This window comes from Labeo rohita, chromosome 7 (assembly GCF_022985175.1).
Source record: "Labeo rohita strain BAU-BD-2019 chromosome 7, IGBB_LRoh.1.0, whole genome shotgun sequence".
In the NCBI taxonomy this organism is placed as follows: Eukaryota; Metazoa; Chordata; class Actinopteri; order Cypriniformes; family Cyprinidae; genus Labeo; species Labeo rohita.
Window position 1 is genome coordinate 26,292,478 of NC_066875.1, and position 286,665 is coordinate 26,579,142.

The 286,665-nt window shown below is 36.8% G+C and overlaps 5 protein-coding genes and 1 long non-coding RNA gene across 9 annotated transcripts; 5 read left to right on the forward strand and 1 right to left on the reverse strand.

Moving 5' to 3' along the window:
* Window positions 1–76,467: 76,467 nt before the first annotated feature.
* On the forward strand, window positions 76,468–89,409 carry heatr3 (HEAT repeat containing 3). The gene is made up of 15 exons (XM_051116000.1): window positions 76,468–76,739; window positions 77,058–77,230; window positions 78,796–78,883; window positions 79,704–79,807; window positions 80,210–80,319; window positions 81,985–82,125; window positions 82,342–82,652; window positions 84,568–84,658; window positions 84,848–85,002; window positions 85,756–85,835; window positions 85,942–86,078; window positions 86,674–86,762; window positions 86,866–87,009; window positions 87,413–87,589; window positions 88,019–89,409. Exons 1-15 carry the CDS (start codon window positions 76,608–76,610, stop codon window positions 88,130–88,132), a joined length of 2,046 nt encoding a protein of 681 aa, XP_050971957.1. The 5' UTR covers window positions 76,468–76,607; the 3' UTR covers window positions 88,133–89,409.
* A 685-nt stretch (window positions 89,410–90,094) lies between these two features.
* On the forward strand, window positions 90,095–117,441 carry tent4b (terminal nucleotidyltransferase 4B). The gene is given in 13 exon segments (XM_051114860.1): window positions 90,095–90,933; window positions 104,687–104,810; window positions 106,534–106,580; window positions 107,235–107,355; window positions 107,450–107,557; window positions 110,293–110,421; window positions 111,024–111,237; window positions 111,698–111,824; window positions 112,310–112,419; window positions 112,499–112,692; window positions 113,298–113,312; window positions 113,314–113,448; window positions 115,092–117,441. Coding segments are annotated over 13 exon segments (1,983 nt in total). The 5' UTR covers window positions 90,095–90,415; the 3' UTR covers window positions 115,233–117,441.
* A 3,068-nt stretch (window positions 117,442–120,509) lies between these two features.
* adcy7 (adenylate cyclase 7) lies at window positions 120,510–173,207 on the forward strand. The gene is made up of 27 exons (XM_051114152.1): window positions 120,510–120,655; window positions 144,458–144,571; window positions 145,975–146,500; window positions 150,734–150,940; window positions 151,071–151,235; window positions 151,381–151,530; window positions 154,650–154,807; window positions 155,538–155,649; window positions 156,230–156,357; window positions 156,476–156,634; window positions 156,747–156,879; window positions 157,435–157,623; window positions 158,018–158,055; window positions 158,879–158,959; window positions 159,067–159,136; window positions 160,358–160,455; window positions 160,593–160,677; window positions 161,114–161,256; window positions 161,367–161,454; window positions 162,288–162,466; window positions 163,260–163,371; window positions 163,459–163,617; window positions 165,832–165,978; window positions 166,547–166,651; window positions 168,853–168,967; window positions 171,104–171,228; window positions 171,819–173,207. Exons 3-27 carry the CDS (start codon window positions 146,336–146,338, stop codon window positions 171,963–171,965), a joined length of 3,258 nt encoding a protein of 1,085 aa, XP_050970109.1. The 5' UTR covers window positions 120,510–120,655; window positions 144,458–144,571; window positions 145,975–146,335; the 3' UTR covers window positions 171,966–173,207.
* A 2,747-nt stretch (window positions 173,208–175,954) lies between these two features.
* On the reverse strand, window positions 175,955–187,460 carry brd7 (bromodomain containing 7). Its single transcript, XM_051114151.1, has 17 exons — window positions 187,310–187,460; window positions 185,789–185,976; window positions 185,590–185,713; window positions 185,418–185,475; window positions 184,643–184,787; window positions 184,379–184,489; window positions 183,965–184,149; window positions 182,187–182,298; window positions 181,976–182,051; window positions 181,781–181,888; window positions 179,348–179,483; window positions 179,068–179,179; window positions 178,846–178,902; window positions 177,034–177,130; window positions 176,621–176,764; window positions 176,207–176,350; window positions 175,955–176,093 (listed from the first exon to the last, which is right to left on the reverse strand). The coding sequence occupies exons 1-17, from the start codon at window positions 187,356–187,358 to the stop codon at window positions 176,056–176,058; spliced, it is 1,884 nt and encodes a 627-aa protein (XP_050970108.1). The 5' UTR covers window positions 187,359–187,460; the 3' UTR covers window positions 175,955–176,055.
* Window positions 187,461–187,523: 63 nt separating this feature from the next.
* LOC127167861 (uncharacterized) lies at window positions 187,524–207,014 on the forward strand. Of its 3 annotated transcripts, none has more exons than XR_007828036.1 (4): window positions 187,524–187,730; window positions 188,505–188,533; window positions 189,639–189,774; window positions 206,544–207,014. It is a non-coding gene; the product is annotated as an uncharacterized LOC127167861 (long non-coding RNA). The 3 variants fall into 3 exon arrangements; XR_007828038.1 differs by lacking the exon at window positions 206,544–207,014 and adding an exon at window positions 198,105–198,719; XR_007828037.1 differs by lacking the exon at window positions 206,544–207,014 and adding an exon at window positions 189,932–190,158.
* Window positions 207,015–250,157: 43,143 nt separating this feature from the next.
* On the forward strand, window positions 250,158–280,644 carry nkd1 (NKD inhibitor of WNT signaling pathway 1). 2 transcript variants are annotated; one of them, XM_051115671.1, is made up of 10 exons: window positions 250,158–250,610; window positions 250,707–250,739; window positions 250,927–251,066; window positions 266,746–266,803; window positions 271,747–271,850; window positions 272,685–272,780; window positions 273,502–273,649; window positions 274,769–274,850; window positions 275,072–275,199; window positions 276,323–280,644. In XM_051115671.1, the coding sequence occupies exons 1-10, from the start codon at window positions 250,586–250,588 to the stop codon at window positions 276,826–276,828; spliced, it is 1,320 nt and encodes a 439-aa protein (XP_050971628.1). In that variant the 5' UTR covers window positions 250,158–250,585; the 3' UTR covers window positions 276,829–280,644. The 2 variants fall into 2 exon arrangements, with proteins under 2 accessions (XP_050971628.1, XP_050971627.1); XM_051115670.1 differs by having other exon boundaries at window positions 250,159–250,610; window positions 276,320–280,644.
* Window positions 280,645–286,665: the final 6,021 nt, after the last annotated feature.

Here is a 286,665-nt window from a genome sequence, read left to right on the forward strand (position 1 = left end):
CCTTTTTCTTCAAAGCAGAAGCCTATGGGTGAGACTTCCGGTTCATTATTAAATAGCGAGAAGAATAACAACATGCAGTAAACGGTAAAACTGCTTGCACTACAAACCAGTGTGTTCATATTTAAGATAAAACGATACAATAATATTGTAAGACACACTAATTTGCAATATCAATCAGCAAAACGAGCTGTTTTGTACAGTTAAAAATAGCTGGACGCGAATGAGACCAGAAGCCAGACCCATAAAATTTACAAATGGACACACCTACTCTAATGGGAAAAAACGGTAATGAATATGACATATTGTCATATGCTATCTGTTCCTGAGTGGTGTAGCAGATACTGTACTATATTTTACTCCACAGAAGAAACTGAACTTGTCTTGAAATCAAATTGAAACTAGTCGAAATCAGAGCCTGACATACCACTGAAGCCAATGCTTCTGTAAAAGCCAGCAGAGATCAGACTGAAACTTATGGAGAAAGAGACAGACAGAATGACGTTAAGATTAAAGTGGAGGAGAGGGAAAACGTCTAAGTCATCTGACCCTGTGCCTTTACCCTTGACAGAGCTAATAAGACAGACATATTCCCTCTGGCACATACTCAAAGACATTTAGTCTGAAACACTTATTGAATTCTTGCGTATTAACACCATTCCCCCTCCCTCCAATCCTCTTTTCCTTCTTCATCAGTGCATGTCTGGAGCGCTGAGATGAGGCTCTCTGGTCACCAGCCGCTAACCGTCCAGACAGAGACTCTTTAAGTGCGTTGGCTTTAGAGGAGGAAGTCCAGAGCCTGGGAGATGCTATCACCACCAACCAGCTGAGACCAGAGCGGAAACCAGAACAGAAACAAAGAGAGACAGAAAGAGAAAGAAGCAGTCTTGGGTTTTAGGCGGTGGTTAATGGAAATAAAAGACAGATCATAATTCTTCAAAAGGGCAATAGGCTCACAGCCAATCTGTCATAGAAGTAACATGACATGTGAAGAATTCTCTGTGGTGAGCACACATGCACAGAGAAAACTGTTTCCAGTAGGGATGTGCCCCAAGATGAATAACTTATTTGGAATAAAGACTTTAAAATGAATAACAAATCTGGATAATAAAAAAAATAAAATGAAAAAATAAATAAAAAATGAACAAAGTTAGAAGAATTCTGTTCTTGCATATTTTCTAGCTTTTGTTCATTAGATTTGTTTTTTTTTTAATTAACATACTACAGATCAGTGGCGAGTCTGTAAAGGTTTCCTTTAGTTTTTAAATCTTTTCTTACATATAGGTCGTAATGAATGCAAAATTGTAAAACTTAGTTGAGGAAAGTTTGGTATTTTGGTAGATATAAAAGTGTAGAATAAAAATTTGCCTTCTTTTGGTTTTAACACACTTTCGAATTTCCGCCGCATCTGGTTTGCTCCAAAAATACTGATACAATTGGCTTTTCCACACGCCCCTAATTCCCAGCAACTGTTACTGTTGTCTGACACGTCACACAAACATGTATTTACGCGAGAGCTGTCGACCGCCCCTCTGTCCAATTAGTGCTTGCTGTGTAGATGACTACTCACTGAGGTAACATTGTCAGGTAATTTGCTGATTCATATGTGGTTTCCAGTTAATGTCTGAAACTGGAATCAATCCAGACAAAAAGATCAGGTCTGACTGGCTGCTGCGCGGCAGATTTAGAGGATTACGAAGACAATAGGCTCAGACCTTCTGAAGCTAGTATTGTTACCGCTGTGAGATCACGTCTTGGATGTTTGTGTATTTAGGGACAAAAAGGATACAAGTAGGAGTGTTTGTGGCTGTTTGAATGTTAACGTGTGAGAGCGCGCAATAGTGAGACTGATCGCTCCATCACTTCGCACTCATTCGCCCTGTGTGTGTGTGTTTATGTACGTTCATGTGTGAGATTACGGTTTAGGGCTTTGGTTGGCAGTGTGGTGCCATGTCTTATTCTCCTTGATTTATGATGGTTGAGAAGGAAAACTCCCATAATCCCCCATCTCTCATTGTCAACACCATAATACCACAAACACACAGCAAACACAAACACATGTTAAAGAACATCTCTCTGACAATCGTTCTCTCTCATGTTTGCTCTTTTCCATGCATATTTTCTCCTTGACACTGATTGTAGTGTGTTGTTCATGTCTGTGTGAGCATTTGTGTGATTGATGGAGTTGGTTGGTTCTCCTCAGCTAACCCTCTTGGTTGGCCCATCTCAGGGTGTGTGGGTCTCATGCCACTCCCCTACAACCTCTTAAACACTCCACCCCCTCAAATCCCTCACATTCCTGCCTGCACACACACACACACACACACACACTGTGATAGTGTATGACGTTCTCTCTCCATGGCACCCGACCACCAAAACACGGTGCTTGTGCAATCTGGACAATTTTTAGTTATTAAGAACAGTGACAAAGGGGATTGCCATTGTTTTCATTTACTTTAATGCAAAATGACAAATGTTCAAAAATGTTTTCCCTTGGTAGTCTGTTAGTATGCATTACGATTCATTTACAGGAAACTGACCAGCAGCATTCCTGTGTTAAATGCTAATTAATTCATTGTAATCGGCTACAAAAAAGTGAGTACTGAGTATTTTCCAAGGAAATTTAATGTTCAGTATGTCTGATGATAATAAGTATGATAATATGATATGTATAATAATTTGTCATAGTGGAACCTGCCTTATACGTCTGTAAGATTTAATGTTTTTCAAAATAAGACTCTTATGGTCACCAAGGATATTTGATACAGTACAGTAAATTAAAAAAAAAAAAAAAAAACATTAAAAGCAGTAACATTGTGAAATATTACTACCAGTCAAAAGTTTTTGATTTTGAATATTTTTTAAAGAAGTCTCTTCTGCTTGCTAAGCCTGCATTTAAAATGTAATTTATTCCTGTTATTTCAAAGCTGAATTTTTAGCATCATTACTCCAGTCACATTATCCTTCAGAAATCATTCTAATATTCTGATTTGCTGTTCAAAAAGACATTTATTATTATGATGTTGAAAGGAGCTGAGTAAGGGTTTCTTTTAGGTTTCTCTGATGAATAGAAAGAAAAACAGCATTTATCTGAAATAGAAACCTTTTGTAACATTATGCATGTTTTTATCATAACTTTTGAGCAATTCAAAGCATCCTTGCTAAATAAAAGTATTCATTTCATAATTTATCCCCCCAAACAATAAAATAATAATAAAAAAAAAAATACTGACTGCAAGCTTTTTAATGGTATAGGGTGTAATGTTACAATTTTTTTTATTTCAGATATATTCTGGTCTTTGGATCTTTCTATTTATTACAGTAAAATACACAATATTACAGCTTTTGCTGTATTTTGGATCAAATACATGCAGGCCTGGTGAGTAGAAGGTAATTCTTTAAAAAAATATTAAAAATCTTACTGTTCAAAAACGTTTGATATATCTGTGTGTGTGTGTTAAATGTAATTTTAGATTTTTAAATGTAATATTTTTATATTATAAAATGAATGGATGTATAATTAAATATTTAAATTGTGACAACTTACCCCAACCTGACATTAAAAAAAAAAAAAAAGTAAAAGTAAAACAAAACCTTTGTTCTGAGACCATGATTTAACCTTTAACCTTTAACCACTTAAAACTTTCAGCGATAAATATTCAAATGATAATTTGATGCATACAGTTCAGATTTACTCTAATTTAACAGGTTTTAACTAATTGTTTGAAAGCAAAATTCTAATTTATTTAACAGGGCAAATATGTGTTGGAAAGATCGCTATCCCATAAAAGCTCTAATGCGAGTGTAAAAGTGGTGCTCTATTGAAAATCCACAAATTAAAGAACACATATGCAAGTAGATCATATCCATAATGACAAACACAATCTACAATGAACAATGCAAATAGTAATTATCGCATGTCAAATGCAAAAAGGGTTAAGGTGTGCTTTTTGGGCATTAAATAATGGCATTAATACCAGTAAATTGACTACTGCAAATCACGTTGCATGCTTTATTGAAAATACACTTCACCCCTAAATTTTGAGAATTGAAAGGGAAAAGCATATGCAAGAAGGTCAGCCACAAAAACCATCTTTTCACTGCAATTTTTTTTTATTGCATCCTTAGTAAATCCTGCCAGTAATTTGCCTTGGAACAGGCTATTGGTAAATCTGGCCCAAAAATTATATATATATTAGATTACTACTTCTCTAAATTTGGACTATCCTTTGCCTATGCAGTGATTTATTTAGTTAACGCATTTAGAGCTGTGTGTGTGTGTGTGTGTGTGTGTGTGGTTCAAATGAACTGAGCTCTTGTGGACTGTTGTTAAGAGTATGAGTTAGTGAAAGCCCATGGAGCCAAGACAGGACCAGGCCGCCTGTATGATGAATGACTGCTGTATGAATACTCCACTAGACCTTCATATTACTCTTCCATTTAGAACATTTGTCTTCCAGCCCCCAGGAAATATCATATGTAAAGCAGCAACACATGGAGTGTGTGTGTTGTAGTAAGGAAATATATGAATCTGACATGCGCTATCAGGCTAAATAATTGTCATTGTTTATGTGGAGTATGGTTCTGTCATCATTCGGTCTGTTTTTAATCCATTTACTACACCCTTAGGATTGTGTGTATATGTGGATGCTGTTAACCTATAAATCCAGAGTAGTTTATATATTTCTATAATGGCTGATGGAAGCTCTATAGCTGGCATCTAGCAAAGCTACTATTGCGGGGAATCACATGTTAACCTCCAAAAATGCTGCTATTCAGCCAAAACAAAGCAACCATAATCGGCCAGAGTCAACCAAATCCCATAACACTGCTCCCCCACATACGCACACGCACATGCACATGATCCAGAGCTGCACAAGAAACCCGTCTGCTCCCACCTCTGTCCTCCCTATCCCAAAACATCACACCCCCACACACAGATACACACTGGGCCTTGTGTCCACTCACCTACGAGAGCAATTACCACAGATAAGAGCTAAAAGAAGAGAAGGGAGGGAGAGAGAGCAGTTTGGATGAGAGGTGTGCATTAAACGTCCAAAGAAAAGAAACTTTAGCTTCTCTCACACTAGTCTCTTTCAGCAGGAGATGGCAATTACTGAATGCCGTGATGCTGCTCTTCTCCTCCCCGTTTTTTTGCTCCCTCTTGTAAGTAAGGGGCTCGAGGACACGAAGCCTCTAGAAATCGCATTCGTGTCTAGAAGCGTAACAGTGAGAGACACTGAAACAGACTTTCGCTTTTCGTGTTTGCGGAGTTAGTGTTGAGGTTTGTAATGGGCTTTCCCACGACCGAACTCGATCCCTCCTTTTTTGCTGTTCCTCTTTCCTGCAAGTATGCGATTTCTCTGGCTGCTCTCCTCTCTTCTCCATTCTATCCTTTCTGTCAGGTCACTCGTGCCTGCCAAAAAACACTTTCTTGTCATGTAACACTTCTCCAATTTAGTTATCTGTCAAGAGCGCGAGTAGTTTGGTTTAGACAGACAAATAGAAAAGATTATGTAGAGGGTGCATTAAGCCATGTGTTTTCAAGAGCATAGAAATACATGACTCCCCAGATATAGTGCTTTCTATGTTTGGGCTGATGGAAGTTTCTTCTAGTTTTTTCTAAGCCTACCTAATCTGACCCTTAAAGGGGACATCAGATGTAAAATTCACTTTTACATGGTGTTTGCATATAAATGTGTCCACAATGATAAAAATCCATTCACTCCTTTTTCTTAATCCACAAAAAACCTGAACAGTCCCAATTGTCAGCCCGTGTTGATTTTCTGAGCATTATGACGTCATACTGCTCAGGCCCCGCCCATGACCGCTGACGGACTGTACCGTATCAGCATATTTCCGCCCTCAGCCAGTTGTCATCTTGTAAGTGATGCAGGTGTTTTGTAGCTGGATGTAAAAGTGAACATAAGACTCTTCATTTTCTCCCAACATCAGAGCCACTGAGGACATAGTGGATTCGTTTTGTTTTTGATGGTAACGCACCAACAAATATGAAAAAAAAAATGGAAGAGGGGGGTGGGGTGAGCAGTAGCTCATTGAGGAATTTTAACCAAAGCATTTTGCAGACATTTCATGAAGACCCTAAAGCAGGGATGGGGAACGTTCCGGTGTTCCTGCCGAGTTTGGCTCCAATCCTTTAAAAAAAATATCTATCTATCTATCTATCTATCTATCTATCTATCTATCTATATCTATATCTTTATGTGTATATATATATATATATATATGTTTGATTAGGGTTGGAGCTAAACTCTGCAGGGACACCGGCCATCCAGGATGAATACAACTTATATAGGGGTGCTAATGATACAAGGACAGGTGTGGGTGATTAACTAATAAGGACTTAACTAGGACAGGAACAGGAAAAAACATATATGGGCACAGAAGGGAGAAACCAACACAAACAGTCCACAGGTGTGTGACACCAGTCAGGTTGTTAAAATTACAATGAAGGTACATTCGGGAGTTTTGGGCTATTTAAAAAAGTTGTACATATTCAAACATAAATTGTGTTTTTGTGAAGTGCATTTGAATGCCGTACATTTACGTTAAATTTTACCATGCTGAAATGACCTGCAGTGTTTAATTAAACTCTGTACTGTAGATAGACTATTACTGTAGTTTAGTTTGACAATGCGAGGAGTGAAATTAGACAAAAGATCTTACTTATTACTGTGCTTTAACAGCAAAGACAACAGGAGAATCAGTACGACTGAAGAAGAGAGTCAGACAAAAACAAAAAAATGAGAGTAAACATTGGTGCTAAATACACAAATAGAAAAGATTTGATGCCAGAGCAAATTCTGCGCAGTGTTGCTCAAATTGTTTATTTTTTTAGGTAAGGGAATTAAGTATTGTGCAGACAGTGGTTCTCAACTCCAGGCCTCGGGGCCCACTGCTCTGCACTTTTTGTATATTTCTGAATCTTACACACTCAGTTCAGTTCATGGATCTTTCTCCTAACGAGCTGATGATCTGAATCAGATGTGTTAAATGAGGGAGACATACAAAATGTGCAGAGCGGTGGGCCTTGAGGACTGGAGTTGAGAACCACTGGTGTAGACCACTCTCTAAAACTCATTAGTATGAGTGAAAACTCAGAGATGACGATTCTGATCCACAGGGTTAGATGACAGCATCTAACATTGTGATATTGGTTCTTAAAGTATACAAAGAACAGTGATGATAATGCTTTTTTTTTTTTTACCTTAAGGGGAGATCGGATGCCCATTTTCCACAAGTTGGTATGATTCTTTAATGTCTACATGAAATGTCTGCAACATACTTTGGATAAAATTCCTCAATGGTCGTGTAAAACAACACCCTTTTTACCTTAAAAATTAGTTTAGGTTCATACAACAAGACTAAAACAAGTGTAATTAAGCAAATATTGTTTAGTTGCCTCAACAAAACATTATTTGTTTAACTGAACTTGATTTAGTCTTGTTGTATGGATCTGAACTAATTGCGTGGAAAAGTATTTACTTAATTTAATTAAGTTAACTGGATAAGCTACTTTTAAAATTTAGCAAAAACACATTTCGAAGTATTTAGCAATAACACATGTGGCACGTTAAGGACCGTTTCATTCATAGTTTAAATATATACCATAAGAGTTCAGCAAAAAATAGTGATCTTAGAACTGCCACAATTATTGCTCATTGAGTCAGTGAACCTGCCAGCACCCTAAGTATGTGTGCTACTCTTCTGCACAGTGGTAACCTCAAAACTTTTTTTAATCTCCAAACCTCATCTAAATCTCAAAAATAACTTACAATTACGTGTATAAGAACTCTAACATGTAATTTTCTTTCATTAAAAACACTAAAAATGATTTTTGTCAACATTGTGACCCCATGCAAAGCATGCTGATAAGTACACATCCACTTTTCAGTTAGTTGTGTCAACAAAAATGATTCATTTAGTCCCAAAACAAAATGATTAAGCTCAATTAATTTTTACAAATTTAAGTGGCCTGAACATAATTGCAAAAGGTGAGGTAAGAAAATGTCAAGAATTTAATTGTTTCTGCTCATTTAAACCAAGTAAACAAGCATAATTTTTTAAAAAATTATTTATTTATTTTTTGAGTGTAGATGTGTTTTAGGGTTTCTGACAAAACATTTTACAAAATAGGTATAACCTAAGGATGTAACTTAATTTTTAAATTAATTTATGGAAAAGATTGTATATACCTGATGAATATCACTGGAATTGGTACCCTGAGATATTACATCTGTGTCTGTGACAGCCCTAGACTGTGTAAACATCAAAAAGTGCAGCCGAATGCTATTGTTTAACGACTTTAGAGGACTTTGATGTGTTGTCTGCCTGTCAGTCGCTTTGTCTGTGTTTGTTGACATATCTTGAAGGGCAGCGTTTTGGAGAGAGGTCTAAATTGGCAGCAAAGTCTGGGAGAAGTTAGCAAAACAGCTAGCACTGCATCTTTAATTTGTGGCTCAGTGAATGAAACTGTGCTGAGACAACAAACAAAAAATCACCAATCAGTCAGAAAAATACAACAGCAACTCCTCACTTTCTTTTGAAATCAATTTTTTTTTATGAGACACTAAACATAAATTAACAATTAGCTTACACTATTGAATAGAAGCACACAAAATTTGCAAAAGAAGATTGAAGGCGTAGTTCACAACAATGAAAACTTAAATTGTTTTTGAAACGACATGAGAGTGACAGATGACAGCCTCAATGACAGCCTTAATTTTTGGGTGAACTATCTCTTTAAGACGGCCTTTACTTTAGTCATTCTGGGAGACGTGGACATTATCACCAGAAGGTGATGATTTGGCTGTTGCCTCCTACTCGTCTGTGTCCACTAGTCTGGTGAGGAGTCAACCATGACGAGGGGTCATGACTTTAAGGTTGCATCCCATCGACATCTGTATTTTTGCTGAAGGGTCATGTTAGAACTGAGATAACCACACGTCGTGTTTTGTATCTCTGCAAAGGTGCATGTTCATAGCTGCAACCAGTAAACATATACAGTCCCCTCCACCCCACAACACTGAAGCATGACTCCACTGCCTTCTTATCTAGAGTATGTGGCTGTTGTTCTCGTCATTGTGAGTTTATCTCCTCATCAGTGTGTGAGTGAGCTTCTGCCTGCTGTCACTCTGCTGAGACAGACACTAGTGCTTTAGAAAAACCTGCTGTGACATATGAGGCACCTGCAGCCGCCCGAGTCCTGCTGAGAGCTCTGTATATTTTAAAAGCACATATATGCACAGACAGCAGCAGACGTACACATTCACAAGAATCAGGTGTGGTGAGACCATAGATATGTGCTCTATCTTGAACACTTGCACATCAAAACAGTACCTTTGAACACACACATGCACTGAGCGTTGCACTGCCCTATATCTAATGTGTGTATGTGTGTGTGTGTTTTGATACTTCCATGTGATTTACTGAACCAAATTGGCCACGTAACACATTTTTATAGAGAGAGAGACAGAAAGGTGCACTTCTAATTACAATACAGCTGAGTATAATGTTCCTTTGTCCTCAGTGTCAGGAACAATGCCAGGTATGTGTGAGGTGTGTAGTGCTATTATTGTCCTTAACAGAGACATTATAGACACGCGTCCCCACCCTTCTCTGTCTTTCTTTCTCGCTGTGTCAACATTCAACATTAGGCTTTTTTATTTAAGTTTTATTTTATATTTACTTTATATATAATTTATTGTTTATTCTTTATTTTTAAAAAAATCTAACACACACACACACACACACACACATATATATATATATATATATATAGTTTGGGGGTTAAAATGGTTTGCATTAAAAACTTAGAATTAATAATAAATTCTTGTTCATCTTCAATTTAGTTTATTTTGGATGAAAATAGTTGGATGATTTTTTTTATTTATGTATTTTTATTTATGTATATTTTAAGCTTTTTCTTTTTTTAGTTAATAAAAAATGTTTTATTTAAAATTTATTTTCTTTGATGTTAGCACTGGTCATCAAAGCTTCATTGGCATGATTGGCAGTCTTTACAATATTGCAATTTACAGATAATGTACTCACCCCCTTGTCATCCAAGATGTTCATGTCTTTCTTTGTTCAGTTGTAAAGAAATTATGTTTTTTTGAGAAAAACATTTCTGCATTTTTCTCCATATAATAGACTGTAGGGCTGTGTGTTGCCAAGAATCTGGCTACTCGATACGTATCACGATACAGGGGTTGCGATACGATATGTTGCGATACATTGCGATATTGTAAACAAGGCGATATATTGGGATATTTCTTATTTTATGAATAGTACATAATTTTAGGAAAGCTGTAATTAAGAACACACCACCATATGCAAACCAGTACAAGTAAAGGGGGGAAATAAAGTGCTTGCAAGATTATTTAGTTATTAAATGTATAAAATGTAAGCTTTTATAAACAGACCATATATATTTTAGACCCTGCTTTACAATTTAAGTTTACAGTTGTAACCATGTCAGATCATTTTGATCTGAACTTAAGAATTACATCTGCTTAATATGCTTAAGTGCTTACAGGATTCCTAAAGAAAACAAAAGAATACACAGAATACACAGAGTTCAGGGAGAGTAAGACAAGACAAGTGTTTGAGATTAAAAAGTATTTACATTTTTTAAATGAAAATAATCGCTAGATAAAATGCTTCTTCCTCGGCTGGGATTGTTTGCAACTGCATTTGGGATCGTTTGAAGCTGCATTTAAACTGCATTTTGGAAGTTCAAACTCGGGGCACCATATCAGTCCATTATATGGAGAAAAATCCTGAAATGTTTTCCTCAAAAAACACAATTTCTTTATGACTGAAGAAAGAAAGATATGAATATCTTGGATGACAAGGGGGTGAGCACATTATCTGTAAATAGTTTTTCTGGACGTGGATTTCTCCTTCTCCATAGGGTGCGCTAAATCAGTTAAGGAAAAGGACAATATAAAACAAAATAGAGTAAAATACAAATAGTATGAATTTACAAAAATGCAAAATATGGCACCCTCCTTTTCTGTCTTTCTCTCTCCAATAACACTGAGTTAGACGATAGTAATATGAATCGACTGCATGTTCCAAACCCTTCAGACCTCATGGGCTGCAGCGCAGAAAATACACAACATTTATTGTAGTAACATGATACCTGTGTGGAGAGAAAGAAAGAGAGATGTGTTTTTACACCTGATTAGATTTATGGAAAAACACTGGTAGTTTTGTTACAGAAATATGATAGAAAAATATGAAATATTTTTCAAAATCTGGTCCCTGCCTCCTTTAAAAGATGCTGTTCCAGACTCAGAGGCCCATTTGCAGCAAACCTCTTTCGATGCAATTGTGAGCATAACTCTTCATGGACCTGTTCCACATGATCTCCCTGAGCTTCATTTATGTGCCCCTGCATGTATTCTCAGGTTGTCAGTTTATGAAGTACTTACTGTTCTGAGGTTTGGACTTTGATGCGGTAGATCTTTCTGCGTTAAGGCAGGTAAAATATCAGACTCATTTTTGCTGAGCTTAAGCACATCATATTGTACTGCTCTTATGTCACTGATTATTGTTACGCTGCACACAGAGAACACAGAAACTGGTTCTCAAGAGCCTGACAGAGCTGTCGCTTGCGTTGTGTTATCTGGAAGAGCGAGAGAGCTTGTGTGACGCTGGTGGTTCTGAGGGTGGAGTGTTTGTTGTTATTGCATTAACCTGCAGCTGTGATGGTACTTTGAGTGTTAGCGGTTTGAGGATACGGCCCGGCTGCCAACCTACGCGTACACACACACGTACACAAACATGCACACATGTACTGTTACCTGCATAATAGTGCTCCATTGTTGGCGGCTGATCCTGTGTAATGAAATATGTTCCTCAAAACCACAGAGCGGCAAACAAGTCATTCTTTCAGAGGTGTGCCGACTATGAAAGAACCACCCGCCATCAGACGCAGATTAGGAGATCAGCTATGCTGAATAACTGTCCTAGTGTACCTCCTTAGCATGGGGATTAGCACTCACAATGGGGGGTGAAAATGAGTGGAAAACCCAAGTGCATCTATCTGACCCGCTTATGCATGAACCAAAGCTGCAACGTTTACTCCTCCTATACTGTGTCATAGAAATACTGTAAGTTTAATTTTTATATAGGGTCTTTCCACTGCTCCTGGGCCTAATTCATAAGCATTATTCATGAAACATGACAGTTTACTTGAGACTGAGTGATTTACACAGACAAAAATATGTTCTGCTTGTGTTTCACAGCTCACTGTTCTTAAAAAAGGTGACTTATCTGGCAAATCTAAACAGTTCACCCAAAAATGTCAGTTCTGTCATTGCTCTCCCTGTTGTCACTCCAAACCTGCATGACTTCATTTCTTTCTAAGAAAAATGAAGTCATACTCTTTTCAACCAATGAATTTGTGTGATTTTGCAGTTGTTTACGGATAAGCATTAAAGATAAGGATGACATATCAAGAAAATCTTGACGTTTTACATGTTTAAGTGCTATTATCGGGTCAAGCCGCTCCCCCCGTGACGAAGCAAGGGGATCTTATTATAACATTGCCGCCCCTTGATCTGCACATTTCCAATGGCGCTGCCATTGTGTTTTGGCAAGTGACAATGGTGTACCAGTTGTAACGCCATGGCGAAAGTTTGAGGAAAGCATGCTAACTGTTCTGTCATTGGCTGCACAGACGAGCACAGAACACTAATTAGAGTCCCAGCCCCACAGGAGTCAAGACTAATATACACGTGATTTCTTTCCAAGCTGTTTACCTTCACAGACATAACTGACTATTTTTGTAACTCATGTGTTTTTAACATAAACTTGTGTGTATTTGACAGTGTAAGCGCAATAAGACATGAAAGAGAAGTTTAGTACTTATAATATGCCAAGTGACAGCCGCTTTCTGTGTGCGTGTTTCAAATGTGTTTGCACAGAAAACCGTATATCATAAGTTTAAACTGATATGGCTTTAAAATGATTTCAGCTTGATAAACATTATAATAAAAACCAAACAAACGCTTTTTAGCAGAATATCTGAGGTACGAGCTGTAAAGGCACAGCTCTATTCTGGAAAAGGGGGCGGGGAGCAGCAGCTCATTTGCATTTAAAGAGACGGCATGAAAACAGCGTGTTTATACTTCTACTCAAAATAGGCATTTTCAAAATTATATAATAAATGATCTATGGTTTATTTTGAGCTGAAACTTCACAGACACTTCTGGGGACACCTGAGACTGTAAAAAGCATTTGAAATCATCTTGAGTCCCCCTGGGGTGCGTTTCCCGTACAACGACGTAACTTGCTCATTAACCTTCATAGTACCATGTATTATTGTGGAAACTAACTAGCTAGTCACGACTAGGTCCCATCTCCGTCATTTGAACCACATTAGTTCAATAATGTAGGGCCGTTGTTAATGACGTCACCAAGTAATAACTTATGCTATTTTAATTATTAGAGATCTCTAAAATGCAGCTATATTGAATATGGCATCTGATGACTAATTTACTTTTTTTTGTTCCCTGTCATTTCGCTTTATTTGATGTTTGATTAATTGTGGGTTCCCTCTTACCTCATACTCCGGGGTTCCCACTATTTAAAAACAGCGCTTACAGAGGAAGCTTATAAATACATAGATTAAAATGTATTTATATGTTTTTATATATTTAGATCGAGTGAAAGATATAGATTGTACTGCATGTTAGCTTGCTTATTGTGCCTAAGAGCATAATTTATTGAGCCCATTTGTCTTACTAACAAGGAACTTTTAACCACAGGTCAAGAGCTGTAGTTCACACCACGTAAGTTTGTGACGCTGTTTGCGAATGTTCGTTTGAACTATGGTTTCAGGAAACACCGAATCGTTGAACTATGTTGGTAACGACGGAACTTGCCACCATAGTTGGCTAACGATGCTTTTGGGAAACGTACCCCTGGTTGAGAACCACTAAACTACTGACTGTGCTTTTTTTAATTGGTTTGTCAAGAAAAGTTGGATAGATTTTGACCCTACAATGGTTTGGCAGAAATGCATGCATTTAGAGAGAGATAGAGATAAACACAGCCAAATGTATGTGCGTATGTGTGTCGTCCTTTGGTTTTTAAAAGTTCACAGGTAGTTGAATTAGGGCTCATCCCTGTCTAATGATATCATTGAGTGACGTTTATGGATGCTCTGCTCTATGGAACATTAATTTTACAAAAAACACATACAAGAAAGCATATTTTTATTATGATCTGCATTGCAATGGTGATATTTCTTGACATTCAGTGATCCATCCTCATTAGAATGGGGTGAGTTGAGCTCTCCATTTTCCCACCAGTGTGTATCTTCCAAGTGGATGCTGCACACTGGTCGTGGTTGAGGAGAGATCCCCCCATATGATTGTAAAAATTCAGTTTAGTTTAGTTCAGGGATAGGCAACATCGGTCTTGGAGTGCCCCTGTTCTCCAGAGTTTAGCTCCAACCCTAATCAAACACACTTGAACAAGGTCATCTTACTAGGGCTACAGGCAGATGAGTTTTTTTTTTTTCAGGGCTGGAGCTAAACTCTGCAGGATATCGGCACTCCAGGACCGACATTGCCTGATTTAGTTCGTTAGTTTTTTGCATAGTTATAGTCCTCTTATTCTCACTGTCTTTGAGTAGCAATGATCTGTGGAACCAGGTTTTAGTCAGTAAGTGGTTGTATTGCAGCTCTCACTGTTTCTTTGTAATTAAACTTTACCACAATTTCAAATATCAACTCACCCTGATGAGGATGGATCACTGAATGTCAAGAAATATCACCACTGCAATGCAGATCATAGTAAAAATACATTTTCTTGTATGTGTGTTAATGTTAATGTTAATTAATGTTCCATAGAGCACAGCATCCATAAACATTGCTGAATGATGTCATCAGACAGGGACGAGCCCTAATTCAATTACCTGTGAACTTTTAAAAACTTTTAAGAACGACACACACGCACATACATTTGGCTGTGTTTATCTCTATCTCTAAATGCATGCATTCCTGCCAAACCATTGGTTAGTATCAGACAAGTGTCAACACGGCTTCGCCACTCTTAGTGAAGCAGAATGTATGAGAGAAAAAACATGCTAGTTTATCATAGCCCGTGTGACAGGAACACAACAAATCAACATGCCAGAATGAGCACTCCCTGATCCTCAGTTTTCTGTCTTCCCACTGCGAACAGAGAGACAGGTCGGACTGGATTAGGTGTCTAGACTACAGAATTAACCTAAATAGAACAACATCTGTGTACTTCACCTGCAGATATTAATTACATGTGGCAGCTAGAGATTATGATACTGTGATGTTGCTTTCAGCCATTGTAGTGTGGGTGTTTCCGTCATTTGATAAGGTGTTATATTAATTGTTATTTAAACCTGATTAAACATTGGCATGGAAAGCATCCATTTGCAACGTCATTTTTATTCATTGCCTGACATAAATGGATTAATATCATAGACCATTGATGGCTGCTTTATTCGCGACAGCCAATCTGAAAAATATTCCACGGTTTTTGAGGTTCGGTTTAGATCGGATCACGCCTAGTGTTTGCAGAGGCATTGGATCAGTGCTCTTTTTAAGTCATCGCTTGTCAAAGCCTGTTGTAAACATTGAGTCATCCATAAACTAAAAGATATGGAGATCTAGAGCTTTTCGTCTGAAAGTGTAGGTGTGTTGGAAGTGACTCAAAGGGATTTAACCGTGCACGGATTGTTTTCCTTTTAAAGTTCTGGATGGGAGTCTGCTGTACAATTTCAGGCAGCATTCAAGTGTTTCTCGTGAGTGCAGAGTATACCAGCCCCGTGTATTATTCTCACAGAGATGTTTAACACACATTTCAGAGATGCTCTTTGCTCCTCAGACCTTTCATTATCTCCATGCCGACTGTTTGTCTGGTCGCTCTCGCTTACCAGAAAACAACTCCTCTCCCAACTTTTCTCTTTATTTATCAGTCTTTCTGTCTGGGAAAACCTTTTAGTCGATGCCTCTTTGCACACAGTAATTTAAGTGACACTATAATGTAAAAATGTGCCAGGGCTTCCGCTCTTGTTCAACAAGTTTTTAGCACAAAATATGTGTATTTATTGTAGCATATCTTTAATGTTTTTTTTTATTTTTGGATTGCAATAATAAAACATTGATCATTCTTGCTTAAAGGGCAAATAGTCACACTTGAATAGAGCTCATAGCACCATGTTGACAAAGGAGAGAGTATGCTAGTGAACTTGTTAGTCTACTTCTGTCGTCTATGTTGTATTAGGCTTTAAATGACTCCAGTGTCATGTGATTCTGGATGTTATTTCTAACCGTAGAGGTGTTATGTATCAGATTTTTAGTCTTTTGCAGTCATGATGCATTCAAAGACTAACCTTAAAGGGCCTAATACGCTTCAAGTGAAATCAAAGAGCAAACGTGTGTCGTCACTGTCAAAATGAAATTTTCTCACCACTGTTATTTTTGTTGTGCTTATTGTGAGAGGAAAGTGCACAGTGTGTATTTACATATACATCACTCTCAGCAGCATTACACAGTACACTGTAAAAAATAAAAATCACAATTTGTTGAGTCAACTTAAAATAATTTGTTACCCTTCTGCCTTAAAATTTTAAGTTCAGTCAACTAAAATAAGTTTAGTCAACTTGAAATGTTAAGTTGTACTAAGTAACTGTAAGTAACAGATATTTGTGTTTGCTAAACTTAACAGATGGGTAAGTAACCCAGCTGCCTTCAAATTTTAAGTTGATTCAACTCAAATATCTAAGTTGTCACTTAGTATAATTTAACATTTCAAGTTGAATAAACTTTTTTTGAGTTGACTGAACTTAAAATTTTAAGGCAGCCAGGTTACAAATTATTTTAAGTTGACTCAACAAATTGTTTTTTACAGTGTATACCACTGTAAAGGTATTTCAAATTTCATTTTACCCCAAACGAAGAACAAAAAAGGACTTTGTCCTGAGTATATCAGGGCCTTTAGAATTAGTTCATCCCTGAATTAAAATTCCCTGATAATTTAATCACCCCTATGTCTTCCAAGATGTTCATGTCTTTCTTTCCTCAGTTGAAAAGAAATTAAGGTTTTTGAGGAAAACATTCCAGGATTTTTCTCAATACAGTGGACTTCAATGGGGATCAACGTGTTGAGGGTCCAAATTGCAGTTTCAATGCAGCTTCAAAGGGCTCTACATGAGAAATAAGGGTCTCTAACCACAAATGCTCGTCTTGCACTAGCTCTGCGATGCGCGTCTGCAACTTCACGCACGTGATCACGTTGAAAAGGTCACGCGTGGTTAGTACTTCATCTGTGTACCCCAGTTCCTCCAACTTCAAAATCATCCGACATTGTTGTTTTACCTTTCTTTGCATGTTCACTTTGTAAACACTGGGTCGGTACTTCCACCACATCATGTGTGCGTCATTACATCATGCATGAGGTCGAGCTAGTGCAAGATGAGCATTCGAGGTTAAAAAGTGTATAAATTTGTATTTTTTATAAGAAAATGACAGAATGTTTTGCTAGGTAAGACCCTTATTCCACAGCTGGGATCGAGAGCTCTTTAAAGCTGTATTGAAATTGCAATTTGGACCTTCAACCCATTGATCCCCATTGAAGTCCACTATATGGAGAAAAATCCTGGAATGTTTTCCTCAGAAAGCTTAATTTCTTTTCGACTGAAGAAAGAAAGACATAAACATCTTGGATGACATTGGGGTGAGTAAATCAATCCTTTAAAGAGACAACTTTGTACCTTACCTACTTCTGAAATGTGCATATTATTACCTTACAGTACCCTTATGGTACTATTTTGAACCTTTTATGTCCAAATAAGGGACAAAGTTGTCTCCTCAGGGGTCCTGTCCCAGTGACAAGCACTTTTTTTCTGGATAATGTTCAAAATACTTCAACATGTCAGTCTTTTCAGTAGTTTAAAAGTACTTTGTAAATTCATTTGACTTGGACGTTGTTGGGCCAAAGGCATTGTGTGACACAGAGCATTTATTTGGGAGGAGATTTCTCTCGGGTCTCTCTCTTCCCTGTCCCAACGGAAGATGCTGCAACATGGACACAAACTGGTTTCCCAACTACCAACGGTCAAACCGACAGTGACAACTGGGTACTGCACATCTTTTATTGATTTATTTTCTGCATGCTTCCAAGTTGAGTTGTCTCCATGATATTTTACTCAATATGACAATTATTATGTTCTATAACATCTAAGTAGTGTTCCTGAGAGACTGTCAGGACATACGAGAGACAGATCTTTGTATGTGTGCCCCCATCTCACAATGTGTCTGTCATGGAGAGAGTAATGGGGGATGTATGTGTGTGTATGAAAGCGAAGCCAGGTGTGTGTATTTCCGCTGTTATGCTCCTGTTATTTAACCTCTGCTGTGTGAGATTTGGAGTCTGATAAGACTGCAGCGCTTGGTAACAGACGCTTGGTCACTCAGTCACACTGTTGCTGAGGGAGATAGGTGCTCGGTAACCACAGCCCCGGGGCCAGGCCCTGCCCCCTCGGCCACAGGAAGTGTGGAGACTGATAAACACACAGCACTTCCTCTTTCTGCCCCACATCTTCTTAACCAGCAACTTCCTCAGAGTACAGTCTTACATAACCCGCACACACAATCATGCACACTATCACCGCAGGTACAAACATGCACACGTACACACACACACACACATACATTTACAGTGGCACTGCAACTGCACGCACAAGTCGGGACAAACACGAACGCATTTGAAGCTAATAAATACAAAACTTTTTATAGTTTGAGTGAAACGTAATAATTGTAGATAAAAAACTTAAATACAACATACACCTATTGCCTGGCTCATCCACACAGAGTCACCCAGCTTACCTTCTCAGCTGATGAAATCAGTGAATGTTTGTATTATGTTGTGATCTCACACTATATCGTTATCTGTCAAAGCTCTCACAGTTCTAATGGTGAGAATTTTGCTTTATTTTGCTTTAGAACTGGTTCGTCGTCATTCCTTCAAACAAGACTGTGGACACATAATGTTCTTATTGACAGCTGTTTCCAGTCACAGCGCATCTTACAAGTGGCCTGAGACCAATAAACACACAGACAAAGAACACAATCACTCTGCACAGAAACATTATTGTCCTTCTGCTACAAACAAATTCAGTTCATTTCTGATTCAGATTTACAGGAGTGTGGAATGCATATGTTTCTTCTCAAGCTTTTCCTCCATCCTGAGTGGATGTCACTACTGCCCAAACATGTTTGGTCGTTTGTGTCCAGATTGTTTCCGGTCATTTATTATTTAGTTTCATTTGCGTGTGTAGGTCTGTTCAGTTTATGTAGAAGCCTGTTTCTGTCTTGGAGAAAAAAAAAATAGATAAGTGAAATTTTAATATGCAACTATTTTATCATAATTGCCTTCCAATCCAGACTTTACGTGACTTTGTTTCTTGTAATTGCTTTATACTTTATAAAACTTTATACTGTATTTAACAGTCTAATTTTATATCTCTATTATCTTCTACATCTGACATTTTTGTAACTGTGTAACAATTTGTAACTTGTAACAGTTCCTTGTAACGTTGACTTACAAAGATATTTATTTCTTATTTTAAACTTTATTTTACAATTCACTTTTTTTAAACTGAGGTGGAAACAGGCTTCTTTTAGGTATTGGTTTATTAGTTTGTTCCATTAGATTGTGCGAAAAGCGGTGGTAACACTGATTCTTATCCCCATAATAATATTCTAAACTTAAAAAAAAATACTTTTTCAAGATATAAAACCTGTTTGCTGTACAGCGTAAAACCATTTGTAAATAAAACAAAGATTACTAAAGTCCATTTTACATTTTTCTACTAAATTTCATGTTTAATTCAATGTGCCTTTTGTGAAATTTACAAGCAGTTTCTAAGTGAGTATTGTTTCCTACGTCATTTCTTTTTCAGTGTACATATGGGTACCATAGGCCTCTGTAGATTTGCATTGAGCAAAGCATTCTGCCATGATCATGATGCATAAAGCTACTTATTCCACATACTGACCCTCATATATACCCCATGCTATGACATCTATTGTTTTTCTATGAGCAGAGGCTGGGTAAGGGTCAGGTCATATTTACCTGAGTAAGATAGTTATGCTGCTCTTTGTTCATAGTCTAAAGAGAAAAGGTTTTTTTTTCAGGAGTGCAAACACTCTCCATGATCTGAGCAGCCTATAAAGTGTGTGTGTGTTTGATCATGGGTGTGTGTTTAAGTCAGTAAAATGTATATTCAGTGAATTTATGTGCAAGCCTAACTTTTATTTTGTGTGACTCACTCAAACAAAGAATGTGTCTAATCATGATAGAAGTTAGACTGCTGTGATCGACACTCCCATAACCCGGCGGTTCCTCTTCCAAAGAACTGAATTACGATGATAGAAAGGTCATGTCTTATTTTTAAACGTACCACTTAATTAAACTGTTATCTAGATTCATTTTAGCAATGCTTCCTGTAAATATATTTCTTACTTCAGCATGCTCTCTCTAAAGCCAGGGCTCACTACCCTATTATCATATCATTAGCCTATTAACAAAGCAATAGTCAACAATACATTGTATGGGGCAAAATTATCAATTTTTCTTTTGTGCCAAAAATCATTAGGATTTTAAATAAGATCATGTTCCATGAAGATATTTTGTAAATTTCCTACCGTAAATATATCAAAACTTAAATTTTGATTAGTAATATGCATTGCTAAGAACTTCATTTGGACACTTTAAAGGCGATTTTTCTCCATATTTGGATTTTTTTGCACCCTCAGATTCTAGATTTTCAAATAGTTGTATCTTGGCCAAATATTGTCCAATCCTAACAAACCATACATCAGTGGAAAGCTTATTTAAAAAAAACTGACTTTTTTTTTATGACTGGTTTTGTGGTGCAGGGTCACATGTACAAAGCTATTGGACTGAAAAAGTGAGAACTTCTCAGTGCATTTCAACATATAAAATGAACACATGCAAAGTGTATCCAACACAGCAACAATGACATCACCATTAATGTGAGTTTGGTGGCGGGACTGGTAGAATGTTTGGGGAAACCTGTTTGAAAAACATTATTTTTTTGCAGCTAGGCAGAATGGAAATTATACACTTAAAGGGATAGTTCACCCTGTCATTAAATAATCACCCTCATGTCATTCCAAACCCATAAAACCTTTGTTCATCTTCGGAACACAAATTAAGATATTTTTAATGAAATCGAAGTGCTTTCTGACCCTGCATAAACAGCAACGCAACCACCACATTTAAGGCCCAGAACACACACACAGAAAGAAGCAGCTTCTTTTATTTACCACAGAAGAAATGAAGTCAAACAGATTCAGAACAACATCAAGGTGAGTACAGAATTTTCATTTTTGGGTTAGCTGTCTCTTTAAGCTTTAATTTAAAGGGGTCCTACAATGCTTTGTCACTTTTCAAATTTTAGTCAGTGTGTGGTGTGTATGTTTGCATAAAAAAGATCTACAAAGTTACAAATCTCAAAATCTATTTAACTTTTAAAATTCTGTTTTCGTTTTTAAAAATCCCTTTTCAAGAACTACAACGAACAGCTCGTTTGGACTACAGCATTGTTTTCTGGGTGTTGTGATGTCACAAAACTAATTAGAATATCATTAAAATAAATCCCACCTACCAAAATTCGAATGGTTGGGGATTGTTAGGGACGAGGTGGAGGATTAACCTAACTTGAGCGATGCAGCATGTAGAGCCGCGTCTGGGACAATTCAACAAGCCGCTGCGTTCTTTGTTTGTTTTCTGTAACTGCTTATTGAATAACTATGGAAATGTAAGTCATGTTAAATAATAAATGTTGTCATGTTAAATACAAATTAAGTCGTATTAAAAACATTAGACTGCTTTTGGCCTTATGCTGGAGCTGGTTTTAGGCAATGAAACCAGCACGATAATATCATGTATCAGCGATCTCCCAGGCTGACAATAGGACCCAACACTAATATAGCGTCCGCTATACCCTAATATATCCTAAACTATAAAGGAACAGATGGAACTTGCTGCTTTGGCAAGGGGCGTGGCAGTACTGAAACACCGTCTAAGCTGTTTGCCAATCACAACACAGTGGGAAAGCTAACCAATCACAATGCATTTCGTTTTTAGTAAGGCGGGCCTTCATCAAACCTGGAAGTAATCGAGCCATTTGTGCCAGGCTGGGGAGAAAGGTTTTGTAATAATGTAAATTATGTGAAAAACAATGTGTTTTTCGAACCACCAAGCATGAGAGCATGTTCTAGCACACAAAACAAAATCAAGACTTGTAAAAGAGCATAACAGGACCCCTTTAAAAGAGCAGAAACATGTTAGGATACACCTTCCCTGTGTATAGTTTTACAAAAAAAGTCATTACTGATGTAATAGATTTGGACATATTGGGTTGTGTGTCAAAAAATGTGTATATATTTTCAAGGTTAATGTGCAGCTGGCCGCATTCATTCTGTGTTTGCAATGTATTTTCTAATGATTTCAATAACATTCATGTTTAAACTAGAGAAGAGGGGGCAGAGGAAGTATTTCTTCTTTAGCACAAGTGAGAGTGATGGTGTTTTCTGAATTAAGTTTACATAGTCTCATGATAAAGTGATGTTTGCTGTTGTTTTCTCTTGCTCTTGTCTTTGAGCGTGAGAAAAAGAGGCAAGGAGACGGATGTTACCTCGGGTTGTGGGGAGACAAAGAAAGAGAGGAATTTGAATTTGTTTTCTTGTTTATTTGCAGATACAGTGTGAACTATCTGTTGTGAAGAGACTCGATACAGCTGTTCTCAGCTTGCTTTGTTTCTTTTCCTTTCTCTACATCTCTGTGAAAAAAAAAAATGGCAGTATGTCTCAATGGCCTACAGTATGATAATCAAATTGCTTCTTGCAGCTTGATTCTAACATCTTTATTCTTGTAAAAAAAGACTGATCTGAAAATAACACATTATCTTTTGAGTAACAACCTCATAAACATCTTAAGCCTTAGTTCCTGGAAGTGTTTAATTGAAGAGCACGAAGAGAGAAGGAATAAACCCCAGACTTTGTATACTATATGCTCCATTTTCTGTGGGGTTTGAATTGGCTGTTATCTGATTGGCTTAGGAGCTGTATTTTGAGGTTAGAACCTTTTTAGTTGCTGTTGTTGGATTATCCGAATAAAAACGTGGCTTAGCAATTGAGCCAGATCTTATCATGTAGTTATGGATGGTGCAAAAAGAAAAATCATTTCCACAGGTCTAAATGGAATCTGCTCAATGAGTAAAGTGTAAACTTACCCTTTGTTTTTCCTCTCCAGAGGTGACTTATTTAACTGCAGAGATGATTTTAATCTCCTGAAGGAATGGAACTGTAAAGCATTTCACCTAAACCTGTCAATCACAACAGTGATTTACAAAAGCTTGCACAAAAAAACAGTAAAAACAGTAATCCCTTACCTTCACTGCCATCAGTCTGCCAAGGGCTAATCATCCTAACCTGTCACTCATAAAGGACACTATTTCCTGAGTGTGAACGTGACCAGCTGCGTCCCAATTCGTAGGCTACATCCTTCGAAGTGCATATTTGAAGGCCGATTGCGTCACGACAACACGACGCAGGCTGTCCCAATTCAGAGGCCGCGTCCTATGAAGGCCTCATTTGTAGGCCGATTGCGTCACGGAGGCACGGCGAAGACCGTCCCAATTTACGAAGCACTCTTCAAAGGCTGCATTTGAAGGCCAATTGCGTCACCACGGCACGACAAACACTGCCGCAATTCGAACGTGACTTCAAATGTGCCCTTCGTTTTGTGGTTAAGTCTAGAAGGGATACAGCTCTAGCTACTGGGCATGCGCACATCAGTCTAACGTTATTTTTGTCATACTGTACAACAAAAACTGTACAACTGTTTTTGTATTATAGTAAGGGCTAAGTTTAGGGTTGGGGTAGGTGTAGATGTTAAAAAAAACACAATCCAATAAGTAGAACAATTCATTTCATTGTTAGTTTCCGGTCGGAGTTGTATCCCTTCTAGCCACCACCCCGTTTTGCCAGCAAAAGAAGGATACACCAGAAGGATTCTTCACAGCCTACACTGTAAAAAATAATAAAACACAATTTCTCCCTCTCTGACACAGCTCGTGTTGTGAGAGTTCCCCTGGGTGCGTCGACGGCGATCTTCAAGAGAAGATTCTCCTCTAATCGAGCAAATTTTCTCTAAAAGAGCTCCACGGTACGGATTGTGTGTTTTATTATTCTTTTCCGTCCGTGTCCTACTGGTTGCGGATTCTACCTTTCCCCTGATGATCGGCACGAACGCTGTGTTCAATGCTTGGGGCGTGAGCATGCTGATGCAGCGTTCGCTGAGGGAGGTTGTCAAAACTGCAAGGACATGCCCTTGGGCACGCTTCGCTCGAGAGCCGCGTTCTTTTCGAAGAAGCCGCGGCGCACCTCAACTGCTTCCCGCTCCGGTCCTTCTACTTCCGGGTACGAGGCCCTGCGATGTGCGTTGAGGAAGAGCGACAGGTGTTGAGCGACGCTTTGCCGGGTACGTCCTCGCAAACCGTTCACCCTGTGTGTCCACCAATTGAGTCTCCGGACGATTTTGAAAGCTCGTCTCAGTATGGGCTGAATCTTTTGTTCAGGGCTCCTGCTGAGGAAAAGGCAGTATCAGTAGCATCGGAGGGAGAGCCGTCAGAGGCTGACATCATGACTGAATTGCGACTGAATTGTGACGTCACGACTGAACATCGAGCACCAGCCCAGCTCAGCCGATGCAGCAACCTCCGCCTGCTCCCCGCCGAGGGAGGCCCCCTACGAGGATAGCTCAGGCCCAGCAACCTGCCGGTTCTGCAGCTAGGCCCACCCAACAGTCCAGTACTCGTAGGAAGGTGGCACCGCCAGCTCGTCCTCAGGCCTCTAAGAACCCTCGTCAGGCTTCAAAGCATTCCTGAGACGGGCAGCCCAGGAAAGAGGGATCGTCTGACCTGTCTGGGTCCACACTCGACGAGGGGACGAGCGCTGGATTCGGCTTCAACCTCGTCAACCACATGGTCAATAAAAGAGCAATTTCCTTCTTCCCTGGGCGTAATGCACAGCACCCCCGACCCTCTACACAACGGTCGGATGCTGTTTCCTCCATTCAGGACATGCGATCGCACACCATCTGTGCTCCCTCATGCTCTGAGACAACGAGCTCGTTCAGACGATGTCCCCTTTCGGGCGGATCCTCTGCTCAGCTCTCATGGCACGAACTCCCTGGGCAAAACAGCCAGTGGTCTCCGGGGCTTCTCACCTCCGGCCACACGCTGTTTTCCCAGCGATGGTACCCCCATCCTTGGTATGTCGAATGTAACTCCTCTGAGACCCCTAGCGGAGAATTTTTTGGATTGGCTGCCAACAGGTCTCCCCAATCCTTCCCGCTGGCTCCTCAGGACCATTCGGCTCGGCTATGCGATGTGGTTTGCGTGCACAGGGACATGGTTCTCAACCATCTGGCTCAGTTGGGACTTCGGGTCAACTGGGAAAAGAGCAAACTCTCCCTGGCACAGAGGATCTCTTTTCTTGGTGTAGAGCTAGACTCGGTCAGTATGTCTGCGCGTCTCTCCCCAAAGCGCACACAGTCAGTTCTGAGGTGTGTGGCAACACTCAGATGCGGGTCTGCGGTCCCCCTGAAACAAGTTCAGAGGCTCCTAGGGCACATGGCATCCTCAGCCGCGGTCACGCCGCTGGGTTTGATGCACATGAGACCGCTGCAGCACTGGCTTCATACCCGAGTCCCCAGGTGGGCGTGGCACCAGGGCACGTTTCGTGTGAACATCACACCATCGTGTCGCAAGACATTCAGCCCTTGGATGGACATTGTGTTCCTACGGTCAGGAGTTCCCTTGGAACAAGTGTCCAGACGCATCGTTGTCACCACAGATGCTTCCAAGACAGGCTGGGATGCCACCTGCAACGGGCAGGCAGCTTCCGGGGTCTGGACAGGCCCCCGACTGCATTGGCACATAAATTGTCTGGAGTTGTTGGCAGTGCTTCTAGCTCTGAGGAGGTTCCGACCTATGATTCAGGGCAAGCATGTGTTGGTCAGGTCAGACAACACGGCGACTGTGGCCTACATCAACCACCAGGGCGGTGTACGCTCCTTTCACATGTCACAACTAGCCCGCCATCTCCTGCTCTGGAGCCAGCACAGACTCAAGTCTCTACGTGCCACTCACATTCCAGGCGAAGCCAATCGTATGGCCGATTCTCTGTCACGACAGGTTTCGCTCGGAGGCGAGTGGAGGCTCCACCCCCAGTCTGTCCAACTGATTTGGGATCGATTCGGCCAGGCACAAGTAGATTTCTTTGCCTCACCGGAATCCACCCACTGCCAGTTGTGGTACGGTCTGACCGAGGCCCCCCTCGGTATAGCTGCACTGGCACACAGTTGGCCGAGGGACCGGCTCAAGTATTCGTTTCCCCCAGTGAGCCTCATCGCACAAACTCTGTGCAAAGTTAGGGAGGACAGGGAACAGATTCTCTTGGTAGCCCCCCTCTGGCCCAACAGAACCTGGTTCTCAGACCTGGTGCTCCCGGCATCAGCTCCTCCCTGGTGCATTCCTCTGAGAAAGGACCTCCTTTCTCAGGGGAAGGGCACAATCTGGCACCCACGCCCCCGATCTTTGGAACCTCTACCTATGGTCCCTGGATGCGACCAGGAGGATTTCAGAGACCTTTCACCATCAGTGGTGAACACACTCATACAGGCAAGAGGCCCCTCTACCAGACTGCTGTATGACCTAAAGTGGCGCATTTTTGTGAACTGGTGTTCTTCTTGAAAGAGGGACCCACGGAGTTGTGGCATCAAATCAGTGTTATCCTTCCTCCAAGAGGGCCTGGACAGGCACCTATCTGCCTCAACACTCAAGGTTCATGTGGCGGCTATATCAGCTAACCATGACCTGGTGGGCGGCAGATCGGTGGGGAAACACGATTTGATAATCAGGTTTCTTAGAGGAGCCCGGAGACTGAACCCTCCTCAGCCGCATCTTATCCCCTCTTGGGATCTTGCTGTGGTTCTCCAGGGCCTACAGCAGGATCTGTTTGAGCCCCTTCAGTCAGTCGAACTTGATGCTCTCTCGTTAAAGACGGTTCTCTTGACTGCGCTCACTTCTGTCAAAAGAGTGGGAGACCTCCAAGCCCTCTCCGTTAACAGTTCATGCCTGGAATTCGGACCAGCAGATTCTTACGTTGTCCCGAGACCCCGGCCTGGATACGTGCCCAAGGTCCCCACCACTCCCTTCAGAGATCAGGTGGTGACCTTGCAAGCTATTTCTTCTTAGGAAGATGACCCCAACCTGACCTTGTTATGCCCAGTCCATGCCCTGCGCATTTACATGGAACGAACTCAGCCCTTCAGACGTTCGGAACAGCTCTTTGTTTGTTATGGAGGACAGCAGAAGGGAAAAGCTGTCTCCAAACAGAGGATCTCCCACTGGCTGGTAAACGCGATCCGTATGGCCTACCAGGCCAGAGGCCTACCCTGCCCTCTGGAGGTAAGAGCCCACTCGACCAGGGGCGTCGCTGCCTCGGCAGCTCTTGCAAATGGGGCCTCATTAACAGACATCTGTAGAGCTGCAGGTTGGGCTACACCTAACACATTTGCCAGATTTTACAATTTGCGCATGGAACCAGTGTCAGCTAGAGTCTTGAATACTAACTCTTGACTCAGCACACTGGTCAGTGTAGAGCTTGCCTAAAGCGCTTCCCCTAATGGTGATTACGCTTCTGAGTTTCAGTAGGTTTCCTGATGTGAACCCTGGACACCATCTCCATCATTGGCACTTCTGGACGTGGCAGAGTTTTTGCGGAGGAACTCGCTACGAATTCCATCACAAGGTATGAACACCCTTTATTTTCATGATTGGATTGTGTCCCCATATGTAGTGGCTCCTTATGTGGCCCCATGTGTGTATTTTCACCTATAAATCTTGTGGTGCGGTGTTTTCCCCTGAAGACAGGTTTGTCTCTAGGGTCTGAGTCTGGTTGTCTCCCCTGGTGTGAGACCCACCTCAGGTCCCATATCTAATAATGTCACTTTATACCCCCCCTTTTGGGCAGGTTGTGAACTCCGTAGTGCCTTTTTTCTTCGGGAAACAGGCATTTTCCCAACGTTCTTAAGATACTCAGCCGCTCTTTGAGGAAGGCCCGGCTGCAGGACACTGCTGTAACAGGCCAGTCCTTGGACGTTGGATGGTCACAGAGGAGGTGAGCTGCACTTACGTTAACACGTTGGCCTGTTACTTCTGCGCTTATCACTCGTGACACGGCCAGACATGTGGCGTGTTTTTACAAGGACCCCTAGTGTCGTACACTACTCGACACAACTCGGAGTGTACGACAGATAGCGAACGTCTCGGTTACGTATGGTAACCCTTGTTCCCTGATGGAGGGAACGGAGACGTTGTGTCCTCCATGTCACATCTCTGGACCTCGCGCCTCTGAGTGAGCTGAGACGCTCGGCTCCTCAGATCAGTATGAGTGAGCAGATGCACACGCTGCCCTATTTATACCCGGATGGCCGGGGCGTGGCCAGCTATGCAAAATCTGCACACCCAATTTCATTGGCCTTTCTCAAAACTGTCAGAGGTGTTTGGGCTCCCAAGAGCGACCCCAGTGTCGTACACTACTCGACACAACGTCTCCGTTCCCTCCATCAGGGAACGAGGGTTACCATACGTAACCGAGACGATATTTTGTGTTTGCTAAACAAAAATACATTTATAAGTGTCTGCAAATACACTTATAAATGTAAGTACTATGTTTTAATGTACTCAAAAAACTAGTGAAACAAATGTTAAAAGTAAGTGGACAAGTAAGTTTTTCACTTGTATTTCTATTTTATTTTATTCTATTTAAATTTATTTTGTAGTGCTATCATGCAAGATAGTGCAAAATTGTTTTGAGGACACTGACACGTTATTTGTAAATGAAGCAAAGTAATTTCTGTGCATTGTTTTATTTTTGCATTATAAGTTGAAACTTGTAAATAAAAAAAAACAAGAATTAGTTATGGAAATTCCTCTATACATTTTTGGTTTGTCTCTAAATAACATTTAAAAAAATTAGAAACATACAAATGTAATGTATGCATTATATTAAATGTACATTTAATGTATGCCTTGAAATATTAAGTATTATCCTTCATTAAAAAAAAAAAAAAAACCTCAGTACTTCTCCTTTCTATGTGAATACCTAAGGAGTGGGTTACACTCCACCAATTTGTTATTTTGCAGATAAAACGAACAAAGTTCATTGCTGGAATATTAACATATGCCAAATACAACTACATGCAATATCGAAGGCCGCTTCCGAAGGACTCGAACCGGTCCAGCCTATGGAGGCCTGTTGTTGTTGCCTAGCAACTGTAACAGCTGCCATTGATTATATTCAACTGCATAAAACTTGTTGAATTTATTGAAAACCATCTGTCACCATGGTCCATTATAATCAATAATACAATAAACAACATAAAATCACATTTTAGTATAAGTCAACAATTAACCACTTTATATTTTGCATTTTTCATGTCATTACAATATTAATACTTTCAAAACACAATTCGGGAATTAAAAGACAAAAACTAACAATTCAGGCTCCAGTTATTTTCACTTTCATAAACAAATAGCATCTTTTGCAGCTCTCTTCTCGCACCATTGCTAGGTGACAGGAGCGGAAATCTCGAACACCTGGTGGCGCAATTAGGAAATCCTGCGAAGGCTAGAATGGGAGCGTCCTTTGTAGGCCAAGTTGGCCGCATCCTTCGAAGGATCCATCCTCCAAAGGCTGCAGTCTTTGAATTGGGACGCAGCTATTGTCTTGTCTCGCTTATGTATGCAGTCATTGTTAGATTCTCTGCTTACCTGTTTAGATTTACCAGATTGGACTGATTGTCCTTTATTGTTCTCCGTGTTGCATGAATATTCTCATCACGCTGCCTGCAACCATAGACTGTCAGTATTTTCATGCACATACCATGACTATTATCTTTGCTGCATTAGTACTCACCGTTCTTCTGTTATTATCACCATTCGTGGTGAATGAACCTTGCACTTGAGTTCATCAGTTACAGTAATATTGTGAGTGATATTCTATTACAATTTAATATACAGTGGGTACGGAAAGTATTCAGACCCCTTTAAATTTTTCACTCTTTGTTATATTGCAGCCATTTGCTAAAATCAATTAAGTTCATTTTTTTCCTCATTAATGTACACACAGCACCCCATATTGACAGAAAAACACAGAATTGTTGACATTTTTGCAGATTTATTAAAAAAGAAAAACTGAAATATCACATGGTCCTAAGTATTCAGACCCTTTGCTCAGTATTTAGTAGAAGCACCCTTTTGATCTAATACAGCCATGAGTCTTTTTGGGAAAGATGCAATAAGTTTTTCACACCTGGATTTGGGGATCCTCTGCCATTCCTCCTTGCAGATCCTCTCCAGTTCTGTCAGGTTGGATGGTAAACGTTGGTGGACAGCCATTTTTAGGTCTCTCCAGAGATGCTCAATTGGGTTTAAGTCAGGGCTCTGGCTGGGCCATTCAAATACAGTCACGGAGTTGTTGTGAAGCCACTCCTTCGTTATTTTAGCTGTGTGCTTAGGGTCATTGTCTTGTTGGAAGGTAAACCTTCGGCCCAGTCTGAGGTCCTGAGCACTCTGGAGAAGGACTTTGTCCAGGATATCCCTGTACTTGGCCACATTCATCTTTCCCTCGATTGCAACCAGTCGTCCTGTCCCTGCAGCTGAAAAACACCCCCACAGCATGATGCTGCCACCACCATGCTTCACTGTTGGGACTGTACTGGACAGGTGATGAGCAGTGCCTGGTTTTCTCCACACATACCGCTTAGAATTAAGGCCAAAAAGTTCTATCTTGGTCTCATCAGACCAGAGAATCTTATTTCTCACCATCTTGGAGTCCTTCAGGTGTTTTTTTATGTGTCTTGCACTGAGGAGAGGCTTCCGTCAGGCCACTCTGCCATGAAGCCCCGACTGGTGGAGGGCTGCAGTGATGGTTGACTTTCTACAACTTTCTCCCATCTCCCGACTGCATCTCTGGAGCTCAGCCACAGTGATCTTTGGGTTCTTCTTTACCTCTCTCACCAAGGCTCTTCTCCCCCAATAGCTCAGTTTGGCCGGACGGCCAGCTCTAGGAAGGGTTCTGGTCATCCCAAACATCTTCCATTTAAGGATTATGGAGGCCACTGTGCTTTTAGGAACCTTAAGTGCAGCAGAATTTTTTTTGTAACCTTGGCCAGATCTGTGCCTTGCCACAATTCTGTCTCTGAGCTCTTCAGGCAGTTCCTTTGACCTCATGATTCTCATTTGCTCTGACATGCACTGTGAGCTGTAAGGTCTTATATAGACAGGTGTGTGGCTTTCCTAATCAAGTCTAATCAGTATAATCAAACACAGCTGGACTCAAATGAAGGTGTAGAACCATCTCAAGGATGATCAGAAGAAATGGACAGCACCTGAGTTAAATATATGAGTGTCACAGCAAAGGGTCTGAATACTTAGGAACATGTGATATTTCAGTTTTTCTTTTTTAATAAATCTGCAAAAATGTCAACAATTCTGTGTTTTTCTGTCAATATGGGGTGCTGTGTGTACATTAATGAGGGGGAAAAAATGAACTTAAATGATTTTAGCAAATGGCTGCAATATAACAAAGAGTGAAAAATTTAAGGGAGTCTGAATACTTTCCGTACCCACTGTAGCTGTATTGTATTTCAATATTTTTAAATGTAATTTATTCCTGTTATGGCAAAGTTGAATTTTCTGCAGCCATTACTCCAGTCCTCAGTGTGAAAGAATATGCTGATCTGGTACTCAAAAAATGGAAGTGCTGCTTTTTTTTTTTTTTTTTTTTTTTTTTTTTTTAGGATTTTTTGATGAATAGAAAATCCTTTGGATTTACTTTCTAAATGTTTTGGAACAGTGTAAATGTTGTTACTGTCACTTTTAATCAATTTAATGTATCAGTTTAATAAAAAACGTGTATGTGACCCTGGACCACAAAACCAGTCATAAGTTGCACAGGTATACAGTAGCAATTGCCAACAATACATTGTATGGGTCAAAATGAATTTTTCTTTTATGCCAAAAATCATTAGGATATAAAGTAAAGATCAAAGATTCCATGAGAATATTTTGTAAATTTTGTACCATAAATATATCAAAACTTAATTTTTGATTAGTAATGTGCATTGCTAAGAACTTCATTTGCACAACATTAGAGCTGATTTTTTCAAATATTTAGATTTTTTTGCACCCTCAGATTCCAGATTTTCAAATAGTTGTATCTCGGCCAAATAGTATCCTATCCTAACAAACCATACATCAATGGAAAGCTTATTCATCTTTCAGATAATGTATAGATCCTAATTTAAAAAAAAAAAAAAAAAAAAAAAAGATAATCATGACTGGTTTTGTGGTCTTATATCTGTTTCAACACCAACATTTGGCTCTGTGTGTGTTAACATGTCTGCTGTGGAGGTCAAAAACATCCTCTCAGTTTTTTTAATCTAATGAAAACTTTAAATGCAAGCCAAGATGTGCTTGCTATATACTACATTTTCCAGTAATATGAAGTCCTGAGAGTGATGACCTGCATATAGGACATTAAGAAACATGTCATGTTGCACAGATAATTTTAGATTTGATCGAGGGCGCTACCCATTGTGTACATTGTGTAATTTGCTAGTTTCTGTACATGTTACACAGTATGAATGGACGTATTGCTCAGGTCAGGGTATTCATATGTTGAACGTGCACATTGCATCATGTCCTGCGGAGTGATTTCTCATGAAAGTAGCGTAAAATCAAGAACTCACTAGTGATGTCACAATAGAATGATGGATTTGTCGCATTTCTAGAATACATACTACTCTAGTAGGATCCGGCATTGTGGTTAGATTTGGGACATTGCGCAATTGGAGTAATTACGGTTTTTCAGTAAGTGGATGAGAAGTGGGCAGTGTTTTGACCTTGTGTACAACTGGGTGTGGGTGAAGGTGGCTTTTCTGCACGTCTTTCTCATCAACACTGGCGAAAGCTGTGGGAAGTTCCCTATTAACGGACAAAATGTTTCTGTAATTTCCTGAAGAGTTTGCAGCCATGTTAAATGAGTGAATATTTTTATAGATATGTCAAGTGAAGTCATCTTTTATAACACTTTACATAACAGAGATTGTTTCGCTGATTTATAGAGGAAATGAACAGAATCAATAATGCAAAAAAAATTAGGCAAATCCAAAATTCTGCTGTAGCAGGACAATAGTGTCATTATTCAGCTCCAGTTAGTTCAATGTTGATTTAGTGCAGTTCGGCATCTGTGTAAAGTTTGTTCATCATGAATCAAGTTCAGTTCAGCTACAGTCATGGCAAAAATATCAGCACCCTTGCAATTTTGTCAGAAAATGCAACCCTTTTCTCAGAAAATTGTTGCAGTTGCAAATGTTTTGGTACTCACATTTATTTATTTATTTATTTATTTATTTTGCATCTGAACCCCAAAAATGCACTGGACAAAATTATTGGCACCCTTAACTTAATGAAAACTTGGAAACTTTAGGGTAAATTTGTCTTATTTGTCTTCTATCTTCCGTAGTTTCTGAAGAGCAGTACTAAATGAAAAGAAAATTCTGTTCAAAAATTCTGTTTAAAAGTTTACACCCCCGTCTCTTAATGCATCATGTTTTTTTCTGAATCATCAGTGAGCGTTTGAACCTTCTGTAATAGTTGCATATGAGTCCCTCAGTTGTCCTCAGTGTGAAAAGATGGATCTTAAAATCATACAGTCATTGTTGGAAAGGGTCCAAATACACAAAAATGCTGAAAAACCAAAGAATTTGTGGGACCTGAAGGATTTTCCGAAGAACAGCAGGCAGGACAAACAAGGGACTTACGAACAACATGAGTTAAACAAGAGAGCTGTGGTTCATTCAAGTAACAACACAGTATTAGGAATCAAGTGTATGTAAACTTTTGAATAGGGTAAGTTTTTATAAATTCAACTATTATTTTCTCTTGTGGACTATATGTAAACATCTTTTATGCAAAATATCTTATTTAGGTCAGTACTAAATAAAAAATAACATGCATTTTGTATGATCCCACTTATTTTGGTAAAATAATGAACAGTTTGTAGATTCTGCAAGGTGTATGTAAATTTTTTTTTGACTATTTTTGATAAAATCAGAGAGCTTTCTGACCCTGCATAGACAGCAACACAACTACCACATTCAAGGCCCAGAAAGGTAGTAAGAATATCAATAAAATAGTCCTTGTGCCATCAGTTGTTCAACTGTAACTTCATGAAGCTGCAAGAATACTTTTTGTGTGCAAAGAAAACAAAAATAACAACTTAATTCAACAATTTCACCAAAAATATCTTAATTTGCATTCTGAAGATGAACGACGGTCTTGGGTTTGGAATGACATTAGGGTGAGTAATTAATGACAGGATTTTCACTTTTGTGTGAACTACCCCTGTCTTTTAAACTCCAGCTAAGCAAAAGTGACAGTGGAAAGAAACTCCATCAGGTGACAGAAATGAAAAAAAAACAAAAAAACATGTAAGATGTATGACCTTGCTAAACAAACCAAAAACAGTTAGAATAGAAGATTATGACTTTGATGTGTTCTTCAGAAATCACATTTGCATCACAGACACTCGAGCGGCTCTGTGATTCACGCCGCTGTAATACTGTGCACATGACAGACACTGTTTGTGAGTGTGTATTTGCTATCTGACATATTCAGTACAGGGCAAAGCTCTTCACAGACTCTTAAAGGAAGTCAGCGGTACATGGGTTTTTGTATATCTGTTGAGGTAAGCAGACTATCCCAGATGCCATCTACCGCTGAGGGTCTGTGGTATCTGTCACCGTGTCATCCCACCACAAACACACACATTCACATGCGCAGAAAATACTGCTTCCCAGCAGTCTCACCCTGCTCTTCCCTTCTTCTGGTAAGTTTCCTCTTTCTCCCCCCTTTCATGTACTTTGTATAGCACAGTCCGTGTGCAGAGAGGAAGGACAACACGTTTCTGAGATGTTTCAGTATCAGTCGCACACATACGGATCTGACATCACTAAATGCAGACCTGCTTGTACTATGTGTTCTAGGGAAAACAGAATTTCACTGATGTCTTTCGAAATCCGTAAAACTTTAACTGAAATGAGGAAGACACCTTATATGAGCTAGTGTAGGGTGATGAGCAGTAATGATAGCGCATGCAATCTAATAACTGCACTTCAGGAATGTTAACGCTTGTACTGATGCTTCAAAATGGTTACATGGTTACACAGTCTTGATAATTAAATATTGTTCAGTTTTTAACTGCAAAATATAATTAAAGTAATAAATATACACAGAAATGATAAAATAATTCTTTAAGATAAAAATAACGTTCATTCAGGTAACAGCTTACATTTTATCTTATTTATTTTATGTTATTTTATTTTATTTTCGTACATTATGTATGTTATATATTTGTAAAATATCTATATCTGCATTAATCCAAGTTTATTAATCTCTTGGCTTTCATTAACCTTAATGGCAAAATGTGTTCCACAAATTTACACATATTTAAAATGTGTGCGTGTGTGTGTGTGTGTGTGTGTGTGTGTGTGTGTGTGTGTATTCTCATCTCTCTCTTAATGCACACACAAAGACTAATTCTTCTATTGGACTTACTCATTTTAGTTGCTATGCTACAAGAAGTGACCTCTTGACCTTTTCTTCTTAGAAAATCTTCTGTATATTTGCTGCCACTTTTGTGGCAAATAAAATATTACAATGCCGTGCATTTGTGCAAGTATAAATATTGATATTAAAGTTAATAATTTCTTAAAATTGGCAGTTCTACTGTTTAGAAAAAAAAGTATATATAAATATATATGTATATATATTTTATATATATTTATCAGTTATAAAATAGCCTGTATAAGAAATAAAATTAAAAACAGAGATTTAACTAGCAATATCAGGGCCACTGATTTAATCACCAGACAATGCATGTACTAATAAAATGTATAGTTTAAATGTACTGTTAGTCACTTTTGATTAAAAAAAATATTGCATTAATGCATAAATATAGATGTGAATTCATATATCTGCTCAACATCTAGGATGTCGTTCTGTATCCATCTGCATGCTGGTGCAAGTTCTAACATTTATAGTAAAGGAACAATTATTTTTTGTAGGAGAGAAGATGGTCAGTTGTCCATCTGTGATGAGTCAGAGCAGATTTGAGGCCGCGCCTGCAGTGCAGAGCCTAGAGCTGCCTCTCCCATCAGGCAGAAAAGGGAAGCGAAAAGGGCTGACGGCTGCTGCAGGCCTCCTTTCCGTCTTCCTGTTGGGTTTAATTTAAGGACAAGAGAGAGAACACTCTCCTCATCTCCATTCTCTCCATCCATCCACATATATCACATGGTCCTAACGCCTCAGCAACACCGTGACCAACTTCTGTTTTTCTGACAGTGTGTATGTGTGCACATGCATTTCTGTATGCACGCAAATATAGAGGTTTAGCTTCCATTTAGCTCAGCATCTTAGGAAAGGGAAAGATTTTTAGAAAACCTGCTAGACTTTCTCATGCTATAGTTTTATGGTGCAGAGAAAAATATGAAAATCAACTGTGCAGGTCTGTTTTCAAAGAAGCAAATTTAAAGCTGAAATTAAAAATGTTCTGCATTATTGCGGTTTTATAGATATGTGTATTAGGACAGTTATATTGGTAATGAAACATAGAAAATAAAGGTGAACTGCAATTTTAAATGTAAATTTTATTATAACATAGTTGGATGTAATGCAACTTCTCAGCACCAGTTCAGTTAACTATAGACCACTTGATTTTTGGCTTTCCGAGTAACCAGTTTAGATATAGATATTTAATATCATTCAGTGTACAAGAATGATTCTATCAAGTGGTTTTAGAGAAAATTCTGCGTGTACCCAAACAGATGTAAAAAGCAGAGCTTTTTTTCTTCTTATTTGGTCTTTTTACTTCCTCGAGAGATTCGCTTCCATCTTTAAAACTCAGGATGGACTTCTTGGCTGACATGTACCTTATGTACTATCACACACACACAAGGCTTTTCTCCCTGTGGGAGTTTATGTTGGTGTGGATGCATGCGTTTTGATAAGCATTTCTCTGGCAAAATATCTTGTGCATGCTGAATCCAGGTCGGCCGTAAAGCTCTCACAGGATGCATAGGCGATTTTACTGATTGTTTTGGTATTCTTAGTGATGATGAAAGTCATGTCAAAACTTTCTTTCAGTATTTCGTAAGCAAAGTTGTGTAGAAACTGAAACATCGCTTGTGTTCATATGATATTACTTTTGCTTTCTGTTAGTGTTACAGTAGCCTGAGGAGTCAACTGAGCTGAATCTCTAGAAATGCTGTGAAGTTAAATGTCTCGAAATCTTTCACAATTCTGACTCTCAGCTGAGTCTATGACTGTGTTCAAACCTAGTTCTGGGTAAGCTGAAATGCATTCTGTACAGCATCTGCCAAGAAAAGTGTTTGTCAAAAAAAAACTTTTAAGATCCATTGTAAGATTTGGTGGGTGGATGTTCTCTGTTGAAACAGTCCAGGGAACCAAAGAGAAGTAGATGAATCCATAGTTTACGATAAAATAGTTCATACTGAGAGAACATGATACAAACAAAGTATATGTGATTATGTGAAGTTATATGCGAATCTCTGTTGCAGTAGAGTGACGGGGGATTCAAATGGAAATTCAGCAGTATGAATATACATATCACATTTACTGGCTTCGAATATGAATGAGCTTTTTTTTTTTTTTTTTTGAGCCAGCCTTTTGAATACAACTTCAGCTATACCTCTCATAATTTCCTCCTTTATTTTTAATTTATTATTCTTTTTTATTTATTTATTCTCAAAATCCCATTTAAGCACTAAATAACCCACTTAAAATTAATGAAGGAAGGTGTTTGGTGAAATGAGCATTTTTACATTTCTACTGAGAAATACCTCAGGTCCCAAGAAAGAGTTAAAAGCAAGTGTTAAGACAAATGTGACCCTGGACCACAAAACCAAAGGGTCAGTTTTTTGAAATTGAAAATCTGGAATCTGAGGGTGCAAAAAAATCAAAATAATGAGAAAATCTCCTTTAATGTTGTCCAAATGAAGTTCTTAGCCATGCATATTACTAATCAAATATTATGTTTTGATATATTTACGGTAGGAAATGTACAAAATATCGTTATTGAACATGATTTCTTCTTAATATCCTACTGATTTTTGATATAAAAGAAAAAATGATCATTTTGACCCATACAATCTATTGTTGGCTATTACTACAACTATACATGTGCTACTTATGACTGGTTTTGTGGTCTAGCGTCACAAATATAAAAAAAAAAGATATATGCACAAAGAGAACATTATCTAAAGAAACAGATAAAAAATGATAAATAAAACAATAATGAATAATAAAAGCAGTAGATATCAGTACTTCCCAAAAATGTGAATTCATTATATTTTGAAAGTTTTAGAAAGGTTTAACCAACATGGTTTTATTTAGCCTCCTATTCATAAAAAGGGGAACATGGTACATGTACTCTGACCCAGACAAGAATACTTTACTTTAGAATTGCTAGTACATTATGTATGTGAGTTTGCGTGAATGCTTGAGGGGAAGGTTAGTAACCTGCACAGTTAGTTTGGATATGTGGCTACTTCAAATATGGACTCTTTCTGCCTTTAAGATGTTCTCCTGTCTCACAAACAACAACATATTCCAGTGTATTCACATAAACTAGGCCTCTGAGTACCAGAGGAAGAACAGATACAGATACAGAATCATGAATTAAACATTAAAATGTGAACACAGATCTGGATATATACTTCTGGGCCTCATCCATCTATATTGGTGACTTTTCACCTTCAGAGGCTCCTTGTGTAAACATCAGGGAAAATGCCCCCTCTTTACAACCCTCTTCATTATGAACCTTGGACTGGGTGAGTACTGCAGGGCAGGAGCTGTGTGCTTATGAATAATGTGTGTGTGCGTTTGACTATATTTGTGAGGTCCCAAATGTCTTAACTATTCTAAATGTTCTTACTAGTATAGTGAAACCTGTTGAAAACCAGTTAGTTGGTCCACATTAGTTAAAAAAGTGTTATAAATGGCATAAATCATGTTTTTTTTTTTCCTTTTAAAGTTATATCTATGGGCTTTTTATGCCTTTAATGAGAGAGGACAGTGGAGAGCTGACAGGAAGGCACTGGGTAGAGAGAGGGGAGCAGGATCGGCAAAGGACCTTGAGACAGGAATTGAACGCAGGACGAGTTGCGCTATTTTTCAGCACACTAACTAAGAGGCTATTTAATCATATGTGACCCTGAACCACAAAACCAGTCATAAGGGTCAATTTTTAGAAATTAAAATTTATACATAAAAAAATTGAATTTATACATCATGAAAGTCGAATAAATAAACTTTTCATTGATGTATGGTTTATTAGGACAGGACAATATTTGGGCGAGATACAACTATTTGAAAAACGTGGAATCTGAGGGTGCAGAAAAATCCAAATATTGAGAAAATCACCTTTAAAGTTGTCCAAATTATGTTCTTAGCAATGCATATTACTAATCAAAAATTCAGTTTCGATATATTTACAGTGGAAAATTTACAAAATATCTTCATGGAACATGATCTTTACTTAATATCCTAATGAATTTTGGCATAAAAGAAAAATCTATAATTTTGACCCATACAATGTATTGTTGGCTATTGCTACAAATATACCTGTGCTACTTAAAACTGGTTTTGTCCAGGGTCACTTATTTAAATATAGTGTTCTGCACAGGTTTCAGTGAATGTTATGTTTAGGTTTACAGGTTAGGTTAGGACATACAAAATGTCATTAACCTGTTATAAAAACAACTGTCTAGTCTATGAGATGTCCAAAGTTTACAAAGTTTGGAAACGCCCTAGAAAAGTTTTTAGACAATATTGGCATGAATCCTTTTTAATTTGTGATAATTTTGCACTGATAAGGGACAACACAACTACGAAAACGTATTTTATCACATAAACAGTTTATACATAGAAAAAAACGTAAATTTTGGATTCATCAAAATATCCACCATTAGCAGCTGTTACAGCTCTGCATAATCTGGGCTTAAATTCATTGTATTCTAAACTTAATTGTCAATCAGTTGTTGAAGCTATTAAGGTGTGCTGACTGCTGACCCAAAAATATTTTAAAAACCTGGGCCAAGTTTAAACCAGTAACCAGGCATCACAGCTGGCAAAGGGGCATGTTTGACTTCGACATGTGTATATTGCCATTATTATGTAATCAAAATGAAAATTATTATTGCTGGTCTTCAATGATAATGACAAGTTACTTTAATGTATTTGCATCAAAAAATAATAAGGATTTATTCTGATATCGTCCAAAACCACACTTTGCCAGTGGTGTTTCCAAACTTTTGGAGGGCAGAGTAAAAATTGCATATAATATAATATAATATAATATAATTTTATATAACATTAAAAATAAAATGCATTGTTACAATTTTAAATAATTTAAATGTAATCATTTACTATGTTTCATCTTTTTTTTTTTTAATTAAAAAAAACAATTTTGTCCCCACAATGTAGCAAGTGTATGTGTGTGTGTGTGTGTGTGTGAGAGTGAGAGAGAGAGAGAGAGATAGAGAGAGAAAGAGAGAGAATGTATATATTTGGTAGCATTTTCTTTCCCAGAAAGTCTGCGGTTACAATTTGAGGCTATTTGAATCATGTTATGCTATTTGTTTGTTCGTTTGTTTTCATAAATTTTCATTTTAGTTTGATTTTAAATAGGAATGATGCAATACTGTACCTTTCAGCTTGGTACTTATTTCCATTCCTTAAAGGGATATTTCACCCAAAAATGAAAATTCTGTCATCATTCACTCATTCTCTCATGTTGTTCTCTCATGTTGTTCAAAAACTCTGACTTGCTTTTTCTGTGGATATTTGAAAACATGTTTGTCCATGCAATGAAATTAACTTCAAAGTCACACTGACTTGTGACTTGAGAAGAAACAAGTTTTTGAACAACATGAACCATAAATGATGACATTTTGTCTGTCTGAATGTTTATATATATTGATTACATAGTATAAGTTCTTATATGTGACCCTGGATGTCAAAACAAGTCTTATGTAAGTAGCATGGATGCATTTGTAGCAATAGCCAAAAATATATTGTATGGGTCCAAACGATCCTTTTTTTTTTTCAAAATAATGAAGATATTATTGTATATTTCCTACTGTGAATATATCAAAACTTAAGTTTTGACTAACTTTAAGTTTTGATATCATCCAAAACCACACTTTGCCAGGGGTGTTTCCAAACTTTTGGAGGGCAGTGTAAAAATTGTATATAATATAATATAATATAATGTAATATAATATAATATAATATAATTTTATATTACATTAAAAATAAAATGCATTGTTACAATTTTAAATAATTTAAATGTAATCGTTTACTATGTTTCATCTTTTTTTTTTTAATTCAAAAAAAACATTTTGTCCCCACAATGTAGCAAGTGTGTGTGTGTGTGTGTGTGTGTGTGTGTGTGTGTGTGTGTGTGTGTGTGTGAGAGAGAGCAAGAGAGAGAGAGAGAGAGAAAGAGAGAGAGAGAGAATGTACGTAGAGCTCTCTTTATGATTTGGAAAATTCCATAGCAATTATTAACCTGTGTTTGTGATGTCCTTGTGTTGGTGTGAGTCACTCTGTGTGTGTGTGTTTACTTAATATTTTGGGGACATTTGTACCCAAAAGTGAGCAAAATCTCCAAAAACCTCACTTTGGGCATGTCCTCATTTGTAAAACTGCTATCAAAATAAAGTAAACAAAGTTTTTTTGAAACTGTAAAAACGCAGAGAGTTTTCTGTGAGGGGTAGGGTTAGGGTTAGGGGAAGGTTCAGGTTAGAAAAAGTACAAATGTGTATAAAAACAATAGAAGTCTATGTAATGTCCCCATTTAGAGAGCTAAGTAAACATGTGTGAGCATGAGTATGCGAGTGTTCCCTATAAACACATCCATGCATTGATTAAGTCAGTGTGTGTTCGTGTGTGTATTTCAAGGCTGTCATTGCAGTTCAAATATTATGGCTTACGAGACATATCTGATATGTATCAACTGTAAAGTAACGTTGCTTTCTTTAGTATTTCTACATAACTAGCTTTACACTCTTGGTAAAGTGATATCAGCTCATATGGATCTGTATACTTTCCTATATGACAAATATACATTTATATACTGCTATTTAGTTTGTCCCAATGTATGGTTCAGCATGTTTATTTAAGTAATATTTACTGAGTTTTATCTCCGAAAATAATTGTTTAGAGCAACCTAATGATACCATTTTCATCTTACCACAAGAGCATATTTTGAGCATATTGATCCAATCTTTGAGTTAATTTAACTTTATAAATAAAGTACTGCAGTTTTTGTAAATATTCATGTTGACAATAAATATTTCCTCCCTTTGACACCAGTGGAGGTTTTCATGATAGCATGAACCTAAATAAATATAAGTAAATAATGATCAAATACATAATAATCACAATAAAAGAATACAAACAAGAACTGTCTGAAAAGTTAAGGCTCAATGGTGACTCACACCCACTTCAATTATGATTTTATGGTTAGCTTAATTAAGAAAATGTGTGTAATTATGTAAGTATTATTTTCCTCTGTGATAATTGCCCTCTGTTTACACAGCATAGGGTGAGGTTCATGTCATGTGACTGTACAGCGGGCCTATTTAGACCCAACCTAGTGCTTAGCCACTCTCTCTTTTCAGCAGTTCCTACTTTCAGACCAGTGACAGAACAGAATCCACAATGACACAGTAACACAATATTAAAATGCTATGCAATACCTATGAAGCTCTTTTTCATTAAAAAATGAACACCAGCTCAATGTTCAGCTTGGTTGAATTATGGCTTCAAGTTCACTAATGATTTACCGAACTGACTCACCCTGTTGACTAAAAGGAAAAAAAAGGAAAATATGAGTCTTGACCTTTTCGTAGAGGTCACTTCACTAGCACAGGAGCAAAGGTTAAACTTTGAATAGCACAAATGAGCCACACGTCTTAGGGTGAGTTTAAAAGATGACGGATATGACAGGACAGATTAGAGAGAGAGAACTAGAGTAGGGTGGGATGGGGTGGAGGAGTGACAGTGCGAGTAGACAATGAAAAGGGGAAAGACAGACACGTGTGTTTTATCACTCAAAGTATTCAGTTAAGATCTTAACATTATTTTGTACGACCGGTTAAGAAAAAAAGGCTCGGATTGGCCAAATATGTCTTATTTGGCATCTAAAGACACTAAATGCAAGATAGTTCTTGTTATAATCAATCAGATCCTTCACATTGCAATGTGCATATTTTTTTTTAAGATGCACACCTGCAGAAAAACATACAGTGTTATCATCATATCATGTTTTGCACTATAATATAGCATCTATTTATTGATTTAAAAAAAAAGTGTTTAAATTAGATCACGCTTTTTTAGATGTTAGGACCCGTTATTTGTTATTGTGTCGAGTGGGATTGCTCACATACTGCGTTTCTGTAGGTTTGGGAGTGTTCTGCTATCTCATGCTCGGTCATGTTTGTGTGAGAGCTTCTTTTCCTCAGAGATCTGATAGATTAAACCTGTCATTGCCGCAGGCTGCAGTCCTCTGGCTTGACATTCAGTCTCATAAAATCTGAAAAGAGATTCTGGCATTAAATGTGCCTTTAATTTACATCTTGGGCACATCAATTAACTCACATTAGTGGGAATCATGTCAGTTTGTATTATCTTGAAGGTGAAATACTGTTTAAGTATATATTACCTTCTGTGTAATGATAATGCCTGAAATATTTGGTAGCATTTTCTTTCCCAGAAAGTCTGCGGTTACAATTTGAGGCTATTTGAATCATGTTATGCTATTTGTTTGTTCGTTTGTTTTCATAAATTTTCATTTTAGTTTGATTTTAAATAGGAATGATGCAATACTGTACCTTTCAGCTTGGTACTTATTTCCATTCCGTAAAGGGATATTTCACTCAAAAATGAAAATTCTGTCATCATTCACTCATTCTCTCATGTTGTTCTCTCATGTTGTTCAAAAACTCTGACCTGCTTTTTCTGTGCAATGAAATTAACTTCAAAGTCACACTGACTTGTGACTTGAGAAGAAACAAGTTTTTGAACAACATGAACCACAAATGATGACATTTTGTCTGTCTGCATGTTTATATATATTGATTACATAGTATAAGTTCTTATATGTGACCCTGGACGACAAAACAAGTCTTATGTAAGTAGCATGGATGCATTTGTAGCAATAGCCAAAAATATATTGTATGGGTCCAAATGATCCATTTTTCTTTTATGGCAAAAGAATGAAGATATTATTGTATATTTCCTACTGTGAATATATCAAAACTTAAGTTTTGACTAGTAATATGCATTGCTAAGAACTTCATTTGGACAACTTTAAAGGTGATTTCCTCAATATTTGGATTTTTTGCAATATTTTTCAAATATTGTCCTATCCTAACTAACTGACCATACAACAATGAAAAGCTTATTTATCCAGCTTTCAGATTACCTACACATCTCAATTTTAAAAATTGACCCTTATGACTGGTTTTGTGGTTCAGGGTCACATATAGTCAAGGCCCTATAATTAAACAGGCCTGTCTGTGTCACCTTTGTGTATTGATGTAATTATTTCAGTATAAGCTAAATAGTTCACAGGCTAACCTTACCTATCATGGATGTTAATTATTGAAGCCTGTCTGTGTATGTGTGTGTGACCTTACCGATCAATATGGGTCTTTATGTGTATGACCCGACTTATCAAAGTGTGTGTGTGCTCTCGGCTTATCAAAATGCCCTCTGTCTGCCAAATAGTATCTCATCTGCGTGTTAAGAACAGTCTTATCTTACTCAGCCCTACCTTTGCACCTAGTGTCACCGCGTCCTGTTTGTTGAAGCCCATATCTGCCTTCACAGTCATCTCTCTCTCTCTCTCTCTCTCTCTCCACACACACAAACACACTCTCTATCTCTCTCTGTCTGTCTCGATACTGGATTGAAGTGATACTGGCAGCTTGCTATTGATCAGGAGCTTGTTTTTTGATTGACTGTGTGGATTGAGAATGCAAGTCAAAAAAAAAAAAAAAAAAAAAAAAAAATGCTGTAGGCTGAGATGTGTTTATTTTTACGTAATTTGTAAAGGATCAGAGATGTATGAATGGCCACCTTGTTGGATTGTTTGCTGCTTACTACTGTGAACTTACCCAGCGTCGTTATTAATTCACATCAATCTCTTTAACAATGAGTAACAAGAGTCTTTCAGGTGTGCCAGCATTGCGCTTTAGGGGGAGCAAAAGGTCTAATGTGTGGAGGTCCAGGATACAGTGCTTTCTTTGTAAAAAGCCTGAGTTTACATTGTTGTTTGGTGTTAGTATGGGCATGACATAAACACACCGCTAGGAAATGAAAAACATTTATGAAAAAGCAGCTTGAAAAAGCATGGAAGAGAGAATAAGCTGAGATCAAGGGCCTCAGGAAAGTGTGTCAGCTTTTACTTTTGAATGAGAGATTTTTATATGATGCATTTAAACTGAATTAGCTGTTATTTTAATTAACATTATATGGCTGGATCACATCTGTTCAAAATAGAAAAGTTTGGGATCAGTAAGAGTTTTAATGTTTTTAAAGCCTTTTCTGCTCATCAAGGCTGCATTTATTTGATTAAAAATACAGAAAAAACAGTAATATTTTGAAATATTATTGCAACTTGAAATAGTGGTTTTCTATTTTAATATACTTTAAAATAGAATTTATTCCTGGGATGCAAAGCTACATTTTTAGCATCATTACTCCAGTCTTCAGTGTCATGTGATTCTTCAGAAATTATTCTAATATGTTGATTTATTATCAATGTTTGAAACTGTTGTGCTGCTTAATATTTGTCTTTTTTTGGAACCTTTTTTTTTCAGGATTCTTTGATGAATAAAACGTTAAAAAGAACAGCATTTATTTAAATTAGAAATCTTTTGAAACAATATACACTATACAGTTTAAAGTTTAGGGTCAGTACATTTTTTCTTTTGTTTTTTTCTTTGAAAGAAATCAATACTTTTATTCAGCAAGGATGTTAAATTGATAAAAAGTGATAGTAAAGACTATATAAATGAATCCTGAAAAAAGAATCACAGGTTCCAAAATAATATTGATAATAAATCAGCATATTAGAATGATTTCTGAAGGATTGTGTGACGCTGAAGATTGAAGCATCACGCTTTGCATCACATACATATATTTATATATTTTGTAACATTTTTTAAGTATATTAAAATAGAAATTTATATTTTAAAATTGCAAAAATATTTCATAATATTATTTTTTCTCTGTATTTTTGATCAAATAAATGAAAGCTTGATACATAAGAGACTTCTTTAAAAACTTTTGAACGGCAGTGTATATATGTCAGTCCTAGGTGGTGGGCTTTTCCAGCAGTCTCGGTTCCTCTAATGGTTCTTCCTCATCCACTTTAACATCTTTAAGTTTTTACTTGCTACTGTCACATGGAAGAAAAACAAAGGGTTGTAATTTAAAGCTAAAATTGATTTGGAATTGGCTTGGGACTTATAAACAGGATATTACACAAATCTGTTTACACTGTAAATACATGGTAATATTTTATGTTTAGATATAGGGTCATTATGGATTTGGAACTGTTATATTAAACTTGTTTTCAAGAGGGAATGCTATGTATTGTTCTTTTTCTGTAAGAAAGACAGAGAGATGTTCAGTATACTGCACCCTGCCAACACTAATATTTTATCTCTGTCTCCCCTGTCTTTACCTGTCAGCACAGATCTTTGAGATCTGTCTTTAATTTTACACACACACACACTGAATTCTATCAGTTAAATGTCTAATTTACGTGTAGTATAGCCAGCTGAGCCAACAACCTTCTCCAGGTTTGATTCTGTTTCCCCCTGTGGAGACATGCTCAGAATTTAGGACTAGATATCTTTATCATTCGGCTGTAGCACAGAATGTACTGTTTGACTTTAGTCATTGTATGCTTTGGCAGAAGTCGGTTACAAATATTGAAATATTGGACGGATAAGCATGACACCTCAAAATTTAGTTTTATCGTCTGCTTTTCATTGTGAAAAAAGAATAGTTTAAGAGAGAAGGGGATATTTTTTTGAAAGAAATGATACTTTCATTCAGCAGGGATACATTAAATTAATCAAAAGTGACAGTAAAAAAAACATTTTTAAGGTTACAAAAGAATTATGTTTCAAATAAATGGTGTTCCTTTGAACAAAAAAAGTAATAAGCCTTGATAATAATAAGAATAAGTTTCTTGAGCAGCAAATCAGCATATTAGAATGATTTCTGATGGCTCGTGACACTGAAGATTCTGCATTGTCATCACAGGAATAAATTACATTTTAATATATTTAAATAGAAAACAGTCATTTTAATTGTAATAATATTTCACAATATTACTCGTTTTACTGTATTTTTGAATAAATTCAGCCTTGGTGAGCACAAGAGACTTCTTTTAAAAAATAAAAAAAGTAAAAATCTTACCAAGCCTAGACTTTTGAACAGTAGTGTATATGTGTGAACATAGATTTTATGTATACATATGTATTTTGGTGGTTTTGGTCCATGAACAGTCATTTACAGCCTAGCAAAACAATGCTTCCAACTGTAACCATTTCTCTTTTTAATGCATTTTTCAGTTTTTCTGAAAGCACTTCCCCCTGTTTGTTCTTTGTGGTAAAATAGTGCAACAGCTGATTCCAAGACAAATGTTCCTTGAAGAATTTAATGGATAATATTACACAAGCGGCAAAGCTTTTTTAACATTATATAAAAAATATGCTGTTATTGAGTATTTATTTTTCCATTATTTTTAGAAGGATTCATGGAGTTTGATGAGAACACTGAATGAAATGTAAAACTGCACAGTCAGAAGATGGATTAAAGTCTGTGATCGGTCATGTAAACTGGTGTGGATGAGTGTGTGGTCTGGTCTGAGAAGTGTTTATCAGCTATGAGTAGAGAGGGTTCAGTGAAACACTAAACCGTAGTGCATGGATGGATAGTACTAGAGAGGCTAGTGATGTAACAGGACAAACAAGTCAGAGCAAAGTAAGAGAGAAACGTTTTTTCTTGAAGTCAGAATGATGAAATAGAAGCCATTATTCTCCTCACTGTTATTCTCCCACCGAAGTGATGACATGAAAACAGAACACCCTCATACACCCCAAACATCTGCCAGCCTCCTCTGTCAATTCATGCTTTTTCCATTCTTAACCAGTCAAACAGGTCTAAGTTAAAATGAAATTAAGTCTTGCAGAAAGACAGACAGACCCTCCTTCCACCACACAAACACTGCATTAATTAAGAACTGAGAATCAAAGATATCTTTGTCAAAAACGTTCACAAAAAATATTTTAAAGTAGTTGTAGAGAATGTATGTATGTAAACACAGCTTTACTCTATATTTGAAACTAAAATGGCAAACTTAACTGTGTCAGGAGGAGTATCTAGAAGCCAGTATGTTATAGCACATGTGGCAGTGACCCTTTGGCCTACTTAGCATTGTTAGCACAGCTTCACAGCTCAAAAGTGCCAATCTTAAAGGTACAGAAGCCAAAAAAAAGCTAAAAAAAAAATCTAATGACTAATGAAAACAATTTAATTAGAGGATCTCAAAATACTACTACTACTAATAATAATAATACAAATATAGCGGGGTTCAAACACTTAAGGCATTTAAGCATATGTTACCCACGAAACTAGCCATAAGTGTAAATTTCTCAAAACTGAGATTTTTACATCATCTGAAAGCTGAATAAATAAGCTTATTTAATAAGGACAATATTTGGCTGAGATACAACTATTTGAAAATCTGGAATCAGATGGTGCAAAAAAGAAAATCGCCTATAAAGTTGTCCAAATGAAGTTCATAGTAATGCATATTACTAATTAAAAAGTACGTTTTGATATATTTACGTTGGGAAATTTACAAAATATTTTCATGGAACATGGTGTTTACTTAATATCCTAATGATTTTTGGCATAAAAGAAAAATTTATAAATTTGACCCATACAATGTATTTTTGGCTATTGCTACAAATATACCCATGCAACATAAGACTGGTTTTGTGGTCCAGGGTCACATATAAGGAAAAAGACATTACATATTATTTAGCAAGGCTGTACCCACCTAAATCAATGATTAAAAAGGCATTTTTGGCAAATACAGGTAATTTACCATAGAAATATGATGGGGTTTTTTTTAAGTTTATGACTGTTATAGCTCTGCAGCTGTGGTCCAATCCCCTTGTTTAGAATCACCTGTCACATGTGCTCAGAAGGTTTCGTGAAGTTTTGAGTTTTCCTTCAGGCTTTATAGGATTTGAGTAAATTTGGACAGACCTCTTTTCTAAATGACCCCGTTACAGCTTCCCAAAGGGTAAATTTCAATTATTGGCCTATAGGGTCCAGAGAATTGTACTGCAGTGTTTTTTTCCAGACTGGGTGAAAAACCTAGGACTAGTTCGCAAAAGTAGATTTTTTACGTCTTCTCAATTATTTAACAAACTGATTAATTTCATTGACAGCAGTGATTCTAGAGGCAAAGTTGTCTGGAATGAGGAGTTCTATCGTATGATATTGTATGAATATTGTGCATATGTGCAAAAGAAAGTGCAATATGTTTACGTCCTTGAAAAATGCAATACCCCAAACCCGTGAGTTGAACAAGGCCCATTGAGTTTCGTTCTGATGGGCCTCTGTTAACTTTAACTAACAGGTGCTCAAAATTCGTTGGCCAATGGTGGGCATGTTTTTTGAGATACGCAAATATCCTTGTAGGCACTTGTGGCACTTTGGACCAAGACCGTGCACACACCGATTTTCATGTTGATAGGACAAATGGTTGTGTAGGTATACCCATTTTTATGTTTTTTACTAAAAATTGTACTACCGTCCTTCGAAGTTTAAAGTCTCTATGACTTACGGTTTGGTCTGTACAATCTGTTTTACGTGAAGATCGCTGATCCATGACCATTCTAAATTACAAAAGGGTGAACCCCTAATAATAAACCTAATTTTCCTCAAGAGGAACTATGCTTTAGTCTCTATACTCCAGCCTACGCTTTAACCATAATACAGTTGTGGTTAAGGTGTAGGCCGGAATAAGTTTGATCAAATGTTAAAAGGCGTGAGTTTGTGGTCATAGAGACTAAAACGCAGTTCCTCTTGAGGAAAATTAGGTTTGTTATTCACTTTATCCAAATGTGCACCTTGTTTTCATGTTTTTCATATAATATAGTATTTAGTATACAGTATTCAACATATAATGGAGAATTCACAAATATTTGTTTTGTAAGCCCCAAATAAATATGCACAGTCCCTGAAGACAGCTAAACATATGTGTGCACACACATACACATACACATACACATAAAAGAGTCCAATATTACACTGAACTCGCTCTATAACTCTTCTGAAAGAGTCCAGAGAGAAAAGAATGAACTTTTTGCACTATACATCACTGACAGCTGTGAAATCTCTTAATGGGTTGCACTAATTTGATTGCTACCAGCACATTCCCCAGAGATGCAGGGGGAACAGAATAGTCCCTGAGTGATTTGTTGCTTTTCTGCATTCTGGAGCTCAGATAATAATTCTGTCCAAAAAGCATAACTCAAACTATAAGTGGGGTGGGGGCAGAAAGAGGTAAAGAGAAAGATGGAGAAACAGATAGAAACAGAGTGAAAAATATGTGCATAGAGAGAAACGGAAGTGGGGATGTGGAGGAATGTGTTAGCCAAGGGGAGTTTTCTTTCAACGCTGTTTCTTAATGTTAAGTTTTGAACTTTGAGAGAATCAACAATGAACCTCATTCAGCCCCCAGCACTTCACAAGCAGCACCTTTTTCTTTGTTGTTTCACTGTCTTCTAGAAAGTGGATTAATCATAATTAGGAAGAAGGTACAGTTCATAAACGTTCATAGTTTAGAACCACAAGCACTTTATATGTGAAAAATAGACTTTCTGAATTAGCAAGGCAGATTCTGCACCCAGACATGATCAATGTCACAAAGACAGACATCAATCTAACACTTTAACTCATATGCAAATTACATTCTGTTCAACTGATTCATTTTTTACCTCAGAGAGTTTTAAATGTGTACGGCTTGTGTAAAACGGTTATATAATTCTTTGGTTATAGCCACTTTGTCATGCTGACTTGCCATGTTGTCCTTTTGCTTGTCAAGACTGTAGTTTGATCAATATTTTAATCAGCTTTAATGCAGAATGGAGAGCTTGATGAAATTGAATAGAAGTGTTCAATGCAGTTTCACAATCTTCAATGTTTATGCTATCACAAAGGTATTTCAATCAGAATTGATTATTTATGCTTGCAATTTTTATTGCAACAGCAGATTCTGCAGTATTTCTTCCTTATGCAGTTCAGTCTGCCAATAGCAGCACCTGTCAATTGGCATTCTGGAATCAAGAGTACGACTGCAGGTTGAGCGTATTGCTACGTGAATAATTACGCTTTTGGAATGGCAACATAATTCAATCATCTAAACCATTCAGTATGGCACAAAGTTAGAACATTTGACTTGGGGGATTCAGTTTTCATCCGGTGTACCAATATGTTTATTTGAATAGGCTAAACCGTTTTTGCACTGAAACAAAGAGTTTCATTTCATTAAAATGTACTTGCAACACAATTTCAATTTTTGCTGTATTGAGAAACAGGGGGTTTGGCACCTGTGGATCCCTCATGGTTTTTAGTCACTGAATTGCCAAACTGAGTTTAAAGAGTTGTAGATTTCCGACTATTTATCAGACCTATGTGCGATTTTCATTTTATGCTGGTCTTTCAAAAGTAGAACTTTGACAACACAGTATAAGTCATGCTGCTGAACAGTATGATTCAAACAAATGTCCTAAGAGATGTTTTGAAGTTTGCCAGTTTAGCGCTGGAGATAAGATTCTCTGGTTATTTGACACATTTAATGAAACACTGAGTAATCACACTTTTTATTAGCCTTTTTCTCCAAGGATTCAGTCATAATATTAGCAAAATAATTACAATTAATGATTTTAAGGTCATAACCAGGGCTGGAAATGGGAATTTCGAGGGGGGTACGGCATTTCATTTCCAAGGCTTTTTTGGAAATTAAAGTGATTTCGATATTTACCCATTCAAAAGATTACAAAAGCGATCTCAGTTCTGCATATAAAGGTATGGCAATATAGGCTAAAAACGTAGTGGGATATTTGTGTCTATGTTTCGCTGCACAATGCTGTCTTTTGCCATAATACCTACAGACTGCAGCCAATGGAAATGCTTCTCTGTTGATGCATGTCCTGCTTCTCACAGATCGTGAACAAAGTGTGGAGACGATGTAAATAATAGATTTAATGTGCAGTGTAGAGAGCTTTATTAATTAAAATGCAAATTTGTGAGTTCGCGAGACGGTGGCAGCTTTTGAATGATTATAAAGTACGTTTGCAAATGTGAAACTGAATTTATACAACAGTTTTATGCATTTTTGATTTTATACAAAAGTTCATATTAAGTGACTTACATTTTAGGAACACTATTGTCTGATTGTGCTATATTTCGCCAACAAAAATAGTTCCAAACAAACCACAGCTGTGCAGCTGCGCATCTATAGTCTTTTACACAGCGCTGTTTCATTTATGAATGAATCTGCACTTTTGTCCAACAAGCCATAGGACTCTCACATCACACATTATGTTCTCACACATTGAAAAATGCATCGCGGAGCAAAGAGAAACAGACAATGCACTGACAGACAAGCAGGTTACTTTAGGTATGAAACAACATCTCAGCTTTCAAATTGTGTAATTTTTTAAGAAAAAAATACTGGTTTGTGGCTTTTTAGTAATTGTGACAGGTCACTATAATGCCTCACTTCAAGCGCCACGTGAACCGTTCATCTCTTCCTCTTTACTAGTTATAGTATGAAATAAACATGAATGAACATCAGAAGGTATCTTGTTTTAACCGCTGAAAGACGTCAGTACACACCATTTTCAAGTAAGTCCACCGACATTAATCTACTCTCCTGTCTGGTTTGTTTGTTGGACAAAAATGGCAGATTCTGCATTATGACTGGTCAGATCACCTGCCAGTCAAACTTCCTGCAAAGGGTCAGTTGCATCCACAAAGGCCAGATAAAAGGCTTTTGCTTTCGCATAGAAACACACAGCGTCTCCACAATATAGCGGCAACAATTTTGCGATACCTGAAAACATGCCTTCTTTTTTGCATAGACATTTCGGCAGCATTATGCAAATATTTCCACATAGTGATGTGGTTTATGAGAGAGAATTTGATCAAGGAGTTTTTGGTCGGTCTAGATCAGCCTTCTTTTTAAGATAGAAAAAATCCTTATGTGAGAGACTTTTTTTTTGGCTTTGTAACTTTACAGATCTTATACATGAAAATGTATCACATGACCCGACACATATTCATAGCCCATGTCTTCAGATGAAAAAGAACAGTTCTTAAAATTTCAGCATGTTTTCATAATGTCAATGAAAAAAAAGAAAAAGTTGATTTCTCATGAAAGAATGCTTTTTAAAATCTGGTTTTAAAAACTGGTTTTATAAAATGAATTATTGTTTGTTTCTTTGTCTTGTGCAATACTTTTTTTCATATAATTCTAAAAACTGTCATTTTAGGAAACACAGTTTTCTGTTTAGTAGAGATATTATCTGTTATCTCATTTCTAAACATTTGTTGTATTTGGAATTTAAAGTTAGTTTTGAGAATTTCTGTGTCATTGTTACTTTTTCTAAAAGGGAGGAGAAATAATTTCCTGTTCTGCAGAAATACATCCGTTCTGATCATTAAGTTGCAGTATGTTTACTCATATTTACACTCAAGTCATTTTTTGCTCAATTAAAGTATTCATTTATTTTTGTAAATTGAAACTTTAGTAGGCTGTAGCACTGTGCACATTTTGCAAGCAAGATTGTTTGAAGTTTTATAATAGTTACATTGTGCTGACATCATTGCTTTTAGAGCAGTAACAGTGGATCATAGAGTGACACGTCCAGCTGTTTTTTTATTGTGTGCAATTTTATAAACATATTGTCTCATAATCAGGGCAGTGTGTGGGGGTGGATGTGAGTAAGCAGTGTGTTCTGCTCTGTGTTAGAGACATGACTGTCCGTGTGTTCTGATGCCTGGTGTGAGCATGGATAGGCTTTATGTGTTGGGCAATGTTTATGTATTTGATGCTGAACGCTATGAGTGTTTGTAGATTTGCAGGGAAAGACAAAGTGCTGTAATCATTGGCTGACATACAGGATGTCAGTGGAATGCTCTAAAGATCTGTCCATAGCAGTTGTGCATTTGTGACACATGAAGCTGTTAATTTGTCCAAGATTAGTACCTTTTTTTGACACTATTGTTCTACACACACACACACACACACACAAACACACATGATGGGTTTTCATTTATTATGGGGACATTCAATAGGTCCAATGGTTTACAAACTGTATTTTCTATCACCTTACCCTAAACATACCCCTCACAGAAAACTTGCATTTTTAGATTTTCAAAACACTTCGTTTTGTATGATTTATAAGCTTGTTTTCTTATGGGGACCAAAAAATGTCCTCACTAAGGACAAGAACTTTGGACATTGGCTTCTTTGTGGGGACATTTTGTCCTCATAAAGTAGGATATACCTGAACCACACACACACACACAGACATAAATAGTCAAAAAGAATCAATAATGAAGCCCACCTCATTTTAATCATGCCATCTGCAATTCCACTAGCGCCATTTTCTCTGAGGAAATGAAGGAAACTGTTCCTCCTTTAAAAATTGGATCAACAGTACAAAATACTGCAAAACAAATATTCTGAAATATGAGACCCTATGCAAACCACTAAATATTTTGAATTAACATTGTCCAGCTGTGGATAGAAGTTCAGAAGGACACAGTGTCTAATGTTTTCCTTGAATGTGAGCTCATTATGTTCTCGTTGAGCTCCTAAATTGTGGGGAAAATGTAAGGGAAAAGTGAACCTTGCACTTTATAGTGAATTACATCGTTAAAGCTCACCAACTCAAAAATATTCTTGTTGATAGTTTAAGTAGGGTCCTTTAACCCAGGGACTGTGTGAACATCAAGTACAGCTGGAATTTACACTGGGCTAAAACACACACACACACACACACACACACACACAGAGCAGACTTCCCCATTTCAGAAGGTCACTTACACACCCCTGTTTCTTTGTGAACAAAAGGACTGAAAAGCAACTGGCCCAACAGCTCACTGAGACCATTTGCTGTCCAATCATACAGACTCATCAAGTGCAGTAATGTTTTAGAAAACAGGAGCTTCCAGTCTGAAGTCCCGAGTGAGAACATGCTGTGTCACAATGGAAACAAACAAACTCAGGCTTCACGGCGTGTGGGTATGACCAAACACCATATGGGTAATATGAAGTCATCTGATACTAAAATATCCTCTGACACAGATACTCATGTGGTCATCACACCCCCTTTTCTTTACAGTGTTTGTCAGTAATAGAGATGTTAGAGTGAATATGCAGATCCTTCATGACTGACAGCTCTGGGATTGATGATCTGGGATTTTACAGCATTGTTATGCTTCATTTTAAACCTTTCAAATATACAGAAGCAAATCTCAGAATTCAGTAATAGATGTTTCTTCAGTTACAGGCAATTTTGGTCCTACGGACTTTTAGAAAGTAACACTTTTCACACTTTCACTAGTTCAATTTCTCCACTAATAGTGTATATACATCTATCACTGACGAATGCCATTTTAACCCACTTTCAGTATGTTTTGAGTTCAATAGCAGTGTGTGGACGCACTGATAAAAACCCCTTCCTTTTTCTCGATTATCTCGGTTATCTCAGTTATCAAGCCTTTTTGACTTTCTGTGCAGTATGACATCACACTGCTCAGGCCCTGCCTACGACTGTTGATGGACTGTCCCTTATTAGCATATTTCCGTCCCTCAGCCAGTTGTACACTGTCTGCCGTTTTCTCCTCGCCTGAACAGCTGTAGAGACAACGTTTCATAAGCAATGCAGGTGTTTTGTAGTTCAATGTTGAAGTGAACATAAGAGTATTCATTTTCTCTTGACATCAGAGCCACTAAGGACGCAGTGGATTAGTTTTGATGGTAACACGGCACCGAATACATTTGAAACGGAAGAACGGGGCGGGGTGTGCACTACCTCATTATCATATGAAGAGACATGCACCAAAACGCAATAGAAACGTTTTTGACATTGGTAAAAACTGTGTTGTTTTACATGACCTTATTTTAACCAAAATATGTTGCAGACATTTCATAAAGACCATAAAGAATCATACCAACTTGTGGAAAATAGCTAGCATTTTATGTATCCTACATACACACAATTAAAAAATATTTTCACAGAATTTGAAATTGACTGCACATGACCCTGAACAGAAACAAAAAATGTTCTGTGCACTAGTAATGTTTGTCTTAATTGATTTTTAAATTTCTTTACACATCACACATCTCATTAAATAAAATAAAATATAATAAAATAAAAATTATTATTATTATTATAGTTTGTTTGGGAAATCATAGTTTTGAAAAAAAAAAAAATAAATAAAAAGAATGGTAAAAGTTTTCATGACTAATTCATGACTAATAATAATAATAATAATAATGCATTTATATGTTTCTTTCTCTTTCTTTCAATAATAAAAAAGCAAATAACTAACTAATTTGATACTTAACAAATCCTTGGACATAAGTGCCCAAAGGAACACCCTGGTTTAATGTATCAAACCAATTGATCTATTTCCCTTTCTTTCTTTCTTTCAGCTCTTCTAAACAAGTGGATGTTACATACAGGAAGTGTTAAGGCTTCAAGTAAGTGTTTGATTTATTTTTGGAATTTTTGTAGCCACAAGATTAGGTTAATCACTGGATCATCTCATAACAGACATGATGCCCCTACAGTATAATAATCAGATATTGAACTTCAGTATATAAGGTTTGGTGAGGAGGTGACCTGCTGATGTCATCAGGCCAGAATGTGTCATGGTCATGAGGCTGTCATCAACAGTACAGTATGTTTAATAGTAGCTTGACTCTTGCTTGTTCCACAGCATAACTCTTCCTTAACCACTTCATCACATTCAAAGTGAAAAAAACAACCTAATCCACATCCTTCTGTTTCCTAACTTATGCATCTTATCTTTCTGTTTCTCTCTGATGAATGTCACGGGTTAAGATATAGATATCTATAAACTCCTCCCTTATGGTTCTGGACTTCATCTTCCATGAAAACATTTTCAAACACAAAAACATATATCTGGGCATATATAGAATTACTTTGTAAAAGAGACACAGAAAAGGAGTAGCAGGTACAGGAGGTCATCGACAGTCATAGTTGTGTTGACCTGTGAAACACCTAAAAGGAAATCAAGGAGTGAGATCAACAGTCTTGCAATACTTACACAGAAACGCACACAGGAGAATGGACAATTCTGGCCTACACACAGAGAACAGACAGGAAAAAAGGGTGTTTAAGAAATAGTTTAAGCGGTAACACTTTATAATAATAAGGATAAATTCATTTACATTTACACCCACTGCTATGACTGGCTAACAGTTGTGTATGTTGTGTATGTTTGACAGCCTACATTCCTCATAAACGAATTCTTAAAAAAAAAAAAAAAAGAAAAACAGTTTCTTACACCTGTGTGGATGCAACATTATTTTCTGTTCCAATATAGTTGGCACAGCATCGTCTTTTAGTTTCAATCTTTTGGAAAATCCTGCGTCTAATTGTGCCTTGTTTGTAAACGAATCCATGGTAAAATGAAATAAACAAAGGACTAAGTTGTCACTGTTGTGGTCCAGATCTTCATTAAAATGAACTTCATCCACTCTTTCCTAATGTTGGGATCAGAAGAAAGGCAATGCAAATACTGTATTTTTCCAAAACTTAGCACTGCACAGCATCTTGTTGTCTTTGTAATCATCTTTATCGTTTGGTTTCTGCATAGACCTGTGTATGCCGCTTTCGTTATTTGCACTACATGCATGAATCGGTGGGTGGGGGATAAACAGGAAGTGATGTAGAAGCAGGTGTTGATCTTCTTCTGCGGAGGTGGTGTTTAGCCACACTATTACATCAGAATGTGCCACATTCCACAACCTGTCATTTGACAGATTGGCTTCAATATAAGCTGTTTTTAAACTAATAAAGTTTTGAGTTCTGAAACTTACAGGAATCTTACTATTACAATGACCTCTTATGTATCAGAAGACCAAGGGAATTTTGATTTCTCAGTTCATGACCCCCTAATGCATTAAAAGAGAAGTCCACTTCCATAACAAAAATGTACAGATAATGTACTCACCCTGTTGTCATCAAAGATGTTCATGTCTTTTTTTTCTTCAGCTGTAAAGAAATTATGTTTTTTGAGTTACACAAATTTTAGGATTTTTCTCCATATAATGGACTGATATGGTGCCCCGAGTTTGAACTTCCTAATGCAGTTTAAATGCAGCTTCAAATGATCCCAAATGCAATTGTAAATGATCCCAGCTGAGGAAGAAGGGTCTTATCTAGCAAAACATTAAAAAATACAATTTAAATACTTTTTAATCTCACTTTTAAACACTCGTCCTGTCTTGCTCTCCCTGAACTCTGTGTATTCTGGCTCAAGACAGTTAGGGTATGTTAAAAAACTCCAATCGTATTTTCTCCCTCAACTTCAAAAATCATTTCAAAATCATCCTACATCACTGCAGAAGTACTGACCCAGTCTTTGCAAAGTGAACATGCAAAGAAGATCAAACACCCTCAACAAAAAAGGTAAAACAGTGATATAAGATGATTTTGAAATTGAGGGAGATGGGAGTTTTTCGACATACCCTAACTGTCATGAACCGGAAAAAAAAACAGTTCAGGCAGAGTAAGACAAGACAAGCATTTGTCATTAAAAAGTATATAAATTGTATTATTTTTTATGAAAATGACTGATAATTTCGCTAGATAAGACCCTTCTTCCTGGGCTGGGATCGTTTACAACCGCATTTGAAATGTTTCCCTCAAAAAACATAATTTAGCATTTATGAATCTAGATTATGGTAAATATATAAACAAACAGGTAAAATATCCACATTCGTGTTTCACACAAGAAAGAAACTGATGACAGATTTTTATTTTTGTGCGAACTATCCCTTTAAGGCAAGTTTATTGTTTATTGACCCCTCTGGGATCTGCACTAAGTATGTACTGTGTGTTTTGGTGTGTCAGCATTTCTGATGCACTGCTCTATAATCAAGAGCTTGTCTGTACAGATGCCACTGCTCTCTAATAATGAAAAAGTCAGAGTTGAAGTGTTTCCTCTGGATATGCTGGTTTAATACATTTTTTGCGCTCATTATATGTGATTCACTTTCTCTGAGTTAAAGAGTTAATCAAAGTTATGCAAAGGCATGCTTACAATCTGCCTTAATCACTTCTGCATCACTGTACGCACACACACACACACTTCTAGTGAATATATGAGTACTATAAAATTAATGGCAGCCTTGCGCTGCCAAATTTGACATTGTATCAGCCTGTCAGAACACATTCTCTTTTTCTCATGTCATTTGTCCTCAAGGAAAGCTTGTGAACTTCATTCCATGACAGCGGCTTTTGATCACTGCAAACAATTGGATTTGGATTGGACTGGATTTTTCCATGGGTTGAAGAGAAGGGGAGGGAAAGGGCAAAGTTCTCTCTTCGATTGCACCTCGACCCGCTTACAGTATATGCTGACCCGATCCGGTCCTAGGCATTCTTGTGCCTGCACATGGCACAAAGTAGGTGTTGTACAGTGGGTATGCACAGACACTAAGAGCATTATGGACTTGGTGATACTTTGGTGAAGATTTGAAGGGCATCTCAGTGCACTACAACATAGTGACATAACAAGCCCTAGTTTTCTGGATTGTCTAAAAGACCACAATTTCCCATTTGTTCAAGGCTACTGGTCAGGTTTGCCAGATCTGCATGACAAAGCTAGCCCAGTGGGCAATCAAAAGTAGCCCAAGTAGCCCAAATATCAAATATCTGCAATTCCCATATCTAATGTATATATTTTACAGTCACTGTTGAAAACCAATATATCATAGTGTAAATTAACACAGCTCAAGGGCTGCTTACCAGTGGCTCTCCTTCACAAAATCCAACATCAGTTAGCAGTTTTATCCTACCTGGTCTCATGACGAAAGCGTACTTCTGGAAACTTTTTCGCAAGATGTTAAATACGTACCAGTAAGTACATATCACTGCAGTTTCGAACAGAAATGACCACTAGAGGCGGTAAAAAAGCGAGAACTTGTAAACAATTTCATACACAGTTATGATTACAGCTCCATATGTTTCACTTTACGGACATAACTAGCTTGCTCAGTAGCTCAGCCAGCAAGGAACTTAGGATGCAGAATCCTTGGGTACGAATCCTGTGAAAAACTTGACTCCCCGGAGGTTAATAAAGGCCTCCTGTAGCGGATCGATGCGTTTTTGTAAGAAAAATATCCATATTTGAAACGTAAGAATCACTTTAATCTAGCTTGCGCTAACAGTTCTACACAGAACTTGCTTCTTCAACAAGGGGCGTGGCAGTACTGAAACACCGTCTAAGCTGTGCGCCAATCACAACAATTTAACAATTTAAACGCTGAAAAAAAGACAGGTGTTGAAATAAAATAAACTTTATCTGAAATACATTAAGATATAAAAAAGGTAACTTTTATTTCAGCTAGTTGCCAACAATTTTTATTTTCATTTAACTTAACTTGTACTAAAATAACAAAAACTAAAACTGACATAAGAATTAAAAAAAACAAACAAAAAAATGGTATACACATTTAAAAATTAATATAAATGACATATGAAAACACAACAAAATTGCTATTTTTAAATAAAAATAAAAACAGAAATGATAAAAAGTCTAATTAAAAATATTAATAAAACGCTGGTTCCTCTTGATGTCTGCTTATGATTTCTGTAAATTAGAAGTGCCCTAACACCAAGTATTGATCATTCAATGACAGTTTTTACGCTTTCAAAATCACCTTACACAGGCTGAGTGACAACATGCCGATGTTTCAAAAGCCAAGACAGTTATATATGTTCCTGGACTGAATGTTGCAAGGCATTATTGCTTAGGTTTGGCAGTTAACCAAGACAATAACTAACATATATTACATACATTTATCACTTTGGAAGAGATCATATTTTAACTGAATGATAGAGTGAATTAAAGTATAACATAAGGTCAAAAAAAGTTTAGGAAAACATTGAAATGCAATTACAAATAATGGAAGATTTCTATCGTGTAACCATCTGAACTCAGTGTGGTATCAAAAAAATCCACTGTTAATCAGTTTTAATTATAAAACTTTATGTGCCTGTGTTTTGTTTATTTGATTGTGGGACCTGTCCATAAATACATAAGCATGCCTAGGGATGCCACAGTTTCTATAAGCATGGTTTGTGTTCGTGTAAATGGTGCATACACTTTGATACCTCAGTTTGAGTGCTCAGACCAAGCTTTTAATTAATATAGCAAAGCGTCACCCATTAACTACAATTCATCTTTATGTCTTGACAGCATAATAAGAGGACATGGCCTTTGTGTCTAACATCAATGTGCTTCTGGTTTCTTTATAAGTGTGGTAGAACATACACTGTGCTCTGTTTTTATTGATTATGTCACTCCGAAAGAGATTAAAGATTTTGATTTGAGCGCCGAGGAGTGCTCTGGAGTTATTTGTTTTCAAACTGACTCAGATGGATAATTATGGTTCAACCAAAGTATTTTTGTTATGCACATCATGTAAACCAAAAGATTATTACAAACCAAACCACAGATCTGTAATGTGATGTGATGGTTTATCCCCTGCATCATGTAACAGTAGAAAAAACATGTTTGCAATGATGTATAAAAAAAGAGCTGAGGAACATTATAGGGCTCTGTGACAGTTTTCATATACGTTTCAGAGCAAAACCTTTAACATATTTGGGCGGCTGTAATTGTTGTCAAAGAGTTGCAGCAACGGCTCTGGACACATGCATATGCTTCAGGTTGTGAGCGCTTTGGGAATTTTACTGTTTTTCATGTCAGTCTCATAGCAGCAATGAAGCGAAGTACAACTCTGGACTCCATCAGGGCCAAGTTGGTGAAATGGTGCTATCAGCTTTTAAACTCACGGGAATACGCACAAACACACTGCCATCCATTAAACTTCTTATCAGAGGTTAAAAACCAGAGGCAAGTCATGATGGCTTAAACTATAAGATTTAACACCCGGTTTTGCAATGTTGTAAGTATCGGTTTTAGCTTTTTTTATACCTTGTTGAAAAGTAACACAAGAATTTGTTTGTGGGATTAGATATATAAATAAAACACTAGAAGCATGAGCTGTACTGTGTCAAATTGAGTCATTTCCACACTGTTAGCATCACCAAACACATTTTCAATCAGGAAAAGAAGATGATTCTTTTTTCCACTGGTTACCACAATTTTAGTCCCGCCCCGAACGCAAGCCATTGGTTAAGCCAATGTTAATGTGTCTGGACGATTAGGATCTTCTGCCTCTTCACTTTAAATAAAAATAATATACATTAAATAAAAGTTCACCTTATGAATTTTTTAAACACACATGTAGGTAGATTTTCTTATGAATAATAATAAGCCCTGCCTCTGCAATCTTGTATTCATCTGCCTCCACATTTGAGTGCAATACTCACATTTTGACATCCAGTCAACAACCGATGCACAGAACCAAGTGCTTGCCCCACAATTTAATTAATATTTTTCTTTTTTTTTTTTTTTATAATCTGGGTATAATTTGAATATTTATACATTATTATAATTTTACATGGCTTTTTTTCTTTCTGGGAAACTTTAATGATAACTGTCCAGCAGGGTCAGAAATTAACTTTTCCATTAAAGTCAACTTCCAGAACAACAATTTTTTAAGCGCCTCTGATTGGCCAACTCGTTCCTAAGTTTAACAGAAACACGTCTGATTGGTTATAAGGGTCAACGCTGCACAAAATGGTGCGTAAAAGCAATCTGATGTAGTCTGAGTGGATCTAAATGTAATTCTGCAAATTGACACTTTTTATCCATTTTCACATTTCATTTAAATCGTGGCAGCCATAATATATCCTTTAATAGTGCAGGGGCATTTTTCCCCCTTTCTTCACTATTGTTCATTTTGATGGCATTTTTGCCATAAGCCCTCATTAATTTCCAACCACACCGTCTAGTCAAATGAACATTATCATTCAGGTAAGACAACTGTACTACATTTTATTTGATGGGAGTAGAACAGTACCTGGATAATGAATATGGTGGTGCTGCCCAAAAAATGTAAGAACAACTACTGTACACTAACATATAAGTTCACTGTGTTTTTTTTTAATGCTTTCTGGTTTTTTATTTGAATAATTTGGATGTGTCGTCACAGTTTGTGGATGGAAAGTTTTTGGTTGCTTAGTGGACTCGTGAATCAGCACAACCCTGCATGCTACACTGGGAAGTGGTCTGCGCTTCCTCTTTCAGTCAGAGAAAGACAGGAGAGAAAGAAAGATACAGACAGCACGGCTAGTCTCATGATTCGGGGGTGGAGGGGTTGTTTGTAAAGGGACGGTCTCCATTATTATACAGACACACATAAACACAAGACTTATTCCACACGCTGCTGGACATTGCGTGCATGTGTTTATTTGTCTCTACAGGAAGTAGATCCTCTTATGGAGCATGTGCTCCTGCATCATCACAGTGTTGTGTGTACCATTTGGAGCTGATCTTATTACAGTCACAGTTATATAAACCTTGAGAGAACAGCTCCATATAATCACTTCTTCAGTCTCAGTGTGGCATTTCTGCTGATTCTGTCTGGTGCGCATTGGGCAGCTGCTCATCAGGGTGAAAGGTGATATGAGAAACATTAAGAATGCTGTGCAAAGGTTAGCTTACTCATATTTATGACTGCACACTTGATTCAAGACTCCTTTGAATGGCTTTCAGTTTTCTGAGAGAAAGTAATCCTTATTTACAGCTAGTACAAGATGATTAAAACGTATTTAATTATGCAAAGGTTACCTTCATAAGCCTGGTTTCCATTAGGATACATCTGATGTGAATTTTACATTAAAATATCTGAATGGAAACACCAATGTACAAATAAAATTTTCAAAATGCATATAAAAATACATGTAAATAAAAAACTATTAGTGTTTTCTGGCAATTTATTTTATTTTATCTATTTATTTATTTTCCTGATCCTGTCCTGTTTCCACTCTACTATTTTGTGAAATAAAGGCAAAATATAACTTAATTATTTTATTATATACACTTAAGTACATAAAAATGTAATTACATACAATTAAAATGTTACATTTTATAATTATTCATATAAATGCATATTAAATGATATGAATATAAATATTAAACATAAATATACACTGTCAGAAAAAAAAGGAACAGTTCTGCCGCTGGGGCGGTACTCTAAGGTACAAAAGTGAAAAGGTACAAATATGTACTTTTACAGTACTAATATGTGCCCTTAAGGTACCAATATGTACTGTTTAGGGGTAGGTAAGGTACAAACATGTACCTTTTCACTTTTGTACCTTAGGGTACCTTCCCAGTGACAGAACCGTACCTTTTTTCTGAGAATGTATATTTATATAATTTACAACTTAAATTATACAAAAAAGGTAAAAATATCTATAGATGCTACACTCTAAAACTATTTAACTCAAGTGTTGCTTAAAAAATTATGCCTGGCTTAAAATGAACCCAAAATATGTTGTAAATTAAAAATCAGACATAATTTCTTAAGGCATTAGCACTGATCAAAAAGTCAACATTTATTAATAAAAAAAAAAAAATGTTTATCTTATTAAATGGTCATTTACCATCTATTTTGGGTTGGGTTAAACATTTAACCTATCCACTGGCTCGAAACAACCCAATTGTTGGGTTAGTCCATATTTTACCCAGTGCTAGATTGTTTTTAACCCTGTGCACTAGCACTCAATTTGGATTAACGCCAGGGTTTGACTTTGTATTAGGTGTAAATGTAGTGTTTATTCATGCATCCCAAATTCACTCCATCCCTTTCCTTAACAAGCAGCTGTAACCACTGTTACTATGACAGCAATGAAGGGAGGATACCGTATCCCTAACCCCCCCTTCCCATCCCACATCGGAGAAGTGATAAGATCCATTAGGGACTTATGATGGGATCCTCCTACAATAGCGAGCTCTGTGTGGGACGTGCAGAATGGCCTTATGAACCAGAGCATGTGAGAACCAGGCTCTGCTTTTGGCAGAGGACATTAACACACAGAGCGCTGATTCAGCAAACATGCCATACTCTCAGGCTCATTACATATAGCTGCACTCATTCATTGATAATAAGTTCATTCTTTACTGATCTACAGGAAGTTCTGTTCTGCTTGATTTATTTGAGTATGTTTGATGGTCAGCTCTGTGAAAAAAAAAATGGATTTGTGACATTCAAGATGTTTTCTGTACTTTTTTATGTTTTAAACTTTGGAATGACGATGGATTGGGGTTGTTTATCCCCTCAGAATACCAAAACCAGAGCCTGAACTGTTTTGTATCTGTTCAGTGTTAACTTTTTTTTGTCAATTTAAAAAAGGAGAAAATAATTATTGAAGAAAGTACTTCAAAAGTCTCTGATCATGATGTTAGTTTATCTCATCACTACATATCCAAAATAGCCGTCAGGGCCAGTACGGGTCATCTGGCTTTGTTTGTTCATGTTAATATTTATCCTTTGAAGTTCATTGAAGGATCAGTCCAGAGAACATTAGTAATTATTGTGATGAATTCCCCACATCCCTACTTAAAAGAACAAAAAGACAAATGGAAAAAAATCTGTGTTCAATACAGCAAATATGAACTGTAACCATTTTTGAGTTCATTCTTCAAAATAATAATTATTGACAAATTAATTTGTTCAATCACATTGTGTTCGCACGACAATTTTCCATTAAATGTAAGCGCTAATGCCAGTTACCTGATTTTGCCCTTTAGAAGACGTGAAGATTTTCGCCTTAATTCAGCAGAGGTCAGTGAACCCTCATGTTTCTTTGCTGCAGTAAGAGCAAAATAAATCAGTGTCATCTGCAGAGTGATTTTGGAAAGCAGCGTTTGGAATATTCCTCTAACAACCCAAACTAGCTCTCAGAAAACAAAGGGGCCTGTAAAAATGTCTCCCCCTGAATTACTGCGTGTTTTAGTTGTGCTAGAGAATGAAGCATTGAGGGTTTAGAAATCCCAATAAAAATCACTGAGACCATAATGCGTATAGATGCAGACTTTTATAAGTGATAATATTTAGAATGATGCTTTGAATACTGCCAATAGCTTAAGCTGTAAGAAACTGGACGCGGTCATAGAGAGCTTTAATGAATATGACGAAATCTGATTCAGATCAGATCTGGCTCAGATAATGGCTCAGATACATATGGTCCAAAGTACTGTATTGTGGAAGCAGAACTGAGGGAAAATGTGCTTCATGTGGTAACATTTAAGTGAGTTGGTTTTATTCAAATCCAAAATATTATATTAGCATCACTGAATCAACCTCAATACACTGTTATACAATCATCAGGTCGATCAGGTAGAAATAGCATCTTAGGGTTACAGTGTGCCATTTAAAGTACATTTATTCACATCCCACCAAAGATTTACATTGTAAGGAAAAACAGCTATAACATTGTGCTCAGGTCTAAAGAAGTCTTGTGCACCAACTGGAGTGTTTAAAGTCCAGCTGAGCTTCTGCCAGAGAATGTCAAGCCCACGCCCTCCGGGCCAAACACTGGATAACCGCCCGGAGAGCTCACATGATAGGCTAGCTGACTGCGGCCCTTTCGGCCAATCATTACGCTTGTGAGGCTGACACCCCACCCTCTCTTAACCCCCCACTCACTGGGCACCCGGGAAGAGATCAGGAGGTCTCTGGGTTGCAAGGTCTAACATAGTCTTTTTCTGTGGCATTGACGTTCACTCTGACACCATTTACACCCCTACGCATTGTTCTGCATCAGAGAAAGTAATTAATATAGTAAGCAAGTCAGAGATCCATCATTTGGGAGTTATTGGATGACACTTTTCGCCCTGGTGAGATTATCCATCATATTACAGCCTTTCACCCGATCAGTTTCAACTTATGCTCTCTCTATGCTTAAGAACTTAAAGGGATAGTTCACCCAAAAATGACAATGCCGTTAATTAATTACTCACCCTCATGTTGTTCCAAACCTGTAAAATCTTCATTCATCTTCAGAACACAGATTAAAATATTTTTGATGAAATCTGAAAGCTTTCTGACAGCAACACAACCGAAAGGTTCAACCCAAGCTCATGAAAATACACACCTCTATATACATTTCTGCAACACTGTAACTACGTGCTTTACGTTTCAAAGTGAAAAGTCCAGAGAATGGCGCTAAAACACGTTTAATATGTGACCGTGGCGTGTTTTTATTACGTTGGTACAGGCACGCACTGCTGCGCTTTTATTACGGTGCCTGAGGTACATATTGCGGCTGCTCAGAATTCAAATACCCAGGGAGTGTCGCTAAAGGTTAATGCTCTATCCTGCTGGAAATATTCCCTACACCGAACCCAAACCTAAACCTACCCAATAGTGTTAACAAATACAAAAGTGATATAAAAATGCATTTGTTGATCCAGCTGTGCCATTTTAACTTCCTTATGCAGATTTGAGCTGTTTTGTTGAACTGTATTTTCACAGGCTCTTTATCACTCAAGTGCACTGCGTGAACTACCGAGAAAACCTACTGAATTAGAAAACTCACGCATATGAAGCTGTATATGTGATGACAATGTTCAGAAGTATCAGTTTTCAAAAAGCACAGGACATTAAAATTGTTTTAAACTCAAAACATAATATTCTGCAAGTAATTGTGAAAATTAGGCTTTATTAATCAAAACTCTATACCTGTAAATCATATTTTGTGTGAAAAGAAATAAAAGCTGTTGGAGTTTTACTGCCTCTAGTGTTTATTTCAAAAGGAAACTGCCAACCTGGTCTCATGACAAAAACATACCTAGGGGAATTTTTTCACGAGACGCGAAATACAAGTACATATCACAACACTAGAGGCAGTAAAATAAGCGAGCACTTTTAATCGTTTTTGTAAACAGTTACGATTACAGCTTTATATGTTTCATATGTCCATATGTTTTGACAAATAATGCTACCTATCAGAGTATGCTACCAACACTATATGTTTAATACAGTAAGGGTAGGTTTAGGGTTGGGGTAGGTGTACATGACAGGCTAGCACAAATGGACACAACAAGCTTGCTCGTTAGCTCAGCCGGCACGGAATTGGACTTAAGGATGCGAAAACCTTGGGTACGAATCCCGTGAAAAACACGACTCATGATGAAAGAGCTGAAAGATAGGTTTAGGTGTAGTGCAGATGGTATGTTATTTTTAAAACGTCAAATAAATTACATTTCCTACCTATTAGATTGTGTTTTAATAATGTCTACACCCACCCCAACCCTACCCCCAAACCTACAATAATTTAAAAACAGTAATTATTGTACAGTACCGTACAATCCGTATACCATCTAGCCTTTACCATAAAACGTATCATACTGTATGTACGTTCATCTGTTCCGGGGGAAAGCACCACACAGTGGACATTTCTGTTGGAAACTGCAGCGTCTCGTGAAAAAGTTCCCCCAGGTACTTTTCGCTATGAGACCAGGTTGGAAACTGCACTGATTCGTACATATAGGTGTTTTTTCAGTTGCAGAAATGTATGAGGCACGTATTTCCAATGAGCCTATGCTGGAAACGTTCAAGGCCCAAAAAGGTAGTAAGGACATTGTTAAATTAGTCCATGTGACATCAGTGGTTCAACCATAATATTATGAAGCTACAACAATACATTTTGTGTGCAAAGAAAAATAAACAACTTTAATATTAAACAATTTCCTCTCTTCCATGTCAGTCTTCAACGAGATGGCAAATTCAGTGCACAGGGCCCAGAATTCCTAGTGACATCCTGTAGTTTTATAAAATTACAGCTGAACAATGATGTCACATGAACTATTTTAACAATGTCCTTACTACCTTTCTGGGCCTTGAATGTTTCAGTTGCTTTGCTGTCTATGCAGAGTCAGAAAGCTCTTGGATTTAATCAAAAATATCTTAATTTATGTTCTGAAGATGAACAAAGGTCTTACGGTTTTGGAAAAACATGAGGATGAGTAATAAATGACAGAATTGTCATGCATGAATATAAGCCACAGGTTGCCATTAACTGAAATTCGATACATTGATTTCATCCACTTATTCATCTGTTTTAGTCATATGACACTTCCGCTCATCCTTCATATTTATGACCATCATCGGGGCAAAGTAATGGTGGTGAAAACAAAAACCCAGTATTTGTAAGTAATGAAGTGATTGAAGGCGCAGCAGTTGTTGTTAGTTGTTGTTGCGAACAAGACAAAACAAAATATATTGTCATTCTCAAGTGTAGTTTCAACAGGTTCATCACATGGTACGAGACAAATAGTTTTCTTTTTTCCTTTTTTTTACATTCATGTAACACATAATTGCATATTGTTATGTGATTTTGCTTGGTATAATATTAAGCATATAAACAATAAAAACCCCACCAGTACAATTGTCACTACAGAGGGATTAGCACTTCCTAGTGATTATTCCACTGACTGATCCCAGGTCATGATACAAAGCCAACATTATGTGTCTGTCATCATAGTGTTACTGTTGGAAGAGTGTGCGAGTGTTTCATATCTCACGCTCACTGAAGCATCATACTCTCAGACCGTGACTCTTGACACATCTACTGCAAGTAATATTCAATATTTGTTTTTGAAGCTGCAAGTATCTAAATACATTTTAGATTTCAAGTTTCAGCTTCCAATATATGTATATTTACATACATAATGAGATCTGTTTTACATATGTTACAGTACTAGTGTGGGCATAATGCTGAAGATGTTGTTCAGAACAGAACATTTTGGATATTCAGGTACACAGAGAGAAATATGGTTGCAAAAAATCAGTTCAACTAGTTTTAGCTGGACACAGACGACAGAAAAGACGTCAGGATTAGCTAACCAGAAAGGGAGTTCCATGTTCACTCGATTCAATGACTTTCTCAAGCTTTCAGTGACACACACAAACGTAAAATTACTACAGTCACCAAACTTCCTTTTCCCAGGCACACACCGCATTGCATGCGCTTTTATGTCTTTGTAAACTATTGTCTATTCATCCTATAAATAACTTCCGAGTGTGGGTCAAGAATGTAATGTTTCAAAAGGCTAAGCCATACTACACATACAAATACAAATTCAATATGAATTTACATAATGCCATTCCTCAGGGGCTTATCATGCTCTCCACATGTGAAATGACTTTATGTAGCTGCCTGTAATGTCTCGCTCTCAGTGCTAATGCTAACACCTTCAGCACATTTAGGACTTGAGGTTTTTTAAATCGCCGTACAATGAAAAACACAGCTAATGCTAATCTGGTTGAAGGTGTTGCTATCATGTGGCCTGAGTCAGAAATCCCCTCAGTCATACACTGAAGGGTTCACTATTGTCTTCTCACAAAGAGACCATCTCTAACAAAACATTTTTTGGTGTTACCAAAATGCTACCATGGTATTTTGATAAATGATGGTAATACACAATAGTGCTACACAGGTACTTAATGGTTATGTTGAGGTTCATGGTGCAGCATTAGGCCTCTGATCAACAAGCACTTTTCAAGGTTCATTTCGACTGAAGTTTAGATAATGGCTGGAGTCTAGTTGTATTACAATGTTTTTACCCTCAAGCACTTCATTTATGTGTATAACTGAGAACCGAGTGTCTACGCCAACGCAAAGTACCTTACAGTTAAGAGAGGTTGTTATTACACTATCAAGGAAATATTGCTTCCATCTAGTAATACTCTCTTTTTACAGTTAGTCCAGCAAAAGTGATTCATTATTTTCACACAGATTTTATTGGCCTCTTTTAGGCAAAGTTTTTCTCTAGAAAGCCACTCATATGAATCAAAGCAGTCATTTTCCGTAAGCCAAGAGTTAACCTGCCTGATCAGGTTGTTCTTGCATGAGTGATCCACATTTTTACCATGACATCACAGTTCCCTCCTACATTGAGGTCCATGATCAAGCCTGATTCAGAGAGAAGAGAGGTGAAGAAAAGTGTTTGGACCCGCTCCCTCTGTCCAGATTTGTGCTGTAGTTATTCTTCTCTCATTGTTTCTGCAGCTGGAGCTGTGTGTGTTTTTTTTGCTTTGCTTAAGAGGTCAGATTGAAGCCTTCAGGGCAACAGCTGATGGATAAAGATCACACGAAAAATTATACCAATTATACCTCATCTGCTCATATGGCTGCTCGTACTCTCTCTCATTATTCCGTGGAAAATAAACACACCGATTCTTTTTTATATGTGTTTAATAAATGAGTTAGTAAGAAAACAGTCGGTGTTCCTGTTGTTTCTCAGTCTCACCCAGCGGAGGAGGGCTGCGGGGGGGCAGATTATGTCTATATACTGTAATTAAATTTCATTATGTGGTTTTCCTGACATCAGGAACAAGCACCCACTTATTTTGACCCAAAGAGCTGCCTTTCCTTATTTTACATAACACCGATTAGTTTATTCATCCTTCTGCCTCTCTCATTCTCTATCTTGGATGGAAATGCTCTATTGTAGCATTTTATTGCAGCATGGGACCAATTCTGTATTCTGACTCTGTTATAGTGCTTATGTGGGTGCAGATGTGGCTTTAGCATAGAGGTTACTGTCTCATAAGGCAATGTGCTGATGAGCTTGTCATGAGGTACAAACACGCAGCCGTGTCCTCTATAACAATTCACAGCGATTTCTCTCTCAACAAAAAATTCTCAGAGGCATTGAGGATAGATAAATATTTCAATAAAACATAAATAAATAATAACAAAAAGCGAAAGTTGGGTGTTAAAACATGTTGTTGCGGTTTGGTTTGGATGCTCTTGTATGCAGAAAGGAAAGACATACTACTGAGGTACCATATACTGAATTGAACATCCAGTAGTGAAAGTAGTTGAAATGGACTTCTTGACCAGAACTAGTAAACAAGAAATCATGAAGTCAAGAAGTCAAGAGTTTTTGGAGGGTTCCTCTGCTCTGTGAGATTGTGAACATCCGTTGGAAAAAAGCAGAAATAAACTTCTGCCGTCTTTCGCTTGCTTTTCTCACATGGTGAGGATTTCTAGATGTCATCTAACGCAACAAACAAACCTCTGCCAGTCTTCTGGCATTTAAATTCTGAAATTAAAATACATTTAAAAGTCTTAGATTTGTTTTGCAACACGTAAATCTACATTAAAGCGCGAGTTTAACATCCTGGTTTGTGTTTTAAGCCTGGGTGAACAATGGTGGAACGTATAACCAAGTGTGCTTGCTAGAGGAATGTGTGGTCTATTTGTTTTACTCTAAAGAAAAACTGTGCTCGTAGATCATTCACCTCAAAATGGCCAAATGGCCAATGCCTATCCGACAGAGCAGCCTCTCAGTGCGCTTCAGCTCTCCTTTGGCCCAGGCGCTGATGGATATTTCACCCAGCAGATGGATTTCGTCATTATGCTGCACTGTTTATCCACACAAACATGATCTGAAAAAGTGTGAAATTGGCTTGGAGAGATTTGGGACGCTGCTGGCCTCGTAACATAGAACAATACTTCCATCTACTGGTGAAAGTGTAGAGTTTGTGTTCACCTTTATGTTCTTTGAGGAGATTTTGAGGTTCTTCAGCCTTGCAGTGTTTGTACTGTATGTGTGGTGTTTGCAAAATGTTTGAACAGAAAATGTGTTTTAGAACATATATAACTTTCGGATGTGTGGTAGATAAAGAGTTTATGAGTTCCTTATTAGATAGGGAGCCGTTATCAACGAAATGATGCAAGGACAGCGGACGAAAGAGGAAACCTGTTGGAACAGGAATTAACCTTTACATGCTCTGATTATTCAGTTCATTCAATGCATTGTACGCAGAAAGACAGAGAGAAATGTGTGAGTGTTAAGATGTGCTTTTTTTGCTTTTAAATTGTTTCAGACCCATAATGTTGAAATCCTCTCTGATCTGCTAGCTGTATGTGATTTTGAAACATGCTGAATTGGGATGAATAATGGGTCCTCTCAGGACAGTTGTTGGGGAGGATTGCCACGCGCTGACTTGCAGTAGGGGATTTGGAAAGGAAGATCCAGGGTCTCCAGCTCTCATTCGACACACTGCACAGGGTTAGGAGAGGTCAAACAAGCTCTACAGCCAAAACCTACTCTATTGAGAAAGAAAGGAAGAAAGTAAAGTTAAAATAAAATGGTTAAAAGAAAACTTCTAAAGGCTTTTAAAATCTGTGGTAGATTTAAGTGCAGGTTTCGTTTATCTAAGCTAAAATACTTGATTGCTTACACTACTTTTGAAAAATCTTGAGTCATTAGATTTTTCTAAGGAAATTAATACTTTTATTTAGCGGGGATGCATTAAAAACAGCACCAAATCATTATATGTGACCCTGGACCACAAAACCAGTCTTAGTTAAGTAACACAGGTATATCTGTAGTAATAGCCAAAAATACACTGTATAGGACAAAATTATCCATTTTTCTTTTATGCCAAAAATCATTAGGATATTAAGTATCATATTCCATAAGATATTTTGAAACTTTCCTACTGTAAATATATCAAAACTTAACTTAATTTAAGATTAGTAATATGCATTGCTAAGAACTTCTTTTGGACAACTTTAAAGGTGATTTTTTCAATATTTTGATTTTTTTGCACCCTCAGATTCCAGATTTTCAAATATTTGTATCTCGCTCAAATATTGTCCTATCCTAACAAATCTCATATGTATAAATAACAAAAAAAAAAGACACTTATGACTGGTTTTGTGGTCCAGGGTCACATATTAGAATAATTTCTGAAGGAACATGTGACACTGAAGACTGGAGTAAGGGCTGTTGAAAATTCAGCTTTGGCATCACAGGAATAAATGGCATTTTAGAATATATTAAAATATGTTAGAAAATAGTTATTTTAAATGGTAATAATGTTTCACAGTATTACTGGTTTTATTGTATTTTAATTAAATAAATGTAGCCTGGGTGAGCATAAACTTCTTTCAAAAACATCAACCTCACACGTTTGAACAATAACGTTACATATAATGTTACAAGGCCACATATATATTTGTATTTTTCAGTGTTTTTCAATGAACACAAAAAACAAACAAACAAACAATTCCAAACTTGAACTTCCAAATTGCAGTTTAAATGCGGTTTCAAATGATCCCAAATGTGGTTGTAAACCCTCCTAGCTGAGGAAGAAGGGTCTTTTCTATCGAAACGATCAGTTATTTTCATAAAATAATACAATTTATATACTTTTTAATGTTGAACGCTTGTCTGGTCTTACTCTCCGTGAACTCTGTGTATTCTAGCTCAAGACAGTTAGGGTATGTCGAAAAACTCCAATCGTATTTTCTCCCTCAACTTCAAAATCGCTCTATATCGCTGTTTTACCTTTTTCATTAAGGGTTTTTGATCTTCTTTGCATGTTCACTTTGCAAAGACTGTGTCGGAACTTCTGCAGCGATGCAGGATGATTTTGAAATGATTTTTGAAGTTAGGGTTAGGGAGAGGGAGAAAATACGGTAAGAGTTTTTCAACATATCCTAACTGTCTTAAACTAGAATACACAGAGTTCAGGGAGAGTAAGACCAAACAAGCGTTTGACATTAAAAAGTATATAAATTGTATTAATTTGATTAAAATAACCGATCGTTTCGCTAGATAAATTTTACCAGTCTTAATTCAGTAACACAGGTATATCTGTAGTAATAGCCAAAAATACACTGTATAGGTCAAAATTATCAATTTTTCTTTTATGCCAAAAATCATTAGGATATTTAGTATCATATTCCATAATATATTTTGAAAATTTCCTACTGTAAATATATCAAAACTTAATTTTTGATTAGTAATATGCATTGCTAAGAACTTCTTTTGGACAACTTTAAAGGTGATTTTTTCAATATTTTGATTTTTCCACCCTCAGATTCCAGATTTTCAAATAGTTGTATCTTGCTCAAATATTGTCCTATCCTAACAAATCTCATATGTATAAATAATAAAAAAAAAGTTTTGTGGTCCAGGGTCACATACTAGAATGATTTCTGAAGGAACATGTGACACTGAAGACTGGAATAATGGCTGTTGAAAATTCAGCTTTGGCATCACAGGAATAAATGGCATTTTAGAAGATATTAAAATAGGTTAGCAAACAGTTATTTTAAATGGTAATAATGTTTCACAGTATTACTGTTTTTATTGTATTTTAATTAAATAAATGTAGCCTGGGTGAGCATAAACTTCTTTTAAAAACATCAACCGCGCACTTTTGAACAATAATGTTACATATAATGTTACAAGGCCACATATATATTTGATTTTTCAGTGTTTTTCAATGACCACAAAAACCAAATAAACAAACAATTCTTCGAAAACATCAGATGAATGAATGAATGAATATTATTTTAGATCCCTGTTGAAAAAAACAGCATATGCTGGTTAGGAAGGTTTTGATGCTGGTTTAAGCTGGTCCTTAGCTGGTCAAGGACCAGCATAAACCAGCAAAGCACAAGCTTAACCCAGCATCAAAACCTACTTACCAGCATATTCTGTTTTTTCCAACAGGGATGCTGCTTGGGCACTAAATGAGAGAAAATGATGGCAAAAAGATGAAACTCCCCCCTCAGATTTTTAGGTTCCTAAGAGAGGATGCAGAAGAGGGACTACAGACTTTTCTCATACACCACATGGGAAGAGTGCCTTTTAATACTGTTAAAGATTAGACATGGGCTCTCCTGAAGGAGTTTATCTGTAACAAGATCAAATACACTTGGTTTTGATTTATGGGTTATTCTGTGGCGGAAACCTCAGATAGCGAAAACAGATGACTGGATGCCGACCATTTGACATTCAGTATCTCCCTTGCAGAGTGAAAAAGATTTCTGTCAGGCTCGTTTTCAAATACAGTGCGTTGTTGGACCCACAGGGTGGCGCTCCCATCTTTTCGACGACAGTTTTCTTACGACTTTCTCTTACGCTTTACGGCAGCGATTCCACATGGTCGCTCGTGTTGTGAGCTCGCCGGAGTTTTAAATCAGATCGGAATTGGCATTTAACTTCAAGTGTAGCCCAAAAACATTAAAACATGGGAAAGACTAAAAACAACAAATTCAAGCGGCCGTCGTTTTCGCCCGATGGTCTTTCAGCAGCTCCTGTTAAACAGACTGGTGAAGAATCAGAAGATGAAGACTCTCCGGCAGCGGAGCTACTCGATAAAGTAAGCTGCCACTGCTGTGACAACTCTACATACTTGTAGTAGATTAAGTTTATGAATCTGAATATCTGAAAATGCTCAGATAAAAACAATATCGGAGTAAAAACAAAAAATGGCGTGTGTAATGTGTCAGCTCTTTCACTGATGGGATGTTGGCATGTTAAATGAAGCGAGTCAGCAAACCTTTACGGCTGAACGGACTGATGCAGCTGTCAAGTAAACGAGACTCGGCTCTCCAGTCTTAAACCAGACAGTTTTTTTTCCCTAAAGGTTCAAATATATCTGTTTTTGTAGGTGACTCCTCTTTATGCGTGTGTTCAGTTGCAGAGTCCATCAGCTGATGTGCGGGAGTACGCGTGTGCCAGTATCTCTCGTGTTGTACAGCAGAGTCAGACGATCCCAGGATTCCTCCAGAGAGATGCAGTCAGGAAAATAGGACCTTTACTGCTGGATCGCAGTCTGGCGGTCAGAGAGACTGCTGCTGGAGCACTCAGGTACACACACACATGTCTGGTTTATTATCTTCGTGGGGACTCTCCATAGGCGCAATGGTTTGTATACTGTCCACACTGTATTTTCTATCCCCTTGCCCTAACCCTACCCCTAAACCTAACCCTTACAGAAAACTTTCTGCATTTTTACTTTCTCAAAAAATCTCATTCTGTATGATTTATAAGCTTTTGTACCCATGGGGACCTCAATTTAGGTCCCCATCGTGACACGAGTCCCCATTAGTATGTGTGTATTCAGGTTTAAGTCCCCACCAGGATATATAAACCAAAAGCGCGCACACACACACAAACTCTCAGTGACTCCCAGGTGACACTGACATACTAAACCTGAGCTGTACTACGCATCCAGCCACCAAGGCACTGAAAGACACAGAAACTCTGTCACACAGACTGTGCATTTATTACATAGAAAAGATAAGCGGTAATTATATAAATTTTAATTATTTGATATTATTTTCCTCTGCAGTAGTTTGTCTAATGAACAGCTTAGTGTATTACATGTTTGCTTTTAAATTAAACCGCTGTCTGATATAAGACTCCTCTGCATTGGGTTTATTTTGTAAAAGTTACCCTTAAAGGAGAAGTCAACTTCCAGAACAGCAATTTACAAATAATGTACTCACCCTCTTGTCATCCAAGATGTCATGTCTTTCTTTCTTCAGTCGTAAAGAAATTGTGGAAAGGAAAACATTTCAGGATTTTTCTCCATATAATGGACTGATATGGTGCCCCGAGCTTGAACTTCCAAATTGCAGTTTAAATGCGGTTTCAAACGATCCCAAATGCAGTTGTAAACGATCCCAGCCGAGGAAGAAGGGTCTTATCTATCGAAACGATCTGTTATTTTCATAAAATAATAAAATTTATATACTTTTTAATGCCGAACGCTTGTCTGGTCTGACTCTCTGTGAACTCTATAATACTGTGTATTCTAGCTCAAGACAGTTAGGGTATGTCGAAAAATTCAGACTGTATTTTCTTCCTCAACTTCAAAATCGCCCTATATAACTGTTTTACCTTTTTTTGTTAAGGGTGTTTAGTCTTCTTTGCATGTTCACTTTGCAAAGACTGGGTCGGAACTTCTGCAGCGATGCAGGATGATTTTGAAATGATTTTTGAAGTTAGGGTTAGGGAGAGGGAGAAAATACGGTAAGAGTTTTTTGACATATCCTAACTGTCTTAAACTAGAATACACAGAGTTCAGGGAGAGTAAGACCAGACAAGCGTTTGACATTAAAAAGTATATAAATTGTATTAATTTGATTAAAATAACTGATCGTTTCGCTAGATAATACCCTTCTTCCTCAGGTGGGATCGTTTGAAGCCGCATTTAAACTGCATTTTGGAAGTTCAAAATCGGAGCACCATATCAGTGCAGTATATGGAGAAAAATGCAGAAATGTTTTCCTCAAAAAACATAATTTCCTTACAACTGAAGAAAGAAAGACATGAACATCTTGGATGACAAGGGGGTGAGTATATTTTATGTGAATCTTTGTTTTCGAGGTGGACTTCTCCTTTAATTTTCGTCTGTGTCTGTGTTGCAGGAATCTTAGTGCCTGTGGAGGCCCTGAAGTATGTGAGGACATGGTGAGACAGGATGCACTGACTCCTCTGTCTGCTCTTCTGAGGGAGGTACGAATGCTGGATCAATTCAGTTCAAAAAGCTTTATTGGCATAGTAGTCTTTAACTTGGATTTTCAACATGATTTTTAATGTAAAACATAATAAAGGGAAGGTCACAAAATGTCTTTGGTCACTGCAACACTCATGATGTGTCATCATGCTCTGTGGTGTCTGTTTAAAAAACATAAATGTAACATATGGCTAATAATAATAAATCCAAAATGTACAAATATACAATTCACATTGTTGTAACGTTGCAAAGCTGTAGCTTTTGAATTTGTGTTTTTTATTTATTTTAGCTGAGAGCACACACACACGATGTATCCATTTTTTATTGGTCTTAATTGATACAGTAGTTGATATTTGGTATTAACTGATACGAATTTGCAGGGTAGAGTTCAGTTTGGAATGCAGTGAAATGTGAAACTTCGCATGAGCTTGTGTTTTCAGACTTTAGCATTTGCATGTGTATGAATGGATGTCAACGGAATGGAAAGCGTAGTGTGACCACCCCTTAAAACATAGGCTAAAATATAGGTCATTTTAGTCAGGCCACTTAATTCATTGACTGTGTAGAAGAATTGTATGTCATTCTTTTTGCTTTTATCTTTTGTCACTTTGCAGGCCTATATTTCTTCAGTAATGCAATTAGCATGGCTGTACTGCTCATTCACTTGCAAAATAGTCTTTTTTGCAAGATTGTGAATCATAATCCTGCCTGAAAACAAAACAATATGACATTTTTACCATATTGTCCACCCCTAGTGAGAAGGAGAAAAAGAAAAGTTTTTTTTGACAAATGTCTCTTGTGTGTGTTTGTGGAGAGCAGTGCTGTGCTGGCTTTGACGTGAGCTCCTCTCCTGCTGTCAAAGGACAGAAACACACAGTGGAAGACGTCGCCAATGAGGCTGTAAACTTGCTTTGGAACCTCTGGTAAGTTTGAGTTCAAACTGACTTCAGGATCCTTGGGATCCTTGAAGTGAGCGGTCAAGACAGATTGTCGTTTACACTTAAAAAGTGTATTAACAAATGTTACAAATGCCTTTGAGTGTCATAAACTGTTCCTGTGACCAGCACATCATTATGCTTTATATATTGTCAGTAGATTGCAGGCTGAAGATTAGGCCAAAATATGAGACGAATCAGTTGTTTGATTAAGTTAAAAACAGTTAAAACATTTAGTGATGGCTTTTTTTTTAATACCTTGCATATATTTACAATAAAAACAATGTTCGGAGAATTATGTCGTGAACAGTCAAAGTGTGTTCAATAAGATGACATGGTTGCAGTTTTGTATGATCTGAGTTTCTGTCTGTTTTCTTTGTGGATGTGTAGTGAGAGCAGCAGCACAGCTGTGTCTGTGTTTAACAAGGCTGGACTTCTAGATGTTCTTCTACGCTGTCTACAGAGACATCCTCAGAATATGGAGCTGGGAATATCAGCAGGTGACAACAGTTATAGACACACATATACCACTGCCATTCAAAAGTTTGGGGGTCAGCAAGTTTTTCTTTTCAAAGAAATACTTATTCAACAAGGATATGTTAAATTAATTAAAATGATAAATACATTTACAAATTATAACATTATAATGCAGTGTTTTCCCTGCTATTATATTAGGGGGGCGGCCTGCCCCCCCTTGAAGGTCATGTTAATTTTATTTTCTGTATAGTGTCTGATCACTACAAAAGTCATTTAAGGTTACCTTTCCTATAGAACAGGTCTACACCTTGTTCTTTTATTAAACAAACTAAATGGTGGTTATGTTATTTATCTTATTTACACGACAGCATGTCATTTCTGTCTCTACATGGACACGCATCTACAATTTCTCCTCTGCGAAAACACGGGCGAGTCCATTCATAAAAACGGATTTACTCTATGGCACGGAATGCCACGGAATTCGTCCTTTTTTAGATGTCTGTGAATATTAAAACGCAAAAAGACGGTTTAGATATGAATCCTGTGTGTTCCGCTTGGCTCTGTATGTATGAATGGCGGAAACACGGTTTTGTTTACTACTACAGAAATGCTAGAAAGACTCGCTGTGATTTTCGGCCTCTGCGTCTCATCATATGACAACATGAACACATGAACTTAATCTCCAGAGCTGATGTGAGAGTCATTTCATGTGAATTTTACCATTTTACTTGAGAAAACTAGCATATCTTATCATATCTCAGAAATTTCATGGCAACCTGTTAATATAACCTGTTAAAATAAAATAACTCTTGTATTTCCTTTGTACAGTATAATGGACGTCTTTATATATTAATATTTCTGGCTAATTTAAATGAAACAATTAAATGATAAAAATAAATATTACAACCAGATTAACCACTTAATTGTAGAAAAATTTTACAATTATTATTAAAACTTTTTTTAATAGAATATTCACACAATTTTTTTTTCCATGTATTAATTTTAACAGTAAACCTCCGTTTGTTTGCCCAAAAATAAAAAGGTTTCATTTTCATTTGATTAAAAATAAATAAACGTTTAATGCATTTGATTATCAGAAAAATCAAACACACAAATTTCTAAAAACAAACAAAAAAAAAAAAACAACAAACAAACAAAAAGATTGTAGGGCCCTTTTGTTCAAAATGTTGGACTTTCTTTAATAAATGTTTTTGTTATTATACAGAGAGTAAAGTACCGAAAAAAAGTACTGTTGGGTACCGGCACCCCTGCCCCATCTATCCCCCAAGTAGCCCCCCCACAGCTTGAACCTAGGGGAAAAACACTGTAATGTTACAAAAGATTGCTGTTTCAAATAAATAAAGTTCTTTTCAACATTTGTCAAAGATTAGCATATTAGACAGATTTCTGTAGGATAACGTGACACTGAAGTCTTGAGTAATGATGCTGAAAATTCAGCTTTACCCTGGAATACATCACATTTTAAAGTATTTTCTAGTAGAGAATATATATATATATATATATATATATATATATACACATACACACATTTTATTCCCAAATAGACACAGATATTTCTTTACAGATTTTCATTTATTTATTTATTTTTTTTATTTTCACACTCCTTTATTTGGGCACTTTGTAGTAGTAATTGCTGTTGTTTGTATGTGTGATTTTTGTCTGTTTAGCCCATTGCTTACACACAGTAACAGAAGAGAATGCAGAGCTGGTGCGCAGTGTGAATGCAGCAGTATTTGGGGTCTTGGAAAACATTCTCTCCTCCACGCACACCAGTATGGAATACACTCTTCTGCGAACCCTGGCTGCAGGTAAAAAAGAAAAACACATATGACCCTGGACATGTAATAAATGCATTTACTACATCCACTAGTTGAGTTGATACAATGCTTATAATTAGCGAGTTAATTTGTAACTTATTTATTTTGCTTTGTGAATGGGTAGTAGAGACTTACTGCATTGTTAAAATAAAGCTAATGAATGTTTTGCATGGTTAATAGTTGTTTGTTTTTTTCTATGTCCTTCAGGCTCCTTATGGAATCTAAAAAATGGTCTGTCTTCAGCACAGCAGTCTCAGACACTGACTGCGCTGGCCACCACTCTCTCACACAGCCTCAGTCTGGATGCAGGAGAGCTCATTCCAGAGCTGTGGCGTGCTGAATCTGCCCGTCTGTCTAAAGAGACAACATCTGCAGCAGAGTCAGATCACACAGACGAACGACCCGGAGGTCACGAGGCTGAAGAGATGGAGGAGGACGTGAGAGATGAGAAGATGAATGGAAGAAAATCTAATGGAAAAATGTCAAAAACAAAAAATGACATCTCAGATCTGTTGCCTGTAAGTTAAAAGCTGTTCTGTCTGGTATTGTTTTGGGTGGAAAAAATAGGAAACGTTTTGCACCTTTTTTTTTTTTTTTTTTTTTTTTTTTTTTTTTTTTTTGAATGTTTATGTTAAAGGGATGGTTCACCCAAAATTTACAATTCTGTCATTAATTACTCACCGTCATGTCGTTCCAAACCCATAAGACCTTTGTTCATCTTCAGAACACAAATTAAGATATTTTTGATAAAGTCCAAGAGCTTTCTGATCCTGCATAGAAACTGACAACTGACACATTTGAGGTCCAGAAAGGCAGTAAAGACATCGATAAAATAGTCCATGTGACATTAGTGGTTTAACTGTAATGTTATGAAGCTATGAGAATACTTTTTCTGCACAAAGAAAAAAAAAAAAAACTTTATTCAACAATTTCTTCTCTTCTGTGTCAGTCTTCGATGTGCGTTCACGACAGTACCATGACGCATGCATGTGGTGCTGCTGATGAAGGAATCAGCGTCTCTTAGTTCATCGTCTGTATATTATGGTTCAAATAAGGCTGGGGAAACAACTGCAAGTCATCCGTTGTGTTGAAATCTTCAGACATGTTTACAAAGACTGTTATGTACGGTGTGCATCTATTTTAACAATAGACACAGAGCGACACGCGTCATAATCTGAAAACCATCCACCCCTCTCCACTGACTTTTATTGCAGGAAGCTGCTTTCTTGTCATTACAGACTTATATCAGACAACAGAACAATGTCTAAAAGCTGCTATTTGACAAGGTGTACAGTAAACAAGATAAAAAAAAAAAAAACAGAACTACATTTTTATAAACTGTCGACCCCTACCCCCCCCAAAAAAAAGCAAGCGTTTAAGCACACAGAAGTACAGTGCAGCATGTCTTACTACTCTTGAGAACTACATCCACAGGAAGGAAGCATAATCGGAGACAGGAAACATTATTTTTAACCATGTCAAAGGATTATTTCACCACCGTATGGGAAACCTGAGGAGGAGATACATTAAAAAATTTAATTTTTATTGGTCTCCGTGCTCATTTTCCTTACCTTCCTGTTGTTGGAAAAATGATCCAACTGAATGGGCGAACATGAAATAGTTTATAATTTCATCAATAATATCTTAATACGTGTTCCAAAGATGAACATAAGTCTTACAGGTTTGGAACAATATGAGGGCGAGTAATTAATGACAGAATTTTCATTTTACCTTTAAAGGCATAGTTCACCCAAAAATGAAAATTCCATGATCATTTACTCACTCTCATGTCATTCCTTAACAAAGTTGGTCATTTAGATTTGGAACAACATGATGATGATTAAATGATGCCAGAATTTAGTTTTGGGTGTATTATCTAAAAACATTAACTACAACAACAAAAAAAGAAGCACTTATATTATTATGACAGGTTTGTGTACATACGGAGATCATAGATAAATTCTTATAGATCATCTCCGCTATGTTCCTCAACATGAAGGCTATGGCATACCTCCTGCACTTTTTCTGAACTCTTCTTCCCCTTTAAACCATGTCAACCTAAGTGATAGCACATCTGTCCCTCAGAGCCAGATGGTTCTCGCTCTCTCTAAACACAGAATGACTGCCCCTACTTACATATGAGTGTGCAGGGCTGCCGTACCCTCTCTGAGCTCCTGTCTAACCTACCCATAGGGTGTCCTGAACGTTGTCCTCTTTGAAAGTTCAGGGTGAGATTTGATACAGAGCCTCATATTTGTGGCCCAGTTTACATCTGTAACCAAAGCAAACCATGTTTAAAATCTTCACGTTGCTGTGAGTTGTCAATTATCAATATTCAATTAAACTGTCTTAAATCAGTTTAACCATCACTATATATGTACAAATGATCAAAAGAATTAGTTCTGAGGTTTTGTTGTGTCTGTGGGTTTAAAGAGAGACAGACTGGAGTTGCGAGAGGCCAAAGCACTGCTATCAGCACAGCAGACGTCGCTGGAAATCATCGTCAACATGTGCTGCTCCGATGGTGAGTGAGTGTGTCTGTGTTTATAGCGAGTAGGTGCTTGAGGGAAGACTAGAATATTATAGGCAGTCATCAGGATTTTTTTGTTGCTAATGTGCAAAATTAGAGGAATGATTTCTGTGTTTGTGTCAGAGGAGATGAGACAGAGATAATGTAATGGGATATTGACTCTGTGCTTGTGTGTGTCTGTAGAGCCCTCAGATGATGAGTGGGAGGAGATGTCCAGCAGCGATGAGAGCGAGATGTGTGCTGATGGGATGTCAGACACTAATTCCAGCTTGTTCTCTCCTCTCTGTCTGTCTGCTGAACTTCACACAACCCTGCTCAACCACAACATACCTCAACAGGTAACACACATTATTGCATAGTCTGCAAAACATACAATGCCACAGTTTTTTTATTTTATTTCAATGTTACAGACCCTTCTGGTTCAGTGGGGAGAGCACAATTCTCACATGCTGTACTCCAGGCCACTTTAGGGTATTTGTAAAACAAGCTAAAATGGGAGTGTTATGGGCATATTTTGGCAGTTAAATGAGGACACTGGTTAGACCTTGTGAAGGATTTGCCTTGTGTTTGCAGATACCGAGAGAGGGTAAGAAAGGTAAGATTTTTAAAGTCTTTTAAAGAAGTCTCTTCTGCTCACCAAGCCTGCATTTATTTGATCTAAAACACAGCAAAAACAGTAAAATTTTGAAATATTTTTACTATTACTATATTTTTACTACTACTATTTATATTCAAATGGAAAGCAGTTATTTTAAATATTAAAAATATTTCACAATATTACTGATTTTGCTGTATTTTGGTTAAAATAAATGCAAACTTGGTGAGCAGAAGAGAATTCTGTAAAAAAAAAAACACTAAAACATCTTACTATTCAAAAACTTTGGACTGGTAGTGTATATAAATGCTTTTGGTAAAAAAGCTTATGGACCTCAGAGAAAAATCATAAGAAGATGTACAATATGTATGATATGACACCTGAAATACACAAATATGTGTACATATTTGCACACTATTTGCATAAAATACAAAGTATTTATACTGTGTCATAGTGAGGTATGTGTACTGTATTCACTCACTGATTGATTTTTCAGGTCTTAAAGAAGGCAGAGTTCCCCAGTGCTGCTGCCCTTGAGATCTGTAGCAAGGACCCTTGGAAAAACCTCTTGAAAAAGTAAAAAAAAAAAAAAAAAAAAAAAAAAAAATACTAATGATGTTTGTAGTGTAATACAAAGTTGCAAAAACCCAAATCTTATACTCTTGTGCTTTGCTTCTTCTAGGATGCACCGGGTGCAGTGTCGAGCACTGACGTGTCTCCATAATATCCTTTCCTCTATGGATACAGAATCTCTTGGTGGGGCTTCAGGCCTACAGGCCGTGGCTCAGCACCTCTCATCGCTGGTCTTCAGCTCAGCAGGTAAACGTCTCAGTATTGAATAGGGCTGGGTGATGTAATCCGTTTTTATTTTCTGTTTAAATTTAGCCTTATTATGAACACAAAATAATTGCGGTAAAATGCTTGTTGTGCCACATTCCTTTTTGCAGTGATGCTTCCACTTTGTCCTGTGTTACAAGCCGGCATTTTGTCATATGTTAAATAAATATAAAAAAATATATATATAAGTATATAAAATAATACAAATAAATTATACCATAATAAACTATATCAAGTATTTTGTGGTGGTAATTTATGTTTTTATTTGTTTAAGTGTGTGTGTGTGTGTGTGTGAATACATGTAATTATTATTATTTTTTTTAAAATCTTTTTGTATTTGTTTTTTTAGTTTCAAGGAAAAATTAAAAGTTAAAAGACATTTAAAAAAAAAAAAAAGCATGACGTTTTCAAAGTCACAGAGTAATGGTGTTAAATAATAGTAAAATAGATATTGACAAATTATTGTGGGTTTTTTTTTTTTTTTTGCCATAACTAAAGCAATTGTACCGTCTGACATGATGGAAATTACTTTTAATTATTCTGTTTTTAAATTATTGTTCTGTACATTAATTTCTAGAGGCATTAAAGGATGAGGAGTTCCTGGAGGCTGTGACCAGTGCTCTTCGTTCTCTACTGCAGATCATGGCTACCAAAAACATCCCTCAGGTGAGAACCACATTCATTTATCATTTCTATGCTTTAGCAATACATGATTTCAAGCTTTACTTTAATTTTTAACTGTATGTGTTTTATGTGCTGTATTCTGCAGTGCATGACTCCGCACCAGCTAATGAGTTTTTGTGAGGCTGCCACCAGCTGTGAGCTGGTCAGTGTGAGAGTTAATGCTCTGGCCATTCTCGGTATCACAGGAAGCTCTCTTGCCAAAGAGAAAAACACAGCAGAAACTTTACAGGTAATACTGACTGTGGTAGAATTATTTGAATAATATTAGCCATATTTATAGTGCCTTTATTATGCCGACAACAACATTCAGTAATTTTTCCCCTATTTTATGTTATATAGAATGGACTAAAATTATTTGACGTTACTTTTATAATGTGTTAGACTTAATTAAAACTTTTAATTTTGTATTTATTTTATAATTCTTTTTTATTTATTATTAGATTTTTCTTAGAATATATATATGGCTATATTCATATCACATTCTGTAATTTTTATGACTTAAATATAAGATTTACATGTACATTTTTTAAAAATACAATCTTTTATTACGTTAACATCTGAGTATTGTTTTATGTGGTATATTTTTCATCACATAGTCAGTTGTTCAGCTAACTTATTTTTTTTTTTTGCAGTTGATTGGAAATGCATTATTGAATATCGCAATGAAGGACTCAAACCTGGTAGTTTGCGGGGAGGCGCTGGATGCCCTCTTCGACGTGTTTGCGGATGGCGACGAAGCAGAGAAAGCTGGAAAAAATATTAACCTGCTTTCATCTCTCAAAGCCCTTCAGCCAGGGTTCAGGGCTAAGGTTTGTTTAAAGGCAACAAAAAAACTTCACCACAGAAACAAGCGTACTCATGTATCACATTCACACACCCAAACAGTAATATTAAAATCAGATGCTCAAATGCCAAATCTCACACCTTCAAATGCATGTTCAGGCTTGAGCTTGAGGTTCAAGAGCAACTTTTTTTTTTTTTTTGGTCTCTGAGATTGAGATCTGTTGCATAAGCACCGTCTCTGCCTCACAAAGACTGTCCAAAGAAAAGGGCGCTCAAATCCAGCTAAACAGATCTGTTTTGGTTGGCTGATCTAAAATGTTCCACTTTAAAAGTTTTTCAGCTGCTCACAGTCTGACCATTCACAGCACAGCCATTGCTAGGTCTCTGTATTCTAGTATGTTCTTAGGCCTTTAGATGGCAGGCTTTTCACAGTTTGGCCTTTTGTTCCCTCACAGCTGCGAAAAGAAGGCAGAGGAAAATACAGCCCTGATCAGCTTTGTGTTTTGGACAACATAAGGATCAACCTGAAGAGATTCATCAGCTACTTGGAGGACCTGCAGAGAAAATGAGATAGCAGAGATCACTAGCACAATTTCTCTGTAAACATCTCACCTCGTTTTATTTAGCATTTTCTGTCCATACTCCTCTCTGGTTTTCTTTTGATTTTATTGTAATGTGAGAGTGTTTATGTGAGGAAATTAAGATAAAAAATAATGTTTGTAAAACCAAACATATATAAGTGCTTTAATTAAAGCATAAAATATCATAATGGTCTCTTGTTGTGGTTAAGTATTAGGGTGAGCATTTAGATTAAACTGAAAAGGGTGAGTTAATCAATGTCATCCAGTCCCATAACGGATTCTCTTTGAATATTCTGGCTTTTGACCTTCTGGTAAGACTTGTCCTTGTCCTCAGTGAGATCATCTGTAAAATTATGATGGATCATTGCCCAGGGGTTTCTTTATAAAAACTGCTATGTTGCTATGCTTTCCCTCTCACACCCGGTCCATAATAATGCAACAACAACAAATGCCTTTGATGTAACATTTTATGGCCCACTGCGGCAGTAGATTATCAGATTTTTATGAGTTGTATTAGATCCCTCATAAACCTGTCAACGGAGAAAAAAAACTTTGTCCTGTAGATGTTACGTTAATGTTTTGATAACTTAATATGTGTCATATATATATACATATATAATCTAATTTATTCCTGCGATTTCAAAGCTGAATTTTTAGCATCATTACTATTATTCTATTATTATTTTAAATTATTGTTGAAAACAGCTGAGTAGATTTTTTCAGGTTTCTTTTATGAATAGAAATTTCAGAAAAACAGCATTTATCTGAAATAGAAATCTTTTGTAACATTATAAACGTCTTTATCGTCACTTTTAAATAATTTAAAACATCTTTGCTAAATAAAATTATTCATTTCTATAATTTCTTTCCTTACCCAAAAATTATACTGACTCCAAGCTTTTGAATGGTATAGTGTATAATGTTACAAAAACTATATTTCAGATAAATGCTGATCTTTATATTCATCAACGAATTCTGAAAAATAAAAAGATGTACTCAACTTTTCAATATTGATGATAATAATAATAAAAAAAAAATTCTCAAACAACAAATCAGCATATTAGAATGATTTCTGAAAGATCATGCAACGCTGAAGACTGGAGTAATGATGCTGAAAATTTAGCTTTGATCATAGGAATAAATTACATAAAATGTATTCAAATAGCAAGTAGGGTTTTTTTAACAGTAAAAATATTTCATATTAGTTTTAGTTTGTTTTGGATCAAATAAATGCAGGCCTGGTGAGCAGAATAAAAAAATTATCTTACTGTCCAAAAACTTTTGACTGGTAGTGTATATATAAATAAAAAAGAATTAAAAAGTTGAAGTCATTTAGTCATTAATTACTGTTCAAAACCTGAACAACTGACTGGATACTGTATGTGTTTGGCAGAATCACAGACTTAGTCACCATTGACTTACATTGCTTTAAAAAAGATGCAAAGAAAGTGAATAGTGAATCAGGCTGTCTGTTCCTAATATTCTTTTTTGTTCCTAGCATCTTTTGAGTTTCAATGAAGACATACAGATTTGGAACAGCATGAATTATGACAGAATTGTATTTTTAGTTTTGTTTTATTTACATTTTTACTGCACTGTCTCTTTAAGTGGTTAAAAAGAAACTCTGGTCAGAGCTGTCTCACAGTAATAATACTGTTGTTTATATTCTATTCGCGGACTCATTTACCCAGTAATCTAATTTCTGTCATTGCATTACAGAATAATCCAATTAGAAGATAACACCGAGACCCCATGAACTAGATATACGATTCATTGGATTAGCGCCACCTTTTTACAGGGTACGTCTGAAACATGATACGAACGAGAGGTTCATATTACTACAATGTATCAAACCCACTGTTGTTGTTACGTAACAGAAACTGTAACGTGCTGTCTTGCGTAACACGCGGAGTCCGCGCGCTTCTGGTGCGCGCTCGCGAATGCCCGAGCATGCGCAGTCGAGCTGTGGTCTGTCCGCCATTGAGACACACGATCTCAGATAGAAACGGGTCAGAGGCAGTGACAGAGACGACGCTCACGTTTCTCCATTCCTCGTGCTCTGAACTTTGACGGTTACCGTTTTTTAAACAACGTCTTTTTACAGTCCGTTTACATTAGTGTGTGTTTTTTTTGTCCCGAGATACGCTGATGGACCCGCACAGGATATTTTAGTAGCTGTCCAGGGCGAGCGTGTGTTCCCGTTAGTGGGTTAAGCGAACCGAGCCTGGCTCTGCTCTGGGGGCAAGTGTGCCTGCAGCAGCTCAGCGTTTGATGGATCCTAGAATCGCCTGGTTTCAGCCAGAACAGCGCGGACCTGCCAACAACCTGTGGATGCACATCTGGGAAACGACACAGACTCTGGGAAACCTCTACTTCAACAGCAACTGCAACACAGCCAGCGCCAAACTGACGAGTAGCAGTAACGTTAGCAGCGGCAGCGACGGTGCGTCGAGCAACGCGGCCGACAGCAGCGGCAAGCCCAAGGATCATCAGGGGATGTCTGGATCCAAACCCGGCAGAGAGGTGTCCGAACAACAAGACTTTATCCCTCTGGAAGCCAATAACAACAACAACAGCAGCAGTAGGGCAGGCAGGGGTGTCGGCGGAGGGGGGCAAGTGGGTGGCAGTAGGGTCGCTGGAGTGGGAACGGAGTTGCCAAGCAAGAGGAAAAGAGACAACAAGGCGAGCACCTTTGGCTTTAACAGGAGTCTGCTGCTGACAGATGGGGTGGAGGACATTTACACGGGCACGCCGTGGAAGACCAGAAACTACTCGGAAGGCATTGTGGGGTGAGTGCACAAACGAACTTTATGTGTGTGGGTGTATGGTGGCGATAACCTCGGTGCAGGGCCCGGTTTGTTTGCTCGGATTCAGGAGCTGGCCTACGCGTTGACACTAAACTCAGGGTTGTTCGGTGCTTGTTTTACATGTCATGACCTGAAAAAGCACACTGTAACAGCACGGTGTCGGACGTGCGACCGTCCATTCACGAAAATAACTGTAAGGTTCTCGTAGGTTTACCAGCGGTTTGACATTCGAGCCGTTTCTTCACCATATTTGGCATGTCTAGAGTATCCTTGCAATCCTTCCGTTTAAATGACCTGCGCTGGCTTGTCAGCTGCTACCCTGAAGTTTTCAGCATAGAATCCCAAAAATCACAAGTAGCACGAACTCTGTCAATGTCCACTAAGTCTTAAAGAAATAGTTGACCCAAAAATGAAAATTCTTGAATTTTTTTTTTATTATTTACTCACCCTCTTGTCGTTCCAAACCTGTGTAACGTTTTTTTTTCTTCTGTGGAATCTAAAAGAAAGGACGTTGGTTACTTTGATTTGATTATTTGTGGACAAAAAATAACTCTGAGGCATTTCTCAAAATAATTTCGTTTTTGTTCTCTAAAAGAAAGTCGTGGGTTTGGAATGACATGAGGAATTGTAAATGATGACACAGTTTTCATTTAGGGAAACTATTCCTGTCACAAGCCAAATAATGTATGGTTTCCATTATAATAACGTGAGAAAATGTGGTTGCTTTGTATCAGCTTTACACCCAGATTGTAGAAGATCCCATGTTATGCTTTACAGCAGTACGTTTTTTTTTTTTTTTTTTTTTTTTTTTTTTTTTTCTCCAGGGAAACTGAATAAATGTTCAGGAAAAAATCAATAGCACATTTTAAAACGGTTATTTTGGAATCTTGAAAGTTAAAGGTCTATTTATTGGCCATTATAGATGATTACATATCTTGGTGGATCTTTTCCCTTGTGTGCATGGATTTCATTGGGACTAATCCCAGATAGTACTGTATGAATTACTGTATGTGTAATGCATTACAAAGAGTTTCTCTACTGTAGTTACCGCCTCTATCAATCATTATCTTCCTCCCAGTCACTCAGTCAGTCAATAATCTACACCTTGCACTTCATACTTAGGTCATAAGTGATGATGACATAGACTTCTCTCAAGACTTCTTGTTTTATTGCTGTCATTACTGCGATTGCTGAATTCTGATATAAATAAAACTGCTTGAAAGGAATAGCTCACCCAAAAATAAAAAACTGTCATCATTTACTTTCCCTGAGGTCATTCCAAAGTTGTTTTTTAAAGATAAACAAAAATAAATGACGTAATTTTCATTACTAGGTGAAAGGAAAACAAAGCAGCAACATACTCTCAAACCACAATTTTCCTGAACCAAGAGAGGTTCGATTAGGTTTAAATGACTGTAATTTATTAAGGGCATTAAACGTCCATAAGTACATCTTTCAGTGTGCCAAAGAGGTCGATTGTCAAACTGTATCAGGTTTTGAGTAAAGCATGTGGAAGCAGTGCTGGATTGTGTAGTGGTGTCATGTTAGAATTGAGTGTAATGGGTGTGGTGATGGTGATGGTGGTTTGGTAGGTTTTTAAAAGTGCAGATGGCCCTGCTTTGTAATATGTGCAGCAGTGGAGCCCAGAGCAAAGTACAGCTAGCAAGCCTTATCCTCATTTATAGTAATGTTAGCAGAGTGTTTGCATAAGAGCATTCCTTTGTGATTACTCTAATACTCTAGTCCTCACCTTTATGACCTTCTTACCTGATCCCCCCTTCACTGTTTTTCCTGTTTGTCGAATGAATGACTCCTGTCAGCTCCATCTTATAGACCTATGGCGAAATGTACAGATTAAGCGCAGACAGGCTCACGCTTTGTATTCGGAGAGCATGTCTGAGGTGCCTTAAAGATTTTAATCATGTTTTGGGATCGCTGTTGTGGATTTCAGTCTTTATCATTTCCAGGATGTGAAATGTGCTTGCTTCCTACAGCACAAAATATTTCCCAACCTACATCACAGAAATATTTGTGGATTTGTTAGTTGGAGGCTAATTTCACACTATAATTACTTTTGCTGTTCAGAGGTGTGAGAAAAGGGACAGATGGTTTTATGGGTGTATCTGAGTATGTATATGTGTGGAGAGATTTTACTGTTTATGTTCTCTGTGTGTTGACCAAGTTCCTTCCCTGTTCTACCCAAAACAAATGCTCCCCCTCCCAACTGACACATGATCCCAGTATCTGTGATGTCACAGTGCGTCCAGCCAATAAGAGCGAGCTGAGATCCTTTCATCTGCCTGACAGCTATGCTGCAGTGAGAGGAGAGGGAAAATCCTCTCTCCACGCTCAGTTGTGCTGCTGCTGAATTTTTTATGTTGGGTCTTCTCAGTGTTTTTTTTTTTTTTAGGTGTAGGGTGAGTTCAGTCCACTGGTCTCTTTTTGAAGAGCAGCGAATCGATGTGAAGGATGTATTTTTGGACACAAAGACATCAGTGCTCATTTGTATTCAGAAAGCGTTGCTAAACAGATGGTGTCCTGAGTTAATGTCTTTGAATAGTTTTTGGTCATGCTGAAACTTTGAAGAATTGTAAATTAGTTCGTCTTCACATAAAGATGATCACTGGATGCAATTCTTCGTTAAAATTATAGTAGTTTGTTGTTGTATTTATTACATAACATTAATCAAGGTTTCTTCTGGCTGCTGCTTTTCTCATTATAGCTCTTTTCTGCAATTGAGTTCAGCCTATATTCATCGATCACTGTCATTAGGTTAACCAGTTGCCATGGGGCATGAGGGAGGCATTGCAAGTTGGTGGAAACGGGCTAAATGTAATAGAAAAGCAGCCGTCGGTGCCAGCACATGGGGCTTCCCTGAGAGGTTCCCAGGCACTGCAAGTAAAATGGGTACTGGGTTCAATTTGAATTTGACTGATTTTGTCACTAGCAGCAGGATTTGGAGATGTAAGAGTGCTCTGAGCCATGTGCTAGAGCTGTGACTGGCCCAGAGACCCTCACACATTACAGCACTCAGAAAGAACTTATTCTCATCACAAGGGCACTTTCCCAGGGTGGATGCAATGAACAGGATGATGTCAGAATGTGTTACTCATGTTGCTCTTGTTTTTAGACCAGTGGCAGAATGTTTGGAATATGCGTTAACATGTAACACCCAAAAAAGGAGGGCCTTTGGTAAACTTGTATTCGTTGTAATCATGCTAGATCAAATGCTGGCACGCTGCAGGGCCGGTTCTAAAAATGAAAACTGTCATTATTTACTTCCCCTTACTATTTCTTATTTTGAAAAAGTCTTCCCACCAGGGTTCTTTGAACAATCATTTTTTATTTTGAAAAAGTAATAGTTTACAGTTTTAAATTATGAAAATTTAAAACAAATGCATTTCTGGAGCATGGCAAGGGTTCTTTGAACAATCAAGCCAGTCTTTTATGTTCTGCTATAAGAAAAAAAGTAATAAATGTTTACCTCATGTTGAAATGCCCTCAGTATGTTAAAATGTTTTATGAAAAATATGGATTGTACTGGCAAAACAACTTTTCTGGCATAACTTGGCTTAGTATGGCAGCAAGTTTGCAACATTGTAACAGAGTTTGCAGCAGATAGAGGTTTGTGAAAGGTGTTAGAAACTATATCTAACAATTATTATTAATAATAAAAACTTATACATTTGTCTCCAAGAATATACATTTATCATTTAAAATGTGTGTAATGAAATAAATGATTAAAACTATTGAAATGTAATCAAATGAAAATCAGTTTACAAAGTATTGCATTTTTAGTTTGTCCAACAAAATGTTGGAAAACTGTATAAATAAAAAAAATAATAACTTAGTTATTTGAACATTTTCTTAAAAATAATATTTTCTGACCGTGTCCTAACTAGACATGACAGGATGCCGTGACACGTGATAAAAGGTATGTTTTCCATATTAATCTGAGTTTTTGTCCTAACTAGCTGCGACTGCGACATGTGAATTTTTTCTGCGACGTCGCTGCTGGAACAATAACATACAAACTATGAGAATTATAATCTTAATCTTAAATACTAATTATGTGCTTTATTCAGTGTTAAAAGTGTCTAATGTGAGTGTGAATATCATATTGCGTGACATTTATAGCCTTACTGAAATTAATAATAAATCATTTACCTCAGATCTTGAAAATAAATTTAAAGAAAACGTATATGTTAAAACCACGAACCAACAAGTGTTTTCCATAATAGAAATGGTATTGGTCACTCAGTATAGTTTTAAAAATGTTGTACAGGTTTGTCGGAAATGCGGTGTGCTTCTCAATGGCTGTGATATTTCAGTGGTTCTGTCACGTCGCATCTGGCATGGCCGTGGATAGCCAAATTGCTTGTCACTGGAATATTGCCTTGTCACAAGTAGTTAGGATATGGTGTCATTTTGAGAAGTGCATTTTAGTATACAGTAGTAAAATATTTCGGTCATAATTTCTTGAAGTTAAACCGGACTTTTATTTTGACGAGTTTTACTTTGGTTTTACTTTGTTTCAATGTGTATTTGATGGAAGTTTTAAAAAAGAAATAGTGTAAAGCTGATGAAGTGACATTCAGAGCAGCTCTGGAGATTAAGCTCATGTGTTCATGTCCTCTTTGAGATGCAGAAGCATAAAACACGGCAACGTGTGTATTTGCGTGTGTTTGAGTTTGTGTATAATTGATGAAACCGTGCTATTCCTTCACACAGTGATACACTTATTAGTTAACACTTATATATTACTTTATTAGTGACATGCACTGACTGGCTGCTGTCATGTTTCCTTCTGCTTTGTGATGGGATATTAGATTAATACATATTGAGTCCTCATCGTCGTTATCCACATACATTTTGTTGTAATCTCGATGTCTTATCATTTATCGCCCAGCCCTAGTTCAGGCTATTGATAGAACGTGCTTGCTGGCAACTCAGAGACTCCATAGGGGCTACCAAATGCCTGTTTTGTTGGAAAGTTGCCTCTCTATAATGTTGTAGTCTGACAGACTCGGCTTCACAATATCTTTCACATTATTCCTGTGTACTAATTTGTTAAAACCTTCATGACTGAATTAAGAAGCTAATCAATTTAGGCTCCTTTAGATTACATAGGTGGTCTGTTTACACCAGATGTAGATTATATGAGCAGAATGTAAAGGAACTGTGCTATTAGCACATATCGAACAATTGATGTGTTTAGCATGTGTGATAGAGTTAAGTTTGAATGGTTTGTCTTTGTCAAGGCTGCAAAGCAACAGACTGACTTCACATGGTCAGCTGACAGCAGGTCATGCTGTGCCTAGCAACATGAAATGGACACTTTTTTTTTTTTTTAATGCTTTTCCCCATTGAATGTACCAGGGAAGTTTTGGTCAGACTTGACTGAGTCATACTTGGGTGGATGCACTTTGAACTTATGTAATAGCTTGCATGTTGAACATTGTCGAATGTACATCTAGATGAGAGTTCAGCATACACCTTCATTCAAAATAAGGCAATGTTTTGGCTAGTGCTGTCAAACGATTAATCGCATACAAAATAAAAGTTTGAGTTTGCCTTCGCATAATAATTAATGTGTATATTTAAGAAATATTTACAAGTATATGTATTTATTAGATTTTTTTTTTTTAGAATTTATATATATATATATATATATATGGGGGGTAAGAATATTCTGGTATGGAGAGAACATGTGTGACCCTGGACCACAAAACCAATCTTAAGAAGCACAGGTATATTTGTAGCAATTTTTAATTTTTTTTAAATGACAAAGGTTATTAGAATATTACATAAAGATCATGTTCCATGAAGATATTTTGTAAATTTACTACTACTTTACTACTTTGATTAGTAATATGCATTGCTAAGAACTTCATTTGGACAACTTTGAAGGCAATTTACCTCAATATTTATTTAATTTTTTTTTTGCACCCTTAGATTCCAGATTATTAAATATTCAGGGTCACGTGTTATAAATCTCATCAGCTTCTTTTTACAAGCTTGAGTTTATAATGCCTAACTGCCATTGAAACATGGGATGCACTTCCTGGCTGAAGAAAGTTTTTCTATGCCCTGAAAGTTTCCTTGCTTTCATCTCTTCAGTTCCCGAACTGTGGCATGGGTATTAATTACATTATGTAATTTTTGACCTTAACAATTGATGATTGTTGGTAGGCGAGCACTATAAGTGGGATTATTGCTTATTGCTTGACAGTTTGTTTAGTGTCATAGCTCTCAGTTGGCTAAGGATTCTACTTGCTATAACATGACCAAGTACAATTTTCCATCATAGTCCAGTACAGCCAAATAAAAGATTTATTTAAAGGGTGGGTAAATTTAGTCATTTCTAAAAGTGGGTCAAGTATGTCGTGAGAAATGTCAGCGCCGCCTTGAACGCTTGCTGAACTTCTGTTAAAGATGGACTGCTAAATGAAAAATAAACTTGTTGGTTAAAAAAAAAAAAAACTCTTGGCTCGAAATAATAAGCAGGTCTTTTGGTGTAGTTTGCAAAATTTACAGCAGTGTGTATTTAACCATGAAGGGTTCAAAAGGTGCCTACACTTCAGATGAGCTTTAAAACGAGAATGCTTTCATTCAGTCACAAACATGGGATGTTGCTTGTTAGCAGTGCATACACAGTGTTATTTATATACAGCATTGATTAGACAACGGCTACAAAAATTCATTTGGCTTTTTTTTATTGTTGCTGTATGTATATTGTTATATATGTATGTTGTATATATTCTGTTGTTGCTGTGTACGTCAAAGACTGACAAGGAAGAGTAGAAATTGTTGAATGAAGTCATTATTTTTGTTTTCTTTGCACGCAAAGTATTCTCATAGTTTCATAAAATTACAGTTGAACTACTGATGTCACATGGACTGTTTAAATAATGTCCTTACTACCTTTCGGGGCCTTCAACGTGGTAGTTGGGTTGCTGTCTATACAGGGTCAGAAAGCTCCTGGATTTCATCAAACATCTTAATTTGTGTTCTGAAGATGAACAAAGGTCTAACAGGTTTGGAACAACATGAAAGTGAGTAATAATGATAGAATTTTCGTTTTTGGGTGAACTATCCCTTTAAAAGTCAGTTTTGTAATAAAGAATTTGCAAGAGTAATAGTATTGCATCTGATTATGTCATGCATAAATATGTGTGTTTGTGTCACAAGTACTACCACCACTGTAACGGAGGAATTCCCCCTCATTTTCAGACATGAATTTCAGTCCCTGAGAGCTGCTGTAGGTGACGTCTGGAAAGGAAAGACTAATAAGAGCAGTCCTGAACTCAGCCAGTGGATGACCAAAATAGTGATTACACTCATCACCGACATGATACTGACAGTTCTTATTATTTTAGCACAGAGATTCATTGTCACTCTGCAGACACACATTTTGTGGGAGAGTACCTTATTGGTACAACTTCCTCTTGCTGTGAAATATGTGTGAATTAACACCATTGTTTTAGCCACAATGAGACAGATTTTCTTTTTGGGAAGAAAGATCTATATTGTCAGTGTAACAAATTAACAGAAAACGGCATTTAAAAAAAAAAACATACATGGATCAGTTATTCACTATAAAATCTATAACATTCACTTAGAAAATAGATGTAATTTCATGTCAGCTTAAACAGATGTATTTGGATCAGTCAATGACATGTTTGAATTTAAAACAAAGTGGGCATTAATTTGCAGTATTTCCACTCATAAATGTAAATCTGGATGATGTGTGCTGTCAGTATTTAGGCTAGCTGTGTGTGTATAGTGTGAGTCAGTCAACCCATAGCAGTAGCAGTAAAAATTGTGTTAGCCCTCACAGTGAAGGGTTTCCTAGCGACTGAGTCTGCTCTCTGATTGGCTGACACTAGGAGTAAATGGCACGCTGCTCATGCCTGATTGGAGGACACAACAGGCTGCTCTGGAGAATTGAAACTGATCTGAACAGCTTATTCTGAAATGAAACTCAGACATTTGTGTGTAATCTGTTTCCCACAGCCAGACTGGATGACACTGACTGTGCGACAGCCTGCTGGGATTTATTTAACTCCAGTTAAATGAAGTGCTTTTAATTTGTTGAACTTTTTATCTTGTTTTAGATTGGATTAGTCTGGTTTGCTTCTGCTCTCTCTTGTCCATTTGCGTGCTTTCTAAGTGTTGCTAAATCAGATATGGTGAGATGAAGAGGCCATTCAGGCCCTGTGTTTCCATTTTTGCTCTCTTTCTGTTCTGTTTCTTGGATTAAACTTACTTTCTTAGTGTCACAGAAGTGAAACACAGACTTCTATCTAGTCCTGATGAAACAACACACGCTTTGCAAGCACACACCCATATGCAAACATACAGATGAACTTTGAATAAGTCCGATATGCACATAAACACAGAATGCATGCTTATTCATCAGGAGAACAAACACACCGCCACTCATTAGTTGTACCCTCAATTTCCTGTTATTTTGGGGATTTTAGTTTATTTTTTTTTTTTTTAATAGTTGTATGAAAGTGTGTATGTGTAATTTCCAGTTTTTTAAAATCTCTTCAAGGGAATTTTAAAAGAAATAAGGGTAACACTTTACAATAAGGTGTCATTTGTTAACATCAGTTATTGTTTTAACTAATATGAACAAACAATGAACAGTACATTACAGTATTTATTCATCTTTGTTAATGTTAGTTAAAAAGAATATGGTTCATTGTTTGTTCATGTTACTTCACACAGTGGATTAATGTTAACAAACTATTGTTAACAAACACAACTTTTGACCCTTTTGACACAATAATTTTGACCCGTAATACAAATTCAGTGTATTTTTGGCTATTGCTACAAATAATCCCATTCTACTCAAGACTGGTTTTATGGTCCAGGGTCATAAAATCATATATAAAAAGTATATGTATGTAGGCCAGTAAAAAACTGATTTTTACTCACCCTGCCAATATTTTCACAGGGCAGTGAAAGTATTGTCAGAGGTACTCTAGAAATATCTGTTCTGTTTTGGTTACACAAAAACTGTGATTTAGGTTTGTTTGTTTGTATGTATGTATGTATGTATGTATGAAGATTTTCATCTTGGCAGTGTGAACCACCCTCTGTCCAGAATACACAAACCCAGTGTCCTTTGTCGAGAGAGTGCATCTGCAGTAGGTGTGTTCATCTTGCAGTGGTGGCCGGTTCTGATGAATGCTGTCAGACTGCCTCTGCAGAGCATCATGCCCAGGGCAGAACTTTCTCATGCAGTTTAATATTACTAACATAGACAAATGTGCTTAGACAGACACTTATCAGAGCTCCAGAAGAGTCTAGAGCGTGTGTGTGTCTGTGTTGGTGTCTATGCTCAAAGCTCTGCATGACTTGTTTGTTTGTGGAACTTGAGTGACCGGACGTACTAAGACCTTCCTTGAGATAAATAATGTGAGCGTTTCCATTCAGAGTTTCCACTCAGATAAGTTTAGCGCACCTTAATCTTTATGTAAGCAATTTTTTCTCACCCTGTTCTCAGCGTTTTTAGTGAGTGAGTCTTTAAGTAAAAAGATGCTTAGAATTCCCAGAGTGCAAATTGTTCTTCAGGGTGTGATTGTTTTTCACCTGTCTGATATTTCTAAAATGTGTCGTGCGGATAGCCTTGAGGTTAGTGCACTGGCATGTAGCGCACCTGTGCCTTCGGTCGACCCGAGTTTGATTTCCAACTTGTGGTCCTTTGCTCTCCTCTCACTGCTCTATGCTTTCCTGTCATATCTCTACTGTCCTGTTAACAATGTGGGAATAAAAAGGCCTAGACAATGTAATAAAAAAAAAAAGTGTTCTGAAATGTTTTGGCAGATGATGTGGGAAAGTATTTTATTTCTCACATGCTTACTTTTGACTTTTATTAGGTTAGTTTAAGTTCAAATGATAACTTTACTTTGGCTGCTCTGGTCAGATGCTGGAAGAAAAAAAAAGTTATCTGTACATGTTGTTCTGAAGTCAAAGATGTGACAGATGAAATAAATGTTGCCCGCCATCTTTCACTTGCTGTTAAATGTGGAGGAGGAACTGGATTGTGAAAGAGCAGTATATTTTGTGTTAGGCCACTCTAGCAGTTAGCAAATATAGAAATAACCAAAGAAGAATGTTCATTTAGTGTAGGTGTAATTGCAGTGTCTACACAGATTTTGTGTTCAACCTCAGGACAAAAGAGCAAGCCAATCCACTCTGCGATCTTGGTAACTCTCTTGAGTAGTTTCTGTGTTGGCAAACTACACAGAAACTATCCTATTTCATTAAATCCTGTGAAGACCAAAATCTCCAAAATAACCCGTTTTAGTATATCAAATCAGCAATAAAATCTGACATCAGTAGTATTATAAACTTGGCATATTCTGCTAATGTGCATACGTTTTAGACTTTTAGAGAAGTTCACTTCCAAGAAAATTTTCTGATAATTTACTCACCTCTATGTCGTCCAAAATGTTCATGTCTTACTTTCTTTAGTTGAAAAGAAATGAAGGTTTTTAAGGAAAAAATTTCAGGATTTTTCTCCATATAGTGGACTTCAGCGGTGGCCAATGGGTAGCAGGTCAAATTAACTACAAACGCTTATCTTGCACTAGCTCAACCTTACGCTTTATGTGATCACGGAAGAACCAGCCCAGTGTTTACAAAGTCAACGTGCAAAGAAAGTCAAACGTCCTTTACAAAAAAAGGTAAAACAATGATGTCGGACGATTTTTAAGTTGGAGGAGAAAATGAGTTTTTCGCTCTACCTTACCTTTTTAAACTGAAGTTCACAGACGAAGAACTACCATGCATGACTTTTCCAGCATGATTATGCAATGCGTGAAGATGCACATCGGAGAGCTAGTGCCAGACGAGCATTTGTGGTTAAAAAAACATTATTTTAAGAAAAAAACAGATCATTTCGATGGATAAGACCCTTATTCCTTGGCTGGGATCATGTAGAGTCCTTTGAAGCTGCATTGAAATTGCAATTTGGACCTTCAACCTACTGGCCACCAATTAAGTCCATTATATGGAGAAAATTCCTGGAATGTTTCTTTGAGTTCTTTGAGACATGAACATCTTGGATGACATGAGAGAGAGTAAATTATTAGGATGTTTTCATTCTGAAAATAAACTTCTCCTATAAAACGAACAAACAAAACAAAATCTTTTTATCTTCTCTTTTATCTTAAGGCTGAGATTACTTGGCATCCACCATCCATTTTCATTGTTCTGAAACTGGGACTAAAATGGTTACATTGGTTCCATTTTTACGACCATGTTTAGGAAATCTTGGACTTTTTGTTCTGGTTTGGATTAAAGAATGCTTGCCGTTTTCACATATGCCTAATAGAACTGAAGGGAGAAAATGTACCAGGTTCCGAAACCCTGGACCACAAAACCAGTCATAAGTAGCATATCCAACCGAGCTACACATTTTCCAGTGATGTCAAGGCGGGATTTTAGCTCGACTAGCCCGCACATCTTCGGTCAAACCACTCTGCGTGCTTTGCTTATCAGCTCATGTGCACCAGCTATACAGGTGTTAATACTGAATGTTTAACATTATATGTTAATTGCACACATATACTTCATTCATAGACATCCCTAATTTCGAATGACTCCATTCTGCTGTCTGTTGTTCTATTCCTCGTGTTTCTTTGCCTGAATACGCACTTGTCACATGCTGGGTGGTATCTAGGGCCCTATAAAATCCGTTTTATTTTTTTCCAAATTCCGTTGCGTATTTAACATGTTCTGGTTATCAGATGAAGGCATAAAACAGTCCATTCGTTTATCTTTTAATTATTGAAAATTAACCAAACTTTTTTTTTTTTTTGGCAAACTAAGGGGAATTTACTATTAAAATTAAAACATGGAAAAAAATATTGTGACTATACCCTAAAAAAGAATGTTTGTTTCATTTTAGTTGTAGTAGTAATAGTAGTAATATATATCTGGCACAATGTCTTTAAGTTAAACCGGACTTTTATTTTGACAGGTTGCCGTGTCTACCCTTACATTTCTGTGTGTATATGATATAACCGTAGTTTTCCTAAAATGGAACGGTCAAATGCTCACGAAGTGACTCTCAGCAGATATTGTTCTTGTATTTGTCCTCATTTAGTGAGACGACAGATGCTGAAATCACCGCGAGCGTCACGCGCGCTTCAATGTGTGTGGTAAACAAAACCGTTCGTCTGCTCCATTCATTAAAACAGAGACACACAGAACATGCAGGATTCACATTTAAATGGTATTTTTGCGGCGTAATATTTACAGATACTAGTCCGTATTGCGGTTTGATTTAAGTGTAATGACCTACTTGATTAATTCATTCAAACTTTGACAAATTCTGTGACATTCTGCGTTATTCAGTAAATTCCATTTTTATGACTGGATTCCGCAATTCCATCTGCGTTTTCCGCATCACGGAAATTGTAGGGCCCTAGGTATTGACATTTGGTATCAGGGCTTTTTAATGAGAACGAGTACAGGAGCTCAGTATCGGGCCCGATAATGATATCAGTATCGGTATCTGTGCATCCCTACACCTTACGTTGCATTTGTTGTGTAAATTCTATCAGTTCATGAATTCCCTTTAAATCAAACCCATGACATTGGTATTGTTACCGCCATGCTTGAGCTACAGAAAGTCTATTGGAGTCATTCATCTTTAAGTCATGGGCAAACCCAGTACATGAAACCACATTATGAAATCACCTGCAGCAGCAGTAGCTATATGTGCATGAGTAAGGACAGCGGCCAGTTGTGCAGGCATGTATGGATTCAACCCTGGTCATGGGGTTGGCACCTGGCACTGAAAGACAAGTGTTAGTAAGAGCTGGAAGAGAATAAAAGGTGATAGCAGGTGCCTTGGCACAGTCATCTACTGAATATACTGAACTCGCATGACACCGAGAGATTACTTCAGTGAATGAATTCTGCTAGTTACACTCCCTTTCATGACTCAGAAGCCTCACTAGCTTACTCTGCTGTAGTAACCTGCCTTTGAGTGGCTACTTACCTGTAAGTAGGGTGTGAATTTGCTGCTTTGTTCTCCTCTTACCCTGAGTCATGTTAACCAGTGTTGACAGTAAGTACATTTACAATGTTACAAAAGATTTCTATGCCAAATAATTATTGTTCTTTTAAACTTTCTATTCATCAAGGATTCCTAAAATGTGTCATGTTATCACAGATATGTTAAGCACAAATGTTTTAGACATTGACGGTAATAAATGTTTATTGAGCAGCAAATCAGCATATTAGAATGATTTCTGAAGGATCATGTGACACTGAAGACAGGAGTAATAACTGCTGAAAATTCAGCTTTGCCGTCACAGGAATAAATTACGTCATGAAATACATATTAAATTAGAAAACAGTTTTAAAGTGTTATGCAAACTATTTTAAATTGTTATAATATTTCAGTATTTTTGTTCTTACTGAATTTTTGATCAAATAAATGCAGTCTTAGTGAGCATACGAGCAAAAAGCTTTCGTTGCATCACTAGTGGCTTTTATTTCGTATTCTATTATCATTGTTATTGAATGACACTTACAGCAGCTCAGGTCACCAGAAACCAGGTTTACCATTACTGCCAATTTGTGATACTGTGCCACCAAATCATTTTAATGTAGTATTTGTGTTAAACATTAAAGAGATTTATGGCCAATAATACTATATTACTCATTGATTATGTAACACTTAATTTCTCTTTCTCTCTCTATCCAGGCTGCATGAGGAGATAAAGGACTTTTATGACTATATATCTCCTCGTCCAGAGGAGGAGCACATGAGGTTAGAGGTGGTGGCCAGGATCCGTACAGTCATCAAGGACTTGTGGCCCAATGCCGTGGTTAGTGACACTCACACACACACTTTTAGTTAATATGATTGTCTTCTTGGGGTTTATGTCATTTGTATTCTTGAGTATTTGGATGATCAATATTTAGAAGAATCAGTAGGGTACGTGCCAAGGAGGCATAAATACAAACACTTTTTAAATATCAAAGACCACGTGTGAATTTGTTTTCGCAGTAGTTCACCATTACGTTAGTGTCATGAACATGCAGAGGTCTAAATATAGAACCTTGAGGGACTCCATTTCTAAGTTGTCACTGGAACCCGTCAGGAATACAAGCAATACATAAATAGTTCTCAGTTCATGTGTATATCAAAAAGAACAGTTTACTGATTTAACAATTAATTTGCTCTATAAAATGTTTACATTTTGCATTGTTCAGTCCAGCCATTTTGAATTGGTTGGTGGCTAATCAACTTATTTCTAGAAGTTAGATACCTTTGAGGTCAAAAGTTTGCATACACCTTGCAGAATCTGCAAAATGTAAATGATCTTACCAAAATATGGGGGACCGAAAAATGCATTTTTTTTTCTCTACTTATAGTCCACAAAATAAAATAAGATGAATTTATAAAAATGACCCTTTTCAAAAGTTTGCATACGCTTGATTCTTAATACTGTGTTGTTACCTGAATGATCCACATCTGTTTTTTTGTTTTTGTTTTTATTTAATGATAGTTGTTCGAGTCCCTTGTTTATCATGAAATGTTAAAATGCCCTGTTCTTCAGAAAAATCCTTCAGGTCCCACAAATCCTGGTTTGACCTTTTGTGTTGTAGAAAAAAATGTCTGGTTTTATTTGTGGTTGAAACTGTCTTTATATTTAGCTCAGAGTGCAGGATAATGTTTCAAGGAAACGCAATCGGTGAAATAACAGAGGATCACATGTTTCTTGCAGTATATATAAGTGCAAATTGTTAAGAAAGTAGTCAAGGCACTTGTATCTAAGATGTACATTTGTATCAGAGGAGTTCTTGAGAGGCATGTTTATATTTGGATCCCACAGTGCTGTGTTTGTCTTCCTGCACTTACACATTGAGGAAACCGAATTAGCATCTCAGTGCCAGTGTCTGGTTGCTTGTGTAATTTGGGAATGCATATTTATTGTCAGACGTTCTAGCTCCTAAAATGATAATTTCTCCTGAAAAATGAAAGCAGCGCACAGGCTAACAGATGCTAATGATTAGTACTAAAAATCAGTTATTCTCAATCACTCTCTCAACGTTACCTAAAGGATGTGAATAGTCTGTCTCGGTGTAAGAAGATTGAGTGTTTAACTGTGCAAGGATGGGCTTTACCTACTATTTTAGAACTACGCACATGTCATTAAGTCCTTGTGTGAATGAATACTTCATGTATATTACTTGTTGAATGATTGTTTAGAAAAAAAAATGTATGCGTAGCTCAAATATGTTTATTATTTATTTCTATTTATTTTGCGCAATATTAAATTCTATATTATTAAAATCTTCAGTGTTAACTGATGTGTCTTATGAGGTCACATCTTTCTTGCCAGTGTCAGTCCTAGTGTGTTTTTGCAAGTAATTACACTCATGTACTCAAACATCAAAGTGTCCCGTGGGAATACTTGTCTGTTTTGCATGTTATAGATCTTACCTGTTTTAAATATGAACACAGGGTGGCTGTTGGGACTAATGGTTTCATAAGTAGATTCTTGTAGGGGCAGATTTAACTTGTTTTTCTATTTTCTAAATCAGGTTCAGGTGTTTGGCAGCTTCAGCACAGGCTTGTATTTGCCTACAAGGTAATGTTATTTATATTTATATTTATATTTTATATATTTATATATTTATATATATATTTATATATATATATATATATATATATATATATATATATATATATATATATATATATATATATTTTGCTCTTTCTACATTTTTTCCAACTTAGCACAATATTTATATGATCTTATAGTCTTGTACATGCACCTGATTTATTTTGTGATGTAAATGCAAGCATTATGACGTGTAGATGTTTACTTCATGTGTGCTTGCAAGAAGGGGATTAAGATTTGTAAATTTAGCTCTGCTTATCCTGTGATCCCAAGTGTGTGCTTTTTTTTATTTTTTATTTTTATTTTTATTTTATTTTTTGTGTGTGTGTGTGTGTGCCAATCTCACGTCACTCACACCAGTCATACTGTGTTTAAACGCCATCTGGATTACTGAACTGTGGCTTAGTGGAATAAATCTGTCTGTGCCAATACACAAGTGTGCCAGTTGCTGAAAATTTGGTACTCATTTGTAACTTACTTGGGAGCCCTTTCATAAATGTGTCTTTAATTTTTAACTTACAGAACACCCATCATTCACTATATAGTTTGTTCATTCATTAAGAAGAGAATTATTTTTGTTTGCTTGTATTTAACACTTTCTTTCCTCCCTCTTTATATCAGTGACATAGACCTGGTGGTTTTTGGCCACTGGGACACTTTACCTCTCTGGACTCTGGAAGAGGCGCTGCGCAAGAAAAAAATTGCAGACGAGAACTCTGTCAAAGTCCTGGACAAAGCAACGGTACGAGCACTGCTGTGTGTCATACACGTGTGTTGGCTGTTTTTGATGTCTATCAGACATCCTTGCTTGTGTTTAACACTCTGTATGTTTGTAGGTCCCCATCATTAAACTGACAGACTTGCACACAGAGGTAAAAGTGGACATCAGCTTTAATGTACAAAATGGTGTTAAAGCTGCAAACCTCATCAAGGACTTCAAACAGGTGAGTGTGGAGGTTTTTTAAAGTCTCTTTCAACTCAAAGCGATAAATTAGGAGGGAAACACAAATGCTGATTTCGAATGGAGCTGTTTAGGTTTTAGAAACTCATTTTAACTGGATTTTCACCATCTCCTTAACCCTCAAAGACCGAGACAGCCGCCCACGGCTAAAAGTAACTATTGTTTTTAAATATTAAAAAAAACTTTTGAACCGCTAATCCAATCTGAATGCTTTTAAAAAGTAAAAAGTATCATAAAGCTAAGATTCTCCTCCTTTTTTTTTTTTTTTTTTTTTTTTGGTCTCATTTGGATATTCAGAGGCTCCGTAGTGAACATGATTACGTCGTCCCATTTTGATCCGCATTGATTTGTCAGAAGAAACCAATGCTTTTCGTTTGTCTGAGCCAAACAGGAACGATTGTTGACGCTTAATCCCACCCCCGTGCCCAAATTGGTTCAAACTGTCATCTACTCAACCAATAAACATAGGTTTTGGAGTTTTGAACCACCAATTAGCGTGTTTCTTTGGAAATTTAAGCACACCAAGTGAAAGTAAAGTGCGTCGTGCGTGCATGAAAGCAAACACATAATAACACATTTGCATGACAGCACTCTGAAAAAACAGAAGAAATAGGACAGAGAATTTTGACATAAAACAAACCAAAAAAGGATGAAACAGCGGTAACTTGCATATCAGATAAAGCAGCTGTCTGGTAAAATCAACTCCAACAGACTACCGCCAGCGGATCGATCCATTTGGCTGTTATATTATGTAAATTATTCTTATATAGAAAGTTTATAAAGATCCTTTGCACTATTTTTTTCTGATCTGCTCTGTATATTTTTCTCTCATTTTGTGTGTGGTTTGTGATTCATTTGTACTGTTTGTATATTTGTTCCATTTGTGCAGTTATTTTCACTACTTGCTGCACTGTTTGCGTTTGTTATTCATACTCTGATTGAAAATATATTTCTCTGAAAAAAACTGTTTTTTTACTGTCTGTGTTATTATGTAACACTGTTTCCATTTACTTTACTTTCTAAACATTTTTGAACACATCTGTTTGTTAGCAAACTAAATAGACCTGTTTATCACTGAAAAGTGCTTATAACAGTACTTTAATAAATTACTATAACTTGCTTGGGGAATGTTATATGTAGATAGAATTTTATTTGGAAGTGTAAAACACCCAAATACAACTTTCCAAAGACGAAAATCCAAACTTCAGGAGTTTCTGTTTGAGTACATGGTAGGAAAAAACTAATCTTTGCTTGCGTTTTTCTTAATTTTGGAAATTCATTCATTCTTAGAGAAGACAAAAGGAAAGTTCTCCTGTTTATAATGATATACGGCACTTGATGCTGACTGCTAAAATAAGTCTGAAAAAACAAAGAAAATACAGAGGTGTCAGGTGCCCTGAAAAAGTTCTAGGTCTTTAAGGGTTAAAGAATTAGTTCACTTCTAGAATAAAAATTTCCTGATTATTTACTCACCCCCATGTCATCCAAAATGTTCATGTCTTTCTTTCTTTAGTCGCAGAGAAATTAAGGTTTTTGAGGAAAACATTACAGGATTTTTCTAAAGACAGTGGACTTCAGTGGTGGCCAATGCTGAATCTGTGAAAAGATTTTTCACTTTCTAAAAAAAAAAAAAAGGTATATACTTTTTAACCACAAATGCTCATCTTGCACTAGTTTGACCTCACGCATTACGTAATCACGTATTCGTGACGTAGGTGAAAGTGCTAACCAGTGTTTACAAAGCAAACGTGCGAAGAAAGTCGTGCTTTACAAAAAAGGTAAAACATCGATGTCAGATGATTTTGAAGTAGGAGGAGAAAATTAAAGTTTTTCGTACACGACAAAGAACTAACCATGCGTGACTTCCAGTGTGATTACGCAGTGTGTGAAGATGTGCATCGCAGAGCTAGTGCAGGACAAGCATTTGTGGTTAACGAGTATATACATTTTTATTTTTTTTTTAAGAAAATGACAGATGGGTACGCTAGATATGACCCTTATTCCTCAGCTGGGATCGTGTAGAGTCATTTGAAGCTGCATTGAAACTGCAATTTGGACCTTCAACCCATTGGCCACCCTTGAGTTCCTCTATATGGAGAAAAATCCTGGAATGTTTACGTCAAAAAACTTAATTTCTTTGCGACTGAAGAAAGAATGACATGAACATCTTGGATGACAAGGGGGTGAGTAAATTATCAGGAATTTTTTATTATTATTAAGTCAAGTGCACACCACAAGATTCAAGTCAAGCATCCTACTTCGTGTCCTGTTACGTGACATGATGTCCTAGATTGCATCATGGACATCATGTTGATTCTCGTCTAGTCTGTGTGCTAGCGAGACACGCTCGAACTAGTTGCAGATGCTATCAGTTTGGAGTCTAGCTGAGCTACTGTGTGTGCACTATTCAAGAGAGTAGTAAACGGTCAACAGCCAGTCAAACTGTAAGATTGAAAGAGCGGATAAGAAGAGCGATGCATTGGGAGTAAAAAAGTAAAATGTCCCCAGACACCCTATTTTTTTCACCATTTTTTTTCCCGTTCTGTGCAAATCAGTGTAAAAATATCTGCATACTCTTCCTGCACAATGCTTTGATATGTTATCAGGTGTTACTATGCACAGCCTTTAAATGTGAGGTGGTCTTCAGTCTTGTAGTTGCAGTCTTGACTTGATACAGATTTATTTTCTGACTGCTGTGTATTTGTGTGTGTATTTCAGCAATTTCCTGTATTACCGTACCTGGTGCTGGTATTGAAGCAGTTTTTACTGCAAAGAGAGCTGAATGAGGTTTTTACGGGAGGAATTGGATCATACAGTCTGTTCCTCATGGTTGTCAGCTTCTTACAGGTAACACACTTCTACACATTCAGTCAAATACACACACTGTCCCAGTAGTACCCTAAAATAAATCCTATTAACAAACATGCATACTGTGACAGTCAAGATTTTTTACATTGTTGCTAAACATTTCTATTTCAAATAAATGCTATATTTTCTACTCAGAGAAAATGTTGGTTTCTACTGAAATATTAATCTGCACAGCTGCGCAACATTGATAATGATAATAAATGTTTCTTGAGCACTAAATCTGCATATTTGAATTATTTCTGTTGGCCATGTGACACTGAAGACTGGAGTAATGGTTGATTTAAAAATTCAGCTTTGCCAAAACAGAAATAAAAGGCATTTTAAAGTATGTTAAAATAGAAAAAGGTTATTTGTGTAATAATATGATTAAACATAAGAAACTTAAAGCGATAACAGTAGTGTACATTAGAAAACAGCTTTAAATGCACACAACTCCACATTTTGCTGTTGTTATCAAAGGTATATGCCTCATCAGATTTGCCTCCAGAGTTAAAACCACCCATTTAAGGATAATTGTTCATAGGCTTTTTTTTTAAATACAATAATTTCAATACAGTTTTAATTTCTCTTCTGTTTCCCAGCTGCATGGCAGAGAGGATGTGTGTAGTTCCAACGCAAACCTGGGTGTACTGCTGATTGAGTTTTTTGAGCTGTACGGACGGCATTTTAACTACCTGAAGACGGGCATCAGGATCAAAGATGGTGGCTCGTATGTGGCCAAGGATGAAGTGCAGAAAGGCATGCTGGATGGGTACAGACCCTCTATGCTTTACATTGAGGATCCTTTGCAACCAGGTACAAACACCAACTCTCATGCGCACAGGCACATTTAATACTGCTTAAAGGGATAGTTCACCCAAAAATGAAAATTGTGTCATTAATTACTCACCCTCATGTCGTTCCAAACCTGTAAGACATTTGTTCATCTTTGGAACACAAATTAAGATATTTTTGATGAAAACTGAGAGCTTTCTGACTCTGCGTAAACCGCAACACATCTACCATGTTCTAGGCTCAGAAAGGTAGTAAGGGCATTATTAAAATAGTCCATGTGACATCAGCGGTTCAGCCTTAATTTTATAAAGCTAGGAGAATACTTTTTGTGCGCAAAGAAAACAAAAATAATGACTTTATTCATTGTTGGGTGAACTATCTCTTTAAAATTTTAAAACAGTTCAACTGATACGAAAATGTCATTGTATAGGATTTTATAGAGATTGCTCTGATTCATATCATTTGTTTGTGTGTGTCATAGGCAATGATGTTGGGCGAAGTTCATATGGGGCGATGCAGGTGAAAGAGGCTTTTGATTACGGTTACGTTGTCTTAAGTCACGCTGTGTCCCCAATTGCCAAGTACTATCCTAACAACAAGTCAGAGAGGTGAGACAAAGAGAGGCGTATACGTATGTGTTTTATTTTCTTAGTTTTAACGGGTGGGCAGAACATTAAATATATATTTGGTGTTATTTCATGAATTTTAGAAAGAGTTCCTTTATTGACCCATGATGTAATATGTAGTGTATACATTATGACAGCAGTATTCAAGCTCTTTTGGTTTAAGAACATAGATAATGGGTGTTATTCACTTATATTTAAAATGATTATTTGTATTTATACACGCAGGAGAACTTCTCAAGACTTCTGCATAGTTCACAACACATGTATATGCTTGTGAATTCTTAATGTTCTTCTAAAGTTTATGTATTTGGAGTATTCTAAACACCCATAGTTAATAATTTGCGCAAACTGACAGATAAACACTGTGAAAACTAATTTTAATAGTCATAAGTGGGAGAAATTCAGTAAAATCAGGGTCTGCTTAAGATGGTATTCATGATTGGTGCTATCTTTTTTTTTCCCCACAGTATTCTAGGCAGAATAATCCGTGTCACACAGGAAGTAGCGGAGTACCGTGACTGGATCAGTGCACAGTGGGGCCAGCGGAGCAACAATGAGCCGGCCCTCAATTGTAATGGTAAGACATTATCCCTGAGCTCATTTTGATCTCTCTTTCACTTTAGAAAGCTGAATATCCCTTTTTTGTTTCTCCGAAGCAAATGATGTGACGCTGCTAGTCGAGTCTGAGGAGCTTGATGAGTGTAATAATAACTTTTCAGAAGATAGCGCGGTGCTTCCTACCGTTCCCCGGAGCAAAATGTCATCAAATTCCTCTTCTCCTTCCCCCTCTTCCCCTTCATCGCCATCATCGTCATCGCCATCTTCAACGGCCTCTAGCTCAAGTGATGCGGTAAGTTCTCTATCTATCTATCTTTCTGTCTGTCTATCTATCTATCTATCTATCTATCTATCTATCTAGTGCAAATCCACCTAAAATTTTAATTAATTGAAAAATAAATAATGAATGATGTAAATAATGAAATGTTAGTGTTAATATTTGATTTTTCTTCTATATGTAAATGATCATGTTTGCCTATTCCATATTTCATATTAAATAGGGTAATATTAATAACATTCACTTGTTTGTGACCCTGGACCACAAAACCAGTCATAAGGATCAATACATCATCTGAAAGCTGAATAAATAAGCTTTCCGTTTATGTATTTGTTAGGATAGGACAATATTTGTCTGAAGTACAGCTATACCTATGCTGCTTACGACTGGTTTTGTGGGGTTCAGGGTCACACTTATTTATATTTTTGCACAGGTTTTTCTATTAACCTTTTTTCTTATATATATATATATATATATACCCTAAAGCATTAGGTGCTGTTTTAGCCTCAAAACCAAATACATTTTTAGACACTGTACTGGTAAAATGTGTTTTAAAACAGAAAAACAAACAATTTTAAAAAACAACTCTTTTTTTTTTTTTTTTGACTGGCTTTCTGCAGGACTCTGATGGAACCCCCCTATAAAACCTCCAAAGCTTCAGGTGGCCGGGGCTCTAACTCTTACAGTGAGAATACAGAAAGGAATCTGTCCAATCACAGGTCACAAAATCATTCAGCAGCAATGCCCACTCCCACTAATAAGGGCAATAAGGTAAGAACCTAATAGAAATGACTATGATTCCATTTATGATTGAGACATATTGGATCAGCATGTTCACTGGTAACACTTCACTGTAACATTCAATTTGTAAGCGTAAGTTTGCATTGATTTAGTATTAGTTAACAAATTCAAGGTATCATGAATTAATCTGCAGTACTTGTTTAATGTCTCTGTCTAATAATACATTTTTTAACATTCTTCTGCTTTAGCCTAATCCAGATTTCTAATAAATCTGGCCTTGTATATATTAAAGGGATAGTTCACCCAAAAATTAAAATTCTGTTATTAATTACACCCTCATGTTGTTCCAAAGCCGTAAGACCTTTGTTCATCTTCGGAACGTAAATTAAGATGTTTTTGATGAAATCTAAGAGCTTTCTGACCCTGCATAGACAGTAGGGGTGCAACGGTTCAACTTACTTACGGTTTGGTATGTGCTATGTTTAGGGGAAAAAAACTATACTGTAATACAGAATGCGCATCCATCAACAGAAACATACATTACCCTGTCTGTTTTATGTGTTAACCATAGACTAGTACAGATGCGTTGTTAGATTTAAGTTGAACACGGTGGAGAATGGTAAGATATGTTTTTTTTTTTTTTTTTGTAACTGAGAACAGTTACACCCCTAATAGACAGCAATGCAACTAACACATTCAAGGCCCGGAAAGGTAGTAAGGACATTGTTAAAATAGTCCATGTGACATCAGTGGTTCAACCATAATTTTATGAAGCAACGAGAATAATTTTTGCGTGCAAAGAAAACAAAATGAACAACTTTATTTGAACGTGCGTTAAAGACTGACATGGAAGAGAATTTTTTTTTTTTGAATAAAGTCGTTATTTTTGATCACTTTGCACACAAAAAGTATTCTTGTAGCTTCATAAAATTACAGTTGAACCACTGATGTCTCACAGACTATTTTAACAATGTCCTTACTACCTTTCTGGGCCTTGAACGTGTTAGTTGTGTTGCTGTCTATTAGGGGTGTAACTGTTCTCGGTTACAAAAAAAAAAAAAACGTATCGTGCCGTTCTCCACACACTGTTCGGCCTCTGAGCCTTGAACGTGTGAGTTGCGTTGTTGTCTATACAAGGTCAGAAAGATCTCAGATTTCATTAAAAATATCTTAATTTGCATTCCTAAGATGAACGAAGGTCTTACGGCTTTGGAGCAACATGAGGGTGAGTAATTAAAGGAGAAGTTCACTTCCAGAAGCTGCATTGAAACTGCATTTTAGAAGTTCAAACTCACGGGCACAACAGAAGTTCACTATATGGAGGGAAATCCTGAAATGTTTTTCTCAAAAAACATAATTTCTTTATGAATGAAGAAAGAAAGACATTAACATCTTAGATGACAAGGGAGTGAGTAAATTATCTGTAAATTTTTGTTCTGGAAGTCAACTTCTCCTTTAATGACAATTTTCGTTTTTGGGTGAACTGTCCCTTTCATGTATATATTATGAATACAATGCTAACAAATTAACAGTGAACAGCAATATATGTATTAAATAACCTAGATGAATAAATGCTTTTAAAAATGTTCTTTTTTGTAGTTTATGATATCTATTGCATTAACAATGTAACGCATCATCTTTGATTTCTTTTTTTCTTTTTTTGTTTTGTTCAGAGTCGACCACTTGCTAACAGAAGTGCTCAAGGGCCACACAACAACCCCAACAAGATCCAGCAAAACAGCAAGTCCCAAAAATCCAACATGAAGAAGAGGAAACCTCAGCGTGAGGTAGCGCATGAGGACCTGTGTAGATAGGGGGAGCTGTTCTTGCAGACTCACACCTGCTCTTAATGTCTCTAACCACAGAAGGGTGCTGTGGGTATCATTTATCTCTCCTGTCCCACTGTTTAAGGGATGCGTGCGACTTTGTAGCTGGAAAAGGAAAAGAAAAAAAAAAAAGAAGAATTTAATCATGTGGGAGAGTTTAGACCTGATCTCCACTGGCTTCTGCACAGCTTTTGCTCACTGCCCAAACGGGAGCTGCACTGCTCTACTGGAGATGTGGAGGACCAGAGAATGTAGGAGAGAGAATTCAACTTGAGCAATACCTGAAGCCCTGGACTTGTGCCTCACTGAGGGCAACTGAAATAAAAAAAGACTCAAATTATAAAAAAAAAAAAAAAAAAAAAAAAAGTTATATTGAAAGTGCAAAGATTTTTAAATGTCTAAAAAAACATGAAAATGTAATTAGTACAAGAAAAATTATGCATGTTTTTTTTCTTTTTTGAAGAGTGGTTCTTTTTTGTCATGTAAACAGATTATACAAATATTTGTACAAGGAAAAAAAATGATACAAAAAGAAAAAAGGAAAAAAAAAAAAGAAGCAAAACACAAAATACCCCAAAAATGGTATCCAACATGGAAATGGTTTCATAATACTTTTATAGTATTGTTCAAATTTTGCCATGCTATAGCAAATATGTACACACATTAACCGGAAAACAGCTCCTCACAGCTCTGTACGGGTTTGGGTTCAATTGCCAACACTTTACCATCAGCCTCTTCTGCTATAATATTGTTTGTGTAATGATGTGGTTGGGCAGTGTGAGAGAGGTGTTAGTAGTTGACTACACATCCGAAAAACACACACAACTCAGTGTACACTATATGCGTGTGTGTGTGTGTGTGTGTGTGTGCGTGTGTGTGTGTGTGTGTGTGTGTGAGCGGTCTATCAGCAAGAGGAGTAAAGTGTATTGACCTGGAAATTTGAAGAACACTACAGCTGGGGTTTCAGTCTGTTTCCCTGAATGATCTACCCATCGCAAAATAAGTTGTATTTGTTAATGTATTTATTTTTATCAAAGACATTGGATTTCTATTATACTGACCGCAGAGGCCAGACATGTTTTGTGTTCTGTCTTATGGCTGCAAAACATGATTGTTGCTTGTCATGTGTGCTATATATATTTTTTTTCCGGAATGTCAACTACCCTTTTTTTTTCCCGATAACAACTGAGTGACCAAGTTTATTTCTGAAAGTACCTTTTAATAGAGATATAGAAAAGATGGTTTAAACATTTTAATTTGTGGCTGGTCTACTTGAAGGGAGATGAGGTGAATTATTTTGTGTGAATTTTAGTTTTTGTTTATTTTAGTTTATTTCTCCATTCCACTGGATCTCAATGTATTGCGTAAGCCTGTTATCTCTAAATTAATATTGCAGTTCTTCAGATAAACAGTAGGTGGTGGTGTAACCTAAGGTTATTTCATGCACTGTAATTCCCCTGTGACGTTTTGTTTGTTTGTTTTTTAAGATTTACATAATAGGTTTCACAGATTTCTGGTGTAAGTTTAAGAGATGATGGCTTTTGATGAGGTAATATTAGTTACTCCACCTGTGATGAGTGTATATGATGTAAAAATGGAGCATCAAAGCCAGTAGTATGTCTTAAAACCAGACAGATGCCACTGAAACAGAGTGAAAGAGATGCAGAAATAGAACAATTGGAAGATCATTAGTGCCACAGCCAGTGCTCCAGACAGGTTTACTTCACATGTATCCATGATCATCCATGCAATAAAAATTACAGCACAACTATCAAACATCAAGCTGGTACATTTACTATTCTGTACAATTTTTGTTCAATACCTCTTGTTTGTTTTGAAACATTGCTATATATGTTGTACTCTCCTAATGTTAAGTGTACTAAATGTTGTTTGGACAATTTTTGATATTGTTTAATGTCTCGGTATAGGGCCTTTAGCTAAATGCCAGTGACTGAGCCAAGCAAATGAATAATGATATTCTATAGTCAACTGATACAGCAGAACAAAACTTAGTGCGCAACGTAATTAAACCTGATGTTCTCTCCAAGACTCAGTCACACTCTCAATTTTGACAGTGATACTTCATTTTTCTTGGCTTCATAGTTCTGTTTTGGTTGAGGAAATTGTTAAATATTTGCTAATTGGTAGTAAATTTACTTGACGCACAAACTCGTCTTTTTTTTTTTTCAATCGAAAATACTGTTACCTTAAGAGGAATTTTGAAAAATGTATTGTTAGTGTCACAAATTTGCATGGGAAACCATGTTTAACGTGACACTGAAAGCATTGATAATCTTAAATGTGTTAAAATCCCGCCTCTAATTGTGCTCTTTGACTGTGGAAGATGCAGAAGAACTGAGCTAACGATGCTTGGCATTTGTCCAGGTGGGACTTTTTGACATTTACCTAGACAGACTCAGACATTTACCTTATCCTCATCTCTATTGTCTTTGGCATGCCAATATAATACTTTGCTATTTATATGATCTGTGGTTTATTTGTATATATATGAAGATAATATGGCAGTGGTTTGGGAACAATTGTCATATCACACTTTCCAAAATCCGAGTCACCAAATAATCAAAAAAAAAAAAAGGCAGAGATACTGTTTCATTCTACTTTTTGTATATTTCCTACTTTGTAGTGCCTGTCTGTGAAGTGTAGGCTATTGCAGCTGGTTCACTGATATGCACAAAGCACAGAACTGCAACTTTCACAATGTTTCTATTGACTTCTCAGTAGTCACGTTTATGTTAAAAACTGGTAATCCCAAAAATAAGCGAATATTGAATATGCATAAACAATTATATATTTTATTATTTTTTATATAATATTTCATGGTTGATCTTTATTTTGAAAACAGATTGTTTTGAGTCATTGTTTTGAGGCTGTGTCACTCATATTATTAGCTCTTATAGGCTACTATTAAGACATCAATATGTTTTGTATATTTTTGTGAGAATGAAAAGGGAATAAAGCTCAATTTTGGACTCAATCATAAGGAAGATCTGTATTCTACAATAATAAAATGCACTTTAAAATCAGCAGTGTAGATGTGTTATATGTACAATTTACATTCATTTCTCTTGCAGATGCATGCTTGTAACGCAAAGGGAAAAAGTCACTGTTACATTCATTAAACAAAAATGGACACTTGGGGTAGAAAGGGGGAATGCTGTTTTTCCCAGTGTAAGCACTGGATAAATTCAAGATAAATTTGTATTGTAACTATGGACTATGTTGACAAGAGTGATGTAGAAGTATTCAAGCTTCCACTGGTGATGTACCTGAGAGCAAATGGATTTCACAGTAAATAATCTAATTTTCAACAGTAAGAAAAAGGTGTTTTAAAGCTTGCTGTTTTGTAGAACTTTGCAGTTATATATTATATGAGAATAGTAAGGCCTGAATTCTTTTAAGAAAAAAAAAAATCATATTTTCATAATGATAATTTTTGTTTTTTCAAACCTAGTCTGTGGGTTAAAAGGCCACCGGGGCATGGCTTAATTACTGTAGTTACTCTGTTCTGAACATCAAATCATTTGTTTTTCTATCAAATGTATTCTAACTAGTTGGTTGAATAAAAATATTTGGATTTTATATTTAAAAATGACCTCAAGTTAGGTAGCTAGTTAACTAGCCAGTTAGCATCAGCTAACAAAAATTATTAATTATATTCTTTTTAATTTTAAGCTAAAACTGCCTTATACTCTGATTTTGCAGTAACTGTATAAAGAAAATTGCTTAGTCAAACCTTAGTTTTACCACACCCGTGGTCCTAATTTGGTACTAATTGAATTTTCTAATAACATGCCTAATAACATAAAAACTCTGGTCATTTTTCATACTTGGTTTATAACTGATGTCATTGTCACTAAAACTATGATAACTATTCTAGACACATTCAACTTTTGTTTCACAGAAATAAAATACACAGTCCTTAATTGTGTTTGTATTGTTTGGACAGGGTAAATAATTTTTATTATTTTTTTATTTTTTTTCATTTGCAGCATGCAATCACCAATTCTCACAGTTGATATTTTACAGAATTAAGTTTTCTTAAAAAAGTATTTTCATAATGATATTTTTTTTTTTTCAAACCTAGTCTTTGTGGTAAATAAGCTATAGGACAATATTTGGCTGACACAACTACACTGTAAAAATTTGTTGAGTCAACCTAAAATAATTTGTAAGTTGGCTGCCTTAACATTTAAGTTCAGTCAACTCAAAAAAAGTTTATTCAACTTGAAATGTTAATTATACTAAGTGACAACTTAGATATTTGAGTTGAATCAACTTAAAAATTTAAGGCAGCTGGGTTACTTACACATCTGTTAAGTTTAGCAAGCACAAATATCTTAGTTGTTACTTAGTACAACTTAACATTTCAAGTTGACTAAACTTATTTTAGTTGACTGAACTTAAAATTTTAAGGCAGCAGGGTAACAAATTATTTTAAGCTGACTCAACAAATTGTGTTTTTTATTTTTTACAGTGTAGTTGAAAATCTGGAATCTGATGGTGCAAATAAATAAATAAAAAAAATATTTTTTTTTTTTTGAAAATTGCCTTTAAAGTAGTCCGAATTACATTCTTAGCAATGCATATTACATATGACATATTATCAAAAATTAAGTTTTTTATATATCTGTATGGTAGGAAATTTAAAAAAAAATATCTTCATGGAACGTGATCTTTACATAATATCCTAATGATTTTTGGCATAAAAGAAAAATCTATCATGAATGGCAGACATACAATGTATTGTTGGCCATTACTACATATATACCCGTGATACTTAAGACTGGCTCTGTGCTCCAGGGTCACAAATAGGATATTATAATTTTGTAGTTCATAATTATTAATTATATTCTTTTAAATTTTATCCTAAAACTGCCTGATTTTGCTGTAAATGTATAAAGCAAATTGCTTTGTCAGACTGGGGTGCATTTTACCCCATTTATTTTTTGTTAAAAATATAATAATATGAAAACTCTGGGCATTTTTTCATATTTTGTTTATAAACAATGTCATTTATTTACAAATGACACATTAAAATTTTGTTTCACAGACAAACATTACACAGTCCTTTTTCTTTCTTTAAAAGAAGACATTTACAGCATGTAATCGCCAGTTCTCACAGTTCATGTCTCACAGAAACAGTACATCCTTTACAGTCTTGTTTTTGCTGCACGCGGGGAGGCGCGCGCAAAGCAGACGTGATCCGCGCGGTAGTTTCCGTAGCGCGTGCACAGTGTGTGATCGAGCCGCTTGAGCTCGAGCCTCAGCGAGAGACAGTTAGACAAGATTTTACACAGTCAAACACGGAACTAAGGGTCAAAATCAGATGTATCTCACCGCTGTGGGTCTCTGCAGCAAACAACAGTTTAGTACGCGACGACGGCGGCCAGGTGAGTGAAGTTTCTCACTTCAGCGGATTTAATACCTGTGGAGTTCAGTTACCTGGACTCTCGAGGGAAGCTGAGCGAACAGAGATGTTCTTTGTTTATTCGTTACGTTTTGTTATAGTAAGTGAGGTATTAACATTTTCGGTTAAATGAGTGCTTTTTTCTATTTGCCTGGGTTCGAGTCTTTAGCGCATCAGTTCGGCTCAGAGAGAATGAGTAAACATTCCTGACTGAAGATCTGTATTATTCCTGTATTACTGAATACATGTGGAAGGAATGTGGCCCGGTCTTATAGAAAGAGTTGAAAGTGCCTTGAAATAGACATGAAATGTTTTTGTCTCTTTTGTTTTGAACTATCAGAAATAGCTCAAACACGTCTTCACTAGCACTGTCCTGCGAAACTGGGGTTACATGTATGGTAGCGTTACTGAGGTGTCATTGGGGACCAAAATCTTTCTGAAAACAGATAATATGGTGTACAGTAAACCTGATAGTGGTTTATTTCAAATACAATCAATACAACTGACGCCGCAATCTTCAGGCAGTGTCTGCTAGATAGTGGAAGTAACTGGTTTGCTTTTTGTCATAAATGCTTTCTGTACAGGAACTGAATATATGAGTGTGCATGAATCTAAGTACACATCATATGCAAGCAAACAAAACCACTGGGTTTACCGTCTCAAGGCAAACAATTAACCTCATGTGGATTTAAACCGAGTAGAATTCATTGAATTCAGTGGAACTTTTACTAGTAGTGCTAGAATGAGCTGTAGAAGACCTGTAGACCCGAAGAAGCTTGTTGAAGCAACATCTGGATGGGTGAAGATGCTATTAGACATCTTGTCATTGCTGCTGTGCCTTTTACAGTGATGTTGAACGCACGGTTACCTTGTCTTCCAAGAAATTCTTACTGTTGCAACGATTTGACTGATGACTGACGGACAATGGGGTGGTTTGTTTTATAATGTTGTTGTATTTGATTTCAAGAGTACAGTATGTAGCAAGCAGGTTTCTCTTGGTAATGGAAGACATGGAAATTTGTTTTGCCTGGAAAAATAATAGTGAAAAAATAGTTATAATAGGTTGTAACCTATTAATAAGGTACTTAATAAGGTAATTTAGAAAGTGAATCCTTCATGTGTGCACAAATGTACTTATTTATTTATTTTTGGAAGCTTTTGTACATTTGTGGTGATCTGCTCCAGCAATCTTTAAGACTTGTAAAAAAAAAAAAAAAAAAAAAAAAAAACTAGGCATGAACGATTGGAAAAGTTATGGTCATAAAGGGTGGGAACTCTTCCATGACTGAAGAAGTAGCATCATCTCAATTTTCTGTAAATTGCTGCAAATAAGTGTAAGAATAAATATAATATCCACGTATATTAGTGTTTCAGTATTTTTAATGTTAATCTTAATTGTTAAAAAGGACTGTATAAATAAAGGTCTTGCTATCATGTCAGAGCTGTTGTTTAGCTTGTTTTTAATTTTGGTAAGTTTGAAGCAGAAGAGGCATTTTTATATTCTGGTTCCAGCACTTCACAGTCCACTTTATGCATAGTAACAGGTTAGTATGATGAGTTTAAATCAGTCATTGCTTAATTTATTCGAAAACAAAGTAATGTTGTAAACTAAACATTTTGTTTGTGCATGTGCTTTTAACAGTGACTGATGTTTCAAAGGTCACACGTCTGATCTCACCATCACACATTGCAGTACAGAATCTGACTTGGCCGCCATAGTCAGCACTGTACAGATGAACTCTTCCACTCATAATAGTTCATGGTCGATGAAATGATTCTGAAAATGACAAAAATCTTTGATCTTTGGTTTCATGCACAGTCATCTAATGGAACAGAACATTAATGTTGTTAACCTGTATTTAAAAAAAAACAGTGTTTTTACATTGTAGCAACTGAAAGGAATTGTTTATTTCTTTGGTTTTGGTTGTTAATCACTATTGGCAAAATTAAAGTTGATTTTTAAAAACTAAAATCGTAAACTCGCAGTTGTTTCATGCTAATATTCAGTCAATGTCTTTTGAGTGGAGTTTTTGGACTTGACAGCTCACTCATGTTTTTGCAAGAAATATGCTAGCAAGTGCTAAATTAGCTGCTTAATGTCACCTTATATGGATTAATGGGACATTGATTGTCCTGGTTGATGGCACACAGGAGTGTGCTTTCATTTTGAGAGTGAGCGATCTATAAATATCTATGAGAGTGAGATCTGTAGGTTTCAGTTTGACATGAGATGCCTGTTAAGATTTGTATTCATTTTCGAGAAATGGCAGTTAGGAGTCTTAACCATATATACACAAATTGTATGTAGCGTATGTCCAATGCTGATTGGTATACCACCCAAAGGTGTTGTTGTTGTGTTGTATTTACCGGATTTGTTTGTTCTGGGCATCTATGCAGTGTTGAACAGAGTTTATTGAGTTCACTGAGAGTGGCATCAGACTCTGTCTGGTTGTGGAAAGCAGGTGAGAGGCAGACAGTGTTACTTACAGATATTACGCTTAATTATAACCTCACATCAAACATGCTAAAGCATTATGGTCAGACTATTGGTAATGTTTACATGTATGAGTTAAAATATACGGGTAAGCATTAGTGCACTTTTCCAAATTGGACCTTACAACGTCTGCCATTCAATTCCATTGGTTGTTGCATGATCATTTTTGTAGTTTGCCTCTTCGATTTACAGTAAGAACTTTTTTTAACAGTATGAAGGACTCGCTGGCTGCCTACATATTTCCTCTAAAATCTCAGTGCTACGTGAGCTTCTGGTACAGTATTGTCTAATAGCAATCTGTAGTAGTAAACCCTTTCTGTCACATTTCTTAAAAATGTTGATTACAACAGATTTTTTGATTAAATAATAATGTAGTATATTCTATAAATTAGTAACAATATAAACATTTTTGTATATGTCTAGAAGCTTTAAATACATTTACTGTCTGTCTGTCTAACTAACTATCTATCCATCTATCCATCTATCTGTCTATCTATCTATCTATCTATCTATCCAACTTTGAATATTGCGAGACTGTTGACAGCCAAGATGACTGTCTTCTCTCTTACTTTAAAAGACACACACAGTCACTTCCCAAGACAATGGAGAACTGCTAGATTACTTATCTTTAATTTGAGAAGCACATGGACCCCCTTTGACCTTTGACGTGTTCTCCACCCTTCGCTCTCACTAATGCTGGAGATCTATAAATATAGAAGAGAGGTTAAACATTAAAGTGTGTGTGTCTAGGATGTTCTTCTCTGATGTCCCTTGAGTTTTTCCCTCCCCTGCTCCATATGTTGCACACTCCCTTCCTCTTGTGGAGATTTTGTGGAGCTGACCATCCACATATCCACACAAGCCATGCCTCTTCCACTAATTGGAATGTGGTGCATTATCAGGATGTGACTTTCTCAGCTTACTCCTGCTTCTTTTCTTTTTTTCTTAAGCAACTAAATTGTTAATAATAATAATAAAAAATAATGAATGATTCCATTTTTTGACTAAGACGTTTGATGTTGTATTAAGGGAATTTTACAGTTTTCTAAGGGCTGAGCCATATGGCAAATATAAATCTTGATTTTGTTTGAATGTTTGACTAGTCAAATGTAACTACAGCTTGATTTAAATAACATTCTCATTATTAAAAACTTGCAAAACCACCTGGTTAAATAAAGTTCTATTCCAAGAGCACCACACATGAAGTGGTCAACATTGTGTAAATGTGAAACAAATTCATTTGTTGAATATTTTTGCAGAAAAGATGTATGAAATATGAAGGCACAAAATGTACAAACTTGTCTTAGAAGGATAGTTCACCCAAAAATGAAAATTCTGTTGTTAATTACTCACCCTCATGTCATTCCAAACCCATAAATCCTTCATTCATCTTTGGATTGCATTCAGTTGCATTGCCGTCTATGCAGGGTCAGCTCTCGGATGTCATCCAAAATATCTTAATTTGTGTTCCGAAGATGAATGAAGGTCTTACGGGTTTGGAATAATTGATGACAGAATGTTCATTTTTGGGTAACTAACCCTAATCAGGTGCATTGTCATGCGGTTGAACCTTTTTTTTTTCCTCTCAACTGTTATCCTTGATGTATTGTCAGTGTGCCTAATTGTAATATTTTTGTAACATATATATATATATATAATCAGAAAAATCACTTAGCACTACTTGAGGTTTATTGCTGGACAGAACTACCTTTGCTGTAAAGATGCTTTGTACGTTATGATGAGTTGGTGAGCATTGATTATCCCCTCACCACATCCATGTTTTTATAGCCAATTACACAAAATCAATCCATCCAGTAATGTAATCACCTAACCAATAACAGACGGAGTGGTGCCAAGCTGCTCTTTAAAGTCTTCAGTGAGATATTTGATATGGCAGTTCATTCTTGTGCTTTGGCTTAGAGTGCTGTGGTCTGCTGCGCTGTTTGACTGACGCGCTGGTCCATCTGCAGCAATCTAACCTTACCACACATATGACAAACACAGAGCATGTAGAGAGGGAGATGAAGAGAGATCGCTCGATTGAGGTACAGTGACAGCATCACAGACATCTGTTGTATTAAATCTTAAGCAAACAGTTCATGTAGTGTGATCATGGCTACCACAAAAGGTTACTGACTGTCACTCAGAAGGTCAAACCTGCTGCCCCTCAGTGCAGTCTGTTACTGCTCTGGCTTTGTGGGCAGTGAAGCATGTGCTATATGATCTATTTTAGATTTTGTCTATTTGAGTTGCTCAGTGTTAAAACGAGATCTCACACTTGTGTGCTCAAAATGTGTCGAGGAGTTGTAGCAGCCATCTCTTGAAAAGGCGTTCAGCTTAGCAGGAGTCAAATTGTAAACACTTCAGTGCCATCAGGTGATTGATAGGCTCTCCTGTGTGTGTTTGTGTGTTTTACTTGGCTAAAATTGTCCCCAGATGTTTTGTCCAATTTAGGCCTGGGACACACTAGATGATTTTCAAATCCTAACCGATTTTAAAACCATGGGAGACCACAGACATGAAGACGGTTTGAACCGATTTTTAGCCCTATAATCCTCTGAACACGCACATTAGATGATTTGACCAGACTGCGAGACCACACGCTTGTTGATTGTAGAAACAATTTCACAGTGACACAAGATCTCACGGAGACTTGCAAGATCAAACTTGACTAGAGAAGAAAAACATGGAGGACAATCAATGATGTCAGCAGGCTCTCCTGGCGTGTGTTCTGTTGTAAGGTGAAAAACAAAACAGTAAAAATAGAATATGGGTGATGTTTTTTCTCAGTAATCTACTTTCATGGCATGTTTCAGCTATAGAAACATGATATTTACACGTTTGATATTTACAGTTTGAGTTCGGGGATGCTCCATCTCGATCGGTAACAGTTAAATAACCATAATGACATCACACAATAGAGGCAGTGTTGCCAACTCCACCTTTTTCCCACAAAATTGGCCTACTTTAACACTGTTGCCACAGGTTGAAGCAACCCCAATAATGTGATATTTAGCCCACATATTTGGAATTTGAATTTTACCAGAAAATGTATTTTACCCCCTGGAACGATTTTTATCAGGGGAATGCGATTCGGCTAGTTTTGGGCTAGTTTTAATTAGCAATTGGGTGGGTTTTGTTGTGAAAGCCTGGCAACCCTAAATAAAGACAATTTTTTTGGACAAAACATAGTTTGCGGCAGCCCTCGAATCGGGTCATGCCTTCCCCCAGTCATTCAGGGGAGCAAATCGGGCTTAAAAACGGTTTTAAAATCTGTGGCCAGTGTGTGGGCAGCCTTAGCTAACCTCCTTGTGAAAAATATGAAATATATATAATATTTTGTACCACACTTTTTATACTATAATAACTGTAGAATCAATTATTAGAACATTAATTGTTTTACAGTAGTATTTTTTTTATTTAAAATATTTAATTTTAAAATAAAAACATATATATTTTTAGGGTTTGTTTTAAATTAGGAAAATTAGTTTTTACAGTAGAAGTCTATGGTATGTCCCTGTCTTGATAGCTTAGTACACACACGCACACACACACACACACACATATATATATATATATATATATATATATATATGTATGTATACATACCACTATTCAAATGTTTGTAATTGGAAAGACTTTTTAAAATGTTTTTGAGTCTCTGGCTCACCAAATCTTCATTTATTTGATTAAAAAAAGTAATTTTACCCACCCCCGGAACTACTAAATATAATGTAGAAACTTTAATTTTCTGTAAAGCTGCTTTGCAACGATTTGTATTGTGAAAAGCGCAATACAAATTAATAAAACAAAATAATAATAATAATAATAATAATAATAATAATAATTTTTTTTCCTTTGATGGCATAGCTGAATTTTAATCAGCCATTACTACAGTCTTCAATGTCACACGATCCTTCAGAAATCATTCTAATTTGCTATTCATTGTTAAAAACAGTTGAGTTGTTTCATATGTAAAAATTGGAATTTCAGATCAATAGAACAGCATTTATTTGAAATAGATTTTTTTGTAACAATGTACATCTTTACTTTCACTTTAGAAAAAAGATGCATCCTTGCTGAATGAAATCTTTTTAAATCTTACTGATTCCAAACTTTTGAACAGTAGTGTATGTGTGTGTTGTTTTGATATCTTTAGTGCATTTTTTGTATAACCTTCAGAAATGTCTGACAAAGAAAGAGGACTGAATTCCAGTAAGACTGGACAGGAAAGGTTAAATCATCATATGATCTCTCATTTGTTTATCTGTACTTTAAGCATGTGTGCTGCACTAGACTGACCAAAACAGAAGTGTCATTGTGAAATTCGTGTTTTGAAAACCCTCTCTAGAAGAGAAAATGCAAGATGTGCAAAAAGTGTTGCATGCTACTCTGTTTTCTCTGATGCAATGAAAACACATTAGTGCAGTTTTTTCTAGAAGCCTGATATTCTCTGTATTTCTGTGAGCTTGACTACGTAAAAGAACTATGGCATTTATGTAATACTACCCTCTTGAAAATCCACATCTGAGGTCGTGATACACTATGTAAGAGACTTTAATATGAGGCTGAATACTTCAAAGAGTTCATCAGGATTTGTGATCGTACAAGGTTGTTTCAGATCTTTGGCCTGTGAGAGATGAAGAGGTGATTTCATTTGCCGTCTTACCATCTGATCCTCTCATATAAAGCACGCTTGAGCTGATAGAAAAGCATATCTGTTGTCTTTGTTATGGTATCTTTCCTGTAATCCCTCTCTTATTCTCTCATTTTGTTTTTCCTCCCTCCCTCTTTACCCTCATCCGCCGGACCGCACCGGTCTGTTTAATTGTTGCATATTCTCTGCCCATCCCCTCCCGCAAACCCCCAAAACCCTCTCCGTCTCCCACAAGGCTTGCATATAAACAGACAGTAGATGATAATGTCAAAAATGTTATGATTATAGTATATAGTGGAGAAGCGGTATCTGTCACACGTATTCTGAACATTCTTTCGCAGTGTGTGTTTGCTCGTAGCACTGATGTAATGTTTTGTCTAGCCTTGTCTTCTCATTTTTTCACTGACTCTCTTTCACATGCGCTCTCATCCTGAGACGCAGAGGTGTGGACGTTATCCCTGTGCAGTGTGGACTGTGTGGAAGTTCTCCCGCTCTTGACCCTCTTCACGCTCTTGTCTCTTTGTCCTAAAAGTGGATGTGACACTTGAAGGTCTTTCTGAAGATCATTTGCTGTTGAAAGGTATTTCAGGTGCTTATGTAAAGCGTTGTATAGAGGGTGTGTCGCCGCGGCGGTTCCGTTGTCTTCAGCCCGTTGTTGCATGCTTTTGCATTGTTTTGCATTTGTTATTATGCTTATGTGGAATTGGACTGGGGTGTGTTTGTAACGGTTGAATATTCGTAGACTGGTTTTGAAATTCTTTCTACTGAATGGTGTGGATTATGAAGAGACCTGTTTATTGAGAAACCTAACCTGTTGTCTACAATGCATTTTTCCCCCTTTCTTTATATTAGAAGAAAGGAGAATTTTTGTTTACTCAAAAATTTAAATCCTGCCATCATTTATTCACTTCTTGTTTTGGACCCCATTGACTTGCATTGTATGGACAAGATGGTTAAAACATTCTTCAGATATGTTCTAGAGCTCCACAGAAGAAAAAAATGAGTGTTTGGGAATGACATGAGTGAATAATGACACATATGCTAAATGGCTCCAAAAAATAGACTTTAGTCAGGTTAGCGGTGTTCTTATTGTTTGACAGGAATGAAAACGATGCTGTGATGGGTTGAAGTACAGTGCGTTTAATGGGTTGTTTAACAAGATGCTGATTGTTGGGTTGATGAAACTACTTTCCAAAATTTTCAATTACAAAAACTCCATGAAACCATTGTGGAAATCTAGTCCCGTTATAGAGCATGTACCATTGTAAAGTCTCCCTCACAGCCTCGTTTTAATCCATGTAAGGTCTATTTTTTAATTTCAGGCAAATCATTTCTTTAAATCATCCTTTTTCAGGTTTAGCATGTTTATTCTGTTTTTTTTATTTCGAAGCGGTGGGGAGCCTGTGTAGGTTTGAACGCACCTGAAGGCCAGAAGCAATGATAGAGTCTGTGTGTTTGTGCTCTGTAGGAGTCCAGGTGCTCCGGTCTTTTGTCACATGACACGTCTGAGACACACTTATCTTTGTACTGTGACAAGTGAATTGCAGAGCTGGAGAAAACGACAGTCCTTCTCTATTGAAATCTCTGAGAAAAGCTTCATTGTTGTTTGAAGCGATGTACCTCGCTGCTCTGCTGCCTGTACTGCACTGTCTTCAGCCCTGTAGTTAGGGAAATGAGTCACGGTTGCTAAGGAAATGGGTTGGTGTGTGGTTAGATTGAGTAGACATCTAAGGTTGTCCTTGATGAGAGTTTCTCTGCTCAGAAAATGGTGGATTCTCTCTTCTGCATTTGTGTGTGCTGTGTATTTCATCGACTTATTATTCTAGAGCCCACTCAGTCCGACCGCTTTTATCACCACAACAATACAAAATCAGCTCTGTGTTAACGCCGCGTCTTTCACATCATCACCTAGCATGTGTGTAGCTAAAGGTTAAAATGTTGACGTGTGTTTCTTTGCGAAAGCGTATGATGATCTGAGTTTTTCGTAACATGAGCTTGGAGATGATATCATGCTGTAGCGTCTCTGTGGATTTTCAGTAATGGTCATTAAAGGTTCTTTACATTTGAAGGAAGAAATTGACATTTTTAGTTTCTGATCTTGCTGGTTCAGTGTATTGGTGCATATATCTGTGTGTGAGTGGGAGTTAGAGAATAACCAGAAAAAGGGTGTTAAAGGAGATGATTAATGTACAAGATAGCCATTTCCACTTAGCTAATAATCAACCTTTCCGCTTCCCTCACACACACATCAGTCACAGATCTAGTATTTTTTTTACATAAATAAAGGCTAAACTGATACAGTATGTTTTTGTGTGTGTTGCAGTATCTGTCCACAGAAGAAGGGAGTGAATCACAATATCATGAAGGGAAACACACAGACTTATACTTTCTGCTTGAATGTTCCTGCATAGCTCCACACAGATGCACACACCTGCAAAAACACTGTTGATTCTGCGCACACACACACGCACACTTGCAACAGCGTAATGCAACACCAGGTCACCACTTTCTGACACAACGGCTGCTTTCATTGACTGGAGGAGAAAAGGGAGAGAATGAAAACGATTGATACATGGAGTAACACAAGGAATGAGCTTTTTTTCTAGCAGCTCTGAGTTAGCTAAAGCTAAAGCAGAATATCCTGTCATTTATTTTCTGCTGAACAGTCAGTGTTAAGTTGGCATAAGTCACAATGATACTAATGGACTAATGGATTAGCTGTCCAACTGCCAACTATAGTTGGTTTGTTTAACGTATATGTTTGGATTAAATATGGATGCCGTAAATTGACAAAATGACAGCGAAAACATTTCTAATGTTGCAAAAGATGTCTATTTTAGATAAATGCTGTTCTTTTGGACTTTGTATTCATGAAAGATTCCTGAAAAAGACGTCTCATGGTTTCCACGTTTTCCACGGCACAACTATTTTCAACTGCTACAGCCAAATACATGAATATGCATGTCTTTGGCATTGCGTTGTGCTGAATGTAATGTTTTGCCACGATTTTATTCTTTAGAAATCAAGGAATCGTGATTTTGAATAGAAGTGTTACCAAATGTTAGAATTAGACAGTTTGACAATATGCCTGGCATAATGCCAGTGTTAAAAATAAAGACAAAAGAATGATCCAACCACATGTCAGCGCACGTGATTAATCGCGCTCACCTATGACGTGCTCATATCACTAGGTGCAATTCACACAGAATGTGCTTTTGTGTTGACAAAGATCCGACGTGGACAGTGGATAGGAAAAACATGCAAAAAGAAGGGAGCGAACTTCTTTTAATTTGAGTGCTGTGTTTTTGAAATGCTGTTTCATGCATGAGACGCTGCAAGAGACGGGAGTGCAACAGTTAAACGCATCCATGTTTGCATAGAGAAAACTATGGAAAAGCAGCGCAAGCAAATAAAAAACCTGTGAAGAACTGCTGCTGTATGTCTGATACTGTGTGTCATGTTTGCATCATGACAACAGGCTGAAAGCTGCTGTTCATTGTTTTTACAGAAGATTAATAGTTAATAATAGTCATTCAGTCATTTTGAATTTGAATTACCTTGACTTTTGAGATTTTTGTTTTTTATAGCTATTTCCTCGTATTAGTTCTGAATATATAATATGTATAAGACAAGTTTGTACAAGATGTAGTTGTATCTTTTCTGCAAAGATATTTAACAAGTCATTTGGAGGGTTAAAAAAGAAAGTTACTTGTTTTTTACATTTTACAAGTTACATTTTTAGTTACATTTTCAAGAATCGGTCAAACGTTCTGAAAAAAATTGAGATTTTAATCTTTTGTCACCCAGCCATACCCTCAAGCCATCCTAGGTATATATGACTCTCTTCTTTCAGACAAATACAATCGGGGTTATATTAAAAAAATGTCCTGGCTCTTCCAAGTTTTATAATTAGAGTGAATGGCTGTTGAGATTTTGAAGTCCAATAAAGTGCATCCATCCATCATAAAAAGTATGCCACATGGCTTCAGGGGGTTAATAAAGGATTTCTGAATAGAATTGATGTGTTTGGATAAGAAAAACATCCATATTTAAAACTTTATAAACCGTAATCTCTAGCTTCCGCTAACTGTCGTACTTGCATTCACAAAGGAGTGGTGTTCCAGTGGATGATGTAGTATGTAGGCATAGCGCAAGCTCTGGTGAGAATATGCTAGTCTGGCAAGTAGAGCTGGATGACTAATTTAAAAGTAATTGAAACTGAAATTCAGAACCTCTAACTGATGTAGTTTTTAATCCTGTTAATACTTTCCCCTTAAAAAACATACTACCATGTGTGTAGTTTGCGCTATATGGACATGACCGTAGGTTTTTTTTTTTTGGTGTGTGTGCAGTGTCTCGCGCGTGACCTCAAAATGACCAAAGATTTTCGATATTTTTTCCTATTTCAAACTTGACTCTTCTGTAGTTACATTGTGTACTAAGACTGACGGAAAATTAAAAGTTGCAATTTTGAGCCTAAAATGAGCCTGTTTTAAAAAAAGGTGGAGTATTCCTTTAACAGAATTTCAACTTTTACATGCAGCGCAACTCATCAATGCCAGTTGCAAAACAGTGGACCAATCAGAAGACCATGGAGGCGGGGCAAAAGTTTTGTTTACAGTAGCAGGTTGGCATGGCAAATTTTATATTTGATGGCAACATGGCATTCTGTGCTGCGCTTGTTTAGAACTATTCCTAAGCACTGCATCTCATGTTTTAGACACAAAATGTGTTGGTAAGAGCCTAGAGTAAATTCTTGCGGATATAGGGACAGAACAAGATTACTACTCGTGGCTTATATCGAAGTCCTCCGACATTTTTCTTTACAAATTCTCATTTTGTGCTTTCAAGTTCGTGACTGGTGTTTGTTTTGCTCTCTCCTCTGCGCTTCCACATTCATCACTTTTCACTGGAGCTTACGCTACACCTACATCCTACATCCTACATCATCTGCTGGAACACCATTCTCTCATGAATGTGTGTACAACAGTTAGTGAAAGTTAGAGATTACAGTTAGTCTGAACGAAGAAAGTCATATATATCAAGGATGACTTAAAGGTGAGTAAATCATGGGGTAATTTTTGGGTGAACTATCCAATGATTCCAACTTTTCAAAATGAGTCTCAAGACTCCTGAATTTGACTGTTAATTTCCATTCTAGAAAGAATGAAAGAATGAAGTTATATTAATTGACTAGTCATTCAGGCAACCCACTGAGTAGTTGATTTTGAAAAGATATTTTTGCACATCCCTAATATTTGTAACCCTGTTAACCAAGAAAAACATTAGGCTCAAACCTTGAGAAGCAATCTGGGGATATTTAGGAGGCAGAAATGAAAATCAGTGCACATGCAGGAAGACAGACAGTGAGATGAGTCAGCCATTTAGTCCTGATGGTGGCTCCTAATGAAAGAGAAAGACCAGATCGCCGGTAGTTACATCACGTATAATTACACGCACAGTAATCAGATATTGGAGGTGTGGAATGGTTGGGTGCCCTGACTCTAACCTCAGATGGAGGATAATAATGCCCTCCTGTGCAACACTTACCTGAACTACACATCACATCGCCCCAGCTAATGATATTCTGCAGAGAGTGTGAATGTCTATTTGTAATTTACTAGTCTGACCTGGTGGGGTGTGCAGATACTTTCAGCAAGCTGTCATAATGGTGCCTTTCAAGTGCACCTGGGAAACATGTTCCTCCAGGCAATGGTTGTGTGTTCGTTATTACAACATGCGTTCATGCATTCAGAGTCTGAGACATAACATGGAAGTAGTCTAAACAAAACAAATGAAATATATTCTGAACAATAAACCTAAAACACTACAGCAGAATTCAAAGTGTTAAAAAATATTATATCTATCACTTATTTATATGTGGTATCACAACCAAGTGTAATACAAACCATGAAAGTAGAGTGATTAACACCATTTGCTACAGACTTGCTTTCCACTCACTGATCCCTATACAGATTACAGATTTATGATATTAACTATATTATAGATCAGTGTTTCTGCCATGTTTCACATTGACACGGTCCTTCCAGTGTCACAACTCGACTTGTGTTTTGTCTAAAATTCAAGTTCCCTTCTCATAAATACAATTTGAGATGCCATTCATGTGCAATATTTGTGTGAATAAAACATAAAATGTGAAAAATCTGTCATTCTGAATGTTACAGCTGAATTTAGGCATTACAACATTATAATGTGTAGCATGAAAAAATGATATAGGTATACACTACCAGTCAAAAGTTTTTGAACAGTAAGATTTTTAATGTTTTTTTTAAAAAGTCCTCCAAAGTACAGCAAAAACAGGAACATTTTGAAATAGTTTTACTGTATAAGAAAAAATAACTGTTTTCTTTTTGAATATATTTAAAAATTTAATTTATTCCTGTGATCAAAGTTTAACTTTTTTAGCATCATTACAAAAATCATTCTAGAATGCTGATTTGCTGTTCAAGAAACATTTTATATTACTATTATTATCAATTTTTAAAACAGTTGAGTACATTTTTACAGGATTTTCTGATGAATAGAAAGATCCAAAGATCAGCATTTGTCTGAAATAAAAAAAGCTTTTACAGCATTATACACTACCGTACAAAAGCTTGAATTGTAGTTATAGAAATTAATACTTTTATTTAGCAAGGATGCAAATCAGAATATTAGCATGATTTCTGAAGGATCATGTGACTGGAGTAATGATGCCAAAAATTCATCTTTGAAACACAGGAATAAGTTACATTTTAAAATGTATTACAGCAGAAAGCAGTTATTTTAAATAGTAAAAATATTTCAAAATTTTACTCTCTTTGCTGTACTTTAGATTAAATAAATGCAGGCTTGGTGAGCCGAAGAGAATTCTTTAAAAAAACATAAAAAATCTGAAAATTACTGTTTTTATACTGTATATGTACTATGTACCTTTAAAGTAGTAGCACACCATTTATATGTACGAAAATTACTTAAGTTACCTTTTGGCTTTTGTTTCTTAGGATTCCGTCCCAGTGACAGCTTTGTACCTACCTTTTTTCTGATAGTGGAAATGCACAATTAAATATATAGTATTTACCAATATATTCATCTTACTAAGAGCAGATTTGTGTGAATCCTACAGCAGAATGGCCAGATTTGTTTGAAGACGCTGTTTAGGGTGGAGCCAAATGAGGTCATTATAATCGTTGCAATCTGTTTCCCTTTTATGTTCAATTTCATATGTTTCTATGGTTATAGTGTTTATGGCTGCTCTACTGTGTCTGTATTGCAAAACTAATTTAACTCATGGGATGAAATGTGAAACTGTGAACAGATTGGCAACACTTAATGTGAGAGTTATAACACTCCATCCTGATAAGGCAATATGCTGAAATCGACTACATGCCACCTACTGCAAAATCAAACATGGTACTCATCCTCATGTGCTATCAGAAAATGCAGTCAGGCATATTAATCATTGAAAAAAATATTTAATTGAGACTAGTACAGTTTTGTAGGCTGTACTACTGGACATGGATCAGGTACCAATTCAAGTCTAAAAAACGCTAGGAATAATTTGCTTTCCATGCATCAAGACCAAACTTATGTTTATGAGAAATTGATCCATTGGAGGTCCACTGATGTCCAGAATTAGAGCAGGGTTAATTCATCCAAAATAAAAAATTGGGCATCATTTTCTCACCCTCATGTCATTCACATAAGCAGATATTCTGAAGTGTCCATATAATGAAAATCTTGAGACATTTTTGGAAATATCTTGGAGGGGATCTGTATTTTTTTCTATGTTGCTTTTTTTGAACATTTGCCAATATTGTGGTGACTTCGTCATACTGTAGGTGAAAGGAAGGGTGTGCTAATTTCAAAACACACTACGTCTCCACCCAGAGCAACACTACCAGGATTCCTTTGTAGCTTGACCTTGCCCTCACACTGCAGGGTTGCTATTGTCTGTGTTTCCAAAGGATAACAGTGATGTCTTTTTATGAGAGTGATGCTGGAATATGTTTCCTTCAAAGAGACTGTTTCTGTCTGCAGGGAGCCATTAACCACACCTCATCTGTGATTCACCAGAGAGAGAGAGAGAGAAATGCAAGACAGATGAGTTGATCTCTTGATAGAAATCAGTCTGCATTCTGCAAAGTCACCATAAAATTATGTAGGCCCCACTGCTCATCGTGTGGTTCACGTGACGCACTTTGTTATTGTGTAAACAGTAATAAAGGAACCTGCAGTACAGTGTTACTTTCCAGAATACGCTCTACATATTTCACAGAGAGAATGTTATGTTTTTATAATCTTTATGTGTCAGGTCAGTGCATTTATGTGAGTTAGGACTGTCATAAGCTGAATATTGCTTGGCATTTGTGATGTTATAGACAAACACAGTCTGCTAAAACAAATAAGACATAAACAATGATACGTTTTGATGTCTTTATTGAACGCACTGTGTAAACATTCACATTGCAGGGTGGAAAAAGTGGGTGAACTCTTGAATTTAATAACTAGCTGACCGTCTGATTGCACAACCCATACCAGACATTCACTTTGATTGCAGATCAGACCTCCAAGTCAGGAAGAATTTTGGCCTTAGTATTGAAAATCATGGTACAGCAAAGTCTACAATGACTGACATTTTTTGTATTGTCACACAGTAAATATGATCTTACCTTGTATGATTTCAGTCAGACAAAAATGTTTACTAGACTACAAATTATTGTTTTACTTTCAACTCAAAATGTGCAAGGGATAGTTCTACCCCAAAATGAAAATTCTGTCATTGATTACTCACCCTCATGTCATTCCAAACCCATAAGACATTTGTTCATCTTGGGATACAAATTAAGATATTTTTGATGAAATCTAAAACGTCTCTGACCCTCCACAGACAACAAGGGTCCTACCAAGGGTCAAGGCACAGAAACGTAGTAAGAACATTGTTAAATTAGTCCATGTGAAATAATGAAATAAAATAAACAGTGCCTTTCAGTTTATGATTTAGAATGTGTGTAAAACTGACATCTTACAGACGTCTGTCAGATATTTGCACACAGCAGATGCTTTCCAGATCAAGTGGTCTTTAACAGATCTTGCAGACATACGTGTGCTATCTGGGTGATATTTGCGCACGTTTTTAGACGTGGGTTCGCGCACTTCAGATTGGCGCACTCACAAATTTTACTGTGCGTGCGAGCTTGCGTCTTCTGGCTCTTAAATGTTTAATGTGGCAAGGCTTAAATGAGTTTAGTTTAAACACAGATAGCAATGTGTGCTGTTCAGGTCTCACCTGCGCATACGCGCTATCAACACCCGGGTGATGACGGCATAAATGCCGTATTCGATCGTATTCGAGCATACGGCACTCGCATTGAACAAAGAGAGGTTGTCCACGTTTTTGTTTTTTTTTGTTTTTCTCATCACTGTCGATGTAATGTATTGGGAAGCCAGAATGCGTATCCATCGACTCTGTTTTATGTGTTGTTATTTATAACAAACCATGTTACAGATGCATTGTCAGAAATTATGTTGAACTGCAGTCCAAGTGCGTGCCGAACCGTGTATGGAGAATGGTACGGTTCGAGGTTTTACCCATATGATCTACACCACATGTATCTATCATAGTACTCTCGATAATAGCGGCAGGCTGTCCCAGGAAAGAAATGATTAAAGTCGTAATTTTTGTTTTCTTTGCACACAAAAAGTATTCTCATACCTTCATAAAATTACGATTAAACACTGATGTCACATGGACTATTTTAACAACGTTCTTACTACGTTTTTGTGCTTTGAATGTGGTAGGACCCTTGCTGTCTTTGGAGGGTCAGAGAGCTGTTCTCGTACTTTCGTACTGTAAGATGAGGAATTTCAACCACAGATTAAGACAGAATTCATTTACAGTGCTCAAATCGGACATGTGCCTTTGACAGTTTCCACTTCCTGTGTACACTGCAAACAGCAGCGGTCATTAGCTAAACCAGCCTCGGATAGCATCTGACTAATCTAATCACCTCCCCCCCATGTCATCTTAGTCTTCCTCATCAGTGCTAATTCAATATGCGTCGTATGGGGGATTTATTCACTTTGAGGGGTGGTAGTACCTATGACGCAAAGACACAGTTTGTGTTCGTGTTTGAGGATTTGCTTTTCTCAGTACTTTTATTATTATTATGTACTATATTCTTATTGTCTTCATTTTTAATCACTTGTTTGCCAGTCTGACCGATTCATCTGACCTACATTTATATTGTTCTTCTTGGCAGATGTTTACTTACGAACTATATTGAATAATTACTTTAGCAGATAGTAAAAGATAAAGGTCAATAATTGCACAGCTATGACAATAGCTGACAGATTGCAATGGTAAACAAGAAATCCTTGGGGAGGTGTCTGGCTGCTAAATCAGTTATTGTGTGTAAAGAAGGCAGATAATAATCTATGAAGTATAAATAATATGCAGTAAACGTTTAGTCAGTCTATTAGTCTAATAGACAGTGTAGGATTCCTCACAACAAAACTGGACTGTTCAGATTGTACTAGTGTTGTGTTGGTGGCTTTGTTGATTATTATAATGAGAGTGATCTAGTTAGCATTCTATGAATACTATTCTTTTATACACATACATGTACAAAATTCAGCTTTTTGGCATCACTGGAGTAAATTACAATTCAAAGCTGTAAAGCTTTAAAAATTATCTGGTATGTATTTCTTTTGTTATAAGTGACATTGTATTTTCCAGAATCAATGTAAATCAGACAGAAATCTAAACAGGGACCTTCTGCCAGTTGCATAAACATAGCTACTATATTAATAGATTAGTTCACATCCAGAATAAAAATTTCCTGATAAAATTTCCTGATTTACTCACCCCTATGTCATCCAAGATGTTCATGTCTTTCTTTCTTTAGTTGAAAAAGAAATTAAGGTCCAAATTGCAATATCAGTACAATTTCAAAAGGCTTTACACAATCCCAGCCACAGAATAAGGGTCTTATGTAGCAAAACAATCTGTCATTTTCCAAAAAAAAGTATATATTTTTTAACCACAAATACTCGTCTTGCACTAGCTCTGCGATGCGTATTTTCACGAATTACATAATGACGTTGGAAAAGTCATGCACGTTTAGTTCTTCGTCTGTGTACTCTGGTTCAAAAAGATAGGGCAGGGCGAAATTTTCTCATTTCTCATTTTCTCCTCCAACTTCAAAATTGTCCACCATCGTGGTTTTACCTTTTTTGTAAAGGGTGTTTGACTTTCTTTGCACATTCGCTTTGTAAACACTGGGTCGGTGCTTCCGCCTATGTCATGTGTGACGTAATGTGTGAAGTCGAGCTAGTGCAAGATGAGCATTTGTGGTTAAAAAGTATATATATATATTTTTTTTAGATGATTGATCGATTTGCTAGATAAGATCTTTATTTCTCAGCTGGGATCATTTAGAGCCCTTTGAATCTGCATTAAAACTGCAGTTTGGACCTTCAACCTGTTGGCCACCATTGAAATCCACTATATGGAGAAAAATCCAGGAATGTTTTCCTCAAAAACCGTAATTTCTTTTCGACTGATAAAGAAGACATGAACATCTTGGATGACATGGGGGTGAGTAAGTTATCATGGAATTTTTTATTCTGGAAGTGAACTGATCCTTTAAGACTGTGTATTAAGAACAAGTTTAACCGACTAGCAGATAGCCAAGAAATAATCAGTATTAATTTTCTGATTCAGATAGTAGCAATCTACCTTCTTGGAACTGATTTTCAACAGTTATGTCTTGAAGAAAACAAATTAGATGACTAACTTTTTAAGACTAGTCTAAGCAGTTTTTGCAACTGGCCACTTGTCCTGCTTGCTTGCTTACCTTATGTGTATGATGTTATAAGTGCACACACCCTACCAGAAGATAGTCACGTTTCTAATCTTTGCTCTCTGCATTACCATTAAGTTTGCAGATGAATGCATTAAAGTCATATCACAGTCATAAGCAATCCTAATTCAGCATTTTTAAAGTTTCAGTGAATGGTGCAGCTCTACATGATGAAATGGACAACAAAAGAAAGATCAAAGGCAGAGTAAATAACAAGTGTTCATTTTGTAATAGATTTTGCTGAACTAAAGCAGAGAATGGGGCTTTTATGCCACTGTCCTGGGCTTGACCAATGACATCACAAGCTCTCACATCACATGGAGTTCCTGAAAATTCACATTTAGATAGCTGAGATTTGGACCCACATGCACTTCCGTCTGCCTGTCTTCTATTTTCTCCATCACATGTTTTTCCACAGAAGTGCAGATGAAAGATGAGTGTGAGCGAGGGACACTTCACGTCTTATGATGTTGTGGAATAAGAAAGTGGGAAATTATAGCAATTTAAATACTTTTGGGTTTTGTTTCTAAGATAACTAAAAAACAGAGGTATTAAAGGGATAGTTTAACCAAAAAAAAATTCTGTCACCAAATAAAATTCTGTCATTATTTACTCACTCTCATATAGTTTTTTATCATGTATGACTAACTTTCTTCTGTGGAACACAAAATAAGATATTTTTAAAGTCACTGTGGTCCAAACAACATTAGAGTCCATCAACTTTTATTTTAAGGACATTATATAAGAACATTATTCAAAATATCTTTTTGTGTCTAATTTTATGTTCCAGAAAAGAAGAATGTTATATAGGTTTGGAACGACATGAGGGGGGAGTATGATGGCAGGTGAGAGAATGCAGCATTATGATGATGATGTTGATTTTTGCCTCAAAACATTTGGATTCAAATGTTTGAAACGTGATTTAATTCTCAGCACACTCTACTAATGCCACATTTGATTTCTGAGTCCTGTATTGTTGATAGTGTGGAGCATTAATGATGTCTCACTATCACTGTCTGTGCTGCACTGTTCATGTGCAGCTGCATAAAATTTGACTCTAAGGAGGCAGCCTGATTATAGAGCTGTGCTTGTGTCATGTCAAGCGTCAGATCATCGTAGGTTCAGAGCTTCACCACTCTTGTGCTGTGCGCTTCCAGGAACTACAGCAGCCAGGAGGATTTGACCCTCCCTGTTTCCGCATGGAGAGACTATTCACTCTCATTCCTTCTGTCTCTCCCACCCTTTTCTCTTTCTTTCTTCCTGTTATTGCCCTGTTGGATTGTTCCTTTGCCATGGTAACTTTAGTTTGGGAATATAAAGGCCGCTTGTTGGCTTGGGTGCATTTGTCTAGGAGAGTGAGAGAGTGACACGGTGCTGTCATTCAGTCTTTAATGACCCTTAACAAAGAGAAAATCACGGAGCATCCCAGTTCTCTATGACTCTCCGCCTCTCTCTCTCTACTGTTTGCTGTGCTTCTTTTCAGGGGCACTTCAGTGGAGCTTTGGAGCTTCTGTTGTAGTTTCCAGTCCTTCGCTTTCTGTTCTTTTCTTTTTCACCTTAAAGGAGAAGTCCGCTTCCAGAACATCCAAGATGTTCACGTTTTTCTTTCTTCAGTCGTAAAGAAATTGTTTTTTGAAGGAAAACCTTTCAGGATTTTTCTCCATATATTGGACTGATATGGTGCCCCGAGTTTGAACTTCCAAAATTCAGTTTAAACGCGGCTTCAAACGATCCCAAATGCAGTTGTAAGCTATCCCAGCTGAGGAAGAGGGTTTTTCTCTAACGAAATGATCGGTTATTTTCATTAAAAAATAACTCTGTGTATTCAGGTTCAAGACAGTTAGGGTATGTCGAAAAACTCCAATCGTATTTTCTCCCTCAACTTCAAAAATCATTTCAAAATCATCCTACATCACTGCAGAAGCACCGACCCAGTCTTTGCAAAGTGAACATGCAAAGGAGATCAAACACCCTTAACAAAAAAGGTAAAACAATGATATAGGATGATTTTAAAGTTGAGGGAGAACATGAGATGGGAGATTAAACCTATTAAAGCTGCATTTAAACTGCACTTTGGAAGTTCAAACTCGGGGCAAGAAGTCCACTATATGGAGAAAAATGCTGAAATGTTTTCCTCAAAAAACATAATTTCTTTACGACTGAAGAAAGAAAGACATTTACATCTTGAAAGACAAGGGGGTGAATACATTATCTGTACATTTTTGTTCTGGAAGTGGACTTCTCCTTTAAATAGTGTCCTTTAGCTTTAAGCTTTTGTGGTATTAGAGATTATTTATAATACTTACCTAGTAATCCAATGACTTTACAGGAAATGAGAACACAGACAAAAATACTGCACTATAATACTTGTTTTTGAGTTTGAGTCATGTTGTCAGCAATGCGTCAGCATAGCCAAATTGAAACACTCTTGATGGTTACTCATAGGTGTGTTTTATGATGTGTGTGCAATCAAATGTGAAGCTGTTGCTTACGCCTCCATGATCATCTGGTTGCCCTCCTCAAACATTTATAACCTGCAATGAGAAATCATGACCTTTGGACGTAGCTTATTTACAGAGACTTTTCTGCTTGTCTTTGTGGACCATTTCCTCCACCGGAGGATGAGGATGTACTAATGCAGATTGTTTTCCGTCACATTTAGATCAGGGATGCGTCATTATGGCGATGATGATGACTATGAACTAATCAGCTAGTTAAAAAAGAAGGTCAACCAGTATATCTAAATGAAGTCTTTTAGACACGAAAGACAACTACATTGGTACTCGCATGCTGTATTCTGTGTGCACAGCATGCAGAAAGCTGCGTCTCAGACAACGTGCAAACTCAAATGGATAACTCGAGTTCTCTTTCGTGTGTTCATGCACTTTAACAGAAAACTACACCTTGCCAGTTTGAATATTCAAGAGATTTTAAAGCATTCAAGCACAAAATGACTTGAATAACAACTTCATTCACAGGGTTCCCACGGGTCCTTGAAATCCTTGAGAGAATCTGAAAAAAACATTTCAAGGCCCTGGAAAGTTTTTGAAAATTAGCATAAATAGATACAGGTCCTTGAAAGTGCTTGAATTTATTTTATGCAAGAAGTTTTCTGGTCAGCTAATGTGTTATTTCGTCAACACTTCGTGACCTATGCATGCTACCTTGCTTGATTTAGATTCGTTACACACATTTACGTGTTACGAGGTAATGACCTTCACGCGCGCACAAAACTACTACAATGGTACCACAACCATCGTAGACACACGGTGAAACATTGCAAAAATAGGCTGTGAAGTTTGAATAATATGCTTTTTTGCATAGTTGTGCTGTGCACATGAAAACTGTAACAATGTATCTTACAAGGCAACACGATGTAACCTTGCTATTACTTGAAATGTATTCCCACGTTAAGTCCCTGAATTTGGGGGTATTGGACCTGGAAAGTCCTTGAAAGGTCCTTGAATTTGAAGTTAACCAAGGTGTGGGAACCCTGCATTCAGTGTGTTCTGTGCGTGCAGCATTCACATATATAGCTGCGTCTTAGGCAAAAGGCAAGCCACCGAATTGGTTTCTTTCCACGTCTTCTTGTGCTTGAACAGACAAATACATAATAAACTATGTCAAAATACTTGTCTTGGTGAGTGTCCTTGAAAATATTTGCCTTTAGCTGATCTTAAACATTGAGATGTGTATCATTATATTTGACATGCATTGTCTCTTAAAGTGATTGCACCTAATTTATCAACTGCTGTCAGTGAAAGAAAAAAAAAATCTTGTTTAATTTTTATCCTTCTGTTCGCTTTAACTTTGTATTTGTTAGGCTAGTAGCTTTTGCTGTAGTAATGAAATTGGAATCAAAAATTGTAAAATTTGGTGTTTAAAATTTTAATATCATATAATCTCATTTATTAGAATTAGGGCTGTCAGTTAATTACATTTTTTAAACTAATTAATTGCACAATGTGTCGATTAATTAATCTAATTAATTGCAAAATAAACTGTGAAAAATACCCACAAAAGATTATTTAAAGCTATTTTTGTGTTAAATGAGAAAGTATCAAGTAGACATTACAAATCGAAGCTTTAGAAAGAAATATTTTATTTAATTCAACATGAAATTTATTACACATAAACATTTAGGCTACAACTGCCTAACATTAACTATGAAACATAAAAAAAGGTAATTTTAGAAACATCAATATTTTTTGTTCATATAATGAAAGTCATGGTAACCAGAACAGCTTTGTTACCAACAGTCTTCAAAATATCTTCTATTATGTTCAACAAAAGAAAGGTTTGGAACAACATGAGGTTAGAGTAAATGATGACAGTATTAAAAGTTTTTGGGTGAACGATCCCTTTAATGTTTTTATTATTATTATTATTATTGTTATTATTATGTTTTTTCCAGATTAGGTCTCTTGCTCGATTAAAACCTATTTTGTTAATGCTTTTATATTGTCCTGTCTGGACTATTGTAATGTGTTGTATGTGGGGTCCTTTCAGACTGTTATTTCACGTCTTCCATTAGTCCAGAATGCAGCTGCTAGGCTGCTTGTGAGTGCTAAGAAAAGTCAACACATCTCTCCTATCTTGGCCTCTCTCAGATGGCTACCAGTGGGCTTCAGGATAAAATATAAGGTTCTGTTGTATGTGTTCAAAGCAGTACATGGAATGGCCCCTGCTTTTGTGTCTGAGCTTATTACTTTCTGTCAATCATCAAGGTCTTTAAGATCATCAAATAAGTTGTTTCTCACTGTCCCACAGACTCATTTAAAGCTGAAAGGAGATCAGGCCTTTGTTGGTGCAGGTCCAAGGCTTTGGAATAGCCTTCCATCTGAGATTAGAGAGACTACGTCCATAAATGATTTCAAATCTGGGGTAAAAAATTATTTCTTGTCATTAGCTTTTGAGGAGTCGGGCTAGTATCTGTGTTTTTATTTGGATTGTATGTTGAAGTTATGTTGATTATACAGCACTTCACTCTGCAGGTGCAGTTGTAAAGTGCTTTATAAATAAAAGGAATGAATGAATGAATTATTATTTATTTTAATTTTTTTATGAAATTATACTCTAAATAACAAAATAACTAAATCTACCAGCAGGTGGTGGTAAATGTATTTTATTCAATCGGTTCGTTCAAACAGCTGTTTCATTCAGGAATTAAATAAATGGCTCCTTAATTAATGGTCATTTGAATCATTTATTCACATGATTTGTTCAAAAATGTGGATTCATTCAGAAACTAAACACTGCTGTGTTGTTCAGAGATGTGCAACAATTCTGCTAAGGTAACATGTTCTCTGCAAAATAATATAACACATAATATAGTGTTTAAAATATAACACAATATCAGCTTATTTACTGAATTGTTGTATAAAAAAAAACAGTCAACACAGTTGTTAACAGTTAACAGTCAACTGTATGAAATATAAGATGATGTACAGGCCTGGGGGCAGGGCCAGTGAGTTAACTGCGTTAAAATAACTTAATCATGTTAATCACTAATTCCACTAATTAACGCGTTAAACTGACAGCTCTAATTAAGATAACAGATAACATGGGTCAAAACAACAACAACAACAACTACTATTTTATTTTTTGTGGCTGGGCCAGTGAAAATGTTGGCAGGGCAAGTAAAATTTTGAACTGGGGAAAGTAGGAAAAAACCTTAGCGTTGAGCCCTGAATTTTTTTTTTTTAGATTTTACTGACCCCAAATTTTTAAACTGTTTTCCTTTCCTGCACAGTCTCCATGTTTGCAGTGTGACTACTGCAGACTAACGAATCAAGCAAAGTAAGACCATTAACCACTCACTACACCGAGGTCTCTATTTGTCCAGCATGGCAGAATTCACATACTCTGTGTGCAGTGTTCACTCAGGGTTTTCTTTGGAGACTTCCGCTCTTCTCAGTGTGAGTTGTAGCTGAGGTTTGGCTGAGGATGCCATGGACAGCAGCCATCTGCATTAGGCTCTGTAATGAAGAGAGGACTGAATCCACACGAATGTTGAACTCTACCCAAAAGCCTTTTTACAGACACAGAAAGCTTCCAGTGTGGGAATAACTGAACAGAGCAGTGTTTATAAAAATGATTTGACCTGAAAATATGCTCTCTAAACTTGCATGATTCAACAGCTTTTGAAACAAATCAAGTTGGTTTTTAAATGAAAAGCTCCTAGTTTTAGCTTCTTTGCTCTTTAGTGAGTCAGAATGACTGTGAGGTGTCATAATAGTATTAACATTGTAGCACATCTAACTCGCTCTATTTTTTGTGTGTGACAGGAATTTTTGGGCTGTGGAAGAATCCATAATTGCATTCCTTCTCATCCGACCATACACACGGCGTGCTATCCTGAAGCCCTCTCCAACAGGACCAGGAGGCACCAGAGGGAGGCGAAAAGTGCTGAAAGAGTGAATACAGAAAGAAGAAGGATCATAAAGGACATGGACAGAATGGTGCTGTGGAGGGGAGAGCAGAAGTGTTCTGCACTGGAATGACCTCCCACACACTCTCACGTGGTTTCTATGGGGATTTCAGCATAGCCGTATTCTGCTGGATGGGAGGTGGTGTGTTCTTGTGGCATCTGATCACTCAGCTCTGATTGGCCAGTATTATTCAGTCGCCGCACTGCCATTGGTCAGAATGCCAGCAAAAGGGAAGTACTTGCTGAACGAGCAGAAGTTGAAACAGGAAGCACTGTACAGAAAATTTTCAGGCATTAGCCAGTACCAGCCATTCGTTCTGTTGCTGGGACTGAGCATGCTCACCTGTGTCATACTGCTAGTGCTCTTCTTCAGCCTGAAACTGGTGAGATACCTCATTCATGTAAATGCGCTCATACAATATACATGCTTACACACACCCACAATCCAAAGTCAGCCCAAGGTCAAACACCTGGCCACGGAAGTGTGTGCTGTTGAACAAGTCACTTAAAATTAGGAAAGATAATCTTCAACATGTATTGGATCTGTTCTGTCCCTGCTGTTGAGATGGTTTCTAATGATTGAAGCAGCCTCTCTTACATAATCCTGCAGCGACTGAGGTGCTGATCCTTCTGTAGTTGCGTAATCTGAAGTCTGAAATCTGAAGTCTAATCGCAATGCTGATGTGAACTGGCATTATCCGTGACAGGAAATTGAGTGTTTTAATTGTAATAATTGGCAGTTTATGCCAGGTCCATTAGGGTTTTGTTTTTTTCTTGGGAAATATATGTAGCACAGTGTATAATAATCTCTCTCTCTTTAGTCACATTCTCACATAAACTCGCATGTAAACTCTCTGAAGTCAGCTGGATGTGAAGAGGGGCCGTGAGCGCTCCTTCCGTACTGCTGTTGTTCATCTCTTTAGCAGATAAGCACTATACCATCTGTGCAAACTTCTGTAACCTCCTCTCTCAACACCAACCGGCCGTGGGAGGAACAGAATTACAACCAGTGTGGCTCTCCATGTGTGGGCATGTGTGTGTGTGTTGCCTTTTTCTATTTGTTTGAACTTTCACAAAGCCCATAGGATGATGGGAGTATGTAGGTGTGTGTGTGTTTCTTGTGTGTGCTTGTGGATTGAGGTATGCATTTCTGTTGTGTGTGAAAGTTAAGTGATGTAGCTCAGTGGTAATGCTGAGTGGTTGACTTAACTGGGTGAACATGAGTGGAGGACTCACTGCGGTGCGTGTGTACATTGGAGCGTGGGTGAGTGGTGGGGTCAACCTAGTGCTGTGATTTGCCAACATAGGTAGGGACTTGTAGCCTAATAGTGTCATTTAATCATTTTGCTTTGTCTTTTTTTAAAGGGGTAGTTCACCCAAAAATGAAAATTCTGTCATCAATTACTCACCCTCATGTCGTTCCAACCTTGTAAGACCTTCGTTCATTTTCGCAACACAAATTAAAAGTATTTTTCATGAAATTTTAACAATTTCAAAATGATTTATTCTCTAGACATTGTTCTTTAAATAATATAAGTATCAGCTGTATACAAAGTGACGTACATTTGGTTATCAACCAATGAAAATGGGTAATATTTGAGATCCCCTGTATCTCTGGGACTGAATGATGTTGGGCCTTGAAAATTAAGATTCCAAAAGAAAAATGTATTAACAACTAAAATCTAAAATCATATTGCGGTATCTTTAATACTTTTTGAGTTATAGACATGCAAACTTTGGAAAAAGAATATTTATGGCACTCAGATGGGTATGTTTAATGTAGACAGAAGGAAACAAGATACCTCTCTAGTTTCAACATTATTTGTTCTTCAGACATTCCTCTTTAAAAGAAAGAAGTATCATATTTTTGCAAACTGACCTCCATTTGGTTTTTGACCACTGAAAATGTGTACATTTTAACGATTTACTCCTGGAGCCATATTAAAATTCCAATATCTTTGGAACCAAAGCATATAGGGCCTTAAAAATAAAGACGCCAAAAGGAAACATTGTTAAGACCCGGTATCTAAAAGGGCATTAAGATATTATTAATACTTCTTGAGTCACAGACATGCAAACTTTAGAGAAAAAACTTGAAAAGTTGTTTGCCCATTTTTGAATGGTCACCATTGGCATATAATGCAACAAAGATTGCTAAAGTCAGCAGATTTTACTAACAGACCTACCAATCTCTTTATAAAAATAACATTATGATGCTGCCATCTTTCTGAAGCCCCTGCAATTTGACTCTAAATCGAAAATTGACCTTTTGACCTCCCTCTACAAAATAGTGGATTACTCAGTACATATGCAATATTCATATTCAGTAAATATTCATCCATTATTAATATTTTGGCTTTCATAACTGTACATGTCTATCTTTCCTTAGAAAAAATATGAGCAAAATCAAAAATTTGAGCTGGGAAAGTTTTTGATATTTGCTTGATTTTACACTTTACTGTTACTTTTGATCAATTGAATTCTCCTCCAAACAACAGTAGTTCCAAATGAAACCACAGCAGAATGGACCATTGCACATCTCTGTAGTGGTGATTTTTTTCCTGAATCAGTGTGTTTTAGAACAAATCTGCATAGTGAATGATTCAATGACTCACTCAGAAGTCACTTTTTTTTTTTGTTTGTTTGTTTGTTTCTGAATGAATCAGTGTGTTTGAGTGTTTCGGTTGAGCAGATAATTTAAATGACTCACCATGTGCTGGTTTATTGATATAACCTGCCAAAAGACTCACCAAAAAATCCCATCCACTAATGCACAGCCAGTCTGCATCAAAACTGAGGACCAGAACTAATCGTTGTGTATACATAAATGTAAATATATATGCCCATCAGACTTTTTGTTTTTTAAAGTGCTCCTATTATGCCTTTTCAAATATGATCTTTCATGCAGTGTGTCATGTAGCTGTATGTGAACATAAACTATCTGCAAAGTTGTGAGGTCGACAGTGCACGATAAATAAAGTCTATAAAAAAAGAGTGGGCTTACAGTCGCCTGAAGGAGTCGTCAGGAATTCGAATCTTTTTCTGTTACAGCTATGCGTCATGAAGTAACATATTTGCATAATGTCCGCCCACGTTCTATGTCGCGAAATTTCCATGTTTACGTCCAGGTTTACCTCACATGGAAATGTAGTGTACACATACATTATACAGAAGACGCTGTATCCTACACTGTGGGTAAATTTGTTTTATATTCAAGATTAATCTACAAAGATTGTATTTTCTAGCGATTGTTCAAAATACGTAGTTGTGTATGTTATGTTGTGTAACAACCCTACACGTGTCTTGCTAACTGGCTAAATCTCGCTTCTGTAGTTCTGTTGTTCAGCTGTGGGCCCACTGTAGTTTAAAAATTTGTGATTGATGCAGCTTGACTGTCTGTCTGTCTCATTAGTTGGAGTAATGATAAAGGATGGTGCACGAAACAGCTTTCACACTGAATGTGGAAAGCGCTGCGCTATGAAACCCATTCATTTCATTTGCTTCTGCCGTGCGAGGACGGCTTGTTTCTGCCTCGACCAAGGCGCGCATGCCGCGGTCAAAGTTGAAATGAGTTGAACTTTTGCCGCTGCACTCTGAAGGGCTGCACTAAACCCAGCGGCCAGCGCAGTGCTTCCAGCGTTCTGTGTGAAAGCCGCCTTAATGCATACAATGTTGAAGTTTACAACATAGAGGTGTGCCCGGTTCGCTTACATAAGCAAATTGCGAGCACTTTCCACGGTAGACCGTGCTAACTTGTCGATCAGCCACTTCAGTCGTTTCATCGTCAGACTCTGGCTCGAATTGGTATGGTAAAATCGATGCCATCTTTCCCATGTATTGACTCCAGGGCTGTCATTCAGTTATGGCAATGGGCGTTTCGTTTTCGACACACGCTGTACGCGGTAGACCAATCATAAAGGACTGCACCATCTGACCAATCACAGCAGTGAGGGCTCACGGAAAGGAGGGTTTAGAGAGATTTGTTTACGAATCATTTAGAAATTAGATCAATTTTTTGGAGAAAATTACAATGTTTTTGGACCTTGCATACATGTAAACCACTTTTGGGAGTCTCATAAAACAATATTAGCAACCTTTAAAATGGCATAATAGGAGCACTTTAAAGTACAGTATTTCCCTCTTCACGAATTTGTTACAGTTGTTAATGCTCACTCAGATGGTGTCTGGTTTTAAACTAGTGTTAGCTCTGTGACAGATGGAATCAAGTGAACTCTTGAGTTTTTTAAGGATTTTTGGCTTCTGTGTTTTTTATGTTTGTGTTTTCTGCCTTTAGGGGAAAAAAAGAAGGAATAGTGTGGGAAGCAATAGTCCCCTAATGACTGCATGACGACTAATGTGCAGAACTAATGTTTCCAAGAAAGACTGCATACAGAAAGACGTGTAGACACACACATTCACAAAGTTTTTGTAGAGAGCGCATTAACACATTTCTTTTGAGCAGATTTCTTTGTTTCTTGTGCACGCCAGCGCATACACCCACTTCTACATACACACAAACACACTGCTTTTTCCAAACCCCTTGAATGAGCTGGCTTATGTGATATGTATGTTTGCCCTTAACACCTTGCTTTCTCCATGTGTGTATGTGATTTCAGGATGCCAAGGTCCGTGGTGTATTTGTGGGAGTTGTGGGAGGAGCATTGTGTTTGTTCCTGGCTGTGTTTATATTAGTGTGCACAGAGACCCTCTCTCAGAGATGGAGAACTTTGCTTGGCCTCTCTGTGTGGGCCACACACCTCACAATGGGATTCACCTTTATTTTCGGCACAGGAGCTAAAATACCAATACAGCCATGGGACCAGGTAACACACACTAGCTAAAATCTTTTATTTAGATTAAACATGAATGCATTGAAGCATGCAATATGTTAATTTAATATCTGTCAGTTTTAAATAAAAGCTAGTGTTGCACTCTTCATCTCATTCTCTCCAGGTGCCCTTCTTCCTCTTCATCATCATAACAGTCTACACAATGCTGCCATTCCAGATGAGCTACGCTGTGATTTTGAGTATCATCTCCTCTCTCTCTCACATCATTGTTCTTTCGGTGCACCTCACAGTGGTTAATGTACACAGCAGAAAGCTCATCACCTATCAGGTAAAAGAAATTCTGGTTTCTGATTGGTTAAAAGGAAAGCAGGTTTTCAGCTTCAGCAAAACTATATGTAAAGAAGCTGAAAAGGATGTAACACCTCAGTGTTAAAATGTTAAAAGTCAGTCTCCCTCTCTGTCTCTCTCTTTAGTTGCTGTCAAATGCTGTGGTGTTTGTTTGTGGATGTGTGGTTGGTGCATTTCATAAGGTTCTGATGGAGAGAGCTCTCAGGCAGACATTTCAGGATACTCTTCGCTGCCTTGGCATTCGCATGAAGCTGGAGATTGAAAAGAGACAGCAGGTGCTCATGCAACTTCACTCCAACAAATCACAGACACAGCCAAACAAACATATAGAAGAAACAAATGCAAATAATGCTCTGTGTAAATATACATGCTCAAATAAATGTATATATTGTCTGTTGTGCAAGAGTATCATCTCTCTGTTTTAAAGAATTTTTGTGACTACAACTGATTATTGTACAAACACAGGATAATTTTTTCTGAAGTGTGCTTCAGTTTTGATGTGAATACTTGGTGCAGGTTTACAGTCGAACACGTAGCCTTTCAAAGCATCCTCCATTTGATAGTGTGTGCGAACACTAGATGGTAGATGGTCACAGTCAGAGCACATAGATTAGAAATAGACAGTGCTAGAAAGTTTAATCTTTGTTCAGTGTCAGTTCTGTTTCTCTCCGGAAGATACAGATTTGTTTGTACTTGTTTAAAGGATTAGTTCACTTCCAGAATAAAAATTTCCTGATAATTTACTAACCCCACATCATCCAAGATCTTCATGGCAGAGAAATTAAGTTTTATGAGGAAAACATTCCAGGATTTTTCTCCATATAGTGGACTTCAGCGGTGGCCAAAGATCCAAACTGCAGTTTCATTGCAGCTTCAAAGGGCTCTACATGATCCCATCTGAGGAATAGGGGTCTCATCTAGTGCACTAGCTCTTTGATGCATATTCATACGCATTGCGTAATCATGTTGGAAAGGTCACGCAAGGTTTGATTTTTGTCTGAGTACTTCAGTTCGAAAAGGTATGGTAGGGTGAAAAACTCATCTCATTTTCTCCTCCAATTTCTAAATTGTCCGACATCGTTTTTTCCCCTTTTCTTTGTAAAGGGCATTTGACTTTCTTTGCGTGTTCACTTAGTAAACACTGGGTCGGTACTTCCGCTTACGTCATGTGTGACGTTTCCAATATGATTATGTAATGCAGGAAAGCTGGTGCAAGATGAGCACTTGTGGTTAAAAAGTATATACATTTTTATTGTTATTAGTAAATGACCAATCGATTTGCTAGACAAAACTCTTATTCTGCGGCTGGGATCGTGTAGATCCCTTTGAAGCTGCACTAAAACTGAAGACAGAAAGACATGAACATCTTGGATCACATTTTATTCTAGAAATGAACCTTTAAACTAGAGTTGCTTGTTAATGTATTGTTGTTGTCATGTCCAGTGATTGTTTGTTTTTCCATCTTATGTTTTTTGTTTTTTTTTTTTTTTGCCTGTGAAACAGTGTTCCGGGCCAGTGTTGTCACCTCTGGACAAATTATTGCAAATATATTAAAGCCGCATATATGAGCTTAGCATATGGTTAGAAAAATGGTTGCACATGTGAAGTATGCACATACTAATTGAAATTTGCACTATGTATATTGTATGATTACCCTAGTGTATGCTTTAAAAGTCCATCTAACTCGGCACAGTCCTTCAGCTTTTTCTTTTATGTTTTCTAATTGATTAGACTGACAAAACACCTTAGCAACACTCCAGCAGCCACATAGCTTTCAAACTAATTTCTCTTCAAATAAAAGACTGAGATCCTTCAGACTTTGAATTTCCCAATCAGTCTGCTCAGGTATTCAAACTACATAACCTTCAATTTAAACGAATATTGACTTTTGAAATTTCCTTTTGAAATTTTGGAATATTTTTCTTTAAAGGTTTTATATAATGAAGAATTCATCTTCCAATCTGACAGCTGATGGTTATATTAGACATTGAAAAGTAAATCAAAGAGGTTTCTACTAAAATAGGCTTAAGGTTTAAGTTTTTTTTGTTTCTCGGTTTGTTATGACTGTTGTTGAGGAAGTGACATCATGTAAGGAGAACAGTGAAGAGCAGGGACTGGCCTGATGGTATATGTTATATATATATATATATATTAGGGATGCAACAATACAGTCCATGGTTCAATACGTACCTCGGTTTTTAACCACGGTTTTCAGTTCGGTTCGGTTCTGATATCTTGCCACTTCAGTGTGTTTTTTTGTTTTGTTTTTTTTTTTTGCAACAAATTAACAAAATTCTCACGTAAACCTCTGTACACTGGAAAAAGCATGGTTTAATATATATCTGCTTAATTTTTCTTTCGAGAGAGGTATTATTTTTTCATTTTTTACGCAAAATAGAATGGGTTTCATTCATACTGGACAAAAAACCCACATATGCGTCAAAGAAGTAGCGCTGATGATGTTCCGTTCTAACCTCTCTAATATGGATAAAAGCATCGCTATTGCTGTAACTGATTAAAAACAAGATATAACGTTAAATGTTTTGAATGACAAAATGTAAGGACAATAAACACTCGTCTGCAGTAATAAATGGTTTATCTGTGTTCTTCAAGCCATCTTGTGTATTTTCATAAGCCGTTGCTAATCGACATACATAGAATATGAGTATAGAATTTATTGTCTGCCTCATTCTGTGATAAAAATCCACATCAGATCACATAAGGAAGTTATTTCAAACACCGGACTGATGTTGTGAATTAAAAACAATTCATAATGTTTAAAAAACTTAATGAATAATGTGTAAAAACTTTTTGTTGGACAACAGGTTTAGAAAGGCTTATCATTGCATGTCATTAGAATGGAAGATGCTCTATGTGTGTTGCTTTTTCAAATACAAGCAGGGAAGTGTTTACTTATTTCAGCACGTGAAATCGCGGGCACACATACAGCAAATTCCGAGAGAAATAAAACAAGTAAGTTATTTAAATGCAAAACCGAAAAAAACAATTCAAAAGCGCGTATTGAACCGTGGAGGTCGTATATTGAGTATTGTGACATCCCTAATATATATATATTTATATATATATTGCAAACCTCAGAAATAATTTCCTAATAGTGAACCATAAAGACAAATATTTATACACACAGGCCAGTAGTGTCTTTACAAGACACAGTCAAGACAATGCTTTCTATTGAATGATACAGTATAATCTGTTAGGTTCCCATTACCCTCTCATGGTCCAGATCTCTTAGCCTAATAGCCAAACAACAGTTGAAACTGAGAAGGAATAGGACACTCAAGATTAGAGATAGAAATTAAATTTAACAGTAAACTGAATGTATGATATCACTGGTATTATCTTTAAATGTGTGTGTTTGTTTGTTGTGCTGTAGGAAAACCTTTTACAGTCAGTGCTTCCTGTGTACATCTCCATGAAGATGAAGTTGGCCATAATGGAGCGCTGCAAGTGTAAAGATAAAGAGGAACAGCAGCGTATGGTCCGTGACAACAATTTCCACAGTCTTTATGTGAAAAGACACGAGAACGTCAGGTAACGCTTCACGTATACACACACGCATATATGCCTTCATACATATCTAGAGCTGTTTGTGTGTTGCTCTGTGTTTTCCATGCTCTAATTTAGCCCTTTCCCATTAATCAAGTCCTGATAGTGAATGAATGGTCAGTTTGTTAGTCCCGACTCTCAAAGTGCTCATCATGAGGCCACTCATTTAATTAGTTTTATTTCCCATCAACCCCAAGAGTGGAGATGGGGGCTGGGATGCATCTATTAATATTCTTTGTCCCATGCTCACAATGCTTGGTTCTCAGGCAACTGTCTATATTTAGACAGACGGCTTGTTTGCCTCCTTTACAGCTGCTCAGACAGAACACAGGTTCACTCACCTGTGTGTGTGAGCAAACAACAGAGAGCTGTTCACCTGCCGAAATTCACAGGGTCCAATCTCTTTTTGAACTTGTTCATTAGGAGTGTGATGACATGGATTTTGTGCGTGCGTGTGTTTAGTCCTGGAGTCAGCGTTGAGAACAGCTGGGTCTTAAAGGTTAATTTCATGAGCTGTGTTTATGAAGTTTTTATTCTTTCCTGGGCGTCCAGACAGCTGACAATGAGCTGCTGCTGCTGTTCTCATTAAAAAGGCCTCAGCACAATTATATCAACTGCTTAATGTCTCCTCTTCCTGTTTGACCTGTCCAGAGTTCAGTTCCAAAATGACCTACAAAACACATAACAGTGTCTCTTTTTGTCTCCTTTCTGCTAGCATCCTATATGCTGACATAGTGGGTTTCACACGTCTGGCCAGTGACTGTTCTCCTAAGGAGCTTGTAATTATGCTAAATGAACTTTTTGGGAAATTTGACCAGATTGCAAAAGTAAGTATAATTATATATTACTGAATGTATATAATACAATTTATGTTCAACATTTATGAGATCAAAAATACAGTAAAAATAGTAATATTGGCAAATAATGGTACCATTTAAAATAACTGTTTATGCTAATATGTTTTAAAATGTAATTTATTCCTGTTTTCAGTATAAAATGATCCTTCAGAAACCAATATGTTGATTTGGTGTTTAAGAAACATTTCTGATTATTATCACTGATGAAAACAGTTGTGCTGCCTAATATGTTTGTGGAAATTGTGATTCATTATTTTCAGCTAAAAAAACTAAAATAACAGAATTTCAAATAGAAATATTTGTAACATTATAATTATCTTTAATGTTTGATCAGTTGAATGCATTCTTGCTCAATAAAAGTATTGTAAACTGACCTCAGATTTTTGAATGGCACTGTAATTTAATGATTAGTATATAATTCAGTTTATTATAATTCAATCTTATTATCAGTCAGTTTGGTTCCAAAACAAATTAGATATTTGTGCTCTGAATTATACATGTAATTTTTCCTTGAAGATGACTAGTGTGTGGTTGTGCGTTCCCCCTGTAGGAGAATGAGTGTATGCGGATAAAAATTCTTGGTGACTGTTATTACTGTGTGTCTGGCCTCCCTGTTTCCTTGCCAAATCATGCCAAAAACTGTGTTAAAATGGGCCTGGACATGTGCGAAGCCATCAAGTAAGTCTATATATGTTTATAAAACATGCAAATCATTATTAACACAGCATTTCTCCTAGTGCTGGCCAAGATGTGTGGCAGATGACAGGCTGAATATTTTTCTAATCATCACTTGCAGGCAGGTGCGTGAGGCAACAGGTGTGAATATAAACATGCGAGTAGGTGTGCACTCTGGAAATGTCCTCTGTGGTGTGATTGGCTTACGGAAATGGCAGTTTGATGTTTGGTCACACGATGTCACCTTAGCCAATCATATGGAGTCAGGTGGATTACCGGGGTATGAACAATAAAATTGCTTATCAAACAGGAATTGTTTAAGTTGCGAACAGATCATTAATGTCACAAGTCATCGTCTTCTAAGGATGCCACATTTATGTTTTCTCCATCAGACGAGTTCACATCACAGAGGCGACTCTGAAGCACTTAAACAAAGCGTATGAGGTGGAGGAGGGGAATGGTCACCTCAGAGACCCCTACCTTAAAGAGCTTAACGTCAAGACGTACCTGGTCATAGACCCGCGGGTAGAAATTTTAAATCACAATGTTATGTGCTTTCCACATATACGGTTGAAGTCAAAAGTTTACATACACCTTGCAAAATGTTAATTATTTTACAAAAATGAGAGGGATCATACAAAATGCATGTTATATTTTATTTAGTACTAACCTTATAAGATATTTCACATAAAAGACTTTTGCAAGAGAGAACAGCAGGCAGTTTAACTGTTCAGGACGAACAAGGGACTCATGAACAACTATCACTAAACAAAAAAACACAGCTGTGGATTGTTCAGGTAACAACACAGTATTAAGAATCAAGTGTATGAACTTGAACGGGGTCATTTTTATAAATTCAGCTATTATTTTCTCTTGTGGAATATATGTAACCATCTTTTATGTGAAATATCTCATTCAGGTCAGTACTGAATAAAAAATCATTTGCATTTTGTATGACCCCTTTTATTTTGGTAAAATAATTAACATTTTGCAGATTCTGCAAAGTGTATGTAAACTTTCGACATCAACTGTATAGGTCACTGTATACGAATCTGATAATGCTGATGTGTGTGTGTTTAGTCTAAGGACTCATCACTGATGGCTCCCAGTGTCACTAAGCCTCGTGTGAGTGATGGTTTGAAGATGCGAGCATCTGTGCGTATGACACGCTTCCTGGAGTCGTGGGGGGCTGTCAAACCTTTTGCCCATCTGCAGAGCCGAGAGGAATTCAGCACAGATGCCATGGTCAATGGAAAGGGTCGCTGCAAGGTCAGAGACACCCACGCTGAAGGAATAAACACTCAAAATTGAGAATTTTGAATTTTTTAAATTTTGAATAATCGTCCAAAACCAAAATGTTTGCATGTAAAAAAAACAAGTAGTTTTTTTGTGACCACGACTGTCAAGCTTCATAAAAGGACCAAAAGCATGAAAGCAGTCCATTTTAAGTGTTTGCTATGTTCTAAGCCTTACGACAGCATAAAATTACTTGTGTGATGGTTTTTCACAAAAATCTGTCAAATGATATCAAAAGACATAATTATTTGGCTACTCTTATGCCTTTTTGTTCATAAAATAATATCGTCAATACACTGATCTTTGTATGAAGAACATGTTTTGATGATAAAAGCAACTGTTTATGAACAATGCTCTCTCTGTTTAGGATATCCCTCTTAGATCAGTACCGAAAATGACAGAGAGGTGAGTTGTGCTTGTGTCATCTTTCTGTCTGTTTTGTGTGTGTCTCAGTGGAAAAAAAAACAAGGTGTATGGCATCTGGTTTTGTCTTGCTGACTGCAGTAGCGATGTTGAAGTTGTCTTTCTCACTGTTGCTCTCTGACAGCTTTGATGAGTCTCTTGAGGAGCCCTGCTCTTTACCTGCCCCTCCCTTGAGCACGTATAAGTGAGTGGAGCCATACTGGCTCAGCCAGCTCTATGGGGCCCGTAGTTTCAACACTAACAATTCAAACGCTCAGTGAGACGCTGCTTACTGGTCATGTGTAGCATGACCATAGCTGAACTCCTGCAGTACACCAATGGTGTGTTTCTGTCTGCAAAGAGAGAGAAAGGAAACAGCACTTTCCTTCCTGAGCCGTGTTGAGGCACATTGCAAGGGGGCTCTTGCAATCTCTCTCAGGTGTTTAAACTAACAAATGGCATCCTGCCTGCCACGGTCCTCACACATATTTGCACAAACACAAATACACACATTCTCAATTCTCACCAGAACTAAATTAGGATCTTCTCTCTTGTGGTGTATTTAGATCCCTTAACTACATAAAGCATTAACTACAAAACTAGCCAAGTCATTTATAACTACAAACTTTACACATATTCACCCAAGCTTCCCTTGTACTGGCTGCAGTCAAATATAACTAAATAACAGCATGACAACTGCTATAAATGTCTTTCCTGTCCCACGGTGCTCATGCACATATAGACATGTGCATTGTGTATATGTGTGTTACTTTATGGGTGCGAAGTGTGTTTCTGTCGCTATGATCTGTGTCTGCTGTCTCTGTAGGAATAAATCACAGAAGACTAAGTTTGATGAAGAACTTCACGACAAGATGACTACCACCATCAATGATTTGAGCTCCAGCAAGTTAGTCTTAAACAAGCATGTTTAGTCATTTCGGATGAAATTAAGTCCAGTTTGGTTTAAGTTGCACATTTAGTATGCATGAAAATGAATGTTTTTTGTGTGTGCAGGCAGTGGGTGAAGTCTGAAGAGATCTCTGGCCTCACACTGTGGTTTACTAAAAGAGACCTTGAAAAGCAGGTAGGTATTTTAATGTGGGCTTAACTTAGAAGTCTTATTATTATATATATATATTTAAATGTGTACAACAGTTCTTTCTGGTTTTGAATCTGATTGGCTGAGTTTTCCAGCAGTGCAGTATTGTAGTGATATCAGAACTCTAACCGTTTCACCATTTGCAACACTGTTTTTGTGTCATGGAATGTAGTTTCTTAGGTGAGAATGCACTTGTTTAGACTTCAGATATGTGGTTTGTTAATGAAGATAACGTCTAGTTGAAAATTTGCTTCTGCGTTTTTGGAGATGTGAGCTCCAGGGCGTCAGCGGCCATTCAGCGCTCATGAACCCACCTAGAGAACCTTTACCTCAGCCAGATTTTCTGGAATTTGCCTCTGGCTCTGATGTCTCTATAGTGGTTAAACATAAGTTATGAGTCGTTTTGGGTAAATCTAACAAGCAGTTTTTTGTCTCATTAGGCTATTAGATGTTCCAGAGCAAAAAGTTTTAGCTGAGGGCAAAGTCTTATGGGTGATTTTGCAGTAAAGACTTTTATATTGAAAAAGACTGAAACTGGGTTGTAAACAAAGAAGTTATTTTTACTTTCAACAACACCTTACAAGACGCAGCCAGTAATGCAAACAAATGCACTGAGCAGCGCTGTCATCAGAAATCACTCTTAGGCGATGAAAGGATAATACAACAAAGATATCGCCTTCTCAGCGGAAATTCAAACTAATGTTTTATGAATATGAAATTGGGCTGAAGAATGAATGCTGTATCAAACGTAGGTAATCACACTCACTGAGTCCATCTCTCTCTCTCATAATACTTGACTCTACATTATACAGTGAGTTTTTAATACAGTAATACAATAAGCTTTTAATGAAGCAACTCAGCGTTCCTTCATTACTAGAACGAAAATGTGACATTTTTGAATTTATAACGGAGGCTTGGGCTTAGCTGTTAAACTGTCAAACTAAGATTTGAATCCGTAGTGGAAGATAGTACTTTGCACAAAAGAGGGTTTTTAAAGACACTCCGATGTTGTCTCTTTTTTTTTTTATTTACATGCTTGTTGTATAAACTGTTGTATAAACGCATTCACAGCTGTGCTGATATACAGCCATATCGCACTGCTACTTGTGTGATATCTATATTTAATAGATTTATTTTTGATTTTTGTTTCATGTTAAAAAGAAATAAATTAATTAATTTTAAAGTATGTGTATGTGGTTCTCTCAGTACAGGACTATAGAGATGCCAAGCTTTAGATGCTACATTGGTTGTACCACCTTCATCTTTTTATGTATCTTCATCATCCAGATGCTTGTTACCAAGGAGTAAGTGTCAAGAATACAAGCTGAACACCGTAGGCAGTCTTGATTTAACATTTTAGTGCTGAACGTGCCTTCATATGTTACAACCATTTGCCCTGAGAGTGTATAACTCTTTCTTTGTCTCTCTCTCTCTCTCACAGGCATAAGAAGTTGGGGCTGGCTTTTGCAGGGTTGGCATGTGTTCTGCTTTTGACTCTGTGCATCTGTTTTGCAGGTCATATACAGGTTAGGCCACCACTGCCTTCCTTTACCTTAGCACAGACATTCAGTCAGTCTAATGGGTTCTGAGGTATTTCTGTGTGCCTAGCACAATAAAGGTCCGTCCCCCCTGTGGTTTTATAGATGCTGGAGCATGCAGTGCCTCTTTTGCTGTGTACGGTGCTGTAATGTGGAGAATGTCATATGCTGTGTCCTTTGTTGTCACTGTCTTATACTGGAATGTGAAATAACTAAAAACAGACTGACATTTGCTACAGTGTCACAAACATAACTGCATATACATACCGTGACATATGAGTTGGACATGCATTCGGTGTGCCTCCCAGTGTCCCTATTCTTATATGCAGTTGCTTTTTCCAACACATTCTGGCTTCCGTAACCTTTAGCCTTTGTCTTTTTTAACAGCTGTTTTTCCCCTTCTTTTTCTTTCTCTATTTTTCAGAGGATGTTTCCAGAGAAGTTAAAGTCATGTACGTGGCTCTCGGCTCTTTCAGAAGCAGTGGTTAAGAGACCTTTTCTGCGCCTCCCTTTGGCAGCCGTGGCCACCGCAGTCATAGTCATCATCGCCATGTTCAATTTCGTAATGCTTTTTCAATGCTTTGACAATATTGTTGGTATATGTTTTTGCTGAAGCACTACAAAAGTAGGTCGGCCTCCTAACATTTTTGTCCATCAAACTTTCTTTCACTCCACAGTACTTTAACGCCCCCGGAGAATTTATTTGACACTTTGAGACAAAATAACTGCACCACGTCTGTTAAAGATGAACTTGCATATTTGCCTGTGAGTAGCAAACACACACACACATGTTTGTTTTTGTGAATTGTGGGGACTTTCCATAGACTTCTATAGTTTTAATACTGACCAAACAATATTGTCTACCCCCTAACCCAACCCTAACCCTAAACCTACCCCTTACAGAAAATATGTTTGCATTGTTACATTTTCAGATAAACATCATTTACTAATTTTAATCATTTTTTTACATTGTGGTCCTCACCATGTCAAAAATTTCAGGTTTTACTATCATTGTGGGGACATTTGGTCCCCACAATGTAGCAAGAACAAGTACACACACACACATATGTTTAAAGGAGAAGTTTACTTCCAGAACAAAAATTTAGAGATAATGTACTCACCCCCTTGTCATCCATGATGTTCATGTCTTTCTTTCTTCAGTTGTAAGAAATTGTATTTTTAAAAAACATTTCATGATTTTTCTCCATATAATGGACTGCTATGGTGCCCCAAGTTTGAACTTCCAAAATGCAGTTTAAATGCGGCTTTAAACGATCCCAAATTTCAATGGTAAATGATCCCAGCCGAGGAAGAAGGGTCTTATGTAGCAAAACGATTGGTTATTTTCATTTAAAAAAATACAATTTAACTACTTTTTAATCTCAAATGCTCGTCTCATCTTGCTCTGCCTGAACTCTGTGTATTCTGACTCAAGACAGTTAGGGTATGTCGAAAAACTCAACTTCAAAAATCATTTCAAAATCATCCTGCATCACTGTAGAAGTACTGACCCAATCTTTGAAAAGTGAACATGCAAAGATGATCAAACACCCTTAACAATTTTATAATTTTGTGTCTGTATGATTTTGTCCTTGCAGTATTCTGTATATAATTGTATATTGGCTTTGATCGCCTGTGGTGTGTTTCTGCGGGTGAGTTTGGAGCTGAAGGTGGCCTACCTCTTCATCGTCTCTACCATTTCCTACATCATCATCTTCTACTCTCAGGAAAATCTCTTCAACAGCTACAGCTGCCAGCTCTTCAAGAACAACAGCTGGTACACTCTCATAAACACACATGCAGTTGATTGGCAAAAACTTTTATTACTGCATGTATGCTTGTTTCCCCTGTTTTTCCCCTCTATTTAGTATATCTTTGCCATCATTTAAGACTGAAAGTTAATCTGTTAATATTTGAATTACATTGTTAAGTGTAATCCTCAGCAAATTTCATTACGCAGTATCCATTTTCATAGTGGACTTTTAAAACAATTGATTTTTAGTATTTTATTTCACATTTATTTAGACAAAATGTGACCCTGGACCACAAAACCAGCCTTAAGTCACACTGTATATTTGTAGCAACAGCCAAAAATACATCTTATGGGTCAAAATGATCAATTTTTCTTTTATGCCAAAAATCATTAGGATATTAAGTAAAGATCATGTTCCATGAAGATATTTTGCAAATTTCCTACTGTTAATATATCAAAACTTTATTTTTGATTAGTAATATGCATTGCTAAGAACTTCATTTGGACAACTTTAAAGGGGATTTTCTCAATATTTAGATTTTTTTTGCACCCTCCAGATTCCAGATTTTCAAATAGTTGTATCTCTGCCAAATATTGTCCATTCCTAACAAACCATACATCAATGGAAAGCTTGTTTATTTGGATTCAATTTCAAAAAAGTGACCCTTATGACTGGTTTTGTGGTCCAGGGTCACAGTATAGACCTTTAATGCTGGCAATTTATTGGCCCAAACATGGAAATAATTATCAGTATTGGCCAGAATTTTAATACTGGTGCATCTACAGTACAATCATGTCTTTTGTTTGTCTTTTCTAGTGTGGAGGACATTTCGATGCTGTGCAAAGCAGAATTTATGAAGCACCCACAACTTATGAGCTGCATCTACATCTCACTCTTTTTTTTCACCATGCTGCTCATATCCCGCCAGGTACAAACCTTACACCTCAAACTATACAAGAATATAGTGTCATACAGTGTCAGTGTCAAGAATACAGTGTCTTTCTCTTGCTCTCAGAATGAGTACTGCTGTCGTCAGGACTTCCTGTTGAAGAACAAGAACCTGACAGATAAGGAAGAAGTTGAGCTGTGCGAAAACCTGAACCGTCTGCTTTTGGAGAATGTTCTCCCTGCACATGTGGCCGCTCTCTTCGTGGGCGAGAACAAGAAGAATGAGGTGGGGCTGCTGTCCACTATCTCTTTACTAAACCGGAAATACAAGGTAGGAACCGGCTTTGAATGTGTGGGATGAGCCTTTATATCACCCCCTCATGTCTCCCATACAAGACCAGACATCAGTGATTCCCAACCAGGGATACCTAAGCCGGTTCCAGAGGGCACTTGGAAAGATTCTGATTTTGCTTTGTTGAATAATTAAAACTAAAATGAATGTTGATTCTTTGAATTTCATGGTTTTACAGATCTTTTTAAGGAAAAAAGACAAAATAATGTGTGTAAGATTAATGTTGTAACAGCCTTACAGATTGGACTGTGGCAGTATGTAAAACAAAAAAGGTTGGGAAACACTGCCATATACCACGCAAGATAATATCATGCAATACTCCACCATACCATTCCAATATCACAAGATATATAAGATCACAACGCACACTATACAGAGAATACCAGATCATCCCACACTGTATTTTATAGCAACCTCTTAACCATTTTCTACCGCAGTCCATACTATACCACACCATAATTAAGAACGATGGGAAATAGGCCTGAAATAATTATTGTTGTTAATGAATTTTTATTTACAGTGGTTTTTATTCCTTCCTGATCTGCCTCCTTTTATTACAGTTATCTAAAAGTGCAATGGTTTTGTCTTATTTCCTTTTGCTCACTTTCCAGAAATAATTTTGTTAATTTAACACACTACTGGTTGAAGATTTTTTTTTTTGTTTGTTTTTATGTTTTTGAAAAAAGCCTGCAGTGTCATTCAGAAATCATTCTAATATGCAGATTTGGTTCCCAAAAACGTTTATGATTAACAGTGTTGACAACAGTTATATGATACAATTTTTTTTTCAGGATTCATCGATAAATAGAAAATTCAAAAGGACCTCATTTTTTTTTAGAAATAGTTTTTTTTTTGACCAGTGTAAGTTTTTACTGTCACGTTTGCTCAATTTAAAGGGATAGTTCAAACAAAAATGAAAATTACCCCATGATTTATTCACCCTCAAGTCATCCTAGGTGGATATGACTTTTGTACGAACACAATCGAAGTAATCTTAAATGTGAACGCGGTTGCAAACAGAAGTGATGAACGCAGAAGCACAGAACACCGGGTCACGAATTTGAAGTACAAAATGAGGATTTGTTAAAAAAAAATGACAGAGGATTTCGATTTAAGCTAAGAGGAGGTTTTCCTTTGCTGTAAACAAAAAGTGGGTTCTCATGAGACTAGCATATTCTCACCGGAGCTTACGCTATGCCTACGTCAACTGCTGAAATGCTACTCTCTCATGAACAACAGTTAGCGGAAACTAGAGATTACGGTTTGTAAAGTTTCAAATATGGATATTTTTCTTACACAAATGCATCAGTTCACCTCAGAAGGCCTTTATTTACCCCCCAGAGCTGTGTGGAGTGCTTTTCATGATGGATGTGTACTTTATTTCTTGTGTACTTCAAAATCTCAACAGACATTCATTTCCATTATAAAGCTTGGAAGTGCCAGGACATTTTTTTTTTGTTTCATTTTTGTTTTTTTTTAACTCCGATCGTATTTGTATTACACCTAAAATGGCCTGAGGGTGAGTAAATCATGCGGTAATTTTCATTTTTGGGTGAGCTATGCCTTTAATGTCCTTGCTGAATAACACTATTAATTTCTTTGTTTTTTTTTTAAGATTTTATTTTTTGGACTTTTTGCCTTTATTGTGATAGGACAGATCATTAGCTGACAGGAAGCAAAGTGAAAGAGAGAGAAGGGGGCGGGATTGGGAAATGTCCCCGAGCCGGGATTCGAACTCGGGATTCTCGTATGTCGACGCACTGCCCACAAGGCTATCGGCGCAGACATAAAACTATTGATTTCTTTAAAAAATCTTTGATTTAATAGCCAAATATATTTGCTTTTCATGTTTTCTTACTGTCTAATATTCCGTTTTTTTATTTGTGAAACAACTCATCTGGTGTCTTGGTACATTTAGTCTTTTAAGTGTATTCAGTGAAAATTTTCTTTCTATTACTTGAAAGACCCATATCATATGTCATTTATCAATCGTACCTCATACCCTTACACATATATTCACATAGTCTGTGAATGTCCCGTCATAAAACATTTTTGATGTTGTTGTTGTTTCTGTTGTACCATGTGGATAATTGTAAGACAGAATCATTGAGGTCTTGCTGCATGTGTCTTTCTGATCCTCTTCTCCAGGACCTGTACTATAAGTCTTATGACTGCGTATGTGTGATGTTTGCCTCAGTGCCAGACTTCAAGGAGTTCTACACTGAATGTGACATCAATAAAGAAGGACTGGAGTGTTTGAGGCTCCTCAATGAGATCATCGCCGACTTTGATGAGGTCAGAGTGATGTCATGTCTCAGAGAACATGAATTTGTCCTACTTTTGTCTGATCTCCACAGTCTTTCTTCTCCTGTCATTCCCTGAATGAATGGATGAATCAAAGCATATGAATAGTGCTCTGCCAACATCCAAAGGGCTTTTACCTCTAAGGGTGTAACTTCAGCTATTACTCAGCTAGTTTGATGAAATGAGGTGGCCATTGTGAAAATGTACACTCATATCACTTCAACTGCTTGTTTGTGTGAACTGTTTTCGGATTGAGTATTCAGCAGGAAAAAGGTCAGGACGTGTTGGTGATCACCACCACAACAAAGCCCTGAGATGCCTGACTACACAAATGTTTAGCCAAACAGTTTTGGCAGCAACTTGAGGGATCTAAATACAGGCTTCGCATATTGCTAGTGCTGAGTTTCAGTGTGGTGTGGTTTCTCTCCCTTTTTTCTTTCACTTCTTGTTATCCTCTCATTCTGTCTCTGTCATTAAATGTAAGAGAGCGTGGCATGGATTTCTTCTGCTCTAAAACACTGACATACACTTGGCCCTTTCCTTCTCTCATTACCTGCAGTTGCTGTCTAAACCCAAGTTCAGTGGTGTGGAGAAGATTAAAACCATCGGCAGCACATACATGGCTGCTGCAGGACTGAGCGGACCTCCAGAACAGAGCAGCCAGGTACTACACTACATATAGTGTATGCAAAAACACCACATACCACTATGTAAACATCTAGAGCAATCGGGAATAATCGGGAATACAAAGTTCACTTCCGGAGCATAAATTTACAGATAATTTACTCACCCCCTTGTCATCCAAGATGTTCATGTCTCTATTTCTTCAGTTGTAAAGAAATCGTTTTTTGAGGAAAACATTTCAGAATTTCTCTCCATATAGTGGACTTCTATGGTGCCCGCGAGTTTGAACTTCCAAAATCCAGTTTAAATGCAGATTCAAAGGGCTCTAAACAATCCCAGCCAAGGAGCAAGGGTCGTATCTAGCGAAACGATCTGTCATTTTCTAAAAAAAATTACAATTTATATACTTTTTAACCTCAAATGCTCGTCTTGTCCAGGTCTGCATGAACTCTGTGTATTCTGGTTCATGGCAGTTAGGGTATGTCTAAAAACTCCCATCTCCCTTTCTTCTCCAACTTCAAAATCATCCTACATCGCTGTTTAACCTTTTTTTGTAAAGGGCGTTTGATCTTCGTTACAAGTTCACTTTGTTAACACCGGGTTGGTACTTGCAGCGATTTAGGATGATTTTGATTTTGAAGTTGGAGGAGAAAATGAGATGGGAATTGTTCGACACACCCTAACTGTATTGACCTGGATTACACAGAGTTCGCTTACGCATGGCAGAGCTAGACAAGATGAGCATTTGAGTAAAAATTGAGTATTAAAAAGTATATAAACTGTCTCTTTTTTTTTTTTTTTTTTTTTAAAATAACCTATCATTTCACTAGATAAGACCCTTTTTCCTCAGCTTGGATCATTTAGAGCCCTTTCAAGCTGCATTTAAACTGTATACATTTAAACTTGTAGGTTGTAGGTTTAGAAATCAGCTTGTGTTAAATTGTCCTGCCCCTTTCTTACAGTCGACTACAAACTCTTCAGATCTGCCTTCATCATATTTTACAACTGATGGATAGAACTCAATCCCATTTTTTTCACCAATAATCTCAATATGGAAGAAAAGATCTACTCATATGTGACCCTGGACCACAAAATCAGTCATAGGTAGCACAGGTATATTTGTAGCAATAGCCAAAAATACAAATGGGTCAAAAGTATTGATTATTATTTTATGCAAAAAATCATTAGGATATTAAGTAAAGATCATGTTCTATGAAGATATTTAGCAAATTTCCTACCGTAAATATATCAAAACGTAATTTTTGATTAGTTGATTAGTAATTTGATTATATGCATTGCTATGAACTTCATTTGGACAACTTTAAAGGTGATTTTCTCAATATTGTAATTTTTTTGCACCCTCAGATTCCAGATTTTCAAATAGTTGTATCTCGGCCAAATATTGTCCTGTGCTAACAGACCATAAATCAGTGGAAAGCTTTTTTTTTCAGCTGTCAGATGATGTATAAATCTAAATTTTTGGTCCAGGGTCACATATTACAATAAAACTTAGCTGAACATCTGTGTAGACAGAATGTTCAAATTATTTTTTTAATTATAGTTAAGTGGTGTTTTTTATGATTACTTATAATTATAGTTAGTTATTTCAATATTAATAAAAGTATACCGTCATGATTGCTGTAATGACTGGTGCATAGCAGTAGACCATATACAGCATATTTAAACCTCAAAAGGTGTTTCATTAAGTAGTAAAAATCTAAGTTGATTTCAAAAGCTTAATAGAAACAGATTGAACAAAATGGACTGATGAATTTCTTCTTACGTCACTCTAAGTCGACAACGCTGCATGTAATTACAACGCCATGTCCCCGACTTAAGAGAAATGATAAAAATGTAAAAAATGTAAACATTTATTTTCTTGAAAGATTTGCATCTGCAGTGAACATTACTGAGAAGTTAACATGCTGAAAGTATTTATGAATTTTAATAACACATTTGAGCTTTAAGATTTCAATTCACCTTGACTGTATTGTTATGGAAAATGAAAAGGCTGACCAGCCTATTCAAGACTGACCAGCACTTATGACTGAGGTGCACTTAATGAACGAGGTGATAAAAATAGCTGTGCATTTTAAAACCAGTTGAAAGAGAAGTTCTTTTCTTCTGTGGAGTTCATTTTATTCTCTGACCCTTGGTTACCCAGCATTTTCCAGAAGTGTCTTTCAAGCTACATCATTTACGTATCTCTGGTTGACTGAGCTCTGTTGTGTGTGCCCTCAGGACCGCGAGAGACAGAATGCTCAGATAGGAAACATGGTGGAGTTCGCCATCGCGCTGATCGGCAAGCTGGACGGCATCAACAGACACTCCTTCAACACGTTCAGGCTTCGCGTTGGTACGTCGGATTATAGAAACCTCAATTCTATGCCTTTGTTAATTACTCAGTTATTGCTTGAATTAATACTTGCATTTAGTCAGACTCAGGATGAACACTTTATCTCCACATATTGCATAGATGTTTATCTTTTAGACTTGCAACTCTTACTTCTGCATCAAAGGTTAAAAATGAAACCAATATATGCCGGATGAAGCTGAAAATCTCACTGAAAAACAGAGGCAGCTCATAAGAGAGATCTCTGGCATCTTCAGCAGCTCAGGGTAACAGATGCACACGGGAACTGGCATGAAATGCTTCATAAACGCTCCATTTAAGAGTCTGGGTACATATTGCCCATCTGTGGCAGAGATCTGATAAAAAATTATAATAACAGACACAAATCCCTTCTAAAAGACTTTATTAGAAAAAGGAAAAGCACATTCCAGCAGTCACTTGAGGATCAAACTCACTGGATCTGCTTTGTGCAAGTGGAAGCCAATCAAGTCTGTGAGCCAAAATTGTGAGGTTTAAAGAGTGATGGCACGCACACTTAAAACAGAACAGTTCTAGGGTTAACTGAAATAAAATCAAAGTGGCTTGGTACAATTTATCACGTTGTGATTTAAAATAAACATATGCACTGTCGTTGGTGTTTTAGAGTGAAGTGTATATGAGCCATTCTATAGAATTGGTCCAAAGTCAGATTTGGAAAATGTCTTTTTCCAAAAATTTTGAATGTATGCAAACTGTATAATATCCAAGGTACACATTTCTGGTAATTGTGCAGTTAATTCTCATACTGTACTTTCAGAAAGTTTTGAAATATTTTTATTCTTCCCAAATTTGTCACTAATGAAATGCAGTAATAATAATTTAATTAGAGAGTTATATTGACCTTTTAAGATTTTGATTACATCTACATTGTAAATATATATTTGTGCTATTTTCTAAAAAAAAATTCAGAGGTAAATCAATAACAGTTCAATTTTTAACAATATTTCAAGTGTAATTTATGAGATTTGTTGTATTTTAAATCCAGTTTTTCTTTGTAAAATGCAAAAGTTGATCATACTGATTTCATTAAGGATTCATTCTTAATATACATTGAACTAAAAACTACCATAACATATTTGCTGATAATTCAGTATACTTTATTTTTGACTAAACATCCCATGTTTCGGTAGTGACTGCACATTTTTAGTAGTGAGCACAGCACATCACATTACAGAATTTTAAAATGCACACTAAAACACTACTAACTGTGCTAAAATGTTGTTTATTTCTCCCAAATATGAAGACTATGTGTTCCCTTTCTGTGGCCGTGACTGTTTCGGTACCGAAATGCCACCAGATGTTTTGGTCGTGACAATTTTAGATACTTTTGAATCTAGCTCAAAGATGCTAATCAGCACATAGTTAGCTAGCGCAGTTCTGAACAGTTATAAAAATATAAAAACTAAATGTTATGGAATAACACCCAAAAAAGTGTGCTTAATTGCAGAAAAAGGTTGTTCGGTAGTGACGTTCCTTAAAGTTACACACATATTTTTTATACTTTTGAACACACCTCAAAATGATGGGGCCTATCTACTCACCTTGTAGCTATGAGGGAGAGGGACACATACTGTAAATATTTCCTGATCATAAATGTTGGAGTGTAGTTAAAATCATTCTCAGCCAATGGACTAAAACGTACACTATTTCAGTAGTGACATGAAATTTTTTTTACATAAAGTTTCCTAATTTACAAAGAAAATATAAAATAAATATATATTTTTTTTAACTTCACTTTTTAAAAGAATCAAAAAGATACTTTTAAAAACAACAATGGAAAAAAACACAAAAAATATGTCAATACCATTTTCATAGGTAGGGTTCAGGACACCCTCCTCCCAATTGAAATTACCCAATAAATGAACATTTTAAATGTATTAAGCTTGCTAATATTTTAAATATTATTGTGGATTTCAATAGATAATAGAAGCATCTTAGTAAACATCTAGGATTTGAATATTTAAATGCTTTTTAAATGTGTTTTTTTGGTCGTGGGACAGCAGTTTGCACTAATTCTGTAGAATGGCCCATATATGTAGAAATCATGTAAATGTCATATTTGCAGAGTTTGTTCAATGATCTGTGTGTTTGTTTGTACAGGTATAAATCACGGCCCAGTGATTGCTGGAGTGATAGGAGCCAGGAAACCACAGTATGATATCTGGGGAAACACTGTGAATGTGGCCAGCCGGATGGAAAGCACTGGAGAGCTGGGTAAAATACAGGTATGCACTGAATCACTTTTACAGTACTAAAAGAAATAGTTCAACCAAAAATTAAAATTCTGTCATTAATTACTCACACTCATGTCATCCCAAAACCATAAGACCTACAAATTAAGGTACTTTTGATGAAATCCGAGAGCTTTCTGACCCTGCATAGATGCAGCTGACACGTTCAAGGCCCAGAAAGTTTGTAAGGACATCATTAAAATAATCCAAGTGACATCAGTGGTTCACCGTAATTTAATAAAGCTGTGAGAATACTTTTTATGTGCAAAAAAAGGTCGGTATTTTTGTTTTCCTTAAAAAATAATGGTTGAACCATTTATGTTACATGGACTACTTTATCGATTTCCTTACTACCTTTCTGGGCCTTGCATGTGGTAGTTGCGTTGCTGTCTATGCAGGGTCAGAAAGCTCTCGGATTTCATCAGAAATATCTAAATTTGTGTTTCGAAGATGAATGAAGGTCTTACAAGTTTTGAACAACGTAGGGGTAATTAATGACAGAATTTTCATTTTTGTGTGAACTATCCTATCATTAAAAAAATGAAAAGGTGATCGGTTTTTACTATGACATGTTTGTGTTGCAGGTAACAGAGGAGACGTCAGATGTCCTGCAGAAGCTGGGCTATTCATGTGAGTGTCGTGGCCTGATCAATGTGAAGGGCAAAGGAGAGCTCAAAACCTTCTTTGTGTGCACAGATTCCAGCAAACAGCAGGGCATCGGTCTGAGCTGAGACTGAAGCCTCTGCCGCTGACAGCTTCATACACACACGCGCGCACATACGTACACACAGACTCCGGACCTATATGTGATGTCTTCGTTTTCATTTAAGAATGTTTTATTGCTACTGGATTTGTTCCTTTAGAGCATGTCTAAAGAGCTGCACATTCTTTCTAACTCTGACCTGTTAGAGTTTGTTTTGGCAGCATTCAGAGACCTGAAACTCTCACACATACAGCATGTACATACATGCATCTCACACGGACACAAGCTGAACTTTACAATCCTCTTATGGGAAACAGACCACAGACAGTAACTGAGTTCGGTGAAGAAAAATACTGGTTCTCAGTATGGCTCTTAGACTTTCTGGGTACTGCTGTCATAGTGGCCTTGATCCCGGTGGATTTAGACTGATTTGGGATGACTGAGCTGGTCGGCCGGTTTTGGCCTCACACACTGTTTGAGGCTTGCAGGCATAGGGAAGACGTGAACCACACAAACCCATCGTCGCAAATGAGCAGATGTTAAAATATCAGAATTTCATCAGTCGTTTTAAATGTGTATCTTATTATAAACCTTTCTGGACCAACAAAATGGTGGACGCCCATTGTTGCTTGAATATACATACTGTGGATGATTTTTTTGGTTTGTTTTCCAAAAACAACTGCCAAGTGTTTTGAATGCCAAATATCGACAAGCAGTGTTGATTTGCTGTTGCCTTTGATTAGAGATTGTGGATTTTGGAGATGAGCCTTCCTTAGCTTCATAATATGCTACAGATGAAACCTATTAAGAAATGTTTACATATACTGGGAAAAAGTAAGTGACTGAAATTCAATTTACTTTAAGTGGAAGTGTACTTTTATTGCTGTCCCTTCATCTTTCTTAGCTCTTGACCGAGTGGCTCTGTGGCTTCTCTCATCTGAAGTTGTGAATTCGCTCCTGGATGTATTCATGCATCTTAGCTTACATTGCAGTGAATTGATTTGCTCAGACGGTCTCTGCTTCTGTTCTGTGAGAATGCTTGGTGAAAGTGGGAAGTTTTTGTGCCTGAGGAAGCCATAGGCATAAATGTTCAATTGCGATCGGAAATCCTGTGCGTCTCTCTGGGTTTCCAGCCCGTTGAGTGTTACAGTGGCTGAATTTACATGTTTTGAGACGCTGTGCTGCCTTTCTGTACCGCAATGTTTGTGAGGAACGCCTGCCGTCTCCTCCGTTTTGTATGCATTGTTACAGAATAAATCATTTTACACTTTATATGCTTCCTGTGTGGCATTTTGCCAAATTAATGAGAGAAACTCATACCTGCAGGTTATAGGTCACAGTGGACGCCACTGTTGCAGAATTGGGCTACTTTTACACTGTTGCCGCGGGTTGAAGCGACCCCAGTAACGTCATATTTAACCCCTGAAATGCGAATTTACCAGGACGGGGGACCCCCTGCGATTGGGCTAGTTTTGAGTAGTAATTGGGTGGGTTTTGGTGTGGAAACCTGGCAACCCTGGTGGACACAGGAGTCATTCTACATTTAGGGGTACATTTCATGTCAGCCAAAAAGTCAGGAAATCAGTATTCTTTTTTTGATAAATAAACTAGGTGCTTGAATAATATATCCTCTTAATGTGCTAAAGTAATTCTTTGGCAAGCTATAATGACTTTTTAAATATATAAATGAAATTAACATTTCATTCATTATTTGTCAACTGTGTTACGGACAAATGCTGTGTCAGATGCAACATGAATGAAGTACCACATGTTTGATAACATTTGTTTGAAGGTTTTTCAGTCTATTCACCGGAGTTTTATGAGGTTATCTGTCTAACTGATTTAAAAATATGAATATGGGGCTTTATAATGGGCAATCTGTGGGATGTTATCATGAAGGATGGAACTTTTCTTTACCATAAATCCACAGTATGCTAAATTTAGCGTTATTCACCATCCTTACCCAAGACTTCCATCTCCAAAGATGTCCCCATCTTTTTTCTGATGGTTTAGTTCACATCTAAAAGATTTATGACATAAAAACCACACATAACACAGTTCGCCAAGTAACACAGTTGACATGACACATTAGAAGAAAAAGAGAAAACTTTCTTTAAGATAAAAAGTTTTTGTCTTAACTTTTTCAGTTCTTGATCAGTCATGACCAAGCAGAAATAGATATGTCAAATCTATAATATTATACAGGTTTAAGTCAATCACAAGGAATTCTGAATGCTTTATAACCCTTCACAAATGTGAATATAATGTGTATATAATATTATGGATACTGAGTTCATAGAAAGTGTGGCAGTGATTAGATCTGTTTATCCATTGTAATGCAAATCATAGTTTTAGGCAATTTCTGTCATTTCTGTGTAATGACAATAGTTTGTGAATATTTTTATTTTTTATCAGCAGCACTAAATTGTCAACAGTGTTGATCCTTGTCAACTGTATTACAGTTTATGGGTAACACAGTTGACATTTCAGACATTTTAGGGCTTTGTGCAAACTGCTGACCTTGGACTAGTTAGTACATGACCTTGATTAACTTGTGTTTTTATGTTTTTTCTCTACATATTTATAAATATAACATGTGACACAAGTTCAACAGAACACGTTGATAACACAGTTGACAGTCAATTAATCTACTCTATCGATAAATTATTGAAGAGGAAAAGTTATGACTAATCTGAGGAGCAAAACATCACATTTACCAAATCAGGCAGCACAAAAACAGCAAATTCCAGTGTAGAATATGACATTTTTGCAAGATATAAGATGGGTATCTGTTGGATTTTTGCATTAAATGAATTAGAAATGTACCCTGATATAAAAATGATCATTGCTTGAAATGAAAAGTTATTGAAAAATTTGATTAATTATAGATTGAATCACAGGCCTTCTGTGTTGTTCATATAGCAGTTTAATTTATCACAGATTTATGATTTGCTGCCTTACCACAGTAGCAGCAAATCTCCAGAGGTCATTATGAAACATGATTCATCATTTCCCAGTACTGCAAGGATAAGAATCGAACTGATAATCTCAGATTTGGAATATTACTTATAATCTGGTATTGCCAAACATGAAGGGCGATTAGAATTACCCATGATACTTTGTAAACAACAACAGAAGTCCTTTGGTTTGGCTTTAAATCAAAGCATCGGTGCAGACACGTAATAACATTCTGAGGTCTTGGTTTCATTTCCTTTAAGGTTTACATAATTCTCCCAAAGCATGACAGGATTTGTGAATCTAGCAGAGAGCGCAAGATGCTATGAACTGCTCTCATTTTAAAGGTGACCTATTATACTTTTCCAAGATGTAATATAAATCAGGTGTCCCCAAAATGTGTCTGTGAAGTTTCAGCTCAAAATACCCCACAGGTCATTTATTATATCGTTTTGAAAATGCCTATTTTGAGTGGAAGCAGAAACATGCTGTTTTTGTGCATGTCTCTTTAAATGCAAATGAGCTGCTGCTCCCCACCCCGCCCCCTTTTCCAGAATAGGGTTGTGCCTTAACAGCTCATAGCTCAAATACTTTGCCAAAAAACATTTCTTTTATTTTGATTATCTTGCCTATCACACTGAAATCATGCGTTTTAAAACAAAATTAATTGAAACTTCTAATATATGGTTTTCTGAGCGCACGCATCTGAAGGACGTGCACAGAAAGCAGCTGTCACACATCATGTGAGTACTAAACTAAACTTCTCTTTCATGTCTTATTGCGCTTAAACTGTCAAATACACACAAGTTTATATTAAAAACGAGTTACAAAAACAGTCAGTTATGTCTGTGAAGGTAAACAGCTGGGAAAGAAATTGCATGTTTATATTAGATAGGTGTAGTTTTTTGGTTGTGTGGACTTTCAGTGGAAAGACAAAAATGCTGAGAAAATATCTTCATTTGTGTGCTGAAACCTGAGGATGTGTAAACTATTCCTATTCCTTTAAATGAACCGTTTATTTCTGTATTACTCACTTGTTAAAAATGGAAACACAAAATGCTTTAAAAAAGAAAAAAGATGTTTATTTAATGAAGCACAAAAGTAAATTAGAAACAGCACCATTGGAGGATGACATGAAATACGGAGAACTGATCTGAAGAATCTCAACACACTCCCTCCATAGGTTCAATTATATCTCCCACTGAAACACAGAAAACACATTTACCCTCATTATCCTGTTAATGTCAGTTTATGAAAAGATATGGCAGTTTCCTAAGAACTGTCATTAACAGTTATTTCACAAACATCTGTTACCTGTGGTCAGATGTATGAACGAATCCTGTGCAGTATGGTTAGGTAGCGAGATCCCCATGGCTTTTCTAATACCGTACACGCTGCACACATCAGCAGGGGTCACCTGACTAGTCAGCTGGGCCAGGTTACCTGTAACTTTCTCCGCTGCAAGAAAAATGGTGGGGGTTAGAAGTTATCCAAACCGTACAAAATATATCTGCTTTTAAACAGGTGTTGAAACCCACAGGTCTGTTAATGTGCAACAACACTCCCTCACTAAAACTTCTTGGGTATGGAGAAAAAAAAAAAAAAAAAAAATCTCACGAGGCAGGAAAAAAAACATCCCTTCCAGTAAGTGTTTGTCTAGTATTTGAAAGAGTGAGAGCAGTGAACCTCTCATCACAGGTCATCTTGTGTGTTTGTGTGTGTACGTACCGAGCTGCAGCTCTTTAGCTGTAGGAGCCAATAGACAGATGATGTTTGGAGGCTGTTTAGCGCTCAGTCTCTCTTTCTGAACCTTCTGCAGCTCCCTCAGCAACACTGTTGTCTCATCCAGCTTCTGCTGGAAATGCTCTGCTTCTAATGAAGGAAAAGGAATTTTTACTGAGATTAATCAGTCTGTGTAACAGGTGGGAAAAAATGTTCCCGTGTGTTATTGATGTGATGCCTTCCATTCCACTGCTGAGGGAGAAGGATCATTATGATTTAATTAAGCATAATAGACATGAAAGATGTGTTTCCAGAAATCATTAATAAACTTTCCATAGGGTTTGATCAGACGTAAAATGACTAAAAGAGATTTAGAATCTGTATTTCAAATGAGACAATTTTAATTACGGGATTTTTACCTTCTGAGTCAAAGTTCTCAGGAAGCAGGTCAGGATTCAAACCCACGGAAGCGAGAGCCGTCACACTATCACCGCTGCTGGGTTCTGACGCAACAACCTACATGGACAAGCGTGAAAAAAGGAGGCATGGGTTGGACTGAATTGAAAAATGTATTAAAAACATTTATGAGAAGACTTTAGTGTAAAGTCAAATCATGTCAATTTTTTTTATTAGACTGTGTGTGTCCAATATGAAAGCCAGGTTCTGACACGAATCAAGAATTTTTTTTTTTTTTTTTATAAACTCAAAAGGTCAAAATGCAGAAAACTTACAATTGTGAGTTTAAATCATGTAATTTAGAAAAAATCCAAATTGTGAGTTTATATCTTGCAATTCCGACTTTTCTTAATTGCGAGTTTATATCTGCTATTCTGACGTTTTTCTTCACAATTGCGAATTTATATACAGACTTATTCACTAACTTTATAACTCACATTTGTAAGTTTATATCATGCAATTGAGAAAAAAAAGACAGAATTTCAAGTTTATATCTTGCAATTCTGACTTTATAACTCGCAATTGTGGATATATCATGCAATTCTGAGAAAAACTTAAAATTCAGACTTTTTTCGCAATTCCAGGTTAATATCCCACTATTCTGATTTTATAACACACAATTGAGTTTATATCACACGGTTGAGAAAAAGTCAGAATTCAGAGTTTGCATCTCGCAATTTTGACTCGCAATTGCGAGTTTATCATGGAATTCTGACTTTTTTCTCAATTGCACGTTTATATCCCACCATTCTGACTTTATAACTCACAATTCTGACTTTTTTCTCCCAACTGCAAGTTTATATACAGACTTATATACTGACTTTATAACTCACAGTTGTAAGTTTGTCACGCAATTCTGAGAAAAATTGCAATTCTGACTTTTTTTCCACAAATGCAAGTTTATATCCCACTATTCTGACTTTAAAACTGTGAGTTTATCATATAATTCTGAGAAAAAATAAGTCAGAATTGCAAGATGTAAACTTTAAATATACAGATACACAACCATTCACTGTTACACAATTTCATCAACCGCATGCTTATATAATTGTGAATTATTACAGTGAATTTGCATTGCATTTGCCTTCAGTTCAGTGTTTGCACCTGTTCCACACAAATGTATTATTGTTTATATGGCAAATAAAATTAAGTTAAATGAATTAGTTACATAATGTACTGACTGCTGTATTATTCGTTCATTTCTCTTCCTTGGATTTTTCAAAAGCACAGTCTAACACCTTTCAAGTACATCTGGTTGGGAAATCACCAGATAAAGTGCTTGTTCTCTTCCTTCAACCATACCTCCTTCAGCGGTCTTGGCTAATGGATAATACATAATTTTACCCTATGCAATATGTGAAATTTTAACTGCTAAAAACAGTGTTGAACAGTAGCACCACCCTGCTGAGCCACAGTCAAAGACGGCCTTCCACACACACGGACTAATGCTGCAGTGTGTTCATAGATGACTTGTGCTTACCTTTCCCTACATCTACAGCACATTCGCACACACACAGATTCGTGTGAGTTAAGGAGGAAGTCAAAAGCGACAGGGGGAGAGTGTGTTTGTGTGTGTCTGGGCAAATATTCTTTCCATTAGTGTGAAAGTTGGTTGGAGTTGTTGACACAGCTGCTGCAGAGCAGAGAGCCTGTGGTCCGCACTATGCCTTTAAATAGCAGGTTTGTGTCTTTACTTCCACTCAAGTGGCCTATACACTAGTATGCACTTTTAGACATATGAAATGTCATTTTTTGAGAACACGAGAGCATTTTACCTCAGCGTCATCTGTTGTGTCTGCTTTCTCTGCAGGCTCCTCTATTGGCAGATTATCCTGAGAAGAACAAAAATCATCCTATCAAAACCAGAAATAGGCTGCAAAGTTGTAAAGAGTTCAAAACGGGTATTACACAGTATGTCATTTTAGTGTTATATCATGCATTAATTTTGACAATTATGGGTATTAGATCAATGAAGCATGTGTAGCGAGGTTTCTTACGGTTTCTGTTTCTTTCAGTTGTCTTGAGTGCTCCCCACTCGTCAAAGCATCCAAAACATTATCTGCTAACCTGCTCATGTGTTCCTCAGATTTAGTCAGGTAATCTGCGATGCTATACATAAACACATACAAATTACATTTATGGAACACAGGGGTTGAACAAGGGCTTTATTTTTTGACTTACTGCTAAACCCACTGTTGTTAAGAGGCTTCTTAGTCATCTAAAAACGATCAATGGATACATTTCATTATATGGCTGATGCCAAACACACACACGCACCTTTCAGATTCTGGCTGACTGTTGTCCTCTCCGTAGAAGGAGTAAATGATATCAGAGTCCTCTTTGCTGATGTTTGCAAAACTGGAGTCATATGTAGGTGCATATGAGGTGAATGGGCCATAATTCATATAGGCAACTGCAAAGAGAGAGAGAGGCATGTGGGGACTTTTACACATTCATTGAACTTCAGACTGATTCCAGCAAGAACATTTTCCATCAGAGGAAATACTGAATACAGTGTAAAACTGTGATTCTCAGCCTTTTTGACTTTACAGCCTCATATTGTCAACAACATTCAAAAGCTCCTTAGCCCTAGTTTTGTTTCTGAAACTTATTTTAATCTATGGGCAATTTTGGTTTCTATAAATTAAGTAGAAAAAAAAAAAAAAGTTCCCATTCTATTTAATAACTGTTTGTACTGGATAAGGACCAAAGATTTTTACAAATACTTCTACCCAATAAAATAATTTAGAGCTTGGCATAAATTATATTATAAGATGTTCTTAAAGGGACAGTTCACCCAAAAATGAAAATTACCCCATGATTTACTCATCCTCAAGCCATCCTAGGTGTATATGACTTTTTTTTTTCCTTTCAGACAAATACAATTATAGTTACATTAAAAAAATGTCCTGGCTCTTCCAACCTTTACAATGGCAGTGAATGTCTGTTGAGATTTTAAAGCAAAATATAGGGCATCTGACATTTTCTCTGACTGTTTCGGTAAAAGATTTAAACATTCACCACACATTCCACAGATCGACTCATGTTACATGCACAAATATAAGTCTAACAGTGTGTGTTTGTTTGTTGAATTTCGGTCTCTGATAAATTCATTTACCCATTAAACTGTAGCATTAAATGCTAGTATGAATATCTAAATGATGTAACAGAAGAATAATGCACACATGAAGTGCATATGGCAAATATTTAATTTTCCTGAAATATTTTTTTTTTTTTTATTACTTGTATGAATGGGTATTTAAAAATATAAATTAATAAGTAAGATCTAAAGGTTCGAACTGACACACAAAGTGAATCGCGCACAGGACTGGAGAGAAAGTGGCCAGTCGATGAAGAAGGGTCTTATCTAGCGAAACGTAAAAATTAGTATAATTTAAGCACAAAAGCTCATGTAGCACAGGCTCTGGGATGTGCGTCCACGACACTACGAAGCACATCTAAGTTCATCGTCTGTATGGCGAAAAACTCCATCTTATTTTCTCCTACAACTTCAGAATCGTCCGACATTGTTGTACCTTTCTGTTTGTAAATAGCATTTGACTTACTTGCACTTTCTTAGTCTTTGTGCGCTTGCTTTGTAAACACTGGGTCTGTAGTTCCGTGTGACCTTTTGACGTGATTCAATAGTATGTAGTGTCGTGGTCTTGCATCCCAGAGCCTGTGCTACACAAGATTTTGTGCTTAAAGTAAAATTTTTATTTTTTCCCCAAAAAAAAGAAAAAAAAAAAGACAGATCGTTTCACTAGATAAGACCCTTCTTCCTCGGCTGGGATCGTTTAGAGCCCTTTGAAGCTGCACTTAAACTACATTTTGGAAGTTCAAAATCGGGGCACCAATGAAGTCCATTATATGGAGAAAAATTCTGAAATGCTTTCCTCAAAAACTATAATTTCTTCACGACTGAAGACAGAAAGACATGAACATTTTGGATGATAAGGGGGTGAGTTAATTTTTTGTAAATTGTTGTTCTGAAAGTGGACTTCTCCTTTAATAGTCATTCAAGATTTAATTATACAAACTTGCTAACAATGTGGCTTCGAACAGCACATGTTGTCCCTGAGCACCGTAACAACCTCTCATAAAGGTTTGCAACTTTACAAAGTAAACAATGATCCAAAAAACACTTAGCTTCTGGCTAATTAGCACACAAAATACCATTGGTATACCTCTACCGCTGCCTCACTGGAAGCTGTACCCACGTTCTCTTTTACAGTAGCGCCCCTCGGAAACAGGTGGATCTATCTGCATAATCCTAAATGTTTTGAGGTCTTATTCATGTCAGTAGCATGGCGGAACAAATAGCACACAGAAGTCTATTACTCAGGGTAAAAATATGAAAAAAAATGACAAAAGACCACAGATAACTGACAGAAAAAAAAAAAAGATATAGATGAGAACAAACTAAAGTCCACTGATTCAGCAGTGATTTTTTCCTACTGACAGCAGGAACAATTGGATTTTTCTGGCACATAATATTACATTCTTCTGGCAGTTGAACACTGGGTATTCAAACAGAGATTATAACACACCCCACCCATGATCTTCTCCACATGACTGAAGGTATGGCCAAAGAAGAGAGAGACAGTTTTTCCATGAAGTTGTTTTTTTCCAGGAATATGAGTCCTGGTTTAAACAGAGCAGAAATGAGATTCGACTGGTGGGAAAATGGATGGAGAATATATACATTACCTGGAGTGACCATGTTTCTCTTGTCCTCTTTGAAACCTTGAAGGGTGTTGATTCCAGTCTGTAGTCTACCTCCCATCATGCCCAATTTGACTGGGCAGTATCCTGGATCTAGCATTGAAACATGACAAACTGTACACATGTATTGTACTTATGTCTAACATTTGCTTGTTTTCTTGAACTCTCATTGTGACAAACCTCCAGCGCTCAGGTCAGCAGGGTTCAGAATGCCCAGAGTGGTCGAACCATCAGACTTCCTTCTCTCAAACTCCAGCTGCTCATATAAAAAACAACCCCAAAGAAACGTGACCCCCTCGTCAACTGTTATCTGACATCCTTGGTGAATGACCTCACATTTGAGGGATGTACGATAACACATAATTCATCCTATCTGTTGTTGTACTCCTACCTCACACTGCAGGCTTCTGTTTGAGAGTTTCCCACCAGACTCCTCAACAATCTTCTTGATCTCTTCCAGGTCTTTCTCTGCTTGGCTCTTCTGAGCATCATCCTTACTGTCCCTGTTACACAAACATTGAAGCAATTCTGGATATATTCATGTCATCAGTACTACCCCTTCAAATGGAAATAAATCCCCCATATATGAACCACATTATTCCTGAAATTAATTCCAGGCCTAATCAACTCATTATGATGAATAATATCATAATAGATCAACGTGTGGACCTTATTGGCCTGTTCTCAAACGCTACCCGACCCAGTGGACTAGTGTGCAGGAAGATGATTCATCCTCCCTGAAAAGCTACAAAGTGTATGTGTTCAAAGAGCGTGCAGCTCGTGCGATACAGATGGCCTACAAGTCACAACATGTTTAAGCATTCCAAGACTCTTGGCGACCTCAACAGCCAAGCCGATTTACGTAGGCAAGCAACAAAAAGACAGAGTAAAATAAAGAAAGGCAGTGAACACCCCGGCAACATCTTGGAATGTCTCACTGGCTTTGGTACGGCAGCAGAAGCCCTGAATGCAGATACAAAGCCATTGTGAATTGCTGCACAGATAGAAAACACACAACAAATGGTGAAAGGAAGAGTTTGATTATTCATTTGAATAATTTTACTGACTGTATCACTCATTTAAGTACAGTCACATTCCTTTCTCCAGGCAGTCATGATAAGCTACCATGATAAATAATGACAAATTAATCCTATTTAACGGCAGCCAATTAACATCCATGATTAAGGCCTGAAATTAACTCTTTTTCTGCTTCTTTTGTTACTGCAGCATTTAACTCATTAAAAATGCAGTAAGAGCAGTAAAACTGTGAAATATTATAATAACTTTTCTATTGTAATGTCTTTTAAAACAATGTATTCCTGTGAAAAAGCTGAATTTTCAGCAGCTATTACTCCAGTCTTCAGTGTAACATGTCCCTTTAGAAATCATTCTGATATGATGATTATTTTTTCTTTCTTTGTGACAGTATCACACACACTGATCCAGTCTTCACTGCACCCAACAAAACATGAAGACAACACAATATGATTTTGTTTCTTGTATATTAGTTCTGGTGTCCTAATGCAGGGAATATTTCAGATATGCATTTTCATCTGGAGTTCTGGAAAAAAAAACAACACATAAATAATGTGCCCTCAGAGGTTTTATCTAGAACGCCCATATTTTCCTTTGAGGAAAAGCTGTCGCAAGACACACACGTTTAGACAGATGTTTTTACATGTTGTGTCTTTGATTTGCTCAGGTCACTTATATCAAAAGCAGACTTCAGTTCTTAAACTTCTTCATCATGTATTATGATGAAGTTACAAATGAAGTAACCCCCCTGTGATTAATATAAACCATTATTTTAAGAATTCTTCTGAAGAAAAAAAAAAAAAAAAAAAGGAAATGGAATTGTTAAATTTTCAAAGGAACTAACTGGAAGGAAATTTCTCCAAATCCTCAACTCGAATGACCTTTGATGATAAAGAATGCCTGTTCACAACAAGAACATTAAATATAATCATTTTTTGACAGAGTTTAGCTCCAGCACACTTGCCTGGAAGTTTCTACTGAGTCTAAAGGTCTTGATCAGCTGGTTCAGGTGTGTTCAGTTAGGGTTGGAGCTGAACTCTGCAGGTCAGAGGGCTTCCACAAACAGGTTTGGGCACCCCTGTTCTAGACGAACTAGTCCTAGGTAAGTAATAAATTGAAACATATGATTCATACCTTGGTGTATCTTTGTTGCCTACACGGGGTGATTGGGAGTTGTCACTTGTGTCCATAACAGACGAGTTCTCTTTGGCAGCGTCTGATGTCCCGCCCTCATCCTCTCCATCCTCTGCTGAATGACTGCTGGACGTCTGCAGGCCAGCCATGAACTCTATGCTCTGTTTTAAACTGTCTAGTCTCTCCTAAATTCAACACACACATAGTTAACTTCCATATGTAAGGGTGAGACTTCCAACTTTGCCAGTTTTATGGATGTCACTTTATGCCTAAAGAGGTAAATCTTTATTCCAACAACCCTAGCTATAGACTCATGTTGTACACAGCACACCAGTGCCCTCTGGTGTTAAAACTGGTTTGATTTCACAAACCATACCTATAAGTCCCAATGCAATTGCTCAGGTTCAAACTCACAGTGCTCAAGATCTTCATCCCAGAGTGAAGAAGTTTCTTTGCGGCTTTGTAGTAAATCGTCTCTGGTTTGTTGTAGATCATAGCGTTCTCACACATCACTCTGAAATCCAGCTGTGGAAAGAGGATTACAGCATGGTTAACTATTTTGTGAAAATAAACAATGACCTTAACAATATTCAAATGTTCCAAGCAGCTGGAATATTCAGTTATTCAACTATTTAGTGGCAGTCTGTGACCTGGTTACAGCTGTGAAGATCATTTTACCTTGAGCTCCTCAAGTGACTGGTATTGCTCCTTCTTCACTTTTTCCTTCATGGTGCTGAAGTCCATAGGTCTCTTTATAATAAGAGAGTACCCTGGAGCGATCAGGTCGGTCACAGGAAATGAGAAGAACGCACTTGGATCCTTCCTGCAATAAACAGCAGTCAACAGCATTCGGCTTTCATTCGCAGTAATTATAGACAGGATTATGATCATACACCACAGAAATATAAGATAACATGGGTCCAATAAGGCACTCAAAAAAAGGACCACTTATGTCAATAACTTACACTGCCCTCCAAAAGTTTGGAAACACCCCTGGCAAAGTGTGGTTTTGGACGATATCAGCATAAATTCTTATTTTTTGGTGCAAATACATTAAAGTAACTTGACATTATCATTGAAGACCAGCAATAATAATTTTCATTTTGATTACATAATAATGGCAATATACACATGTCAAAGTCAGACATGCCCCTTTGCCAGCTGTGATGCCTGGTTACTCGTTTAAACTTGGCCCAGGTATTTTTAAAAGATTTTTGGTTCAGCACACCTTAATAGCTTTAACAACTGATTGCCAATTAAGTTTAGAATACAATGAATTTAGGCCCAGATTATGCAGAGCTGTAATAGCTGCTAATGCTGGATATTTTGATGAATCCAAAATGTACGTTTTTTTTCTATGTATAAACTGTTTATGTAATACAATATGTTTTCGTAGTTTGTGTTGTGTTGTTCTGTAATGTAATGTCCACAGGTTAGCAATGTGTAGTCATACCTCTGGAGTTGTCGGATGAGCTGACTGAGAGCTTCCTGTAGAGGCGTCTGTTCTTTTTCTGAGAAATTACAAAAGCCATAATCAACAGATAATCAGCACAAGAACGCAGTCGCTCAAAACAACATCATTAAAATAGATCGGTTCTAAACCATGAAAGGTTTAACAGCTCTACCTTGCATTTTGGCAAGTGAGGGGGTGAGGGGCTTGTCCTGGGAAACATCAGAGCGAGCAGGAGTTCTGCTCTGCTCATCCCATTCGGGATCCACAGAGTCTGGGCCCTTTCTTTTTTTGGTCATCTATAAGACACACGTAATATTGATTAGGATCCAGTAAGTAAACAACAAAAGTAAAGCACAAAAAAGTATTCTAACCTTTTTCTTTTTGTCAACTGGTGACACTGGAGGACTGGCTCTGTCCTTCTCGTCCTTCTTTTTCTTCTTCTTTTTCTTGTCTTTGTGTTTGTCGTAATCTACCGAGTCGTCGTAAACACTCTCGAGGCTGGGGCTGCCTGTGGTGACCTCATTCCCAGCCACTTTCAACACCAGCTTTAGTGGACGCTCTAAAAGACCAGACACACAAGTGAGTCGACTAATGTCAGTATTGTAATGTAATGTAATACAATAATATAATATACTGTCCCGTTCATTACGACAGTGGTACATGGAATCTGATTTGAACACCTGGTACCAGTCTCTACCAGTCAAAAGTTTTTGAACAATACGATTTTTAATGTCAAGTCTCTTCTGTTCACCAAGCCTGCATTTATTTGATCCAAAGTACAGCAAAAACAGTACAATTCGGAAATATTTTTACTATTTAAAATAACGGCTTTCTATTTGAACATATTTTAAAATGCATTTTACTTTCAAAGCTGAATTTTTACCATCATTACTCCAGTCACATGATCCTTCAGAAATCATTCTAATATTCTGATTTGCTGCTCAAAGAACATTTATTGTTATTAAGTTGAAAACAGCTGAGTAGATTTTTTCAGGTCTCTTTGATGAATAGAAAGTTCAGAAAAACAGCATTTATCTGAAATTGATTTTTTTGTAACATTATAAATGCCTTCATCATTACTTTCGATCAATTTAAAGCATCCTTGTTAAATAAAAGTATTAATTTCTATAATTTCCTTTCCTAAATAAATAAATACATACATACTGCCTCCAAGCTTTTGAATGTATCATGTTACAAAAGCTTTTTTATTTCAGATCAATGCTGATCTTTGGATCTTTCTATTCATCAAATAATTCTGAATAATTCAGGCTTGGTGAGCAGAAGAGAATTCTTTAAAAAAAAAAAAAAAAAAATCTTACTGTCCAACAACTTTTGACTGGTATTGTCTCTTTTTTTCCTGACTCACAGTGTGACCATAATCCCACTGAATTTAGTTACATGCTTTTATTTCAACTAACTAACTAAGAAAACTTTAATATCTGTTTTGAGAAGAACTACTTCTTCCATAGACTATGTATCAGAGTACAAAATCTCGCTTTTAAACCCACATAACAATTCAAAATCACTGTTTGATGCTCAATACATTTTCCTCTGGATCCAGTAGGAATTAGACTTAGTAATACATGTATGAAAATCAACCTAAAACTAATTCTGATGCTGAGTTTACTAATGTTTTGAGCAGCAGCTGCTAAAACCGCTAGCCAGCATGGTAGCTTCAAATAAAGCTAATGAGAAAACACATATTATTCTATATGAACTGGCTCAAATCGAAAATGTTTTATTGTATAACCAATACGCTGTGGACATGTAATATCAAACTACTACTCATTCGCTGACAGCATCGGAGTCTGAGTGCTGCTTCATAGCTCATCTGAGTTTCAGTCTACAGAGAAATATTCTCCAGCATGGTGAAGGAATCGTGAGTGACCTACCGTCGTGTGTGTGCTTCTCTGATTTGTGCTTCTTGTGCTTTTTGCCCATAATTTAAAGTAAAGCTGCTGGTTCAGTCAGGTCAGTGCTTGACCAGTCTGCTCTTTGTTTTGTGTCGGTAAAGACTGTAGGGCGCCTCTTTCGGAGCTACAGGATTCAAACAGCGGCGTCTATTGTTCGGCGGTGTCAATTACAGCTAGCGCGCCATTAAAATTTACTTGTGTCCTAATTTGAAAATAAACTGACTGTAGCTCTATAAATAAAGAGTTAAATATAACATAACAGAGTTAAAATTTTAAATAAAAAGAAAAAATTCTGAAGAAAAATTCCATTGGAATACTACGTAATACCGCTAAGAGGCAGCATTGCTAAACATTCAGCTTCCCACAACAACAGCGTCCCTCAGTGTGAAACTCCATACGGGTAAGAGCGTTTTTATAACGTATTTTGACATCACGTTGTTCCATTATAATTTAATTTTCGCAGTTTTACACTACGTGCCACAGTAACATACTGAGGCATCATTTTCAGAGGTTTGTGGTGCGTTAGAATTCGAATACTCTCCGTCCGAAATTCGAAAATAGAATCAATATCTAAGAAGACCGAAGGCCTTAAAAATGAAGATTCCAAAAGAAAAGTTTAAGAATGAGAATCTAGAAGGATATTAAGATATCTTGAATACTTTTAGAGTTACAGGCATGACCACTTTAGAAAAAGAGTATTTTTGGCACTCAGACAGGTGTGTTCTATGCAGTTGAGCTGATAGAAAAAATGAGATACATTTCTAGTTTTAACTTTATTTGTTCTTTAGATTTTCCTCTTAAACATAAAATAATAATGCTGGCAGTCTAATGATAATAATGATGCTAAAGTCAGTTTTACGCCCCTGTAAAATGGCTTCAAATCTCAGTGTCATTTTGACCCCCTCTACAAAATAGTAGATTACTCAAGTGATTAAATGTACATCTGTAACATTTAATATTTTAGCTCATCACTATATATGTTTGACTTTTTACAGAGAAAAAAATAAAGTCGAACATTTTTTAATCAAAAGTTGACACTGAATGACCCTGTTTGTGTTTGTTAGTCGTGTCTTTTATGTGGCATGGATTTCTGTAAAAAGTCCCAATACCAAAACATTACAACTCACAAATAACTAAATCTTACTAATTTTTTCCCCATCTGAATTGCATGCAGGAAATGTGGAGAACGGTAAACAAACGCAGGTAAACTACACTGCATTACTCTACCAATTAGAACATAATGTTTCAGCTAATATTATAGTACATGCTTTTATTTAATGTGTGCATTATTTCAAAAAGCCAGTAGTGGGTGTTTGAATTAAGTTTGTAGTGATAAGTAAGTCTTAAGTGCCAGTTTATGATGTAGTTTAGGTATATGTATTTATCTGAACAGTGCAGAGTGTTTATTAGGATTATGACGTCATGTATGATTAAAAACACTCCATTTTTAGTTTACTTAATGAAGCCCTTTTTATTCACTTTTAGCTGACGTATTTTAACACTGACTTGATTCAGTTCTGCATTTTATGTATAAAATGACCCATGACCCTCAATCTGTCCTTCTCTGGTATGGCATAGGCTTTCCAAAAGCTGCCATTATCTCTAAACTGGAACGCCCTCAGGCTGTTCTTCAGGCAGTCTGTGATGTGATTCAACTCATCTCAGCCCGTCTCATATACTGTAGCCTTTACTATTATCTCTTATATAAACCCACACACTCTCACTTACACACACACAGACTTAATGGCCATATAAACTGTGCTGTATCTATTTGCAACAGGCCTTAAACCTGAGGGAAGCTATCCCTGTTTGAATAGACATGTTGGACTTAATCTTCTTTTCCATCGCATACTTTTTGTAATGCTATTTCACACTAGCTTCATGCTTGCTTTGAATCTTTTGAATAACTATTAAGTAATATTACAGCAATCACTGTTAGAAATGAATCCTGTCATTGTAATCAGAGCTATTTTTGAGCAGAGGCTTTGATGTTTCATTCGCTCGCCCTATAATGTGTGCCTTGTGTGTGAAGAAATTATCACTCTTTTCTTACCAGTGTTATTGTAAACTAAAACTATACATAAAAATGTTTTCATGAACTGAAAGTTAAATCAGTTTAAAATAAAATATAACATTTTCATGGAAAAACAATTAAACTTAAAAAATGGAAATGAGAAATGTTGCCTTGCCAGCTAACTGATGACTAAAATGACTCCCACAACATTTCTGATGGTGGAGTCAACCTCTCAAATATACATGTTCTTCTATAAGAACAGAAATGATCTTGATTCTTTGAATTATATTCCAGGTTTTCTGAACATGCAGTGAGACCATGGAGCCCTGCTCTCTTATGCTACATTTGTAGGTCAAAAACTAATGGAATCTGACCACCATATTGGCCACACTTTGAAGAGATGGATCCAAAAGCAAAGGAGCACAATGAGGTGGGTCAGTTTCATTTACTTCAACAAGCCAATGACTTTCATTGTCTTTTGAAAACAGTCCCTTGGATGCGCTTCTCATCAAAGCAGACACAAAACCCATGGGGACAATCATCACATTTGTTCTGGTGATTCATTTTACCAATAATATCTAACACAGGACTGTGGACATGAAAGAGACCCAGAAGGATGACACGACACAATTATGTATCATTTACACCGACGCACCAGAATATACGCAATCATCTCTCAAAAATCCCTAAACTGTGAAACCCATTTGGACTGTTAACTCAGCTGGTTTCTTAAGAGCTGGTTCTGTGACTCATTTGACTTGCTTAAATATATTAGTTTGGTTCACATTCTCTTTCAATTTTCAATATATTTGTGTATTTTCCATTTATGTATATATATATGTATGTATGTGTGTATATATATATATATATATATATATACACACACACACATATTGAGAATGACACTAGCCCTAATTTTGTATGTTGGACATGTTCCATAAGTGAACGGAACAAAATCTGGATGTGCCTCAGATGGATTTCTAGGATTTTTGGCCAGGTGTTCTTTGAAGTCTTGAAGTCCAGCCTGAGGTAACTGTGGGTCTGCTCGGCTTGGCTTTAGATTTATAGCGATTTGTTTTAGCATGGCAGGTTAAAGCTAGGGTCCTGGTTCTGCTTAGGACGGTAACTGTCTGTGTCTGGTACTCTTAAGCCCGCATAGAGACAGACTCCTTCATCAGGTGCACCCGAGGTGCATTATCTGTCTCTGCTGACATGAAATCTTAGAGCTCTGCTCTGAGAAGTCTTAGTTTACCTTGGCTCCCAAACATGGGACTTTGCTCCAGGAGGAGAAGCTATCTTTAACTCGTTCCCAATCAAATGATAGTAGATTAAACTTTCAGAGAGATTCATTACAGCAACGCTACATTCCGTACCCAAGCTGCGAACAAAAATTATATTTTCTAAATTTCCTCCCCTACATCAGGCTGTCATAGTGTCAATATTAATGCATGCACTATATCCATGCCAATTGCCTACATATTTTCATTAAAATCTGCTTTGCAGACTTCTAGTATTCTCCCATAGCAAACTTTTTCTGTCGTATTTCTAATAACTGCTGATCACAACAAATTATTGCATAATATAGTATGTTCTATATCTATCTATCTATCTATCTATCTATCTATCTATCTATCTATCTATATATTATTAGTTATAGTAGCCATAATGTTTTAGACTATGGTATATAACATTTTAATAATGAGTTCCAGAAACTTTAAAACTAAAAAATTAGGGTAAAGGTGGATTATATCAGTATTTTGTATTAAGCAAGACCAATTTTGTGCTTCATTTTTCTTAATACATTGTGCTGCACCATAAGTTACATAAGGTGACTGAGGGTAAATTCAGAAGTGGTTATGCAATCATTTAAAAACAAAATCAAGACTTTGCTAGGTTCTTTCATGTTGGCTCAAATATAGAATTTAGAGCTAGTAGAAGATGTTATCTATATGTGACCCTGGACCACAAAACAAATCTTAAGTAGCATGGGTATATTTGTAGCAATAGCCAAAAATGTGGGTCAAAATTATCGATTTTTCTTTTATGCCAAAAATCATTAGGATATTAAGTAAAAATCATGTTCCATGAAGATATTTTGTAAATGTCTTACTGTAAATATATAAAAACTTAATTTTTGATTAGTAATATCCATTGCTAAGAACTTCATTTGGGCAACTTTTCTCAGTATTTCGATTTTTTTTTTTTTTTTTTTGCACCCTCAGATTCCACATTTTCAAATAGTTGTATCTCGGCCAAAAATTGTCCTATCCTAACAAACCATACATCAGTGCAAAGATATTTATTCAGCTTTCAGATGTATAAGTCATGATGTATATATCTCAGTTTCAAAAAATTGACCCTTATTACTGGTTTTGTGGTCGAGATTGATGGTCAGAAAACCATCATTTACTTGAATCAGTATGGCTTTTTTTTATTCTGTGCCACAGAATCTGTCGAAAACAAAACGTGAATCTTTGAATAAAAAAAGGCATATTTTCTATTAAATGAAAGTAAAGAGGAATTCAGACAACTTGACACATTTGGTATCAATGCATTAATGCATTTACTGGAGATCAAACGCATGACTTTGGCATTGCTAGTGCCATGTTGTATCATTTATAGCTATAGGAAAGTCATGTCAAGACACACATATGTACTACAAAAACAGTGTACTGACATTATTTAACAACAAATGCCATTGGTTGATATTGGCATCAGTCCTAATGCAGTGCTTCTTAACCAGGACCCACTAGGGGGCCTCAGCAAACTTCCAAGGGGGTCTCAAGATGACTTTAAAAGATTTAAAAAAGACAAAAGAAGCACTAAAATAAGTGAAAACAACCAAATAATAAGTGTTTTAATAAACCCCCTTAACTATGTATATGTGCATGTATGTATTTTTAAGAACTGGTGTTCCCAAGTTGCAGCCTAATTTTAAAAGTGTGATTTCTAGAACTGAAATAATACATTAATAACATCTTAAAACACTTGTATAACGAATATACATTCTTCTAGTTAAACTCTGAAATTTTGTAATTGGACAGAAATTGTGAACCAGGGAATGACAAACATCCTTTTCAATATTGTAGACAATGGAACATCACTCTGTTCTTCACACATTGCAATAATTTGACTTCAGAAGAGATAACACACAAGTTATGTGGACCACTTTTTATGTTGCTTTTTTCTGAGCTTGACAGCCTCAGCCCACATTCACTTTCATCAAATTCGCACTTCCATGAAAAAGAAAATCAAACAGATCTGAAACAACATGAGGCTGAGTACATTTTCTTTTTGTTGATAAACAACCCCTTTTGGTTTACTGTAAACTCATGGCAGATTTTACCTAATTCAGCCATTTTAAAAAGAGACATCCACATAGGAACATACAAAAACACACATGCACCACATAAAAGTCTCATTCCAATGGAAAAAACATGGGAAACTGCTTCCTCTTGCTGCAGCAAAGGCTGAACTGAAATATTTGGTCTCATCCCCTGCCCTCCTCAAAGGAAACGATTATCTTTTTATCTGGCCAGCACACAGTGAACCAAACCAGAGCGCCAAGGGTGGGTTCAAAGACACGCTGATGTAGCTGTGAAGGACAGTTGGACATTGGAGCGATGAAAAAACTGTTCTAGACTTTTCCGCTATTCATATGCCAGCATTCTAGTATGAAAACTGCAAGGACATTCTAAAATAAATCTGTACAGTCTGCATAATGCTTTTATGACAGCAAAATCATTAGGGATGAACGGAGGCCATCTGCCATTTTTCACTGTAAATGTTTGAGGACTCTCTCTCCCTGACTAATTTATTTTCACATGGAACACAGTAGAAGGTAGGGAAGTTTGTTCGTAGTTCTGATATATGTGCTAAACATACAGATCAAAAGTTTGTTTATGACTGATAATCATATATGATTTGTTCAAAAAATTTCATTTACTCTTATTCTATAGAACATTACAGAAGATGCAGTGAAAGTAAACTGTAACCAAAACTGTGTGGTGCATATGTGTTCTTTGTAGTTTTACCAAATTATTTACATGAATTGTCTTTTTTGCTAGAAAATAATATCCACAATAAAAGGCAGATGATAGCCACAAAGAAAGGGCTCATGGACTTTATTCTTAATCTCAAATTTTATACTGCTGTTATAGTTTGCAGGTTGGCGTATATTCCTAGATCAGTATACAGAGCATAAATGCCTCTAACTAGAAGCATCATCTCATGTCCTCTGAAATTCCAGTGAAGTTTTTCCTCCTCCATGAGCGGTAAACAGGCTTCAGCAGTCTAGGCATTAGACATGGAGGAGAAACGGAGGATGAAAGCTGAAATCAAATAGACTTCTAGGTTTGACTTGCCACATGGATCTGATACACTGTCATCGTCAGCACCATCCATTTCCAGTAACTCTCTCACATGCCGCTGCTCTCTGATCCAATTACTCTAATGAATATTTCATTTGGCTTACTTATTGTTTTTGTAGCAGCCTATATCTGATGTTTAAGCTTCTTTAATGTATTATTCTGTTTTTTAAGGTCTCTTTATAATGGAAGTAGTAGGCTTTTTAACAGCCTGTTCTGATGAGAGACACTGTGGGGGAGGCACACTGTGTGTGTGTGTGTGTGTGTGTGTGTGTGATGAAGAAAAGGAGGGTGGGGGGTACTGATAGCTGTCGCTCGAGGCCTTTCTTCTCTGTAAGCCTCTGAAGGCAGAGGCCCTTTGGAGAGGAGAATTCACAGGAGAATAACCGTTCAAAGCCAAGGAGCGCCATGATGGTCTTCCACCAGATTCAGAGACGTTTGAAAAGTTCACACAAACTGTGATGCTGCCATTGGGAAACGTTTTTAACACACACAACGCTCTGGTGTGCTTCAGTCTGCGACTCGCTGTGTTTATCGTAAAGAGGAGGGCAGGAGAGGAAGAAAAAAAGTGGCAGAGAGGTAGAGGGCGTGAGGGAGAGACGGACAGAGAGTAAGAAAGAGAGCGGAAAAAGACAGATTAGAAGAAAAGGCAAGCTGTGACCCCAGCAGCTCTTTCTATAAAGGCCGCTTGCTGTCATTCTGTTTGAAATCTCTTTTAACTCAAATAATCAGTACCCTCAAAGGAAAAAGTTGCATACCACGTGATTCTCTTCAACATCCAAGTCTCTCTGCCTAGACATATGTCCTTATTGGTATCAAAATATGGCACAAAGAATATCTAGTGCCTCGCGCACATGAAGCATTCGTAGGTGCATTGGATGAAAGTCCAAAAAAAACCTTAGATAAGCCTGAGGAAGATTGATTGACTGAATCATTGCTAATAAAACTTCATAACAATGCAATGAACAAAATATGCCACAAAATCCATTTTTTATGGTGGGAATGGGATCATTGGATTGGATAATAGGGATCTTGAGAATTCATTTTCTATGTCTGTTTGTTAATAGGAGATTATGACATATAGAGTTGTCAAGTTACATTTTTGCAGTGAAGAGAAGTGTAAAGAGTTAATTTGAGACCCCTGGTGTAAAATGCCCCTCACAATTTACCCTTTGCCAGGAGTTTGATTGACAGGTGATCTGACAAATCATAATGCCTAAACTGCCATTTAGTTCGAACAAACCACACAGGAGAGTGGATTAATGTCGGTGGACCTGAACTTGAAAAGTAGTGTGTATTGATCCGCATCTGAAACAAGATTCTTTCTGATGTTCATTTGTGTTTATTTCATGCAAGTAAAGAGAGAGAGATGATCAGTTCATGTGCCGCTTGAACTGTGCACTACAGTGATCTGTCACGATACATTAAGAGCCACAAAACTGTATTTGTTTGAATTTCTTAAAAAAAAAAGTTTTAAGTAGCAATTGGGAGAAAAAGATGATCAGTATATCAACTGATCATCTTTTTCTCTTCACTAGTTATAGCACAAAATAAACATTAACGAACATCAGAAGGTATCAACTGCAGAAAGACATCAATACACACTATTTTTCAAGTTCAACTCCACCAACTTTAAAGAAGTCCACTTCCAGAATTTACAGATATTCACCCCCTTGTCAAAGATGTTCATGTCTTTCTTTGTTCAGTCGTAAAGAAATTATGGTTTTTGAGGAAAACATTTCATCATTGTTCTTCATATAATGGACTGATATGGTGCCCCGAGTTTGAACTTCCAAAATGCAGTTTAAATGCAGCTTCAAACCATCCAAAATGCGGTTGTAAATGATCCTAGATGAGGAAGCAGGGTCTTATCTAGCGAAACGATTGGTTCTTTTCATAAAAAAAAACCTATTTAAATACTTTTTAATCTCAAACGCTCGTCTTGTCTTACACTGCCTGAACTCTGTGTATTCTGGCTCAAGACAGTTAGGGTATGTTAAAAAAAAACTCCAATTATATTTTCTCCCTCAACTTCAAAAATCATTTCAAAATCATCCTACATCGCTGCAGAAGTACCGACCCTGTCTTTGCAAAGTGAACATGCATAGAAGATCAAACACCCTTAACGAAAAAGGTAAAACAGCGATATAGGACGATTTTGAAGATGAGGGAGAAAATACAATCAGAGTTTTTCGACATACCCTAACTTGAGCCAGAATGCACAGAGTTCAGGGAGAGTAAGAATGAAAATAAAATGGCAGTTTTGGCGTTATGATTTGTCAGATCACCTGTCAATCAAACTCCTGGCGAAGGGTAAATTGTGAGGGGCATTTTACACCAGGGGTCTCAAATTAACTCTTTACTCTTCTCTTCACTGCAAAAATGTGACTTGACAACTGTATATGCCATAATCTCCTATTAACAAACAGACATACAAAATGAATTCACAAGATCCCTATTATCCAATCCAATGATGCCGCAGTTGGGCGTTTTTGTTGTGAAACCTTGGCAACTCTGGCGCCAATAGACAAGACAAAGCAGGTTAATTTTGGTATGAAACAATGTCTCTGCTTTCAAATTTTGTCTTTTTCAATTCAAACAATAAATACTGTTTGTGGTTCTTTAATGTGTTGTGACAGATCGCTGTGGCGCCTCAGTTCAAGAGGCACGTGAACCGATCATCTTTTCCTCTTTACTAGTTGTAGCATGAAATAAACATCAGAAGGTACACTACCAGTCAAAAGTTTTTGAACCGTTTTTTTAAGAAGTCTCTTCTGCTCACCAAGCTTGTATTTATTTGTTCCAAACTACAGCAAAAACTGTAAAAATTAGAAATATTTTACTATTTAAAATAACTGTTTTCTATTTTAATATATTTTAAAAAAGTAATTTATTCCTGTGATCAAAGCTATATTTTCAGCATCATTACTCCAGTCTTCAGTGTCACATGATCCTTCAGAAATCATTATAATATGCTGATTTGCTGTGAAAATGAAAATGATAAATGCTGTTCCTCTGAACATCAAAGAATCCTGAAAAATTCTACTCTAGCTGTTTTCAATAAAATAATAATAATAATAATAATAATAATAATAATAATAATAATAATAATAATAATAATAATAGTAAATGTTTTTGTTTTGAGCAGGAAATCAGAATATTAGGATCACTGAATGATCACGTGACTGGAGTAATGATGCTAAAATTCAGCTTTGAAATCACATGAATAAAACATTTTACAATATATTCAAATATAAAACAGTTTTTTTAAATAGTAAAAATATTTTGGATCAAATTAATGCAGGCTTGGTGAGCAGAAGAGACTTCTTAAAAAAAAAAAAACATTAAAAATCTTACTGTTCAAAAACTTTTGACTGGTAGTGTATCTTGTTTAAATATGGAAACACATCAGTACATGCTATTTTTCAAGTTCAAGTGCACCAACATTAATCTGCTCTCCTGTCTGACAAAAATGACAAATTCTGCGTTATGATTGGTCAGATCACCTGTCAATCAAACTCCCTGCAAAGGGTCAGCTGGGGCACAAAGTTTTTAGTGGAATATTGCTGGTAGTGTTTTTATTATTTAAATAATTTATTTAAGTTATCATTGACATCACTTCAGTTGAAATAAAGGCCTGCTCATAATTTTATGCTGCACAAAAAAAAATTTATAATAAAGAATTTATTGCCTAATTGATTCTATAGAATTGTGTAGTGATAATGTATTCTGTTATCTGATTATTCTACCAATGTTCAGTTGTTCAACTAATGTGTCAAAATAGATTTAAATAGCATGTTTGATTAGTATTTTACATTAATGACAGTTCATGATATTAGATGCATTTTATATATGCAACAAAAACAGATGGCAGTGGGGATAGGTTTACCCCGGGGGGACTTCTTGCTCCAGGTCATCTTACCCCAGTAGTGGAGTAAACACCTTTGCATGCAATAGGACACAAGAAGGCTTGCTTCATGAATTTTTCCTATTGGGGACAGATCTGTTTGTCCCTGAGCTGTTATCATCACCTTTCAGACTGACATTTTCCAGTTCTTATAGCTCAAAGCACTGCTTTAATACCCAGGGGGCAGGTGATCAAACCCTTGATTATCAAATATCATCTTCTAGTCCAGGTCTGAGTCGGCCTGCTGAGTCTCTTTGTCATTCTGTCTTTCTTTTAAGTTTCTTGGTGAGCCCTACACCATGCTACAAGGTGGAAGATTCTGATAAATGCCCACACCAAAGTCCGGATGGCTGCAGTTAAGGCAGATTACTGACCAGCCATTATTTCCTCTTTAGCTCCGTTGGACATCCCACATTATGCATGTGATTTCCCTCTCTCCAAAGCCTCTGGATTGAGATTGAATAGGTGTGGCTTTATTGTTCACAGGAGCTAAAGGAACACATAAAGCAGATGAGAAGCTTAGGTTCAGCGTGGGGCCTTTCGTCGGTGTGCCGCTCGGTTCTGTGTACGGCAGCAGAAGGCAGGGGTCTGTTCGTTCTGTCACCAGAGACATGAGGAGCCAAAGCTTCAAAGCATCTCTGTAATCTGCCTGAACATCACAGACACCAGGAAGTGACTGTCTAACCGACACGCCGTCCCGGCCAAGAGCGGCGCACGCACACATACACACTAATGAAACTGAGATAAAGGGATCATTCACACAGCAAGCACTGGCTGTTCTGATAAAAAAAAAAACAGAGAGAAAATGGAAAATCAGTGGGGTTGTGCTTTTCTATCATTATTTCATGTCTTATAGGATATTTCTTCAAGAATTTGCTAGCAGATAAAAGAAGTATCCAGGATTTCATTTGTGTGTGTGCATGTGTGTGCTGTTTCATGCCTAGACGTGAATGTGATTTAATTCAGAGCTGATGCGAGTATCATTCGCTAGGTATGTGTACGTGCATATTTGTGTGTAAAATCTGTGTACGAATGTATATTATAAAACTTTATTATATATTACATGTACTGCCATTCAAAAGTTTGGATTCAGTAAGATTTTTTTTAATGTTTTTTTGATCAAAAATACAGAAAAAAATGTAATATTGTGAAATATTATTCCAGTTTAAAATAATGGTTTTCTGTATCTATATATTTTAAAATTTAATTTATTTCTGTGATTCAAAGCTGAATTTTTATCAGCCATTACTCCAGTCTTCAGTGACACAAGATCCTTCAGAAATCATTCTAATATGCTGATTTATTACTTTTATTATCAATGTTGAACAGTTCTGCTTAATATTTTTTGGATTGTTTTTTCAGGATTCTTTGATTAAAAAAGAAGTTAAAAAAACCCAGCATTTATTCAAAATATAAATCTTTTCTAACAATATAAGTCTTCGCTATCATTTTTTATCAGTTTAACATCTATATAAAAATAAAATAAAAGTATTAATTTCTTTAAAAAAAAAAAAAAAAAGAATAAAAATTTTCTGAACACAAAACTTTTAAATGGTAGTGTATGTTGTTAAAAAAGATTTTTATTTTAAATAAATGCTATTATTTTTAACTTTTTATTTATTGAAGAACCCTGAAAAAAAAAGTATCACAGGTTCCAAAAAATATTAAGCAGCACAACTGTTTCCAACAATGATAATAAATCGGCATACTAGAATAATTTCTGAAGAATCATGTGACACTGAAAACTGGCGTAATGATGCTGAAAATTCAGCTTTGCATCACAGGAATAAATTACATTTTAAAATATATTTACATAGAAAGCAGTTATTTTACATGGTAATAATATTTCACAATATTGCTGTTCAAATAAATAAATCAAATAAATGCAGATGATGATGCATAAGAAACTTCTATTTAAAAAAAAAAAAAAAAAAAAAACATTTAAAAATCTTACTGATCCTAAACTTTAGACCTACGCTGCTGTTCAAATGTTTGGGATCAGTAAGATTTTTAATGTTTTTTTTTTTTTAAAGAAGTCTCTTTAAAATGCTGATCAAAGCTGCATTTATTTGATCAAAAATACAGAATATTGTGAAATATTATTACAATTTAAAATAATGTATTTTCTATTTTAATGTACTTTAAAATATAATTTATTTCTGCAATTTTCAGCAGACATTACTCTAGTCTTTGATGTCACAATCCTTCAGAAATCATTTTAATATGCTGATTTACTATCAGTGTTGGAAACAGTTGTGCTACTTAACTTTTTTTTTCTGGAACCTGTGATACTTTTTTCAGGATTCTTTGATAAATGAAAAGCTAAAAAGAACAGCATTACACGTCTTTGTAACCTACCTTTTGTATCTTAATAGACAAATAGAGCATGTACAGTTTGATTTTGATCAATCAACATCGACAGTGAATACAGTTTGATCTCAATCAATCAACATCAACAATCACCAGATTACAAATTTAATTGCATGACCTGACAAACACAACTGTTCAAACAAGTTTTTGAACAGTTGTGTTTGTCAGGTCATGGAATTAAATTTGTAATCTGGTGATTGTCGATGTTGACTGATCGAGATCAAACTGCACATGCTCTATTTGTCCATTAAGATACAAAAGGTAGGTTACAAAGACGTGTAATCTTAATTTTATTACAAAAGATTAAACCACTCTTTTTAGTTCATCGTTTCATCACATTTAATCAGTACACGCCCAACTATCCATTCTCTCTGATTCCTTTTTAGATAGAGCATTAGTGAGCAATACTCAGCAGAGCATAGACTTGTCTGACTTTACTAAACCTTTCCTTGTGGCTGCCTGTCAACTGGAGTCAGGGGACTTGTTAACGGCAAGTAGACCACGTTCTACAGGAAGCGTACAGGGGGGCTGATTTCCCCTGAGCATCTGACAGATGAATGGACCCACAGCAGCCTGTCAAACACCTTCGTTTCTTCTGCTTTCATGGGTTGGGATTTTGAGCGGAGCTACATTTTAAAAGTCAGTTCCTTTAAAAGGGAACATGTAGGCCTACTTGTTTAAATAAGTGAACACCACATATCACCAAGTGTCTGGAGAACCTCTTAAATTGTTACTGCATATCAAAATAAAAACTATAGGCATTAGGGTCTCGAAACTGCATATGTAACCCTGTAGCATATACTTGTAGCAATACAAATACATTTTGTAAATTTCCTACCGTAAATATATCAAAACTGACTTTTTGATTAGTAATATGCATTGCTAAGAACTTCATTTGGACAACTTTAAAGGCAATTTTCTCAATATTTTGATTTTATTGCACATTTAGATTCCAGATTTTAGTTGTGTCTCGGCCAAATATCGTCCTATTCTAACAAACCATACATCAATGGAAAGCTTATTTATAAGATTTTTATAAATCTCAATTTCAAAAAATGTACCCTTATGACTGGTTTTGTGGTCCAGGGTCACATATTTCTTGACTTGGGCATAGCATGAGAGAACTGTCAGAGACTGGAAAACAGGAAAAAGCATTCCAGACTTCTTTATCAATGAACTAATACTTTCAAGCGACAAACCAGCAGACCACAATGACATGCTGCTGTAGTGAGTATCCCGCAACATACATATCTCATCCAACTGGCTTTAATTTATGACAGTCATATTTGAACTTGTAAATAGGGGAGAAAACTGTATATTTGACCAAACACTCTGTCTGTAATATATTTTAAACTTAAAAAGCTTACATTTGAAATACACAGTTTAACAGATTATTTACAGCTCCAAAAAAGCTATTTGCGTTTAAACTACGAGCAGATTAAATGACAAATTTAAGATCTATCAGCAGTGTTTGTGGCATGCTGTGGATTAACACTGGAAAGTAGTTATTATTATTTAAGAAAATAATGAATTATTGTAACTGAATTTGTATAATAAAAGAAAAAAACTGTGCAGTCTGTGTTGTCTGTTGAGCACTCAAGGGTTTGAATGAAAAGATGTGAAAATGTATGTTTTTGTTAAATCTTGTAAAAATATTTATTTACCTGAGGGCAAATTTTATATTTGTATTCATTTATATCATTTAAGTGTATCTTACTAACTTAATGTTGTCTTGCAACTATGGAAAATAACTGTTTTATGCTGCTAGCTTTATTAATAAAGTAATAAAGTTCTTCTGCTGATCTTCTGTAGTGGTCTTAAAGGGACAGTTCACCCAAAAATGAAAATTCTGTCATTACTCACTCTCATGTCGTTCCAAACCTATTATCTTCGGACACAAATTAAGATTTTGTGATGAAATTTTTGATGAAATTTGAGTGTTTTCTGACCCTGCATAGACAGCAATGCAACTACCACATTCAAGACCCAGAAAGGTAGTGAGGACATCGTTAAAATAGTCCATGTGACATCAGTGGTTCAACCTTAATTTTATGAAGCTACAATGAAAGCCTTCGATGAGGTCTTACGGGTTTGGAACGACACGAGGGTGAGTAATTAATGACAGAATTTTCATTTTTTGGGTGACCTATTCCTTTAAATCTTGAATCCTGAAACTATGAGACAGCCTTTAACCTCATCTGACTTTACCTCGGTTTTAAATTCGAATTAAAGATGAAGGCATCCAAAAGTGCTCAGGCCTTTACTAGTTTGCAGGCTGTGTGTGTTTTTATGTTAATTACACAGTAATCGACTCCCTACAGCAAATTCATCTAACATAATTACAGTCGGGTGAATTCACTCGACTCCTGTTGATCTAAATCTGTGTGTTACTGGCCACTAGCCAGTCACTGGCTGTAATGCCGAGAAAGCAGTGAATCTCTGGGTGTCAGCTGACATTCAGTTATAGAAACAGCCGCTCTTGGAACTCCCCTCATTCCTGGGGAGCAGCAACAGCCATTCCAAAGTTGTGTAATTAGCTGGAGTTTAATTAAAGAGCGATTTGAAGCTGGGAGGCTGAGAGGCACAATAAAGCTGCTTATAAAACAGAAATTAAATGCTTTACAAGCTCTGTGTTGTCCTTCAAGGCTGTATTGAAATTGCAGAAACTTTACATAAAGGTTTCATGTTTAATGTTCCGCGGCCTTCGCGTCTCTCCAGTGTTTGCTATTAAAAAAGAAAATAGGCTTTAGCGAAAACACACAACAGATGTAATATATTACCGTATGAAGCCACTAAATTTGATATTGAAGTTAAATAAACAATTAACCGAGACTCGCTACTGCTAATTAAACAAGTGATTTAATCGTTTAAAATGTTTGTCATTATATTAAGACAATTTGAGCAAGGCAATTAATATTTTATTAAGCACACTAGCTTTTGAATTCACTTGCACAAGAGTTTTGCAGTTATTTATTTATTGAATAATACGATCTGTGGTTTCTTTCAAACTCTCCAATGCTCCATGACTTCAGGAGTCATAACAGATTCAGGAACAGAGGGACAATTTACTGTGCAAATGCATTCCCACTTGCACGTTGTTGTGTGTGTGAGATAATTGCATTAATCCATCATATACAATCTATATTACTGAGATTTTTAAAAAAACTGCATTTCCCAGGACGCTTAAATTGAAAATGCGTCTGAAATACAATGCAAGTGGGAGTTTTTGAATACTGAGTCAAATATTTCTCGCCTGTGAGTTCAAGCACTTGGCTGCAGTCTGTCTGTTTCCTGTCAGATGAAGTGCTCATGTCATCGCTGCGTCCACAGCACATCACACGACTTGCAGAAACACCGGGGTTAGGCTGTATTTTAAGGGCCGTCTCACTGCAGTGCCAACAAGTTTACTTATTTTGGAATGGATCGCTGCCTGTGAAGTGCGGTTAACACTGGTGCCAGCTGAAATATAATTTCATGATGGATAGCCTCATATTGTATGATTTATTTCAGACTCACAGACGTGGGTAGTGGTTAAACCTACAAAAGTCACTGCCAAAAGATCAGTTTCTGCTACGTAACCCCATTATGCTGCGTGATCAAATGTGTTCACTGCCAAAAGTTGAGAATGGAAGGCTTGATACGAAACAGATATTTTAATGTGTTTTATGGCACTATGAAAAACTACCGTTAAACGCAGGTGATCAGGGGCAGTTACTGCTTAGACGGTAGAATTTGCAAAACCGGTCCCCAGTGAAAGATTATCACTTTTCATCGATGAGCCTGTTTACCAGGACAAGTTATATTTATTAGACGGCGAGTCTGTTGGGCATGAGTGGTGATGTAGAATTGCGTCAAGACTAATTAAATGACTAGAAATTATCAAAGCCCACCAAAAAGCGATTAAAACATGATTAATGTCATCTGTCTCGAGGGATTTGCTTTTAAGCCTTTTGTTGGAGAAGGGCTGAGAGCTTCGATGGCTTCAGCAGATGTTTTGGGCTGAGAGTTGTAAAAGTAGCTCAAAAGGCTATTTTTTTGTCACTGTGAAATATTTCACTGCTTTTATTGTCATTACAGATGTAGACTTGATGATATAAAAAGTGATACAGTCAGTCAGTTGACCTTTTTGTTAAGTACTTCATCGTTGCTTCACCTTCCTGTGAGAGATATGGCCACTCATATGTTGAAATACAATAAAAATCAGACTTTTACATTATTTTAATACTGTTTGTAAAGAGGATGTTCATCACATGATCTTAAAAATCTCTGTAACAGAACTGACTTTGCCTTTTATTGCCATTTCCCAATTGTTCTGGAATTAAAAATGTTGTCAAGTGTTAACAGGTAAACAATATGGCTAAGTTGTTATTTTTATTTTCTTTGCGTACAAAAAGTATTCTCCTCGCTTCATAAAATTCTGACTGAACCACTGATGGCAGATGGACTATTTTGACGATGTCTTTCATACTTTTCTGGGCCTTGACATTTACTTGGCAGTCAATGGGACAGTTAAAAGCCTCCCAGTTTTCATCCAAAATATCTTCAGTTGTGTTCCGAAGATGAATAAAGCTTTAACTGGTTTGGAACGACATGGGGGTAAGTGATCAATGACAAATTTTTCATTTTGGGGTGCAGTTACTCTTTAATATGAACTAAAATGCGCTTTTAACATACTATCTCTGTATTTTAAAAAACGCATTTAGTTATCATTTGTATAGTACACTTGAAACCATCTTTCATACACTAGTACCCTCAAGGGTGTCCAACAAGAAAAAACGCCATTTATGATGCCGAACAGGGCCATACTCAAAAAAAAATAAAACTTTCCGAAACTTATACAAACCCTGAAGGAATGTACTTGGCACATAAATACTCCATCATATGTTCGTCAAATGCAATTGGAATTGTTATCTTTCTGTTGGTTCAGATAGGGGCACAATAATATTTGCTGTGGTCTGTTATTAAGTTTACCCTGCTGTAGTTTATTTCCACTTTCCAAACTCTAAAAAATGTTTCAGTGTTGTAACTCCAAACAAGTTAAGCCTAACAGCCAACATGGTAACATTTGGTATTTTACCACAAAATAATTATGATAATTATTTTGATTTCTCCCTTAATGTCTTTTTGTTTGAAAAGGAAAAATCATGGTTAGAGTAACATACTTAAAATGAAAGAAAACCGTCTCACTGCCAAAATATGAAGTTCATATTTTTGTTAAAGCATTTACATAAATTAACTCATCAATGGGTACCATATGAGCTGTAAAGTTGTCGTCACAGTATCTGCGAATGTTGACCGTATCAGCAGAGAAAATTGTTAGTCCAATAAAGACAAAGCAGACAGCTTTTGTTTAGACTTGTTTTCATTATCAGATATTATGGAGACAATGGGAAAGAGACAAGTACGCCATTATGACAGTGAAGTTGAAAGATTAGATATAACTTTACATAGAAAAGGTCAGTAAGTGATACTCTTTCTGTATGACATTTAAAGGGACAGTTCTCCCAAAAATGAAAATTCTGTCATTAATTAGTCACCCTCATGTCGTTCCAAACCCGTAAGACCTTCGCTCATCTTCGGAACACAAATTAAGATATTTGGACTATAATACATGGACTATTTTAATGATCTTCTTACTACCTTTCTGGGCCTTGAACATGATAGTTGCTTTGCTGTCTATACAGGGTCAGAAAGCTCTTGGATTTCATGAAATATATCTTAATTTGTGTTCCGAAGATGAACAAAGGTCTTAGGGGTTTGGAACAGCCTGAGGGTGAGTAATTAATGACAGAATTTTCATTGTTGGGTGAACTATCCCTTTAAGTCTTTCAGTGTATGTATTTTAGCCTGGGTTCTATTTACTTCCTTTATAGTGCTTTATAGTACTCGCAGCATTTTACCATTGTGTTACAGATTGTGCTACAATAACCTGTATTAAACCTGGAGCATTCTTTATCTTTTGCTTTAAGATAAAAGGTTACAGTCAAGGCCAGGAGGCCTACAGGCAACTGAACTGATCTACTGAAGCTACAGATTACACTGTTTTCTGTAGAACTGAATTCAACAGAGAATGAATGTGTCTGATTCTACTGGACCATTTAGTCTTTGTCTAAACAGTCGTATATCAAAGCCATACGCTTCCACAGGTCTTCATTCCACTTTCTATGAGGAAACCGATCCGACACGCTGCACACTACAGATCACGCTACGGAGGAGCTGATAGTGAGGCATGTTCGCTCTAATTGGTGCTGAATGAATAGGAGAGTCTATCTTTCCGAACAGATCCAACAGGGCGGGACACAACGCCTCGATTTCGGCTCACTCAAACACAAATCCCCTCTCCGAAATAAGCTAGCATGACCCTGTTTCCTTAGTGTTTAAAAAAACCACAGACACAGAGGGAAAGGGAGGGGAAGATGAGAGAAATAGAAAGAGAAAGAGCGAGCGAGTGAGAGGTTTGATGGGGGGGTGCTGAAAAAGGATGGAGGGATAACTTCAAAACCCCACATCAAAAGGAATAAATAATTGTTTCTGCTGGTTGTGTTGTTGTGATAGGGATCTGGAAGAGGGGTGCAGCAGTCTTTGATTGCAGGCTGCTCTCCTGGAGAGGGCTCCTTCTGTCTGCTGCTCCTGTGCTGCGGCAGGACCCGCTGATTAAACCCTGTTTGTTTTAATCTCCTCACAACCCCACGGGACCCCAGCTGAGGAGGGGAGAGAGAGGATGGCAGAGGTGAGGCATGGATGGAAAGTGAGTGAAGGAAGTATAATGATATTAAGATGATTGCGATGGAACATGAGAGAGACAAACAAAGGTGTTACAGAGGAGGTCACTCATGAATCTGCAGCAACTCATACCATCATGAAACCAGTCACTGCTTTTGATCTTATTAAAGAGTTGTCATTAAATGTTTATTTTATACTTTAATACTTACTATTTTACTCCTGTTATCATTTGTTTTGTATGTGTGTGTGTTTGTAGTTCTTTTTCTGCAATACCTCCCCCGATCTCACCAGTATTAAATCTTGAACCAACTGAAAGTCTTGAACGGATGCCACAATCAAAGTGAACATTTATCTGAGGCTTCGGTAGGACTTTAAGTTCAGACTGCACTTTGCTTGTAACATGCAACTGACTTGGACATGAACACGTTAACAGTCAATGATGACCGCTCCAGCAATATCTTTGTTAAAAAGGTTAAAAATGTAAATAATAATACCTCATTTGTGTAGCCTTTCACATGAAATGCTTACCCATCGTTTTTTTTTTTTTTTTTTTTAAATATATTGATAAATATGAGCTATTTAAAGAAATGCTCATCTCTGCACTCACATACACTACCGGTCAAAAGTTTTTGAACAGTAAGATTTTTAATGTTTTAAGTCTCTTCTGCTCACCAAGCCTGCATTTATTTGATCCAGAGTACAGCAAAAACAGTACAAATCTTGAAATATTTTTACTATTTAAAATAACTGTTGTTTGAATATATTTTAAAAGTTAATTTATTTTTGTGATCAAAGCTAAATTTATCTGAAATGAAAAGCTTTTGTAACATTATTTTAAGGATGCATGGATGCTTTAAATTGACCAAAAGTGATGATAAAGATATATTCAAATAGAAAACAGTTATTTTAAATTGTAAAAATATTTCAACATTTTACTGTTTTTGCTGTACTTTGGATCAAATAAATGCAGGCTTGGTGAGCAGAAGAGACTTCTTTAAAAAAAAAAAAAAAAATCTTGCTGTTCAAATACTTTTGACTAAGCTGTATATGAGCTGTATCCACTGTTAACAGCCCTATAAGACTATAGAAACAGCCTTAAACTTCTGCCTTTAAATAAAAAAAAAAAGATATTGAATCTACTCTTATTTCTATAACTTTCTATGACACAGTAGATGATTTATCTCATTATATATTGAATTTAGACAAAGAGTTGAGCTGATGCGCTCATACATAGACAGCAAGTCAAATATATTTACCATTATGAACATGTGAGTCATTCATGATGACAGTTTTTGAACATAATTGATGGATTATTTTAATATATAGTTCATGTATTCCACACAGCCTCTCTCTCCCTTTCTCCCTCATTCTCACTTTTCAGAGCTATGTTTAAATAGGCTGCTGAAACAGATGAAAAGATGAAGCACTTCAAAGCTTCAGCATTGTTTAGAGAATGCCTCCCGCTCAAACATGCCCCCACACCACATATAAGAACACAGAGCGGTACAGCAATCCTTCTGGAGCTGACCTTGCCACCAAAATAATCCTTCTGCTGCTAAGGTCAGCTGGACCTTTAAAGTTGCGTATTCATTTTATTATTTATTTTTTGCAAAAATAACAAGCACATTCCTTCCTCCCACATTGCTTTTCTTGTTCTATTGTTTCTTGTTTCCTCCTGTTATCTGTCTTTACTCTTTGTTTTCTGATCATTTCCTCAGCTATAATGTATATACTCTAGAGCACTGTACTATAATGAATGAGCTTCACACCTCACAGATGACTCTGATCTCAGTGCTTCTCTCTCCTTCAGTGTGTAATCGAACTGCGTCTATGCATAATTAGAGTGGAACAGTTCACAGTCACTTTCAAAGTCATCAAAGGCAAGGCCATACCAAACCATTAGGTTTAAAAAGAAAACCCTGGATATGGGCAGACAATACGTACAGTGCTTAGCTATGTAAGTCACATTTAAAATGTATGAATTTCAATGCATTACATGTCAAATAATTACTTTTTGCAATTACTTTTTATCGACTGGCCATTAGGTGTTTTTTTAGTACATATATGAAGTCAGTTCTCCTCAAGTAACTAACCTAACCCAACCAAGAATGAAAATTTGCTGAATCTAAAGCTCAAAGTATACTTCACTTTTTACGCATTCATGAGGGTCAGCACACAGCGTGCATGCCGCAAATTTCTTCATCAGAATGCGCACCATGTACACACACCACAAGATTTTTGTAACCACGCGTACTGGGCACATGCACATTGACTTGCTTTTGCACTTTTCAGTTGTTCCACAAGGTGGCAACACTGGCCCAGGCTGTTGTTTTACAGTAGAAAATGACACTAAAGAGACAGAACAACAAAAAAACAGCAGAGACTGCAACAACAGATGGCTGCATTGACAACCGCTTGTATAAGGGGGTCACAAGAGAGCCGCAACTTTAGTTTAAAAGAGTATAAAAATATTTTGTCGGTCATAACTTCTGGAGAAAAATAAGAGAAAAAAAGCTCGACAAAGATGACGGTTTCTAGAGTGCATGCATGGACCGCCTGCGTTTGCGCACGGTATCGAATTTAATATACTTTCGAAAGGCTACGCATTGTACTGTACACATACGTTAGCGTACGCATACAAAAACAAAGTAGCTTTGGGGTTAAAATGTAGATGTTTTGTTTCTTCATCAGATCAGATTTTGTGAAATTAAGGATTACATGACTTGCTCACCAATGGATCGTCTGCAGTAAATGGGTGCCATCAGAATTAAAGCCCAAACAGCTGATAAAACATTGAATTATAAAATCATAATAATCCATCACATGACTACAGTTCATCAATAAACGTTTTGTGAAGTGAAAAGCTATGTGTTTGAAAGAAACAAATCCGTCATTAAGGTGTTTTCACTTATTCATTTCTGTTCATAATTCATAATAATGCCTCCATAATGATGCTAATTGATGGACTAGAGTTGTGTGGATTACTTGTGGATTATTGTGATGTTTTTATCAGATGTTTGGACTCTCAATCTGATGGCACCCATTCACTGCAGAAGATCCATTAGTGAGCAAGTGATGTAATGCTTCATTTCTTCAAATCTGATCTGATGAAGAAACAAACTCATCTACATTTTGGATGACCTGAGGGTGAGTAAATATTCAGCAAATTTGAATTTTTAGATGAACTATTCCTTTAACTCTGAACATGTTTCACTAACTTTTTACCACCAAAAAATGTCCAAATGTTTTTTTTTTTTTAAACCTGAAATAATATATTCTATATTAGGTACAGTATATGCTATATTTTTAAAAAATAAATATCAATTTGTTTGATATTTTGTTATATAATGCGAAAGCATTCATATCTATGTGTAGCTTAAGTCTCCAGATACTTTTTGTAAGATGTCCATGAAATTTGTATTATGTGAAGTTGATATGAATATATAAGGAAAACTAGTTAACGAGGAAGAAGGGTCTTATCTAGCGAAATGATCGGTCATTTTTTTCTGAAAATAAAAGTTTGTATACTTTTTAAGCACAAAAGCTCGTGTAACACAGGCTCTGGGATGCGCGTTCACGTACTATTGAGTCACGTTGGAAGGTGATTCAACGTGACGAATGCGCATAGACTAAGAAAGTGCAAGTAAGTCAAACGCTGTTTGCAAACAAAAAGATACAACGATGTCGGACGATTCTGAAGTTGTAGGAGAAAATAACATGAAGTTTTTCAACATACTCTACCTTTTTGAGCCAGAGTACACAGACGATGAACTTGAGGTGATTCGAAGACATGATTCATAGTAGTAATGGGAAGTTCGGATCATTTTACCGACTCGGGCCTTTGAGTCTCATTCAGCAAAATGAACGAATCTTCTTTCGAGTCATTTCATTCATTTTAGCAAAATCAGCATCACGTGACAGCCTCATAAGATGAACGAACAACTCGAAAAACCCGAAGACTCCAAACAGGTGAACTAATTCCAGTACAGAACCTAATAGGATGTTGCCTGTGCTACACAAGCTTTTGTGCTTAAAAAGTATACAAATTTTTATTTTTCGAAAACAATGACCGATTGTTTCACTAGACAAGACCCTTACTCCTCAGCTGGGATCATTTAGAGCCCTTTGAAGCCACATTTAAACTGCATTTTGGAAGTTCAAATTCGGGCCACCAGTGAAGTCCATTATATGCAGAAAAATCCTGAAATGCTTTCCTCAAAAAACATAATTTCTTTTCTTAAGACATAAACATCTTGGATGACAAGGGGGTGAGTAAATTATTTGTAAATTGTTGTTCTGGAAGTGGACTTCTCCTTTAATTTCAGCATTTACTAATGCATTATTAAAATGACAAGTTGTGTTTGTTAACTTTAGTTAATGCACTGTGAACTAACATGATCAAACAATGAACAGCTGAATTTTTATTAACTAACATTAACAAAGATTAATAAGTAGTCTAATAAATGTACTGTTCATTGTTGATTCATGTTAGTTCATACATTAATTAATGTTAACAAATGACACTTTATTGTCAAAGTGTTACCCAATTTCTAAACCCATTGTTCATTTTGAAGTAGTTGTATTGTGTGGCCATTTTTTTTTTTCCAAAAAAGGTCACTGAAAGGTCAAAGGTCAGTAAAGCTGATTATATTATAAAATAATTAGATTAAGTATTGCATGTCAAACCACTTATTTTATGTCAACTATCTATATGCTTATGTCGTGTGTTTTAAAGCAGAGTACTGATGTCTGAAACAGCTTTCAGTGGCAAGAATCTAGTTGATACTTATTCTCACTTATTCTTCATTTGGGTGACAATGATAGGGACAGTGAGAGGTTTGAATATGTTGTGAAAGAGTTAAAGGCTGAGTCTGTAGGGCTCACGAACGGCTTACATTCTCTATAACACTAACCCTTCTCTCTTCTTTCATCTTTTAATCCTGCGCTCATAAGGTTGCTAGATAAGTGGCCATGACTAACACGTCTCTCTCTGTCTGTCTCTCTCTCTCTCAGCCCTTCTAATGGGAAAGAAGGGGAACAGCCCACATAATGAGAGACTTTACCTTCTTTTGAAGACAAATTGGACTGAAATTCCATCTTTGATGAATCTCCCTTTCAAATGAGCAATGTTTAAAGACGGAAGCACTAGACAGAGTAAGAAAAAGATGAAGGAAGGAGAAGGACGTGGGATACATATACAGAGGGTAGAAGGAAAGAATGAGCTCTGCTTCCTGCTCTCTTTCAGGCTTACATCTTCTGTTTTTGTTTGTGTCCTGGTTTCAAAGCCTTCCGCTTTGAAAACCAGTGAAGGCTAAACTTCATGCATCCTGATCGATAAGATTACTATGCGTTTCCACACAATTATATGTGATCTATTATGTGTAGCCCAGCTCTAAAATGAACCTGCCACTGGTCGGTAAATTGCAACTTACGTTTATTAACTTTAGATGTTACAATTTAAAGTAACTGTTTTCTATTATAAAGTGATAGTTCACCCAGAAATGAAAATTCTGTCAGACCTTCATTCGTCTTTGCAACACAAATTAAGATATTTGTTGATGAAATCCGAGAGCTTTCTGACCCTGCATAGACAGCAGGGCATTGACCGCGTTCAAGGCCCAGAAAGGTAGTGAGGACATCATTAAAATAGTCCATGTGACAGTGAATAGTGAAGTATGTGACTGAACACCTGTGATCAGATCATCCGAGAAGGATGTTGACACGAAGTGTAACAGTTAGTGGATTTTTTCTTAATTATTTAATGTAGCTTATGTTATAGACTATTTCATACCAACAGTTTAAAAAGTAATCAATGGAAACTACTTTTTTTCCTTTCCTTGATCATTTGCAGGCCCAGACATTGTAGACATCTGTAGAAAAGATTTGAACATGCTGACCAGCACAGTCAAATTAGCCAGTCAAACAATATTTAGTAACAAATATGCAAGAGGTAGAGAACTTTATGAATGACAGACGATGCAGTACTTTGGAAATCATCATCATCATCATCATCATCAGTACAGTGCATAGGCTTACTGATATGCTTTACTTTACAATCTCTTTGTTTCTACGGCTCTCGATCTCATCACATACACATATTTTCTCTCTCTTTTGTCTGTGTCACAGTCTCTCTCTCTCTCTTTCTGGCAGCGGAGTTATTTACATCTCTAATGCTTTCATCTGGTATTCCCTTTGTGTCATTGTTGTGTACCCACAAACTCTCTAAAGTCACATCTTAGAAGTCTTCGCTGGCTTAACAAAGACAGCATTTCTGTTTTCACCGTTTTGATTTTCTCTTTCGTCCCTCATATCTCACGTCGTCTCAAATGCATCATGATGGCAGCGGAGTGATTATAGACTTTTTTGAGGAAGGGCAAAGACCCCGGTATGGTTCTGGTCCAGACTGGAGGCCTGGGCGGCACTCTGGGGACATCTAGATATAATATATTATAGCGAGGCACTTCAGAGGAAGTCACAGACGCCTGCTTGCTGTAGCTAAGCCTTTGAAGCTACTTGAAGTAGAAGAGCGCCATTGTCCTCAAAACCCTGTAGGCATGTTGCAGGAGAGGGAGAGAGACAGAGAGCTTGAAAGAGAGTTCAAGAAAGAGAGAGGGAGACTTTTTGGAAGGCACTGTAAATGTCATCCCCATGTTGACGCAACACAAAATTCAATGGCCACTCGTGTCTCACTTTGTCCCTTTTGTCCTCTCTGAAGTGCATACAGATATAGTGTTTAAAGCTGGATGTGTGTATGTGTGCGTGGAGGATTTGTGTGTATATGTACGGCGTGCACCTGTTCAGACTTAGACTGCTCTACCATGGCAGACAGATTAAAGCCCTTTACCAGAGTAGTGTAACAGAGGCTGGTAAACTGCAGTAAAAGTGCCCTCTAATGACACTGGATTATTCATAACTGTTTTTAGCAGCTTTACAGCAAGACAAAAGACAACTGTAGGGAAGGAGAGTTTCTATGTGTGCTTCTCATTGTGAACACTAATAGAGATAGAGATCATAGACGACAGTTAAAACTAAAAGAAAATTAAATAACAATATATTTTACATTTAAACAAATGCGTTTGTAATTATAATCTACACTGAGAAAAAAAAAACAGTTTTCCCTCAGAAATTGCTTGAAAATTTCAGAGTTATTACAAAGAAACGTCAGCTTACTCATTGAATCAAATGAGAAGTGTTTCCTTGTAAAATGTACATCTGTAAACTTTGTTTAATTTACGACATATTTTTGGGCTTGGATTTTATTAAGATTTATTATTTAAAAAAAAAATATATATATATATATATATATATATATATACAGGGGTTGGACAGTGAAACTGAAACACCTGGGTTTAGACCACAATTAGTATGGTGTTTGGCCTCCTTTTGCAGCCAATACAGCATTATTTCATCTTGGGAATGACAAATACAAGTCCTGCACAGTAGCCAGAAGGATTTTGAGCCATTCCTTTCGCAGAACAGTGGCCAGGTCACTATGTGATGTTGGTGTATGAAAACATTTCCTGACTCGCTCCTCCAAAACACCCCAAAGTGGCTCAATAATATTCAGATCTGGTGACTGTGCAGGCCATGGGAGATGTTTAACTTTACTTTCATGTTCATCAAATCACTCTTGTCACCAGTCTTGCTGTGTGTATTGGTGCATTATCATCCTAATACACGGCACCACCTTCAGGGTACAATGTTTGAGCTATTGGGTGCACATAGTCAACCTTCACACTCTGTTCTTATTGGTGGAATGTGCGATCAGTAAAGACTGGCCACCAGGCTGCATAAATATAGCCATGAAACCTCCAACACTATATTGGCCAGTGTTTCAGTTTCATTGTCCAACCGCTATATATATAATTATTATAATTTATCCCAAAATGCTAAAAAAAAAAAAAAAAAAAAAAAAAAAAATCAAATAAGGGGATATTAAGGGGATACATATAGAAACACTAATAGATATGTATTACATTAACACACTAAAGGATTAGTTCTCTCTAAAATTAAAATGTTCTGATAATTGACTGACCCATATCTCATCCAAGATGTTGATGTCTTTTTTTCTTCAGTTGAAAAGAAATTAGGGTTTTTGAGGAAAACATTCCAGGATTTTTTCTCCATACAGTGGACTTCAATAGAAGACAATGAGTTGAGGGTCCAAACTGCAGTTTCAGTGCAGCTTCAAAGGGTTCGACACGATACCAGCCAAGCAATAAGGATCTTATCTAGCAAAACAATTGGTCATTTTCTTAAAAAAAAAAAAAAATATATATATATATATATATATATATATACTTTTTAACCACAAATCCACAACCCACTGATCCCCATTGAAGTCCACTATATGGAGAAAAATCCTGAAATGTTTTCTTCAAAAACCTAAATTCTTTGTGACTAGGAAAGAAAGACATGAACATCCTGGTTGACATAGGGGTGGGTAAATTATCAGAAAATTTTAATTCAGGAGTCAACTAATCCTTAAAAAGGTAAGTATATCAGTAAAACACTGGAGTGAACTACTAATCATATGAGGCATTATAAATTATATATTTTCATTCAAACAGGCCAATCTGATTGGATCTTTCTTTGTGATTTTGAGTAATGTAGGGCTTCTGTATGACTTGCATGACTGGCAAATATATTATATTAATTATATTTTTTGTGCTTATTATTGCCATAAGCTACAGGGAACAGAATACTGACAGGCATTTAAAAAAAAAGAAAAAGAAATGGCCGTCGGGTCCCCTTATTTAAAATGCCAAATATTCTTCCTAATAACTTGCTGCGTATAATATGGATTTGGAAAAACATAAGGGTGAGTGAACGATGACAAACTTCATTTTTGGGTGAACTAATCCTTTAATTGATCCTAATATGACCCATGTGTGTATGTTTTTGTATAGGTATCAAATGTCTTACACCACACACATGTTGGCACTGTGAGAGACCTGTTCAAATGTTTTTAACTAGGAACCCATTGAGCAGAGCATCTGGCTCATGCCATATAAAACATTCACAGTCAGATGGAAAGAGGGGGAAATTAACCTGCTTTATTTATTAGAGTTATCTGTTGTCTGATTGTTTTCTGTTACGAAACAATTCTGATCCTACTGTGAAAACTTTCAGTTAAAGCAGTTTATCAGTTTTCCAAGTTACATGACTTTAAAGGCATAGTTCGTCCAAAAGTAAAATTCTGTCATTAATTATTCACTCTCATGTCATTCCAAACCCGTAAGACCTTCGTTCATCTTTGGTACTCAAATTAAGATATTTAAGAAGTCCAAGAGCTTTCTGACCCTGCATAGACAGCAATACAACTCATATGTTTAAGGTCCAGAAAGATAGTAAAGACATTGATAAAAAGGTTCATGTGACATAAGTGGTTCAGCCGTAATTTTACGAAGCTACGAAAAATACTTTTTGTGCACAAAGAAATTAAAAATAACAACTTCATTTAACAATTCCTTTTCTTGCTTTTCAGTCTTTGGCACATGTTTACAAGTGTACCACGATGCAGTTATTTTAAAAATAATGTTATTTTTTGGATGTCACAGTCTTAAAGGGATAGTTCACCCAAAAATGAAAATTAGCCCATTATTTACTCACCCTCACAGCATCCTAGCCATATATGACTTCCTTCTTTCAGACTAATCAAATCAGAGTTATATTAAAAAATGTCCTGTCTCTTCCAAGCTTTATCATGGCAGTGGGTGGGTGTTTCTCTTCAACAGGTCAAAAAAAGTCCATCCATCCATAATGAAAAGTGCCTCACACGGCTCCGTGGGGGTGAATAACGGCCTCCTGTAGCGAATTGATGCATTTTTAAAGAAAAATATCCATATTCAGCATGAAATAATCACTTTAATTTTTTTTACAGGAGCACAGGAAGCCTTGTTTTGACCTGTTGAAGAGAAACACCTGCCTATTAAAGCTTGAAAGAGATTTTTTAATATAACTCAGATTGGATTCATCTGAAAGAAGAAAGTCATACACACCTAGGATGGCTTGAGGGTTAGTAAATAATGGGCTAATTTTCATTTATGGGTGAACTATCACTTTGAGAAACGTGATAGGGTTGTATTCAAAAAGTAGGGCACAACTATTTTTAATGTTACAGTTTTAAATGTTTTTGTTACAGTAAATTGAATATCAGTTCGACAAATTATATCAACAATGCAAAATCTCACCTATTTACTAAAACATGCATTGAGCCTATATTCAAGGAATGTGTCTCATGGCAGTTTCATAATTGTATATGTCAGGCTTGCAATTAAAATGCTGCTGCAAGACTCATGAATAGAACCAAGAAAAAGAGCCTAATTTCTCCTGTAATGGCATGTCTTTAAGTCATTATTGATTCAGCCAAGGCCTTATTTGTTTTTAAGGTCTACATGCCTTGGCAGCACATTATATTTTTTCTCTTTCAGTACCAGACTCCTAAGACTCAAAGGGAATGCATTACTTCTTATATAACATAACTAATAGCTTAACATAAAAGGTTAGTTCACCCAAAAGTGAAAATGCTCATCATTTACTCACCCTTATTTCATTTTAAACCTGTATGACTTTAATTCATCTTCGAAAATACAAATAAAGATATTTTCTGAGAAATTTCTGTCCCCTGATTGACATTTCATAAAAGTTAATTAAAACATTGTAAACATAGCAAATTTGAATAGAGTGGTCATTTTTATGATGAACAGATTTAAATTTCAGCTTCTATTCATATATAAACATTTGTTGACACACATTAATCAAAGTGCAGCTGTATTTGTTTGATACACAAGGACCTACACTGCCGTTTCAAAGTTTGGGATCTGTAAGATTTTTAATTCTAAAAAGAAGTCTTTTCTGCTCATCAAGGCTGGGTTTATTTAATTTAAAAAAAAATAAAAAAAAATTGAAAATATTAAAAATAATATAAAAAGTAATATTGTGAAAAATATACTTTAAAATAGCATTTATCCGTGCGATGCTAAGATGAATTTTCAGCATCATTACTCCAGTCTTCAGTGTCACATGATCTTTCAGAAATCATTTTAATATGATTTATTACCAGTGTTGAAAACGGTCATGCTGCTTAATATTTTTTGGAACCTGTGACTTTTTTCAGGATTCTTTCATAAATAAAACGTTAAAGAGCACAGCATCTATATCTATAAATTAGAAATCTTTCATAACAATAAACACTGCTGTTCAAAGTTTGCGTTCAATAAATTTTTCTTTCTCTGTTTGAAAGAAATAAATACTTTTATTCAGAAAGGATGTGTTAAATTGATTAAAAAGTGACAGTGAAGACATATTGTTAGAAAAGATTCATAAATGCTGTTCTTTTTAGCTTTTTATTCATTAAAGAATCCTGAAAAAAGTATTATTTTAAATTGCAATAATACTTTATAATATTACTTTTTTTTCTATATTTTTAAGCAAATAAATTGAGACTTTAAAAAACATTAAAAACCTTACTGATCCCAAACCTTTGAACGGCAGTGCACCTCATTGATTCAGTTTACCATATTTGATGTGATTGACATTTATACGATGCATTCAATGTTAATATGTGAATAAGTGTAATCTGTTTATCATATAAATACATTTTTTGAGTTGTCAGTTTTAGTTAAATTGACTTTAAATGGAGGGACTGCAGTCTCGCAAATACTTTTTTTGTGTGTGTGTTTGTATTTCGAAAATGAATGAAAGCCTTATAGGACTGGACAGATATTAGGGTAAGTAAATGATGGTAGAATTTTCATTTTTGGGTGAACCAACCTTTAAAATTTTATATAATTCTTAAATAATTTAACTTGTCATTTCGAAAAAACAAAAACATTTATATTATTTCATTAACTCTTTGTTTTGACATTCTTCAAATGTGAGACTTGACAAACTGGGATTTGATGCGAACCATATACAGTCTTAGCTAATCCATCCAAATCAAAGGGAATATTCACCTTGCTGTGCTAAATGTTTTGGCTTAGCGTAAAAGCTCGGCATGGGCTAATTAACTTAGCTGTCATTTGCACAGCTGGGCCGGTAAACGGTATCAATGTGACTCCAGACTGCTTTAGCCATTAGCCACCTGCAAGCGCCGGCTGAGTCCCCGTACCGCTGCTCTCCTTTCCACATACCCCACGATTTCAGCTTGCTGCTTGATGTTTGCTTTTCTCTTTTTTGATTTAAGTTCGTTTGATGCTTGTTTTGCTGATGATAAAATATCAGCGAGAGCTGACCAATTAATTGTCTCATACTCACCAGGTGGTTGAGAGCATCTTAAAGCACTCCAGCTGTTTTTAAAGAGTACTTTGGAGGGGAGGGAAAAATAAATAAATGTGAAAATGGGTGTCCTGAACAAAGAGAAGAGAAAAAGAAGATGAGGTTCACAGAATGCTTTTTGATTAAGTCTTAAAAGAAAGCAGATTCACAGCGTCCTCCCTTTGACACAAGTCAAACAACAAGGCTTCAGTCCACACAGGCCTATCATCATAAGCCAAAATAATTAATATTATACAAAATCCCCTCACTTTGACAGCCGTAATGGGCCACTCTCACAGCACATCTATGAATCTGCCAGACTTTCTTTCGGCTGGCTGCATGGTCAGACAGAGCAGAATCTAATGTGGCGCTGGATCTTCTCTTTCATCTCTCAGAGGCTATGAAGAAACCAACAGAGTCTTACGTTGGCCGAGAAACTCACGCAGCTTAAAAACTGCAAATGCAATGTTTTTCGTTTGAGTTGCCCTTTAATTTTTTTTCCTCCTCACTAACCTTTTGATCTAAATCTTCTTAACTTTATATTAAGTGCTGTGGCCTGCTTGAGGTGTCAGAGTCTTTCCAATCACTGTTCGTCTAATGGATTCCAGCAAGTCTGGAAATGGAGCAAAGAGTCTGACTCGTAACCGAGAAAGTCACTGAAAGTATAAGAACACACAAAACTCCAGAACTTAGATGTCATAAGTAGCACGTATTTGTATATCAGTGTGCGTGTGTGAGAATGAGGGAGGGTGTTTGTTAGTATTTGTATGTTTGCAGTATTGCTAATGACTCACCAGAAGAGTGTTTTCTCTCTTTCTCTTATGTAGGTATCTGTTTGTTGTTGTCCCGATGAAATTAGCGTTGAAGTGCTATGGTGAGGTAACTGCTAACACGGGGACTTAAAATGCGTGCTATTCCTTTCAGGGCTCTGATAGAGGTCAAAGGATAATGATGTCATTCCTCACATCAGGAGTATTTCTAGCTGTTAAAGATACTGTGTCTTTTTGTACATATGACATCAAAATGAGGCATAATCAGTCTGTGAAGAACAGTGTCTCTCTGTGTGTCTCTTTCGGTGTGATTAGAGAGATTTAAAACTTTAACTTTTTAACTTCCTGTGCAACATGATGCAACAGTTGCAGTGAAATGCTCTGATATAGCTTAATAGAAAGTGCTTGCGTCTGTGTGACTAAATAATAGCAATAGACTATTTGATGGTACACTTCCTATTGCTTTTCTTTGGCCTGTAATTCAATGATCTTGACTTCACTTTCTAATGAAACTTACATCTGAACCCAATCTTGGCACTTCACTAATCATCTTAAAATATTGATTTAGTATTAGAGACATTTAGCATTTTTTAAGGTTCTTGCTTCATTTTGTCAGTTATGTCTACGTGTAGGTTTATGATCTCCAAAATATCATGACGACTCGAGTACATTTTTGGCAGTAGTATTTTGATATTTAGACTGCTGCAGTATATACCTTTAATTTAACGAAGGCCAAGAACATTGCATTTATGCTAAAATGTGTACAGTTTAAACTACTACTACTACTACTACTAATAATAATAATAAACATTAATAATAAACATAACCAGTCACCAGTATTGGGAAGGTTATTTTGGAAATGTAAACGTTACAGATTACCCTATTACTTAATTAATGTAACAGATTACAAATGATTACATTTTTGATTACTTTTTAAAGCTTCTAGTGAATGTTTTCAACATCTCGTTTTCTTCCCCAATTTCAAAATCATCCTACATGCAGAAGTAGCGACCCAGTGTTCACAAAGTGAACATGCAAAGAAGATCAAACGCCCTTTACAAAAAAAGTTAAAGCAGCGATGTAGGATGATTTTGATGTTGAAGAAGAAAACAAGATGGGAGTTTTTCGACATTCCCTAACTGTATTGACCCAAATTACACAGACTACACATGCGCATTTGAGGTTTAAAAGTATATAAATTGTCAATTTGTTCAAAAATGACAGATCGTTTCACTAGGTAAGACCCTTCTTCCTTGGCTGGGATTATTTAGAGCCCTTTGAAGCTGCATTTAAACTGCATTTTGGAAGTTCGAACTTGGGGACACTATTGAAGTCCAGTATATGGAGATAATTCCTGAAATGTTTTCCCCCCAAAAAATATAATTTCTTATTGACTGAAGAAAGAAAGACATGAAAATCTTAGATGACAAGGGGGTGAGTAAATTATCTGTACATTTTTGTTCTGGAAGTGAACTTCTCCTTTAAAGAGCAGGTCATATGAGTTTTCAAAAAAATATCTTTTTTGCAGTTTGTAACATAGCTGTCCTTCAATGTAAACAGTCTGCAAAGTTGTTAATCAAAGAAGTGCATGATAACTAAAGATATTGTCTCTCAAAAGAAAGAGTTGACTCAGACCCAGCTTAAGGCCCGGGTATACTTCACGTGTCCTGTCCGGATGCGTCCACACAGCTTTCAAAGCAGAGTTCGACACGTGCACAATTGTTTGGCCTTTTGTGTCCCTGCTGCCTTTTTCTTCCACATACGCTCTTGTACGCACACCATCCGTGCGGTCTCAAAAAATTGCCTGCATGCAGACGGGGTGCATGGCAGTCCGCGAGCCCTCCTGATGATGAAAATTATGTAATAATGATGGTGCGGGGCCGCGGAGGCCGAAGTATACTTTGGCCTTTAATATATGTACATCATACGTCACTCGGTAACACATTTGCATAATCCCAGCCTGCCCGCGAAACACTTCCGCTAGTGTGTTTACATCATCTCAGAAGATGTGTTCTGCACTGTGAAAGCAAGTTTGTTTTGTTTTCATTGCGGAAAGACGATGATGTAAAGAATCAGTGGTTAAAATTCTTTTTTTTTTCCACAATACCACAGCAATACAATTCGTACCACATACAAAGTTTAAACTTACCTCTGAGAAATGTCCTGATCAAGTCGTGCTAGCGATGGAGTTTCTGGTGCATGTAGCATTTTTGTTGACAAGTAACCCTCCGGACCAAAACATTAATTATGATAATGGGCATTTCGTTTACAACACGCATTGTATACGGAAAGACCAATCAAAACAGACTTGGGCAGCTGAGCAATCAGAGCAGAATGGAGATGAGGGGTTTAACGACCTTGAGTTCAGAACTGCTTTGAACGAATCGTTTCGAAATCATTGAGAAATGACTCTAATATTAAATGTATATTTTGAGAAAATTACGTTTAAGTTTTCTGCATTTAAACCTGTTGTAGGGGACTCCAACACAATATTAGGACATTTTAAAATATCATTTGACCTTTAAAACAGGCAACGCACCAAATAAATGTCATTCAACGTTATGTAACCCCCTTTGTAACTGTTAACATTTTCATTAGTAACTGTAATTTAATTACACTTTTTTTTTTCTCAATGACTGTAACAGATTACAGTAACATTTATATTGTAATTAAATTACATAACACTGTTGCATGTAACTAGTTACTCTCCAATAATTAACATACAGTATTTGTGTGTGTGTCTGCATGTAGAAACACGTTTTACATTAGTCTTTCCAGGATCTGGAATTTGGATACTCTTTTGGTACATATGCATTACATCCACTTGAGCTGCGTTCAGAACAGGTAACTCACAGCAGATGCTCGAAGACTTCCTTTAACTGTGTGTGTGTGTGTGTTCTGGACTCTCACTTGCAAGGCTTGCTGTGACTGCTCTTGACTGAGTGGTGTTAAATGGGCTTTTGTGTCTGATAGCGTGTGTGTATGTGTGTGTTTGTGATAGTCTGTCATTGAGCTGCGGGTTCAGATGAATCTGTCTCTCTGGGATCGCTCACCACTCTGCTGCCTTTTCATCTCTTAAGCCACTTGGCCTGCGGACAGACAAGGAGAGAGAAAGAGCGATGGACAACGGGAGGAAGAATGAATGAGCTGAGAGGGATTCCAGGCAATGGAGGGATCGCTGGCTTCACTTCCCCTGCGATCGGGCCCTTTCTTATTTGTCCTCCCACCCTTGGCATTATCCGGCATGAATTCTTTGGAGCGCTTTGGTACTGCTTAATTTACATGTATGCCAACAGGCTTTTAATGTATTTAAATCTTGGAAGATGTTCAAAGGAAACCCATAATTCCTCTGAAATAGGCCTTTTGAAGGTTTTATCTCGCTCTTTCTCTCTAGCTAATCTCACAGCCCCTCAGCATGCCACAGCAATTTTGCTAATGCCAATTAAGCTTTGCATTAGCATAAAAACAGCCTTTAAAGTTTCGCCCTTTTCATATAAAATAAAGAATAATATTGAATGCTTGACCATTTACAACTTAAAACAAATGTCTTTGGAGCTTTTCACTTACAGGCTACTTCAGGGAAATAAAGCGCCCTTTCTTCGCCGTTTCCGTCGACGTTCCGGTGAACGAGGGAAAAGGTGGGAAGAAATCCCTTAATGAAGACTCAACAGATTTCCCTTTAATGAGCAGAAGCTGTTTTGAGACATCTCAAATTCTTCTTTCTCTTCAAATGAAGGTTATGCTATTAATGTTGTACATGTCGGCGCGCCGGAGCGCGGCTCTGCAGAAATGTTGTAATTGCCATGCAGTTTTGTTAGGAATCAATTAATTAACATTAGGGCTGCACTCCAAAGCGCCGAGCAGCACACGGCAGAGTTTCATTAGCCAATAACGTGCAAATGCCACCCACAGGAGACGCGCAAATTCTTTTCAGATTTCTTGCATGTTTGTGTGGAAGTTTCAAGCGTTTCTTTTTTCCTTGCCCTATTCTCTGCATGGGAGGCTGGGAACATTCCTGTCTCACTTGCTCTCCATTACTGTCTCTCTCTCTCTCTCTGTAATATGGAAAACTGTGGGAACTACGGACCACTCCCAAAAACTCTCAACTTGGGTAAATCCTGTCCACAACTGCTTAAGTGTCATTAGCTTACATATATATAGGCAGAACGTGTTAGGTGTTCTCTTCATAATTTGTTTTCTCATCAAAGAAAATGTCTAGGTTACACATTAACCATCGAAACAACATTTGCGGCCTAATGTTGATCATTTCGACCCATGCTTTGTTTTCATTTCTAAAAAAAAAAAGAAGCAAAAATCGAAGCCCCTACAGCAGAAGTGAATGCACGATATATGGAGGATTTAAAGGAGAAGTGTGAAGCGTATAATTTTACAAATGTACTTACATAAAACCTGTGTATTATTTAAGCTGGAAGGTTTGTTCTTATCATTTTTTATGATCATTTTAGGGTTTAAGATGTTATGTTGTCATGGCACAAAATTGTAAAATTGGATACACACTACTGCCCATCTTGCACAAGCTCAACCTCACACATTACGTAATCATGAAAGTACTAATCCAGTGTTTACAAAGCAAGCATTTTTTTTTTTTTTTTTTTTTTTTTTTTTACATGATGTTGAGCAATTTTGAAGTAGGAGGAGAAAATCAGATGTTTTTCGCCCTATCTTACCTTTTTAAACCGGACTACGCAGACGAAGAACTATACACACGTGACCTTTCCAGTGCGTTTAAAAATGATTGTGATTTCAACAGTAAACAACCGTAAAAATGCTACAGTAAAATCCTATTAATTGGTTAACAGTTAGTTCCCTTACTATACAGTTGCATGCAAAAGTTTGGGAACCCCTTGTAGAATCTGTGAAAATGTGAATAATTTAAAAAAAATAAGAAAGGTCATACAAAATGCATGTTAATTTTTAGTTAGTACTGTCCTGAGTAAGATATTTTGTATAAAAGATGTTTACATATAGTCCACAAGACCAAAAAAATAGCTGAAATTATTAAAATAATCAAATGAGTAAAAGTTTGGGAACACTTGGTTCTTAATACTGTGTGTGGTTACCTGAATAATCTACGACTGTTTTTTTGTTTATGATGGCTGTTTATGAGTCCTTGTTTGTTCTGAACAGTTAAACTGAGCACTGTTCTTCAGAAAAATGAAGGGGGTTATTTCATAAATTTTAGCAATTTTTTGGTCTTGTGGACCATATGTAAATATCTTGTATGTAAAATATCTTACTCAGAACAGTATAAACTAAAAAATAATATCCTTTTTGTATGATCTCTATTATTTTGTTAAAATTATTCACATTTTCACAGATTCTGCAAGGGGTTCCCCATGCAACTGTATAAGGTGAAAAAATGTAATGGACATTGCATGTAATTTTACGATAAAATGCCATTTTTGGGAGTTGAAAAAGAACATATAATTTACAGTGAAAAAACATACATTGACATTCCCATTCCTAAAGTTTTTGGTTATTTTTTTAGTCAAAATAGTAGTTTTTTTCTTACCATATGTTTATTAGGGCAGTATGCTACATCTAATGTTGTTAAATTAATGTTTATTGCATTATTCCGGTATCTCATGGTTTCCATGATGGTTTAGTATTTGTGTGAACAACAGTGTTTACCTTCTATGTCAGTATTTTCCTTCTCAGCTTGCGGAAAAGCTGCTTGTGATGAGCTTTGGTTTATAATGTGACTTTCTCATCACCACCTCCTTTTGGTGGTTATCAGAGTGTTACAAAGGTATGAAAAGTACTTCAGTGTTTCAACAGGTTGGTGAATGAACATTGTACCAGTTAAAGAAATACGGTTTTAATGCAAATTGAAGTTAAACCCGTTTAATTCTGGCAACCACTCCTGTTTTTAACCGTCAATTTTACAGATTTTTTTTTTTTATCAATTCAGAGCTAGTGCAAGAAGCTGCATTGAAATTTGGACCTTCAACCTGGTGATCCCCATTAAAGTTCACTATATGGAGAAAAATCCTGCAGTGTTTTCCTCAAAAACTTTAATTTCTTTTCAACTGAAGAAAGAAAGACATGAACATCTTTCATGACAGTAAAATATAAAGAACATTTTTATTCTGGAATTGAACTAATCCTAAAAATGTTTTTTTTTTGGTACAAAGTCGCTTACCAAGGCTGCATTTATTTTATCAAAAATACAACAAAACAGTAATATTGAGAAATATTATTGTAATTTGAAAACGCATTTACTATTTGAATATAGTTCAAAGTGTTACTTATTCCTGTGATTTTCAGCAGATGATAATGAACAGAAAGTTCAGAACAGAAGAACAGCATTCATTTGCAGTGGGTTTTTTTTTATTTTAATATAATTTATTGCATTCTTGCTGAATAAAAAACATTAATTTCTTCAGCATATATATAAATATATACTAAACACTCACTATAACCCAGATGAGTTGAAATTTATTTTTGCGGAAATCAAACTCAAATGCTGTCAATTAAGCTTATTTTGTATTAAACAAGGAGTATATCTTTAATCTCCAGGCCTGATTCAGAATAGGTCAATTTACTCTACAACAACAAGTGAAGTTAGTGAACAACCTGTCTAGTGCTTTATATTTGAGAATAAAGAGGAATAAAAGTGATGCATTTGAGCATCGACACAAAAATATATATTTTATTCTATAGTTTAAAAACCGATGCACTTCGCGAATGAATAATTCCGACGAGAACAATAGGTTTTTGATATGTTTAAAACTAGGTTTCCAGAAAGCTGCCAACGAAGTAATTGCCTTGTAAATAATCTTATCAACTGAGGATGTTCCACTTTTTTCGCTTAGCTGTTGTCGTGTAAGCACTTGTCATTATTTACTTGCGTTTACTTCAGCTCAGCGATGTGAAAAGAACCTCAAAAGCACCAAAGTAGAGAAAACAGAGAGCACAGAAGAGAGAATGAAATGTTCAACCTATTAGCAGCTAGTCACTGCGACTGACTGTCAGCATAAGGAAGTGCTTTCAGCAGCGCTGGCTGTCAGCTGGCATGGCAGCTCATTGCAGATGAGCACGCTCTCTGATTTCTAGCTCTGCGCTTCAGTCGGTATTGATGAAATCAGTCAGAGCCCAGATTCTTAGGATCTGTGAGGGAGGCATGGAGGATCAAAGCAGGCCAAGTGGCTCAAAATTACCTTGACCGTCCAAAGCAGAGTGACTCTAAAGAAGGTAATTCTAAGCTGCTGTCTAGCGGTCGCTGAGCAGACCTCAGTTAAAGAATTCACATCAAAGAGGATTGGAAATCTTGTCCCTCTCCCTCCCTCCCTCCTCTGAGGGCTCAATTGAACATTTAGCCTTTGGGTTTTGCCTTTTCTCCTCTCATCCTGTTCTAATTCTCATTCTAATGTTTTAAATTACCCGTCCTTTTAAGTAAAGAGCTGTGCTGATGGAGGCCATTTAGATAAGTAACCCGCTCTCTTGTCCCTATAATGTCACTTCCTCCATCATAACATGCTGTTTCTTTTTTTAGCATTCTGCTCTACTATAAAATACTTTCTTTTATGGTTGATACGTTGCTTCCTATGGAGTATAACGCAACACTCATGGTACTTGGACATGAGGTGGTCATTTGTGCAATACACTTTCCTTCTGCAATCTGCTGTCTTCTGTCTCAGAGGTTTCTTATAATAGCAAAGATGCAAATAGCCAAGAAATACAAATGGATGACTAATTTCCAGCTGATTTTCCAAAGTAGCAGTACGTCCTTGTTAACAATTTCACTGTGCTGTTGTCATAGAGTTTCTCAGTGTTAGCTGTTTTCATGTAGCTATAGCGGTGCAGAAGAAAGACTAGTAATGATTAGTATCAGACTAAACCATTGTTAAACCTTTAATGTGGATCTGCTGCTAACCATCTGATGTCTGAAATATTAGAATAGGAAATTTGTCCACAGCTATAATCTCTTTCTCAAGTCTTTCAGTACAGTGTAATAAACCAGATGTAGCACTAATAATTGCTAATGTCTTGGTACATATAAAGGCCGTGACGTACCAAGTCATTGTTAGCCGTCAGCCATCACTGTCGCCACAGGTTGGACCCCATTGGTGGCTTTTTGGCCGATTGAACATGTCGAATTGGCATTGGGCAGTCAGTGAGACAGATCACTCTGATTAGCTTATAACAAATAGTGGCCATAAAGAGTACCTAAAGTGATGAAAGCAAGCAAAAGTCAGAAGTGTGCACAGAGGCTATTCTAATTTGACAACTTCATCTCATCACTCTAAAACATGCTGGGTTAAAAAACAACCCAACTTGGGTTATTTGGCAACCCAGCGCTGGGTAAATATTGGACAGAACACATGGTGGGTTATTTTGACCCAGCTGGTTGGGTTAAATGTTTTTACCAAACATCCTGGGTTATTTTATTTAAGTCAACTATTGTTTAAAAATTATTATTTTTCTGATTTGAACTTAAAATAAAAAACACACTGAATTCCTAGAGGCAAGAGCAAAAAAACATGAACAAATGGACAAAATACAAGACAATTTGAAATTATTTGGGTGAATACAGCACAGTTTACAATATTACATACATTTAAACTCATTTGACAAGCATTTTAGACATCAAAAATGTAACATTTAAAAGTAGCGTTTTAATTTTAGTGTATTCAACCATTTTCTGCAACTGTGAACATCAATTTAATGAGTTTTATTTCTTTTTAAAACAGTTTTCAAATGGGTGCAGCTGTCACACATTTTATCCAACTCATGCAGAATAAGGCATCAGTATGTGCTTTATAAATACTAATTAACATCCAGTATACAAGCTTATAAACAACTAGTTAAGTGTTACTGTACCATTGTATTTACCAGTTGATGTGTGTCAAATACAGTTGAATTTTTTTTTTTAGATTGTCATATTATAAGAAATAGCTTACCTGAAGTCATGTCAGCCAGCTCTAAATGCACCTTTCCATCTTGCTGGGCATAGGCAACAATTTGGTCTGCAATTGTAGCCCTGTCTACAAAATGTTTGCGTCTGGATGTAGCTTCCTGGAGTCCTGGATCAAATTTCAAAACGAAAAACAAATTTGGTTAAATAAGTTAAAGCTCCAAACATGTGGCAAACTTTTAAATGATTGTTTGATTGTTTGATTTTATTGCCATACCAATAACTGTGGCTATTTTAATGACAAGATCAAATTCTAAAACAAATCATGGTTATTGAATGTTATTGGTATAACTTACCTTTGAAGGTTTCAACCAGGGTATCAAGCTGCCTTTCCTTCAACTTTTGTATTACGAAACTGTCCATCTGCACCAGCAAATATCTCACATATCTAGAATGAAATTTCAGATTAAGAAAATTAGAATTTCACAAAACTGTTTTTACAAGGACTTGTTTTATATAGAAAGTGGGTTAATGCGTTTCCATGCAGCACAATTATTTAAAAACAGATCAGTTCTATTATACTGATATCGTAAGAAAGCTTCTCATATCAACCGCAAATAACATGACATATTAATATTGCAAGATCTCGTAAACGTTACAATGTATTTATATATTAAATTAAATTAGCTATTTATGTGATGCACTGTCACGATTATATGCCGTATACCTGCGTATACCCTGCACTACACCGCTGTTTATACACCACGAGAGATTAAGTCTAAGTTTACATACTGTAGTTAGGACAACATTACATTTAAGTAACAAATAACAGTACCACTAATATCGTTGTTTAACGTTATTAAAGTAAGGGGCGTATCATTTTAGCTAACGCAGCTACCTGTTGAAAAAAGAGCGCAAAAATGCTCAACATAAAAATGACGGATCTATTGTTGGATTCGGCACTTTGCAGACATTTATTTGAAAAAACATGTCCTTAAAAGATCAATTTTAGTGCGAATTGATCTAATTCTGACAAAACACACCCCGTATTTCTGACCTAGTTTATGTCTTTTTTAATGAGGCGTTAAAATAAGCGACATATCTAACGTTGTACTGTATGTAAATAAAACTTAAAAAATAAAACACACGCACACAACTTTTATTTAACGATAAAGCAATTGTTGAGGCAAAAAAGTAGATCAAATATAGTGTTAAACAGTGAAATCAGTGTGCTGTAAACCACAGCTTATTCAAAATAAAGGTAAATAATCATGTTAACCTTATAAGCCTGCTTGCTGCAAGTTGCGTTACCACCTGATGAGGAGACGAGTGAAGAATCCAGAAAGTTCTAAGAAGTGGAAAATGAATAAACCGGTTGGGTCAAAATAACCCAACCCAGGTGTTCAGTGGTGTAAGAACCCCTACAGTCCATTTGACCCAGCATGATCAACCCAACTGTGTGTTTACAGTACCTCAAATAACCCAGAATTATGACTCAGCACAGTTAACCCAACAATGTGTTTACAGAAATAACCCAGCACTTTTTAGTGGGCACCGTAAGTCTTCAACCCTGCTCCTGGAGACCCACTGTCCTGCAGAGCTTAGCTCCAATCCTTATCAAACACACCTGAACCAGCTAATCAAGGTCTTCAAGATCACTTAACAAGTCACAGGCCAGGTGGGCTGAAGCAGGTTGGAAATAAACTTTACAGGACAGTGGGTCCCCAGAAACACCGGTTGAATACCTGTGGTTTAGACCAAATTCTGACCATACCGCCCAAATGTCAAAGCAGAAATCGAATCTCACTAGGCCAGGCCACATTTGTCAATCTTCTGTTGTCCAATTTTGGTAAGACTGTGTGAATGGTAACCTCAGTTTCAGTTCACAGGAGTGGCATGTGTCTTCTGCTTCTGTAGCCCATCTGCTTGAAAGTTCAACATGTTGTGCATAGATGCTCTTCTGCATACCTTGGTTGTAACAAGTGTTACTTGAATTGCTGTTGCCTTTCTCAACTAGCCATTCTCAACTGAATTCTGACATCAAAAAGCATTTTCGCCCACTGAACTGCCGCTCACTGGAAATTTCCTCATTTTCAGACAATTCTCTGTAAACCTTAATGATCATTGTGCATTAAAATCCCAATAGATGAGCAGTTTCTGAAACACTCAGACCAGTCCGTCTGGCACCAACGACCATGCCTTATTTAAAGTCACTTAAATCACCTTTCTTCCCCATTCTGAATCTTTGTTTGATCTTCACCAGATTATTTTGACCATGCTTTGAGCTGCTGCCTTAGTTGACATGGTGAGTGTATACCTGCGGTACTAGTTTCAGTTTCTCCTTTTGAATGACAAATAAAGACTATAGCCACTTGCTGGTATAGATGCTTATTTCCTATCACACAAGCGCAAAATGTATTTGCTAGCTGGCCATTGCCTGTAGTCTTTGCGGTGTGTTCAAGTGCAACTTTTTGGCTCAGATGCAGCCGGCATGAGGCGACAACACAGTCAGCTTTCGTCGTCACTAGTTCTTTGATGTCGGTTTTGATGTTGGCTGAAAGGACGTGTTAGTGCTGCGCCTACTAGTCTTGCATAGACTTTGCAGCTTATTTTATCCAAGAACTGGCCACTTAGATAAAAAGGGCTGTCTTATTGACATGTAAAGTGGTCAATCACAGTTTGTTTTGCTTTGCTTAAGAGAATATATCCAACAGTAATAGGCCAGCATGGGAAAAATTTATTTGAATAAGGATATGAATGATTTAATAGAAAACATTTTATAGAACAAAATCATATTTATTATTCATAAAGATCATGACCACTGTGGCAGTACCTTTTCAGAGGGTACTAATATGAGACTCTGGACCACGAAACCAGTCATAAGTAGCATGGGTATATTTGTAGCAATAGCCAACAATACAATGTATGGATCAAAATTATCGATTTTTTCCTTTAATAATCATTAGGATATTAAGTAAAGATCATGTTCAATGAAGATATTTTGTAAATTTCCTACAGTAAATATATCAAAACCTAACTTTTGATTAGCAATATGCATAGCTAAGAACTTCATTTGGACAACTTTGAAGGCAGTTTTCTCAATATTTTGATTTTTTCGCACCCTCAGATTCCAGAGTTTCAAATAGTTGTATCTCAGCCAAATATTGTCCTATCCTAACAAACCATACATCAAACCAACAAACCAAAACACAAATGTAATAAAATGAACCCTTATGACTGGTTTCATGGTCCAGGATCACATATGTACCATTTAGGTACCAATATGCATTTTATGTAACAGTTTACTTGCTGCTAAGTGCATCAAACCAAATTCTGAGTATCTTGGTCAAAAAATTGATACCACTAACCTGGCAAACTTGGTTTAATCCTGTGATTGATCAAACATCACCTTGGTATCACAACTTTGCTTCTAAATGGATAAATGGACCCCAAAAAAACCTGCCTGCCCTTATATGTAGTGGTTGTGAAAATTCAGCCAATCAGATTAGAGCTTAATAGATTAAGAAAGTTTTGTTTTTCCTGTTCAAATCAAACCTTTATCCACCTCTCCCTTGTAAAAGTAAGAACAGTCTCTCATACACACATAGACACACACCCACGTATTTATCACTAACAAAGCTTCACTCCACATTTTAATAACCATGCATTAGTTCATGTAATCCTCCGCAGAGGTCACCGTACTGGTTCTGTTAGTGGTAGAAAGGATACGTGTGGTCTATAAACAGCCTGGCCTTTAGTCTGTATAGAGCTGTGCTTTAAAGGGTCCCGTGTTTGAAGCCGCAGCAGTGCCGTTCAAAGCTGCAGCTGTTTTGGCTGCTAGATGATGACAGCTATAACTGATGTTGATTTTGGCATTCATCTCCTGCATCCTCTCATGCAAATGATCCAGAGCATGGTGAAATGGGTCAGGGCAGGAACAGAAGATAATATGTGCTGCACGCTGGGAGCGCGTGCATGTCTGGATGCATGTGTTCATCTGTATGTTGGCTCTATGTGTGTGTGTTAAATGCCTCTTACAATTTGAGCTGTGCAGTCTACAGAGAGGCTAATGAGATATTTAAATTTAAAAATCACAGAGTGAAAACAAGAGAGAGAGTAATTAAGACAGTGTTTATTGGTTCCCCTTAAGGTCTGCTCCGCTCTGCTTAGTTGAGGGGTTTGTCACATTAAGGGAATACCAAAAGCTTGGCTGTATGTATTAATTTTCTTCACTAATCCCACTTGTGCATAGTGGAATAATATCTTGTATTACAGTGAAGTATGTAGAACACAAATATCCTAACAGGAGCAGATTTACAGCCTCATGGCAGTCAGACATAATTGCCCCTAATTTGACAAGATGCTCTCTCCAAACAACTGTCAATTGTTGTGTAATAGTCTACTCTCCTGTTCCTTTTTAAACAGAGCAAGGTAGAGATAAAACAAAAGAACGCATCAGAGATGAACTTGTCGGGTTTCCACTGAGACAATGGGAGATAGAATAGAAGATATAGGAAACAATACAGCGAACCCTACAGCGAGAGTGCGTCCTCCCAGACATTCCGCTCTGCCGCACATTTCCCCATCGCCCACAGACCGCCAGAGCTGACATCACTGTGGAAACACGCAGAGGCCACAGGCCCCTCATCGTCTGCTCTCAATTACATATACACACACACACACACACACACACACACACACATCCAGTGAAAATCCTCAGAATGCTCATGGTTGGGAAAGGGCTTCAGAAGGTTATTAAACCTGCTAGAAAGACCTCCTCTAAATAAACCTGCTGTGGGGCAGCAACAGCAGCCAGAGAACTAGGAGAACCTGGGAAACAGACCAAACAGACTTTGAGGAACAGAACATTGCTAGGAGTGGAGTAGCAATTAGTATCTAGCATGTGCAATGCATAATGTAGCATAATGCAATATCGAGCTGTTATAATGAACTGATTGCGCTATTGACAAAATATTCATGTTTTAAGCCCTATTCTGATGGTAATTGTTTCTCATGTGGACTGTAAAAATAGTTGCCAGTCGCATGATTGTCTGCTGCAAATAAGATGTCATGTGCTTGGAATAAGAATAAATTCATTTTTATTTTTAAATAATATCCTATTTGTTATTTGATTATTTAAATCTCTTGCTTAAAAATAGGAAAATATAGCTGAAATGGTTTTCTGTCTTGCATTTTATCTCTCAAAATGATTGATGTCATTAAAAAATGTGGAGATTAGGAGAAATAAGTTAATGCAACCTCTTATTTACATAAGGTCTCTAGTAAAAAAAAGTAATAGATTTCAAATACTAAGTATAGTTCAAGTCTATAAACATATTTATTGACATGTCACTCAAGACTTACTGATATAAAAATTGTAATTAAACTTTATTCGGAGTACTACTTGTGCACAATGCACATTTCTTAATATTAGGCCTAAAATATGTTTTAATGTCAGTATTGATGAGGATTGTATGATCTTTAAATAATATCAGTCTTTAAATGCAAAATATTTAAAGTGTACCTAAAGTATACTTGCAATAGTTCCACTTTAGCACAATCAAATATACTTAAGTATATCTTTGGTTGGACTTCAGCACTACTTCTGCACAATTAAAGTGCTTTAAGTACAAAAAATTAGTTGTTCTAATTTAGCAGACTTTAGATATACCAAAACTACAACTGCAGGGTATTTTATTAAGTACATAATATGTAAATGTATTTGTAGTATACTAAGCATGAAATACATGTATCTTAAATACATTTTAGTATGTTTATTTTTCACTAGGGGTAACATAAAGCTGCTTGGCTTATTTATTTATTATTTATGTATGTAGCTGTAGGCCTATATAATCCATATTTTAAAATTGTATTGCATACCTGTTGCTGGCATAATAATGACCCTTCAAATGTTTGCATGGTTTTCTTTTCTTTTTTCTTTTTGTTTTTAACAGCTCCCACTCACTGTGGTGGAGCAGTTATGAAATATTGTTCTTGGAAATGCTTTCCAGCATTTCAGTGTTTTTTTTTTGCAATAAATAAGCATGCAAATTACAGCGAAGTGCAACAGTTACCGTACGGAGTTTGGCAGTGGTCAAAAAGGATTTAAACATTGAAATTTGAATCTATTTTTCCTTGTAAACCCAAACATGTGGATTTGGTCAGCAATTAAATTACCACACGACTTTGGTGTTTGTCAGAAAATAGTAGGCAATTCAGGCAAATTATTTTTACATGGGTGGTGGAAGAAAAACACTGACGTTTTGGATTCAAACGGCAATAAAATCACCAACTAACCCCTGTAAATGTTGAAAATCACCCCCATGAGAAACACTTATCATCTAAATCAGGCTTTAGAGTGGCGAATTCATGTTTGGTTGAACTTTCTTTTGTTCATCAAAAGAATCCTGAAACAAATGCATGTCTCCACAAAAACACAATATTTACACATTGATAATAAAAGAAAAGTTTCTTAAGCAAATTTCATATCAGCATATTAGACTGATTGCTGAAGGATCATGTGAAACTGAATATTTAAGTAAATGCTGCTGTACAGTCAGCTTTGCAGAACTTAAATCAGATTTGAAAAATTTGCAATGTGCTTTCAGCGTTCCTTTGAAACCCTCCACCTCCCCAGTTCCACATGTATAGATCTGCTACAGCCTATTTTATACAGTTTCATGCGAAAGTTTGGGAACCCCTTGCAGAATCTGTGAAGATGTGAATAATTTTAACAAAATAAGAGAGATCATACAAAATGCATGTCATTTTTTATTTTTATTACTGCCCTTCGGGAGCAGAAGATATTTGCATGTTTCCCGGAAGACAAATTAAGTACAATTTACCTTGATCGTCAAATTAAAAAAGGGCAGTACTAAATGGAACAAAATAAATTTCAACAAAATAAGAAAAATTTAGACATCTTCATCCTGTTCAAAAGTTTTCACCCCTTGGGTCTTAATGCATCGTGCTTCCTTCTGAAGCATCAGTGAATGTTGAACCTTTTTTAGTAATTGTGTTTGAGTCCCTCAGTTGTCCTCAGTGTGAAAAGATGGATCTGACTGCTGGAAAGGGTTCAAATATACAAAAGATGCTGGAAAACCGAAGAATCTGCAGGGCCTGGAGAATTTGTCTGAAGAACAGTGCTCAGTTTAACTGTTAAAAACAGGGACTCATGAACAACCATCACAAAACAAAAAAACAGTTGTTGATCATCCAGGTAACCACACACAGTATTAAGAACCAAGGGTTCCCAAACTTTTGAAGGGGGTTATTTGATTAATTTCAGCTATTTTTGGGTCTTGTGGACTATATGTAAACATCTTTTATGTAAAATATCTTACTCAGGACAGTACTAAATAAAAAATAACATGCATTTTGTATGATCTCTTATTTTGTTAAATTATTTGCATTTTCACAGATTCTGTAAGGGGTTCCCAAACTTTTGCGTAAAACTGAATGCTATTTGTGCAGCAGCAGTACGTTTAAAATACTCACAGCACCATATCTGCGTATGCATTGGTAGTAGCAAGCTCCTGTACTTGGTTTTATTGTGTTTTTGATTTCATAAATGCAGCCTTGTTGAGCATGAGAGACTTCAAAATGTTAACAAACACAAAATTTTGAACAGTAGTGTACATTTTTACATCCCTGCATATCACTTCTGCTTTAGCTACTATAGCTTACACTATTTCAGTGCGGTAAATGTTGTTGGGTCTTATGGCACATTGCTTGTGCTGTCCTTCATTTGTAAGCCACTTTGGCTAACAGCTTCTCCTAAATTAATAAACACAATTGTTAAGTCACGTGCAAGTAAAGAAAGTACACATAAAGAACGCACAACTACAGTAAACTGGCCTTTGTATGTTTGCTGTGCTCTTTATTCAGTGTCTTTTCAGAATTCTTTGGAGTAGGCCAAAAATAATTATCTTTGTAGAAAAGTGCCAGTATTTGCCAGTAAGTGTTTCCCAGTAGTGTAGTTAGCAAACTCACAGGATCCTTGGAATTCTGGGTGTAAAAACAAAAAGGAACAAAATACCTTCATAATTCTTCTTGTGTTTTTCTTCCATTCTGCATCTCTTGGTCGCATACTCGCTCTCTTTCCTGCATTCTTTATTTTTCATGGCTGACTGGCTTCCATTTTCAGTTTGGCAGGGAGTGATGTTTTGAAAAGCATTCCTCTGATTGAACATAAAGTGAAAGGGTTTGAACTCATATCGGTATATTAGAATATTCATCTGGGATTATGGCAGAGTTAATGGGGAAGGATCAAAGTTCAGAAGCCTTTGAAAAGAGAGAACACAAGACATTGCGGATAACTTGATGGATTGTTATAAACACCGAAAAGGTCAACTTCAACTGCAGAGTCAGTCATTACTGTTTTTATTAGTTCATATTATATACTGTTTCAGTAACACACCAAAAAAGAAACAGGCTGGCTAAGATAGAGTTTATAATCACTGTAATTTCTGTTTATTTGGCATACATAAAAGTATTTAATGTTTTGTTTTGTTTTTTTTGTACTTTTTTACGACCATGAAGCACATTAGAAGTTGGCTTAAACATAACCGCTGAATAATTTGGGTCTATATACATGCATACGTGGAATAAATCTCTGTGGTGACTAATTATTGCTTTGTTTTATTTTATTAGTTTTCCATTGTTATTTTAAAGGCGATGTGTATTTTTATTTCGAAATTGAAATTCCATCTTAATATACAGTATCAACTATAAGTAAACCAGTTGTTGACTGATTCCCTAAAGGCTCTATGCAGTGTTTACTATTATTTTCCATTATTTTTGGAATTCCTTTCATTGACCCTAATGACACAGAAATGACAAACTTCACCTTTAAAAACAGATGATAAAACGTTGATGTAAGTATTTGGTAACCATTCAGAATAGGGAACACATATTCACTATTAACTGAGTTTTTTCCTCAATAAACTCTTAATTTGCTGCTTATTAAAATTTAGTAAGGCAGTTAAGTTTAGGTATGGGGTTGGATTAAGGGATCTAGAATATGGTTATGCAGTATAAAGCATTAATATGTGCTTAATAAGTAGTAATAAACAGCCAATATGCTAGTAATATGCATGCTAATAAGCAACTAGTTAATAGTGAGAATTGGACGTTAAAGATTATCCTTACCTAAACTTAAAAACAAACTAGTTTAAAATGTTGTTCCAAGACCAAAAAGGTTGTTGATTCAGGAACATTTCAGTCACTTTATACATCATCATAAAAAAGTCTATCACAATTACAAATGCAGAGTACAATATTAATCAGCTTTTCATTGGTGTTTCTGCTTTGTCAGATGAATAAGAAAGAGATGGTGAAAAACATCTAGCAGTTATAGAGGGATTGAAGTGGAGTGATCATGGGAAAGAGAAAAAGAGTGACAGTAAGAAAGGGGGAAAATCAGGCCTAACAGAGGAGGCCCATACGTTCCCCAGATGTTCTCCTACACGCAACTGAGACATGAAGGAGAAAAGTTTCACAGAAGGTCCTGACACACACACACACATCCTCAAGCTCTCTTTATGGTAGAACAGGGCTGGTTAGCATCACGTCTACGTCCGGAAAGCTCAGACCTCACCCCCCTTCTCTCTCACATGTGAAACTCTGTGAAATATAGGCTCGCTCATTATTTCACATTTTGGGAAGTCATCCTGAGAATGCCGGATTTACATTTTTGGTCTGGTATTAATTTTTGCTGCGTTTAATAATAAACCAACATCTGTATGAAAGAACAACAAGTTCTCAACATCTTAATAAACACCCATGCATGCCTCATTTTCCCTTTCCATCCTTCCCACATTCCTTTCTCTTTCTTTCTCTCTCCTTCCCTCATTTTCAGGGGATACATTGAATGGCATTGTTTCTTTGTTCAGGCTTTGTTTTCCCTCTAGTACAGGCACACACACTCTCACAAACACATGACCTAACACACACACACACAGACGCTGTCGCACTCCGAGGAACATTTTCCCAGGCCTTGAAGGGGCAACACAACACCAGCCTGATGCTCGGGTTCAGATGACATCATCAGGCCCTTCAGGAAGAGTCCTCCCACACCTCCTCCCCTCCATTCACACGCATTCTCTCACGCATCCCTCATGCCCTCTCACTCGCTATGAACATCAAGCCAATTTACTGTTAGTGGATCATCACTAAGGAAAACCAAATCAATCTCTTCTCTTCTCTTCTCTTCTCTTCTCTTCTTTTGTGAATGTGAGAATGCTTCAGGGAATATGTGAGTATGTCCTGGAGGATCACTCAGATGGGTGGGCCCATGCTGGACATCGGGGCATCACACGGTGACCTTTCCTTCAAGGGTCAGTGAACCCTGTGTGTATGAGTGAGCTCATGTAGGCTATAGTCTTTAAATGCACCATCTCACCAGAAGAGAGAATGAGAGTATCTGGTTTAGAGTATTTCACCTGTTCTTTCTGAAACTAAACAAATGGAAATTTACACTGGTGGAGGAAAGTCACGCAAGTTCCGCAAAATTTGTTTTCAAATATCGCACCATTAGAAACAAGCACCCATTTAATTTTATGGCTATTTTCTTGCTCCTTTGGCAAGATTGCAACTGATGTGTAAAACTAATGCCAGTACAGCACTTTAAAACTTAAAATTGAGAGAATGAGACAAATTTTGCTTAAAGATATAGGTGCTTCTTTTTATATATTTAAGCAGAACAGATTTAAGAATAATATTAAGGGGTTAGTTCACCCAAAAATTTAAATTCTGTAATTAACTACTCACCCTCATGTCTTTCTAAACCTGTAAGACTTTCATTCATCTTAGGAACACAAATTAAGGTATTTTTGATGAAACCTGAGAGCTTTCTGACCGCCCATAGACAGCAAGGGTCCTACTACGTTGAAAGCCCAGAAAGGTAGTAAGGACATTGACAAAGTAGTCCATGTGACATCAGTGGTTCAACCATAATTTTATGAAGCTATAGAAAACTTTTGGTGAGCCAAATAAATAAAAATAATAACTTTATTCAAAAATACATCTCTCCCGAGTAACCATCTACCGCCATTATGCAGAGTATCACGACATATGCATGTGCTTTCCTTTGCTCGTAAAGAAGGGTCAGTGTATGGGTGTTTACGTCAGTAGCACCACATGCATGCGTCACGGTACTCTCCATAATGGTGGTTGATGGTTACTCAGAGGAGAAGAATTATTGAATAAAGTTGTTGTTTTATTTTTTTTTTGCACACAAAAAATTTCTTGTAGCTTCATGAAATTACGGTTGAACCACTGATGCCATATGAACTATTTTGTCAATGTTCTTGGTACCTTTCTGGATCTTGAAAGTGAATATTTTTTTATCAGTAATACCTTATTTTGTGTTCGAAGATGAACGAAGGTCTTACGGGTTTGGACGACTTGAGGTAGAATAATTAATGACAGAATTTTCATGTTTGGGTGAACTGTCCCTTTAAGAATAATACTATCAGCCTTCCGATTTGTCATACTTTAAACTGGCTTGTTCCTTGTTATTTTATTTCTAAAATGATTTCATGTTTACACAGATGTAACTCATCGATTTGCCACAAGTTTGCCACATCGATGTGAACCAAATACATCACATCAACAAAAAGATCCACAGTCCCATTCAAATCATGCTGAAATTAGCTTTTTGTTGAAAATTGAGTTTCACAGGCCTATCTGTTGTCCAATAAAGAACAAAACATGTCCTGAATTAATGATTCTCCTAGGCCGTGAAACAGCTGGCTCACTAGACCTTTGTTTCCTCTTGTACTCGTACATCTGTCTCTCTTTTCACCGCTGTCTCTTCTGTTTCTTTGACACCTCGTCTCCTGTTCTCTTCTCCCACTGCCAAATGAGGCATGATTTATAATCAGTCTGAACATAAATCTTTAGGTAAGTCAAAAAGGTTTTAAGCAACATTTTGTGTTGTTAAACATCCACAGGACACAAACAGCAACAATTTTAACTTAATGTAATAATAATAGCAAAGGACATTTTGAGAGGCAGGCGTAATATTTCTGATGTCTTACATGTGAGCACAGTTGCTCTGAACTGCTATGACACTGCTGGAGAATGTATTCAAATTATATTTTGCATGCTTTATCATATATCACAACATAGTTTTAAGGATCCATGAACACCTGGGTTGTATTTAATTGTTTCTAAACACATTCTAAATGTTAGAAATATATTGCTGAAGACATGTTACAAAAAATGTGAATTATGTGTTATTGAATTGTGCAGTTAGAACGTTAAATAGTTTTTCACCATTTCTGTGTTCAGACTTTTTTTTAGGTGGGCCTGAAATCGTGCCTCGATGATGCAGTGGAGCCACTGAGCATGGCCTCTTCCCTAACACTATAGTAACTGGAGGGCATTAGCATCAGTGGTACAGCCTACAGTTTGCTTGCTAGTTATGCCTTCGTCATGTAAATGCAGGTATGGCTGTGTAAATTGAATTAAGCTGCTACAGGGAGCATCCATTCAGGTTGTAGCGGTATTTGACAGTTGAGAGAGGTGGCAGCTTTCCCAGAAGTGGGTGTGGTTTCAGCGCTGACAGCGAATTTGTCCCCAGTGTTTGAGAGAAGATAAAACTGCTTGTTTTTTCAAGATTTTGATCATTTATTTTATTAACTTTTTTATTAAATTTTCTGTGGTGTGACAAACTCAGAACACATATTTAAAATAGCTTTACACATACTTTAATAGCACTGTAATAATAGGAAATTAAAAATGTACAGTTGTCTACTACAGAAGATCTAGGAATCTACTTGCAACTATTCTTTATGACCTGCTTTAACATCCAGGGTTTAGGTTAAGCCAGGATTTGTCAATAGTTAAATTAGAAACATTACACAATACTGGTGTGCATCTTGAGACACAACAATGGCACTGACGTATTTAAGGATATGTCAGTGCAAGTTTCTTTTAGTTAAAACAGCCCAGATTTTTTGGTCAGTCTAGAATATTGTGACTTAATCTAAGGGTTAAGAGAGACTGGATAGTTATACAAAACTAAATAATGTTTTTTTTTACCTATACATAACTTTGAATAACATTTGACTAAGGAAAAAAAAAATAGTGTGACCTTTTTAACATTATGTTCTTGGTTAAAATTAGGAACTTCCTCTCATCACTGTTGTTGTTGCCTTAAATGCCTGCCAGCTTGAGAGAGAACCCTGTGCAGCTGTGCCAGACTTTCCCTTCATGGCCAGGCAAAAGAAGAGCTATCAAAATCACCATCTCATTCAAAAAATGTTCCAGTGAAAACCTATTGATTATGGGGCACTTTGGAAAAATAATTAAGAGAATTAAATACATCTAAATTGCTACAGTGATAATATGTACACTACTGTTCAAAGTTTGGGGTCAGTTTTTTTCCCCCTATTGCTAATGAAGAAACCAGTCCTTTTATTGAGCAAGGGTGCATTAAATTGTTTAATTAAATGTATTTATTTATTGACTATTTGTGTTCACTCTCTGAAGCATAAAGAAGTTTAAATAATGAACCTCGGCATAATAGAAAAATTAAACAATGTTTTCTGTTTTGATGTGCAATGAGTCAAGGTTTGGTCGATTAACTTTGAGTAAAAAAAAACAAATACATCTGGCTATATTGATAAAAAGTTAATTCAAAAATGAAACCTCTCTACACTGTAATGCTATTTAAAGTAGAAGAAATGAATGTGCCCATATATTCAGTGGAATATGGCAGACAGTGTACAGCTAACCCGGACTGCCTGGTGCGTGAGACCGAAGCATGTTTTCCTTCCTCAAGGTCTTCTGAACACTCACAGAAGGCCAGTGGAAGGCCATGACAGTAGAGCATGTGCATGTACACATTCACAGAAAGTCACACAAATAGTCAAGTGGTTTATGAAAAGGGAAGGTGAGTCCGCACGCAAGCAAAGGAACACAAACATCTGCTGAATGTGTCAGGCGGTGCAGGGATTCTGGGTAGAGGTGAGAGATCCTGCCAGGCGTTTTCATTAAATCCTAGAGGAAATTGTAACTTCCTCTTGGAGTGGACAAGGTCCTGGATTAACACACACACACAAAACTAAGCATATGCAACTATATTGCATCCTTCAGTTTCAACCTTCAACTTGTTACAAGCTAAAGAAAGGAGCAGAGAATGAGTCAAACCTAATAGAAAGGGATGACCATTTGAAATGCAGTATATGGGAATTCATGAAAAAATAGACTGTTGAAAAAAGTTTTTCTTATACCGTTTTCACACTTTTGAATACAGGTCTTGGTAGTATACTTCAAACCTAACTTTAAAGGAGACCTATTATGCCCCTTTTTGAAATATGTAATATAAGTCTCAGTCTCATTTATTATATAATTTTGCCTATTTTGAATGGAAGCAGATACACTGTTTTCGTGCATGTCTCTTTATATGCAAATGAGCTGAAGCTCCCCACCTCCTTTTTCAGAATAGGGCTGTGCCTACAGCTCTTACCTCAGATACTCTGCCAACAAATGTCTGTTTGGTTTTGATTATTATGTCTATCGCGCTGAAATCATGTGTTTTAAAACCATATCAATATAAACTTCTGAGCACACACATCTGAAGCATGCGCACAAAAAGCGGCTGTCACATGGCATGTGAGTACTAAACTAAGGTTTCGTTCATGTCTTATTGCACTTAAAGTGGCTTATGTTAAAAACACACAAGTTACAAAAACAGTCCATTATGTCTGTGAAGGCAACCAGCTGGTAAAGAAATTTCATGTTTATATTAGATCTGTGTGGCAGCATTGTAATATACAGTAAATAAATCAACACATCCAATACTCTAATTTCTCCTTTGAGGATGAGACTTTAAATAATGTTTTGTGCTCATCTGTGCAGCCAACGACAGAACATGCTTTGCTTGAACTTTTGCCAAGGCCTTGCAACTGGTACACCGTTGTTGCTTGTGAAAACTAAATGATGGCGTCGTAGGTCGAAACGTGCAGATTAAGGGTGGTTAATATTATAATAAGATCCCCTTCCTATGTCACGGGGGGAGCGAAATCTGAGCAGTTAATTTTTTCACATGCTTGAAGAGAAAGGCTTACCTAAACAAAGTTACTGGGTTGTCCTTTTCACGTTTTCTGGGTTGGTAGATGCACCGGCGAACCGATTTTACCACTTGAATATGAAAAAGTCATATTTTCATTGTATGTGCCTTTAAAATTGGTTTCTAGCCTCCAAAATGGTTGTGATAGTTGTTGTTTACAATATTATGCACTGTAATTTAAAAATTTTATGGCTTAAAAAAGCTTGTAAGGAATTACAGTAATGAAGCTTTCACATTTTTGTGTCCGAAATGACTGTGAGCCACAGCCCTGTGTTTCACCAATATGAGAGAAAAAAAAATGTTTGAAATTGTATTTTTAAGCATGTGTTTAAAAATGTTGCTTGTAGTGGTCTTACGCCTGCAGAAATAGGCTTTGAGTTTTAGGCAACAACTGTGTCTTTTCATTCTCTATGTAGTTCATATAACAAGTTAAAGCAATAATGCTGCCACGATTATCAAGTCAAGACTCCAAAGAGCTCCAAAAGTCTCTTATACTTAGTGCTGTACTTAGTTTTGTTTAACTTGTGCGTTGAAGACCGTTGAAACTTCACTTCAAAATCATGTTTAGAATTTATTACATCCTTTCTATTTTCCAGTTCAGTGGATTTTGTAATGTCTGTGGGAGTTTGTCAGAATATTTCACTTAAATCTGTTTCTCTTTTCCTGTTTGCTTTTCATGCTATAGTAAGGACATTCCACACACATACACATTGGGTTTCCATGTTTTATGGGGGCATTACGCAATGGATTTTATACTGTACAAACTGTATTTTCTATCCGCTTACCCTAACTCTACCTCTCACACAAAACTACTGGCATTTTTAGATTACCAAAAAACGTCATTCTGTATGATTTATAAGCTGTTTTCATCATGGTGGACAAGGATTTTGGATATTGTCATCTTTGTTGGGACATTTTGTCCCCATAACATAGCGTATACCTGAATTACACACATACACACACATTATGCAGTTTTTTATTTAGTACCCTCTTTCACTTTCTTTATATATCCAGGGTTGACTGCCATCTGCACCTCTATTTAACTCCAGACTTTCAGATGTTGTCATTATGGCTATGCTTTTTGTTTTTGTGCCGATCTCAATGTTTTACTCACTTTTAAGCTATGTGGAAGGATATATGTCAGTTCATGGAACAATACGCTCAGAGAAAGAGCAAGAAGGAAGGATGCTTTAGGATGGCCGGTGTTTAGATCAGGAGCAGGATTTGTCTCTGAAGCCGTGGTTAAAGGTTTACAGTGCAGCAGCCCCCAGGGAGCGTCTCACACTTTAAAGCCTCGATTTGTCTTGGTGGCACCTCTTATCTCAGGAAACTGTTTATATCCAGCTTCCCTTTCTCTTTGCTTTGTTTGTTCCCTCCGCTTTTGCTTCCTGTTTAGCTGTTGTTGTCATTATTTCTGGTTTACTGACCTTCTCCCCTCTCTGTCCATTCAAAATAACCACCAAACTCTATTTAAACTCTTACTAACCAACATTTATTTCATCATCATGTCCGTCTTTCTCCTATTCCCTTTCCCTCCAGCCGTCTCCAGTGTTCCCCGCATGCAGTCTACCACTCACCTACGTCCACCCACTATGCCATTACAGTAGCTTTCATTCATACTCTGTCCTTCTCTTCCTTCCTTTCTCCTTTCTCTCCTCCTCTCTATGGCCTGTGACAGAAAGGATAATTAACGAGCATCATAAAGCGCTCTCTCTATTAGCCGTGCTGTGGTGAGTTTGCCAGCTCTGTCATTCTGAACAAAACCATGCGGCTCTTCTATTTGATCCACACTTCAAAGAGGGATCCCCACTGTTCTCCGCTCAGCGCTCTAATTGTGTCCTCATTTTGGATGGGGCAAAAACCCCCAACTGCTTCAAAACCAGCCAGTGCAGGGCACAGATAGCACAGAGAGGGGACACTCAGATAACCGCTTTGGAAGAAGTTTTACTTTTACGCCGCCCTGTGATCGCTTGCGTGATTTTCCTAGTAATGCTTAAAAAAGGATTTTAGGCTGCAAAACTGGTCTTAGATCAGTATGAAAGAATAACATTTACTCACAAAGTGTTGACTAAGGAAGCTAATCTGTGTCTCTGTGACCTGTGTGAACCAAAAGTCCAATTCAAATGCCAATTGTAGCACACGCTGGTTGAAACCAAGTTACAATCGCATTGTCTGTGAGTCCGACTTCATAAAAACCAAACTTGTACAATTTCAATCAGACTAAACATTTACATGTTATTGCTTTAGCCCAGCTGAAATTGTAAAAGTGCATATAAATGCATCTGCATTATAACCAGAGTTAACGTCTTGTTCTAAACACTCTCGGCTGTGATGCCTGATTATGAGGAGCCCTACATGTGTTTGAGTATGTGTATGCGTCCGGATGTTTGTGTGTGCCTCATCAGATAAAACGGCATTCTTAAGTGGGACACCACAGTTTCCCCTTTTTACACCAGGAGCCCATAAGATAAAACACCACATCAGCATCCTTTTAATTACAGGACGAACCTTTAAAAAAAGCTTATCCAGTAAGATGCTTTACTCCTAAAGCACAGCATGTTGGGCTTCAGTGCATCTTCAATTTGTCTTTTAAGCAATTTTAATTAGGTCTGACAGTACAATTAGGTTTATGTAAACTTTCTTAAAGGGATAATTCACCCCTAAATAAACATTTTCTGTTATTAATTTTACTCACCCTCATGTCGTTCCAGTGTTACTTCTGTGGAAGTCAAAAGAATATAATTTGAGAAATGTCTTCCCCCATATAATAAAAGTTAAAGGGATAGTTCACCCAAAAATGAAAGTTCTGTCATTAATTACTCACCCTAACGTCATTACAAACTCGTAAGACCTTTGTTCATCTTCGGAACACAGATTAAGATATTTTTGATGAAATCTGAGAGCTTTCTGACCATGCATAGACAGCAACATAACCGAAATGTTCAAACGGCCCAGAAAGGTAGTAAGAACATTGTTTAAAAAGTCCATGTGACATCAGTGGTTCAGCTGTAATTTTGTGAAGCTATGAGAACACTTTGTGTGCAAAGAAGACCAAACTAACAACTTATATAATTTCTTGTCTACGGTGTCAGTCATGAAAGTACCATGATACATGCTGACGCAGGAGATGGCATTCTGACGTACAAGACGGATGCATTGAGCTAGGTTTAAAAGCAGAAGATGATGCACACTGTACATAAAACTTCGTGAATTTGAAGATTTCGACAGAGAGGATGACTTGCAATTTTTTGCCCCAACCTTACTTATTTGAACCAGAATATACAGACGGTGAACTTGGAGAGATGGATGTTCTGCGCTGGCTCCTGCTTCAGCAGCACATGCATGCGTTGTGGGACTGTTGTGAACACATTGAAAACTGTCATGAAAGAGAAGAAACTGTTGAATAAATTCCATTTGTTTGTTTGTTTTCTTTGTGCAAAAAAAAATTTTCATAGCTTCATAACCTTATGGTTGAACTACTGATGTCACATGGGCTATTTTATCAATGTCCTTACTACCTTTCTGGGCCTTGAACGTGGTAGTAGCATTGCTGTCTATCCAGGGTCAGAAAGCTCTCGGATTTCATCAAAAATATCTTAATTTGTGTCCTTAAGCTGAACGAAGGACTTACGGGTTTGGAACGACATGAGGGTGAGTAATTAATGACAGAATTTTCATTTTTACAATATATGGGAAAAAAACAGTTCTTAAAAATATCTTGCGCAGAAAATAGAAAGTTGTACAGGTTTGAAATTACATGAGAGTAAATAAATTATTTTTATTATTATTTGGTTAAACTATCCATTTATTATTTTGTCATTTTAAACTATATAACATACTGAAGTACACAAGGTGGTTTGTTTTACCCATCACGTGAGAAGCCCATCTTCTGACTGTGTGCACTCACTGCACAATGGGGTCATGGTGCTAATCTAGCGGGCATACACACTACACACATGCCAGCTTGCTGTCTCTCACCACCCTCCCCCAACACACACAACTGTCCCAGACCCCCTCTTCTGACACACAGCATGCTGGGTCTTTACAAAGCCCCATTCTGCAGCCGTCCCAGGACTCTGCACTGTACTGCAGGACTGTTTCCCTCTGCCCTCTCGCACACCCAGCACTCTTTTGTCCCACAAGAAAAAAGCAACGGTCACATGTCCAGTGAACACCCCACAGCTGCTGGCCTTGTCCTCTTTTTGCTGTCTGTCTATCTGCTGAAATGTTTACAGGTGATTTAAATACGTTAAAATATTATGTTTATTATCATTCCAAGGCAATTTGGAAATGTAACAGTTTTATTGCAAGGAAGAACCACAGGATGTGTGATGCGACTGGATCATTTATTTAATTAAATATTGCGAAAGACATGAACTTTCTTAAGAAAATATCTGCACGATGCATTAATTGTTTTGCAAAGTTAAAGCAACTGATGAGCCATTACAATGAGTTAATGTCAGTACTTCCCTTCCCCCATACCATGTATACACACACACCTCCTCCTCCTCACGCAGGCTTCAAAGGCGATGATGGGAAAAGCCATCTCTCCACTGGCCGCTTCAAAGCACAGGAAGTGTGTCAAAGCGACTAGCCGGCTGGTTCCCAGCCCTTGCGTGTGTGTCAGTGTGTGAGCAAGAGTGAGAGAGAAAAAATATGTGTATGCTGGGTATAATAACATGCTCATCTCTGTGCGTGTATATATGCGTGTGTGTCTGGGAGGTTCAAAGCCAACCAGAATCTTCTTCTTTGAGAGGCAGGATGTGAAATCTGCTGTGGCATTGATGCCCCACTCTGGCAGATGCACATGTTTGTTTGTATGAGTTTTTCCAAGACCACGGACACGTAAGACTTGTCCTGGAAAAGGTTCTTCTTGTAGAGCAGCGAGTGATGCACTGGAATGTCTTTCTTCAAACCTCATTCAGCTTTCATTAGAAGGACTTTAAGGAGTTCAGCTGACTTGTCTGTTTATGTCTGGCACCTAATATTAGTGCTTTATTTACGTCACACTTTGCTTGCTTAGGTCCAGTTGTCTGCGCCTTCACTGGCTGTGAAGTACTTTATAGATACAGATTTTTTCCTCATGAATCCTTCACTGCATCATTTTAAATTGTCAGTTGACAAGTTGGAATCCAAATAATGGGTTTTTAAAAAGCATCATTAGCTGGACCACATACAAACTGTGCGTTTGTCATCTGTAGAACACTGTGCATAGAGAAGGAAGCACCTTATGCTGGTGGTTTGTAAGAGAGATGACTTCTGTTCTGTTCTTCCCTCTATTGGTATGACTGGAGTAACCTGCATGTTCCTGTGTCAAGCTGTGGGTGCTTAATGCACTGTACAGAAAGAAATTCTCAGGATAAAGGACTGGGGGAGCTAAAACTGATATTTCTTTTCTTTTCTTTTCTTTCTTTTTTTTTCTTAATTTTAACAAATGCATCTATTTTCTTTGGTGTTCATAATGTTGTTGCTGTACGATAGCTAGATAGATAGATAGATAGATACACTACCAGTCAAAACTTTTTAAACAGTCAAATTTTTTATGTTTTTTTAAAGACGTCTTTTCTGCTCTCCAATTCTGCATTTATTTGATCCAAAATACAGCAAAAACAGTAAAAATTTGAAATATTTTCTAGTAAAAATCTCTCCACTGGCTGAAGTGTGTCATAGCGACTATTTTAAAAATATTTAAAATAGCTGTTTTCTATTTGAATATATAAAGAGTTCAGATGCAAAAGCCTCTAAATCCATCTGGTGTATTTCTTTAAAATTAGCTTTTCTTATTGGCTACTTTGTATAGGTTTCTATGTAACTACTGGTACTGATGAGTTTTAAGTAAAAGTTTTTGATCGACGTATACTATGTGTCAGCATTCACTCAGTGTCATTATCTCATTTTGACTGAGATGGCTTTTTTTTCTTCTTTTTTTTAAAGAAATTAATACTTTTATTTAGCAAGGATGTTTTGAATCAAAAGTGATGATAAAGACATTTATAATGTTCCAAAAGATTTCTATTTCAGATAATGATGTCCTTCTGAACTTTCTATTCATTATAGAAACCTGAAAAAATTATACTCAACTGTTTAACATAAGAATAATTTTGAGCAGCAAATCAAAATATCTGAATGATTTCTGAGGGATCATGTGACTGGAGTAATGATGCTAATTTTAGCTTTGAAATCACAGGAATAAATTACATTTTAAAATATATTCAATAGAAAATAGTTATTTTAAACAGTAGAAATATTTCATAATTTTACTGTTTTTTCTTCTTACTGTTCAAAAACCTTTGACTGATAGATAGATAAATAGATAGATAGATAGATAGATAGATTTGTTCACATATAAACCCTTACTGATGTACATAATTAGTGCGCTAATAGGCTAGCTACACCTAGCTTGTTAGAAAGGTTTTTTTTCCAAAATAAATTCAAGTTGTTTGTTACCAGTGTCGAATTTACAGTTTACAATTTACAAACAATCGTTTTTCACTTTTTAATGTTATTCAGCTCTTGCTCAAAGCAGCGATTGGTGTCCGCTCGGCTGGACGTGTTTAGCTGACGTCCCGCTCATGGCGCCCACCGGGGGCTTTGCGCTGCTCTTTTTTATATTTGGAGACTCCAAAAGAATCCCGCTTCCCTTTCATGTGCCGCCTCGGTCCAATCAGGCTGCAGGAGAGGCGGCCTGCGCTCGGCGTCAATCACGCTCGCTGAGTGGCTGAAGCGCCTCTCGTCTGGTCCGCTGGAGCTGCAGATCGCTCGATCCTCCACCGCCGCTGGATGTGTACGGAACCCGCACGCTGTTCTTTACGGACGCTCACGAATATCGCACTCTTTCTGGATTCTTTTTCATTTCTGATGTTTCTCAATTGCTCTCCGATGCAGAGAAATGGGTAAACTTCATTCCAAACATGGTAAGACGGCATCTCTTTGCTGTTGTAGAGCAAGTCTTTGATTTTAAAGCGCTTCTTTCGAGTAATTCATTTATACGACGTCTTTTCCTTTTAAAGCTGCTATTTGTAAAGCGAGGGAGAGTCCTGAAGGTGAGTACGCTTATCTGTTATACAAATAATAAAGCGCTTTTATTTGGAACGGTTGAACTGGCTGAATGACTAATAAAACAAAGCTGGCGTAAACAAAAAGAAAAGCGTTAGAAACTAATTTGAAAACTGTTTAACTGATAAATGCACAATGGTATTGGCTATAAATTGTTTTTAATTCCTCTTTTAGGCGATAGTTTTGTAGTTAACGCGTGTTTGGCGAGGAAAGGGCTGGATGACTGGATGGTTAAACAGAAGTATTACTGCTCAAGCTCTCGTGTAGAACAGCAGGACTGCCAGCAGAAAAATACCTGCGGACTCTCTCCACGGGTAAGTGAACGGTTTTAATAACTTTTTATGACACCTGCATGTAAATGTGTGAAGATTTTGGACTTTGGACGCCTTAATTTCTCTCCAAGCCTGTAGTAATCAACTGTTTGGGTGTTAAGTTGTTATTGAGTGGAGAAATGTTGCGCACTTTGAAGTAAGTGATGCATGCACGGAGCTCTTTAAAGTTTGCATTTCAGCTGATCAGAAACTTAGTTTTGTTGTAATAAACTGGTGCAATACAACTCATTTTCTTTCCGTTCTTCTGCATGAATTCAGTTCATGGGTAGTTGACAAATATCAAGCAGTGTTAGCGGTGATCTAAAGCTATTTTAAACAAAAGCTTCCAATTATTCTGTAATTACATACACACGATTTTATGACCTCATATTAACTGAGAGACTAAATGGAATGTTTATAAATTGAAGAGTTCAGTTGTTGCATCACGGAACTATTTAAAAACAAAAAAGTTGGTTTAAAATGGTGATAAACGCGAAATAAATGTTTAGCATACTTTACGCATGTGTGCATTTTAATATCCTTGTTGAATGAAAAGAGTTACAAGTCAACAATCCTTATTGATCCATAGATAAAAGCGTGTATAAGCGATATTCGCCTGCTTCTAAAGGCCACACGCGCTTCTAGACCACCCAATTTACGCGCTTTGAAAACGATCGTGCCATTGTTTTGTGACGTCATCAAGAACAATAGTTTAGTCTCTGGAAACACTCTGTAGTTTGAGCCCGACTATGAAAGCCAGAAGCGTTATTACCAGGAATGATTAAAGGAGAAACACTCTGTGAATACACGTTTCCCTTTAATGATGTCTGTTAAAACGCTCTCCACGGTTTCAGCTGCTGCCTTTGAAGCTGGAGGAGGAGATTTTGTGTTGTTATTCCTTTGAATGATAGGAAGAGGAAAAGTCAGGTTTCCAGACAGGTTCAGGCTGTTTATTGCTGACAGGCACATCATTTTGAGAGGAAATATCAATGGGCAAATAAATAAGTAGGTCTGGTATCTTAAAGGCGGCGTATGTGTTTGAAAGTATATATTTGGATTTTTATCGCCTTTCTTCTTGCATGCAAAAAAGTTATGCGTTACTATCTCGAATTTACCCAACAAGGAGAATGTTTTAGCAGTCATGTTTAGACAAAAGGCGCGTCAACTTTTTCACTAGCGGCTCACATGGGTAAATGGTTTATTTGAACGTGGTGGGAAGAACTGTGTGAGGGCTAGGAACAGATGCAAGTTCTCTCTGTAGGTAATAGATCACGGCGGGTTGAAAGCATTGCAGGCTGACAGGCTGGTGACAGCGCTGTATTGTGAAGTAGAGAGAGGGGTGGAGGGAGGGCCAGTCTGTCTCAGATTTGGCATCCTAGTAAACACATAAGAGCACTGTCGTTTAGGAGAGGAGAAATCCTCTGGAAATACCTCAGAGTAAGCCTCTTTTGGTCAAGGGCTGTTGCAGAGTCTCAAAAGACTTTTTTGAGGGCGGGAGAGATAGCGAGAGACGCTGAGAGTGACAGAAAAAGCGAAAGGAAATCCAGAAGGCTGCTATTAAACAGCCATCTCAAACAGCAGGAGGATGCAGCCACAGCTTCTTAAACCCAGTCCTCATATGTGGACATCCAACACACAAACCTGACGCTCTCAAACTTTCAGAGCCAAGAGAAATGCTGCATTTTTTTCAAACTCTCTAAGAAAGTAGTGGCAATAAACGTTTATTTAGCATGTAAGATGCGTAGTACTGCACTTCAAGTGCAGAAATTGTAACCACATTGGTGTGGATTTTAGATCTTGTGGTCTAAAGGGAAGAAAATAAGTTTAAGGAGCGCTGAACGCATAGTTGTTGCCCGGTTCAAAGTTCACACAGTTTGAAGTTTATTACTTTTTTCACTCTCTGCTGTGAGAAGGAGGTTTTATTGTAGCTGGAGAGATCATAATCCACTGAACAACAGTTACGAAGTCTAAAATGACTTCATTGAATTACCTGTTTTATGTTTGATGAGCTTGATAAAGCCATAAAGTTGTTCACTTCTCTCTTTTAATGTTGCCTTCATTGCTTAAATATGATAATCTGAACCAGAGTTTGTTTTAACACAACCTGATTGTTTTCCCTCTGATGTACTAATGAGCAGTTTAAGAAACAATAGCAGTACTGAGGGGTGTGTGTGTGCGCGCGTGTGTGTTTGTTTTTCCAGTTGGTGTGAAGTGATTTGGTCAGGCTGGGAAAGGATCCCTGCTGAACAAATTCAAACATTTAAACGTTTTTGAATAACTGAATGGCGTGTGGTTAATGGAGTGTTCTGAGAATGAAAGAATGAGAGAAGGTATTTCCATAAATATATATTTGGAAATACTCATTTTGTTTTGACATAAAGCATCTCGGGGACAATTTCGTATTTTTTGTAGTTATGGAATTTAGCTGGAAAAGAGGATTTGCATCCCTTTTGATTTTGATTTGATTGAAAGTAACATAATTTTTATTATCATTGAGAAATATCGAATGGATCAGTATGTGGAGTCTTTATTAATGACGTGTGCATTTAAAGTAGCCACCACTTTTGTTCATGGTATTTAGAGGTGCTTTACAATAATATTGATACTATATAATACACATCTTTTAAAACCAGCTTGTCACTGAGTGGAATTCAGTGAATTACCTCACTCCCTGAGCATGAAAAAAGCATAAACCTCTCTCATAAACGCAGTCTGATAATACTGGGACTAATAGAGGCTACCTGGAGAGTTAGTTATTTATAGCAGCTGTGCTTAAGTTCGGACAGTTGTGTGTGTCTGTGTTGTAAATGTGGTTCAGATGGTATGGACGGCGGGGAGTCTGAGTCAGGAATCTGTTTGATGAGTGTGTTTGTGTTGTGCTGTGTTAACTGACCTTCACACACAAGACTTTATGTAACACTGCCTATTACATTTTCCAGTCTGGTTTGCATATGTCCTGTGCTATTAGTAAATTACACTATAAGTTCTTGTTCAAAAAGAGGTGGGGGTCAGACTTGTGGCCTTGCTTTTAGCATGCTGAACTGTGGCTCTCGTGTGGGCAATGTAAATTTAAGTCTAGCTCCATCATGGCCGGTCTTCTATAAGAAGCTTACTGTTTGACCTTTTATATTCTAGTGTAAAGTCAGTGCTCTTCTTGTCTTCAAGTGATTGATTGGTGTTGTGTCATGTGGTGCAGTTTTGTCATTGTGTGGCTTACTGGTCTTTCTGTGTGTGTTAGTCCCATTAACTAGCTGTTTTGAACCTCGGCCACTCTAGTCATCAGTTAAACTGAAATCGGACCAAACTGAGTGTGGACCGATGTCCACACTGCTTTTACGTTGTATCGCAGCTTTAAGTAAGTTAGCACCTCAGCGCTAAAACCGGTCCGAATTACACTATCAAAGAAGAAACTCAACATCAGAGCTCTAAAATCAGTCAGAATCAAAGTGCCAAGACCAGACGATGTTACTGCTTTGAAATGTGGCTTTTGAAAACCACTCTGAAACCAGTTGGCACAACAGTTCTAAACTAGGGCAAACCAGGCAACATCACAGCTTTAAACCTATCTCCGGCACAGTCAAAAGCAGCCAATAGGTCAACTATAAACCAGGCTTGATCATGACTTTGAAAGCATTCTGTATCACTCTGTGTGTAGTATCACTCAGAGACCAAACACTTTGAAGCCCAGATCAAATAGAGAGAACTGTAATTCTAAAAATAATTTCTTTCGGAATTTCAGAACTTTTCGGGGGGAATTTTTTAGATTCCGAGGCTTGCTATTTAAACCTTTCCTGACAACCAACACACTTTTTCTCTCTCTTGCTGTCTTTACTACAGAATGCTCTTTATTGTAGCACAAAGAGTGACAGTATATGCACTATATCCTTTGTCTCTTTTATTCCCTTCCCGATATCCAAAGTATTTCTTTCACTTTAAGCTTCAAGTGTGGTTGTCACACACTTACCCTCAGACTTCTTTCTCTTTCTGTTCTAGACGTCAGGTTTACCATGTCTCTCCAGGGCTGGCTGAGAAAGGATGACAGAAAGAGATTGAAAGACAGAGGGTGGGGGCGGAAAGGAAAGACTGTGTTTCTCTATAGAAGAAAAAGAAAAGGGAAGAGGGTGCCTCCGGGGAGTGGGACAGCACCTGGCTCCAGTGCAGGGCCGTTGAGGGGCTCCTGTGAGAAAGGAAAAGAGGATAAGAGATGAGAAGGGAGGAGGGAAACAGAGGACAAGTAGATTGTTCTTCCAGGACAGGGAGAGTGAAGGGACCTGCCAGTGGCAGCTCTATCATCTCCTTTATCACGTCATTGTCATTCTTTAATGTTAACATTACTGCTACAGATCGAATTAACGCTTTTTTTTGTAAATCCCGAAACCTGAAATCCTGAGATGAAGCTGAACTACAATCACATTATTTTGTTAGTCCGACTTTGCAAGAAGTAGCCTAGATTGGCGAAGTTTAAATTGGACTAAAGCATTTAGATCAAGTGCATTGACTCTTTCATTGAGGTTTATGAATGAGACTTTATCCAGAAAGAGCAGCACACACACTAAATCAAAGTTGAGATAACCTGTAATGAGACGTGGACCTTGAAAGGCAGGTCTGAGGTAACTGGACTTTCCTCTCAAGTTTCTTTTGGTTAGTACACATGCAACGCTGGCCATAAAGTACAGACAGAAAGCATTGCAGTCATCTCAGTTGTAAGTGATTTAAATGGTTTGCCTGTGTTTTTATGTGTTTTTCCATTTAACTATGTGTAATGCAAGTGTGTAAGTATGTGTGTAAAAATAGTGTTTAGGTATGTGTGGCATGGGGTGTGCTGGGGGCAAGGATGGCGCCTGGCTAGGTGCATCAGAGAGAGAGAAAGTGTGTGTGTTGTGCATTAAAGCATGTCTGTCCGGATGTGCTCTAGAGATCAAAGTGCATGGTGGGAATGTGGGGACTGAGTTGCCAGGATTAACAGCTGAGAATTGGGCTGTGTTTTCTACATTTCCTTAAACACACACACAAACACACACACACTCCACAGGCACACAAGCAGCAGAGCTCAGGACAGTGTTGTTCCAACCTCCTCAAAACCCTTATTTATTCAGCTGCTCTGACACTGCTCTGATGTTTCTTCTGTACTTCAAAGGCTAAGATTGAGATTCTTGATTTGTTACATGTAAACAAACATTAACTAGTAATCCTCAAAATTGTCAAAGTTTCCACATAAACACTAAGCAGCACCACAGTTTTCAGCATTAATAATAAGAAATGTTTCTTGAGCACAAAATAATGAAGTAATGGCTGCTGAAAATTCAGCTTTGCCATCACTGGAATAAACTAAACTACATTTTAAAGATTAAAACAGAACATTTTAATAATAATATTAATAGTATTTCATAATATTACTTTGGTGAGCATAAGAGTGTTAAAAACATAAAAAAAAATCTTACAGATCCCACATTTCTTTGATACATTTTATAATTTGTTAGCGTATCACATTAAGATAAAATAATAAGAAAAAGCAGAAAAGCTCCTTTTTTGTCATCATGTTTAATTCATGTTTTTATCACTGTCTGTCTGTTTTAGAGTGCTTATTAAATAATAATAATGAAGGATTTGGTAAATCTCTGACTTGATGTTTCCACAAATCTCCAGCTCTCTGTTACTCTGGTCTTTAAAGTCCTTCAGAGAGAAACAGGCTGGAGTTTCAAACACAATGTTTGAAAAGTCTTTTCTCTGTATTTTTGGGGCAGTTTAGTTATTCCTTTTCTCTGCCTTTAAAGAGAAAAGGAAGAGGGGAAATAGGGAGAGGGTAAAGGAGGGATCACCTAAGGGGAAGAGAGAGTAGAACAAACGGGGAGCGCTGCTTCATTTTCAAGGCTTCAAAGCGTTCTCTCACTCTGCAGCTTTCATGCTTTAAAGGTGTCTCTAGTAAATGAGAGCGTAGCCTCACCAGTACTGTATGTTTGCTTCATTTTATCTCAATAAGTGTCCTGTTGTTGCCTGCAAAGTGATAAGACTGATCCTTTTATCTCTCACTAACTATTCTGCAAACAACCTCTTTCAGTTGAATCTGTCATTGATACTGATACACAGGATGTGTGTTGTGGATGTAGTGTTATCAGCTGCAGTATTCTTCCTTAAGGCCAGAGTCTTGCCCTATCATTAGGAAATACGACACGCGTTAAGCCATTTAATGGCTTTTGATACACAAAAATAAAGGATCAAACAGACTTGATAAACACAATTAATGCTCACATCCAGTTTCATGAATCTGCATTTTGTTAAGCTCTTTGTGTCTACATTAGTGGATATGATATGTGACCCTGGACCACAAAACCAGTCATATAGGTCAATTTTGTTAAATTTGAGTTTGTTAGAATAGGACAATATTTGGCCTAGATACAACTATTTGAAAATTGGGAATCTGAGGGTGCAAAAAAAAATCGAAGTATTGAGAAAATCTCCTTTTAAGTTGTCCAAATGAAGTTCTTAGCAATGCAATAAATAAGCTTTGTTATATTTACGGTAGGAAATTTACAAAATATCTTCATGGAACATGATCTTTACTTAATATCCTAATGATTTTTGGCATAAAAGAAGAATCGATAATTTTGACCCATAAAATGTATTTCTGGCTATTGCTACAAAGTCGTCTTTTTGTTCCAGAGTCACAAATCTGTATCTTTATAGAGACAGCGAGTGTGTATGTGAGTATGAGCGGCTAGAGTGCATGTGTGTGTGTGTTTTTCTATGGACAGTATGTGTGTGGTGACATCAGCACAGAGCGCTTTGATGTGGATGAGGTAATGTGTGAGGAAATGTTTGCAATGTTAATCTCATCTGAGAAATTACTACGGAGCCTCTGCAGACACTGACACAAGCAGCTGCCCACACACAAACTTTAATGAGTTCTTTATGTCCACCTCAAAATAAGAGCATAAACTGTACAGACGCGTGTGTAAGGTTACAATCTAATCACCAGTATCGAGGATACCAGACACAACATCTTCTCCAAACACTGCGACTGCCAAAATGTAGCTGATATTGAGCAGTATTTTGCTAATCGCTTGACTGCTTGGCCATACTTGGACCACAAAAGCAGTCGTAAGTAGCATGGGTATATTTGTAGCAATAGCCAACAATACTTGCATGGGTCTTGTATCTAAACATCCATGAAGATATTTTGTAAATGTTTCTACCTTAAATATATCAAAATCAAAAATTAAGTTAGTAATATGCATTGCTAAGAACTTCATATGGACAACTTTAAAGGCGATTTTCTCAGTATTTAGATTTTTTTGCACCCTCAGATTCCACATTTTCTTATAGTTGTGTCTTGTATCTAAACATTGTTTTATCCTAACAAACCATACATCAATAAAAAGCTTATTTATTCAGCTTTCAGATGATGTATAAATGTCAATTTCAAAAATTGGCCCTTATGACTGGTTTTCTGGTCCAGGGTCACATATGTACTTTTTCACATATGCGCTATTTATTTATGTCTTAGAAAAATGTTTCAGAAATGCCTAAAACTCAAGCCCGTTTTGGTGTAATCTTTTTTTTTTTTTTGTGTGGAGTCTGACTGAGCTTTCTTTAATCTGTCCCTATTTTCTGTTTGATGAGAGGACAGTATTGAGACTAAAGGGATGTTTTCTGTCCTAGATAAAGACATCAGTGATACATAAAATGCTAAACGTCTAATAATGCTCTAATTCTTCTATTATCTTTGCCTTCCGGCAAACTAACCGTCTGAATAGACACACAGATACACAAGCTCATTCACTGCTTTTCTGTTGCTCAGCTTGACTTGATTTAGAAACCTGTGATTCAGTAAATTAGCAGCATGTGTTTGGATTCTGGATACGTGGAATGGGTTTTTGTGCCAAGGCGGGTATACGATTATCAGGGCTCGTAACTCTAAAATGCTTAAAACATTAAATCAAGGGCTGTTTTACACACAGACGGTACACTACAATCACTAACAATCTATCTTCTGCCAATCTCCCACACTGTTCTCTACACCAGATCATCTGTGTTCAGTCCAGCCAATCTTTTACAGTTTGAGCTCACTAACTGATTGTTCCACTGACTTTCAGCCATAGGCAACATCATATACCTAATCGTTCAAAGCAAATCGAAGAGAGTTGATGTGCATGACCGTGTCTGTCAGCAGGTGAGCGTTTACAGATCCCCTGACTCCCTAACTTCCTGCTGAGTTCATGGCCCAGCCGACTCTTTTAGGGGTTCAGTGGGATCTCATGGCTTTGGTAGTGACCACTGAGCTGAAAAATGTGCTGAACAACTAACAAGTCATATTGTTTGCAACCTAACACACAAATCCATCACAGACGCTGTGTAACCGAGCACTTTCCTGGCATTTGCTTAAACTCGAATGAATAATACAATAAAAAATAGGCAATGTTTATAGAATGTAAATCTTTTTCTCTGTGAAGCTGACAAGTGCTCCCGGTGCACATGAACATATACTTTCTACGGCAAGCCCCGAAGGGACAAATACACATCACACGCATTCACAGGGTGAAGTCGCTTTATGAATTGCATCCTAATGCAATTGTCTTCATTTTCATGGTGCTTTTTTCTTCACGTTGCTCAGCTGCCAAAATGGGATGTTGTAATACATGACAGGGAATCCAAGAGGAATCTCAGAAAGTGTTGTTTAATTTGTTACTTCTCTTCCTGTCTTGTGTGGTGAGTGTGACAGAACCGCAAAATTTCAGCAATGGCAGCGATACAGTGGTATGTTTGTTGGTCAGTGTGGCTTTATCATTAAAGGAATAGTTCACCCAAAAATGAAAATTCTGTCATGAATTCTTCATTCATCTTCTGAACACAAATTACGGAATCGTGAAATCCAGCCATAAAAATGGAATTTACAGTTTAACCTCAGAATGTTATGGAATTTGTCAAAGTTTGTAAGAATTAAATAAAGGTTTGTCATTACATTTAAACCAAATTGCTATATAGACTAGTATCTGTAAATATTAAGCAGCAGAAAGACTATTTATATATGAATCTTGCATGTTCAGACGCACAGTTTCCTTTACCACACATACTGAAATGTACGTAAAGCTCCTCATGGTGATTTCAGCATCTGTCGTCTCACTAAATGAGGACATAAATATATGAACAACATCTCTAGAATTGCTCTGATAGTCACTTCATGAGCATTTGACCGTTACATTTGAGTACAATTTGTTGTTAGTTTCCGGCCACAGCTGTATCCCTTCTAGCCACGACCAGCGTCATATCATATACAAACACAGAAAGTTAAAGGTAATCACCGCAACCTGTTAAAATAAAAGTTAGGTTTAACTTGAAGGCATTGTGCCAGAAATATATTACTATTATTTAGTAGAATGTACGTAATACTACTACTACTACTGTTAAAAAAAATATATACAACTTTATTTAAGAAATAATCACACACTATTTCTTTCATGTTTTAATTTTAATAGTAAATCCCCTTTATTTGCCAAAAAATAAAATTTAATTTCCATTCATTCAAAGATAAATTAAATTAATGTTTTATGCCTTCGTTTGATGACCAGAAAAATGTAAATACACAACACAGAATTTCTTAAGGAAGAAAAAAATCATAAGTCATAAATCATGCGTTCAAATAATTAGACATGCTGAAACACAGAATTTGGTAACAATAAAACATTTTTTAGGGCCCTAAACAATTTTAATAATTTGATGTTAAATTGCATAAATTTCATGGTTTTAATTAATTAGACATGCTTTTTTATTAATTAAAATTAAAAAGGAGTCTAGAAAAATTTAATCGGCATAAAAAACGAAATCCAGAAAAATTTGGAATTAAAAAAAAAAAAAAAACGGATTCCACAGGGCCCTACAGTGGTTCAACCATAATTTTATGTAGCTACGAAAATGTACTTTTTGGGTGACCTGTCCCTTTAAGAGTGCAGTACTGACGCTCGAGTCAGTAGTTCAGGTTGTCTGGGTTGCCTGTTCTGCTCATTATAAAGTATGGGGTGCTTATGTAGGTCACTGCACTCCAGACTCTTTCATCCTCACATGTAGGAAAGTATGTAGGGTACTGGGGGGAGTGTAGGGAGTCATTTTTGGATTGGCCCTGTAGCTAGCGAGGACCAGTTTTGAAGCGCTAGCATATACATCCCCTCTCCTGAGATCCCGTGCATGTAACCGTATACGCTTAAGCAAGATAACAGACACGCAAGATTAAATAGGAATTCAGTTGCAAGTCTTTTTCCGTCAGCGCTCGTGACTGTATGTTCGTAGTTGATTGTCTCGCTGGTGAAATATGGCACCTGTAGGTGTATGTGTCTTTGTGGAGGCTTAAATTGTCTTAAAAATGGAGTGGTTCTGGTTGGCTGCGGTTCACAGGGCTGAAACCCTCCATCTTTCATTTCTTGTTTTAATATGATTAGGACTGTGGTCTGTGAGTGTGAAAACCGAAGGTGACAGAGAAGGAGTGAGAAGGCGACAGAGAGAGACGACAGTCTTAATTAGGTTTTCCTGGGTTTGATGACGTTCCAAGGCTGTGGCCTAGTGAAGGCTTGGCGACTGATCGCGTCTGTGTGTTTTATGTGTGCGTGCGTGTGTTTGTGTGTCTGGCCCGTGATCATGCAGAACTGTCATCAGCTGTGTAAATTGTCCATCAGCCCTTGTGGCATGGCGAGCAGACAGAAAATACAGGCGCGGAGTTGTGTGGAACTTTCCACAACACACACACACACACACACAAACATAAAAACACACCCTTACCCACATACAATCAAACGTACAGATACAGACAAGCACACACCCTAATGACAAAATGAACAAGGCCACATTCATATGTGTAATCTAATTTAGACGCATATCCCCATACTTAACCTGGTTGAGAAATCCCCCTGGCTTTCTTATTGCATTTTTCGCTGTGCATTTCTTACATATTAATGTGCCAGACAGTTGGCGTTGACCCTTACGCACACATACAGACACTTGGCAATGTGTGTGAATGTGTTTCCAGGTTTAAACTGGCAGCAAGACCCAACCTCTAATCTGTGCTCCTGCATTCTACACACAAATCATTATCTCCAAGACGTGGTTATTCGTTAAAAACAGCTAGACCGGGCATCTCCAACTCCTGGTGGGTACTATACTAAAGCCAGGTGGTGTTTTCCGTTAATAGTTGAACAGTTTCAAGAGAGAGAAATGATTTTGTTTATTTAGCTGCCGTTTCTCTATAAACGCTGTTTATTTTTCAATTTATTGCGCATGAATTCGTCCAGAATTGGTATTTATTTGCACATTTTTAGATCAACGGGAGGTGTTTTAGGCCTGTAATAAGCCATTTGGAAAAGTCTGTATCTTATTTTAGACTATATGGTATACTATTAGAGGCCAAACCAAAATGGATAAAGTGAAAACTGATTAGCAGGTAGGGTTTAAGGATAAACTATTAACATCTGAGAACTTGTATGATACTGTTTGGCCTGCGGTGCAGTAGTTTGAGACCCCTAATCTAGACAGGCGTCACAGACTTGGAAGAACAGGAGCTTTACAATGAGCTTTATAATGAAAGGAGATGTTTAAAGGAGCTTTAACCCTTTCGCATTAGGCATATGCACTCAAGCTTTAAAAAGTTTTTTCATCACATTGGCATAGTAAAATGTGTACTACTTATGTTCATAGACCAACAAAAAGCGTCCTGTGTGAACAGTCTTGACTCTGGATCTCCCTCTTGCTTTTAGTTTGTCTTTAATTCACTCTTGTATTTGTCTTTTCATATTGAAAGATTCATTTAGACTACTTGCACTGATCACAGGGCCAACAGAAACAGAGCACTGGAGTGCTTGATGTATGTGTTTATGTGTTTTGGCAAATCAGTAATGTTGCACTGGGTTCTGTGGGCATCCATTTGTAGTAAAGTACTCAAACTTCTCTTCTTTCCTGTTTTGGCTTGCGTTAAAACAAAAAGATCTGGTTGGTTTTCCGCAGAGTGTGAAACATGGTGTCTGGGAAAGCGTTTCTGGTTGCTGGCATGAATTGAGTGAAGCCCTTGTTTATGTTTCACAGGCCTTTTCATGATGCTGCTGAGGCGAAAGACCCACAGCAGAAATGTCATTGTTCCATCTGTTATAAACATTTATAAACACACGCCAGTAACAAATATGGACATGAATGTGTTCACACCAGGAGTTAGTCACAGGACGCAAGTTCTCTCAGATGTTTTTTATTCTTTGTTTAAAATGTCACTCACAGGATTTCATTTGTGAAATTACAAGATAATGCTTTTAATCAAATCCCCTGTCCTTCTCTCTCACTCTTTGCACGCAAACCCTATCCCTGTTTTTTTCTTAGGGAGTTTTCAGTTGCGCTATAAATGGCACTTAGTCTCCATACATTAGTGAGTGACCTGAAGCACATGGGCACCCTCACACACGCTGAGTGTGTACAGATCCCTCTTCAGCCTCTCATTACACCGCTGAAGAGAGATCAGTCTCTATTGATTATGCTCTCCACAGCCAATTAGCCTCTGATGTTATCTGGAAAGTGTACAAAAACATGTCATTTGAAAAAAAGGACTGTCTCAGTGGTCAAGGTCACTGCAGGGCAGTTTGTCTGTGTGTTATGTAGTTTGTGCTCCAGTTTTTCTATTTGGAAGGTGCCTGGATTTCATTACTAAAAAGTACCATGGACATGTACCATGGCTGGGAAATATGGGGAAAAATTACATGTTTTTTTTTTTCAGGATGTTTGACCGATTCAAAATTAGTTTGGTTTATTTTTTTAACATTTAACTAGACAACTTAAAAACGTAACTACAGTATGATTCAAGTACATTTTAGATGAATAAATTAAAAGTAGGTCAGTACACTTCTGCCGCCTCAATATACTGTATAAACACAAACGTATCTCCAGAACTGCTCTGAGAATCACTTAATTCGATTTTTACAGTTTCTTATGAGAAAAACTATCATTATCATAAGCTTACAGGTTTTTACAGCAAACATAAAAGTTTGGTCTAACTTGAAGAAACTGTGGTAGAAATATATTACTTATGTAATTATGTAATTATAGTACTACTACTAATGTTATTATTAAAACGTTACTTATTAGCAAGTATTTATCAGAAAAATCTAAATACACAATGCAGTATTTCTGAAAAATAATAAATAAATAAATAATCTTTTTATAAAATCAATTAATTAGAGATGCTTTTGATTAATAAAAAAATTATGAAACAATAAAAATGGAATCCACAGAATTAATAGAACAAACAGAATTTGTTAAAAATAAAACTGAATTGGATAAATAAAAAAAAATGTTTCATTGGGCCTAAAAATGTCATTAATAAATAAATTAATAAACTGGTGTTAAACTGTGAACGTTTTATTAATTAGACATGCTTTTTGATTCATATTTTTTATTTAACCATCAAAACAGAGTCTAGAAAAATTAAAATGGAAATAAACGGAATCCAGAAAAAAAATTCTTAGAGTCCTATAAATGTTAAACAAATTCACTTGTTAAATACCTTTGCAGGAATATGAAAGCACATATAGTTATCCTAAACATAGCATAGAAGTAATTATATTGCATAGAAGTAACTAAAAAAAGTCTCAAAAGTCACAGATATTCAAATTTCAAATTCAAAATGACTAAAAGTATTACACCAGCAGACTATTATTAACTGTAAATGTTTTGTAGAACAAAGAAAACATTCTGAATGACATTCTAAAATTGATCAAGTTGTGTAAAGTTTCAGATATTTTAAAATATTTAAATTAATGTTATATTTCGATATAATATGTGACCCTGGACCACAAAACCAGTCTTAAGTCGCTGGGGTATATTTGTAGCAATATCCAAAAATACATTGTATTGGTCAAAATTATTGATTTTTCTTTTATGCCAAAAATCATTAAGAAATTAAGTAAAGATCATGTTTCATGAAGATATTTAGTAAAATTTCTACTGTAAATATATCAAAACTTAATTTTTGATTAGCAATATGCATTAGTAGGAGCTTCATTTGGACAACTTTAAAGGTGATTTTTCTCAATATTTAGATTTTTTTGCATCCTCAGATTCCATATATTCAAATAGTATCTCGTATCTCGACCAAATATTGTCCTATCCTAACAAACCATACATCAATGGAAAGCTTGTTTATTCAGCTTTCAGGTGATGAATAAAGCTCAATTTCGAAAAATTGACCCTTATGACTGGTTTTGTGGTCCAGGGTCACATATATTTCAATATTTGATATAGTTATTATATATAATATATATACACTATAATATTAATGTACACTTACAGAGTTTGTTATGCATATGTGTATAATGTCATATTGATGTTCTTAGTACTCATACTCCGGTCGTATCTATGAGAAATTTAATCTCTCTGTATTTCTAAAATTCAAATGTAATCTTTTTTTATTTATTTGCACATTGTTACATGTTTCGAACCATATATTTTGTTGTATTTTTGAAACATTTTTGGGTTTGTGAAAGACCATATTAAATAAAAATGTTTACCATTATTGTAAGGGCTGTGTGAGACGTTTTCACATATAGTCGAATGTGGTGGAGATGAGAAAACAGAAGCAGAGAAGCAAGAAAATGGGCTTTAATATATGGGGGTGAGTGGAACTCTATAGAGCTTTTTAAGAGTGACTGAGAGGGGCGGACAGACGCCACAGTGATTGTGCTAAACGCCACTTAGAGGGGAAGTTCAGGGATTAGTGAGTTTCTCACAGCCCTCAATGTCCTGCGCAACAACGCACAGCCACGTATCCACGCTCTCAAACACAGCACACTCATTCGAAAGGGCCAAGTAGTGCTTCAGGCGAACTTGACCTTGAATGATAGAGAGAATAAAAAATAAATAAATAAAGTCAGAGTAGGAGAATTTCTGCTGACCGATTTTCATTTCAACCCACTGAGAAGAACTCATATTTATAATACAGCCCATCCATCATCCAGACAACACATAATTAGCGTGTTCCCCTCACATGCTGTCGGCTAACCTCTCGAGCATTATGGCGAACGCGTGTGTTTGTGTGCACGGCTTTGTGTCTCTAGCGGCCAGTGTATGGCTTGAGGCACTACAGCAAGACATTTAGCGTGCCTGTCTAGCGTAGATGAAGACAAAGCGGCTCCTCATTGGCAGAAGCAGCATGTACACGCACGCAGCTGCAGAGCTTCAGCAGAGGCTGTATGGTCAGTCTTTGGGCCAGAGAAATGAGTTGTTAGTATGCAGACAGCTGGAGTGTTGAAATGAGACAAAGGTAGCAGGTGTGTTGAGACAATAGTCTTCTTCTAGAGTGATGGTTGGCTTGGAACATGACAGAAGCGATATAGACGGCTGCTTGTGTGTGTCTAGCATGGCTTAATATCTTAGATGAGACACTTCCAGTATCCAGGGAATCCACACCTGCTTACTTTGTAGATGGGATCGCATCGATTTTATCTATTACGCTCTAGGTTATTCAGTCACTCTCTAATGTCATTCATCTAGTTTTTGTAGATGTTCACACCTATTGTGAATTGCTCAAGTGGGTTATATAATACAGACGGCACAAAAATTCCTTTTTTTGTCTTAGATATTGTCATTGCTTTAGTTTGGCATTGATCTTACGGTCTTGTTCTTTTGAAGACGCCTAACTCCCTTCTCCTCTTTGTCTCTGCAGGACCCATTGGATGAAGGTTATGCTGAAGGTATCAGTGATGAACATTATCGTTTAGAAGGTAAAGTATTTCATTATATCCCCTGAGCAGCTCATGTTCTCTTGCATAAACCTCCTGATCTCTCCTCTGCTCTTATATGAAGAGCAGATTCATTATTTCTTCTGTTTGCACAATCGTTTGCACAGTGTTGGCGTAGTATGATTTATATCTGGTAATTTTTGAGTCATTTGACTGAAAATTAAAGGTCATAACTTGCAAATTAAACTCATAGTAGCATGTTAAAAGATTTATTGTCTAGAATCAGATAAGGTGCTTCCACCTCCTGTTGTAGTAATGAAAACATATGCTTGTGGGATCAAGATTTTTATCTAGGGTTTACGCAAAAGAAAATCTAATCATTGACTGTATATTGAAGGTCATCGTCAAGAGGCTACAACAAGTCTGATTCTTGTACAAACAATGTTTACAGCTTATGTGTGCTTGAAAATGGTCCGCCCATATCTGTGTGGGGCAAAGGTCAGTCAAGGAGAGATGTGATTGGCCAGGTGTTTGTGGTGTTATTGTTACCTCATAGTCAGGAGTTAAATTGTAGTGTGTCTGCAGTGTTCCTGAGCAAAACTTTACTCTGTTGGGCAGACATTTCCTTACCTGTAGAGCACACACACAATAAAGTGTGTAATTTTTAACTTTAATGTGCTGTTTATATTTGATTTGACCCTTGATGCACATTTTTAGGTTACCTGAGGAAATATTTTAACAGTGCTGTTACTTACCAAGAAATTCTATTAAAAAAAAAAATACAAAAAATCTCACACAAAACAGTTAAATTCTTTAATGTAATGTAATGTAATGTAATGTAATATAATTTAATGTAATAAAAATAAAGCAGTTATTGCTCATAAATTCCATTTTTGAGTTCATGTTTTAGTCTTATAATATAGTATAATATAATATTAAAAAAAAACAATATAAATAAAAAAAAATAATGTTTTCAATTAGGGCTGGCCCCTAATAGTCGACTAACCGTTAGTTGACCGGAAGAGGCAAGGTTGACCAAAAATTCCACCTATCATTCATCAACCTCAAATATGGCTTTTTACCTGAAAGATGTATGTAGCAGCAACTTTACATGCCAGCTCAATCTAATGTTAACCTGGAAAAATGTGCGCTATTGAAGCGTTTGTAGCGGAGTGTGGAAGCTGAACAGTAGCGTGCTCACTGCATGATAGATGAAGGCACTGGTGTGGACACTTGCTCTTAAAATACTCCGTCATTTTTGGTCATACAGATAAGAGTAATACATCTTTAGAATCTGTAAACACTCTATTTGTGTACACTCACAATAACAATGAAATGTTGTGCTTTTGTAAAATTCTGAAAGCAAACAGGATTTGTTTTGCGCTGTCTCGGTCTCTGTGAACTTGAGCATGAAACTCCATGTATGCTTGCATTACAAACATGAAAAATATATCAATAGAGAGTGAAATGTCTACATATAAATTTAACCAATTCAGATAATTCTTTAAATATTCACAGATTATGTAATCTGTATGAAACATGCATAAGGGCACATCCACTACCGCGGAGATGATGAGTCAGTGACAAGTCAAGAAAGCACTACTTTATCAATAATTTTTTAAATTTTATTGCAATCTCCTTCCTTGACATATTGAGAATTGTTATATCTGCCGCTGCACTGTGGCAAGCTTTTTTTTGTGCGCTTAGGTTGTGTAGGCAATTAAAAGCTCATTATTGGTTTATTAATAAACGTGCGACTAATAGTTGACTAGTGCTTAAAATGAACGACTACTAGTCGACCAAAGAAAATATTAGGGAAGCCCTATTTTCAGTGAATATTTTCGAAAAACGTGAACATGAATTCTTTTATCCCCATGTGGTAGACTGTAAATGTCTGTTTTGTTGCCGCTTTGTGCTCATCATCTGCTATTTCCAGCACTTAATCCAGCCACTCTTCTTTAAAATGTTTTTTATTTCACGTCGTTGCATTTGCATTGGCTCTCGTGTTGAGATATTTCGTCCGCAACCATTAAAGTATTTGATTCCTACAGCGACTGATTTGGTGTGCATCATTCTCATATGAAACCTGTAACCTGCATTCACTGGTTCTAACTCTATAGCAACACATACTCTACAGTTTGCCCAAGCATTGCAATTATTTAGGATTTTACTGTATTTCTATCAATTGGCTTTCCCAATGCATAGTATTCCTTCTGAATGCGTACAGCTTCTAGGCAACATTGTGTGCCTGGTACTGCTGGAATTGGATCTGGCATTTTTTTAGTGTATTTGTAAAAATGTAAAACAAAGATTTTTGTTAATCCTGTTTCCATGTGTCTGGCATGTGTTATTATGGCACATACACAGATAGAAGACAGAGGGCATATACCAGTGTTTTTAAATTCATGAAAGACAACAATATTCTTGTTAACAAAACAATCAAGCGTAGACAGCTTTTCTAATTTTAATCGGAGCAATGTAGTTTTGCAGCTTCCCCCAAAATTGCTGAATTTGTCATCAGGACATCATCATTTTAAAATGAAGCTTATAGCAGCATGCTAAAAGATTGTTTAAACTAAAAAAAAAAAAAAAAACTACTTTTGGAGGCTAGGCTGTGAAGTTTTGACCACTTGAAATGATCACTTACAATTTGACTGCACTTTAGCCTGTACCAAACATCCAGACTGAGGAAACACACTGGGCTTTAGCTATTAACCAGTCACCACACAGTTTATTCTGAACTCCAGGTGAACCTTTAGATTCAAAGCCACCTTTGGGACGCTGCCAAGCTGTCCTCTGTGTTGTATAGCGTGGTTTTAAGCTCCGTCACCGGAGCTCTGTAGCGGGTTTGGTTGTCTCATCACTCTGTGGGGAAGGACTTTGACTATTGCTGTGAGAGTTAGCACTTCCTTTGTGTGTATGGTGTGTGTGCGTGTGTGTGTGTGTATAGTTCTTTGTGACCATTTGTTAGTCCTCTAGATAAACAGCTCCTGTATATTGTGAGCTGGCTGGCAAGCAGGCTTTGGCCCTGGAGCTCAGCGTTGCCTTTGAGTTTCTGGCCCTGATCAAAAGCCCTGATCTGACGCTGTTTCCCTCCAAAAAACCTGTAAAAGCTCCCTGGGACGACTGCTCTCATCCTCTGGTGCTTTTCTTTTCTTTTTTCATCCTCCCTTGCCTCTCGCTGCAGAGGGACAAGACAGGTCCTCTTTGATCTGAGCGGATCAGCGGAGGAGAAGTGAATGAGAGAGAGAGAAGACAGGAGAGATACTGTTGTGTCTGCCTATCCTTTTGGCTCGTACAACAAACACTGTTTCAGATTTGACTTTGCTTAATTAATTAGAGATTCTGTTTTACAGACGGACTGATCCTGGGCCAAAAGGTTTGAGAATGGAACTTCAAAGCACAGGGATTTGGGGCAGGGGGGAGGATTTAGCCTGCAGGACCCAGCCTGGTGCTGAGCCGTGTCCTCGCTGAGCTGCGTTAGATCTGCTCTCGTTTAAAACATCTCCATCTTATTACCCACAATACACAAAGAGACAAACTGCCTCTGAAATTTGGGCATTGACTTCAGGATTAATCCTGACAGGCATTCTCTACATCAGAACGGGCCGCTGTTAGACTTTGTCGTTCTCGGCGACTCGCTTTAAATTTCCTTGTGATTTCAGACATAGGCGCAAATAGGATATCGAGGATGTTTCTGAAGCCTGGCCTTAGGATGTGATGGCAGCAGTTAGGCCTGTTTACGCATTTATACTTACAGCTTTAGCCAGCCATAGAGCTGATTTTCCCATAGTCTGCTCTTAAAGGAATAGTTCACCCAAAAATCAAGATTCTGTCATCTTGCTGTTCTAAACCTGCATGACTTTTTTTCTGTGCAGCACAAGTGAAGGCAGTTGAGTGCAATGTACAGACACTGTGAAGCTTCAAAGAATAAACACCACTGTAAATATTGCCCAAAAGACTCTGTAAAACAGACCAAAACTCAGGTGGCTATTGCCTGAAAATCTTCAGCCGAAGAAACCAAATCTCAGCTGCGACATATTGTCACAGTCAGTTAAGTTATATTCAAGAAACCAGTGATGTTTAACATCATTGACGTCAGTACTCCCCACATACTGTGTCTCAATTTAAACTGCTTACATTTTGATCTGCTGTCTTGGATCCTTAGGTTTCTTCCTCATTCTGCCTAAACATCTTAGAGAGTTTTGCCTCACCATTGTTGGCTTTAGCTCGCTTAGTGGGGGATGTAGGACACTATTCTTTGTAAAGCTGCTTTCGGGCGATCCATTGTGAAAGCGCTGCCACTGCACAAAAAAAATGGTCCTGAATTGAGATGTGGACATGAGCTACGTGTGTGTCACACATCCATCAATGCTTTCCAGGACCAACAAAGTGTGTAGAAGAACATGTCATTCTTATAGCAGATTTTACTGAAGTTTTATGTCCTATGAGACTGTGTCTTTAGTGTACTGTGATTACACTGCAATAGTAGAGATGACATGGCTACATTCAAAAATAGCTGGGTGCTTCCTAGGTATTTTCCTTAAACTCTTTCCTTTCTCTCTTGTCTACTTTAGTTCATTTATGTTTATAAAGCTCCATTGCAGTGTTTCCCTCATTAAAAAATTACAAATTAAGAAATGAATAGCACTTTTGAACAATGTTTAAAATGAGGTACAGTCACATGAGACAAAAACATATTGGTCCTTAAAACCCTTTTTTTTTTACTAGAGTGGATCCCATGAGCAGTTAAATAGTACTTTGCTTTACCTCAGTAACCCCTGTCTGTAACTGAACATGTTTCTTACATATATTAGGTGCTAAATTAGGTCCAATCGCATTATTGACACATACAAACCCACAATAAATAAATAAATAAATAAATAAATAAAAAACAGTAAGAATTTCTTGCCTAAGAAGTGTCTTAAATCTTTTAAGCATTTGATGGTTTTCTTATAATTATGTGAATGTGTGTCCCCCTGCAGTGGCCCTGCCGCCTGAGAAGACTGACAGCTGTAGTGTGGAAGAGAGAATGCAGGACACTGAAGGGTCAGCCACTGTCGGCCCACACAAACAATTACAGTTTGAGGTCAGTATAAAACACACATACACACTGAGTAGCTTTTTAAAGAAATCAATACTTTCAATCAGCCAGGACTAAATCTTTAAAAGTAAATTGAAAATCACACTAAAGACATTTATAATTTTACAAAAGATTTCTTAGTAAGAAATTCCTATTAGTCAAAGAATTCTGAAAAAATGTGTCACAGTTTCCACAAAAATATTAAAGGAATAGTTCACCCACAAAATGTACATTTTGTCATCATTTGCTTACCCTAATTTCGTTTCAAAACTGAAAAAGTTTCTTTCTTATGTTGATCGAAAAAAGAAGATATTTTGAAGAGTTTTGAATAATCAAACAGTTGTTGGTCCCAGTTGACTTCCATAGCAGGGTAAGAAACATGGAAGTCAGTGGGGACCATCAACTGTTTGATTACCAGCATTCTTCAAAATATACTGTTGTTTAACATGAGAAAGAAACTCATACAGGTTTGGAACAACATGAGGGTGAGTAAATGATGACCTGTCTGACCTACCGGAGTAATTTGATGAACTATCCCTTTAGGTAGCACATCTATTTTCAAAATGGTATTAATAGATAATAATCAGATTGTTACTTGAGCACCATATCATATTAGAATGATTTCAGAAGGATCATGTACAGATTAGATCAACGAATCGTTCAGTTTGTAATGCGCGCAGAACGGTTCAATACAAATATGTGTATCGTTACACCACTACTTTTTGATTAAATAAATGCAGCTTTGGTGAGCATTAGAGACTTCTTTTTAAAAAACATCAACAAAATGTTTTAAGCGTGTCTTCCTAAAACAATAATTATCCAATGTTGTTTACTAATCAGGAGTTGGAATGCGCCGTATCAGTTGAAGAAGATAACAGGCAGGAGTGGACTTTTACCCTCTATGACTTCGATAACAATGGCAAGGTCACGAGAGAGGTAAGACAGGGACATCTGTGTACTCAGGACAGTGACACTAACAGGACATATTAAATAGATGCCACTTGTGTCTTTTTTTTCACCATACTATACAGTTCCTGTTTTCCTCAGCTTCTTATTTTCTCAACATTTACATTTCATTTCCACATGCTAAACTGCCTCAGATGTGAGGCTGTCAAACGATTAATCTTGATTAATCACATACAAAATAAAAGTTTGAGTTTGCCTAATATGTGTGTGTGTTCTGTGTGTAATTTTGTATATATAAATACACACAAATTAGTGTATATATTTAAGGGAATGTATAAGAATTATTATTAATACATATACTTGCAAATATTTCTTAAATATATAAAAAAATGTAAACACATTTTTGTATATATGCATAATAATTACACACAGTACACACACATATATTACTCAAAGTTTGTATGCGATTAATTGCGATTAATTGTTTGCCAGCCCTACTCAGATGTATAGCATGCTTCATATTTGTGTGCACATGTGCTCTCCACTGCTGTCAGCATCATCTGTCTTCAATCCCTGAGGCTATGGAGACTCTGATTAAGACATTATTATGGACATGTCTGTGCATGAATTATGAATAATGCACATATCTTACCATATATCACGTACGGGCTTGCACAGCATGTAAAAGACTAATTGAGCGTCTCGTGTCAGTGAAGATCTCTTAATTTGTTATTTTTCTCTCTATGTCCAGGACATCACAAGTCTACTGCACACCATATATGAGGTGGTGGACGCATCAGTGAATCACTCCCCCAGCAGCAGTAAGACCCTCAGGGTGAAACTCTCCGTCGCCCCGGACTCCAGCCAGAGATGGAGGAACTGCAACCAGACCAACACAGGTACACGAAGAGAGTTTTCTCAGAACGACAGAAAATGAGTTGCAGGATATAAGGGAGAGTTCACTCAAAAATTCAGTCACTGTTGTGTTGTTCCATGCCTGTATGACTTTATTCCCTCCATGGAGCACAAGAGGGAGTTTAGTAGAATGTTGACACTGATCTTTCCATACAATGATAGTGAATGTTAACTGGATCACTCAAACTTTATGAAAAAGGGCAAAAAGAAACTATAAAAGTAGTTAGTGTGACAAGAGGTTTGTTTGATGGTCAAACTGAAATTTATAGATGTGATGTGTAGTTGTTTTTTTTATTTTGTTCTTTTTGAAACTTGACAGTCTCATTTTCATTGGACAAGACATGTTGTTAAATACCAAATATTGTGTTCAATTGTAAAAGAAAAAACATGAAGAAAAAGGACGTGAGGGCAAGTAGACGATGACAGAATTTTTTGGAGAACAATTCTTAGTTCTTGTTCTGCTGTCTCCTACACTATTGCCCTCCTCCTTTTCCCTGTATTCCATGTCATTGCATCTCTTGTAAGATGAGTTCATAGTCAAAGGCAGAAGACGAGAGAAAGAAAAAACCCAAACCTCTGCAGCTCTGAGCTTTTGGATTCCTTTTGGAAAGTGCCATCTTATCCCTCTTTGCTCAGATAGTCTTTTGCTGTTTGAAAAATAAATAAATCCACATTTAGCCACTTTCTAACTGTGTCACTTGGTAAAAAAAAAACAATGTGATGGAGAACAGAAAGTACTCTGAAGAAACAGAAGTGTTTCTGTTTGTTTAGTGCTGTCATTTGGGCTATTTATACCCGTCACGTATTTGAAAGAGAAGAGCCTTTGAACAGCAGCTGTCTTCATGCAAATTCACAAGTGTGTGTTTTTTAGATTTATATGAGGCCTGAGGTTCAAAATAGAATAAATGAAGCATTGTTGTTTTTTCTTCTTTTATGAACCTTCAAAGTAAATAGAAAGCAGGGAACAAAGGTTTCTTTCTTATTTTGGTTGGTCTTTAAAGCTGCTGCAGTATATGCGCGCGTGTGTGTGATGCTTTGCAACTCAACGCCGCTCTCTTTGATAAAGACCCCCTCTTCTCTCTCTCCCTCTCCCTCCCAATCAGACACTCCCCATCCCAAGCATAAGGGAGAAAAGTGCATTGAAGACTCCAAGACTTCAGAGAAAAAGTCAAGAGCCTTTCTTAGGTACTTAAGCTACATAAACAGACCACATCACGTTAATCAGTTTCACTTATTAGTTTGTAACTGTTACATAAAACGACAATATATACACTTTGAAACATGTCACAGTTTAATCTTTAAAGAAATTAACATTAAATGGACAGTGATTGGTTCAAGCTCACTTTGTGTACACAACCTCAGCGCAACATTCTTGCAATCATGACAATATGATGCTGTTGTATTAGGCGTTATCATGCTGACCACCACAACCAGCAAGGTTGCCAGCGGCACTGTGTGGATGAGAACTTGGAGAGAAGAAACCATTACCTTGACCTGGCTGGCATTGAAAACTACACATCCCGCTTTGGAACAGGTATAATCTTAATTACAATGAGTAAAATGGAGCCAGAAGAGCTTTCTCATTTAGGCCCATAAGCAATCCACCCTAAAACATTGCTGTTTTAAATGCATCAGTAACACCCTACTATAAGATTCTATACATTGACATTATGGTAGTTGCAATAGCTAATGTAAAAATAACAATGAACAATACTTTATAGCTTTTGTGAGCATTTATTAATCATGGTAAATGTACATTTTTACATAAACACGTTTAACATTTTAAATTGACATGCTGCCAAGATGCCGTTGACCAGAGCTGCCCACTTTGTGGTTCAAAAATGCTCTTTAGAAACCTGCGGGTGACGTCACGGACACTAAGTCCATGTTTTAAACAGTCTATGGTCTTATCTATCAAAACTCATAGATAATGACAAATCTGTCATTTTCTGAAAACTACTTTTTAACCACAAATGCTCGTCTTGCACTAGCTCTGCATCCACGACTTCATGTATTACATAGTCACATTGGAAAGGTCACACATGATGGAGGAAGTACCGACCCAGTGTTTACAAAGCAAAAGTGCAAAGACACCCTTTGCAAAAAGTAAATCAACAATGTTGGACGATTTTGAAGTTGGAGGAGAAAATGAGATGGAGTTTTTCGCCCCACCATACCTTTTTGAACCAGAGTACACAGACAAAGAACTAACCATGCATGACCTTTCCAACGTCATTTCATAATGCATGAAGTCAGATGCATTGCAGAGCTAGAGCAAAATGAGCATTTGTGGTTAAAAAGGTATACATTTAAATAAATTATATAAGTATATACATTTAAATTTTTTTAGAAAATGACAGATTGTTTAGTTAAAAAATAGAACCCTTTGGAGCTGCATTGAAACTGCAATTTGGACCTTCAACCTGTTGATCCTCCTTGAAGTCCACTATATGGAGAAAAATCCTGTAATGTTTTCCTCAAAAACCTTCCTCAAACATCTTGGATGACACTGGGTTGAGTAAATTACCTGGAAACTATAATTCAGGAGCAAACTAATCCTTTAACACTGTTTTGTGGTGGAGATGCTATTATATATACTAATAAAACATTTATAGTAATAACCCTTACAACAAATTGTTTTGTGCTTCCTCTAGCAGCTCCTGCCACAGAACCAGCAAAACCCAACCACACCACGCGATCATCCAATCAGACACGTTCACGTTCTCAGGAACCCGAGAATGGCCACATGCACTCCGCTCACCATCGGCGCTCACAGACCATCTCCACAGATCCTCCTGCCATCCTCTCTCGGCACACACACGCACTCCGTTCCCCCAAAACGCACCGTACGCCGCCCACACAGGCCTCCGCCGGTCGGGTGATAAGAAGAGGAGCGCCCCCTCCCCCAGCGGTCCCCAACCAGACCCCTCCGCACCAAAGCTCAGGCCCGTACCGACGACACAAGCAAAGGCCTAAAGATGGGCTGCACTATCGGGCTCTTGGGCCCACCGTGACATCTGGCCCAGTCATGGAGAAAGAACATGTGAGGGATCTGCCCAGTCTGGTGCTGTATGAAGGAGGACTAGCTCAGGTGGTCCAACGACACGAGCATCATCATCATCATGAACATCATCATCATTATCATCACTTCTATCAGTCCTGAAGAGTAGTGGATCTAAATAAGAAAAACAACAAGGAACACAGTGAAAAATCTTAAATCTGTTTGCATGGCCATGTTGTGGCTGAGAAGGACACAAGGCATCATGTTCACGCCAAAGTGGCAGACAATATGTACGCATTTGTATATATAAGTGTGTGTGTGTGTGTGTGTGTGTGTGTAAGTGAGGTTGTGTGGGTCAGTTTGAATGTGTGCTGATGTATTCAGTCCTGTCTTTGGCAACAGGAGAGGTTTACTTACTACGTAAGGGCTCTATCTTTCGCTTTTCTCTTCTTTTTTTTTTTTCTCTCTATCACTTTGTCTGACTCCTTTGTTTTATCTCTCTCCCTCTCTTAATTCATATCTGATTGGTCTGTTTGGTTGAAGAGGTGGTCAGCCCTGTTAAATGAAGAATTTTGAATTATCAAACCACTTTGGAAGGAATACAATTCCTTGGTTTTGTAATTTACAGTGTGTGTGTGTGTGTGTGTGCAATCTGTGCATATATGTGTGCCTAAGGTGTCTTTTTTACACTTATGCTTTTTTTCTTTTTTTTTTCCACTGAAGACCACTTGAAAAGCACTTCTTGTGCCATTGCATTCGAGACACTTTATCTATGAAGAGCTTCTCTCTCCGAAACAACAGATCTGAATCAACACCTTTAAAAATGCAATACAGGACACATGTACATAAAAGAGCCAGTAAAGACGCTCAAACCGTCAAAAAGGACTTTGTTGAAGGACAGTATGAGAACTACACTCTACCAATCTACATGAAGAAAACAGAGCATCATAATCAGCTGCTACCTCTAGTATTATTATGATTATCGGTATTATTGACATAATTTTTATTATTCAGATTTTATTTTTTATTTGTTTGTCTGTTGTGATATGCCACCAATCTGCAGTTATGTCAAGATGTATCGGATTTAACTCCATTGTAAGCTTTATTACTGAAACATTTCTATTCATTATGTTTGTTTTTTTGGTGTTTTCCTGTCCCTGTAACTTTAAGCTAATTGCATTCTAAGACCACTAGGCATCAGAGTTTATAGTGTAATTATGTGTATCAGACATTATGAGATCTTAAAATAATCTTCTGATGATTGTAGAATAATGTTTTGAAGCTTGTTTAAAAAAATAATTTATTTGAAAAACATATTGCTGTCAGGTTTATGGCAAGTCAAAATGGGTCTAATCTAATGATTGGAAAACATTGAATACAGTTTATATTGTATGACACAATATTATACCTGATATTGTATCTTTTGCTTGTTTAGTTGTCCTTTTTATCAATTCCGTTAAGACAATTCGAGCTGTAAAGTGTAAAGGAATCTGTGCTGCCAAGGAAAAATGAAAAATAGTATTTTTATTTCTCAGGTTCATTTCACGTTCAAGTCATTGATTTGACAAGACGATATTATCAGTTTTGAAGGGAGCTGTAAACTACTGGACTGAAGTTGCTGGGGTTTTTTTTTTTTTTTGGTACAAAATCATCGTTTAGAGTTCTAATCGTTTAATTTCTTTCAGAATCCATTGATGTGTCCTCAAACTGAATTAGGATCTTTTAGACAGTATGGTAGTGCCTTTAGCTCAGTATTGGCAGAAGCGAGGTAGGTGGCGAGAAAACAAGTCTGGTTGATTAGGAGTTCATCTGTTCCCCTAGAGCAGTTTTAAACAGCATTTAAATAGTACATTATGAATCTATTTTAGGTTCGATGTATCCCAAGTCACCTAGAGGGAGTGAGTGAGTGTGTATGGCAGCTGTCTCATTCCTCAGGGGCAGGATGACAGTATCGCCGCCTAGGAGTCTCCAGTCCTCCCATAACTCACCAATACCCCACTGACAGAGAGTTAATGAGTGCGTGTACATCTGAAACCAGCACTGCAGAAGATTATGAAACACAACAGCCTTCATTCAAACTCAGCAAAGCAGGTGTGTGGGTTGAAGCTCACAGCAGGTGTTTTAATACTTCAAGTTTGTTAATATAATTGAGCTCATCTTTCTTTTTGATGATTTTATACACAGAAAAAAGATATGTATACTGAAAGCTACAAAAAAGTGTTGCAATTTTGGGTCTCAATATGGACAATAGTTAAAATTGACAGTTTTGTCAGTGATGAGATGAGTTCATTATGTTTGCTAAGAACCTGTTCGACTTGCTGATATGTTTAGGGAGACTTTAGAGCATCACACTATACACTAAACCCTGGAAAACCCACCTGCAGTTTCAGGGTGGTCTCATCGCAGCTAGTAAGTTAGCGACACTCAATCTTCACTCGGTTTTGCTGTCGCAGGGGAATGAACGTGTGGTATGGAGCTTAGCTCTCCCTCTCATTTTCTCATTGAGAAAAAGTCCACTTCCAGACCAAAAATGTACAGGTTATTTTCTCACCCCCTTGTCCTCTAAGATGTTCATGTCTTTCTTTCTTCAGTCAGTAAGTAATTATGTTTATTGAGGAAAACATGGGAATTATCTCCATATAATGGACTTCAGTGGTACCTTGAGGTTGAATTTCCAAAATGCAGTTTAAATGCAGCTTCAAAAGGCTATAAATGATCCCAGCCAAGGAAGATGGGTCTTACCTAGCGAAACGATTGGTCATTTTTGAAACAGATTGACAATTTATGTGTACTTTTTAACCTCAAATGTTTGCCTTGTCTCGTCTCTGCAATGCACATGCATAGTCTGTGTAATCCGGGTCAATCCAGTTAGGGTATGTCGAAAAGCTCCCGTTTTGTTTTCTTCTTTAACGTCAAAATCATCCTATATCGCTGTTTTACAACATCTTCTTTGCATGTTAGCTTTGTAAACACTAGGTCGGTACTTCTGCATTGATGTAAGATGATTTTTGAAGCTGGGGAAGAACCCGAGATGGGAGTTTTTTGACATACCCTAACTGTCGTGACCGTATTGAAAAAAAAATTATTGAAAAAAAAGTTTGCGCAAACTTAGACATTTGTTTCGACAATGACTGATCGTTTTGCTAGATTCTTCCTCGGCTGAGATCATTTCGAGCCATTTAAACTGCATTTTGGAAGTTCAAACTTGGGGGCACCATTGAAGTCCATTATATGGAGATAATTCCTGATTTTTTTTTTCCTTAAGAAACATAATTTCTTATCGACTGAAGAAAGAAAGACACAAACATCTTGGATGACAAGGGGTTGAGTAAATTATCTGTAAATTTTTATATTGGAAGTGAACTTCTCCTTTAAATGATTCTGACCATTTCTTAAATGTATTGCTGCTAAAAGAAAAACAACATCATTAGAAATTGAAAAAATTAAACACACCACATCTAAATGCACAGTAGATTCATTAATATGTTATCGTTGTCCTGCAGTGTTCTTGTTTATCATTTAACGAATCACCATGCTGATACTGTTTTGATAGTTTCAGTTGCCTGATGGTTGTAAATACGTCATGAGCGGACGGCTATGGTGATATCGATATGTTAGACGGATTTTGCGCTATTTATCTGGATGATCGGCTATTTTGTATAGTGCCATTTGTGCTTACAACATTTCTTGATTTCTATTTTGCTTTTGTTTTGTGTGATTGAGTGAGTGTGTAGGACGACACATTCTCTCAGACTCACAGCAAATGATTCATGGAGGTGCTTGTATATAAATAACACGATGTGGTAGCATTTCATGCCACACCCGAATCCTAGTCCAGATAATTTGTGACTTTTCGTAATAATTTTTCATGCTTTTTTTGTTTAGTTGATATAGATGGATGGAAATAATTGCTTTATTTATTTAATAGCAAACCTGTGCCAAGAGAAAATCTTTCATTAAAAGCTGAACTGTTGCTTACTGACTGGGTGGCCGTGATTTTTTGGCCGTTGGTTTTGAGAATGTCATGATGATTTCCTTGCATGCGTGTACACTCATCATGGCTGCATGCTTCTGAGTAGAAATACTTTTGCATGTGCTCTGGTAATGTATGTTGTTTGCATGTCTTGCTTCAGATATTTCCCACAGCTGCAGTCTAACACATGGCCAAAGAAAGTACTTAGTCCTGTAAGTTTTAAGTTACAACTAGCTACTAACACAAACACATCTTCACATTGACTACCATTTGGGGTTGGTGTTTGAACAAAAATCCAGAAAGAACAGTATTACTGTGAAATATTGTTACTGTTATTGTTAGTATTGTAAGTGTTTTCTATTGGAATATATTTTAAACTTTAATTTATTCCTTTGATGGTGATTCCTGTGATAATATACTGATTTACTGCTTTAGAAACATTTCTTTATTAATGTTGAAAAGGTTACAATGGAAATATAATAGATTACAGATTACAAGTTACCCTATTTAAATGTAGTGTAACTATTTCAATTACTTTATTAATGTAACTGATTACATTTAAATACTTTTATAAATTTACTTTAGTCATTTAACAGACGCTTTCATCCAAAGTGACTTACAAATGAGGACAATAGAAGCAATCAACCCAACTCAAAATCATTAATCTCTTGGATTAAAATGAACACATTTAATTTTAAAGCACAGCCACCACAAAATCATACTTTAGCACTTTTTTTTACTTTGAGATCATTCTGAGGTAAAATACAGATTTAAATCATAACAAGAAATAGTAAATATTAATACAAGAAATATTCAGATGTAACTCCCTATGCAATCATCAACATTTCCATAAGTAACTATAATTTAATTACTCACTTTTTTCTCAGTAACTGTAACAGATTACAGTTACAGTTATTTTGTAAATAAATTACATAACACTGTTACATGTTTTTTTAGGGTTTTTTAAAGAAATAGTAAGTTCAAAACAACAGCATTTGAAACAGCAATTATTACTGACAAGTTTGATCATTATAATGCATCCTTGCTCAATAAAAGTATTAATATCTTTCAAAACACCACAGACTTGCGAAAGGTAGATTATGTAATTTACTTTGTGATAAATAAATACTATTTTAAATAAATAAACAACACTATGGGAATACATCAATTAACTGTACTGTACAATTGACTTGTACAGTCTTAAAGGAGAAGTCCACTTCCAGAACAATAATTTACAGATGTATTCACCCCCTTGTCGTCCAAGAATTTCATGTCTTTCTTTCTTCAGTCGTAAAGAAATTATGTTTTTTGAGGAAAACATTTCAGGATTTTTCTCCATATAATGGACTGATATGGTGCCCAGAGTTTGAACTTCCAAAATGCAGTTTAAATGCGGCTTCAAATGATCCCAAATGGTTGTAAAGTTCAGGGAGAGAAAAGCAAGACGAGCGCTTGAGATTAAAAAGTATTTAAATTATATATTTTTTTTAAATGAAAATAACCGATCGTTTTGCTAGATAAGACCCTTCTTCCTCGGCTGGGATCGTTTAGAGCTCTTTGAAGCTGCATTTAAACTGAATTTTGGAAGTTCAAACTCGGGCGCCATATCAGTCCATTATATGGAGAAAAATCGTGAAATGTTTTCCGCAAAAAAAAAATATTTCTTTACGACTGAAGAAAGAAAGACATGAACATCTTGGATGACATGGGGGTGAGTACATTATCTGTAAATTCTTGTTCTGGAAGTGGACTTCTCCTTTAACAAATGTTCACCTTTTGGTTATTGCTGATGCCTCTAGTAATAATGTCTCTGATTTTTAATTTACAGCCTTTTGGGTTCGTTTTAAGCCAGCCATACAGTAATTTTTAGATAACAGTTGAGTTAAATAAAACTACTCAGAAGGTTGGGTTAAACATTTAATGGATTAAACAGTCACTGGATTTGTCCATATTTCACCCAGTGCTTTTTTGTTTTTACCCAGCATTCCAACCCACGACCCTTTAGCACTGCTAGCACCATACGCTAACATTTGAACTACTAGAACACGCCTACTTTCTTCTCTCCTGGGCTTTTTTCTCCTCAACTCAACAAATATTTTCACAAGAGTATAAAAGTGACAGCAGGTTCACACTGGGTGCTGGCTTTGTGTGGTGAGGATGAGGGGGACTGTATGTGTGAAAGAGCCATATCTCTGTGTCACAAAAACAAACAGACATCGAGCGAGCAAGCAAGCGAATGATGCTATTGACTTGAGCGTGAGTGAGGAGGCTGCTTCCATATGTGTGGAGTGTGCTTTGTCTCCTGTAGATAGACACAGTGCTTTGAAGTGCGGATTGGCCCAGTGGGGTGCTAGCTTCTGTTGAGAGGAGATGCTAAACACAGAGGATGTGAGGGACACGCGACTACGCGCTGCACTATTACCCATACAGGAGCAAAGAGGCGAAAACGCAAATCCAATGATAATGTACATCTGTTCCAGAGTATTTAGAGGCTTTGAACGTTTTTTTCTCCGGGATAAGTGGAGCCCTTTTTCTTACAGTATCTCACAACTTCAAAGCAGATTCTCTGGATAATGCAAATGATTGGAATATAGCGCTTTCTGCAGGCTTGAAAGCATGAAAAGAAAAGAGAGAGGAGAAAAAAAGGGAATTAAAGCTAATTGGTGTGGCAGGCTTTTATGTATGAGAAGATGGGCGAAAATAAAGCACTTTATTAACTGTCAAGTTCATTGAATTAGGCGAGAAGCTGGCAGAGTGCTAAAGTTCACATTCCCTCTAACTGTCTTTGAGGTTTGTTTGGAGCACTCAAGGTCTCGGTGCCCTGTTGACATTTGCTCCACAGCGACTTCTGTTAAGGGTATGATGGGATAACAGTCATTGGGATTAAGAGCAATCACAAAGGCATGTTTGAAGGCTGAGAGGGAGATGGTAAATGGAGGTGTGAATGTGACTGGCTGCATGGGTCTACGAGTACAAAATGCAATGGTAAATATGTGACCCTGGACCACAAAACCAGTCGTAGGTATATTTGTAACAATAGCAAGAATACATTGTATGGGTCAAAACAATCAGTTTTTCTTTTATGCCCGAAATCATTAGGATATTAAGTAATGATCATGTTCCATTAAGATAGTTTGTACATTTCCTACTGTACATATATCAAAACTTAATTTTTGATTAGTAATGTGCATTGCTAAGAACTTAATTTGGACAAATTTAATGGCGATTTTTTTCAATATTTAGTTTTTTTTTGCACCCTCAGATTCCAGATTTTCAAATAGTTGTATCTCAGCCAAATATTGTCCTATCAGATGATGTATAAATCTCAATTTCAAAAAACTGACCCTTATGACTTGTTTTGTGGTCCAGGGTCACATATTTTCAATTAAATAAACTTTGGGCGAAATATGGACAAACCCAGCGACTGGGTTGTTTTGATACAGCCAATGGATTAAATTTTTTTTTAACCAAATCTTCTGGGTAGTTTTACAGTATTTACCTCAACTAATTACTACATTTCTTGCTTTAAATAAGCCCAAAAATAGATTGGAAACCAACATTTATTAATATGTTCAGTAAATGAGCATTTTTAATAAACATTTTAAATTGCTTATTAATAAATGTTCACCTTTTGATCATTGCTGATGCCTCTACATTGTAAAAAATAAAAAGCACAATTTGTTGAGTTAACTTAAAATAATTTGTTACCCTGCTGCCTTAAAATTTTAAGTTCAGTCAACTCGAAATGTTAAGTTGTACTGGGTAACAACTTAGATATTTGTGTTTGCTAAACTTAACAGATGGGTAAGTAACCCAGCTGCCTTAAAATTTGAAGTTGATTCAACTCAAATATCTAAGTTGTCACTTAGTATAATTTAACATTTCAAGTTGAATTAACTTTTTTTGAGTTGACTGAACTTAAAATTTTAAGGCAGCCAGGTTACAAATTATTTCAAGTTGATGCAACAAATTGTTTTTTACAGTGTAGTAATTATGTGTCTGATTTTTAATTTACAACCTATTTTGGTATAGTAATGTTTAAGCAATAACAAGAGTTAAATAAAACTACCCAGAAGGTGGGGTTAAACATTTAACCCATCGACTGGGTCAAAAGAACCCAATCGCTGGGTTTGTCCATATTTCACCCAACACTGAGTTGTGTTTAACCCAGCATTTTTTAGAGTGTAATATTACCATGACTAAAAATAAAGTTGTGATGAATGGAAAATGAAAAATTGCTGATAGTTCATGTTATTGATTTTATGTTATTGCCGTAATTTTTTATGCTTAATGGGGTCCTTTCCAAATAATGACTTTGACCAGTGTTGTTATGGTGTGACCAGTGTCATTTTTAACTGACACTAAAACTATTAAAAATTGTTGCTAAAATAAAAACTGAAATCAAAGCTGAAATAAAGTAAAATATAAATATGAAATAAATAACTTAAACTTAAAAAAAAAAACATTAGTTTAAGTACTAAAATAACTAAAACGTGATTAAATTTAAATAAATATAGAAATAAAGCAAAATAGAAATATTAAAAGCAAAAACATGTCAAATGAAAAGCACATAACTTTAAATTAACATTGTAAAAATAAAAGCTAATTAAAAAATATGAATAAATACTATAATAGTATATAAATAATACTAAGATAACACACTAACTGTGACTCTATCTGTCTATTGTGGTGCGGTGAAAACACTTTGATAAAACTGAAGAACGTACTTACATAGTTAACATAAATCATACGTTTAATTAAAAAAAAAATCATACATGTTTAATGCTGATTTCTAACTCTCCAGAAATACATCAGAGAAACATATTCAGATAATGACCTCCAACTATTTGTAATAATGCTTTTGAATGGATTGCTCCATCATGACTATCTCCACATCAGCCCAGGGTGTAGTGTGACTGGAATGTGAGGGTGTGTGGAAACATGGAGACATTTTTAAAGTCAGGAACCCAAGGGCTAATGAACTGTAGTGAATTATTCAGAAGGAGAGCAAGGGGGGAAAAAGAGAAAGAAAAAGCTTGAGGGCAGTTTTTTTTTTTTTTACAAGACTCCTGTAATTATAGCATTTTAAATGGTAAATTAAAACTGATAAGAGAAACAAAATATGACATGTTTAAAAGCACTTTGTCATTAAGAGATTAGTTACTTTGCTGAGACCAGTGCTGAGACAAGTCTTATAAGAGATAAAGAGATAGTTCAACCAAAAACAAAAATGAGATTTTGTCATTAATTACACATGAAATTTTTGAATAAAATTGTTTTCTTTGTACACAAAAAGTATTCTCATAGCTTCATGAAATTAAGGTTGAACCACTGATGTCATGTGGACTATTTTATTGATCTCCTTACTACCTTTTTGGGTCTTGAATGTGGTAGTTGCGTTGTTGTCTATGCAGGGTCAGAAGGCTCTTGGATTTCATCAAAAATATCTTAATTTGCATTCCAAAGATAAATAAAGATCTAATGGGTTTGGAACGACATGAGGGTGAATTATTAATGACAGAATTTACATTTTTGAGTGAACTATACCTTTAAAGCCCACTGTCGCTTAACCACGCCTTTACGGACATTAAACCTCCAGTAAATCCGGACTTAACATACAAATCTTAATTCAGCTTGGTTTATTGTATTCAAATAAACCCCTACCTCTAATTATGTTTCACCTGCCCTATTGTTTCTTCTGTTATTCTCAAGCCACTTACTTTCTCAAAAGTCTGCAGGATCTTTCATGAGTTGTACTTGCATATCCTAGTCTTGAGTGTTTCCTCCTGTGATCCCTCTACAGAACCACATGCTTCACAGTGTTCCCTCCTGAGTCACCTGCTCTTCTGGAGTCTTTTCATGGTAAATCAGTCTGAGATAAGCAAGAAAGCATCGACTTCAACCTCTTCAGCCTTTCGACTGATGCACCACCTGCATGAATCCACCTGAATTGGTAGTTCCAGATGTGTATATTCTTATGTGACATTATCAGCAAGTCTTTTTTAGAGAGTTTTTGTCCTAAAAAT

Excerpts from the sequence above, each read along its gene's own strand:
- nkd1 (XM_051115670.1), top strand. The coding sequence starts at position 250,586 with ATGGGTAAACTTCATTCCAAACATG. Across the intron at positions 266,804-271,746 it reads TGAACATTATCGTTTAGAAG|TGGCCCTGCCGCCTGAGAAG; the intron begins GTAAAGTATTTC and ends GTCCCCCTGCAG. Across the intron at positions 275,200-276,319 it reads CACATCCCGCTTTGGAACAG|CAGCTCCTGCCACAGAACCA; the intron begins GTATAATCTTAA and ends TGCTTCCTCTAG.
- heatr3 (XM_051116000.1), top strand. The coding sequence starts at position 76,608 with ATGGGAAAGACTAAAAACAACAAATTCAAGCGGCCGTCGTTTTCGCCC. Across the intron at positions 76,740-77,057 it reads CAGCGGAGCTACTCGATAAA|TTGCAGAGTCCATCAGCTGA; the intron begins GTAAGCTGCCAC and ends GCGTGTGTTCAG. Across the intron at positions 86,763-86,865 it reads CTACCAAAAACATCCCTCAG|TGCATGACTCCGCACCAGCT; the intron begins GTGAGAACCACA and ends TGTATTCTGCAG.
- brd7 (XM_051114151.1), bottom strand. The coding sequence starts at position 187,358 with ATGGGCAAAAAGCACAAGAAGCACAAATCAGAGAAGCACACACACGAC. Across the intron at positions 185,714-185,788 it reads CAGTTGACAAAAAGAAAAAG|ATGACCAAAAAAAGAAAGGG; the intron begins GTTAGAATACTT and ends TGTGTCTTATAG. Across the intron at positions 176,094-176,206 it reads GTTCATACATCTGACCACAG|TGGGAGATATAATTGAACCT; the intron begins GTAACAGATGTT and ends TCTGTGTTTCAG.
- adcy7 (XM_051114152.1), top strand. The coding sequence starts at position 146,336 with ATGCCAGCAAAAGGGAAGTACTTGCTGAACGAGCAGAAGTTGAAACAG. Across the intron at positions 161,257-161,366 it reads GCCATGTTCAATTTCGTAAT|TACTTTAACGCCCCCGGAGA; the intron begins GCTTTTTCAATG and ends TTCACTCCACAG. Across the intron at positions 162,467-163,259 it reads CTCTTCAAGAACAACAGCTG|TGTGGAGGACATTTCGATGC; the intron begins GTACACTCTCAT and ends TGTCTTTTCTAG.